The sequence below is a fragment of the Lissotriton helveticus genome, chromosome 11, assembly GCF_964261635.1.
Source record: "Lissotriton helveticus chromosome 11, aLisHel1.1, whole genome shotgun sequence".
NCBI classification, from domain to species: Eukaryota; Metazoa; Chordata; class Amphibia; order Caudata; family Salamandridae; genus Lissotriton; species Lissotriton helveticus.
Genome location: NC_136072.1, coordinates 649,416,280 through 649,660,072, shown reverse-complemented (window position 1 = coordinate 649,660,072; position 243,793 = coordinate 649,416,280). Strand labels below are relative to the sequence as shown.

Below are 243,793 nucleotides of genomic sequence, written 5' to 3'. Positions count from 1 at the left end.
ATAAAATAACGTTCTAAGGTGTAACTGGTCAGTGAAATACCAAATATTCTAAAAATTGGTATGTTATGCTCTTTCTAGCCACACCTCTGACTCCGCCCACTGACCCAATCCTCTCGTTATTCCCACCCCCTGATGCTCCGCCCACGGTTCCCCTACTTTTTCCCCCCCACTTCGACCACTGGACTACCTGATGCCACTTTAAAACACATTTTTACCGTGTAAATACGTTTTATATATCTTTAGGGTGAAGTGTCTAAAAAAAGATTATTATATAATGCTATTGTCACCTAATTCAATAGAAACATATTCTTTCTTCGCTCTTTCAGAAATAGACAAGAAGGTCAGTTGCGAGAGATTCTTCCAGGTATTGGTTCTGGGCATGTCCCGATGATAGTGTCACGGGTACGAGGCATGCGCAGTAGAGCCGGTTTACACTTCACACTCTGGGAGGTCGTTTTGCTTCCTACACCCCCCAAGTCTGACTTAAAATTCAACCATTAGTGTATCATATTATCGCATTTGGCAGAAAAATGCCAGGGCAGCTGTCAGATGAGGTGAGTGGTGTCCCACGGAGGAGCAGCCTTGGAGTGCGTGCAATAATCAATTTATCATGTATAATTTTATTTTGCTGATCAACAGCAGGCTGTTTAACGGTTTAGAACACAATTTCTAAAGTTCTGCCCGTGTACTTGAGTTACGTTTATCTTTAGTAAGGCTATATGCACATTCCGTTAAGCGTATTGCAGTATCGAAATATAGGAGATGGGCAAAGTGTGTGGAACAAAGGGGGAAGTTAGGTCCCCGATGAGCTTCAGTCTGTCGTTGGAAAATAAAAGAGCCTTTTCGATACTTTTTTTACGGTTCTTTGTCGGGTTGTCTTTATGATTTCATCAACATCTTATTTAGCTTACCAGCAGGTCTGGTCTTGACTTCCTTCTCTCCTTACGAACCTCGGCTCCACGCACCCTGAACCGCCTCTCATGTTTACAACCAGCTCCTTATGCACCCGGCTGAATATTGAGCTGATTAAAATGTTTTCTTTTTTCCCTGGTCGCTAGTTTCTTTTTGTAATGCATTGATTTGATTAAATGCTTTGGGGGCGCAGCTAGACCAGACCTTCGGGTGAGGGGGAGGTGGTGATGGGGCAATGCTTCCATCAAGTGGTGTGGGACAAGCATTTCAAGCAATGGGGGCGGAGCTATCTTAATAGGATAAAGAAGTGACAAACTGTACAGTTTGAACATATTGTACACATTTTATCTGATGGAGATTTTGGAGTTCATAATTATCCCGGGAGTTCGCATTCGCTTTAAGTTTTCGGAGGGGGTCCTAATTGCTGAAGCGATATTGTTGATGGGGGTGTTTGACCAGTTTGCTAAATATGAATATTTCGATTGAGGACATATTTATTTTTCTATGGTTAGATATCATCCATTATTTGACCACTTGAAGCCTTGTCCAAATGAGTACGAATCAAAGTCAGATTGATTTTCAAAATTAAATATGATTTGTGTATCATCTGCATAACAGTAACAGCTGAGACTCAATAAGGAGATTAGTGCTGGTAGACAGCTAAGGTAAATGTTTAATAGGAAGTATAGCTATTTAGGTTAATTAGTTGTAAATTAATGGACTTGACGTAATGGGAGAAAGTGAGTGGATGGTCTGTTTGATAGAAAAGATGACATCTGATTCAGTTCTGCTCCCTACACCGATTTTTTAAAAAGTTTCTAGAAGCTTGGGATGATAAACGTTAACAACGACATGGATGTGTTCAAGAAATAGGCGTACTTGTTCATCCACTGTTTTAAAATCATCCTTTCTAGAAATCACTGGTGCCATAGCTAGCACAAACTGTTCTGGTAATATGAAAGCAGGTTATTTGCTTCAACGAATGTAAATAATTGTTTCGAGACAGATCTTTCAGTCTTACTTTTTGCCTAAACAGTCTATTGGCCAGCAGTTAGAATGATCTCTTGTTTCAAGGCCTACTTGTTTTAGGAAGGTTTTCTTATAAGGCTTAGAGTTCCTTTGGGAAGATACTTGTATTCAACGAGTCAACAGTTCTGACTGAATTGGCTGCTGAGCAATCCACAAGTACATGGGTCTGCTGGCTTACGAGCATTTACAGCATTGATGAAGTCTTCTGCGGTCAGAAAGCAGAAGGTGAAAAACTATAGTTTTTGTATTTTGTTATCTGATGAACTGACATTTGCTTCTGGAATTGTGGTTCAGTAATGGGAAGCTAAGCAGGAAGACTGAAACTAGTGGGTGAGAAGTAATGCAGGTATCCCTTGCAAACTGCAAGCTCCAGTGGTGAGGAGTCCTTCTGGTGTGCAGCCAAGGCAGTGGTTCTTAACCTGTGTTCGGGCACCCCTGCAGATTTGTGACTGAGGGGGTTTGCGACTGCTTAGGAAATAAAACAAGCATTTGCAATGCAATAGGTCTCACATTTACGCGAGTTTAAGCTATTGGCATTGTAAATGAAAATGCATTTTATTTATGTTTTCAAAACCAAAACATAAATAAAAGACGTGATTTGCAATGCTAGTAGCTCAAACTCACGTAAATACGAGGCCTATTGCGTTGCAAATGGTAGGCATCACGGACCAAGGGAGGGAGGATGACTGGGGGGAGGAAGAAGGCACGGACAACTGGTGGAAGGGCGCGTGGGGGTTAAGAAGGCAGGGACAACGGGAGGGAGGGCAGGGGGTGTTAAAGAAGGCAAGACAACGGGAGGGAGAGTGGCGGGGTAAAAACGTCACAGGGCGAGGGTAAAAAAGGCACCGCCACCAGGAGGGTACAAAAGACACCGCCACCGGGAGCAAAGGCGGGTTGTAAAGAAGACACCAAAGCACGTCGTGCCTGCAGTAAGAGAAACTCAATAAAGAAAATAGTGCTTAAAAAACAAATAACAGGTAGCATGTAACAACCGAAGTAAAAGGCCCAGTCGCCATGGGAGGTGACAAATGAAGACGAGGCGGTACTAAGGAGGGACTAACAAGCCTATTTACGAATCAGAAGCCAGCCTTTAGGAAGGACAGTGACACAAGCCAAGGGCAAATGTGGGCGAGGCTACTATTCCCTACTCCAATACAACAAGTTTCGCAGAGCAGCGCATGTGCACTGACTCTAGGCTCGACCTCAAAATGTTAACTGAGTAATAAAGTGTATATAAAGAAGTTAAATGTATAATTGTAAAATTTTAAACCGTGCTATAAATGAAGTGTTTGTATCCTCAGATTAATTTGTGGGAGCAGTATAAGTGCATCAAACAGAACATAGTTTGGACGATTAATGGCCTCAATTGAATTCAGCTAAGCTCCAACCTTCCCATGAAATTAAAATGTAGATTTTTTTGTTTATGAATTAAATTAAATATTTCATATTCTGTTGGATGATGCTTGTTCATGTAATTTTGTTTGTTGTTTTTCGGATCAAATCATCAAAATTGCTTAGGCTCAGCTCCCCGGATTTCAATAAATACTCTGTGGGGGGGGGGGCGCCAAATTACAGTGATTCAGTGGGGATCCACAGAAGTCAAAAGGTTAAGAACGACTGTCCTAAGGTACTGTCACGTCCGGTATTACGGCTGGTTTATTTATTTATTTAGAAGATTTTATATAGCGCGAACTAGATTCTTGCGGATATCATAGCGCTTTCCAATAAACAACGCAAGTTATACATAACCATAAATGAGGGGAAAGTCACGCATAACATAATAGATAATAAACGTGGAGTACGTAACATAAACATCAGGTTGATATAAGTCAGGGCAGAAACATGTGACGAAGATGTTTAGTTGGGTCTTTGACATACATAAGAGTGGAATACTAGAAAGGGTACTAATGCATCTTCAGAGTTACTTAGTCTATAACCAGGTGAATTTAGCCATGAGAATCGCTTTAACTTCCTTTTTGAAAGAGACAGTAGAGGTTATTCAATCTGATTTCTGGTGGAAGAGTATTCCAAATCCTTGGCGCCATTCCCAAAAAGGTTTGTTTATATGTCTTCTTCTTGTTGAATATTTGAGGTTTCAGTAATAGGTTGTCTGCACTCCTTGAGGACCTTGATCCACCAGAGATTGTCAATTTCTGTGCGAGGTAACTGGGTGCATTGTAGTGTAAGGCCTTTTGTGTCATGCACGCAATTTAAAGATGAATTCTTGCTTCCAACGGGAGCCAATTCAGGGATTTTAGTTCTTGGGAAATGTGGGAGCTTCTTTTCGAGCCAGTGATGAGTCTCGCAGCTGCGTTTAGTGAGGCTCTAAGGGGAGCTGTCGATGCTTTTGGAAGGCCACATAAAGAGGCACTTCCATAGTCCACACGAGGTATAACTAGAGTTTGTACAGCCAGCGTGAAGTCATTGACTGGCAGGAAGGGTTTCAACTTCCTCAGAGTGTTTTTCTGGAAGTTTGCTCCTTTTGTGGCATTGCTAATGTGAGATTGTTGTCTAGAGTTATTCCCAACAATTTCGCTGAGTCAACAATGGTAGGTTGAACGTTGAGTGCATTGAGATGTTGGATCATGTCATGCATAGAGGGGATTTTGGCGGGTAGAGCAATAAGGAGGAATTTGTTTTTTTGAGCATTCAGTTTGAGATGGTTTTCTGCCAGCAATGTCTGTGTGTTCGTGAGTGTGGTGTTAAGCCGTTTAATGTCTTCTAGAGTGTTGATCTTAAGATACAGCTGTGTATCGTCAGCGTACATATGGAATTGCACGTTGGAGGCCTGCAGAATTTCGGTGAGTGGTTCCATGAACATATTGAACAGTGTCAGGGATAATGAGGACCCTTGTGGGACTCCCAACTTTACTGGTACTGGTTTGGATAGGGTGTTGTTGACCAAGAATTTTTGTGTTCGATTATGGAGAAAAGAAGTAAACCAATTTAACACTGACCCTGAAAGACCCATTCTAAGTTTGAGAAGATCGAGCAGATTCTCATATTTGACCGTATCAAAGGCTGAAGAAAGGTCTAGTAGGATGAGTAAGCATGATCCATTCTGGTCAAGGATTTGTAGCGCATCGTCGACAATGTGCGTCATAGCAGATTCAGTGCTATGACCAGCTCTAAAGCCTGATTGGTGATTGTTAAGGAGGTCAAAGTGATCAATAATTTGGCCAAGGTCGGAATACTGGATATAGGACAGTAGTTGTTAAGGTCCAAGGGTTCCGCTGTTGGTTTCTTTAGGATGGGTGAAACCTGTCTGACCGTGAGAGAAGTGTGGCTTACTGGTTAGTGTGTGTGGCTTACTGGTTAGAGGAGGCAGACCTGGAAGCAGAGGTCAGCCCGGGACCAGGGTTCAATTCCCGGCTCGGCGGGGTCTTGAGTCCTAAAATGTCCATGGACTCGACAATTCTCGCTCCGGTGCCTACTCGATTCACGGGTTCACACTCTGCGACTCTGGGCAATAGCTTGCTTAATCTCCACAACGGCCCCTCGCGGCGGGATGCCTGGCTTTCACCTTGCGGATACCCTGCCGGGGTTATCTCACAGGGGAATACCAGGACGGGTTCCCTAAGCAAGCGCTTAGAAACCGCTTGGTGATTTGCGCTATATAAATTCCTTTACATTTACATTTGAGGGAGTCTGGGATGCGGCCTTGTTGCAGTGAGTTATTGATGATTTTGGTCCATAAGGATAGAAGCCAAGGGGTTAAGTCTTTAACAGCGTAAGCAGGGAGTGGATTGATGAGGTGGTTGGAAGGCTTCAGGGTATTGAGAATCATGCCCAAAGCCTCTTCAGTGTAGGTATGGAAGGATGACCAGGCTGCTTCGTTCTTTAGGTAAAGCTTTGAGGGGCTTAGGAGTGGGGAAGTTGGTAGTGATGTTTGCGAATGTGGCACCAAGTACAATAATAGGTCATTTAGAAGATCCTTCTCGATGTTATCAGTCTCCTGATTGAAGAAGGTGGAAAATTCTTCACAGGTGGGATGTGGTCTGGCTGCGTCTTGTAGCCGTTGAGGTGCTTCCTTAGATTTAGTTTTGATTAACTCAAAAAGTTATTTTGGGCGATATCTAGCTTGGTCTAGTTGGTAGCCGAAGAAGTCTGCTTTAGTGGGCTTGATCTTTTTGTAATAGGCATTTCTCTTCTTCCTTGATAACTTAAGGTGATTAGTAGATGGGACTGATCTCCAGTTACGTTCAAGGGTTCTAAGTGAATCTCTATCCTCGTTAAGTATACCATTGTACCAGGGCTTAGAGTCTTTAGTGGAAACTCTCTTTAGTTGAAGGGGGGCTACCTCATTAATTATCGAGGTCATAGAGTTGAGGTAGTGGTTGGTGAGAACGTGGACGTCTGAGGTGGCAGCAGGTGGCCGAAGAAGGTTGTAGTTTGAGGAGGGTAGTGTGTTGGGGTTGAGTTTTTTCAGGTCTCTTTTCCAAATTTTTGGTTTTGTGGACTGAACCGAGTTGAATTTTACAGTTTCCTTTCTTTTGAACTGTTCTAGCGGTGCTGTTGTTTGTGAATTAGAGGCTTCTCATTAGGTCTGCAGGGCTGTCAACAACTACCCTTATTCAAATCTCTTGCCACATGTTAAGGGCTCTTGGACATTGTCAGACCTCCAGGCTGCAGGTCAGCTCTGCAGGACATAAGTCCAGTCTCACTCAAGCATGGCAGACATCAGATAGTCGGGCTTAAGAGCTTTACTGCCCCAGTCAGCTTTCCTCTCTAACTCCTCTGGGTCCTTTTGCAGGAGAAAAGAAATGAAATATCCACACTACTCACCATTACAGGGTGAGGAGCTGCTATTCAGATCTAAAAAGAGTAGCACCATAACATCCAAACAAAATTAAAAATCTCAACAAACACATAAGATGAGTGTGTGGTGTCCCCCTCCTAGAGGGGAATCCCAAATCTGAACTACACTCTAGGGACATTACCATCCCCCAGCACGCACACGCTTTAGCACACAAAAGCTTTTATAGTGCTGGAGGAAGGGCCGTCTGCTGCACATGAGGTGTTTGATGCATAAGGTATACCTAGCATAATACTTCTCTTGGAGGCCCATACATCTTTTCCCTGAACTACCATGAGGAAGAAATGGCTAAACCATGTGGGAAGTAAATTAGGCCAGAGCAAGCATGTCCCTTTACATTCGGACACTTCCTCTGTTCTTTTTAAATTGTGTTCAGAATTTACTGAGTGAAAAGTAATTGAAAAATAAATCAAACCAGTTATAAAGATTGAAAACTTTGAATTCAATGTACAGGTCAGTGATACACAAAGATATTTTTGCTGTTCCTCCATTATTTTTGAAAAGTTTATTTCTCTTACTTTTTTTTAACCAATACTTTACAAACTTTGGCAAAGCTAACCGCTCAACACTTATAGAAGGGAGACCTATTTGCCAGTGTGGGGCCCTCTTCACGTAAAACAGACGGAGTGTTTTATTGGATGGAACTGAACTGCCATTGGGCACTAATGAATAGCTAAGGTGTGGCGCTCACTTATGCAATTTTCGATTCTTTGTATCAGCCTCAAGGACTGTTCATGTTGTCTGTTTCAGCACTCCATCCATCATCTTGTTTATGCTAAGTGGCCAAGGGTATGCCCAGACGTGGGTCCCTTGCTTGCTGTGCCACTGGATTCAAGCTAGCCTGGCTGATGAGGGGTGAAACCCCCAAGCCGGTCCCAGGATGCTTGTTTCCGGTCCAGGGAGGACATGTCCTGGCAGTTCGGGCTGGACTGTTCCCATGAGGAACAGGGTCAAGACTGATTTGCATATGGCTGGGTCCAAACATAAAGAGCAAAGGAATGATGGATTAGACCCAGATATGTGACTGGGGCTGAGTGGTTGAAAACTTTCAGCACTCCGTCCATCATCTTATTGTGTTTGCTATGCTCTTATTGTCAATCAGAGGTTCAGACCACCTGGTCGTAGAGGGGTTTACCAAGCAGGGCATCCTGTAGTCTCGAGTAGGGTGGAGTTTAGGGTGATCCTAAGGTAAGGTTGGATGGGAGTGGTGCAAAATGAAGGGCTGTTTCTTTAGACGAGGAGGTACCATGAGCTTACATCATGATGAGATGTTCAAAAAGGAGGAAGGGTCTCTAGTGCTTTCCTAAAGTGAAGGGGGTGTTACTAAGTAAAACTGCAACCTTCAGGCAAGGCAGAAAGCTTGCTGTCTCTTTCTCCTGCTTGCACTTTTATATCTCTTGGTATTCACCATTTAGAGTGGTGTGATGGACTTATTTGATTTGTAGATGAGGCAAGATATCTTGAATGTGATGTGGGTGAATAGTTCCAGCCTGTGTTGTTGTTTGTCAATTGGAGTGTTTGTAATATTTTCAGCGACTTTTAATGAAACAAGTTGTAGTGCATGAGACACGCTTATTAGATATGATTCTCTGAGGTGCTGGTGAGTAGAACTTTCTCACCGTCAAAGTAGGGCAGGGTGAATGCTTGAACAGCTGTTCTGAAGACTGCTTCTGGCAAGAAGGGCTTAACTATGCAGAGAAAGAATCCTGGGGCCAGACTGCCTTTGAATTCTTTATGAATGAGTTCTGAAGGTGAGGGTGATGTTGATGAGGAAGCCCAAAGACTTGACACGGTAAATGAGTTTGGACTGAACCCGTTCAGCTTCTCTTGTACGTGTCCCTCCCTTACATCAGGTTGTGCAAATTCTGTTCTGGTGTGGTTCATCCTGAGAAAGTAGATGCTAGAGATGAGAGTATGATGATGATTCGTAATGCGTATCTGCTCATTAAGAATTGTTAGATATACCAGCTCATAAGCTATTAGTACTTACTAGAGTACCATTCTGAAAGGTATGATTTGATTAAAGTAAAACAATTACATGTTTGTCTTGCCATTTGAACGCTCATTGGAGCATTTTAAACGGATGGTCCTGCTTCCCCTATATAAAACACCTACCTTTAAAATACTAAACACTTGAAATATATCTCAAAATACTGATTTTGAGGACAAACTCTCAGGAGCCCATTCAACAAATAACTTAGGCTGTGTGACAGCTGTCCTAGAGGACAGGGAACGTTTAAAGAGACTTCTGTTACACAACCTCAACAATAATGATTTTCAGTACCACAGGATATGTTCTTAAATTGATTGAGGGATAGCAATTTAGGGATGGAGATTCTGTTTAAAATAATTGTATTTCTCAGTACATTGAATTGGGTCTCTCAGTGAATGATGTAACGATCTTTGTTTTAGACACAGGTTGCATTCCTTGAAGGTTCCACCTGTTTCTCTGAAGAGGAGTGGCAGCTTTTACAGGAATGGAGAAAGAATTTTTACAAGAACATGATGAAGGAAATTGACCAAGCTATGATGTCGCTAGGTAAAAATATCCTCAGTTATGTGTTATATTCTATGGCTTGTTGTCCTGGGTATTATGCTTCCCAGTAGGTATTTATATTTTCTGTCTTTATTTTACTTAAAAATTAATAATAGGCTGTACTACACTCTTTCCTTTCTCCAGAACTAATTACGTGGACATGAATGGTGCACAAATAAAGATATGAGCTGCTGAAGGCTTGTGAGCAGCAACAGGAAAAAAACGTTATTTGTTGTCGCTACCCATAGTTCAGTGGACAGACAATAAGTGTAGTGATGGGTGAGGAGTCTGAGCGAGCGAGTGGCTCACCAAAACCACCTCCTACAGTAACTTGTCATATACTAGCAACCCGACGTACCGCTTAGTGGGGTTTGCCTTGATTTGGAATGGATTTGAATAATCTAACTACTAGTTACCCTCAGCAGGAACTGAACACAATTTTTCTTTCCTACAAGGCCTGCACCTAGTAGCACAAGCAAGAAATAAAACAAACTTAAATCTGTTTACAAACAACAAGTCCGGAATGATTTTGTCTGGTACACAGCCCTTTCTTTAAGGAGAAATCCAACGTTGAAGCAGCAGTAAATGTCTCCCTGACGGTTCATATTTTCACTAGTTCTTATGTATTGTGCACTTACTGTGCGAGTTGCTATTTTCATGCTATCAGTTTGCGTCCACTTTCTTCTCTCATTAAGCCAACACAAATTGTGGTCTCATTTCTTCCTTGATATTGATACATTCCTAATTATATGTGTAGACTTCCCCCCCTCCCCAGTTGATCTGCAACCCCCCTCCCAAATCATTGTGTTTGTTTATTAGGTCGAGCCTGGAATTCGCATCCGAAGGATGCGTCCAGGTGGAGACTTATAGCTAGCTGACTCGGGGGAATGAAGGACAAGAAAGTGCCACGCTCTTCTCTTCGGCTGGATTACACTGCGTGCACGCGCACCCACACGCACGCATGCGCACATCACAGCCACACGCATACACAGCCACACGCATACACAGGCACACACACACACACCCCCCCGTCGCCGCCGCACCTACACACACTAGCGCACCTACACGCACACACAGAGACCCCACACACACACACCAGCGCACCTACACACACGCACGCACACATACAAAGACCCCCCTCCCCCCGCCGCCGCCATCGCACACATAGACACATACACACCAGCACCGGACCCCACTCACCGGCTACGCAGGATTTCTCTTCTCTGGGGCGGCCCCGGGGCTCTCCCTAGCTCACGGGAGCCCCGGGCCGCGGGAGGACTCGGCTTCTTTGCTCCATCCCGGCGGACAGCCAATTATAGGCCAGCAGCAGGCGGGACTTCCTTCTGGCCCGGCCCACGTCTTCTCTCCCGTTGCCTGGCTTCCTGCCTCAGGGGTCCGCCAATGGCAGCGCGGTCCCGAGCAGGGAGGCGGGCACAGCGTTTCCTCGGGAATCCCGGGCCCGCCCGTCGGCGGTGATAATTTATTTGGGGACACAAATAATTTAGGACGAGGCGCTGCGTGACAAAGCATTTTTGAGCCGGTCAGGTGAGTGACTCTCTCTGGTGGCGGGCCGTCCGATTCAAAATATACATTATATGAAATCACTCAAGAACCGGATTCCCGAGTGGAATCACTGCAATAATAATAACCAAACTCTTGTGCTTTTTTAAGCGCCCTGATGCCTTACAGGCAGCACAGCGCCGTAAAAGTGGCAATAAATGTTATAAGAATCTCAAAACCCTTTGCAAATGGAAAAGGAGGAAGGCGCGAGCTGTAGAAATGTTTTCACATTTGACGACCGAGATACAGTAATTGGAGGGAGTTTTACCCTCGGGGATTCATGACGAGCCCAAAAAGATTCCATGGCCGCCTCGTGGCGCTGGACGGCAGCCAGTCTCCAGGTAGGATCACAGGGAGTGGCGCGGAGGCCTGCAGACTGCAGACATTTATAGGCATAGTTTTATTTTGATAAACTACGGGTCTACTTTTGAAATATCAGATGGAAATGTTGAGCTGTGTGGTTCATAATTTGAATATATTACTGATGGCCATTGTTCAACATGTGTTGCAACACTGCAGCCCACTTGTTCCACATTTGGACATATTTTGCCCCAATCAATTTTACTCCGAGGAAGAAGCTAGGATTGTGGAGGGAGTCAACTGTGGCTGACAGAGTCCCCTGGGGGCCCGGCGCACCCTGTAGGAAGTCGGTGGTCACTTCTCCGAAGACGCACCTTGCTAACCTCTTGGGGGTGTGTGGGGGGGAGGAGTCAGGGGTGCCCTGACCCTCTTGTGTCCGATAGCTACTGCTTACCTCCTCTTCAGTCCCCAAAACATGTCAGAGTTCGGGTATTGTTTTGATGGTATTAAATATATTGATTTGTTTACCCTTGTGATGTAATCCTTGTTGGAGTGGTAATGTGCTTTGAGAGAGGATGGTGTGCGCTGTATATATGTACGTGTTTGTGCACGGTTTATAGTATACACTGCCCCCTGCTGGCGAATGCGAAGTCTACACTCATTGATGCTTGATTTGTATTTTGGTATTTACTGTTGACCTAAAGTTGGCTTGTTTTGGTTAGATCCTGTGTTTGTCTAGCTGTGCTTCGGAGCCCTCGAGGCGCTGTAAACAGGATCCCAAACCTATAGGAGAATGCAGAAAACGCGCTAAGTCTCAGTAATGGGGGTGTCGGCCGGGGCTGGGGCTGCTGCACCCCATTCACCTCAATTTTAAAAGACTGACAGAACGCAGTAAAGAGATAAAACATTTCGTATTCGTGACCAGCCAGCAGGGGGGCGTGGCTTCAGAGTTGTAGGTGCAGGCACGTATGTTGACAGAATCTAAAGTCACTTTACCTGCCTCATAGGGAATGTCTGCCCCCCCTCCCAGCTCCCAACCCGCTCCCCATCCCCCCATCGTCCAGCTGCGCCTCGGCAGCTGTGGAGTAAACCCGGCTTAGCACTCCTCACGATGACTGACAGCCTTTTAAAGCGAAGCTCGGGGTGTTATTGTGGCACCGGTGCTCGCATCGCAGCCTAGCGCCCAGCACGCTCAGGCTGATTGTAGGCGCTACCCCAGTCTGGGACCCTCAGTAATTGACTGTTTTTGCAGAGAAGCTGGAGACCCCGCTCGGAGCTCTGTATTACCAGCAGGGCCGGCGCTGCACTGAGGCGCGCTCCAGGCACCGGGTGTGCGCGTTCACGAGTCCCGGCGCAGGCCCAGGGGTGAAGTGGTGCTGGAACTGGCCCTGTTCGCACTCACTTCTCGCCGCAATAAACTGGTGGCACCTATGCGCGGTCTGTGTGCGAGGATTTATGTCCTGGAGGCTGGCGACTCATGCACGTGGCTTCACTCGAGAGACTCCGGCTCACACTCAGCAGGTGTGAGGACATACTTCACAGCGCACTAAAGTCCATCTCCAGTGTTTGCAGGACTTCCGTTTATGTTTCTGTGCTCATCTAAGCTTTAGGCAACTGTTAATGCTGGATGAGGCCTGTTTGTAAGCGCTCCCGCGATAGGAAGATGTTCGAAGAGAAGCACAAAGTTGAACGGAGATGTCCACGATCACACAGTTTGTAGAAGTGGAATTGGACGGATTACAACGCTGGTTGCTGAGCTGATGGACCATGTCTGCCCTTCCCTTGTCCTTGTGGTTAGTCTGTGATGCACCAGCGCCACTGACACTGCCGCCTGCACCGTACCACCCCAGACACTGCCAACTAGGCGCAAGTGCCTCGAAGTACACAGCGCTGCCCCAAACGTTGCAGCCCAGTATAAGTAAGTGTTCGCCGACAGAAAGCCTTGGAAAGATGTGCAGAACTAAAGACACTGCCCGCCTCAAAATAGGTGCAGTTGCACAGTAGCTGCCTAAACTGTATCTCCCCCGTGCATGCTGGTAAATGCAGTCATTTGTCCTGCCCCTCAGGGTAAATGTTGTGTTTTGAAAATAGTCATTCATTCCCCAACCACACACTCCAAGCTTCGCTGTGAGGCATAGCACGTATATTAAGAGCACAGAACAGCCAATGCACAAACAGCAGCAGTGCAATTTAAACTAGCACCGAACAGGTGCAACCAGTCTCCGACCCACGGGCTAAGATCGTCCTGCAGACAGAACGGGAAGAACCCTTCTGTAAGAGTGCACATCTCATACGCACTGCACGCACATATGTTTTGATATTCTCCATTCTGTGCAACAGTTCAACAACAACTGGTTCAAATATATTCTCTCAATGTTTCAAGCTTTATTTCAAATGTGACAAAAAAGATGTTAATATTTCACTTCTGTTCTTGGATTTACGTCACAATGAAATACGCTGAACATAATCTTCACAAAAGTTATTTATAAATGTTTATGCTATTGCCATTATAACTTACAATAACTTTCATTTAAGTATTAATTATTACAAAAAATAAAAGCCATTGTTATTTGTAATATCAATACATCTAAGTCACGTAAATACAACACATATTGCATTACAAATGCTATAGGTGTCACATTTGCGAAAGGTGTAACTATTGACACTGTAAATGAAAAAGCTATTAATTTCACTATTTTCAAAACTAACACATAAATAAAAAAATTGTCATTTACAATACCAATAGCTCAAACTTTCCTAATGCGAGACCTATTGCATTGCAAATGCTTGTTTTTACTGCAATGAGAAGTGTTTTCTGTTAACTGTACACCTTGTTCTTTTTAGCGCTCAATGTCTGTTTTGTCATATTTTCTTTAGGCATTACTGTATGTATTGACTCCTATAGCTAAGACAGCAGAAGTGTTTCACATTCTTCTTTCAGTCTACTTCTGAGCTTGTGAGTTTGTGTCATTCTTTGGGGTCAGTTTTTTCTGAGTGCATATATGTGAGTTGATGACTTCTGGGTCCATGCCTTTTTCTGTGTCAGTTATGATCACTTCTAAATGCATTTCATGATGTGGTCTTATAGGATGCATGTCCATTGCTTCTGGGTGCTTGTCCTTCTATGAGGCAATCGATTCTTGAACTGATCTTCTACTAGGTCGATCGTTTCTGAGTACATGCTCTGCTGTGAGTCAATCCTGTTTGCTTCTAGATGCATGCTTGCCTGGGATCAAGTGCATCAGGGTGTGTGTTCTTTATTTATTTATTTTATTTATTTATTTATTTATTAAGTTTATATAGCGCGACAGCTACCCGTAAGGGTTTCCCTGCGCTGGATGACTGAAGAAAACAAGAGGTCCTAAAGAATTATTGGACAAAAAGCCAGGTCTTAACAGCTCTACGGAAGCGAAGGTGACAAGGCTCCATACGCACTTCCAAAGGAAGGGAATTCCAAAGTTTAGGTCCCAAAGTTGTGAAAGATCTACCGCCCATTCTCGAGAGTCTAAACTTGGGGTTGCAGAACAAGTGTTGAGAGGAGGAACGAAGTGAACGAGCAGGAATGTAAGGTGTTACAAGGGACTGAAGATAAGAAGGGGCCACTCTAATCTTGATCTTGTGCATAATGCATAATGCCTTGAATTTTATCCGGCTGTCGAGATTGAGCCAATGGAGTTCCCTCAAGCGCTTGGTAATATGGTCCTTTTTTCGGCAACCACAAAGGAGCCGTGCAGCAGCGTTTTGGACCAATTGGAGGCGACGTATAACCGCCTTGGTGGACCCCAGATAGAGCACGTTACCGTAGTCCAGTTCTTCAGTGGGTCGATCACTTCTAAGTGCATGTCTTTCTCTGAGGCAATCACTTATGGATGCATGTCCATCTCTGATGCTGAGCCATCTGGGGGCATGTCCTTTAGTGAGTCAGTTGCCTCTGAGTAAATGCCATATCCTTGTTTTTCTTCATCTCTTTGGTGTCCTTTTCTGGGTTGATTGCCCTCACTTCTAGCTGTTGGTCTTTGACTAGGCCTTCTGCATCTCCTTGCATTTCCTTATGTAGGTTCATAGCTTCTGGTAGTCTTTCTCTGTGTTAGTTGTAATCACTTCTGGGTGCATATCCTTCTGGGTTGGTCATTGCTGGCTGCATGTTAAACTCCTCTGAGTTAACTTGTCTGGGTGCCTGTCTTTTTTTTGTGTCATTGCCCTTGCTTCTGGATGCATGGCCAACACTGGCAAGGCTGCTTCTGGGTGTATGACCTTCTCGAGAGTGAATGCGTCTGGGCCAGCGTGGTTCTTTGTGGTGATTGTTACTGGTTGCAGATCCTCATCTGGATCAACTCTTTCTGCTGTTTTCTGGATCGATTGTTTGCCCTCCTCCAGGGGGTAGGGGTGGAGGGGGGTTTGTTGGACGGGGGGGGGGGGCGGCTTCTTCTGGGTCAGTATGATTCCCCGTGGTGATAGCTTCTGAGTATATGTTCTTTTGAATATATCACCTCTGAGTGCATTTTTTGGCCATTCAGTCCACCAGTATATCCATTTGTTTCACTCGCTCTTTTTCTGCTCAATGTATCTTTTGCTGCCTCCAGATGCATGTTCACTGGTACATCTCATTTCAAGTGGTATACCACTAGATAAATTACCAGACATTGCATAAGAACCTGCACCATAATTACTAATGTTTACCTTTTTTCTTCAGGTCCACTTATCGCCAACATGGTTTGTTCATCAAGGGCTAAACTAACAGAAGAGTTTTACATAAAGGACAACCAAGATTCAGACGACAGACCTGGTATTTAATCCTTTCTCTCCATAAAAAAGAGACGTGCATTAGTGGTGACCTGACAGTAATGCAGTGGGGTGATCTTTCAACACCTTTCTCTCCATAAAAAAGAGAAGTGCATTAGTGGTGACCTGACAGTAATGCAGTGGGGTGATCTTTCAACATTCATTACATACGTACCTTGATGTGTTGAGACCTATTTTGATTTGCTTGTGCGCATGCTCACACATTAAGATGCATGTATTTTCACCCTCAAAAACACACTTATATATAAACACACAGGGCCCGATTCACAGATCTAACTTAAGACAAAACCCTAAACTTACTACCATTTTGGTATTCACAGAAGGCACTTACTAATTTTGGTATTCACAGAAGGCACTTACTCATTTCGGTATTCACAGAAGGCATTTAGGAGTCCTAAAGTTAGGACTCCTAACTTTACTACTCCATAACTGAGAAAAATCCTAACTTCAAGACTTTCGGTATTCTCAAATGGCATTTAGGAGTACTAAAGTTAGGAGTCCTAACTTTAGGACTCCTAAATGTCTTCTGTGAATACCAAAAGACTTACGGTTAGGATTTTTCTCAGGTTAGGAGCCCCATGACTGAAGAGAGATGCTTTTCAGCTGTTCCAGCAGCCTTTATCAATCTGGCAAGCGCCATTAACATCAGAGCATTTATACTACAACACAATAATAGCATAGGCATAGAAGAAATTTCATAGATATGGAACAAATGGATCCAATGTGCAACATATACATCCAAAAATGCATTGCATTCTGTAATAGAATAACAACTCTGAGTGGTTTGTGAAAATATGTAATCACTGAAAACATGAACCCACATAGTGCAGAGAACATCTGTATATTCTGAATGCATGGTGCATAATTAACCACATTGTCTTAATGAAAGTCTCTAAATGTACATGAAACATAATTTCTGCCTGTATAAATATGTGCTGCTGAAAAACTTTGTTAAAATGAAATCCACTATATGGCGCAACCCCCCCTCAGGAAATGCTGACCTTTTAAAATGACATCATCGACTTAAAGACTGCCTTTGACCTGGTCCCCAGGAATAGGTTATGGGCATCCCTCCATTAATCCTTAACCTCTTAGTAAGGCTTCACAAGGGTAATTATGCTCAGATAAGATGGGGGTCCCAAGGGCAGCTTACCGAAGAGATTCCAGTAAACAGGGGAGTTTGGCAGGGCTGTGTGATGGCACTTACCCTGTTCTCCTTATATGTGAACGGGGTGGTCAGCTTTTTGCAAGAAATACCAGCTGATATCCCGGCCCTGGTAGGTATCAAGGTACCGACTCTCCTGTTTGCTGATGACACATTGCTGATCTCTAAGACCCCAGCAGGCCTGCAAAAACTCCTGAACAGGTTCCAAGTAATTTTTAACATCCGGGGGTTGGTCATAAATACATCTAAAACAAAATTTATGACATTAAATCCCCACAAATCGTTCAGGAATAACTTTACCTTAGATGGGACACATCTAGAGAGAGTCACTACCTTTGATTACCTTGGGATATGTCTCAGAAAAAGCGCAGTGGAGTCCCCATCTCGATAAAATGCTCCTGCATCACAAACGCGCTGCCGGGGCACTGAGCAAAGAACATCGCTCATCATTTAGTAGACCTGTTGCCCCGGCATTCACTGTGAATGGAGCAAAGGCAGTTAGCTCGGCTCTGTATGGTGCCGAGCTATGGGGTTTTGACAACCTCAATGAGATTAGTAGGTCAGAATACAAGTTCTTTAGGGACCTGATCATATTGCCTCAGGGCGTCCCTCTAACCCCTTTGATACATGACCTGGGCAGGCGCCATTTTAAAGATCTGGACAAACGTCGCCGACTACTTTATTGGGCTCACCTTAGGAGGTCCCTGGAACTCGCTAACTATGCAGAGGCATTCACAGAAATAATACCCATGGACACCAACAAGGGGAACACATGGATTTCCAGTCTCAAGGCACTAATGATAACCCTTGGCTTTAAGGAATCCTGGAACACTCAAAATCCACCAAGCAAGAAAGATCTCTGACAGATCTATTGGGACTGGATAGACACTAGAGACCTCAATAACCCAAACATGGGAAGGCTTACAGAAGAATTCTTCCAGCACAAACAATCTAGAGGCCTCGAACCTTACTTGGACATAATTCAGATCCCAAGGGATAGGGCATTATATACCCAATTCGGATTTGGCTCACTTCCACTCCGTGAATTCACCGCGAAGTGCTGCCCCCCTAATCAGACTACTGAAGAATGCCCTTCCTGTGGGACTTCTAAAGAGAGTGTTGCACATCTTATGTTTGCTTGCCCAGGGTACGCAAGCGCTAGGTCTAGGTGGCTTGCGCCAATCTGCAAACAACTAGGTACTCTCGACCATCGAGTTGCCTTACGCATATTGATATCTGATCCGAGAATCTTCTTTGTTTGCGGAGTCACCAAGTTCCTAGGTCTTGCCTGGATAATCAGGCACAGGGCTATACAAAGAGCAAGCTGATCTTGATCCGGCATCCCTGTGAGCATGTACAGCGAAACCAATGGGGAGGACAATTGTATTTTGAAACGCTATACTCTGTCCCCCGATATGAAACATCAAAAATTCCACTTTTAATTATGTTTTATAGTTTTTATCACTCTAATTACAAATGAAATGACATTTTCAAATTAGTAGGAAATAGCTTCATATTTCGGTTGTTTGTATTGTCATATTTTATCAATTTTAATAGACTGTATTTCTCTCTTTCTTATATTGATGAATTGTCTGATGCTTGTATGATATTTATATCGAAATAAAGCTATTTGACTTGGCTTGACATAATCAAATAGTAAAACGCACCACATGTAACAAATTGGTAATATCATACTTGAAAGGAACGCAATTACTACCTAGAGTAGAAAACAATTGACTTGAAATTACTTGCGGGCGGGGTCCATGAACCTTGCTCTTTCTTCATACCGGAAAGCTAAGTTAATTCACTGACTCGCACATCAATTTTGAAATGAGCCTCTTAGGGCAATGTTGGACTGCTTAGTGAACTCTAGAAACTGGAACCACATAGTGTGTACTCGAGACGGAAAAGTTGGCCTCGGAGTTGTATCTTGTGATATATATATATATATTTATATGTATATACATTTATTTATTTATATTTATTTATTTATTTGTTTGCAAAGTTTTATATAGCGCTGGGTAGATCCAGAGGTATCAGAGTGCTTTACATAAGGATCAGCGAGTTACAGGTTATATAATTACATAGCCAAGTATTGACATAGGAGAAAAAAACATGAGATTACACAATAATATGATTTATTAGCGCGTACATGTCTTCAGGGGAGTGAAAGGTAGAGGGGTAATGGTAAACAGGGGTAAGGAATGCAGGTGGAAGACACAAAGGGAAGACAAAAAAACCAATGTTGGATGTCCGGCTGGGTAGGTGACGGCCGAGGGGTGAACCAGAGCCAAACTCCTCTATAGCTGCATAGGACAGCTCCACCAGGTATCGGCCAAGGTTGCTCGTATGTGTCCTGCAGTTCTGAGTAAGCAGTACTTTCAGTATCTATGCACTCGGCTGTCGATACCCTCAGATATTCACCATCGCGGTTGGCGGAGAAGCAGTGGAAGAATATAGCTTTGGATGGAGTGTAGTCATCCGCCAACACAGTTACCCTTGCGGTCGCCAGTAGCTTGTCACTGGAACCCCATTGGAATCGAAACCCCTATAACCCAGCGGTCACGGTTGGTGAAGGATGGTTTTGATTCGGATAACGGAGGACCGCAGACTCAGTTACCCTTGTGGTCACTGGAAGGAGGAGTTTGGGTTGACCACGGTGCCTGGGAATGTCAGAGGTCTTCTTCATCGGAGGGATGAAGGCTTTTGGAGGCTTAGGACTCGGGTACAGCAGGCGGACAGGTCGTTCCTGGATCAGGAGTACCAGAGGTCATGGGGGCTAGTTTTGGCGGCCAGTGGTTAGGCTACGGGTGAGATGCAGGGCAGACCGTCACAGAGAGGTTGTGCCAACGTTTCTACTTTACGCCACCAGGGCCAATGGCAGCAGGATATGGGCTCTCAGAAACAGGGCTGTTTCCAGTGTCAGTCGTTATGCTGAGAGGATCCATTGAGTTCATGGAGGCGTGAAAGGGTCGGCTCCACCGAACTGGTTAACCAACAAGCCTTAGTTGCTGCACCAGTTGCTCTTCAGTGGTGAGTCACGTTGACATGGAGGGTGCCAATCCCCAGCCACGGTGATTTCTTTGCTGGGCGATGACCGGTACTAGAGCCTCTAACCCAAAGGGAGGATCTTGGCAATTTGCAGAAGACTGGAGGGCTCTAGTGTTTCTCAGAGTCCTCGCTGGTCTCAGTAGAGATAGCAGGTTGCAATGGTCGAGTCCTTAGCAGGGGGTTTGTGGCAGTTTCTTCCGCATTGGGTCTCAGTTCTTGAACCGCGGCTGTCTTCTTCAGTCGTCGTCTTGTGTCCGTTGAATCTGAAGTCAGGTTCTCGGGAAGCCTCCTAAATACTGAATTTAGGGGTGTTAGAGGGGAGGTCAGGCAGTAGCCAATGGGATGCTCATCCCACGGGGGGGCGTGGCATATCCCTGACTCCTAATAGGTTACTATCCCCATCCTCAAGATGGCTGATACTGAAAAGTGGGGCCTACCTCACCTGTCCCAACTGAGGGGTGGTGCAGGGTGAAGGGAGATACACCTCCTAATTTACCTCATTCTCTCACCAGTCCTCTAGCCAAAAGTGGAGCAGTACTGGGAGGTCGCCATCTAATTCTAACCGCAGAGGGCTGGGGGCATTGTTGAAAGGCGGCATGTCCTTTGAAGCTTCCAACTTCTGCTAGGCAGATCCTCTGCCCAGAGCAGGCATTGCCTCTGGATCCGCAGAGCTCTGGCTCCTGGGAAGAATTCCAGATTCAGACTTCACTATCCTAACAGCCAGTATTCTGTCCTTGTAGCTCCAATGCATCTCACTCTACCAGTCACATAACCCCAAAGCTTGAGTTGTTTCGTTAGTTCGAGTGACAAGTAAAGGCCACAAAATGAGAATAGAGAGTTGGAGTGAGTTACCGAGAAGTAAGCAAATAGGGGACAAATAATGACAGAGAAAATAGGAAGTCACCAGTTGATAATGAATGAAGGCTCAACCAAAGAAAAGAAAGATAGGAAAGCCTTGGGCTTGATAAAAGTTTAGACTCGAATGAGATAGATGGAAAAAAGGAAATCAGGTTAAGTATGTAAGTTAGATGAAATGAAGGGACTGATGGAAAAAGGAGGAGTAATCCTGCAAAGGCATAAGAGGGAGACCGACATTAATGGCACAGGCAGGTATGAAGAAAAATATAGACATGAGATAAAAGAGCAGGGATTCACCAATGAGAAAACAAAACAAAGAAAGATAGACAGGAACAAAGTGAAAGAAATTTTGAAGAATGAGTGTAGAAAGATGTTCAAGAGGAATAAATAGACATCACAAATAATCCTTTATCTTTAGCCAGTCTCTCGTTTTATTTTCTATGTATTTCACTATTTCTTTAACTCCTGTTTCTCTAGGTCCTCTCTGTGTTCTCATTTTTCCCATCTCATTGAGTCTTTTAGCTGCAGGTTCTGTATCTTAGAATATTTCACAGGCGTTAGTAAGGATCCGGAAAATCTTGACCGGCATGTCTGCGCACCAGTAGGTGGTGTTGATAGTCTCCGAGGTGGCGTCCGTGCTGGAAGTGATGTGTGTGGTGCCTATATACGCACCACCCCAGCACGCTTACATCAGTTTATTTTCATGACATTTCTGCGCCAGAAGCACGGAGCCAAGTCGGTAATCTGATGAACCAGTGTGCAGATACTAACAATCTACTGGGACATTCTAGGCAGAAAAACACCATTTGTAGAAGCGGGGAGGTTGGGAGGGTCAGTAAGAAATCTGGTATCTAGATACAGTCTGCACCAGATAAGGAGTTACTGAAGGGAAATAACTTGTTAATTTTCATAGAAGCGTATAGCTGCAGATTCTTTACCTTACAATAGATACCAAAGCAATACCTCCCGAGAGGTGGGTCTGCAAAGTGGTTCAGATCAAAACTAAAAGTTCTGGAGAACCGAAAGGGCATAATGTCTGTCATGACGAACCTGACTGTAAAGGCAGTAGAGTTTTGTAAATGTGTGCAGAGAAGCACACGTATCAGCCTGACAGATGTCCAGGGCAGGGAATCTGCGAACTAACAAAGTTGTTGCAGCCTTGGCGGAAAGAGCCTGTAAGTTCTCAGGGTATTGCTTTGTGGCTAGTGCGTAGCAGATCCTAATTCAGAGCACACACTATCTGAAGATAGTCCGTTGCTGCAATGCTTTTCATTTCTTCGCTCTGTCGAACCCAACAAAGAGTTGATCATCCACATGGTGTTCTCTGGTGCGGTCGATGTATAAAAACAATGCACTTATTAGGTCCAGACAATGGAGTCTCTCCTCCTTAGTAGGATGAAGCAGAGAAGGTCGGCAGCATGGTGCTTTAGCTCACATGGAAAGGTCTCACCACCTTTGGCAGAGAAGAGGCTCAGGTGCCGGAAACTAGTTTGTCTGAGAAGAAACTGGTGTATGAAGAGGGTATAGAGGGTACTTGTAGCTCGCTAACCTTTCTGGCTGAAGAAACGGCCATCAAAAAAGACTGTTTTCACCATCAAGAGACACAGAGAGCAGCTATGAATGTGCTCGAGGGGCAAAGACATCAAAAAGGTTAAAGTCAAAATAAGGTACCATTGGGGCATAATGAAGGGTTTAGGTCGAAACGTGTTGAAGTCCTCTCAGGAAACGAGTCACAACAGATAAGTTACTTCCCTTCGCTAACGCCTTATCTGGTAGAGACATGATCTAGCTGCATATTCCTTACCTTTGAACTTCCAGGTGTCGCCTGGATCTGGAATATCTTTTTTAGCAGTACCCCTATGTGCCGGTAGATGGTGTCTGCCGACTCCGTGTGATGTGGTCGGCTTCATGTTCGTCGTGATGTCCATGTGTTCAATATATTCGCCACTTTGGCGCGCTGACGTCAGTACTTTCATGATTTCCATGCCAGAAGCGCAGAGCCATGAGGTGACTGACCATGGTGTGAAAAAAGACTTGGGGCCCGTATGGGGAGTATCCCTGACACTACAAGACTATTCCGCAGTGCGGGTAGGATGGGTGGATCAGTAATGAATCTGCAGCTAGATCATGTCTCAACCAGATAAGGCGTTTCCAAAGGTAAGTAACATGTCCATCTGATAAAGACATCCAGCTGCAGTTTCTTTACCTTTGAACAGATACCCAAGCAATACCTACCCCAGAGATGAGACTGCTTTGGACCAGGAAGTCCTGTACAACAGAACGGCCAAACAGGCCCTCCTGCAAACCTGAGAATCCAGAAAATAGTGTCTGGCTAATGTGTGCAGAGATACCCACGTGGCCGCTTGGCAGATATCAGAAACAAGAACACCACGCTGAAGGCCTGTGGTAGCTGCTTTTGCACTGGTGGAATGGCCCCTAAGGCCTTCAGGAGGCTGCTAATTGCCCGCGGCATAACACATTTTTATGCAGAGGATAACTGTAGCGAGGGAGGTCCGTCCGGAACCGAAAATGGGAACAACATACGCCTAAGCCAAGAGAAATACAGGTCTCACCTCTTTCCCCACAGCAACCGGAAAATCAGAACAGGGCAGACAAACTCTTCCGCCCGGATGAAGAAACAGGATCCTGTTTCTTTAACTGGGCCGAGTTTACAGAAGGCCCGCCCCCTGGGACAGCGTCACCTACCCAAACCCCGTAAATCAAGGAAGTGCGGACAAGGAGGTGTGTCCTACACCTGAAAGAGAGTGCGAGAACGAGGAGACTGTCGAGGAGAACGCGAGGAGAGAACCGAAGGAGGAAGCCGGCGGGGAAAATATCGACCGACGTGTGGCAGAGCCAGGAGGCCAACGATACTGCGCATCGCCCAGCCACGCTTCCGGAGAAGCGTGGCTCACTCAGGTACGGGCTCGTATCTCGGGTTGGCCAGGGAGGAAGGGGTTTAAACCTCCGTAAACACACCGGCAAAAACCCAGTCACTCCCCTTCCCGAGCACTACCGGCACGGAGTACGAGGCTGCTCTTTTGTTTCTTTGAATTTTTATGTTACGAGCCCAGTGTGAACTCCTCACTCCCCTTCCCTAGGTCACCAGACGTTTTGAAACACCCGACTGAAACCAAGTCTGCGTTTCCTTTTTCCATATACTCTTGACCGGCGGCTGCCCCTGTGAGCACCCTGGAGTGGAAGAAGAGAGGAAAACCACTTTTAAGAGGGCAGACATCTCCGGACAAGGAACAAGAAAGCTCTTTACCTTACTATAGACTTAGCCCCAGGCGGAAAAAATTGTTAAAACCAATAAAAACCGCATTAACACTACCCAAAGTCTCCGAGCCTGCCTCTAACCCGCTAACAATAACCCATCGTGATATGGTCCTCCTTTGCCTCCTTTGGACAGCACGCCCCTTCTTTGCTCCCACGTACCCTATAAAGGGTTGGTCATCCACCCAGGAACTCTGTAGTGCGATCAAGGTATAACGATAATGCTCTTTTTAGGTCCAGACGGTGGAGACGCTTCTCTCCTTAGGAAGGGTGCGGAGGTGCATGGAAAGTGTGCAGAGTAACGGACTGTCCCAGATGGAAGGGAGTTACAACCTTGGGCAAAAAAGAAGCCCCAGTTCTTAGTACCACTTTGTCCGGGTTGACTGTCGGGTAAGGAGGCTGTGATGATAGTGCCTGTAGTTCGCTCACCCATCTGGCAGAGCCAAAAAGGCTATTTTGATAGGGAGCAACCATAGAGGGCAGTTATGCAGCGACTCAAATGATGCGCACATCAATAAAGTAAGGACCAAATTAAGGTCCCATAGTGGCATAAGGAAGGGAAACTGAGACAACAAGTGAGTTAACCCCTTTAAAAACCTATGCAACAGAGGAGACTTAAAAAGTGAAGGATGATATGGCAGCAGAAGACAAACTGAGAGGGCAGGAATGTAGTCCTTCAAAGTGCCTGAAGCAGAGCCTGCTGGGCCAAGGAGATGATAAACAGGAGAATATCTGCTAGAGAAGTAAATAAGAGGTCAATGGATCGTTCTGTACAATATTTACAACATTTGTTCCATCTGCAGGCATATACTGATTTCGTGGAGGGACGCCTGACTCCCAGAAACATTTTGCAGACTTCGGGACTAAGGTCAAAAGCTGTCAACTGTCACCGCTCATTGTCCACTCAAGGGGGTATACAGTTGACAGGTTTGGATGGAGGACCCCAGCCTGCTGCTGCGACAGTAGATCCTCTCAAAGGGGCAGTCGGATCAGAGGATCAATGCTCATAGCCAGAAGCTTGGAATACCAAACTCTCTGTGCCCAATCCCTAGCCACAAGAATGACTTGCGGCTGGTCGCTTGTCATCTTCTTGAGCACTCTGGGCAGGAGTGGTATAGGCAGAAGGGTATACAGGAGGCCTGAGCTCCACTTGCAACGAAAAGCATCGCCAAACGAGAAGCCACCTTAGAAACACCAATGTGCAAAACTGCTGACATTGCACGTTCTCTTCTGAGGCAATCAGATCTAACCCAGGCTCTCCCCACTGCTTAAAGAGACCTTGTGCCAGCTCCGGATGGAGACTCCACTTGTGATCCACAAGGCACCTTTGGCTGAGTTTGTCTGCTCTGAGCAGATGTTGAACCACCATGGAAATGCTCTTGATCGATTTTCCACGACCCACTCCGCCCTGTTTGTTGCAGTACCACATGGTAGTGTCGTCCGTGAACACATGAACCAGCCTTCCCTTGATGAAGGGTGTGAGAGGCTGGCTTAGTATATGGTTCACACTTATTTAAGAGAGGTACTTTGCACTAATCCAGACAACCCTTATGCTGATCTTAGGGGTCTTAGACCGCTTTAGAAAGCTCTCGAATTGGTAGCTGTAGAGAGCAGCTTTCAGGCTTAGTCCTGAAGCAATGTAAAACAGCTTGTTTTACCAGTACTTAATCTTATGGTATAGGTTAAGTGAAAAAGAACCACACAGTGTAGTTATAAAAATATGTATTTATTATAAAAAAATCACTAACAAACATCACAATATCTCCTACCCGGAGATATAACCACAATACACTTGAATACTTTCGAAATAGAACACGTAAGTAGCACAAATACACAGTGTTCTCCATGGGGAGACCAAATCATATACTAAAATAGTGGAATGTGACCCACAACTTAAGTTGAGACTGGACCCAGAAGATGTACAAGTGTTGGGACCCAAGGAACCACCCAAGGTAAGTTACCAGGAACCCCATGGAGGCCCTGTGCAGAGAGTGAACACTACAGCCTGATCAACACAAGTCAATGAGGAAGTCACGGTTGCTGTTTTGAAGAAGGACCCTTTCCAGAGGACCTGATGAAATCCCATGGAAGATGAAAGGTTGGAGAGTCACCCCACCCGTGGATACCCCAGGAACCAGGATACCTACACCAGGGAAGCCGGGTGCATAGGTGCGAAGTGACTTCGGAAACTGCCGTAGACCACAATGGAGGACTTTAAGAAAGATGCTTCTGGTGAAGAAGACAAAGGAGTCCGGTGGAACCCAAAGGTGGATTCAAGATGAGGTACCTGCAAGCAGAGGAGACAGAGACTATGCAACTCAGGAGTGATCATGAGGCACGGAAGACGTATGCCCACCGATGTCGGTAGATGCAGGAGAGTTGATGGTGCCCTTAAAGTTGCAGCTGTGCGGACCAGGCGACACTGTGGGAGACCAGGAGCTGTTCACAAGCTGTCCCACATCGGATGTCGAGAGGCAGGGGGTCTGTGTACGGCAGGGGCACCAACAAGCCTTGGCAACGGTAATCAACTTAGTCGTCAAAAAAGGTGCAGTGTCGGGACCAGCAAGGGCCAAGTGACTCACCATGAGCTGATACGTCAGTGCAGGCCCCAAGCAAGCAGGAGACCCCTTTGGAGCCAAAGAAGACCCTCGAGAGGACCCACAGGCAGGAGGAACAGGAGTCACAAGAGGACCACTAGCAGCTCACCAATAACGAAGGCCCACGGTCTAGAGGATGCCGTGAAGGCGAAGATCTTGGCTTAAGGAGATGCTTGAGGCTGGAGCTTCTTGGAGCCCGAAGATCTCTGGAGGAGAGAGTCAACAATCCTTGGGAAAGGCGGTGCACAAGGGTACTGCTCCTGCGGTTCCAATGGGGGAAACTGACTTCAGACTTGCTGTGAAGACAGGACAGGCCTCAAGGGAGTTGCAGACCACCACCTGTGTTGCTGAGCCTTTCGGAGTCCGTGGGAGCACAGGATCAGCAGACCAGTCAGCTGCTTTGCAGTGCCTGCAGATTAAGGGGAGTGACTCCTTCAGTCCAAGGGAGATTTCTTCGGGTGTCCTGGATGTCCACAGGCCTGTTGAAGAACCTGTATGGAGCACAGGCAAAGACGACGCAGAAGACTGACAGGAAGGACGAGACCAGGAGCGGCAGGAGTCTTCCTGTTGCAGTCTCCGTTCCCAAAGCGAAATCCAGAATGCCCAGACGCTTGAAGTAGAAGTGATTTCGGATCTGAATCTTATCCCACGATGAATCTAGGGACCCACCCACAGGTAAGCCCTTGAGTACCCGAAGGAAAATGTTGGGACGGTTCAGGGGCCCCACCCAGAAAAAGGGCTGGACAGTGGGGAGGATACTCCCATGTCCTTTGTCCAGTTTTACACCAGAATGGGAGCCAAGGGCTACCTGACTGGTTCCAACTAGAGTATGCAAGGAGGGCACCAATGTGCCCTTCAAAGCAGTCTAGTGGTACTGGCAAGTGCCTCCACCCTGGCCCATACACTAAATCCTGTCTATCACACCTCCCTGGGACAAGAAACCTATTGTCCTGCCTTCCCCTGTTCGAGCTTGGCTCAGCAGCAATCGTGTCTCTGCTCGGCAGAAGCCATAGCTTGCTGTCCGGGTCTAGAAAACTGGTATAGGGAGCATGAGGGCCTCCCGGAGGAGCTTTACAGTGCATTGAATCATACCTCCAACACCATTTACGGTGTTGGGGTATGATTCCGAAACATTTGATACCAAACATGACCGGGTTCGTTACAGCCAGTTTAGAGATGGCCATCACTTAATGACGCATGCCCACTCTATAGATCCCACTCTATAGATCATAATGGCTGATACACTTACACGGGAGAATGGACTCTGAAGGTTGTAGGGGTGTCCTGCTAATGCAGAGGCACCCTCACATATGGAACCGAGCACCCTGCCTTCTGAATTGAAAGGCCTACCTTAGGGGTGACTGATAGGTTTTAAGTGCAGTGACCTAAGATATAAAGTAACTTCTATCAGTCGTAAGTGGTGCTTATTCAGACTGCAATGGCAGGCCTGTAATCACAATTTGAGTTGTCTCTCATGGGTGGCATAATACATGCTTCAACCCACGGGAAACCCCTGGTGTACCTATGCCCTGGGTACCTTAGTGCCATATACTAGGGACTTATCAGGGTACCCCATTAGCCAATCTGGAGTGTACCTAAGTACTCACCATGTCCAATTTAGAGAAGAAGCACAGAGACTGGGGTCCTGATTAGCAGGATCCCAGTCAGACTAGTCAGTAAAACATAAAGACACCAGCAAAAAGTTGGGGTGACCATGAAAGTAAATCCTACTTTCCTACAGATGGAAATAAGGCTTACAGTGCCAGTCGGATCACACAAAGTTCCAAGAGGTTGATGTGGAGCTTGGCTTCCGCCAGAGACTAGAGTCCTCTGATCTCCCCCTACCCCAGATGGCTGTCCCATCCCAGCAGAGACGCATCGGCCTCTACTGTGAGATCTGGGTGGGGAAGGGAGAGGGGCCTTCCTCTGACTCAGTCTGTCAGCCACCACTGCAGGTCTTTTTCCTTGCCCTCTGATATCTGAACCAGGTTGGTGAGATTTCCTAGATGCTGCGCCCTTTGGAACTTCAGGTCCCACTACAAAGCCCGCATGTGCCACCGTGCATCGTCCACCAGCAGGATGCAGGAGGCCATGAGGCCCACTAGCCTCAGTCATTCCCACCAAAATCCAGGATAGAGGATGAAACATCTGTATCATAGCCTGAATATCCTGGACTCGCCATTCGGGAGGATAGGCCCGAAACTGCACCGTGTCCAGAACCGCCCCAATAAAAGGGAGCATCTGAGAGGCACTCGGGTGTGACTTCGGCATGTTGATTGTGAACCCCAGCAAATGCGGGAGTTTTGCCGTAGTCTGGAGGTAGGAGACGACTGCTTCGGACAATCCCGCCTACAACAACCAGCCGTCTAGGTGGGGGAAGACTGGAATCCCTGATCTCCACAGATGGGCTGCGACCTCCGCCATCACCTTTGTGAACACCTGAGGGGCAATGGTGAGGCCGAAGGGTAGCACAGCAAACGGAAAGTGCTCGTGGCCCACCATAAATCGCACTTAGCGATGATGGACATGCAGGATGGGGATATGAAAATAGGCATCCTGCAAGTCCAGCGCTACCATCCAGTCTCCCGGGTCAAAGGCAAACAGGCCCGGTGCTAGGGTGAGCATCTTGAACTTCTCCTTTTTGAGGAAGTAGTTAACTGCTCTGAGGTCGATAATAGGGCAAACGCTTCCGTCCTTCTGTGGGACCAGTATATAGTGGGAATAACAACCACAGCCGATTTCTGGCCCGGGAACCCTCTCTATACCTCCCTTGGCCAAGAGAGTTTTGACTTATTCGCGAAGTAAGTCAAGGTGATCCTCCGTCAGCCGATCGTACAGTCGGGGCATGGATGGAGGGGTAGTCTCGAAGGGGAGGGAGTAGTCCCTTCGGACAATTTGCAACACCCATCTGTCTGAGGTGATGCCTCACCAGTGGTGGAGATGATGGCTTATTCTGCCACCAACTGGCCGCGAATGATTCTGTGGGTTCGGACTAGGAACACTTTGCTGTGGAGGAGGGGATCATGGCTTGGCTTGGCTTCTGGCCTCCAGGCCGTTGGGGTGCACCGGGTTCACAGCCCGCAGAGGTTGCTGAACTTGCGGCTCATCAAGCCAGAATAGGGTTGGCACAGTTGGTAGCCCCTTCCCTAGCCACGAAAGGAGCGAAAAGCAGATACAGGTCGGAATGTAGTAGTGAGGCCCAAGGACTTGGCTTTAGCCCGCGAGACGTTGAAACACTCAAGGACAGCATCTGCTTTGTCTCCGAAGAGACGGGAGGCATCAAAGGGCATGTCCATAAGGTTGGCTTGGGCATACCCCGAAGAACCAGACGTCCTCAGCCAGGCATGGCGACTTACTGCCATCGTTATCAAAATCGCTCTGCCCAGCGAGTCTGTCATGTCTAAGCCACATCGGATGACGAACTTTGCTGCATCTCTCCTGTCTGAAAGGTCTTTGGAGAGTAGGATCCCGAACCTCCACCGAGACCCTGCGCAGCACCTGGTCAACCGTATCCCATATCAAATAGGAGTAACAGCCCATAAGGTATGTGTTGTTCACCGACTGCAATGCTAGACTGACGGAAGAAAACATTTTCTTTTCAAAGCTTTCCAGTCTCTTGGATTCCCTGTCCGGAGGTGCGGAAGGGAACACACCATGGGAAGTGGAAGCTTGAACCACCAACCATTGTGGGGTGGGGTGGGCGGTGAAGAAAGCTGGGTCGCCCAGTGAAGGGCAATGGCGGCAGACAATCGTTCTATTAACAGGAGCCCCTGTGCTGGGTTTGGACCAGGTGCCAAGAAGAATGTCCGTCAAGGCCATACTGAAAAGCAGCAAGGATTCAGAACTGGAGACACCAGGCTGCAGGACCTCTGTCAAGACATTAGTCTTGACTGCCACTGTAGGGAGCTGCAGGTCCAAGACCTCCACAGCCATGTGCACCACCATCACGAACAATGCTCCCTCCTCCGTAGCCAGGTTAGGTGGAGACAGCATGCCAGAATCTGGGGAGGTGTCCAGACCACTGGCATCACCCAGTTCCTCATACTAGTCATGTGTTGTGGTTGCAAGATTTGTAAGGGATCCTGATCCCCCTTCCTATACTCCTCATCCATTCCTAACCCTTCAAAATAGTTCAGGGTGAACGACATGGAGACGTACAGCTCCGTCGGTGCTGGTTTCGGCGTCCGAGGATGCCAGACGGGCTCCGTGTCATCCAGAATGAACATTGGGGAGACCTCAGCTGGATGCTGCGCCGGGGACGGTCGCTGTGGAGGTGCGACCGGCACTTGTCTGGACTTGGGAACGAGTCCGGTAGGAGGCCGTGGCACTGGAGTCGAATGTACGGCACCCACGGGGACTCATCTGTCATCTGAGCCTGTGGACCGGAAAGGCCCCCAAAATATAGAGCACATGGTGTCATAAAACACTTTAAGCTGGGCGGGGGTTGTTTCCGGCCCTGGAACGAGAGGGAAGCTTGGAGCTGACCCAGTCACTCACTCCGCGGAGTGGGGCGAAGTGGAAGCATGCTTCGACTTCTTGTGCTTTTTATGGTGCCTCTTACCTGACTTCGACAACTTCAATCCACCGGAGCGGTGTTCCGACTTTCCTCTCAACCCAGACCGGGATTGGGAGGGCGAACTCCGTGGTACCGTATGCTGGGCCGCAGTGAGCTTTAGCGACTCTAAGAAAGTAGAATCTGCTTTTATGGTTACTCCCACTTTTTGCCTGGTGCTTTGCTGTTTCTGACTAGTCTGACTGGGATCCTGCCAACCAGGACCCCAGTCTCTGTGCTTTCTCCCTTAATTCGACTTTGATGAGCACTTATGTACATCCCATATTGGCTACTTGTGTACCAGTATAAGTCCCTAGTATATGATACTGAGGTATCTAGGGCATAGGTACACCAGGGATCTCCCATGGGCTATAGCATGTATTATGCCACCCATAAGACACCACTCAGACTATTACGACAGGCCTGCCACTGCAGCCTGTGGAGCTGGTGCTAGCACCACTTACAAGAGATGTAGGCTTCCCTATATCTGAGGTCACTGCACTTAAAACATATAAGTCACCCCTAAGGCAGACCTTTTCAATCCTGAAGGCAGGGTGCTCGGTTCTAAGTGTGAGGGTGCCTCTGCATGAGCAAAACACCCCTATAACTTTCGAAGTCCATTCTCCCGGGTTGTGAGTGCATCAGCCATTAAGATACAAAGAGTGGCCATGAGCCATTACGCAATGACCATCTCCAAACTGGCTGTAACGAACCCTGTCATGTTTGGTACCCTACTTGCACAGTCCAGTACAAACCAGCTCAGGGAGCCGTTGGCTCCGGCTCTGTGGCACAAAACTGGACAAAGGACATGGGCGTATCCTCCCCACTGTCTGACCGCTCCCCTGGGAGGGAACCCTGAATTGTACCAACCCTTTACCTTAGGGTACTTACTAGCTTACATGCAGGTTGGTCCCTAGATTCGTCGTGGTATTCGATTCAGATCAAACTCTGCCTCATCTTCAACCCTCTGGAGATCCTGACCGAGTTGTGCAGACCACGTTGGACTGACCGCATCGGACTTCGCCTTGGAACGAAGACTGCAACTGGGAACACTCTGTCGGCTCCCGATCTCATTGTTCTGCTAGCCTGCTGCAACGCCAGTGTCCTTACTCCATACACGTCCTTTCCAGGTCCTGTGGTCATCAAAAGACACCCGAATGAATCTCCCTTGGCATGAAGGAGTCACTCCCCTGCATCCGCGGGTACCGCAACACAACTGACCAATTGCTGATCCTGGTCTTTCACTGGGTCGGTAACACAGGGGATGGTTCTACAGGTTCCTCGAGGCCTGCACTTTCTTCAGACCGAGTCTGCAGCCAGGATCCCTCGTCGACACGACCGGAACTGCATCCCTGTACACTGTGTTGACTGGCTGTTGCTAAGGCTGGGGGACTCTTGTCTCCAGAGATCTTCGGGCCCTGTCGAAGGGTCTACTTTAACTCCAGTGGTCTCCTCTGCTTGCTTGGGGCTTACTCTGATCCACGTGCACGTAGTGAGTCTCTTGGACCTTGCTGGTCCTAACACCATACCTTTTCCTCTTCTGCCACGTTTTGCCGTTGCCAAGGCCTGTTGGTGCTCCAGCCAGACACCGACCTTCTGGATATCGACATAAGATGTAGGATAGCTCGTTCACCGTTCATTGTCGTCCTCTGTGTCACCTGGTCCACGTAGCTGCAGAAACAAGGGCACTGTCAACTTCCCTGCGACAGCAGACATCGGTGGGCACATGACTCCCGTGACCCCGGTCAGCCCTGCGTGACCTATAATCTGACCATCTGCTGGCAGGTTCTACTCTTCTTGAATCCAGGCTTAGATTCCACCGGACACTTTCCACTTCTTTGCCAGCGGCATCTTCCTGCAGTCCTCCATTGAATTCGACGGCAATTTCCAATGCCACTCCGGACCTATGCACCCGGCTTCCCTGGTGTAGGTATCCTGGTTCCTAGGGTATCCACGGGCGGGGTGGCTCTCCAACCTTCTGTCTCTTATGCGGTTTCTTCAGGGTCCACTGGGATGGGTCCTTCCTCTTTAAAATTGAAACCGTGACTTACCCATTGACTTGAATTGAGCACGCAGTCGTGTTCCCACTCTGCGCACAGCCTCTGTGGGGTTCCTGGGTACTTACCTTAGGTGGTTCCTTAGGTTCCAAGCACTTATCTGTCTTCTGGATATAGTCTTTGCTTGGGTCGTGGTTTGCATCCCACTATTTTAGTATACGGTTTGGTCCCCCCCTGGTGACCACTGTGTAATCCGTGCTTCTTAGCTGTTTTCTTTGCATAGCATTGTGTGCTTTTGGTATATCTCCGGGTAGGAGCTATCTGTATGCGTTAGTGAGTGTCTTATAATAAATACCTATTTTTATAAATACACTGTGTGGTTCTTTTTCACTTAATCTGTAGCATTAAGATTATGCTCTGGTAAAAAAAACTGCTTTACACTCCTTCTGGACTAAGCCTGAAGGCTTCTCTCTACAGCTACCACTTAGAGAGCTTTCTAAGGTTGTCTAAGACCACTAGAATCACCATAAGGGTTGTCTGCATTAGTGCTGGGTGATATACATACATAAGTGAGCACCATATACTAAACTAGCTTCTCACAGAGACCACTCCCTCAAAGCCTTTGGTGCCATGTCCCGGCAATCGGAGCGCGGCTTTGTATCATGGTCATGCACCGGACACCAGAGACACACTAAGTGGGGGGCCATGACCAACATGATGCAGTGACAAGCGCCACATGGCTTGACCCAGAGGTCTTCTTACTAGACATCCCTAGCACACCAAAAGGAGTCGAAAAAAAGTAAAAAACAAAAAATAAAAAGTATGTCAAAAAATGACAGGGGTAAGCTCTTTTTGACGAATCTGTGCTGGCTGTCGCTAAAAAGATGAAGTGGAGTGGCGGTTATATTGACACCGCTGATGTCACGCAGAGTTGACTGACAACATCTCCTGGCGCGGAGGGGTACTGCTAAGAAAATCTTCTGGATCCAGCCTGATGCCTGAAAGCGCAAAGGTAAGGAATCTGTGGCTAGATGTGTATCAGATAGGTGACTTGAACAGGGAGGGCTGATCCGGCAACTGTAAGAAATCCAAAATGGCCAAAAGATACCCTTTAACTGTGCTGGAAACAAATCCTCGCCAGAATAATTATCAGACAATAAGAATACCTCCGATAAATGTGCAGAAAGAGGATCAGAATGCTGTTCAGCGCACCAAGCCACAAACTTGTCCCAATGGCAAGCATACACAGTCTTTGTTGATGGACGACTGGCAGCCAGTATAACTACAGAGATTTCGCAGGGGAGATCAAACATTATCAACTGCCATGGCTCAATCTCCACACATTAGACCGAATGTGCGGCGTGCAGAGGTTTGGGTGTAGAACCCTGCCTTTTTGCTGTGATAGCAGAACCTCCCGAGTAGCCTGACTGGAGGACCGATGCCCCTGCTTAAGAGTTTGGGATACCATACTCTCCAGGCCCAATCCGGAGCCACAAGGATGATTTGGGTCCAGTCCATTCTGAACTTCTTCAGAACTCGAGACAGGAGTGGTATCTCATCTTATCTTATCTTATCAAAGTTTTATAAAGCGCTCGCACACCCAAGGGTTTCATGGCGCTAACCAACAGGACACAAACACTACTGAGGGGACCATCATACACTAGGCCGTTGCTTGGGTAAACAGCCATGTCTTTAGTAGCTTCCTGAATGGAAGAAGAGAGGTACAAGAACGAATTTCCAAGGGAAGAGAATTCCACAGCTTGGGTGCAAGGGTAGCGAACCTACGGCCTCCCTTGCGTGTTAGCTTATAACGAGGAGTGATCAGAAGGGTATGAGAAGCAGACCGGAGGCTGCGGGAGGGGGTATATCTAAGAAGAAGTTTCTGAATGAACTTGGGACTATGAGTGTGAAGAGATTTGAAGACTATACAGGCCAATTTGAAGGTGACACGGTGTTGAATGGGGAGCCAATGAAGTTGCCTCAGCAGAGGCCTGGCTGACTGCCATCGCGGGAGGCGGTGTATCAGTCTAGCCGCCTGATTTTGTGCCATCTGCAGACGTCTACTGAGTGTGACAGGAAGGCCAAGGTAGATGGCATTGGCGTAGTCTAATTGAGACAGCACCAGTGCTCTGACTACCTGGGTCAGTGCTGATTGAGTGAGCATCTGACAGATCTTTCTAATTTTCCGCAGTTGAAAAAAGCAGGTGGACGCAACAGAGTTGACCTGAGGTTTTAAGGAGAGCTTGCTGTCAATGAGTACCCCTAGGCTTTTGACTGATTTAGAGGGGACAGGTGGAGGACCTAATTTAGACGGCCAGTAGTGAGGGCCCCAAAAAGATTGACTATTGCCGAACAAGACTAATTCCGTCTTGCCCGGATTTAGCTTGAGTTGGTTCTCGTCCATCCACTGGCAGATGTGGAGCATGGTATCTTGAAATTGATGGATCGAGTCCGGGGAGTTGTCAATTGTAAAGGAGAGTTGCAGATCATCTGCATAATTGAAAGTGGTAACCTTGAAGGATTGAAGAGATTGAAGCAACGGGAGCATGTAAATATTAAACAGCAGAGGTGACCGTGAGGAACCCTGGGGGACTCCACAGGAAGTCTGGAGTTTGTGAGATGAGAAAGGGGGTAGGCCAACCGCTTGAGTGCGGTCGCATAGAAAGGATCTAATCCAATCGTGTGCCAGGCCGCAGATGCCCACGGATCTGACACGGTCAAGAAGAATGTTGTGGTCGACCGTGTCAAACGCAGCCGACAGATCAAGCAAAACCAGCGCCTGTTGGATTCCCAAATCTGCATTGAGACGCAGAGAGTCAAAGACTGCTACAATGACTGAATCGGTTGAATGGGCTAGGCGGAAGCCCGCCTGGGAAGGATGTAAAATGTCAGTTTGTTCAATAAAATTTGAGAGATGAGAAGTGACATGCGCTTCCAGTATCTTGGCCAGGTACGGAAGCAGGGATATAGGCCTGTAGTTTGAGAGAGTAGTCGGATCTGCTCCCGGCTTTTTTAGAAGGGGCAGCAGGACTGCATCCTTAAAAGATTTAGGTACTGTCCCTTGAAGCAGGGAGGAATTGAGAAGTCTTAGCGCTGGAGTTGGAAAAGCGGCATATACCGTCTTTAAAATGTAAGGTGGACAGCAGTCATAAGGAGAGCCTGATTTAACCCTATTCAGTAGGGATGTTAAAGCTGGGACGTCCAGAGGTGGGAAATGGTCCAGGGATAGGGAGTTATAATTGTGAGCAGGAGCGTGCAGAACCTGATTAGTGACAGAAATGCTAGATTTAATGGTGGCGATTTTGTCCAGAAAGTATTGATTCAGGGTGTTGCAGAAGTCTTGGTTGGCAACAGGCTTGGACTCAGTTCTACTGAGATTCGAGAGTTTTTTTACAATGGAGAAAATCTCCTTTGGATTGTTGTTAGGCTGTTCAATTAGGTTGCAGAAGAACTTGGATTTGGCTGACAAAATAGTTTTCATATAGTCAGCACGTGCGGTCAGAAATCTGGTCCTGTCGAGAGTGTTATAGGTTCTCCTCCATGCTCGCTCCTTTTGCCTGACCAGAAGCTTTTTGTCTCTCAGATCAGGAGTAAACCATTTATGGGCATTAGAATGACGAATTGTTTTGCATTTTTTCAAAGGAGCGTGAATGTCACTGACAGCCTTAAGCCAGTTGAAAACATCAGACTCAGCAGAGTTGAGGTCGAGGTCTAAGGCCGGTAAAGAATTATTTAAACTTTCCAGAAAGGCAGAAGTATCCAGGGTGCCCCATTTTCTAGTGAGTCCGTGTTCGGTAACCGCATTCGTTTTGGGCTCCGAAATAAAAATGTTAAACTGGATCAGAAAATGATCTGACCAGATACACGGCGTGACAGTAGGAAGAGATATGTCAATATTAGTGCTCCAGATCTGGTCCAAAGTGTGACCTTTAACATGAGTGGCGGTGTTAATATGGGGCCGAAAATTAAGCCCAGCAAGGAGCTCCGTGAGTTCATCAGCTGCGGGCCGCCGCAGACAGAGTTGAGCCAGTAATTAAAATCTCCGATAAGCAAGATGTTGGTATAGTCTGTAACCAAAGTATCAACGGGAAGGTGTACAGAAATCCCGAGCCCTACTGGAGACAAAATGCGTCTCTTAGTAAGAGCTGCCTTGGAAACTCCATTGCTTTTTCGGTAGTGGCAAATAGATCTAACCCCGGTTCTCCAATCACGGAGGAGAGCTTGCACCACCTCCAGATGGAGAAGCCATTTGTGATCCTTTAGGCATTGACTCCTCAGTTCTTCCGCTTTGGTGGTATTGTATGACCAGGGAAATGTCTTAATGTTTCGAGCCATGTCCACAGACACAGGGCCTTTTGACACAAGGTCCACGACCCCACCACTTCCTGGTGGTTACAGTACCACATTGTGGTGCTGTTGTCTATGAACACCTGAAGCAGCCTCCTACTGATAGAAGGTGGGAAGGCCTTTAAAGCCAGGTGGATAGCTCTCAACATCAAGAAGTTGGTGTGGAGCTAAGACTTTATCAAAGACCAGATTCCCCTGATCTCCACATCTCCCAGATGGCCACCCCAACCCAGAAGGGACACTTGCTACCACACTGACACACACTGTTCTTTATCATACAGGCTGTTCAGAAATATGTCCATAGTCCTGAAGAAGACCCTGGGTGATGTTCTGTGAAAACACTCTACATTAGGGGTCAAAATGTCAAAGTAAAGAATAGATGTTGCATACTAGTATCTGACATATCAACGCAAAAGAATAAGGCCATATGTTTTATATGTCAAATAAGGATATACGGATGCCCACTCAAGTAATTTTCTATGTTTTGATATTGTCAATGGTCTTAACTTTTGGATTGTGTTCTATGTAATGTATTTTATATGGCACTTACGTATGTATGTAATCTTATATGTTGTGGAACAGTCTTATGTAATTAAATATTGATATATTGAGTATTGTTTTATAAGATATCTGATTGTTATATCGTTCATAATTTGAACTCATAGCATCATTCTCTTCTTTATTGACTTTGTGGTTATCAGCGTTGATTGTATACCATTGATTGGTTGTCCTAGTTAAACAGGACAAATGTAAAACTTTTCAAAGCAATTGTACTTTTCTCGACAGAACCTTACTGTAATATATATAGTGATTATAGTGGGCTGCTCCCTAGCACAGCACTAGACTCTGCTGGATATGGGGTGTTCACACCATGTGTACTTTCCAAATGGGCAAGTAGTCCAGCCAGGTCCTGATACCAGTGACGGTTGGTGACAGATGACTGTGGTTAGTGGGTGCAGCCCGTTGTCTGTGATGGTAGGCTGCCTCCTCGTTCTCCTTTGTAAATTTTGCACAATATGCCATTGCTGTAACACCTCAATTCTCCCTTTGTACGAGATATATGTTCAGTATGAGGATATGTAGAACCAAAATCTGAGGGCATCATTGTGTATGTTGGAACCCATACTGTGCGCTGTCTTAGATACCAGTAGACGGTGCTGGTAAATGCATCCTCTATAGCCTCCTGCTTATTCTTCTCCTCTAATATGTGTGCAAACAAGTACAGCTCAGTTTGTTGTGTGTCTGATTTCGATTACTAAATGCAACAGCGGAGCATATGGAAGAGCTTGGTGTTTACCCCACCAATCTGAGCAAGATTCAGCAGGCCTTTGGCCTTCAAGAAACGTTTTGACTGAATAGAAGGGATCAAGTGCATGGCCATGCGCTATCCTGTGGTACAAAGGAAGTGTTCTGTGTGAATCCAGTGTATGCAGTACTTAGCTCAGGAAGATATGCTCCTGCAACCCCCCCCCCCCCTCCCCCCTCCCCCGATTGGCTGAGGTTTGTCTGCACCGAAATCACAGAACCTGGAAGCACTAAGGAATGCCTCCCACCACAAAATTCTGAGAACCTGTATCTATCATAAGATGCCTGATGCTCCTAGGAGTGGGTTATACATAAAATAATTTACATTTGAATTTTGCTGCCGCCCTATACATTGTGAAACTTGTCTCAAATGGCACAATAATGAGATTTAACCTGGTCCTTGTAGTTGGAATATGATTTCACCGTTCATGTTCAGCAAAACTCTCTTCACCAGAAAAGAGGAAAGGATTTTGTTGGACAGGCCGCATGTTCGAGCTGTCCCCCCTCCCCGCAATGGGACCAGGACCCTGGCTCTCCCTGCATCCCCAGCCAGAGTCCACAAACGACCACCCGAAGTACCCTGCAATCCCGCCACTACAAGACACCAGCTCCGGACCCAGCTGGCCCGGGTCACCATCTACCCCACGACATCGACCCGGCCGCCATCTTGGGGCACTGCAGCACGAGGCCGCGTGGCCTCAACTCGACCCTAACCCCGGGCCCGGCCGGCCCCGACATCGAGGCCCCACCATCCTCCCAGGAGGCAGAGTGACCACTTGGCGAGTCAATGGGAGAAGGAATCGTCAACGGCTCTCCTCCGCCAGGTGTCGATCACCCCAGGCCGCCTGGGCGCTGGCTCCACCCCCCTGCTGGGTGTCTGGACTCCCTCATCCCGGACCTCCCGGCCCCCAGGCGCGAGGGTCCGGACATCAAAGGGGACCAGACCTATAACTGGGGCAGGGCCAGACCAGGAAGGCAGTTGTATCCTGGAGTCGAGAGACCCGAGAAGAACTCATCCGTGACTTGGCCTGCTGGCGCTGCCGCGGCCCTCTGCCTCGTGAAACCATCGTCTTGGCCTGCTGGCGCTGCCGCGGCCCTCTGCCTCGTGAAACCATCGTCTTGGCCTGCTGGCGCTGCCGCGGCCCTCTGCCTCGTGAAACCATCGTCTTGGCCTGCTGGCGCTGCCGCGGCCCTCTGCCTCGTGAAACCATCGTCTTGGCCTGCTGGCGCTGCCGCGGCCCTCTGCCTCGTGAAACCATCGTCTTGGCCTGCTGGCGCTGCCGCGGCCCTCTGCCTCGTGAAACCATCGACTTGGCCTGCTGGCGCTGCCGCGGCCCTCTGCTTTATGAGACTATCACCTTGGCCTGCTGGCGCTGCCGCGGCCCGATCCACAGACACTCCAGCTCGAGGATTGTGAGCTCGCCTTTTACCACTACCTGTACCGATCCGGTACCAAGACTGTCCCGCTACCCCCTTTCCCTACAGAGACTAGAAGTGAGAGGACCCCCGGGTCCAAGATATCCTGTATCGCTGATATCCTTGCCTTAAGAACCTTATATAAAGCCTTGAACTCGACTTGGTGTGGTGCCTTTTGTGGGGAGGGAGGTAACTTGTCTGTACGATCGCCGGAGACGGTCCCCCTCGGGGATCTCTCCCTCGGTATCCGGCCGACCCTCAGGGTCCCCGTCTAACATTGGTGGCCAGCGACGGGATCCGAACCTACGCATAATCGTACAGAAAGTCACTCGCCCCACCACACACAACAACCATGTCAATAGAGAGCGGAACAACGGAAAAATTTCAGATGGAAAAATTGGAAGACTACAACCACCGGGAACTGAAGCAATATTGCATAGAACTTGGACTTCCAACCACAGGTCTTAGCACAAAGGAAGACTTCAAACGAGCCCTAGAAGCTTGGGCAGAAACGGGTACGGCCGTACCCCGAACACAAACAACCGAAACGAGCCCCGCACCAACTAAAGAAAGAGCGGATCTCTCCCTGGAAGAGATCCGAGAAAGAGAAAAAACCAGACTCCACGAATTAGAACTTGCCCGACTTCGCTTGGATGGGGAACTCAAGCTGGCAGAACAAAAAATAACCCTGGAACACTTACGGCTCAGGGAAGAGCGGGAAGACAAGCAAAGACAGAGGGAGCTAGAGGAAAAGAGACTAGAGTACGAACATGAGCGCAATCTCAAAGCACTGGAGATCCAGAAACAGAATAAAGACCTCGGGCTCCCCGAACGACCGACCCCGTCTGCCTCGACCGAACCCAAGGTTCACATCCCCAAAGATGTCATCCGGGAATACCACAAGAACGATGATATCCAGCAGTGGTTTAAAGCCTATGAGGTAGCAATGACCTCCCACCGGATTCCCCGAAGCGATTGGGGAGCCGGATTATGGGGGAGGTTTGTCAACGAAGGGCGGGACGCCCTGCTGCAACTCCCGGACCAGCTGATGACCTCCTACGACCACATGAAGGCCGCCCTCCTCACTCGATACGGGCTCACACCTGAGATGTACCGCCAACGGTTCCGCGACTGCAAACGGATTCCGGGTACAACTTGGGTGGAGTACGTGAACTTTTTTAGCCGAGCCTTCGAGGGGTGGATCAAGGGCAACAAAGTAACCACCTACGAACAACTCTTTGACCTTATCGTATGGGAACACCTGTCGAACAACTGCTTCGTGGAGCTCCGGCAACACCTCCTGGACAGCAAGCTAACCGACCCTCGGCAACTCGCCGCCGAAGCCGACCGGTGGGAAAGCACCCGAGTTGGCCGGAGCGCACCCAGCGAAGTATCCAGATCGTTTCGCCCCCGAGGGGGAGGAGGAAGTCAGGGTCGGGGGAGAGACCCCGGCCCCTCGTCACCCCCCAGAAACCCCTCGACCCCGGTTGGCCGGGGAAGCCCTGCCGTCCGGGCCGGTTTCCGGGCCAACATTACGTGCCACAGGTGCCAGCGACCCGGCCACTACGCCAGTGATCCCAACTGCCCAAAGAATCCGAACACTACTCCCCGCCAAGTTGCAGCGGCGGCCCTAGGGGAAGAAATAATCCCGGAAGACCAAGAGGAGTACGAGACCGATCCCTCTGAATGGGCACCCGCCGCCATGGCACTGGTCTGCTTAGGGGAGAGAGACATGATTCCGCGGGCCCCCCTTCCCGCCAACACACAGAAGTACGGTCAATGGGTCAACATCAATGGCCGCCGGGCGGAAGCCCTCCGCGACACCGGGGCCAGTGTAACGGTGGTCCGACGCCACCTCGTCACTCCAGACCAAATCTTGCCGAACATTCTTTGCCCTGTTCGATCAGCCGACAACTCCGAAAGCCTATGCCACATGGCCTGCGTCCCCTTCGAGTGGGGAGGAGTAACAGGGATGTTAAAAGTAACTGTCCGCGATGATGCCCCCGTGGACTGCCTCCTAGGAAACGACCTTGAAAGCTCTCCCTGGGCAGCTGTCGAACGGAGGGAGCACCTGGGGATGCTTGGCCTCCCCGAATGGGTCTGCGTCACGACCCGGTCCATGACCGCCCGCGCGGTCCCCAGCCCAGAAGAGCCCGAGTGGCCGGAACCTCCTCCCGCGCTCATCCCAGAGGAGGCCGCCCCAGAAGCCATTCCCTTGACCCAAACCGAAGAAGGATCCGACCAGCTTCGGGACGTCCCTGACCTGGCACAATGGCGGCAGGAGGGAGGCCCCACGCAGGAACAATTCCGGGCCGAGCAAAAAACCTGTCCTTCTCTCGAAGGACTCCGGCAGCAAGCCCTGGCCCAGAGCACCGGGGATACCTCGGGGGCCCACTGGATCTACTGGGACCAAGACCTGCTCTACAGCGAGCAGAAAATTGCAGAACTAGGGGCCAGTCGGGTGCTGGTGGTGCCCCTTCGCTTCCGAGACTTCCTCCTGAACTTAGCCCACGATGTCCCCCTTGCCGGACACCTGGGGCAGGATAAAACCTACGACCGCCTGGTGACCCATTTTTTCTGGCCCCACATGCGGAAGGATGTCACCAACCACTGCAAGGCCTGCCCCACCTGCCAGGCCAGCGGAAAAAGTGGCCGAAAAATCAAAGCACCATTACAACCCTTTCCTGTCGTCACCACCCCGTTTGAACGAGTGGGAATAGACATTGTGGGTCCCCTCGACCCTCGAACAGCCCAAGGACACCGGTTCATCCTGGTCCTTGTAGACCACGCCACCCGCTATCCCGAGGCCATCCCTCTTCGGACTGTGACGGCCCCCGTGGTGGGCCGGGCCCTGATGGGGATCTTCTCCCGGGTGGGGTTCCCCCGGGAGGTCGTCAGTGACAGGGGCACGAACTTTATCTCCAGATATATGAAGTCCCTCTGGCAGCAATGCGGGGTCACCTACAAATTCACGACCCCCTATCACCCGCAAGGAAACGGACTGGTCGAGAGATTCAACCGCACCCTCAAGGGGATGATTATGGGTCTAGAAGAACCCCTTCGACGCCAGTGGGACGTACTGCTTCCATGCCTCCTGTTTGCCTATCGGGAGGTCCCGCAGAAGTCCCTCGGCTTCAGCCCCTTTGAACTACTGTACGGGCACCCCGTCCGGGGCCCCCTCAGCCTAGTCAAGGAAGGTTGGGAGCAGCCTCCCCAGAAAACTCCCCCGGACATCTACCGGTATCTCCTGGCTCTCCGCAACCAGACCCGGCGGTTCCGAGACACCGCCAAAGCCAACCTCGAGGCCAGTCAGGAGGACATGAAGAGGTGGTACGATCAGCACACGTCCTCCATTGAGTTCGAACCTGGACAACAGGTCTGGGTGATGTCCCCGGTTGAGCCCTGTGCCCTCCAAGACAGATGGTCCGGGCCCTTCAAGGTAATCGAACGCAAGGGGCCCGTCACCTATTTAATCGACATGGAGACTGCCCGGAACCCCCTACGGGTCCTCCATGCCAACAGGCTCAAACCCCATTTTGTGCGATCCGAACTCAGCCTCCTGATGGCTACCGATACTGGGACAGAAGAAGACTCCGAACCCCTTCCGGACTTACTGAGGGGCCTCGAGCAGGATGGCTCGGTGGAAGGGGTCCAGCTCTCCGAGGCCCTGTCCCCGGAGCAACGCCAAGACTGCCAAACGCTCCTGAGGCAGTTCGCCTCCCTGTTCTCCCTCACCCCCGGAGTCACCCCCTGGTGCCTCCACGATGTGGACACCGGGGACAGCCCTCCTATTCGACACCGAGCATACCGCGTACCAGACCGGGTACGAGCCTGCATCCAGACCGAGGTGTCCAAGATGCTGACCCTAGGAGTGATCGAACCCTCAGACAGTCCCTGGGCGAGCCCAGTCGTCCTGGTTCCCAAGGCAGCTGCCCCGGGCGTTGCCCCTGAGCTCCGGTTCTGCGTGGACTATCGAGGGCTGAATGCAGTTACCCGGACCGACGCTCATCCCATCCCCCGGGCAGACGAGCTAATTGACCGGATGGGGGCCGCCCGCTACCTGAGCATCTTCGACCTAACAGCGGGCTACTGGCAGATCGGCCTCACCCCTAGGGCCCAAGAACGATCCGCCTTCTCTACCCCAGACGGGCACTACCACTTTAAAGTCATGCCCTTCGGCATGAAAAACGCCCCGGCAACGTTCCAACGGCTGGTAAACCAGGTACTGGCGGGCCTGGAAGACTTCAGCGCCGCCTACCTGGACGACATTGCTGTGTACAGCCACCAGTGGACCGACCACCTCCGCCACCTGCGGGAGGTTCTACACGCCCTCCAGCAAGCCGGGCTCACCATCAAGGCCAGCAAGTGCCAAGTTGGCCAAGGGTCCGTGACCTACCTGGGACACCAAGTGGGAAGCGGGCTGGTGGCCCCTCTCCAACTCAAGATTGCTGCCATCCAGGCCTGGCAACCCCCTACGAGCCAAACGGAGGTCCGGGCCTTCCTGGGGCTCACCGGATACTACCGGCGGTTCGTGAAGGACTATGGCAGCATCGTGGGGCCCCTCACAGAGCTCACCTCCAAAAAGAGCCCCAAAACCGTCAACTGGACCCCGGACTGCCAATCAGCCTTCGAGAAGCTAAAGACCGCCATGTGCACGGCCCCCGTGCTCCAGGCTCCCGACTACAGCCGGGAATTCATTGTGCAGACGGACGCCTCCGATCATGGTGTGGGGGCCGTCCTCTCCCAACTCAACGCCGTAGGGGTCGACCATCCGGTGGTCTTCATCAGCAGACGCCTCTTGCCCCGAGAACAGCGCTGGAGCACCATTGAGAGGGAGGCCTTCGCCGTAGTCTGGGCACTCAAGAAGCTCCGGCCATACCTCTTCGGCACCCACTTCCGGGTGCAAACAGACCACCGACCCCTGCAATGGCTGATGCAAATGCGGGGGGAGAACCCGAAGCTGTTGCGCTGGTCCATCTCCCTGCAGGGGATGGACTTCACGGTGGAACATCGTCCAGGCCAGGACCACGCCAACGCCGACGGCCTGTCACGCTTTTTCCGCCTCAGCGAGGAGAGTCCCCAGGAAGATGGCTGACTCTCCCCGCCTTCAGCTGGGGGGGACGCATGTTGGACAGGCCGCATGTTCAAGCTGTCCCCCCTCCCCGCAATGGGACCAGGACCCTGGCTCTCCCTGCATCCCCAGCCAGAGTCCACAAACGACCACCCGAAGTACCCTGCAATCCCGCCACTACAAGACACCAGCTCCGGACCCAGCTGGCCCGGGTCACCATCTACCCCACGACATCGACCCGGCCGCCATCTTGGGGCACTGCAGCACGAGGCCGCGTGGCCTCAACTCGACCCTAACCCCGGGCCCGGCCGGCCCCGACATCGAGGCCCCACCATCCTCCCAGGAGGCAGAGTGACCACTTGGCGAGTCAATGGGAGAAGGAATCGTCAACGGCTCTCCTCCGCCAGGTGTCGATCACCCCAGGCCGCCTGGGCGCTGGCTCCACCCCCCTGCTGGGTGTCTGGACTCCCTCATCCCGGACCTCCCGGCCCCCAGGCGCGAGGGTCCGGACATCAAAGGGGACCAGACCTATAACTGGGGCAGGGCCAGACCAGGAAGGCAGTTGTATCCTGGAGTCGAGAGACCCGAGAAGAACTCATCCGTGACTTGGCCTGCTGGCGCTGCCGCGGCCCTCTGCCTCGTGAAACCATCGTCTTGGCCTGCTGGCGCTGCCGCGGCCCTCTGCCTCGTGAAACCATCGTCTTGGCCTGCTGGCGCTGCCGCGGCCCTCTGCCTCGTGAAACCATCGTCTTGGCCTGCTGGCGCTGCCGCGGCCCTCTGCCTCGTGAAACCATCGTCTTGGCCTGCTGGCGCTGCCGCGGCCCTCTGCCTCGTGAAACCATCGTCTTGGCCTGCTGGCGCTGCCGCGGCCCTCTGCCTCGTGAAACCATCGACTTGGCCTGCTGGCGCTGCCGCGGCCCGATCCACAGACACTCCAGCTCGAGGATTGTGAGCTCGCCTTTTACCACTACCTGTACCGATCCGGTACCAAGACTGTCCCGCTACCCCCTTTCCCTACAGAGACTAGAAGTGAGAGGACCCCCGGGTCCAAGATATCCTGTATCGCTGATATCCTTGCCTTAAGAACCTTATATAAAGCCTTGAACTCGACTTGGTGTGGTGCCTGTTTGTGGGGAGGGAGGTAACTTGTCTGTACGATCGCCGGAGACGGTCCCCCTCGGGGATCTCTCCCTCGGTATCCGGCCGACCCTCAGGGTCCCCGTCTAACAGATTTGTTTAGAGAAATATGTTAAAAGAACAATTGATGGACAAAATGTTGAACAATGTCAGACATTCACCCCAGTACAGAGATCTGGGCCTAAATCCATCGTTCTTTTTGCTACCCATGTAATTCCAGTTCAAACCCAGCCCTATGCAAATCAGTCTTTACCCTGCTCCCCCATTAGAACAATCCAGCCAGAACTGTCAGGCTAGGTCCTCCCTGGACTGGAAACAAACATTCTCTGACTGGTTTCAGGGATTCACCCTTCATCAGCCAGACTAGCATGACTCCAGTGGTATGAAGAGCACGGGACCCACATCTGGCCATACCCGTCCCACTCGAGGTGATATATGCAAAAAAACAATTGATGGATGGAATGTTGAACAATTGCAAACATTTGCCCCAGTACTTATTGTGTTTGCCCCAAGTTGCCAGGGTATGCCTAGATGTTGGCCCCTTGCTCACTTTGCCACCGGATTCAAGTTAGCCTGGCTGATAAGGAGTGTTAACCCGAAACTGGTCCTAGAATGCTTATTTCTGGTCCAGGAAGGGCCTGGCAGTTCGGGCTGGACTGCTATCAAGAGGAACAGGGTCAAGACTGATTTGCATATGGCTGGGTCTTAACTGGGGTGGCAAAGTGAGCAGAAGAACAATGATCAGAACTCTGTCCAACATCTTATTGTGTTTGCTTTAGAGAAAGATGTTGACATGCTGATTTAAGAGCCACAAATTGGCTCTACGACTGAAGAAGAAAGCATGCAGTTACGTAACTTAAGAAGAAAGAGATCAGCTAGTCAGTGTGATTAGGAAACTGCCTAACTAATCTCATGAACTGCAGTGTCAAAGTTGCTTTGAGCCCTGAAGTGCGGACATGCTACCTCTGAAGCAAAGCCTTTCTTAGAGTGCTTCTGCAGCTGCCCATCTGACCTAGGATAGATCAGATCCATGCAGATATTGCTGCTCTGACCCTCTCCCAAAGTCTCAGTAATGTGTACTGTTATTAACGACCAAATTAAAAACACTTGTGAATTTAGAGTGAAGCATTTTCTTTCAGTTGGTTGCCCTCAATCTACTGTTCTCCTGTTGATTTATCCTCATTGGCTTTGTGACAGAAGGGTGGTCCCCGACCCATCAGTCTTTCCCATTGCAGGCCACCAGATGCAAAAGGTTAATCGTCTATGGTCCCTGATTTGAACCTCTAAGCATCGCATGTGCATGTGCATATCACCTACCAAGAACTACTATGCTCAAACACAATCTGCTTTGAAGTAGTCTTCTCTCCGCTTATACTACGACTGTCCAACTTTGGAAAGTGGGTTATTGGTAGGGGTATGTATGCACCTACCACCAGTACTAAGGCCACCAACACAGTATAGGGTCCAGCAAAGGACTCAGTAAATTAGCCCCTTGCTCAGCCCTTGGCAGCTGACAATGAGGAGTCAGGCCCAACTTAGGAGACTGGAGTGTGAAGCATTTAAAAACACAAGTACACCAAATAAATAATACACAAGACACAATAAAAATCCCACACCAATTTATAAATAAAGAAATGTTTTTATGAACAAATAAACACCAAAACGACAAAAATCCAATGTAGGGAACTGGAGATATGAATTTTTAAAGATAAACCACTCTATAGTGCTTAAAAATATATAGCGCCACTCTGAGACTTCTGGTCGCGCTTGACCAGTAGAAAGTCAAAGTTTGGGGCCAACCGCGATGAAGCCCTGGTTGGATACACTAAGCGCGAGGCCTGGTCAAACCTTTCTGGAGCTTTTACTTCCTACATCGCTCGACCCTCCACAGCAGGCTGGATTCAGTGAGGGTTCGCCGGCTTGACTATCTGCGAGGCCTCGGATAAATCCTGCAAGTCTGGACCTCCAGAGCTTTTAGTGGGATAAACCTGAATTCCTGATCGGGTCACGGTTGAAGCCTCTTTCAGAGTGCTAAAGGCCTCCTGACATTTTGGAGTCCACGTCACTTTCTTTGGCCTCTTCTTGGAAGTAAGTTCTGCCAGGGGACCAACAATGTCCCCAAAGTTTTGAACAAATCTTCTATTGTACCCAGTCAGAACAAGGAATCCCTGACCTGTGTCTAGATAGTAGGAGCTGTCTAATCCAAAATGGTTTGGATTTTGGCCTGGAGAGGTTGTACATGGCCCCCACCTACCAAGAGGCCCAGGTACAGCACAGAACTCTGCCCTATTTAGCACTTGCTGGCCTTAATAGTCAGACATTTCCTTCAGGTGGCTAAGTGATCCTCCCAGGTAGCACTGTACACCGCTATTTTTTCAAGATAAGCTGCACTGAACTGCTCCAATACGGACAGGACCCTATTCAGCAACCTTTGGAAGGTGGCAGGAGTATTCTTTAAGCCAAAGGGCATTATTCTGATCAGGTTATCGCAGCAAGTATCACACACATTAGAATTAACTGCAGGACCATTAAGGTTGTTGGGCGAGTTTTATTGGATAGAATGCAGGCTTGGGCAGAGGAACAGGCTATTATAAGTGACTTGCAATATGGCTTCCGTAAGGGCAAGGGCACAGTCGAACAGGGCCTAAATTTACGTATAGTTCTAGACACATATACTAGAGCTAAAGGGGCCGATTATTTATGACCTTTGGCGGCGTTTGACTGCATCATCCATGATAAGCTATGGCTTATTTTAGAGGGTATGGGCATGGATGTTTTAATAATTACTTTTCTGAGGCAGCTTTATTCAGGGACAAGGGCAAGGGTTCGGTACGGGAAGTGCGGCAAATGCACTAGGCACTTTAGTGTGTCAAGTGGAGAGAGGCAAGGCTGTGTCCTTGCCCAGTTCCTCTTTACTTTATATATAAATAACCTAGAAACTACCCCAGTCAAGGAGTGCAGGGACTTGCCGACAGCTGCAAAGCGCCCTATCCCTGCACTCCTATATGCGGATGACGCGGTTTTAATGGCCCGCACACCGCTCGGTCTGCAGAGGGTCATCACCTCCTTCTCTAATTTTGTTAAATCTGGGGCTTAGGATTAATTGCTCCAAAATGTTCACAATGAACTGTGGGGTGGGTTCTAATAAAAAGATTAACACTATTTTTATAGACTCAAGGCCCATCAAGTGTACCAAAACATTTTCCTATCTGGGGATCCGATTTGATAGGTCAAGAACATGGACCCAGGCAGTTAAAACTAGACGGCTGTTGTTTACCAAATCATTGATGGCACTTTCTAATTTTAGTCGTAAATTAGGCAGACGACCCCCTCTGGAATTGCTACGCATTTATAAAGCAAAGTGCGTGGCAATAGCTATGTATGGAGCTGGAATCTGGGGCTATGCTGAGGTAAATGCTCTGCAGGTTGTGGAAAATTTGTTTTTTACATTTCTTTTGGTAGTCCTGGACAGCACTTCAAATTACATCTGCCAATCGGAACTGGGTATGCCATACTTGGAGGACATGATTAAGATTCAGCCTCTTCTCTTATGGCACAAAATTTGGACTACAGATGAAACTGCTTTTTAACCGTCATATTTTAACCTATGCCTTAGGGTTGGATGGGGTCAAACACATAAAATGGTTATAACATGTTAAAATGTTCTTAATTAAACTTGGACACAGAGAATATTTTAATGAGCCATACACTATGTGCAACATGCCTAGGAAAGATTTTAAAGCTAGCTGTATCGGTTATATGAGTGATACTAGAGGTATAAATTAAATGAAAAAATCAACGGTTCAAGCTCATCAACATACTTTGCTGACGTTCAGCATTCAGCCTTCTATTTCTTTAACTATGGGCGACTATGACCGATTTTTGCTGACAAGTTTCAGACTGAATATCTTATTTAGATCTTTAAGTTTTCCTGAATTAAATGATTGGTCTAGAGATCTATGTAAATGTCCGTGTGACGAAGTCTCCATACAGTCAACTATACACATAATGTTCTTCTGTAAATACTACATTAGACCAAGAAGGAGATGGATTATCCCGGTACTACAGAAACTTGGACTGAGACAATGTCGCCCCGCACTATTGTCTTTGCAACTTTTGGATGAAGTATATGTCATTGCTGCTGTCACTGCCTTTTTAACAAGTGTTTTTAATTATCGTAAATCTATTATGTGATTTCATTTAAGTAATCAATATGAGTAATTTTCATCATTTGTCATTTGCACTGTACTTTTATGGTTATTTTTACGGTAACAGAATAAAGATCTTTGAATTGACTACAGGACCATGTCAGCAGGACTAATCAATTGAAACCACAGGTGTTACACGGTGGTTTACGACTACACGCTTCCTCCACCAGCTAAGCCCACCCTTGTTCTTCTCCCATATACCTGTTTGATCAACAACCTTCGGCGATACAGCGCACTTACACGGAATCAATAACATCGCCCACACCAAACATGCGCACATACAGGCAGGCAACTTTTGTCTGTATATAAAATTGCCTGTTTCCGTTACATGCTACAATTTTTATGCTAGTTCCTATTTTGCTGTAAGACTTAAAGCTGTACGGACATAAATGTGCAAATATGTTATCTGCTAGCGTACAATTGCAATGTCTTGCATAACATATTTTTGAATGTAACTCTAGCTCCTGAATTAACAGGTAAGGATAATCTTTATAAAAAAGTCAACAAAACAGATCAAACAAAAAATTTACTTTGGTCGGGTTATGTCCCTTGGTGTGGGGATTGCTGACCTCTCCTTTACTCCTTCAGGGAGGGCAATCAGCCTGAACTCAAATCAAATGTACTCAGATACTTAGCAGCCCCTAACCTATCAATGAGCTCATCAGTTCTAGGTATAGGGCGAGCATCAGTCTTAGTGACTGCATTCAGTCTTCTGTAGTCCACACAGAACATTAACTCCTTCTTTCCCTCCTGGGGATTTGGATTGGGCACCCACCCAAACACTGGGCTGGCCCATGGACTATCGGAGGGCTCAATTGCCCATATCTCCAGCATCCTAGCCACCTCAGCCTTGATGCTGGCTCTGACCTGGTCAGACAACCTGGTGGGCTGTCACCAGTGTCACTGTGGTGCACACACCAGTCAGTAATACCTGAGAGCAAAGAGAACAGACCAACAAACTGCCCAAGCACTTGTTTGCAGTCTCTGTGCTGCTGGCCTGTAACTTTGGGGGAAGAGTAGAACTTCTTCCACTGATCTATCTTGCACATTGTTGGAGAGGAGGTTGGACACTGGTTCAGTTTCCTCCTCTTCTCCCTCATCTGTGACCAGTAACATGGTCAGGTGTGCCATGTCATGGTAGTTTCAATCTATTGACATGCAGGACGCTATGAGGGCTCCTGGGGGTGTTACGGTCGACCAGGTAGGTAACCTCACCCTTTTTCTCAATGATTGGATAGATCCCAGTCCACTTGTCCTGGAGGGCCCTAGGAGCTGCAGGCTCCCAACAACTGCACCAACTGTCCTGGAGAATACCCGGGCATTGCAGACTTTTGATAATACCAGTGCATCATGAGGTCCTGGCTGACCTCCAGTTTCCTGCCTACCTTGTACATGTGCTCTGCCATGTTTAAGTGCAGGACTAGCACATAGTCAAGCACATTGTCCTTTGCTTCCTTGAGAGGCTTTTCCAAAGACTATCAGCAGGCACAATGTCTCCCTCAGTCTGCCCAAATAACATTTCAGAGGGACTGAAACCGATCCCTTTTTGTGGAACCACCCTGTAGGCAAACAGTAAGCATGGGAGGATAACACCCCATCTCCTCCTGAGTTTGCCAGGCATCTCATTGATCATGCCCTTTAGGGTCTCATTGAACCTTTCCACCAGACCATTAGTTTGGGGGTGATATGGGTTGGTGAACTTGTAGGTAACACCACATTAACCCCGTATCGCTTTCAGATAGCTGGACATGAAGCTTGAGACCCCATCTGAAACGACCTCTTTTGAGAACCTCACTCTGGTGAACACACCAAGTAGGGCCCTAGCCACTTAAGGAACAGTGACTGTTCTGAGGGGTATTGCCTGAAGGTATCTTGTGGCCTGGTCCACTACCACCAAGATATACTTATTCCCTGAGGCAGGTGGGGATTCTAGGAAACTAACAATGTCCTTCCCGGCCCGCTCAAAGGGATTCCCAACCAATGGCAATGGTATCAAGGGAGCCTTTGACTGGCCTCCTGTCTTGCCACTGGCCTGACAGGTGACACTGGAGCTACAGAGCTCGATTACCTTTCCAGACGTAAAGGGCCAGTAGAAATGGTTCACCAACCAGCTCCAAGTATTGTTCTGCCCCAAATGACCTGCCACTGTAATATCATGACTCAAAGTTAGAATGAACTCTCTATATTACTGGGGCACCACCAACCTCCTGATGGCCCCCTCCGTGAGGTTTCAGGCCTCGGTGCAGAGAAGTCCTTCTTCACAGTAGATTCTGTGGAACCCACTGTCATCCCCTTCCTCTTGCTGTAAGGCAATCCACCTCAAGTCCTCAAGAGTGGGACAGTCTCCCTGCCATTGACAAAACTCCTCTCTGCAAGGTCTACTGGCTCCTGTCAGTTCTGCCAAGTCTGACAGCTCAGGATGGAGGCCCTTCCTCAGAGGTCAGATCCTCCACATCACAGTCAGATTCCTGCTGCATCTCTGGAGTTCCCTGGGAGGGCTCACCAGATGCATTGCCCTTGTCGGTGGATGCTTGGCCCATTGTTCCAGAGTCCAAGTGTCCATCATTTCCTTTCTGGGTAGTCCGCGATCTGGTCACGGCACATACCCACTCAGGGAGCTTCAATATTCTCATATGGAGCCCTCTCTACACCTCTGATCATTCAGATACTTGAAGATCATTTCCCAATAAACACTGCACTGAGAATGCAGAAGACCCAACTACCTTCATAGGGCCTGTCACACCTCCCCAATCCAAATCCACCATAGTCATTGGATGGAGTTTGGTTCTGGTGTCTTCATAGGTCACCTGGTGAAACTCATCAGGTAGGATCTGCTCTTTAGACACCAGCGTGCCCATGACCATAGTCACACTGGCTCCTGTCTCTCTCAGAGCCTCAATCTCAGTTTCACTGATGGTAGTCCTACTTATCCATGCTTGGAGGTAAGGGGGCCAGGGTTGCAATGTCCACCCCATCCAGGGACACAAAGGTTGCCTATGTCACTCCCCCATCCTTCTCTGGTGCACTGTCCACCCCCACACTTACACTTTCACTCACTGAGGACTGCGCACCAGTGGCGGGCTTCTTTGTGCAGACAACATCTCCTTTCATGTGCCCTGGCTGATTACAGTCAAAGCACTTTTCCACCTTTGAGGAATTAAAGAACCTACCATTCTTCCCTTGATACCCACTCCCTTTGAAGTTGGTATGGATTGGGCCCCCGTCCCTGTTCAGGGTTTTGTGGATCTTTTGAGGGCTCCTTATGTTTTTGACCTTGTTTCCCTTGGGGGAGACCTGTCCTCCCTTCTCCTGATCACCTCCCTGGCGCTAATTGGAAACCCGGGTTCTCACCCACTCACCAGCTAACTCCCCCAGCTCTCTAGGGCTAGTCAGCTTAGAGTCCACTAGATACTGGCGCAGCTTCTTATGTACACAGTGAGTTAGTATGTGCTCTTTTAAATACAAACTATACAATCCCTCATATGTGTTTACTTGGTTACCACCAATCCAGTCTTCTAGTACCTTCGCTGAGATGTCAAGAAAGTCTGCCCATGACTGTGTGTTTACCTTCTGGGTGTCCCTGAACCTTACCTTGTATTGTTTTGGGGTCAGACCAAACTTCTTGTCTAAGCATTTTGCCTCATCCCCCTGCAGGGTCACGAGCCCTTCCCTCCAGTTACTGGGACCAGTACTCACAACAGTGAACCGCAAAGTTTAGCCAGATCCAGCTCCATGGTATCTCTAGTTCAGGGTCTCAACTACTATCAATCAGACTTAGAACACATTTAGAAAAATAAAAACTATGCATTAAAAATCAGTTTAGTCCAAATTTCAAATATCAAAATTTGTGTTCTAAGACAAAGATCTTACTTAACTACTCTATGGTGGACTTTAAACACAAGTCCGTATCCACACTGCTGAACACCAAATGTTGGAAAGTGGGTTATTGGTAGGGGTAAATATGCACCTACCACTAGTAATAAGGCCACCAACACGGTATTGGGTCCAGTAAAGGTCTCAGTAAATTAGCCTCTTGCTCAACCCTTGGTAGCTGACAACGAGCAGTCAAGCCTAACTTAGGACACAGGAGAGTTAAAGTTAAAAACACCAATACATCAAATAAGACACAACACACAATAAAAATCCCACACACTAATTTAGAAAAATAGGAACATATTTTTATGAACAAATAGACACCAAAACACCCAAAAACAAATGTAGGGAACCGGAGATATACATTTGTAAAGATTAACCACTTTACAGTGCTTCAAAACATATGGCGCCACTCTTGGACATCTGGATGCGCTTGACCGGGACAAAGTCAAAGTTTGAGGCTGACCTTGATGGAGCCCTGGTTGGATACATTAGGCGGGAGGCCCCAGTTAAAATCTTAAAATGGCAACAAATTTTAAAAAACAACAATAAGGTCCTGAGCCCCTGAGTTGCAGTTTCCAAGCAGCTCCCTGGTTCTGGTAAATAGATCACTGTGCTACATTAGATGTATTGCAACGTACGAACTAGAAGTAACGAAATGATCTTGGTGTTAAACACAGTAGCACGCTTACCTATCAACATAAAGTGCAAATCAATGATCAGTAAGTTATATGATGTGCTTTGCAGCAGTCACATTACCCTCTACGCTATTTTGAGTTAAAGCTGTGACACGACAAAACACAGATCTCTGCCAGCAGTGCATTAACCTCCACAGTTATGTTAACACTATTATACTCCCCTCACAATTACTGGGCACACAAAGAACTGTGCAGAAGGTAGTTCCTTAACCTACTAAGTTATTGTAAAATGCAGCCTCCTGGAGACCAATTAAGTTAGCTAGAACAGGTTTACCATCACATTTGTCCTTATTGCCTAGTTCTTTTCAGCAGATTTAAAAAAAAAAAAATGTCTTTCTTTTAAAATCTTTATTCGGTTGACAAAAACAGCCATAAAGGAATACAATAAATATAGCATAAAACGACCCCGTATAACACATTAGCAAATAAAATTACAGAACAGTTAAAAAACAGATTTGCAAATATAAGCAAAACAAGTACAGTACATAAATAACGTTCCGCTTTGAAGGCAGTGAGAAAGATACACCGCAAAGGCAGCAGCAGTAGAGGGTGAATTTCTGGTGCAGTGAAGATGGTGCGGTCTCTGGTACCTGTGGGCCCCAATCGGGCGCTCATAGAACTGCAGAAGTCCTGTTTCTAGTATTCATTGAACTTCCCCAGAAGCAAGGTGTAGCTATTTACAATAAATGTGTATGAAATTATTGTGTGGGTGGGGAGCATAGAATGAGAGACAGCAACACAGAGCACAGGGTGGAAGAAGCACACAACTGAGGCAACTGGAAAGCATGTGCACTCTCATGTAGTGCTTCACAAAAAAAAAAGAGTTCCTGAAAAGTGAGCAGTTGTGGAATAAAATAAGGAGCCAGTCAGAGAAGTGGTAAATGGGATATGCTCCATGGGCGGTACAGAGACAAGATGGACAGGCTAAAACAAATAAACCCAGCAAATATAAAGCAAGCAAACACGAGTGAACAATCACAAAGCCAATGATAAGGAAAAAGTGAAATGCATTTCTAAGTTAGCTTATAGCATGTTCCCAAAATATCTTTGCAGCCAGAGAGCTGTGCTTATGGTAGGTTTTGACCAAGAGAGGAGGGAAAGCCCAAACAAGGTAACAAATAAAAAGTAAGCAAATGGTAGTGACAATAAAAACAACCAATAGTAAGCAAAGGGCGGCTCTAAACGAACAAGTTACTTACCTTCAGTAACTATATATCTGTAAGAAACAGTAGTTAGTATTAGATTCCTTACCTTAGAATATCCCCAGGCATCAGACTGGATCCGGAAATTTTTGCGTAGCAGTACCCTTGCGCGTCGGTAGGCGTCGTCTGCGGCTCCGCATCCGTCGTCGGCGTCGTGGGCGCCGTGATGACGTCGTCGGAGTACTTAGACACCGCCTCCGCGTGCTGACGTCAGTTCTTAGACACAGCTTTTCCACGCCAGAAGCGCTGAGCCATGTCAAAAACCAACACTGGTGCCATTGAAACTAGGTCCCTGAAAGGGGATGACCTTAACCCTAGATATCGGTTCGCAGAACGGGGAGGATGGGTGGGGCGGTAAGGAATCTAATACTAACTACTGTTTCTTACAGATATATCGTTACCGAAGGTAAGTAACTTGTTCATCTGAAAGAAACAGGTTAGTATTAGATTCCTTACCTTAGAATAGATACCCCAGCAATACCAACCCCAGTGGTGGGTCTTCGAACCAATAATCACACCAGAAAGTCCTGGAGGACAGAACGGCCAAAGAAGCCATCCCTCCGGACTTGGCTGTCCAGGCAGTAGTGTCTTGCAAACGTGTGCAGCGATGCCCACGTAGCTGCCTGACAAATGTCCTGCAAGGGGACTCCCCGACCCAGGGCAGTGCTAGCCGCCGTGGCCCGAGTGGAATGGGCCCTCAGCCCAACAGGAGGCTCCTTCCTTGCCAAGGAGTAGCATGCCTTGATACAGAAGACGACCCACCGAGAGATGGTCCTCTTGTGCACCGCCCGTCCCTTCTTAGCGCCCACGTAACCAACAAAGAGTTGGTCATCCACCCGGAACTGGCGTGTGCGATCTAAATAGAATGAAAGCGCACGTTTTGGGTCCAGACGATGGAGCCGCTCTTCCTCTTTAGAGGGATGCGGTGGCGGAAAGAAGGTGGGCAAGGTGATAGACTGAGAAAAACCAAAGGTGGTGATGGACGGAGCGTTGACAATACAAACACTCACCCCCAGTCAACTGATCTGGGTTTAATCCATCCCCGTTCTTTAGCTCACTCCGCCACCCCAGTTCAGACATGGCCATATGCAAATCAGTCTGACCCTGTGCATCATGGGAACAGTCCAGCCCGAACTGCCAAGCCATGTCTTCCCTGGACCGGAATCAAGCTTCCCAGGACTGGTTTCTGGCATTACAGCCGTCTTCAGCCGGGCTTGCTTGACTCCAGTGGCAAAGTGAGCAAGGGACTCACGTCTGAGCATACCCTGCAAACTTAGGGCGAACAAAGAAAAACCAAAGGTGGTGATAGACTGCCTGATATGGAAGGCCGTGACAACCTTGGGCAGGAAAGACGGCTTAGTCCGCAACACAAGCTTGTCCGGATGGACAGAAAGGAAAGGGGTGTACATGAAAGAGCCCGGAGCTCACTCACTCTCCTGGCAGAGGTGATGGCAACCAGGAAAGCGGTCTTCAAGGTAAGAAGGCGAAGAGGACAGTTGTGAAGTGGCTCAAAGGGAGCGCTCATCAGAAATGTAAGAACAAGGTTCAAGTCCCACTGGGGCATCACAAACGGAACAGGAGGGAACATGTGAGTGATGCCCTTCAGAAAGCGAGTTACAATAGGGGACTTGAACAAAGAAGGTTGATCAGGCAGCCTCAGAAAGGCTGGAAGGGCAGAAAGGTAGCCCTTGATAGTGCCCAGAGCAGAGCCCTGCTGGGCAAGAGAAAGAAAGAAGAGAAGAACCTCAGAAAGATGGGCAGAAAGAGGATCCACAGCCTTTGCTGTGCACCATGCCACACATTTTTTCCACCTACAGGCGTATTCCGATTTTGTGGAGGGACGCCTGGCTGCCAGAATGATTTCACAGACTTCAGGAGGCAAGTCAAATGGCCTCAACTGTCGCCGTTCAATCTCCAAGCATGAAGGTGGAGACTGGACAGGTTCGGGTGGAGGACCGTCCTCTGCTGCTGCGACAAAAGGTCCTACTGAAGAGGCAGACGAACCGGGGGATCGACTGACATACTGAGTAGCTCTGGATACCAGTACCTTCGTGCCCAGTCCGGAGCCACAAGGATGACTTGGGCCCGGTCGCGTTTGATCTTCTTCAGCACTCTGGGCAGAAGTGGTATAGGCAGAAAGGCGTACAACAGACCGCAACTCCACTCGCGACGAAAAGCGTCTCCGAGCGAGTTCCGTCTTGGAAATTCCAACGCGCAGAACTGATGACATTGCGCGTTCTCTTCGGTGGCGAATAGATCTAACCAAGGCTCTCCCCACTGCTGAAAGAGGCCTTGCGCCATGTCCGAGTTCAGACGCTATTCCTGATCCATCATGCACCGCCGGCTGAGTTCGTCCACCCTGGCGTTCAGGGAACCTGCCAGGTGTTGAACCACCAGGGTCACGCCATGATGTTCCAGCCACTGCCAGAGGCGCAGAGCCTCCTGGCAAAGGGTACACGACCCCACCCCGTCCTGTTTGTTGGAGTACCACATGGCGGTGGTGTTGTCCGTGAACACCTGCACTACACTCCCCCGGACAGAGGGGAGGAATGCTTTCAGTGCTAGACGAATTGCCCGCAGCTCCAACAGGTTTATATGGAGCTGGGACTCCGCCGGAGACCAGAGGCCTCTGATCTCCGCCTCTCCCATGTGGCCACCCCAGCCCTGGAGGGACGCGTCCGTCACAACTACGTGCTCCGGTTGGGGAAGGGAGAGGGATCTGCTGCTGACCCAATCGCGGTCCGTGAGCCACCACTGCAGCTGTCTCGCAGTGCCCTCCGAGATCATGACATGGTCGGAGAGGTTGCCTTGATGCTGGGCCCACTGAAACTTCAGGTCCCACTGAAGAGCCCGCATCCGCCACCGGGCGTGATGCACCAGAAGGATGCAGGAGGCCATCAGCCCCAGAAGCCGCAGCGTCAACCTGACCGAGACCCGGGACAAAGGCTGGAAGAGTGGAATCAGAGCCTGAATGTCCCGAACCCGCTGTTCGGGAGGATAAACCCGAAACTGCGCCGAGTCGAGAACCGCTCCGATGAAGAGGAGCTTTTGAGAGGGGCACAGGTGTGACTTCGGCATGTTGATGGAGAACCCCAGCTGATGCAGGAGGTCTGCCGTCGTCTGGAGGTGGCTGAAGACTGTCTGGGGCGAGCCCGCCTTCAACAACCAGTCGTCGAGGTAGGGGAAGACTGAAACCCCCAACCTGCGCAGATGAGCTGCGACTACCGCCATCACCTTTGTGAACACCCGTGGGGCGCTGGTAAGGCCGAAGGGGAGCACGGTAAACTGAAAGTGCTCGTGGCCTACCATGAACCGCAGGTAATGCTGGTGGGCCGGCAGGACAGGAATGTGAAAATAGGCGTCCTGCAGGTCCAGCGCTACCATCCAGTCTCCTGGGTCCAGGGCAGCCAAGACCTGAGCCAGTGTCAGCATTTTGAACTTCTCCTTCCGGAGGAAGCCGTTAACGTTCCGTAGGTCCAAGATAGGGCGTAGGCCCCCTTTGCCCTTGTTGGGTACCAGAAAGTAGTGGGAGTAGCAACCACACCCTACTTCTGGCCCAGGAACGCGCTCGATGGCCGCCTTGGCCAAGAGGTCCGTAACTTCCTCCTGCAGAAGTCGCAAATGATCCCCCGATACACGGTGGTATTGAGGTGGCATGGCTGGAGGGGTCGCCTCGAAGGGGAGGGAGTAGCCCCTTCGGACAATTTGCAGCACCCACATGTCCGAAGTGACAGTGCGCCAGTGGAGGAGGTGATGGCGAACCCTGCCCCCCACTGGCGTCACATGGGCCTGAAAACACGGACTAGTAAGGTTTTGAGGCGCATGCTGCGGGGGAAGGTGTGGATTGACATCGCCGCTGTCCCCTACCGCCTCCACGGCCGCCACCGCGTTGGATGTTAGTCTGCGGTGCGTGGCTGGCGGCACGTGTGGGGGCGCCCCTTCCTTGGCCACGAAAGGAGCGAAAGGCACCCGTTTGCTGGCACGGGCAGCGAGGCCCAAGGACCTGGCTGTAGCCCCGGAGTCCTTAAAGCGCTCAAGCGCGTGGTCTGCCTTGTCACCAAAGAGGCGACGGCTATCGAACGGCATGTCCATGAGGGCATTCTGGACATCGGCCGAAAAGTTGGCGGACCTCAACCAGGCGTGGCGACGAATCGCCACGGTCGTTGCCATCGCTCTGCCCAGAGAGTCGGTGGTGTCCAATCCACACCGGATAGAGTACCGTGCCGCATCTCGGCCCCCCACAAGGGCTTGGCCGAGTTTAGCCCGTACCTCCAACGGGCATTCTGGCAGCACGTCCGCGACCGTATCCCACAGAGAGTGGGTGTAACGGCTCAAGAGGCACGCGGTGTTGGAAGACCGCAGTCCCAGACTCAGGGAGGAGAATACCTTCTTGCCGTATTGCTCGTGCCTCTTGGATTCCCTGTCAGGCGGAGCTGACGGGAATGCAGTTTGGAAATTCGAAGCCTGAATTACCAGGCTCTCGGGGTGGGGTGGGTGGACAGGAAACATGGGTCGCTCGGGGCCGGGCGGTGGCGTCTGGCCACGTTCCTATCTACAGGCGAACCTGTAGCGGGCCTGGACCAAGGGCCCAAAAGAACGTCGGTCAAGGCCTCATTAAACGGCAGCAGAGGCTCCGCCGAGCTTGACTGCGGTTTAAGGACCTCTGTGAGGAGGTTAGTCCTCACGGCCGCGACGGGGAGCTCAAGGCCCAAGGCCTTGGCCGCCCTCATCAGTACCACACTGTAGGTTGCCCCCTCCTCCGTAGCCACGGTAGGAGGTGAGACAAAACCAGTGTCTGGCGAGGTGACCAGACCACTGGCCTCCCCAAGTTCACCTGTCCAGTCCTCTTGGGACTGACACTCCCGTGTCAGAGGGTCCTCAGACCCCTCCCAATTCTCCTCGTCACCCATCTCCTGAAATTCAGGGGTTTCATATGATGGGGCCAGCTCATTGAAGAAGAATTCTCCCATCGGCGTCGAAAGCGGCGCCCACCGGCGCCGTTCCGGAGCCGGATCGAAGGAGGCATCGGGACGGTGACACCTGAGGGACCGGCGCCGGTGAGGTCAACCGGCGACGACCCGGATCCCGAACCGGATCCAACGGGGACCTGCGGCGTCGGGGCCGAAGCCCCCGACCTGCTATGGCCCCCAGACGGGCCTGCTGGGCCCGAAGGCGCCGCGGGGCCCGTCGGAGGAGTGAGGGACATCATGGCCATGAGGAACCGCTCGATCTCCTCCGGCGTCGCGTGCGGCCCAGGGACCGGAGGGTATGGGGCCAGACGCGACGCTCGCGACTCGGACGGAGCCACGTGGGCGGTGTCACCCGAACCCCCGGCCGCGTCGGGGGAAGTCGGAAGAGCGGTGACGCCTCTTCGACTTCTTGTGCTTACCTGACGACTTCGACCCAGAGGAGTGATGTCGACTCCTGGAGTTATGATGGCTCCGATCCCGCGACCGGTCCCTCGACCTCCGTCCGGAAGGGGACCGCTCGCGGCGCGGGCCGACTGCCGGAGTTCGAGCCGCTTGCGGGACCGCTCCCGCCTAGCTTTCGAAGTCAGGGCCCGGCAGTCGGAACAGGTCTTGTCGTAGTGGTCGATGCCGAGACAGTGGAGACACCGACGGTGAGGGTCGGTAACCGACATCAGTCGTTCACAATCCTCACAGGGCTTAAAACCAGGCATCCCTATCGGCACCGTTCGGAGTCGAAGACTCGAAAAATGATCAAAAGGGATCAAAAAAGTTTAGTAAAAAAAGGACTAAGGTACCACTTTTTCCGGATCTGCGCTGCTGGAGCGGAAAAAAGAAGAAATGACGTCAGCACGCAGAGGCGGCGTCTAAGTACTCCGACAACGTCATCACGGCGCCGACGACGGACACGGAGCCGCAGACGACGCCTACCGACGCGCAAGGGTACTGCTACGCAAAAATTTCCGGATCCAGTCTGACGCCTGGGGATATTCTAAGGTAAGGAATCTAATACTAACCTGTTTCTTTCAGATCTGCTGTACGATGGCAATAGGTGAGACCTTCAAAGTGACAGAGTGGAATGAATGAGTAAAGAACATGGTGGACAAACAGTTTCTGAGAGGGTGACGAGTGAGGCCAAATAATAGTGATTTACTTGGGCCTGAAGGGACATCATGTTCCTTTTTTCTTTTACCCATTTTTTTTGGGGGGGAGGGGAGGGTGTAGCTGTATTTCTGATAGATATTTAGTGCTTTTCTGTACATTAAGGCCCACATCCGACCTACCCATATTGACAAAACATGTAACAGGTTTGGTTTCTATACATTTTCTGTGTTTCTGTGGTGAATACAAAAGTTAGGAGTTGCAACCACTTTTATAATATGTTGGAAGAAAAGTGCAGTTGTTTTGCATTGTGTTGTAAATGTTAATAAACATAATTTAAACCTAAATCTGCAACCCCATGTAGAAGGTGACTGCTGACTAGACTGGACACAATGAAGCACATTAATGGCACTGCTCTAGTTGACATTTTTCGTTTTTTTCTGTGCATAGGTACGGTGACCATTTCATTTCAGGTCATTACAGACACTGTCGCCAGTCCTAAGACAACCTTTCATCTACAAATCATTGATGTTAGGTGTGATAGTATAATTAGTTAAATGAAAGCAAAGCAAGTCTTCAACACCCAGAGTGCATTAGGCTATCACACAGAAATAAAGGACTAGAAACAGTGTCTGTAATTACTTGGAAGAAGGTGGTCACCCTATGTCCACCTGTCAGGAAACTGACGTGCTTTTGGGCCATACCTAATAGTCACGCAAGTAACATTGTTATACAATTTCTATTATATATTAGGAAGCTCCCTTTTTATTAATAAATGGGGTTTTGATAGTTTCCAACTAGTGCACGAAGATGCTGTCTTATACCAATGTTCATGACTGTGATATACTTAAGTTTCAGGCACAGTTGCCTTAAATTCAATTTTTGCAAGGTGTGACATCAAAGGCCGGTGCTCTACAGAGAGGAACTTAATGACCCGGAGAATTTGTTTACCCCTCGACGGCAGTGGAGCCTTTAGCGGTAGCTTGTTGTGGTCACTAGTTGGACCAGAGACCCCATGAGATTCTTTTAGTGGGATTAATGTTGAAAAAGCATAAGAGGCACATGCCTACATCAAGTAGGGATTCCAAGTTTTCTAACCATCACCAAACAATAGACATAAAAGAGAGACAGAAGGTCCAGTTTTCTGAACTGTGGTGAAGAACCAGCCCTGTAGCTCTTTGTTGGACTGGTTTGGGCATGGGGTTGTGAGCCATCTTAATCAATCCTCTTTTTTGTTATTTTATGACAAAGTATACTAAAATGAAATATTTTGAGTTAATTAAAAAAAAATTGCACGTTAATAAATCTTGCTAAGCAAACATTTATCAAATCCTGGGGTAAGTTGCAGTAACAGCTGCGGCCGGCATGGCTCGGTAGGTTGGGGGGGGAGTGGCACGGGTGGGTTGTGGGGGAGGATGGGGTCGCACAGGAGAGGGCATAATAACAAAAATAAATATATTTTAAAAAATTTGCCTTGAGGCTGGGTCCTGCATCTTCCCTGCTCCTGCCTTTGACCCAGGGATGAGAACAGGAATCAGGCAGCCAGACTCCGTCCCCTACGGCAATCACAATGCTGCAATGCAGCGTTGTGATTGGTCTGAGCACCGTGAGATGCCGCTCAGGCAGGGGCTGGAGGGGTGGACATGTTCTCCATGCAGGCTGTAATGCAGCCTGCAGGGAGAAGGGGAAAGTGCGCATGACGAATTTGGGCGGTCAGAGAGGGCCGACCGAACAGTCAATGCGCACTTGGGAGTGGGCGAACCAATCCTCCCCTGCCCTGCTTCTTTAGCAGAGCAGCCCGCCCGCAGAGGAAACATAAAATGGTAATAACTAAAAGTTATTACCATTTTATGCTTTTGGGGCGATGCTCCTCCGCCATAGCGGAGGAGCTGCCACTGTGGTGTAATGTCATTATATGTCTCCAAAGTCCAAGCCATGTCTTCAGACACCATTTGATATTGTAAACAATGATTTGCTTCCTCCTAACAACCTTTGCACTCATGCACTGATTTTCCTTGGTAATGTGAATATTGGTAGCATATGTAGCTGTAGATTAACATGCTCTGCATACTCTTGCCATCTACTGTTGGGCTCAGACGTTTGCAACTTGTTTTTCTTCAAAGAAGTTTTTTGAGTCGCGAGGTATAATGAGTTGAAAATGCGCATGGACATTGGCTCCATAGTTATATTGTTTTTGTTCCGCCATCTGGTTCGTTTGTGTACCAATCGGGTTCCGTGTTCGCCACCTAATAGAACTACTACCAGAGCTTCTCGACTCCTGTTTCACGGAACAACCTCCACGGATCCCCAATCCCTATTTATCAAAGAACCAAACATCTACGACATCTTCACTCACTTCAGTGCCTCCTGGTGGGGCCTCAGCCCCCTTCCAGGACCTCCCGGCCCTCTTCTCTGGTTCCTTTCTAACGAGAATGCCAGGTCAGTGATGGAAAGGACACCCTTTCAATACTGCCCCCAGTGTCACTCCATGATCCACTGTGTATTCTCTGCCTCTCCCCCGAGCACAACGAGACCATGTGTCAAGCCTGCCTCACTATCCAGGCCAAGAATACCCCTCGCTACTGATGCAAATGGAGGTGGACCCATCGAAGGATGCAGAGGTAAGACGGAGATGACACCCCTGACATCTTCGGGAAATACAACATTGGGAAGAGGAAGAAGCCGGCCCTTCCGAGCACAGCTTGTGCAGTCCAGTTCGTAGCCAAGTTGGTCCTCTCAGTCCGAGGGAGAGCAACACCAAGATCCCAATGCTAGGAGACATTAACCCACCTCCACACAACAACCCTGTGGACAGGTAGAGCACCACTTCTGTGGGGATCAGGCATCAAACCCAGAGACTAAAAAACAGCCTCCTGGTTTGCCACTACCTTTAGGCCATGGTCTGCACCAACAGAAGCCCTTAGTGCAGACACATCTCCCTTCTCTGTGCACAAAGGCACGGCATAAGCTGCAGCCTTCCTCGGAAATGACGGGCTCTTCGACTGCGACATCCAAGATGACGGCAAAACCGACGACAGCACCAGCACCGAAATCTACTTTGGCATCAAAGAAGCCATTAGTACAGAAGGCTGCGATGTTGAAGACACCAGAGCTACTGATAAGTCCCTCGGCGCTGAAAGCTCCATAGTTGCTGGCTCTGATGATTTGGAGCAGCCTATTCTCCAGCACTTGCAGGAGGTGTTGAACGCTAGCCAGGAGCAGCTCTTCATTCAGCCACAAACTAGTAAAATCTCTGACAAGCTCCTACAAAAGCCTCATGAGATACTGCCGAGGAAGAGCAGGAGCAAATTGCCTTGGAATCTAGACCGCCACTGAGTCACAAAACACATAAGGATAGGGGCATTATCCCCCTCCCTTGTATCCCGGAGTATCCTATGATTCCGCCTAGGATCCTGAATGGATAAGTTACTTACCTGTAATCCTAGTTCTCTTCCAGGGGTATCCTCATCAAAGTCATAAGCACTGAATATTCCCGCCCATGTGCGGGACCCCCGGAAACAATATAAAAATATATATGTAAAAACACATATATCTAGCTCCACATATATGTACGTACATATATTATTTTTCTCACACTAATGCAGCCCCAAAAAGAGGCTAACACAATGTAAAACCGTGTACATGTACTGCAACTATAAAGGAAACAAAGAACACATTAAATCAAATATCCTTTGAATTTTGTGTTTTAATGAGTAAAACCACTCATAACTCCTGAAAATTGTTCATAAAAAGACATTGTTAGCCTCAGGCTGCATTGAAAAGCAATAACATAGAAAATGAAAGCATTTTCAACAAAAAACTGGCACTGTGCCTTTAAGGCAGCCCTGACCCCAGGCTTCCCATCATGCCTCAGGGGTGACAGTTAGGTCAGTTGTTCTTTGCATAACCCTGATGTCAGGGCTAAATACAAATATAAAAACGTACAGCTCTCATTTACCTGGGGAGGTGGGTGGGTTGCTTATGACTTTGATGAGGATACCCCTGGAAGAGAACTAGGATTACAGGTAAGTAACTTATCCTTCTCTTCCAGGGGATCCTCATCAATAGTCATAAGCACTGAATAGAATAGCAAGCCCAACAACCACCTGCAGGTAAATGAGAAGTACATCTTCTACCTTAAAAGACCCAACATCACAGCCCAGACTGGCTGTTAAACAGATTCCGCAAGGAGGCTTGGCCTACTTGGGTATCTGCTCTCGTGTCAGAATCAAGACGATAATGTCTGGTAAATGTATGGACGGACCGCCACGTCGCCGCCTTACAGATCTCAGACATGGGCACATTATTGAGAAAGGCCGCAGTCGCAGCTCTTCCCCTGGTGGAATGCGCCTTGGGAGAAAACCCCAGGGATTTTTGCGCTAGCGGGTAAGCAAGTTTAATACATGAAACGATCCATCTGGAAATGGAACGTTTTAAGGCAACATGGCCTGTCCTGATCGATCCATAGTTAACAAAAAGATGATCATCTGGAAATGGAACGTTTTGAGGCAGCATGGCCTGTCCTGATCGATCCATAGTTAACGAAAAGATGATCAGAATGACGAATCACTTTAGACCTGTCAAGATAGAATTTTAAAACCCTTTTCAGGTCTAAAGAATGCAGAGCCCTCTCAGCTGGAGTAGAGGGGTTGGGGAAAAAAGTGGGCAGAGAAATGGTCTGATTTACATGAAAATCTGACACCACTTTAGGCAGAAAAAATGGATGCTTCCGCAGCACCACCCTATTCAAATGGAACACCGTATAGGGTTCTGATGCACAGAGGGCTTGAATCTTGCTCACTCTGCGAGCTGACGTGATAGCCACTAAAAAAGCCGCTTTCCATGAAAGATGTTGTAAAGTAGCTTTGTGAATGGGTGCAAAAGGAGGACCCATTAACTTTGATAGCACCAGGTTCAACTCCCAGGGCGGAGAAGGAGGACGCACTGGAGGGTATACTTTTTTCAACCCTTGCAGGAAGTCCTTGACAGATGTTAGCTGGAAAAAAGAGGTTTGAGAAGGTGACTGCCTATAAGCCGTTATGGCCGCTAGGTGCACCTTGATGGAATAAAATTTGAAACCTGCTTTAGCCAGATACAACACATAAGGAAGAACTGCTTCTTCTTGACATTTGATCGGATCATGACTATTCTGTATACACCACATATAGAATCTCTTCCACTTGCATGCATACGAATGTCTGGTGGAAGGACGCCTTGCCTCTTTCAGAATGAACATGCAGTCCTCTGGCAAACCTAGATGGCCGTATTGGATGACCTCAGGAGCCATGCTGCCAAGCTCAGTGACGGAAGGTTGGGATGGTAGATCCTCCCGTCCATCTTGGACAACAGGTCCGGCCTGCATGGTAGCCTCTTGTGAGGAGTCACTGACAGGTGAAGCAGGTCCGTGTACCACCACTGCCTCGGCCAATTGGGAGCAATCAGAATCATCGTTGTGCACGAGTGTGTTCGCTTGCTCACCACCTTCGGAATCAACGGTAGAGGTGGAAAGGCGTACACAAATTCGTTTGACCAGTCGATCAAAAGAGCATTCCCTCTCGAGCCTGGCCGGTGGAACCTGGAGGCGAAGCTTCGGCATTTGGCGTTTTGATCGTCCGCGAACAGGTCTATGGTGGGACGACCCCATGATTGAAAAAGTTCCTCTACCATTTCGTCGTGAAGAACCCAGTCTTCCTTGTCGTCGAAATGACGGCTTAGAGCGTCTTCCCTCATGTTTTGCTCTCCTGGAAGGTGAACCGCCGTGACAGACAGCCTGCGAGCCAGAAGCCAATGCCAGATCCTCTGCGCTTCCAACGACAACGTCCGGGAGCGCGTTCCCCCCTGCTTGTTCAAGTAGTACATCGTGGTGGTGTTGTCCGTCTGTACTAGCACAGATGCCTCTTGGATTGAGGGGAGGAACGCTTTGAGAGCTAGGTGGACTGCTCTCAGCTCCAGCATGTTGATATGGTAAGTGCTTTCCTTGTGTGACCACTGACCTTGCACCTGCAGTGGGCCCATGTGCACTCCCCAGCCCAGAAGGGAAGCGTCCGTGATCAGTGTTTGCTCAGGGGGAGGTTGGCGGAACAGGACTCCCGCCTGCATATTCTGAGCTTTTGTCCACCACGGAATAGAAGCTCGAGCTGCGTCTGAGATGGTGATGTGATCGTCCCAGCGAGCCGATTGCTGATCCCACTTGTCCTCCAGATCCTGCTGAAGAGGACGCATTCGAAGTCTGGCATTCGGGACCAGGAAGATGCAAGACGCCATCGACACTAGCAGGGAGGCAATCCTGCGCACTTTCTGAGCCTTGCTGCGAAGAATCAGTTGACATTTCTGGGTGATTGATGATTGTCTCTCCTCCGAAGGAAACACTTTTCCTGCTTCGGAGTCTAGCAGAGCTCCAAGGAAGTGGATCCTCTGGGTGGGCTGAATGACTGACTTTCCGAAGTTGGCATGTAGCCCTAGTCTCTGGCAGAGCTGTATACAAGTCTGGAACTGATTTCATACGCTGACTGGGGAAGGACCTTTCACCAGCGAATCGTCCAAGTATGGGTACATGAAGACCCCTCTGCGGCGTAGAGCAGCTGCCACCACTGCAACACACTTCGTGAACACCCGAGGGGCCGACTTCAACCCAAACGGTAGGACTTTGACCTGATAGTGGGAGGTCCCCACCCTGAACCGAAGAAATCTTCTGTGACTGGGGTGTATTGGAACATGAAAATAAGCATCTTGAAGGTCCAGCGAACACATCCAATCTCCCTTCCTGAGATGTGGATATATTTGGTGAAGCGCCAACATGCGAAATCTTTCCTTTTTGACGTGCAGATTTAGTGTTCGCAAGTCCAGAATGGGTCTGTGTTCTGCCTTCTGTCCTTTTTTCTTGACCAGAAAATAACAGGAGTACACCCCTTTTCCCCTCTGAGAGACCGGCACTCCCTCGATAGCTGACTTTTCGAGTAGAGTGGCGACTTCTCTTTGCAGTAGGTGCAGCTGATGATTTGATGTTGACATCGGGGAACCGGTGGAGGCAGATGATTGAAACGAAGACAGTACCCATTCTGAAGCGTAGACAACACCCATCTGTCTTTTGTGATGCTTTGCCACTCTTTCAAATGATTTGCCAGGCTTCCCCCCACTGGAGTGGTCCACGGCGCTGGGGGAAGAGACGACTCATTGCTTGGCTTGAGTCTTGCCGGTGTTGTTGCCCTGGCGTTGATTACTTCCTCCCTTGTAATTACGCTTTCCTTTGTACTGGGACTTTTGCTGTCCCTGCTGATCGTGGCTCTTCTGCCAGTTTGGGGTTTGAACCCGCTGCTTTGTAGAGCCCTTGTTGAAGGAGGGAAATTTCATCTTAAACTCCTTCTTCTCAAGACCCACCGCCTTGAGAGTTTCCAGCTCTGCCTTCATGCGCTGCATCTCTTCGTCCGCACTTGTGCCAAACAGCGAAGTACCTGAAAAAGGCAAGTTCAATATGCGCGCTTGGGATTCTGGTTTCAAAGCCGTTAGGCGCAACCATGATGACCTCCTTGCCGTTACCCTATGAGCATACCCATGAGCTGCTAGGGTAGCCCCATCCGCTGCGGCGCTTATCACCTGGTTAGAGACTTGACTGCCTTCCAGGAGGATTTCTTCAAAGTCCTTACGATCCTCTGCTGGGAGTTTCTACACAAAACGCTGCAGAGAATCCCACAGGGATCGGTCATAACGCCCCAAGAGGGCTTCCGCATTGGCAACTTTGAGAAAAGCCGCTGATGTATTGCAGACCCGCCTTCCCCACGAGTCTTGCATCTTACTGTCCTTATCCGGAGGCACAGAGGAGGATGAGGCGACTGCATTGGACTTCCTCGCCGCCGCGATAATCACTGAGTCCGGGGTAGGATCAGCTCTGAGGAATAGCGGATCGTCCTCTGGAGATTTGTACTTTTTAAGAATCCTTGCCGGAGCCGCCTTGACCGTCGCTGGGGTTAAGAAGACGTCCATAACTGGCTCTATAATCCCCGGTACCAAAGGCAGAAGAGGTTTGGGTGCAGACCTATGCTGTAGTGTTTCAAAAATTACTGAGGTCTTGATCTGCGGAGCTTTTAAGGTAACTCCCAGCTTAAGAGCTCCCCTACCAAATATGTCTTGAAAAGTGAAGATATCATCAATTGGAGATACCCTCGTTGAAGGAGAGTCTGTTAGTGTAGGAGAGCAGTTTCTGTGAGAGCGGGTCGAGGAAGAAGTAGAAGGAGTTCTTCGCTCTCTCCTTGTGCTTCTTGATCGTGATCTACGCCTGCTGGTTCGCACCCTGGAGCGTGATCTTTCCTTCTGGCGAACTGGGGAGCACGATCTTTCCCTCTGGCGCACTGGAGAGCGTGATCTTTCCCTCTGGCAAACTGGAGAGCGTGATCTTTCTCTCTGGCGAACTGGGGAGCGTGATCTTTCTCTCTGGCGAACTGGAGAGCGTGATCTTTCTCTTTGCCTCACCGGAGAGCGTGACCGTTCTCTAGGCCTAGAGAGCGGTTGCTGCATCCGATACGCTGTTTACTTGTCCTTAGCCCAGTGATGAAGTGGCTTGTACCATCTCGGTGAAAGCCTGACAGTAGGCGACTTTGGAGCTGAATCTTTCACTGGAGAGTATGTTGGAGGCGTTGCATCCCTTTGCGAATGCCTGGATTCCTCGCTGCCCGACTTATAAATAATTAAATCCGGGCCAGAGTCCGAACCTGAGCCAGCCGCAGACCTGGAGCAACTGCGAGAGTCCCTCTGCTCTGGAGACCTCTTCCGCTTGGCAGCGTGATTGTCACTCACTTGCGAGCCCTGGTCATCCTCTGCAGCTGAAGTGGATCCAGACGACCTTAGAGACTGCTGCGCCACTGGTTGAGGCTGAACCACTGGAGTCCCATGCCTCGACATCGACTTCCGAGGAGGTGAAATCCATAAAGGCTTTTCCAACATCGAACCTTGTTCATCTCTCGACGGCGAGTGTCCTGCCGACGTTTGTGAATGACTCGACGTCGAGCGTCGATGGTGTGACGCCGACGGAGGAAGCTTCGACGTCGAACTACCATGGTCCTTCGACGTCGATGAATGCCTCGACGTCGAGTGCCGATGGGTCGTCGATGGAGAATCCCTCAACGTCGATCGCCGATGACCTGGCGACGACGGAGGGTGCTTCGACGTCGATCGCCGATGACCTGGCGGCGACGGAGGATGCCTCGACGTCGAGCGTCGATAGCCAGACAACGACGGAGGCTGCCTCGCTGCCTCGCGCCGATGATTTTGCGACGGAGTAGGCTTCGACGTCGAAAACTCTACCTGAGCCTTCGACGACGGAGGTCTCAACATTGAGCCGCCCTGCTTCAACGGTGACCTCTCTCGACGCTGCACATCGCCCGGTTGACGGCAGAGGAGTTTTCTTGACTTTTGACGCTGAAGACTTCACCTTCGTCGTCGGAGACCTCGACGCCCATCCCGACGCCGAAGGAGAGCAGGTCGGGACTTTTTTCGACGTCGACCGCTTCTTAAGTCTCTTTGGAGACCTACCTCTCTCAGAAAGTCCATAAATCCTGCTTCTTTCTCTGTCCTTGATAGTTCTGGATGACAAGGACTGGCAGTGGACACAAGATGCTACCTCATGAGAGTCAGGTAGACAGCGAATACACACTGGATGTGTATCTGACCAAGCCTTCTTATGCCCACAGGCAGGGCAGGTGTCAAAAAGAGCCTTAGGCATTTTGACAAAAAATTAACCTTTTTTGAGCCCAAAAAAGTTATAACTATCTCTCTAGGGTAAAAACCCGTCGAGTGAGATTAAAAAATTTAAGAAAACACCAAGTAATTCTGACAGGAAGTCAAAAAAAGGTAGGAGCTGTTAACCAGGGTCCTGACAGAAGGAGCCGGAAAGAACAACTGACCTAACTGTCACCCCTGAGGCATGATGGGAAGCCTGGGGTCAGGGCTGCCTTAAAGGCACAGTGCCAGTTTTTTGTTGAAAATGCTTTCATTTTCTATGTTATTGCTTTTCAATGCAGCCTGAGGCTAACAATGTCTTTTTATGAGCAATTTTCAGGAGTTATGAGTGGTTTTACTCATTAAAACACAAAATTCAAAGGATATTTGATTTAATGTGTTCTTTGTTTCCTTTATAATTTCAGTACATGTACAAGGTTTTACATTGTGTTAGCCTCTTTTTGGGGCTGAATTAGTATGAGAAAAATAATATATGTACGTACATATATATGTGGAGCTAGATATATGTGTTTTCACATATATATTTTTATATTGTTTCCGGGGACCCGCACATGGGCGGGAATATTCAGTGCTTATGACTATTGATGAGGATCCCCTGGAAGAGAACCAGGGACGACCCATGGGACAACTATGATGTCTTATCTCCCAGGGGATACATCCCTGATCTGTACTTGGCAAAACCCTCCCCAGCTGATATCACAAATTATACAGAGGGCGGCGACTTTTCATAAAGTAGATGTACACGTCGTCTGGGAGTATGGTGACTTCCTGGCCGAAACACTTTCAAAAACATAACTCGCCTTACAGTTCCTCCCAATGCTCAAGGGGATTCTCAAAACAGTACCTGAGTCCCTCAAAGAGCCAGTCAAGGCTAGGGTCATCACATGGAGGGTAACCAAAAAATACAAACCCTCACTCAATGATCCACCCTACATCTGCCATATGTTCCACCGGGCTCCCTTGCGATCGATGGCAAAAAACTTGTTACGTCAATAAACGGGTAAACTCCCAGAGTACTGGGGGTGTCCCATCTCCTTATAAGAAGAGTAAAAAAACCTGATGCAGTGGGCAAGCGGGTAGCGGTACAATCGGCCACCGGCCGATTGTGAACTATGTTGGTCTACTCTCAGGGGTGTTAATACTAGCACCATGGTCCGAGACCATCCGTGTCTCCCGCTTTGAGTATAATAGCATCTTCTGAACCTACAGTTCCATGGTGAGCCCCTGTTTGGACCTCAGGTAGCCGAGATGCTTGAAAAGCTGAAAAAGACACGGATACAGCAAAGGCGATGAGTGCCCTTCAGACCTCAACTCCCTGCGGGTTCATTTGCGGGCACAGTATAGGGAAGGGGCAGTAAAACCACTTCCCCAGACTCTCCTGCCTCCTACCAAAGCCAGCAACAACAATACCACCAGCAGGCAACACAGGAGTAATCGAGAGGAGGTTACAGGGGATTGCGTCCAGAATGAAGTTGAAAGAAGGCTCGGTAAAGGAGAAGCCCCCTCTAAGCAGTAACTCCCTTACACTTACACCCTGATCATGCTACACCTGTCCAGGGTAAACTACAGAGGTTTCTCCTGCGCTGAGAGGAGATAACCTATGACCAATGGGTACTTCACATCATACAACAAGGTTACTACCTGAAGCTCATTGTAACCCCACCAAATATCCCACAGTGCAAACATACTCCCTCAGCAGAACACCAGCGCCTGCTTTGAGAAGAGGTTCAGTCACTTATCCTCAAAGGAGCAATAATACCAGCACCATTGCAGCAACTTGGGAAGGGGGTGCACTCGCTATATTTTCTCATCCTCAAAAAGTGAAGCAATATTCGATCTGAGGCCCCTGAACAAGAATATCTTCTCATAAAATGTCCACATGGTCACTCTGTAGGATGTAGTCCCTGTGCTGCAGCAATGCGACTTTTTGATAGCTCTCAATTTGAACGGCGCCTACTTTCACATACCCCTCCATCCTGCTCATCGTAGCTACCTGTGTTTCATGGTAGCAGGTTAACTTATTGCTTCAAAGTGATGCCATTTGGGTCACCACTGCCCTCAGAGTATTCACTAAATGCCTCACCTTAGTAGCTGTCCATCTCAGAATGACCGGCATTCACATATTCTCTTACTGAGATGATTGACTGATCATGAGTGCAAGCAAGCAGCAGTGTCTCTCACATAACCAGAATACAATCTCCTGCCTCTACAGACTGGGCTTCAAAATAAATATTGTCAAATGCCACGTCAGGCCCTTCAGATTTAACCCTTTCTGGGAGCCGCAGTTAATAGATTCACCAGCAAGGCTTACCCCAGTCAGGCAATAGTGCATGCATTCCAAGAGTTACTGACTCTTTTTCAGCAAAATCATCAGTTGACTGACAGAAGTGTTATGAGCTTCTTGAAATGATGGCCTCATACATAGCCATAGCATGGCAGACTTCACATGTGTCTGCTTCAACAATGCCTGTCAACAGCGTGGTCACAAGCGGAGGGTCACTGGGAGTATCTAGTGTTGATACAGGCGAGAACCCATCACTCTGCAGTGGTGGAACAGCAACAATATGTTGCAGGGCCAGCCCTTTATAGACCCTGTTCAGCCGTTGCAATTACCATGGACGCTTCCTCCTCAGAGTGAGGAGCATTTGTTTAGCAACAGACTGTTCAGGGTATGTGGGTGCCACAACAAAGGGGCTCCACATAAAATCCCTTAAGCTCCTGCACATCCATCTAGCTCTCAAGACATTTTTTCACCAGGTTCAACACAAAGTGGTGCTGTTAAAACAGACAACATGGCCGCCATGTAGTATCTTTAAATCAAGGCAGAACACACTCATCATAACTGTCAGCGTTAGCACAAAGCATTTGCCATTGGACGCTACACCACCAAATACACCTGCTGGTGCAGTACCTTCTGAGAGTGGACAACAATTTGCAGATCTACGCAGGAGGGTTCAGCAACAAGTCCACAAGTGGGAACTCCACTCACAAGTCCTACTCCTGTACTTCTCCCAGTAGGGTTTTCCAGAAATCGATCTCTTTGCCACCGCCCAAAACGCAAAATGCCAAAGCTGCGCATCCAGGTTCTCAGACCTATAAGGCTTGGGCAATGCTCTATCTTTGAACTGGTCAGGGATACTGGCCTATGCTTTTCTTCCTCTCCCACTTCCGTACATGGACCTGCAGCTTGGCAAACATCACTCACTCTCATCCTGGTAGCTCCCACATGGCTTAGACAACCATGGTTCTCAACCCTTCTGGAGATGTCAATGGTTCCCGATGAAAAACTCCCCATCAGGCAAGGCGCAGAACCACTGCACAATCAGGCACCCCCAATGCCAGGCACCTTATTCTAGCAATCTGGATTCAGAGGTCCTATCTTAACCTCCCTCAAGAGTGCAGGTCTATCCTGAAAGAAGCATGCAGACCCACTACGCAGCCTGCTATGTTCCCAAGTGGAAGAAATTTGTTCATTACTGCATCCTAAGCACATAGACCCCCTTAAAACTATAGTTTAGGACATTGGCTGCTACCTCCTTATTCTACAAAAATCAGGCCTCAACCATACAACCATATACCTTCACTAAGTGTTGCTTGCAAATAAAAAACACCATCCTTTATTCAGAATCCCTGTCATCAAAGCTGTCAAGAAAGGACTCAAATGAGTTATTCTCCCCAGGGTGCCTCCTGCCCCTGTCTGGAACCTTAACATTGTCCTTACCAGGCTCATCGTCCTCCTTTTAAACCTCTACATTTGTGCCCATTACAATTATGTCCCTCGAAGATTGTTTTTCACGTAATTTTCCTGTGTTTAAGGCGTGTTAGCAAATTACAAGCCCTCAACCTAGAAGAATCTTTCTTTCACATCCATAAAGACAGAATTGTCCTTAGACCCAACCCTAAATTCCTTCCAAAACTGGCACCCCCATTCCATCTCAGTCAATCCATTGAGCTCCCAGTCCTCTTCCGCAGCCAGACTCTGTGGCAGAGACAGCCCATCACACCTTTGATGTCAAGCGTGCCCTCCTATATTACCTTTATAGGACAGAGCCCTTTCTCAAAACTCAACTACATTTTGTTGCTTTCAGCAAGCCACACAAAGGTCATGCTGTTTTAAAGGCGGGCATAGCTAGATGGATCATCAAATGTATTCAAACTGATAAATAAATGTTGAAGGAATTTTCCGCCCAGAACTCATTTCACTCACCAAAAATGAGCCAATCTGTCTTTCCTTGGAAATATACCCATAGCTGACATTTGTGAAGCAGCTACGTGGTCCAATACACACACGTTCACCAAACACTACTGTGTGGATGTTCTAGCATGCGAACAAGCAAGTCGGCCAGGCTATCCTAAGAACTCTGTTTCAGCCTTCTGTCGCATTCTCCAACTAGCCACCACTTAGGTAATCTACTCCATCTGTAGCACGTGTGGCAGTAGATAAGCATATTCTACAAAGACTAAAAAGCAGTACTACCCTATGTTACAGAATGTTACCTATCTTGCAAGTATCTGTTCATAGCGTGTAGTACAGTAAATGTACATGTGCCCACCCATATAACTGGAAGTGTTTGGTTGTTGCATATGTACCTTTCTTTTACTTAATCTCTTGGAAATAACTTCTTGCATGGTCATCACACTTTCCTGTCCTAACGCTCCCTCTTTATGCTCCCCACTGTGCGGAAAACAGTCTAATAACAAAGCTGAGGCCCATGAGCGTTAACAATTAAAGAAGGTGTCACCACACCTTGTGACTCTAAAGCCTTCCTCAAAGAAAATCAAGTTGCAAACGTCCCAGCACCACACCAAATGGCAAGAGTATGTGAATCTACGGCACTACATGCCATGACGATATGCCTACAAGGTCAGTTACATATTTATTTCTTGTGATTCATTTCTTATGTTATAACGCACTGGATATCTTTGTGTGTTGCAGATGAGGTTGTTTCGGTTCACATAAAAAATGAGGATGATGCTTCTTTCTTGGGCCCTGAAGACAGTATGAGGTTAAGCATCAGCACAACCATGGGTTAGTATAACATTTTTTTGCTTGCAATGAAAAGATTTTGTTACTTTAGTCAAAGTGAGTCAATGTCAATGTCAATGTCATAGGTTTTTATAGAGCGCAGCTTGTCACCGCAAAGTGAGTACTAACTAAAGTCAACCTTTTTTTACTCTCAGCAGTGTCAAATGTACTCCACCATACCATACCGTCATAGACAGTGCACTCTATTCTCCTGCCATACAGTTACATGACTCTCCATCAGTGATGGAAATGAAGAGGCTTGTGATTGTTTGGTAAACAAATGTTATTGTACTATTTGCACTACTTCCCTTTTTTAAAAACATGTTTTAAATTATTTTAATGCAAAACAAATCAGTAACATGAATACACCACAATCTGACATCCGCAAAGCATTATTCGTTCAAAACAGTGCAAGTACATCCTACCCCCTCCCTCTCATCTTCCTTTTTTTCTTGAATTTGGTCTTTACTCCTCAGGTCTAGCTGTATAGATCAATCAATCAATCAATCAGGTCATTTGTAGAGCGCACTACTCACCCGTAGGGTCTCAAGGCGCTGGGAGGGGGGGGGGTGCCGCTACTGCTCGAACAGCCAGGTCTTGAGCTTCTTCCTGAAGGAGAGGTGGTCTTGGGTCAGGCGCAGATTGGTCGGAAGTGAGTTCCAGGTCTTGGCTGCCAGGTAGGAGAAGGATCTTCCTCCTGTTGTCGCTCTTCGGATGCGGGGGACGGCGGCGAGGGCGAGGTTGGTTGATCTGAGGAGGCGCTTGGGAGTGTAGAAGCTGATCCGGTTGTTGAGGTAGCTCGGGCCTTGGTCGTGTAGGGCTTTGTGCGCGTGGGTGAGGAGCCGGAAGGTGATTCTCTTGTTGACCGGGAGCCAGTGTAGATCTCTCAGGTGTCCGGTGATGTGGCTGCGTCGGGGGATGTCGAGGATGAGTCTCGCCGAGGCGTTCTGGATCCGCTGGAGTCTCTTCTGGAGTTTGGCCGTGGTTCCGGCGTAGAGGGCGTTGCCGTAGTCCAGTCGGCTGGTGACGAGGGCTTGGGTGACCGTCTTCCTCGTCTCGGTGGGGATCCACCGGAAGATCTTACGTAGCATGCGCAGGATGTTGAAGCATGACGAGGAGACGGCGTTGACTTGTCTGGTCATGGAGAGGGAGGAGTCCAGGATGAAGCCCAGGTTCCGTGCGTGGTCTGTCGGTTTGGGTGCGGTGCCCAGGGCGGGGGGCCACCAGGAGTCGTCCCAGGCGGAGGGCGTGGAGCCCAGGATGAGGACCTCCGTCTTGTCTGAGTTCAGTTTCAGGCGGCTGGTCGTCATCCATTCGGCTACGTCTCTCATCCCTTCGTGCAGGTTGGCTCTGGCGGTGGCGGGGTCGTTGGTCAGGGAGAGGATCAGCTGGGTGTCGTCGGCGTAGGAGATGATGTTCAGGTTGTGTTGGCGTGCGATGGCCGCGAGGGGGCTCATGTAGACGTTGAAGAGGGTTGGGCTCAGCGAGGATCCTTGGGGTACGCCGCAGATGACTTTGGTGGCCTCTGACTTGTACGGTGGTAGGATCTTCTCCCAGGGCGTTCCCCTATCTCCCCCTCTGCGTTTGCTTAGCTTCAGTTCCTAAACTGGTATTAAATCACCTAATCCGCTATAACCCCTTTGTGCCAGGTCTCCCAAATCTTCCCATATTTATTCTCACAGCCTCTACCTCTTTTTTAATGATTTTACAGCGTATCATACCCTCTTCCCAATGTCGGAAGGATGGTGCCATGTCACATCCCCAGATACACTACTTCACTTTTAAAGCAGCCTTCAAAATGAAGTTTAGGCATCGTCAGATCAACAAAAAATAGACTAGGTTCCAATATGGTAGATTTGTCATCTGTCATGGAACTGAAAGCACAGTCTATGCTTCTTGACTGTCAAGCGTGGAAGGGTATACTCAGATGTGAGTCCCTTGCTCATTGCACCATCAGGATTCAAGCAAGCCGGGCCGAAGACGCCTGAAATGGCAGAAACCGGTCCCCGGAAGCTTGTTTCCTTCCCAGTGTAAGAATTGGCTTTTGTAGTCTGGTCTGCCCTGTTCCCATGATGCACTGGGCCAGGGACAGACTAATTTGCATACAGCCAGGTTCTGAAACTGGGATGGTGCAATGAGCTAAAAAACGGTGTTGGATCCACCCCTGATCTCTTGACTGGGTGAGAGTACTCTGCTTAATTCAGAGACTCTGTCCATCACCACCCCTTGTTGTAAATAATTTTGTCCACCCTAAGCGTGGAAGGGTATACTCAGATGTGAGTCCCTTGCTCATTGCACCATCAGGATTCAAGCAAGCCGGGCCGAAGACGCCTGAAATGGCAGAAACCGGTCCCCGGAAGCTTGTTTCCTTCCCAGTGTAAGAATTGGCTTTTGTAGTCTGGTCTGCCCTGTTCCCATGATGCACTGGGCCAGGGACAGACTAATTTGCATACAGCCAGGTTCTGAAACTGGGATGGTGCAATGAGCTAAAAAACGGTGTTGGATCCACCCCTGATCTCTTGACTGGGTGAGAGTACTCTGCTTAATTCAGAGACTCTGTCCATCACCACCCCTTGTTGTAAATAATTTTGTCCACCCTAAGCGTGGAAGGGTATACTCAGATGTGAGTCCCTTGCTCATTGCACCATCAGGATTCAAGCAAGCCGGGCCGAAGACGCCTGAAATGGCAGAAACCGGTCCCCGGAAGCTTGTTTCCTTCCCAGTGTAAGAATTGGCTTTTGTAGTCTGGTCTGCCCTGTTCCCATGATGCACTGGGCCAGGGACAGACTAATTTGCATACAGCCAGGTTCTGAAACTGGGATGGTGCAATGAGCTAAAAAACGGTGTTGGATCCACCCCTGATCTCTTGACTGGGTGAGAGTACTCTGCTTAATTCAGAGAGTCTGTCCATCACCACCCCTTGTTGTAAATAATTTTGTCCACCCTAAGCGTGGAAGGGTATACTCAGATGTGAGTCCCTTGCTCATTGCACCATCAGGATTCAAGCAAGCCGGGCCGAAGACGCCTGAAATGGCAGAAACCGGTCCCCGGAAGCTTGTTTCCTTCCCAGTGTAAGAATTGGCTTTTGTAGTCTGGTCTGCCCTGTTCCCATGATGCACTGGGCCAGGGACAGACTAATTTGCATACAGCCAGGTTCTGAAACTGGGATGGTGCAATGAGCTAAAAAACGGTGTTGGATCCACCCCTGATCTCTTGACTGGGTGAGAGTACTCTGCTTAATTCAGAGACTCTGTCCATCACCACCCCTTGTTGTAAATAATTTTGTCCACCCTAAGCGTGGAAGGGTATACTCAGATGTGAGTCCCTTGCTCATTGCACCATCAGGATTCAAGCAAGCCGGGCCGAAGACGCCTGAAATGGCAGAAACCGGTCCCCGGAAGCTTGTTTCCTTCCCAGTGTAAGAATTGGCTTTTGTAGTCTGGTCTGCCCTGTTCCCATGATGCACTGGGCCAGGGACAGACTAATTTGCATACAGCCAGGTTCTGAAACTGGGATGGTGCAATGAGCTAAAAAACGGTGTTGGATCCACCCCTGATCTCTTGACTGGGTGAGAGTACTCTGCTCAATTCAGAGACTCTGTCCATCACCACCCCTTGTTGTAAATAATTTTGTCCACCCTAAGCGTGGAAGGGTATACTCAGATGTGAGTCCCTTGCTCATTGCACCATCAGGATTCAAGCAAGCCGGGCCGAAGACGCCTGAAATGGCAGAAACCGGTCCCCGGAAGCTTGTTTCCTTCCCAGTGTAAGAATTGGCTTTTGTAGTCTGGTCTGCCCTGTTCCCATGATGCACTGGGCCAGGGACAGACTAATTTGCATACAGCCAGGTTCTGAAACTGGGATGGTGCAATGAGCTAAAAAACGGTGTTGGATCCACCCCTGATCTCTTGACTGGGTGAGAGTACTCTGCTTAATTCAGAGACTCTGTCCATCACCACCCCTTGTTGTAAATAATTTTGTCCACCCTAAGCGTGGAAGGGTATACTCAGATGTGAGTCCCTTGCTCATTGCACCATCAGGATTCAAGCAAGCCGGGCCGAAGACGCCTGAAATGGCAGAAACCGGTCCCCGGAAGCTTGTTTCCTTCCCAGTGTAAGAATTGGCTTTTGTAGTCTGGTCTGCCCTGTTCCCATGATGCACTGGGCCAGGGACAGACTAATTTGCATACAGCCAGGTTCTGAAACTGGGATGGTGCAATGAGCTAAAAAACGGTGTTGGATCCACCCCTGATCTCTTGACTGGGTGAGAGTACTCTGCTTAATTCAGAGACTCTGTCCATCACCACCCCTTGTTGTAAATAATTTTGTCCACCCTAAGCGTGGAAGGGTATACTCAGATGTGAGTCCCTTGCTCATTGCACCATCAGGATTCAAGCAAGCCGGGCCGAAGACGCCTGAAATGGCAGAAACCGGTCCCCGGAAGCTTGTTTCCTTCCCAGTGTAAGAATTGGCTTTTGTAGTCTGGTCTGCCCTGTTCCCATGATGCACTGGGCCAGGGACAGACTAATTTGCATACAGCCAGGTTCTGAAACTGGGATGGTGCAATGAGCTAAAAAACGGTGTTGGATCCACCCCTGATCTCTTGACTGGGTGAGAGTACTCTGCTTAATTCAGAGACTCTGTCCATCACCACCCCTTGTTGTAAATAATCTTGACTGTCAAGGCTCACCTGTGATGGATAATCATCCATTTAGACATAGCACTGCGTCTTGCGTTACTTAGTTGGCCTTGGTATTGTATGCCTTTGTCCTCTCAGATGCAGGCCTTTACGTTTGGGGGCAGGTTCAGTCAGTGGGTGACAGGAACACATGTCCACTGTTCATGGAGGGCAGTAAGGAACAAAACAACATCCTTTATAACTTTTTCTAAAGATTGATCGTAGCATGGTTGGAGGCTGCTCGGCAAATTGCCAAAACATCTGTTCTTCGGCCTGGGAGAAGTGGCTCGATTCCTATATGTGTGACTCTCAGACCACCCCTTTATCCCTATGAGAGCATGTTAAGGTTCACCTGTACCACTGTCTGCCAACGCTGTATCCTCTGATTGGGAAACTGGTTGTTCCTCCTTAGGGCGACAGGGACAATTATTCTCCTTTCTCCAGGAAGATATTTACTTCTGGCTTCTGAAAGATATGATGGCTACTACGTACTTCCCAAGGAAACAGTGTATGGGCGAGAATTGCCAACTACTGGGTCTATGCCACGAATTCCCTCTTCTGATTCAATGGGTTGTTGATAGCCAAAATGTTATAATAACAGCTGAACAGGCCGGGATGGCATCACGGAAGGCAGAGAAAGTGAGGATATTTAATAGCAATCAGCAGCAGCACTAGAACAGATCAACTGTTTGAACAGCTGTACTTTAAACTTCAAAGCTAGAAAAAATGTCCTTTATACCTTAGGTTACACAAAGAGAAACAAACAGTGCATGTGCATCCACAGTTTTTTTCCATCACTACTTTCACAAAAAGTACTATTTGTCTTTCAGTGAGAGGTAGGGGGAAAGGTGTGTTGCTTGCATGTTCTCCTGTACAATCTGCAAGTGGGAGACCTCATAAGGGCTGGGGAAAATGAGTGGAAATCCAATTATGCGGTTCATCAAGCAGTAACATTCCTAAAGGAGGAGGTAAGATTAAGGAGCCAGGAGTGAAGATAGTCTGGCACTTCCTGACACCGAAGAAGCTCTTCTTTTGGAGCTCTTCCTCACTCCGGCGGTGACAAAAGCAGCCCCCTCCAGGCTACTAAAGAAGTACAAAGCTCCTGAGGTGGACCCGGCTTTCTTCCGATTGGATCCAACCCCTGATTCCGTAATTGTGACCGGTGCGAGGAAGCAACACGCCACCACCCCGTCCTCCAATGTGCCTCCGGACAAGGAGAGTCGCTGGTAGGATTCAGCGGGCAGGAAGGTGTGCGGGACGACCGCTACCTCTATGAAGGCTGCCAGTGCTTCGGCACTTTTGGGGCGCTATGATCGGGCACTGTGGGAGTCCCTCCAGCAGTTCGCCGACCTCCTCCCACGGGAAAAGAAGGAGGATTTCATGGAGATCCTGAATGAGGGATTGCTGGTGTCCAACCAGCTGATCAGCGCAGGTGCAGACTCGTCGCTCCTGGCAGCCCACGGGTACTGCCATGGAGTTAATCAGAGGCGCCACGCTTGGCTCAGATTGACGTCACTGAAGCCTGAAGCCCAGCAGAGGGTGGCCAACCTGCCCTTCTCGGGCGAGACCCTGTTCGGGAAACACGCCGACGATGAGATGGCCCGCATGAAGGCGGAGGCCGAGATTCTAACGGCTGTGGGTTTGGAGAAGCCCAAGGACCAGAAAAAGACCTACCGCCCGTTCCAGAGACGGTACGGGGCGCAGGGCAGAGGGCGAGGTCAACAGTCTGGACAGCAGCAACAGCTCCAGAGAAAGCCCTTACAGAAACGTCAGAGGGGCAGGGGTGGACAGCAGTCTGCCGCCGCGACCAAAGGCCCGGCCGGGTCTAGGCCCTGAGCGATTACTTCCCCGTCATCCGTTACCCGCTCTGGTGGAGGGAAGCGTTCAATATTTTCTGGCAGAGTGGAGAAAAATTACTCAGGACAAGTGGGTGCTGAATATTGTTTGCAATGGATACAGTCTTCGGTTCATCAGCCCGCCTCCAGCAATACCACCGGTTTGCTCGCAGTCTCAGCTGCGCGAGCTCCAGGCGGAGGCCGATACCCTGTTAAGGAAAAGGGCGATAGAAGACGTCCCTCTGTCCCAAAGGGGAAGAGGTCTGTACTCACTGTTCTTTCTAGTCCGCAAAAAGGACAAGAACGAGTTCAGGCCTATTCTGGATTTGGGACAAGCAAACAAGTGGATTCGCAGAGAAAAGTTTCGCATGCTGTCCTTACACCAGATTTACCCTCAACTGCAAAGGGGAGACTGGCTGTGCTCAATAGAACTGCAAGATGCATACTTCCACGTGCCCATTGCACAGAAACACCAGAAGTTCCACGGGTACTGCCATGGAGTTAATCAGAGGCGCCACGCTTGGCTCAGATTGACGTCACTGAAGCCTGAAGCCCAGCAGAGGGTGGCCAACCTGCCCTTCTCGGCAGAATTCTTAAGATTTTAGTCTTGTCATAATGGGGTACTGTTTTTGGCTGTACTACTGGGTGGGAGCAAGCGCCACATTAGCAAACATGTATGATACGAGTAAAATGTCTAAGCCCACCTCTTCTCGTCGCATGACTAGGCTCCAGGCCGCCGCAGTACAACCCCTCCCAAGTCTTACTGCCATCGATAAAATGCTACAGAAGACCATTGGAGTGGTGGCCTCTGTAATCGAGAATACAGAGAGGCGAATGTCTATAACTCCTGCTATTTCCCCTCCCCAGGTTGACGGGGATTTCTCTCCCTGTACCAACAACCCCCCCCCCCCCCCGATTTTAGTTCCTCTATCGTGTGCTCGTTTGCAGGGTTACCCTGTGCGCAAATTGTACAAGATGTAAGTGTAACCCCAGTGGCTCCCGAGTCCCGTCCGAAACTTGCGGCCAGGAAAACTTACAAACCGCGGCTGAGGAGTAAGAAGTGTAAATATATGAAATTAGTTAAAAGACACCAATCTGTAGCGGAGGCCGAACTTACCCACATAGACCCCCCCTTGCATAATGTAGGGACCCCGGTTTGGGCCACACATCTCATATCTGACTTAGAAGCTTGTATTGATCAGATTATTAGTTCCTACTGCAAACCACTAACATCTAGACTTGAAAGATTGATCTCTATGATCAACAATGCAGGGGGAGGGAGACCACAGCCGCGTAGGCCTTCAGGGAATTCTATCTACTGCGCCCACAGCTATCCCTGACCCTAAAACTCTAGCAGGTGATAAAAATGTACAAGTTGCTCTGGCCCAAGGTAGCGCATCATCTACCCAGGATCCTGGGCTATCTTTGTCCAGGGATGGGGCGACAGTGGCGGGGTCAAGCATTACACCGAGGGGAGCTAGGGAAAACAGCACAGCTCCTCTAAATCACCAAATAAGACCCAAAAGAGACATCCTAGCTCTGCCTAATCTAGAACATCCGGAAGAGTCTCTACCATACGTCGTGGTTCTGGTTGGGGTCCCCCCATTAAGCCAGGGGAAAAGTGAGGATTACACCGAATTAAAAAATAAGTGTATTCAATGGCTTAATTTAAATAGGCCCACCCCCCCTAATGTCTCTGGCGAAATATTGGGTGTAAGAAGGGTAGATTGGATAGGGTCAGGGCCCAAAACTATCGCGGGAAACTGCGTAGTGATTAATTTTAGGAGCCCTAGAGCAGTGGAATACATTTGTAGCAGGTCACCATCCTGGGTACCCATGCAGATTGTCCCTCTGCACTTATCATTCTTTTACCCAACTCATCACTGGAGACTCGGTAAAACCAAAAGTGTTTTTCCAGAAGAGCCCATGAGTACTGTGCCACCGAAATTTGGACACAACATACCACCATGGGAGGTGTCCCGACCGTACTATCCTCCATTCTCTCACTTCCAACAGAGTAACAGGTATAGCGTGTTGGAGCAGGTCGATTGACGCCCGGCGTGGCAGAGACCCTTACCCCAAAAGTGTAGTGGTCAAGGTTTGCCAGGAGGGGAAGTGATAGGAAATGATATGAATTCCACCCCTAGGGACCAAACAAGATGTGGTGCAGACAGTGTAGCCCCTGCTCAACGTGGGAGGACTAAGAATACGGGAGATAAATCAGCCACCCCTGTAATAAACCGGAAGGTGATTCAATTGATCTCTTGGAACATTGCGGGGTTAAACAAAAAGATGGATATACCCGATTGGAACAACTTCATCGAGGGATTTGACGTTTGTATGTTCCAAGAGACATGGAGCTTGCTCCCCATATTTAAATCGGGGTACTCCACTTTTTATACTCCCGCAATAAGTACAGGGAATGGTAGACCGGCGGGGGGCCTCCATGTCTGGATCAAGATTGCACTAAACTGGAAAATAACTGTTCATAAATCAGCTTCGGAGGATATCTTGCATCTTTCAATTCAAGGGCAGGAGAAAGATAGTAAGATAGACCTATATAATGTTTATGCAAGGGGATCTCCGGGGGCCCAAATGTCAGATACAATAACCACTCTGGAGCTAGAAATAGCCAATAAGCATCCTCTCTCTAAAACCATTGTAGGAGGTGACTTTAATTGTACCTTCGAACCCCTAAGTAGGGAAGATCCCCTGGGGATAGAGGAGGAAGACTCCAAACACTGCATACCACCACTGACGCTAGAACCAATTAAAAAATGGTCGCCAAGGGCAATCCAGATTAATGCCCTGACCCTGGAATGCAAGTTGAGAGCACTTAATGGTAGGACTAGCTCCGATCCAGACGGGGCAAATACATTTAATAGGCTAAATGGCCAATCAAGAATAGACTATATTTTATTGGACATAAAGCTCTGGCGTGATCTAATTGACATGGTGGTAACTCCATCACAGGACAGTGATCATAACCCTCTTTGCATGAAGATAGGGTGGTGTCCTAAACATGAAGTTAGAAATAAAGCTCCTCTAATGCAAACGAAGGAGGTGACCCCTTTTAACGCCAACTGTAGACTGAAATGGAACAGGGTTAAATCCCAGGAAGAGACTTTGAGTAAGATCAGGGAGCATTTAATAAAGACGACTATAGACCTAGAGCAACTGGTAGCTGACCCTAAAAGTCTTCGTGCCCTTCCTTCTCATCCGTCTATAAGAACGTAATCGAGAAAGTGGGCCAATACTTCACTATTCATAGCAGTTGTGGCAGGCAGAATCACGCCCAGGTAAAATCTAGCAACCCCTGGTACTCGGCTCAATGCACCACAAAAAGGAAGGCGCTAACTGCAGCTTTACTTGTAAAAAATCCTTCACTAGTTAGAGCGGCTAGGAAGGACTATGCCAGGTCCTTAGTGCAAGCAAAGCGTGACTGGGAAGAACAACACTGGCAGGATCTTAAATCCGCGTCCCAGCTGAAGAACTCTTCCTTATTCTGGGACTTAATAAATAAAGCTAGGAAAGGGGGAGCTGAGCCCATCACGAACCACATTACGGAACATCAATGGTACTCTCACTTTTATGAGTTGTACTGTGGAGGAGTAGAGTTATGTCCTCCACCACTAGTTAATGAGAATGGCGGTGGAGCAGTTATAGCCTCCGAAGACCCCTTCTCCATAATGGAGGTAAAAACGCCCATTAAACATCTGACACCGGGAAAGGCGGCTGGGCCGGATGGGCTCCCTGGGGACCTTCTGTTAAATGACCCAGTAACCTAATCACCAGGGGACATCCAGTGCTGGACTCTTGGAAGGGAGCCGAGGTGGTAACTGTGTACAAGAAGGGGGCAAGAGATGATCCTGCCAACTACAGACCAATCAGTCTGATAGACGTGGTCCAGAAAGTAGTTGGCAGGGTTATTATTGCTCGGGTCGGGCTCTGGATGGAAGAGGAGAATATCCTCTCCCATCTCCAAGCGGGATTTAGACAAAAGGTGGGCACGATGGATCAGGTCTTCCGCTTCTTTGCTACTTATTGGAAGACCGTGACCATCGGGAAGGGTAGCCTGTACATGGCGTTTATAGATCTAAAAACAGCCTTTGATTAGTGCCACGCCCTAAGTTATGGGAAGTATTACAAAAAATGGGTTTCCTCTCTGCTCTCTTGGATTTCATTATGAAATTACATGAGGGGAATTACGCAAGGGCCAGATGGGGCTCCCAGGGACAGCTCACAGAAAGGGTGGCTGTGAGGAGAGGAGTACGCCAGGGATGTGTAATGGCGCCGACCCTGTTCTCCCTCTATGTGAATGGGGTGGTGGACCATTTGAGGGAGGACCCAGCCGACGCGCCATCCCTGGCGGGGGAAAAAACTCCCACCCTGCTCTTCGCGGACGACACCCTCCTGATATCGAAAACACCTTCCGGCCTTCAAAGGTTGCTAGATCGTTTTTGCTCCTTCTGTGTGGACAGAGATCTTATTATTAATACCTCTAAGACAAAGCTTATGGCCTTCTCCCCCTCCAAGAGATTTAAGAACAATGTCTCCCTTAATGGCACCCCACTGGAGTTGGTAGACTCATTCGACTATCTGGGGGTAAGGGTTAATAGTCTGATTAATTGGAAGGACCATCTAACCAAAATGCTTTTAAATCATAAGCGTGTCTCTGGAGCGATCCTTCAGGAGCAGCGAGAGTCGATGAGCAAACCTGTAGCCCCTGCCCTCTCGATGTATGAAGGCCAAGCATTGCCCTCGGCACTGTATGGCGTAGAGATGTGGGGGTTCGAGAACATAACTGACCTGGTGAAATCTGATAACAAGTTCCTGCGTGAATTGGTGTCCCTTCCCCCTCCACCCCGTTAAAACCATTATGTCAAGACATGGGCAGGCAGTCCTTAGCAGACGTAGCCCGCCTGTGCCCGCTACTTTATTGGGTTCGTCTGAGACTGACCCCTGAGCTTTTAAACTATGTGGCCGCCTTGGACGAAATAATCTCATTTAGTGCGAGTAACAAGATCAAGTGGCTAAACAGCCTTAGACAGTTGGTCCTAAGGCTAGGTTTGAATGATGCATGGGCCACCCAAACACCACCCCCAAAGGATGAAATGAAGAAACTTTACTGGGATTGGGTGCAGGAGGAGGGTTTACGCAGAGGTAATGGGGGTACCCTTAACAGAGAGGTTCCTAGAGTTCAAGTCGTCCGGAAACTTGAACCATTCCTTGACTATATACAAAAACCCCTAGATAGAGCACTTTACTTAAAACTCAGGTTTGGGACCCTGCCGGTGAAGGAAATCACGGCAGGGTGGAATGCTTCAAACCCATTAGATAAATCTTGCCCTGGGTGTGCTGCCCCGAAGGAGTCCGTGGCTCACCTTCTTTTTGCTTGCCCAGCATATAGGGGAGCAAGAAAGACATGGTTAAACCCGATATGTAGGGAGCTGGGCCTTAGGTGTCACAAGATGGCTCTGAGGGTTCTCGCTACGGACTCCTCATCGCTAGTTCTGGTTTGCGGGGTGGCAACATTTCTGGGTGGTGCATGGCTGACTCGCTTGCGCAGGTTAAAACAAATGTCCTAATCAAAAACCATATATGCACTTTATTCGCACCTCTCTTGATGTTTTTATGCTGCTAGCTTTTTATATTTTTAATGTATATAGCAATATTTTTAAACATAGAGTGTATTTTGTACTCTTTAATACCGGTTGATGAATTCCAATGTTTGTATGAATGTCTACTTTTATGAAAAACATTTTATCGAATAAAGTACTACTACTACTACTACTACGTCCGTTCTCTTGAACAAGCTGGGGTTGCAAATCAACATGTCCAAGTCTGTCCCGACTCCGGTCCAATGCCTACAGTACTTGGGAGCATCCATCAATACGCTGTCTGCAAGCGTGTCTCCTTCGGATGAAAGACGATTATCACTCCTTCGGAAGGCTCAGGATCTTATGACCGCTCCATCTACGACAGCGAGGACGGTGTCTTCTCTACTGGGGTCGATGGCCTCCTGTATCTTCCTCCCACCACATGCGTGGCTACACATGAGACCGCTGCAGGAGTGTTATGTTATGTTATGTTATGTTATGTAGTTTTTATATAGCGTACGGCTACTCGGTAAGAGTGTCCCGACGCTTTCCACCAGCAGCTCAGAATAACACAACACAGCTAAAATCGGAAGACAACAGAGAAAAATAATAAAAACAGTAGACAATAAAACGGACTAAGAATTAAAAAGCCAGGTCTTCAGGCCCTTCCTAAACTGGAGTAAATTGGCAGTGCTGCAGAGCGGGAGTGGAAGCAGATTCCAAAGCTGGGGAGCTCTGCAACTAAAAGACCGCCCTCCAGCACGAGCCTTCCTCACCCGCGGGACCACAGCTTTAAAGAGGGATTCCGAGCGAAGAGAACGGACTGGATGATAGAAAGTCAGTCTCCGCTGCAGATATCCGGCCCCTGATCCATGCAAAGCTTTATGCATCAGGGTCAGGGTTTTAAACTGGATCCGCTTCCTGATGGGGAGCCAGTGCAACGTCTGAAGCAACCCGGAAGCTCGAGCTCGTCTGCCTAGGCCGAAAATCGCCCGGGCAGCAGAGTTCTGCACCACCTGAAGGCGCTGGACCAGGTAATCAGGGAGGCCAAGAAAGAGAGCATTGGCATAGTCTAGCCTTGAACCGACAAGAGCCTGCACAGTAATCCTCCTGTGCTCCTCAGACAGCAAGGGCAAAAATTTGCGGAGCATCTTCAGGATTCCGTAGCAGGTGCCGGCCAGGCCAAGAATATGACTACGTAGCGACAGCTGGTTGTCTAACCTGACGCCCAAATTTTTGGCCACCAAGGAAGACTGTGCCTGAGGGTTCATGTCGGACGGCCACCAATGCTGCCACTCCGGATCGGCAACGCAACCGAAAAATAAAATCTCAGACTTGCCCGAATTGGCCCTCAGACTGTTCCGCTGGAACCAGTCGAAGACCAATGCAAGACAGTCCCGGATTCTCTCTCCATCAAACTCTTGGTCTTTCCCGCATGTGAAGAGGAGTTGCGTGTCGTCGGCATAAGAGACGATCTGGGCCCCGTAAGCCTCCACCAAGGCCGCCAAAGGGGACATAAAGATGTTAAATAACGTGGGGCTCAACACAGAGCCCTGTGGAACCCCAACTCCCAATGGCGACATCTCGGCGGAACTCTGGGAGACCCAGACCGTCTGGCGGCGGCCTTCAAGAAAAGAAGTAAACCACCTGAGCACCGTCCCCCTAAGGCCGATGTCATAAAGCCTAGCTAAAAGCGCCTTGTGGGGGACGGTGTCGAAGGCCGCCGAAAGGTCTAACATGACCAGCATGGCCCTACCGCCGACATCCAGGGTCTCCCTGATGATCTCAGTCACCTCCAACAGAGCCGATTCCGTACTAAAATTAGGACGGAAACCCGATTGAGATGGATGGAGCAGATTATTAGCTTCCAAAAAGCTCGACAGGACACCGTGGGCATGTTTTTCCGTTATCTTCGCCAGCGCTGGTAGAAGCGAGATAGGCCTGTAGTTCGCCAAAGCCTCGGTGTCAAGACCCGGTTTGTTTAGGAGGGGGATCACCATTGCTCTTTTCCAAGAACTGGGGACCCTACCCTCCCTCAGGGAGGCATTGAGGATGGAGTTGACCAGTGGATTCACCACTGCCGCCATCCCGGCCAAAAATTTGGCAGGGCAGGGGTCCAGTGGCGAACCGGATTTGAGATTGGCCAGCAGAGTCCGGGAGACATCGCTGGAAACAGCAGGGAAATCGGACAGCACCGCCGCAGATGTATGCGGAAGACTGCGGACTGCCCTCACAGCGCTGCTTCCGTCCGGTCCCTCCACGAAGGTAGCCTGAATATCCTTGATCTTATTTGTGAAGAAACCAGCAAGATCACACGCCCAAGCATCCGCCGAAACTGGTGGTGGCGGATGGGAGCTGGGGGTCGTAAACTCCTTCACAATATTAAAGATCTCCTTACAGGAGTTCGCAGATGCCTCGATCCTCCTAGCCAGATAGTCCCTCTTGGCACCAAGGATGTCCCGATGGTAGTCGGAGGATGGTAGTCTGGAGGATCATTGGGACAAGAGGAGAGGAAACTGTGACGACAAGATTCGACTGTCTGCATGCTCTACAGTCTCTGAAATGGTGGTGTTCAGCGGAGAATCTCCTCAAAGGAGTTCCCTTCCACAAGGACATTCCCACTCAGGCCATCGTAACGGATGCCTCTCTCCACGACTGGGGAGCGCATTCCGGAGAGTTACAGATACAAGGGACGTGGTCCCCGACGGAGTCCACGTATCATATCAATTTCCTGGAACTCAGAGCGGTTAACTTGGCACTGAAGGCCTTTCATCCCTCCTTCCAGACCAACTCTCTGCTTGTACAGACGGACAATACGACCACGATGTATTACCTCAACAAGCAGGGGGGCTTGAGATCGTGCACCCTGTCGCAGGAGGCCAGGCGATCTGGCACTGGCTTCTTGCCAGAGGACTGACGATAACCGCTACTCATCTGCCAGGTGTGCAGAATGTTCAGGCGGACGCACTGAGCAGGCTGCAGAATGTTCAGGCGGATGCACTGAGCAGGCTGATCCAGGAAAACCACGAATGGGTCATAAACGACGAAGTACTCGGAGACGTCTTCGACAGGTGGGGCCCTCCAGACTTGGATCTGTTCGCCACCGCCGAAAACAGCAAATGCCGAAACTTCGCATCCAGGTACTTCCAGCAGGGAACGCTAGGGAATGCACTATGGATCGACTGGTCGAACAGCTTTCTGTACGCTCTTCCACCCATTCCCCTGATTCCGGCAGTGCTCATCAAACTAGCCCAGTCCAGGGTGCGGATGATCTTGATTGCCCTGGAGTGGCCCAGGCAGTGGTGGTTTACGGACCTGCTTCACCGGTCTCTCCTTCCTCACATTCGGCTGCAGTGCCGGCAGGACCTTCTCACGAAGTTCGGGGGGGCAGATGGTGCACCCCAACCTCTCATCTTTGAGTTTGGCGGCATGCCTCCTGAGATAGTGCAATATGGCCATTTGAATCTCCCCGCAGATTGTATGGACATACTGAAGGAAGCCAAGAGACCTTCCACTAGGACCTCTATGCGTACAAGTGGAAGAGATTTTGCATCTGGTGCAAGTCCAAGAACTATGATCCGACGACATGTAAAGAAGATGTCATCCTTCCATACCTTTTACATTTGGCTCAGGCTGGCCTTAACTGTCATTCCATTAAGGTTCATCTCGCCGCGCTTACTGCCTACAGGAAATGCCCTTCACAAACCTCCTTCTTCCAGATCCCTGTGATCAAAGATTTTTTGGAAGGCTTGAAGAAAGTGTTTCCTCCTGTCCGGCGTCCTTCGCCTTCATGGGTTTTGAATGTGGTGCTGTCCAGATTGATGAAGGAACCTTTTGAACCTATTCATAAGGCTTCGCTGCAGCACCTGTCGGCGTTCCTTGTGGCCATTACATCGGCCCGCAGGGTGAGTGAAATTCAGGCGTTGTGTTGCCAAGAACCTTATACTGTATTTCATGCTACTACGTTGTTATGCGTACTCACCCTAAATTTCTTCCCAAGTTTATTTCTGATTTCCATGTTAACCAGACCATAACTTTGTCTACATTTTTTCAGAATCCTTCTTCTCCAGCGGAAAGGTCTTTACATTCCCTGGATGTCAGGAGGGTGTTGAAATTTTATCTGGATAAAACCAAGGATATTCGTAGGTCGGACCAATTGTTTATTAACTATGGGTCAGTCAGGACAGGTCTTGCTACCTCTAAACAGTCCATTTCGAGGTGGATTATGTCCTGTATTCAATTGTGTTATCTAAAGGCTAATAAGACCTTGGGGGGTAAACCTAAGGCTCATTCCACCAGGGGCAAAGCTGCCACAACTGCTTTGCTACGTAATGTTCCCATTGCAGAAATCTGCAGGGCCGCCACGTGGAAGTCGGTCCATACCTTTGCTAAGCATTACTGTCTGGACTCTGATGCCAGGGTAGATGCTCAGGTTGGGCAGGCTTCGCTGCGAAATCTGTTCGCACAGTAGTGGTGTTGTACTCTTTCTCTCCACTGCCGTTTTTGTGTGGGGATGGGCTTGCCATTCTATTGACTAGATTATGACTATACACAGAGATCCCCTACTCCAGAAGGAGTAGTTTCTGTCCTGTAACTCCAGTTCTGTAGTAGGGGTATCTCTGTTATAGTCATAAGCGCCTGCCCTCCTCCCCGGTGGACACAAATGTTTATGTTCGGAATGCTACAGGTCTGGTGTTATACGCCTTCAAAAAGAACTGAAAGTAAATGGGACCTGCAGGGCATTCTGGGATACTGAGAAAGTTCTAGAAAGTTTTCTTAAAGGCACGGTATCCCTTTTTGAGCCACATATTCGCAGCCTATGGGGCTTGTCTGTCCTCCCCTTCCTCTCTATCATTCCTGAGGCTTTTCTGGTAAAAGGGGAAGTTTTTCTCTGTGAAGAAAACTTGGCAAGCTGGGCTGGTTGTGGTTTTTGGTGTAATGTCTAGCTGAAGTACTGGACAGTGTAGCCTGTGGATATAGGCTGCATTATATGTCTTTAAATTCTCTCTTAAGTGTCTTTGCAGGACTGCATTTTTAGACAGTTTAAGAGATTATTTTTGATTGCTCCGGGGTCTACGCTCATGAGCGGGACTATTCACTAGATTATGACTATAACAGAGATACCCCTACTACAGAACTGGAGTTACAGGACAGAAACTACTCCTTCTTTTTCCCGTGCCTTCATTAAGTAGCAAGTAAAGGCATGCCATAAAGAACTACAATTCCCAAGAAAATCGGGAGTAGCAAATTGAAACGTGACATCTAACAACCAATCAATGTCTCCTTAGTCCATTACATTGCCTCTATTCAGCACCATGGCTTCCTCTTCTTTTTTTGCTGTGGAACGTAGTGATGCAATAGAACATCTCACTTCTGATAGTTTTTTTTAGCTTTAGATCCTATTGGGAAAACAAGCATTGGCATAGCCAATGGGTTTAGCCTTTTTGGACCTTATAAGTGTTTATCGATGCAACAGTTGATGTTGTTGCGCCAAGGAAATTGTGCTGGATAACTAAACACTTATAAAGACCCAAACGTGAGACCTATTGGCTATGCCGATGCTTGTTAGTTAGGAGATTGAGTTCTTTAAGTGTAGGAAAAGTAGTATTGTTAGTAGCTTAGATTTGGCCCTTACCTGCAGAGATTTGAATAGCAAATCCAGAGTGTGGATTGAGCTTGTCTTGTCTCCAACAGGATTTTGAATTGAGGAGAAGCTCCCAGCCCACTGTCCAGCAGCCTGAGAATAAGGTCACGTTCACTTATAGATGTTTCCTACTGGTTGCTACATCTGTGCTCTGATTCGTTCCTATATCTATGGTTTCCACTGGGGTTAGGGTTCTAATTAGCTGATAGGTCTGGGGTTCTTAATGGTTCCTGGGGCTATGGTTTCTATTGGATTTGGGGTTTAGGATTAGTGTTCTGAGTAGTTGATAGATCTGGGATTCTGATTGGTTCCTGGGGCTAGGGTTTCTATTGGGCCTATGGCGTGGGGTTTAATTCCTGATTGGCTGCTAGGACTCATGCTGTGATTGGTTGTAAAGGCCTGGTCTCCTATTGGTCTTAGGGCTAGTGGTGTGATGGGTTAGGGCTAGGGTTCCCATTGGCTGAAGGGGTAACCTGATCACTAGGGCTAAATAAGCTTAGGGTTCAGGGAGTCTCTGCCCGGGAATCTCGGCTGAGGGCAGAGAGGACAAGGACAGTTGCCTGTTTGGCCTAGGGCCAGGAATGCTGCCTTTTTTTACCATTCACCAGCACCCACCTTAACCCATCCACAAACATTAACACAATCGCAGCAAATGAACTTTATTAATTTACTGCAGATACATCCTAGCAACATTTCAATACCTCTACAACAACTACAAAACCCCACATACCACATCCCTATACCCTTCTACTTCAATTACCACACAATAACAACACAATTTCCACACAAGACACCACTCTGTCCTATACCAGTAACCAATCCACACATCAGCGACACAACACAAAGCCACATTATACATAACATTATTCCATCCAAACACATACTCCCTGGTCATGCAAATCATCAGCTCTAGTCCTCTACTTTCTCCTATCAGAGACCCTTATGTCACCACCAAACATGCACTCAGTCCTTCATCATTTCATTCACCAACACCCTCCTCCTCTTTTTACCAAAAATACAAAACCCTTACACTACACTCCACCACACGTATTACCTCTTCTAGCCAGCAAATTTAACACAAACACTCAGAGTTCCGGTCCATCCCCTATCACACACCACATGCACTCTTGCCAACATCACCACCCCTCTACCATTCAACTTCCACTAACAAGCAATACCTTACATGCAAATCCTTCTCAGAAAACCACTACATCATTATCTGCTCTCACTCCTCCACAACAACAAAACATAGCACACACACCAGCATAACAACTTTTCAGACACACAATTTCATAATACAGTCCATCACAAAGCGGAAACAAAATGCCACTCCCACCCTCCTGACTACATGAATTATATACATCCTAAACCATATTACTGACAAGCTTTCTCTCTACCACCACACCTAACACAAATACAGCAACACAAAAACTCTTGTTCATCCGCCTCTCATACATTGGACACTTTAGAGCCTTACAACATGAGCCACATGCTACACCACCACCCCTAACTCATACACCTTCTACTCTAAACACACACACAAAATACACGACAAACACTGAAAGTTTGACCAGGTAAAAATAACGCCGGTTTTCTCGCCGTGAGCAGAACGCTGATTGCGGAATATGGGATCACGTACTTGTGAATGGAATAATAGTACTGGTGGGAGAATGACTACTGTATAACAGGACATGAAGGAGATGGGATGACTGTGCAGTTGACGATTGAGTGTGAAGGCTATATTAAACTTTGAGTTATGGAAACAAATTTAAACACCTGGACACTTTTGAAGGAAATCGGGATTTGGACATTTTGAACTAGCCATAACAAGAATACTATTTGAGATTACGAGAGGAGGAACAAGGACATAACGAAAATAACATAGGAGAAGGAACTTTTAACAGTGTGGACTAAAGAAATATTGGCGGATATTTTGTCGTGTGTACTATTTATCAGCCCCGAAGAAGTCATTTTGCTTGATAAGAGCACAACGAAACACGTGTTGGCTGCGGTTGCTTTGGATTTGTGTTATGGTTGATGAATAATACGGATTATAGATATACGGATTACATGAACTGTACCAATTGGAGAATATTTCCGTACAAGAAGAAGAATAAACATATGGACACTAACTAATTTATTGTGTTTTGAGTGCTCATGGAGGGCATTTTTGTTTAAAATACACAACAAGCCACTGTTCATAACTTTGCATCCCCATGTTTACTACACAACAAGCCTACTCTGCAAAAACAGCACAGCTCACCAACTCACTCTGTACCACCATTTCCACCACCTACGCACGCAGACCCAGCAAAATGCCTTCTAGACCTGCTGGACGAAGAATACGATATAGATAAGCAACACTATCGATATCCTCATACAGCTAATACTGCCACCTTCCACAAGTTCAACAAATACTGCTTGCCCTTCTACAAAACAAGGTTACACAATCACCAAAACCCAATCTCTAAACTGCCTACTAATAAATGATCAATCCCTCTCTAAAAACAACCATCACATCTACGACCTACTCACTGACACACAACCTGACGTACTCTTCGTACCTGAATCTTGGTTAGGAGATGACATTTCTCCAGTGTGCATAAATAGTTTGGGCTATTAAACTATCGCACACAATCGTGTATGCAAAAGAGGAGGTGGCCTAGCTGTTATTTTCAAGCAAACAATAAATCTCCCTAAAGCTGACAACGTCTCCATACAAGGTTGTGTGGCCCTCTTCATCAGGTGCAATCCTACACCATCTTCATCCTGTAACTTCCTACTCCTTTACAGACCACCACCTCGCAATGCAACATTCCCAAACACATTCTAGATGCAATTTCAAATGTGATAACACTACAGTCCAACCTATGCATTCTTGGTGACCTAAGCATTTGGCTTGACGAACCCAAAATGCTGAAACCAAAAACTATCATCAGTGGCCTAAACGCACTGTACCTATACCAGATCGTTCATAAACCCACACACATCGCTGAACACATCATAGAGGTTGTTTTTGCAAATCCAGTACTAGTTGCCTTTCATATAAATACGCCAGTCACACAATCAGAACACGATTATCTAGCTTTCCAACATAAAACACCACAAAGCAACACACCTAAAACCACTTTACATGAATCCACCTATCGACAGTGGAACAAACTTAATTTTTAAAATACTTAAAAATGCAAAAAAACATCCAACACAGATCTAGACACAATACATTCTGTTTAAAAACAATATGAGTGGCTACAGGAAGCTTTTGATATCCTAACCCCTCTCAGAACAACAAAACAGGACAAAAGAAAACGGGCATCATGGAGAAATACAGAACTAAAAGAGATTAAACAGCAAAATAAAAAAGCTGCAACACACCTGGGTCAAAACAAACCGCACTCAAGGCAAACATCACCTACAGAAACGTAACGGATTATACCGCAATCTAAAAAGATGAACAAGAATTTGCAGGGCAATAGGTCTCACATTTACGCAAGTTTGAGCTATTGGCATTGTAAATAACAATGCCTTTTATTTATGTGTTGGTTTTTAAAACATAAATAAAAGGCATTATCATGTACAATGCCAATTGCTTAAACTCTCGCAAATGCGAGACATATTGCATTGGAAATACTTGTTATACAGGCATGCAGTTTGGGGTTAGACATCTTAATAAAGGTGTACTATCCCATGTGGTCTCTTGGCACGAGAAACAATGGTCTTACTGAAAATAAAATTGGCACCTTTGTCAAGTTTAAAAATAGAAATTAGTATTACATAATTGTATAATGCAGTTTTCGTCTCTCTGGAGGCAGGCACCGATTGACCAGCTAAATGTGACATGTGAAGCTTTTTGGCTTTGACGGGAAGACGTCCTGTGCCAGAATTAATGACAAACAAATTAACTAACTCAAGTGACTGACAACTGCTTCTCCGGCACTTCAAACAGATTATGAATGAAGTGTCAGTAATGTGATGAAGTCTAGCCAGAGAAACAAAAGCAGTTACCCCGAGGTGGCAGCAGCTTGTGAGCCCCGCCCACACCCCTTCCTTGGGCCCAGGGTGCTTATGCCCAAATTTACAGTCCCCTCTGCTAACTGTGGCTGGGGAGACCCCACTAAAGAAGTCTGGTTGTATGTTACTGGCTGTGACAATCAGCTGTAATGGTAGTGGGTTTCCGTTCTACTGTAAATATTGTGGGGGGGGTGTGGAGGCAGGGAACACACCGTTGAGCATTCCGCTTGAATTATTATTACCAGTTATAATCTAATAATCGCCTTTACCTTGAAATTCTCACCGAATTTCTTAAACCAAATGCATAGAAGGAACTCATCCTATTACTGAAGAATTCACTGACAAACTGACAAATCATTACACGACCAAAGCAGACATGTTGGACTCCTATTTAAACAAAGGAACACCAGCAGCACCAACCACTTTATAAACCACACCTTCAAGAGTAGGCTAACCCAGTCTCTGCATTCCTTTAAATAAATATCCCAAATGGAATTTATGGATCTGGTCAAGCAAGCAGGCCTGCCGGCAATCCTTCTGACCCATGTCCACCACTTCGAGAACATTCTTCCAAATACCTCTGCTACCACACCAGTAAGAAGAATCATCAATAATTCCTTAACTATGGGAATCTTTACAGAAGACCTAAAAAATGCATATATACTGCCATTATTAAAGAAAAAAAACCTGGACCTGCTAGACCCAGACAACTACAGACCAATCACAAATGGCCTTTCCTCGGCGAACTGATACAAAGAACTACATTCGCACAGATGTCACATTTCATTGAAGATAACTCCATACTTTCAGAATACCAAACCGGGCTCAATCCAGGAAGAGGCACAAAACCTGTTCTCATTGTCATCTGGGATAACCTTAAAAACACAGTAGACCGAATGGGGTTGCTGCATTACTTCTCTTGGACCTTCTCTTGGACCTCTCAGCTGCCATTGATACAGTTAACCATGACACACTAATACAAAGACCCTACATACCCAGCAAAGAGGGGACTGTTCTCGACGGGATCATATCCTACCTTCGAAACAGAACAAATGTCTTCCATTCTCCCCCTTTCTCATACAAATAATACTTCACTAAAGCAGGGGTCCGTCAAGGCTGTTCCATATCACCCATGCTTTTAAACATCTACATGAAGTCATTACCAGCAGTGATCAATTATTTTCACCTCACATGCTATAACTATGTAGATGACACACAAATACTCCTATAACTGGAAATCCCCAAAGACGTTGGAAAATCACACATTTTCAGTTGCCTCATAGACATTGTCAGTGGATGATATGGAGTCATCTCAAATTGAATGCATCCAAAACGGATACGTGTGGTGATTGGAAAAATTATGATCCACTTCCTGTCTGGCTAGAAGATCTGGGAACACCCCCTAAAGTATCTAAGAAACCTTGAATTTACCATGGACTCTAAACTATCAATGGACAAATTAGCAAGATCAAACTTCCTTACTATGAAAACTCTGTTTTGCATCTTCCCCCTGCTGAGATTTCCACACAAAGTCCAGGCCACGATCTCTCTTGTACTGTCTAAACTTGATTACGCCAATGGCCTCTACCACAGATCATCTTTATCTACAACGGATTCAGAACTCTGCTGCCAGACTACTCCTACATGTAAAACCACAAGCCCATATCTCCTCAGCCTTGAGAGCCCAACATTGGTTACCAGTTGGCAGAAGATACACATTCAAGCTATTTTGTATCACCCACAAAGCAATACATAGAACAGGACTGCTCTTCATCAGGAGTAAAATCACTAAATACATTTAGCAAAGGAAACTGAGCTTCATATCCTACCATACAAGAAAAAAAACATAGGTGGCACATCCTTCTCTGTTAAAGCAGAATTCATTACCCCCAAACATAAGATCCACAGAAACTATCTTCAGAAGATTACTCAAGATTTGGCTCTTCCCTACATATCCACCATACTCAAACATAAATGTACAGCATATCCCTGCGTACATAAACATTCATTTTGAGAGAGAGAGTGTGTTTGTGTGTGTGTTTTTGTGTTTTTTGGACTTGGCCCTTATTGTCCTAAAATTTTTCGCTTTTCCCCCTAGCCTTTTTACTGACATGGTGTGTCTGAACTGAAAATAATAAATGTTGTGCAATGGTGTACGCACCTTTATTTCCGCCATTGTAGAAATTCACCTTTGTAAAATGTCACTTTTAAAATGGACGCCATTTCTGTCTGCTTGTGCCGCCTGCCTGAGGTAGATTGGCGGTCTAGTGTTTGAAGTGACAAGGTGCTCTACACTCCCCCCACAGTGACAGTTGAGGCTGGAACTGCCCGGGAACTTCTAGAAGCTCCCAGCCCTTTCTGGTAGATGGGAGGAGGGGTGTATATGTAGAGCAGTAGATATGCCATGTGCTCAGACTGAGCGTGGACCTGAATGAGAGGGGACACTCTGCCAGGAGGTACCGCCGCATGGGCCTGTGTGCTGGCCCCTGTGCCTAACTGTTCCCCTCTGCGGTCCAACGGGCTAGTGGGAGCCCTTTGCTGGAGTGGAGACTGCGGTGCCAGGAGGATTGCCACTTTATGGGAGATGACTGCTTCTAGGAGCTGCTGTCCTGTACTGATGAGTGCCCACTGACTGCTGATCTGGCCCAGTATTGCCTGCCTGCTCTCCTGCCCTAGCGCCTCGTGAGCGATATCGTCTGTCTGCCTGCACTCCAAGGAGGTGAGGAGCCTGGGCTCTACCTTCTTCTGTGGGGCCCTGGACTTGTGAGGTCCCTTGCGCCTTGGGAGCTCTATATTCAAATGGACTGTGCTTTCCTGCCACCTTCCAACGCCGTGTGGGACCATTCCCTACATTGCTAGAGAAGAGCACTGTCTGTTGTCCCTGGAGCTGTTGGTCCTCACTAGCGCCTGGTGAACGCTGCCTCCAGCACCTGCCCAGGAGAAGAAGGTGCGCGAGACCTGCTGTGAGTGCTGCGCGGAATGTTTTACACATTTCTTCCGGAGTTTGGCCCAACCTTTCTGCACCACGCTACCTGATTCTAACAGTGTGTATCTAGAAATGTATATTTCTTTGTATAAATGTGTATAATAAATATGTTTATAAATATATATAGATATTCTTTGGGTCTGCTTAATAAATGTACACATTACTTATGGTTATATTATTCTATGCTTAACATGTATATAGGTGATTGCATAGTTTGCATATAAGTTTTTTGATTATAGGCTTTTGTTTTTATTTATCTATCACAATATGTAAATCTTACCATAACTATGTATTTACAAGTGCTTCACCATTGAAGTTTGGTGAAAAAACTTTTAGCTTAAAGTATAGCAACATTTGAATGTCTGAGTTTATTGAATACAACTTAAATCCAGATATTTTACCTCCCTTATACTTATATGCCTTCCATGTACTTATTAGTTTACTACTACTGTAAAAATAAAATTGAAATAAAATATAAATATATAAATATGGCCAACAAGGTCACAGCAACGGTGCCACACAGGCCTTACTCTCCTTGCACGGCACTCTGTTCACGACGGCCCTCTTCTGGCATATGGGGGTCGCCAACTTGAATCTCCTCACACTGGGAGTCCACTCGACAGGGCTGTCCACTGAACCTCGCTTCCGCCAACACTCTCCTCTTACTCACAGGGCATGCAAGCAGTTGCTGGTGCTCCAGGATCCAGAGCAGATGGTCTTGGGTTTCCTGGGTAATGTCCCCTCAACCAGCAGGGAAACTAGTAGGCCTTGGCCCATAGTCCTGGTCACAAGCAGAAGTATTGCAGAGTTTCCCCTCCTCACACATAGCCCATCTGACTGGTTAGCAGATGACACTTTTTGGGGTCTCAACCTTCCCTTTTAATCCATTTCCAGACACCAAACGTGATATAGGGTCTGGACCTTTATCGTTTTATGATGCGGTTCTGCTTCTTTTGAACTACACACTACTACTCTCCCTCTTCCTCTTGAAAGATCGTCTGTCACAGCAGGAGAGACTTTGAAGCTGGCAGTCCCACAACACAGGCCATGGGAGTGGCTAGAGTTCACACCTGGATGTCAGCCACAGTGATATGTCCATCACAAGGTTAATCTAGGGCTCCCAACCCCACTATTTATGATTCCCTTAGTAGCCCCATCTCCTTCCTGAAATATGTCTGGCCACTTCCTTATGAACTCTCAATGAATCATCGAACACCCTTTAAAGTGTACAGAGGCAGTCTCTCTCTCTCTCCCTTCTCCAGTGTGCCCCTCTCTCTTATTTATTTATTTATTTTGTCAATTTATAGGGCGCAACAGCTACCCAAGAAGGGTTTCCCGGCGCCTAGACACAGCTAGAAACAAAAGACAGAGACGGAGGGAGATATTGAAGTGGTTATTGTTCGTACAGCCAGGTCTTTACGAGCTTTCTAAAACTATGGTAGTTATCTCTCTCTCCCTTCTCCAATGCAGCAATACACAAATCTGTCTAGAGGGTTTCCTCTACTGCTTCATGTCGTCACCAGCCAAGCATGTGCTTCCCAATTTGTAATCTAGGGTCCTCCGTGTAATGTGCCACTATAGGCACACTGCACTCAGTGTATGCACACAGCACACACTGCCAAGCACAGTCACCTCCATGTATTGTGCCACCACCGACACACATACATTCATGTGCTACTTGCAGGCACACATACAGCTAGCACCCACACATTCACCATTCACGTGCTGCACAACTCTACACCCTTCATATATTGTACTTCTCTCAGGTACACCTACACCGAGTACATGCTTTCACTGTGCACTCACTGGACAGCAGTGCTATATCGCTGTACTGTACCCTTTCCAGGCACACATACAACCAGTGCAGAGTCACCATTTTTGCACTGTACAACACTTTAAATCTAACTGATGTATACCAAGGGGCGAGTTGAGCAATCAGTAGGAGAACTTTAAAAAGTGAATGAGCATGTAGGTCTCACTCCAGTGACATAGGATAAAAAGGGCCTGTTAACTCCTACTGATCACTACACTGTATGCTGCCACCGCCATGCTCGTGCCTGCTTAGCTCCTGGTGAAGGCAGTAGCTTTCCACAACTATGAGGGTAAGGTTTTGGGTGCCCTCCCAGTCCAACAAGACAGTAATCCGTGAGATAGGTTGATGTCATGGCACAAATACATGATCCATTTTTGCCTATGACCACAAAAATGAGCATTAGGGATCCAGACAACTGTAGAATTGGGCACTCGGGGCAGGGGTGCACGTCCATTACCATGCAGAGGACTTTTCCGTCCAACAGGTGTCCTTCAAGTATCTGGAGTGCCACTTACCTTCTGGGTTAGCTATGCCAGAAAGATCTTCCGTCATCAAAATCATTTCCAGTTAGGAGTGTCAGAAGTGCTTAGTTAATTTTCCAACATGCTGGATTTCCTGACTCCAAGGCAGGTTATGTACCTTCCAGCTGAGACATTGTCCATATGTGGAACACCACACTCCACTCTGTCCAGGGGCTAGTGCTTTGGAATTCTCTCTTGGATAAACAAAAACTGATTCCTCCTAATCAGACAGGATTTCAAGAGGGTTGCCATATTAAAGACAATCTAACGTGCATTTCTCACTTGAGCAAAGTGACAATGGCATCCAAGAGCAAAGCCCTATATGAAGGGTTTATAGACTTCAAAACAGCATTTGCTAGCGTCTCAAGAGCAAATCCTGGGAAAAGAGTTACATCACAGGGACACCGACCTCATCTATTAAGGACAATTATATCGCTGTACTCCAACACCTGGGTAAAGATAGAAGTAAGCTAAGGTTGGTCCTCAACTGCAAACATCATAACCAATAAAGGTCTAAAGCAAGGCTGCATACTGACCCCATTATTATTCAACCTATATTTGGCCCATCTAAAAAACATCTTGAAAAAGAAAGGGCATGCCCACCAAAAAAGGCTGGCTTTAGAGTCTAGACCCTCCAGTATGCAGGTGACCTGACATGGTACTTCTTGATCAAACACTGCTAGATCTACAGAAACGTTTCAAAGCACTTGCCATTTATTGCAAATCCAATAATTTAATGATCAATGTTGCAAAAACTAAGGTTATGATTACTACCCGCAGACATACAAAAAGAGGGGCTTGGTTAGAGCATGGGAGTGTGATTGAACTTGTGGACACCTACAAATATCTGGGGGTATGGTTGGACTGTAGAGGTCGTATTGCCCCACATATTTAGGCCCAGCAGGCGGTAGCAAACTCTCTGACGTGGGCATTCCATAAACTACAAAAATCAATGGTGAACACAGACTTATGCTCTTAAAGGTGATGGGCTGCAAGCTCTTATCTACAAACTTGTACGGAGCAAAGATATTCAGAGATAAGCTCGGAAACTGACTGGATAGGGCTCAATCCATCTGCTATAGGTGAATCTTCTCCTTACCAGATTGCACCCCACATGCTCAAATTTGGCTAGGATTTTGCATGTCCTTGTATTATGTGATACTGAATGCAAAATGTTCTAGCAATTTGGCACCCCACAGACCAGCTGGCATAGTTACTTGAAATCACACTGAATGTCTTGGATGCTCAAGAGATATGGACAAGTAACCTTTCTGTGGCACTTGAATTGAAGCTGTTGATTAAACAAGCAAAACTAATATTGAAGGAACTTTGGGCCATATTATCAAGAACGACGTTAAAATTATCGCCGCTTTAGCGGCAGGAAACTGCCGCTAAAGTGGCGATAGTTCCCATAGAAGCCCAGGTTTACACCAGAACCTGGGCTTCTATGGGAATTCGCAAGGGCATATTATCAAGCTCATTATCGCAACTTTAGCGGCAGTTTCCTGCTGTTAAAGCGGCGATAATTTTAAAAACCGTTCTTGATAATATGCCCCACAATGTGCAGGTACTGAAAAAATAAGCACAGCACTTGGGCAGTAATGTTGTATGAACCAGATGTTCCCCTGACTTATCTCCCTCAACCAATTGGCAAGGTGACAAAAAAACAGCTGATGAGATTAAGATTTGTTTTAATCTCTTTAGTATGGCAGGAGGGAACTTGACGATGACAACAGTCAATGCAGATTTTGTGCAAAGAGAGAGGAATCGTTGACCCACATCCTCTGCATCTGAAACAAGTATTTGCAATGCAATCGGTCTCACCTTTGGAACCTTGCATGTATTTAGCTATGCAGCACATTAGCCTGGGTGCTGAAACATCTACTGTTCTTTAACATGGAGGAAAGGTAAGCACCAAACTGCGTGGCAGGCCAGGTATGGGAACACATGGAGAGAAATATTTCATTTCAGCTGGAAATGGTATAGTCTAAGCTCTGTTTTTAATATAAAATCAGGGCCTTCGGTGGTCATGCCACTAAAAATACAAGATTTGGAAAAAAATGTATTGTCTATGGGTGCTCGTGGAAGACAATTCATGGGACTGAAATCTAGAGAATGCTAAATTGATTCTGGTATTTTACTGACCTCTGCTGGTCGTTTTCTATCAAGAAAGTTAAATAGAGGCAGTTGCCAGAAAAATAAGAAAATAAAGTCCCTCGGCAGAAAGCAATTCTGGTATTTTACCGACCTCTGCTAGTCGTTTTCTATCAAGACAGTTAAATAGAGGCAGTTGAACAGAAAAAAAGTCCCTAAGCGGAAGCAGACAAGTCCTAGGGATGATATCAAGAGCCCACAAAGTACATGCACATATAAGTGTATACTAAAGTATATAAGTATATACTAAAGTATATCCAAGAGGTCTTGAATGCTCAACCTAAATAGTTGCTCCTGTTAAGAAAATTCTGGCTGCGCCCAATATGGCAAGTAACAAACATCAGGTCTTGCCAGGAATCCATACAAGCATTCTTGAAAGGTAAATCAGCTCAGATAGCTTCTCGATTTCTGAAATTCTTTAGAATCAATCATTTTTATTGAGCCTACATCCGCCGGCTGGCAGAGCAAGTTCCATTAGTATTAAACACAGCGTTCGGGACTACACCCCGGAGGCCGGAGGGCGACCCCGCGAAGCAGAATGCAATGCCATGATGAGCAGCCAGTACAATTACCAATCTCCTGCAATGAATTATAGGAACAGGAACAACAAAGACAAAAGAAACCCCCCACCACCACACCTCCCCCTGCCTCCCACCACTCTCCTCCGCATCAGACTCATCTACCCCCTTATACTCTGCGCCCTCCCCCTAGCACCACCCAGACCACTCAAGTCTCCTTGGCGGGGCCCGAGGCTCCAAAGGAATAAGTTGAAGAATCTGCAAATACTTTGGACACATTACCTTCCGCAATCCCTGGATAGAAGATGTAGGAATGGGCCCCACAATTCCCCATATTCTGCCCCCTTTCCATCCATACACAGCAATAACCGCTCCATTGCTAAAAGATGCCATAGCCGTCGGACCCAGTCCCTCGGGTCAGGAGAATCGAGGGACCCCCATTGCGCAAGAATGACTAAGCGCGCCGCTAACAAATCCAAAGCAATCTGTCTCGAGGAAACGTGATATGAAACTCATCATCTAGGTCGTCAAGGACCGCCTTCCAGTACCGCTCTAGCTTCGGGCAATGCCACAAAAGGTGTGTCAAGGTGCCCAGGGAACCACATCCCCTCCAACACAGGCCTGAGTGTTTCTGATCCCAAGTCTTAATACGAGCTGGGGTATAATACCAATAGGTAACTGCCTTATAGGCTGACTCTGTACCTGAAACGTTGGCAGTGATGTGGTGCGCGCGGTAGAACACCTGCTCCCACTCCTTACGTGACAGCGGGCGCCCCAGCTCTGCCTCCCAACGGACCTGCGCTTTTGTACGTAAAGCTTCGTGGCACGCCATGATCATGACATACAAATCAGATATAAGTTTGCGATCATCTTTCTTGCAGACCACCCACCTTTCAAAGGCTGTCAGCGGGCGGGACATAGCAGCAATGTTAGGGGGTTGAGTGATCCAATGCGCTACCTGCGAATAAGGAAATGCATCGGACTCTAAGAGGGAGAAGTAGTCCCGGTGAAGCAAGGGGAACGGGATTAGGCCATCAAGATCAAAGAGGGAGCCCACTCTCTTGCAACCTCCCTCCCTCCAACGCTGATAGATCGGGGACGCACAGCCCGGCGGGAAGACTGGATTGTCTACAATGGGCATCATAGGAGACGGGAAAGTAGTCCAACCTTTACGCTGTGCCAATCGGTCCCACACCTCATAGTTGGTGACGTCACAGGGGAAGAGTAAAGACCCCACGCTCTATGCTTCCGAGGAAACCACAACTCGCGCCAAATATTGCGCCCTGCCACCATCTGGTCCATGAAGTTCCAGTGCTTACTGGACCATGGCCTGTTCCATTTGAGGATGAATCACAGGCAGGCCGCCTGGAAGTACGCCTTCAGCAAGGGGAAACCCATCCCGCCACTGGACTTAGGGGCTGTAATCATCGATAAAGCAAGCCGTGGACGTTAAGCTTCCATAAAAACTTTTTTTTTTTTTTTAAACCTTTATTTTGTAAAAAAAGGGAATACAATTACAGACCTACAACCACGAAGGCCGGTCAGTTATACGCAATAGCTATAACACCTCAATACACAGCTCATCAGCCGACAACCCGAGGGCCCGGCAGCGTAGAAGCACGATGTCATCCGGAGCTCATGGCAAGAGAGGATAAATAAAAGGTTTCACATTTTACAATGTATGAACAACAAAAAGGAACACACAAAAAAGAATCGAGGCGGTACCAAGCAATGTAAGGACTGTCTCATACGGCAGGGGGAGACAAATGAGTTGCAAGCATCAATAAATCAAGGGAGAGGAGAGGGGGGACCGAGAGTAAGCAGTACATCACATACAACAGGAAATCGAAGCACCAAAACGTACAGTCAAGGAGACCGTGTAGCGTCGGGGGGCTCAGCAAGGGGGGGAGCACAGATCTCTCCTCGATATGAATTCCATTGACCCCATATCCTTCCCCACTTCTTGGGCCTACCACGGGAAATGTACACGATTTTTTCTCTAAACATGCACCAATCCATGTTCTCCTCCCAGGTCGAGACTGACGGTGCCCTCTGAAGTCCCCACAATTGAGCAATATCTCTCTTCGCAATCATGTTGCCCAGTGTGACCCATTGAGTCTGAGCAACAGTGCAGTCATTCGGTTCCCAAATATTCAACAAACAGCGTCTGGCCTCAGGGAGTAGCTCAACACCCGTCACTTCACCCATCACCGCATGCACTTGATTCCAAAAAACCACTATCTCCGGGCATTCCCATATAATGTGAAGGAAGGTAGCAAGCATACCACAGCCACGCCGACATGACCCATCCGCAGAATAACCCATATGCATCAACCGTGGACCCGTGACATAGACACGATGCAGAATCTTCAGCTGCACCAGTCGGAGACGCGCCGGAATCGCGACTTCTTTAGGGGAGGATATTGCAGCCTGCCAGTCCTCATCGTCTAATTCCAGACCATCGCCAATCCATGCGCCTCTAAGCTGTATAAGGAGGTCCGAACGGTCATTGATGAGTTTTTTATATATGAGAGAGATAGTGCTGTCAGGGACATGCCCATCGAGCACTCTATCCTCCAGGGGAGAAGACTCCGGGATCGTAGTTCCAGTCGGGAAGACTGAGTCAAGCGCGTGGCGGACTTGAAGATACCGGAAATATTCCCTATCACTCAACTTATACTCCTGTTTCAATTCATCGAAAGTCTTAACTCTGTTTGTGGCCCAGAGATCGCCCACTTTACTGATACCAATAAGGTCCCATCTATCGAAGCCCTTCGATGTCCACAGACTGCCCAATCTCTCAGCAGCATACAGGGGAGTCGCTCTAGTCCATTTATCCGTCCAGCCCGTGGCCGCAGTTGCACTACCCCATACTCGTACCGCCACCGCAGTGGGGCCCGTCAGATTTCTACTGGCGGCTCTGGAATAGAGCGCTCTGTTGTAGTCGCCCCCCGGCAACTGCCACCTATCCATCTCAAACGCGGGATCTGGAACAGGACCATACATGGCATGATTGACAGCGCTCAATTGGGACGCCCAGTAGTAACGTTTGACATCAGGCAAGGCTATACCACCGTCATACTAGGGCAAAGTCAATTTCGCCAATGCTATGCGGGGCTGTCCGCCCCACACCAGCTTCCTCTGGAGGCCCTCAATTTCACGGAAATAGCTAGCCGGCACCAGATCGAGCGTGTTCTGGATGGCGTACAAGAATCGGGGAAGAGACATCATTTTAAACAGGGCCGCTCTTCCCAAAGGGGACAGAGGCAAGCCACACCACGCCGCAACATCCGACCGAAGCCGGACAAGCGGAGGCAATAAATTCCGCTCATAGCGTACCGTGGTGTCCAACGAGATGTAGATCCCCAAGTACTTGAAGCCGACTCTGGAAACAGGTATCGGGCAATTGCGGGGTAAAGAAGGTAGTTCACTTGTAAGTGGGTAGATGCAGGACTTGGCCCAATTAATAACCAAACCGGAGTTCTTCCCGAAAGAACTCAGGACGTCAAATAGAACACCCAATGACTTACGGGGAGAGGTAAGGTACACCAATATGTCGTCGGCATAGAGCGACACATGGTCCTCGAAGGCAGAGGACCATCGAATGCCCTTGAGCGAGGGCTCCCAACGGAGCCACGCGGCAAGGGGTTCAAGAGCAAGCGCAAAAAGGAGAGGCGACAAAGGGCAGCCCTGCCTCGTGCCGCGACCAGGAACAAAGGGTTCCAAGGTCCTTCCGTTGACCACCACCTGAGCCAGCGGTTGTTCATACAAAAGTCTAATCCACCCGATGAACTTAGGGCCGAAACCAAATTTAGCAAGGGCAGCCCACAGATATGGCCATTCCACCGTGTCGAAGGCCATCGAGGCATCAAGTGAAACCGAGATGGCCGGCTCCTCAAGTGACCCCGCCCTTGCCAAAACACCATGTAGACGGCGAAGGTTAAGCGCGGTGTTGCGATGGGGGATAAAACCAGACTGATCTGGGTGTACCAAGTCGCCGATCACCGCAATCAGCCGGTTCGCCAGAAGCTTCGCAAGGATCTTGGGTTCCACATTCAAAAGCGAGATCGGCCGATACGATGAACAGTGTTCACGGGGCTTGCCATCCTTGTGGATGACCACAATGGACGCCAGTCTCTGGTCCCGGGGAAGGAACCCGAGATCTCGCGATGCCGAAAACACCTGCCGAAGATACGGTGCCATTTTGTCAGGTCTCAGCTTATACAGCTCGACCGGTATACCGTTCGGACCCGAAGCCTTGCCTGAAGGAAGCGAACGGATAGCAAGCGCTACTTCATCGGTGGAAAATTACGCCTCCATAAGCTCCTTGTCCGAGTCTGATAGGCTAGGCAACGAGATATCGCGGAGCAACAAGTGCGAGTCCTCCTCCGGTCTGTCCGAGACCGGCGCGTAAACCTTCTGAAAGTGCTGGGCAAAGACCTCCACTATCTCGACCGGGTCCACCACTCGCGTACCATCCACTCTCTCAATAACAGGCACCACCCGATTCAATCTATCCCTTTTGTCCAGCCAAGCAATCAATTTTCCCGCCTTGTCACCCACATCATACAAACGCCCCTGTCGCTCACGATTCATCGCCCTGGCAGCATCAGTCACCAGGGCTCTGTATGCAGACTGTTTAAGCGCCAAGGAGTGCAATCTCTCAGGTGTAGCCCCAGACTCAATCTGTTCCTCCAACCCAGTGATTTCATTTTCCAAGCCCACCACTTCCATGGTTCCGCGCTTTCTCTCGCAAGCAATCAAGGATATAGTCCGACCACGGATCACAGTTTTATATGCCTCCCACAAAGAAACAGGGGAGGACACCGACCCCTCATTCTCAGCAAAGTAGAAATCCATACACTTAATCACTTCCATACTAATGTTGGGGTTACGAAGATGCCATGGATTAATTGGAGCAACCCGACCCCCGGACTCCAGCCGTACGTCGATAGTGAGCCAGAGTGGGGAGTGGTCTGAGATCCCCCTAGCCAAATGTCTAATTTCCCTCACAGAGACCATCTGTGCCGCTGGTACAAGGATATAATCGAGTCTCGAGAGACTCCCATGGGCTCCTGAATGAAAGGTATACTGGAGCTGTCCAGGGTGCAGCTGTCTCCAACAATCCGCTAGACCCAACATGTCCAAAAATTTTCCCAGCCATAGCTGCGATGTGGGATGGGTTCTGCGAGGGGTACGATCCTCATCTCCACTGACGACTGAATTAAAATCGCCACCCACCACCAACAGGCCATCGGGGAGCCCTAGGACCACCCTACCCAAATCAATAAATGTGGTGGACTGTAGACCAGGTGGAACATACTCAGACAAAATGGAGATCGTCTTCCCCTCCCATCGACCCACAATAGCGGCATAGCGGCCTCTATCGTCCAACACCGTGTCATCTATTTCAAGGGGGAGGGAGTTCCTAACCAGGATGCCCGCCCCCCTCGACCCAGTGGTAAATCCAGAGGGGGCCACCAAACGGTAGCCCCATCTATTCAGTGCATGGCACGTATTTCCAACGAGATGCGTCTCCTGGAGTAAAACGATATCCGGGGAGCGTCGCTTCAAATATTGCAAAACTATCCCCCGTTTTATCCTATCCCCAAGACCATTAACGTTCCAGCTCAGCACCCTCAGCCCCCATCCCAGAAATGAACACACTGCCCCCCCGCCACGAAACAGACACAAAGGATGAAGTACCGAACAAAACGCAGCCTCGAAACAAACAAACAGAAAAAGACCCCTCCACCACCCCCCAAGGAACCCTCAACACACACCCCCCCACCCTGCACCCCTGCGGTAGACCAGAAAGCCACCCCAACTTGCAGTGTGCCTGTCGCCCCATTAAACTAACCTACAAGTGTAAAAAGTTCAATCGGGTCGGGGACAATCGATATTTGCCCGGCGGTATTGCCTCTGTGACCCCCTAGTTATTTAAATCAATGAAGAGGCAGGCGCTGGAGACTGGAAAGCAGGAAACAAGGTTTTTTTTATTCTCTCCGGAGGAGAACACAACGAAACGGACAGAAGGTATCGTTCTGAGGTGCTCTAACTGCATCCCTGAGGCCTGGCCTCTTATACACAAGTTTATCTGTTTATTGCATGTAACACATTCTCGTTGATACTTTGAAGTACGGAAAGACATTCTCGGAACTCCCCTTTGGGCCCGTTCCCACACACATTTACAGTTGAAGTCCCCACCCTAGTCACAACAGGTGATGAGCATCGCGCAGCTGGATAATCCGCCGATTCACGGAATGTGGGGAGTTTGATCGGATCTCATGGGGTGGGGGGCTTTGATCAACCCGGGGATTCTTTGATGGGGGAAGCTTTCTATTGTACGGGGAGGGGCAAGGATGGTATCGGCAGAGCTGGGTGTCGGCTTGGGAACGGGGAGGACAAAACGGGCACACGGGGAAAAAGGGGGTTTGCATCTAAGGGCCGGAGATCATGAAAGGAAAGCAGGGAGGTGTCGCGCTGGGAACAGGATGAGGGCCTGGGGCAGAGCAGCGCCGAAGAGGGGTTTATGACTCAAGGCAGGTGCAAGCAGGGGGTGGTCAGCGTGCAGGCTCAGTGAAGGCAAAGGGCTATGTCAGGGGCCAGCGGCATGCAAAAGGGTTTGTTCTGATCGGGGCATCTTAAAATGGCGGGCGCGCACGACAAAAGTGTGGCATCAGGGGAAGAGGCAAGATGGCGCAGATAATGTTCACCAAAACGCACTAATTTTCCACAGTCCTCCCTTTAACATATTCAAGACATCTTGCTGGTTCATTTTCTATTCGGTTCTACTGTGGTGAGCATGAGAAAGAAAACGGTAGGAACCCTAGATGGAAAAGAGTTGTAAACAATACATTTTGAGGTTTCTAGTTTTTAGGAGGTGCACCTATTTGATAAACTTTGATAAATTTGTTTCAGCAGGAAAGTCATAGGAATGAAATACAAAAACGGCGAGCAGCAAGTACATATCATAACGTGAACTGGCAGGTTAATACATATTTCGGATTCGGATTGGAGCAGGATCAATACAATGGTGGCTGGGAGAGAAATGAGGCGTAGCAAAACGGTGGTTGAGGATGTCAAATGTTCGAAGTTTACGAGTTCTCATTGTTCTTTGTGGTCTTTCGTTGGCGCTGTTGAGCACCGGCGGTGGAGCTACGAGTCCAGCTCTGTTCTAAGTTCTGCGTTGCAGGGCACGACCCTTTCCTCGCGTCTCCGGTCGAAAAGGTCCTTTTCGCCCTGTGTCCTTTGAGGTGATTGTCAGAGAGTTCAGATGGAAGAAGAGAGTACAAAACAGTCCATAGGGTAGGTCAGAGGAAAAGGGGGATGGAGCAAGGCCAAATTAGGAACAAACTAGGAGAACGAGAGACTTCAAATAGGCGAGCATGTGACCGAATTCAGAGAGCGGGGACTTGTCGACAAGTACTGGACATCGAGCAGGGGCATCAGGTCGACCCTTTCTTCTCATGTTGTCAGAAACAGTGCCTCGTCCTGCAGCTCTTTTCAGTCGTGGTCTCGCCTTGGCTAATGTCGCAGGTGTTCCTTAGTCTGCAGTCAGGCCTCGTGCTCCCACATCCGGTCCTTCTCTCCTCCAACAGCAGTACCCTTAAACAAGTTTGAAAAGACAGTCTTTAGAAAATTTGCAGATGAAGATAATCAAAAAGTCTATTTCTCTCCCAGCTCCAGGCAAAGAATGAAAATGTCCATTATATTTAATGTTCGCAACTGGCATATGAATGACCGGTGGCGGACCTGTTGGATTTACTATGACTTTCCTTCATAATTATTTATTACAGGCATGACAGTTCATCTGATGGTAACCCACCTTCGGGAGACAAATCTGGCAAAGATATGCCGTTCTCTAGAGTTTTACATTTACAAAAGGGTACAGTGAGTCGTCAACATGGTACTACACAGGTATTTTGCTGAGAGACGAACATGGCTAAACATTTCCTTTCTATCGGTGCATCCTGCTTTTCAACTACTGCGGGGTTCATTTTGATGATTTCTTTACCTTGGTCTAGTCTGTTAACCTTGTAAAACATCATTCTGGGTCCTACGTAACCTTTTACAGCCCGGTTACTTAACTAGGAAGGACAGGGGTTTTATGGGAAACAACCAGGGACATAGACAGGGGAGGTAACGGGGGTGATCGTTTTTCTGGTTTGGGTATTGCGACAATTCGGGGAGGGGAGGGTCGCGTATTCTGAGGTCCTTGTTTTATACTATAGGAGCCGTTGACATGTAGTTCCCTTATTTCGGGTCAGATTAGGGAACCTCTGTCGTCTTACCTGTCCTTTCCCTTACGGCCCAACCTGGGCTCATTGACTTCTAGCGGAAAAGGAGAGGTAATGACGCGGCCTCAGGGTGATTGTATTAAAGACGAGCGTTTGTGCAAATACTGACGGTATTTGAAGCCAATTAGGTGGTGTGCTAGGGGTGGCGATCTGCCAATTTCGGGGCTAACCACTCGGAAGAGTGGTAGTGAAAAAATAGAGAGAGAGAGGGAGAGAGAGAGAGTGAGAGAGAGAGAGAGAGAGAGAGAGAGAGAGAGAGAGAGAGAGAGAGTGCAACGGCAGGCTAAATAGTACACGTGCAACAGAGAGGGTGGCAGTGTATTCAAGAAAGGCTATTTAGTGCATTACACAGTAAAGGGTATTCACGAGTCCGCGTTAGAATCTTGTAATCATGCAATTTGAGCATTAGACAGGGTAGAGGGGACGTGCTTTGAGAAAAGGAAAGAAGAAAGGAGGTACCATTTTGTCGCACTTTCTCGCATTCTCGGTCCTTTGACCAGTTGGGTCAACGCCTCAGTCACACACACACACATTCCCTCACAGTTTCGCATCATACGTGACATGGGTTCATTCGTCCGGTCTGGTTTAAGGGTGATCACTTTCAATCAAGTTGTGCTAATTTTCCAGGTCTGTTCGATACGTGAGTAGTTTGCAGGCGTGCTTAGACACCACCTTGCAGCGCTAGTCCGCTTCGTGTATTAGACGTGGCAAGGCTTCAGATCTTCGCCACACCTCGGCTGTAATCTCTGATGTAACCTGCAGAAGGAGGAAAAAAAGGGGGGGTGGGGGAGACAGCATTCGCGCGCATTCAAATACATGGATTCATAAGTCCTTTACTTACCTCTTACTCGTCTTTCCTCCTTGGGGCAGGGTCCCCGGGGATATGGTTTCCGGAGTCGAGGGGGGGGGTAGTGTGTTCATGTAGGGCGTGTGCGGGGAAACATAAAAAGGAAACCAGAGGTGCCTAGTGCGAGGTATCTAGTCAAAGGATATATCTCACTATCGGGATCCTTAAACCTCTTTCAACGCTGTGGCGTTCTAAAGTTCTTCGGTTCTTGGGTCCCTGCTACTTTTGGAACGTTGTACTTTATAATATTTACATTATTTCATTTCACCCTCCTTTTACATTCCCTCATTTACACCATTCGTTTTACCCATCCTTGGAAGTCAAGGTCTTCCTCTACGCGAGAGTTCATGAGTCAGTCGCGTACTTTGAAGGCGGAGTGTCGTGTTGTCGATCCGATCCGTCCTCCAGGGCTGGGCAACCATCTTCTTTTAACCTTAAAGAGAGAGCAGAGTAGGGTGCACAGAAAAGAACTTTCCCACCCGTCCCATATTGTTTTAAAATAAAGCATGCAATACCCGTCCATAGTTTCAAAAGACTTTATTTTGCAAAATCATTTCAGCATATGGATTATGAGGGTGCGGTCGTATTTGGTCGGTCGTGGCAATGGCTAAAGTGCGTACAGTGGGGGGTGTCGTTTGCAGCAATAAAAACATCGGAAAGTTTTACTCATTCATTTGTAAGAGACTAAAACGTCTATTAATTGGCTGGGGGTTCGGGGGCATATATTTTCATAATTTAGAAGCATAATCATAACAGTTGTAATCAGATTTCCTATATGCATACCGTACGTGTGCGTTGTAAATGAGGTTTACATCAGTTATAAAAATATAATACATTGTACATTCGTAATCAACATTTGTAACGGGGATCTTTTCACACTATTCGTCGAGTGAGTTCTCTTCGTCTTTTCTAGCCAAGTGTACAAAGGATCATATAAAATCTCAGAACATCAAGTTTATATTAGTGCGAAGGAACACCACGAGGTGTTCGTAAGTTCCGATTGATACCAGCGCCATTTTGGGCGGGGCCGGCACAGTCCGGAAGCAGCATCAGGGGGAAATGTTTCCATTACTGGCAGTTTGGACCAGAGTCCTTTTCGGCAGTTCTAGAATTCACGCTAACAGAAGGTGTGGCAATGTCATGTTTGTTTCGTTGGCGATCGAGGCAGCCGTCCCTTACCGGAAACCTGCAAAGGTCGAAGGTTCCGCCGGGGACCTTTGTATCGTTTTTCAAGGCTGCGGAGATGCTGTCGGAGATGGGGGCTCGTGCTCCATGGGACAAATGTTCGAGTTATATGGCTGGCCAAAGTTACTCTAGTGGCCGGGGCCCGCCTTCCAGCGGATCCAGACGCCATTTTGAGGCCCTACAGGGGCCACTCTCGTCGAGTTTGCAAGAATGGAAGAGACCCTTCGGAGTGAAAGGAAGAGGTCCCTGTTTTGTGAGAGCGGGACGTTCAGCTGGGGTGCAGCTGTGATGCCCCCACCTGGGGGGGCGAGGGAGACTCGTTCACATCGTCTCCTTCTCCCGGTGCACTCCATGCCGCTCCTTTTCATCGCCCCGCATGAAGGCCTCTCCACATCCGGTGTTCCCCAAGTGCCACCATTGTACGTTCGGTGCTGCGCAAATACTGGGGTGCCACCATTGTACGTTCGGTGCTGCGCAAGTACTGGGGTGCCACCATGGTGTGTCCGGTGCTGTGGACGTATGGGCACCATCGCCTGACTGGGGGTGTTCGGCGTCGGGCTGGGGGCTGGGAAACCTCCTACCGGTGGAGGTGGGAGAGGCTCGTCCGCGTCGCCTCTCCCTCCCAGCCCAACTTGGACAAATTGTTGTGGAGGTACGTGCAGGACATCCCGCCGTCCAGGACTGCTGCGGCCGTGACGGAAGAGAAAAGGAAGAGGTGCCTCGTTCTCCTCTTGACATGTGGCGGGACTACCTTAGTCTTTCCAGGCCCGTTGCGGCCGGCCAAGGAGACATGTGGCGGGACTACCTGCAAATGCCCAGGCTGCGGGCTCCTGCCTCTCCTCCGGCTCCCCCATACGTTAAGATTTCCTGACCAAGAGTTGGCGGCGGGGCTCGCCTTATATGGGTTGCCGTTGGTTGGGCGTAGCCGTAACCCTGCCCTACTTTGGAAGGTTCCAGAATGGGGGGGGGGGGCGAATGTTCTGTTTGACTTTCATTTTCTACAGTTTATCGTTATTATTCCTTGTTTGTTGTGTTAAATTAAAAGTTCAAGTTTATTAATGGTCTACGGATTTTGTTTTATCATTTCTTTCTTTCCAGGTTGCTTTTATGCTAAGTTTCTGCTAACAGGGGTCGAGTAACACGGAAACACGTGTAGAGGGATGACGCAGATTTGTACATTACATACACACGAACTCAGACGGGGGACAGTACAAGTACGACATACAAAGACCCAAGACAAATATAAAAACAGTTATTGGTCATAATTATCTCTTTCCGTCTGTGAATTTTAAACGAGGCTGGGTTCCCGTCTTGACATTGCCCGACCTAGGAGAACTTGAGCATGCCGCTGAGATTTTCCTGGCGAAATCTGTGCCATCGGGCATAATCAAACGTGGTAGTTCTGTCTGGTCTGTCTATGTAAGTCGGGTTCTTCTCTGTCTCGCGCCTTTTCTCGTACTGTCGGTCTGTCGTTCTTGTCGGCCCTTTGCCTTTACTCACGCTCAGTAGAGTCGGGCATTGGGCTTTCCAGTGTCCGACATACCTACAAAAAGCGCATTGGTTTGACCCTAAGTCTGGCCGTCCTTTGCATAGTGTCGGGGGATAAGTTGTGGGTAGCGGTGTCCTGGGGTTGTCCTGTCGGTATATTTCCCTACTTGGTTTATCCTCGTCTTTTCTCTGTCGTTTCGTAGCCTCTCTGCGCCACATACCGAGACTGTCGAGCATAATTGGCGTCGTCTTATTATTTCGAAGGGCTATTTCTAACGTTTCTATTTTATCAAGGTCAAAGGATCCTGCCAGTGGCCACTGTTTGTCTTGGCTATCTTCGGTATACCTGTGCCATAATTTATTATAAGCTATGGTGACTAACCCATAGTTTATGAACATGTCCTTATTAGGGGTGCCTTCTAGTGGAGCTATATGGTCCACCTCTAGCACCCGGTCCGGGCTAAACAGGCTATTTATCAATGGGGAGAAGACAGACATGACGGCTCGTAACGAGGGACTAAAAAGTCAGCACTGCCTATCTTATCACTAGGTGCAAAGACTAGACAGAATATTTCTATTCTACGTTGTTTGCAGGTAGTGAATACCTCATGGATCAAAAAACCAAAAGACCAACAAAATAACAATGGGGAGAATGAGTAGGACCGCAAAGATCTGCGTTACCTACCCTTTTCACTATCTGCAAAAAGGGTGGTCTCTTCCCTGCTTGCAGACAGAGAATCTCCAGGAAACAATAGTTTGTGAACAACAGTTCAGTTTCAAGCAATTATTGAGTGGGGGAGAAAAAGAACAAGCACGGCTGCTACCCTACCTATCCTCCACTGCTTGCAAAGGGAGAGAGAGCCTGTTGCTTCTCCGTTTGCAGACAGTGAATCTCTAAATAAAAATAAACAAAGCAATACTAGTATTTTGAACAGTCAAGCAATCAAAACAAATTTCAACTTGTCGTGGCAACACGACCTTACCCGGACCATGTGGACAGTTTCTTGTCTTCCGAATCCAGCGCCCGATCGTCCTCTTTTTCTCGTATTTCTCACGGCACTCCTGATGGTTCCCAGTCAGGACCGTAGATCACTCGAGAGAGAGGTCTGTTTGGAACTAGTGAAGTTCGGATGATCGGCTGCCAGACGAGGGTCTATTGGGCAAGAGCTCTCCCGATCGTTGCAGTCGTTCACTCTGTCGTCGGGACCTCTCCCACTGGATCCACGAGTCGCTGATGGGCCCCACGCTTGGGACGCCAATTGTAAAAAGTTCAATCGGGTCGGGGACAATCGATATTTGCCCGGCGGTATTGCCTCTGTGACCCCCTAGTTATTTAAATCAATGAAGAGGCAGGCGCTGGAGACTGGAAAGCAGGAAACAAGGTTTTTTTTATTCTCTCCGGAGGAGAACACAACGAAACGGACAGAAGGTATCGTTCTGAGGTGCTCTAACTGCATCCCTGAGGCCTGGCCTCTTATACACAAGTTTATCTGTTTATTGCATGTAACACATTCTCGTTGATACTTTGAAGTACGGAAAGACATTCTCGGAACTCCCCTTTGGGCCCGTTCCCACACACATTTACAGTTGAAGTCCCCACCCTAGTCACAACAGGTGATGAGCATCGCGCAGCTGGATAATCCGCCGATTCACGGAATGTGGGGAGTTTGATCGGATCTCATGGGGTGGGGGGCTTTGATCAACCCGGGGATTCTTTGATGGGGGAAGCTTTCTATTGTACGGGGAGGGGCAAGGATGGTATCGGCAGAGCTGGGTGTCGGCTTGGGAACGGGGAGGACAAAACGGGCACACGGGGAAAAAGGGGGTTTGCATCTAAGGGCCGGAGATCATGAAAGGAAAGCAGGGAGGTGTCGCGCTGGGAACAGGATGAGGGCCTGGGGCAGAGCAGCGCCGAAGAGGGGTTTATGACTCAAGGCAGGTGCAAGCAGGGGGTGGTCAGCGTGCAGGCTCAGTGAAGGCAAAGGGCTATGTCAGGGGCCAGCGGCATGCAAAAGGGTTTGTTCTGATCGGGGCATCTTAAAATGGCGGGCGCGCACGACAAAAGTGTGGCATCAGGGGAAGAGGCAAGATGGCGCAGATAATGTTCACCAAAACGCACTAATTTTCCACACAAGAAGAGAGAAAAAAATCCCCTTAGGAGGAAGAGTCCCGAATCCCCCCACCCCCGGGTATCAACACTGTGCAAACATGACTATCACAGAGCCACTGCAATGCGTCCATAAATTGGCTCGCCGGTGCAGACATACTACTCCTGTTCTTCCAAGCTGCCCTCGGCGCCCCTCGAACTCTCCGGGCTGGTATGGTGTGTCGTCAAAGTGTCTAACCAGTCACTGGCCACCTCGGGGCGGTCGAAAAAGAACGCACGCTCTGCATGTTCAATCCTCAGGCGGGCCGGAAAGAGCATGGCGTACTTCAATCCCATATCCCTGAGACGCCTCTTCACCCCCGTAAAGCCCATACGTTGTTTCTTCACCGCCTGAGTAAAGTCCGGGTAAAAACTGATCGACACATTTTTTAATTTAGTGGGACCATTGGCGCGTGAGGCCTGCAGGATAGCGTCTCTGTCCCGGAAATTAAAAATCCTGGCTATTATAGGCCTCGGAGTGGCTCCCAGTTTAGGCTTCCCACCTGGAACTCTGTGAGCACGCTCCACCGCAAAAAGATTACTGAGGCCCTTTGGTGCCAAGTGGTTCAAAACAAGGTCTTCCACCAGGAGATCTGTAGACAAGTCCGTGGAGTTCTCCGGAACACCTACGATGCGAACGTTATTGCGCCTGGATCGGCTCTCGAAATCATCCAGCCGACGGGCAAACAAGTCATTAAACGTTCGAAGGTTGCGGACCTCAGCCTGGAGATCCGAGACGTCCGTAGTCAGGCTTGCGGTCTTGATGTCTAGGGACTTGACCCGCTCGTTGGTTTTCCCCAAGTCCGTCCTGATAAGATTGACCTCGATCGCCACCGTGTCTATCTTAGTAGCTAGGGTTTCTTACTGCCGACCCATAGCAGTCTGGACACTGGCAATGGCGCCCATAACATCCTTCAATGTCGGCTCCTCGGTTGCGGGAGGACCGTCCCCAGTCTCTTCAAGGACCTTGCCCGTTCCGCTTGGGGATCCCTTCGGGCGAGTAAAGCGATCTATGGTCTGGGATTGGGCAACCCCTCCTCGATTCGTGCCTCTGGTGTTACGCTTCTCGACGTCCGCCCTGCCCGCCATGATGGGCGACGAGCTCCGACGGGACCTCTGGGATCTGGTCAGAATGATTCCCTCTGTGGCAAGCCTGTAGAGTCGAGAGGATGAGGATCAACAGCCAGTGCAGGACTGGCAACTGGACCAGGGCCGCAGCATCGATCAGCAGCGAGTCGCCGTCAACAGTGACCAAGAGCGAAACCGAAAGTACCACAGGGGCAGCGGAAGTATCACACCAGCCGTTGTTGTTCAATTGCCACCTGGGTACCTCGGGGACTCAAACCCCCGGATAGCCTTCGGCATAGGCCGCAAATTACAAAGTGCAGCAAGTCCTGTTCCCAGCGGCCAAATCGATTTTTAGAAAAAGTTCCAGTATCAGCAGGGCATCAGCAAAAAATACCCGTCGTCCAAATCAGGATTTTTTCAGGATAGATGCGGGAGGCGGAAAGGGTCTCGGGAGCCCTGTGCTCACGCGTCCATCTTGGATCCGCGCGTAGCTCCTCCCCCCCATAAGAACTTATTAATTAGCCCTTGCAGCTTCTGGATGGAACCCGGCAGAGGGCTCAGCGGGAGCATCTGAAAGAGGTATAAGATGCGCTGGAGCACCGTCATTTTAACTGCAGCCAGTCTACTGAACCAGGCCAGGTGGAGACAGGACCAGTTGGACAGCAATTTGGCTGTTTGGTCCACTAATAGCTTGTAATTAATGGAAGCTGTCTGTGCTATAAAGGGGGCAAGGCGGATTCCCAGGTACAGGATGTCGGAGTGAACCCACTGGAAGGCAAAGTCCTGTTGCAGATTCAGCACTTCAGCTGCAGGGACCGACACATTAAGTATCTGTGATTTGGAAAAGTTAACTTTAAATCCCGCAACTCTACTAAATTCATGCAGTTCTGTCGACAGGTGCCACAGGGAGGAGTGGGGTTGCGTAAGCGAGAGAATCACGTCGTCCGCGTACAAGCTGATGTTGTGTATGTCCGCGCCACACCGAATCCCCGCAATACCCCCGTTGGACCGCTCCCGCTGAGCAAAGGGCTCCATATAGAGCGCAAAAAGCAGCGGGGACAAGGGGCACCCCTGCCTCATCCCTCTAGTGATAGGGAAAGTAGTAGACCTGCACCCATTCACCCGGACCGCCGCCTTCGGAGCCGCATACAGGCAGCGGACCCATCGCACAAAGTTATCCCCCAGACCGAAGGCTTTCCATACAGCAAACAAATACGTCCAATCTACACGGTCGAAGGCCTTCTCCGCATCTATGGATAAGAAGAGGGCCTGCGCACACGAACAGTGAACTAAGTCCTTGAGGTGTAGAAGTCTTAGTATTGTCCCCCCCCTTGTCGCGTCGGAATAAAACCCGCCTGGTCCGGATCTATGATGCCGTCCATCAACGGGCTGAGGCGTGCGGCTAAAGTGCTGGCGAAGAGCTTGGCGTCAATGTTAAGGAGTGAGATCGGGCGATACAATCCACACTCCGAAGGGTCCTTCCTGGCTTGGGAATGACCATGATAGCAGCCTCTGACATGGAGGGAGTCATCTCCCCCACCTCTAGGAAGGAATTAAAAAGGTGTGTTAAAAAGGGAGCCAGCTCCACACAAAACGTCTTATAAAAGATGGTCGAAAAGCCGTCCGGCCCCGGGGATTTGGCCAGTTTCAGCCGCGCAATCGCAGAGATGACCTCCTCGATACATACCTCAGCATCCAGAGCCTCTGCCGAGACCTGAAAGAGAGGCGTAACGCCGCATGATGCCAATATAAGCAGCTACTCGCTCGGGGTCCGAGGGTTCCCCTTGATATAAAGTTTGGTAAAACCGCCGGAAGGAGTCTGCACTAAGGGAATCGGTAGTCTGTTCCACTGATTGAGTTTCCCTAATGGACTGGACGGCTGACCGCTGCGCTCGTGTCCTCAACCTGTGCGCCAACATCTGCCCCCCCATGTCCCCGCTAAGATAAAACTTGTGGCGCAAGCGCAAAAGGGCACATTCCGCTTTATCCAGGTCAAGGTGTTTTAGCATGCGTCTCTCTGTTTCCAACTCCCTCCATACGTGTTGAGCCCCTGTCCTCTTATGTATCACCTCCAGGTCACCCACCTCCTTCTCCAGCTCCGCGCGTTTCTCCCTACGCATCCGAGCATATGTTGCAGACAGCGCAATAAACTCTCCCCGAACGACCAGCTTGAGGGCCTACCAAACAGACCCCAAGGACATACCATCTTGATCGTTGGTGGCGAAGTACTGGGCGATAGCATCCCTAATGCGAATGACTGCAGACTCCGAACTAAGGAGAGAATCTCGAAGACGCCAGCCAGACGACGGCGGCCGCTGCCCACTTCAGGTAAGCTGAATAGAAATAAGGGCGGACAAATGGGGCAGGAGAGAAGTCGTAGCCAAAAAGTGATCTAAGCGCGCATATGTTTTATGAGCTGAGGAGTAATATGTATAATCCCGCTCTAGGGGTTGTTGACCGCGCCACACATCATGCAGCCCCCCGTCTTGCAACCATTGCCTCCCTCCCTGCGAGAAGCACCCAGCGGATCTATCCAGCCCCGAGTCTATCACTATATTCAGGTCCCCCCCCCCACCAGCACAAACGCATCTGGGGAAGCTAGCACTTCGGAGAGAGCCGCCTTCAAGAAGGGCTGTTGGTGCTCGTATGGTGCATACAATGAGCCCACTGTCAAATGTGTTGAACCATTGAACCCTGACCGCCAGGAATCGTCCTCTAATTTTAATCACTTGGGATAGGATCTTGGAGTGAGCCCGAGCACTTAAAAGGATAGCCACCCCATGCCTCTTCGCCGGGCCTGAGGACCATAACTGCACAGGGAAGCACCTGTCTTTCATCCTCTTAGTATCTTTGGAGAGGAGGTGGGTCTCCTGCAACAGACACACATCACCGTCTGCATTCTCCAACAGAGACAGGATGGCTGCGCGCTTAACAGGGTTATTTAGGCCCCGCACATTCAAGCTAACAATTTTCAAATTCCTACCCATATTCTCTAGGAGGGACAAAAGCACTAGCCCGCTTATCTAAGACAGGGTCACCGGGGGACACATCGGAAGCACACAGCCACCCCAACCTACACCTAACCTCCCTAGAGAACTGATGTGGAGCCCCAAAAACAACCCCTTCCCCAAAACCCATCCCCAACCCCCCCACAACAGGACTGAACCACAAAAAAGGTGAAAAGCAGAAGAAGTCTTGTGAGGTGACCAATGTTCGTCAGAAGAATCACTTTGGAAGGGGAACATGGCACCATTCGGAATCTTACCCAACCCTGATACAGGGCACCACGTCCCACTAAGGACAAAAAGGAAAGCGGGTGTCACAGTCTTAACCCCCATGGCCCCCCTCCGACGCCGCCATGCGACCCAGCCTGGGCCAAGCAAACAGCGTTTAAGGAGCACTCTCACTGTCGGTCACCAATGCCGCCGAGGAGACAGCTGCCTCTCTCTCCAAGAGACTCGTAGAAGGGTCCGGCCTCCCCAACAGAGGCAACCTCCCCACTCTCTGCCATTCCATGGAGCGCCTGCGTCGCCGAGCGGGTGACCCGGGTGGTCCAGCTGGAGCATCAGACCTCTCCAAGCCCAGCGCCTCATATGCTGCGTCCAGAGAGCGGAGCTGCAGGATTTTACCCTTGAACTTAAAAATGATGCGGAACGGGTGCCCCCACGAATAGGGCATGCCTTGTTCCCGCAAGTAGGTGGTGATTGGCTTGAAGCTACGACGCTTGATGAGAGTTGAGGCAGCCAATTCTTGAAAAAGGGCAGGTTGGTGACCGCGAAACTGCACTGAGGGGAGAGCTTGCGCTTTGCGTAGAATCCGCTCCTTAATCTGGAAATCGTGGACGCAGACTAAAATGTCTGATGGAGGGGCCTTAGCACCCCTCGGCAAGCCAATTCAGTGCACCCGGTCCAGTTGAATGTCCAGGTTGTCCCCCTCATCCACGATTTGTCTGAACAACGCCGCCACATACTCCTGCAGGCTATCCCCTTCTCCCTTCCAGGGGACCGCTCGGATCCTGATGTTGTTCCTCCGCGAACGGTTTTCCAGGTCTTCGGTGTGCGCCTGCAAGTCCAGATTCTGTTACGTCAGGCGGAGAACATCTTGCTGGAGCTGATGGATCTCCTCGGCAGCGCCCAGATCATGCTCCTCCAGGGTCGCCACTCTCTCCCCAATGGCGTCGACATCTCGCCGCATCTCTCGGACATCTGAGAAGAGCTGGGAACGGAGTTCCAGGATGTCTTCCTTGATGGCAGCAAAGAGCTCTAGCATAAAGGCCTTAGTCGCCGGCGCATCAACATCTTCAGGCTGCGCGAACTGGGCATCCGATTGCGAGGCAGGCCGACTCACCAGCTTTTGTAGTGAGTCCTTCAGGGGCTTATATTTCTTGCCCCTGGTAGCCGACATAGTGGCGTCGGCAGGTGCCCAGTGGGGCACAAACAGGCTCCAGCTGCCCCTGCACCTCCCCGTTCAGCCTAGACCCGGGCCACCACTGGAAAACGTCGCCCGCCGATACTCAGTCCGATGGCGTGCCCTCTGCTATCCAACAAGCTCCTCACCCAGGCAGCGCCACGGGGGAGCAGACCCCAGGACCGCCAACCGCAGAGGTGCGCCCCGATACAGGGCTTCCGCAGGCCGCCGCCCGCGCACTTCCCCGCCGCCCAGGTGGCTGCGTCAATTGTCTAACCAGGGCATCCACGGGCTCCACAAAGGTCCTTACAGGACGTAGGCTGGCACGGGGGCTCTTCAGACAAGGAGGCAGCATGGACCTAGGCCCCCCGAGCTCCGCTGAAGCCGCAACCCAGGCAGGCAATCACCAGGCCGCACACCACTCCTCCTCTCTGCCCACAAGCCCTCTCACGGGGGCCTGTCTGTACTCTCTCCCCCGCGCCGTGCCCAAATCTGCAGCCGCAACCCGGGCAGTCAATCACCCCGCCATGCACTCCCGTCCTCTGCACGTTGTGAAAGGCCAAGCAGGAGGGCACTGAAACAAGAAATCTCCGTCCGCCGAAATGTGGGCCGATATGAGGCCCCACACCAGCCCCGCGGCGGCCGAGCTCTGGACCCTCCAACTAGCAGGGGAGAAGGGCCCCACCGATGCGCCGCCCACCGATCCGTGGGCCGTAACAAAGCGCCGCGGGCCCCAGACCAGCAGGATCCAACTAGGCTGCAGAGACTACTGCAGTGCGGCCCATCGGGCAGTTGCGACCAGGGGGGGCCCGCACTCGCCGCCAGCATGAAGGTCCACCACCTAGAGCCCCTGCCGCCGGATCGCGGACCAAATCACAAGCCTCGCGGCGGCAGCGCCCGGGGCGCTCCAGCTTGCAGGGGGCAAGGGCCCCGCCGATGCGCCGTCAAAAAAAAGCGCCGCAGGGCCCCAGATCAGCAGGATCCAATTAGACTACCGCAGCGGAGCCCAGTGGACAGTCATATCCAGGGGGGGCCACACTTGTCACCAGTATCGTGGCCCACCGCTGAGGGTACCTGCGTGGGCCCCACGCCGTCCGCCGGATCGCGGACCGACTCACAAGCCACCGGCCAGCCACCCCTCCACTCCTCACCTCTAGGACCAGGCAGCCTCCGTCCGGGGCGCTCGACCACCGTCACCACAGCGGGAGCTCACGTACAGCGCCAGCTCCCTGGGGGCAGAACTCCTTGCGGTATGGGGGCCAGCGCCGCTCCGGGCCCAGCAGCGGCTGCCCCACTCTGCCGCCCCCGCGAACGTAGCTTACTTACAGCCCCCGTTACCAGGGGTGGCCGCCCTCAGCATGTAATGCACCGCTCCGCGGTGTACAGGCCTCTGCTCCTCGCACCACGAGGCGGGCCGGTCCCAGGGGACGTCAGGGCCGCGCAGCTTTAAAGAGTCAAAACTCCCTCACTCTGCTCAGAAATAAGGGCACCGCCAGGACCAGGACAGCGAGAGGACTCAGGAGCACCCCGTCAGCAGCATGGATGGGCACCAGGTAGGGCGATATACAACGCTAGAAGTCAGGCGCCGCCGGAGGGACTGAGAAGCACGTCTTACTCTGCCGCCATCTTGGCCACGCCCCCTCTGAAATTCTTTAAAGGCACTTTAGCAACTCTGCAGACTCCACGGTCTCCGCTGGAGAACAGACAGTAGTACTGTTGCTACATGCTATCCATATCAATATCATGCTAGAAGTTTTATACTTTACCTTGGTCACGTTTGTATTTTAAGCATCTGAAAATAGTCCTGTAAGCACAGCAACACTAGAAATGTAGCACTGTAATGCTGCTGGAGGTCAGACAGTAGTACTGCTGCTGCAGGAGATTTATATTGATGTGCTGCTAAAGATTTTGCACTTTACCTGGGTCTCAGAAAAGGACTTCTTACTAGAAGCCAGCACTTGACAAACGGCCCTGTAAGTAGAACAGACGGTTAAGAAATATAGCACTTTAATACTGAAAGCCCTGACAGGGCATGTTTTTCTTTTTAATAATCTGAAAAGGGATTATAAGAGTACAGTTCTCAATTTTCTTTCTTTGAAACTGTATTTTATGGACCAACTAGTATATAGGGTTTATACATTACTCCCTGAATAATCCGTGGTAGTATTGTAATGATTTTTTAGAATTCTCTCTTTCTGTCACATTTACGATATCCATTCAGATAGTTTTCTTTTTTAAGTTGCACCCGTTCTAGACAATAGATGCAAAACCCTAGTAGTAGTGTACACTTCACAAACGTAATGATCTCTTCTGCATCATGCAGTTGATTTCAATGGAATTGCCTCACATCACAAGGCAGTGAATTTGCAATGTGAGTTCTTTGTACATCCACTTGCCTCCCATTGTGATTTCCTTTCAAAGGCCTCCTCTGACTCGTGCTGCCATCTATTCTATTCTCAAATCCAGGGCTTGGCCAAAAATTGCTTTTCGGTTTGATGCTTCCAAATGTTCCGTCCACTGCAACAGTTCTTACACACTTCCTGCAAAAGGTCCACTCCTGTCAATACATCAACCTTTTGTGAAAAGTACAAATCTTCAGATTTGCAGGGCTCAGTAATGTTGATGCCCAAGGAAAATTCTTCGCAATGAAGATATTAGGGGTCCTATCACACCTGGTGTCTCAAAGACCCTCCATCCATGCGCAGGACTTAAGCTTTTTCCCTTTAGGTGAAACTCAACATGTCTGACGGTGACGGAGGGAGGGTCGCCACCACTAAGACTACAGCGAAGCTCAAAAAATCTGACTTCTGTTCTAAAGTTCTGTTAGTCTTGTCCATATTTATTTCAAGCTTCAGCTGTAAGAGACAGTTGCAATCAGGGACATGATAATGGCTATAAATATTTAATTTTCAGCTGCTTATACTGGAAATAATTAGAGAAATTACATTGGAAAAATAGTATGACTGAGTAAATTAGGTGGGTGAAACTTCGCCTTTAGTTGCTTTGAGGCTTTGGAGATGCTATGCTGCTTTGAGCACAATCAATCCCGGACAGAATCACTATGGAATGAATGGTTGGTAAAAGGCAGTTAATCAGGCCCAATGACAGAGAAGAAAGAAAGAAATTGATGGTGGGGGATAATGTGATTAGTAATCTGGCCTGAATAGTGGAAACAAATCAAAGAACGCACTGGTTGCAAATGTGCGAGGTCTTTTTTTAATGGGTAGTGCTATATACTTTTTTTTGTTGCACGTGGGATAATGGACTAATGATCAAAATGTATAAATTCCGATTATCGGAGTAAAATTGTAAATGCAATGTTTTTTTCTTGGTAGCACGAGATTCCACACCCCCAGTATCATCAGTTGGTATTAAAGAAGAGGCGGTGACCTATCCCATTGATATTCAAGACTGTTCGAGTGGTGAAAGCTTCAACAGTGATGGTGAGTACTCCATCCTAACTTGAGAACTGCAAATACTGAATATGTAGTCAGATATCTGGATCGCTCTCTAATCTTGTATAGTGATTGTTTTGTTATTCGTGATGAAGATTCTTCACTGCTTTACTAAAGAAGCACTTTCCTGTTTCTGGTTAGTAGAGGACTCAAATTTCAGTCTGTCTGTATGATACCAACCATGCTAACCTTGTTCAGGCAGAGCCTATTTGAGATCTGGTTAAGTTGTGAACGGTTCCTTAAATGCAGCAGCACAGACTAGATCACATTTGGCAGCCAGGCTGACGGATTGGTTAGCAATGCTGAAGGACAGTCTCTACAACTGGAAAAGACAAATGATTACTCTAGCTATTTAAGACAGGTGCTGATATTTTATTGGCAAACGTTACGTATCCATTATTGCCTCTGAGAGCATTTTACCTCAAATTGCTTATATAAATGATGCCAAGAGCGCATACTATAACTAAATAGAGTCTCCTTGTTTTCCTTGTGGATAATGTTGCATGCATATCCTTAATAATTGCCTATGAATCATACCAGTTGGGATACCCTTTGTTTATACTATGTTTCATGGCTAGGCATGATTGACAGCATAAAAGTGAGCCTGCTATCCAAAGTACTATATCTGTTCGAGCCATGCCGGTTAGGTCTGATGTGAATTTCATTTTTAGCAACTGCAGATCTCCATACCTTGTTTTGTATGGAATAACTCTTGCCTTGTGCTCCAATGAGAAAATGCCTGTAAAGTTGTTAATCGCCGGGGTTCAGGCAAATCCAGACTTTGTGCTATATCATTCTGCGGTGCAGCGGAGAATTATGATTGAATGGTGCAAGAAAGAAATAGATAAGGAATTAATGCTGAATGTTTCGCACTACAAACAGGTCACCTTTAATACATGGATGGTGTTGGGTAGCAGATTGATATCAGATTTTTTCAGAAGCAGGATCAAGTAATTCACACAAATTTCGATTGACCTTCAATTAGATGAGGCCGAACGATTTGCACTTAGTGCAATTGAGACACTGGGTGATGTACCCCATTATGAAAAAAGCAACGGCGGTGGATAAAGGCCTCTTTTAGAAACTCTTTCCTCCCGTCAGATTCCTACGGTGTGATCTCTAAAATGTATACTATATTAATGTTATTAAACACCATTCCATACTCGCCCAATAGGAACTACTGTAAAAGAAACTTGATTAGAGAAATCCTGCTTAATGAATGAGATACACTTAGGATGAATATAAATAAGATGAACAGAACAGAGAAGTAACATTTTGACTGGTATTACATGTCCTCAAAACTGCATCAAGTATTGGAATACTAGTCCTGACTGCTGGAGAGGATGTGGGAATATGCCTCCTTATTACGCATGCCGTCACCCTGCATGCAATTACAGCGCGGTCGTTGTAACGACCGCGTTGTAACAACGCATACTATTACCCCGCAGGTCTTAACAACGCCTTGCGGAGGGTGGTGCTGGATGTTGGAATAGTATAATTTACTATTCAAATTCCAGTCTGTCCGGAGAGTAGGGAAGGTGTTGGATTTTAAATCCAACACCTTCTCCCCCCCTCTACAAGTTGTTGTTACGACTTGCAGGTTAATGGTATGCGTTGTTACAACCCAGTCGTTGTAACAACCACGTTGTAATTGCATGCGGGGTGACAGATTCGATGTAAGGGCTGTTTACCTATGTGTCGGAGTGAGGGTTGGAAATGAAATCTAGGAGGCCGGACTATGGGCTCAATTGTGACTGTTTATTGAAATATTTCTTTACAAAAAAAACAACAACAAAAAACAAATAACAATGGAGTTAATTTTCTTCGTTCTTCAGTCCTTCTTTCTTTTCCTTTTTTATTTCCTCCTGTTTCTGTGTTGCTTGGTGATGTCTTTTAGAGTAATTGCCTGTTCCTGATTAGAGTTCTAGAATGGCATATGCTTTTTTTTTTCTTTGTATTCTTTCTTGCAGCCTTTTCTACAAAATTCTTCTTCCTCTTCTTCTTTAGCTCTCGAGACTGGTGATGGACCAGGATGCTCGCAGAGGAGAGACAGAAGAGAAGGTGGTGAGTATATGGCTGTCCTCTTTCTGTTTTGTCTTTATAGAAGGAACCGTCACCACACCGAGAGCAGGAGTGTATAAAGGGTAAGAATCACTCAGGGAAGAGAAAAAAAAAGATGAATACTGTGGGATGGGACGAAAAGTGCTAGTGCTTACGGCTCTGTATTAGCACAATTTCTGTTTGGCGATTGTTTGTGCAATGTTAGAAAAGGGGTAAGAAACAAAGCAACAACAAAACAAGCAGAAGAAAAAATTAAAGACGTTTTGTTTCTAGAAACGCCGCTTGTCCTGTTATCGCACAGAGCGGCTTTACAACATTCGCCTACAGTTCAGGAAGTAGGATAATAAATAAAATGTGCTGAAGCATTGCTCTTTTAATGGACACATGCATTTATGTCCCTCCTCAAATTTCAGTCCTGTTCTGGGCCCCACTACCTCTCGGAACGGGAAGGACAACTTACTTCAAGAAAAGAAAAACAAGCATTTACAATGCAACGGTCTCGCCTTTGGAAAAATTAGATCTATTGGCATTGTAAATGACAAAATTTGTATTTATGTGTTGGTTTTGAAAACAGATAAATAAATGGCATTGTCATTTACATTACCAATAGCTTAATCTTCTCGACCTGTTCGATACACAGCAAGCGCCTTACCCGCTTAGTTCCAAGCAACCTGAAAATACCTCCAGTGGCATGCCTGGGCGACCTTAACATTAGTCTCCAGAAATTCAGTACATTTTATTTTGTCAGCCCCAGGGCAAAATATTTGGACTGAGAAATGTAGTTACTCCTGTAGGTAATATGGGTGGATCAGAATGGGGTTGGAGGTTTCAAACCTGCAGCTGTATTCAATACTAGTGTGATCTGTAGTTAGCTGCAGGGAGTGCGGCTAAATCCGAGGAGCAAAGAAAAATAAAGCTGAGCTCAGTCGAGGCGTTACATTTCCCCATACAAAGCACGATGCGCTTGTCACCCAAAAACATTAATTAACTACGAAAATATCAGTCTCCGAAAAAGCAGTATTGTAGTAGGGGTATCTTGTAAATACTCAAGCCATTTCCTATCTTTGCCTAGAAAGGGGTTCAACTGATCTCTACGATGGCTTGGTAAAGGTTTCAGGAAAGTGAATCCAATTTGGTAAATAACCTAAGTTAGTGGCATTTTTCCTGCTGTACATGTACCGAAATCATCAAACTTAATAGATAAACAGTCCAGCAACTAACACCGCAAGACATAGCAAAGTGAGAAATCTGGCAAGTTCACACAGAAGCAATTGATTTTTTTTTTTTTACCAATGCAGTGGTACAAACTGACTGAAACCATCGGGAATGGAGGGTTTACAGAGCACTTCGAGACCAGTAGTCCAAATCCGAGGTGGGTGGATGTAGAAAGCACATGTCTGCCTCGGGCAAAGATTACAATCGTTGGATGTGGACGAAAGCCTTTATAAAACAGTAAGGCCGATATTTAGCCAGTGCAAATCTAAATGAGCCTTGCAAGCTTTCACAACGCACAAAGACTTCAGACACCAATGTTTTAATTATTCAACTATTATCAGGCAATTAAGAAAAATACTCACACAGAAAGTGTAAGATTAACCATATTTATTAGACAAGTACACAGTATAAAATCACTTTGAGCAAGACCAATTCATAGTGAAGGTTGAGACAGACAAAAAATGTAAGTTATTTACTAACCAGCATTCAATAGTCAAATTATATTGACATTTATCTGGGTACCATACTATCGTTAAGTGTCCCGCTGCAGCTAAATGGTTAGTAACTTACTAAAATATTATGGGATGTAATACTGGTGCGATGGTAGCACCAGTTAAAACGAGAGGTGTCATGCACAGTGTGTGCATAAGGAGGGGTACCAGAGGGGACCAAGAGCGGTGCCATGCTCAGTATGTGTTTGCAGAGGTACACTGGGAGGTGGTTTGGAAAGCGGGTGCTAGAGTGGTGTATAAAGAGGGATGGAAAGCGAGAGGTGCTAGGCACAGTAGGCATGCACGGAGAGGGACAGTAGGGTGCAAAGGCACGGTGTGTACAAGCAGAGGGGCACAGGAACGGTTGGCCTAGCGAGACACAGGGAATGGGCAATAGGGGTGCCAGGCACTGTGCATGTGATGAGCACTGAAGGGGATTGAGAGAGGTGCCAGATGCAGCGTGTACGAGCAGCGAGCACCAGCAAGGGGAGCCTGGAGACGTGCCACATACAGAGGAGAGTGTCCAAAGTCCAGCCGGGTAGGTGACAGCCGAGGAGGAAGTCCACAGCCCATCTCCTCTTTAGCTATCGGGTAGCTCCACCGGGCATCAGCTTATGTTAACTGACTAAGCTAGAGGTACTAGGGCAATGTTACCCAAGAATTAGACCCAATACTCACCGCAGGACCATCACAGGCGGTGTACTGGATGATGACCTGGAAAGGTTCGTGTGGCTGCAAGACGGCTGGTACCGAGATGATGAGAGCTGAGCCGTAATCGGTGAAGGCATCCACCCTGAAGGGTAGAGGACACGAAGAGGTGGAGTGCAAGGAGGCATCCGTGGGCTCACCCAGCCAGTCCGAGGCAGAAGGAGGGGTGCTGTTGGCTGCAGGGTAGTAGGAGTTGCTAGATGACATGGCACTGAAATTGTCCAAAGTAGGGTCAGAAGCAGAGGGAGACAGGGGGCCGCAGTCTATGAATGGGGCAGAGAGTGGGGTAGAAGCGGTGGAGGGGAATGAAAGTGGGGTGGAATCAGGGGAGAGAAGTGAGGAAGGAGAGGAAGAATCAGAAGGATTGGAAGTGCCAGAAGGGGGACAAAGTGGCAGAGGGGCAGATGAGAAAGAGGTGGCACTGAATGGGGCAGGCGATGGGCAAGAAGGACCAGGTGAAGGGCAACATTGGAAGATGAGGGGCAGGAGTTGCTGGAGGAGCCAGGTGAGTGGCAAGTGGAACTGGGGGGAGCCGATGTGGGGCAATACTTGATACGAGATGAGCTGTAGTTTTCAGAGGAGACCCCACAGCTGCTGGAAGGGGTAGATGAGGGGCAAGAGGCGATAGAAGAGAAGTAATTGCTGCTGGGGGGAGTAGGTGAGGTGCAATTTCTCGTGCAATTTCTCATGGATGATGCAGGTAAGGGGCAATTACTGTTGATGGAGGCAGGTGAGCGGCAGCGACCACCGGAAAGTGCAGAAGGGTCGGGCAGACGGGTGGCTCCCATAGTTGGGGCAGATCCCCCCCTGAGCCCGCAGGGGGGAGTGGGGAAAGCAGGGCAGGGCAGGGGCTGCTCCCGGCCTGCCACGTCCTGCAGCGGACGGGCTGCACACTCAGGGCCGGGTGGGTGTCCAGCACCAGGGCGCCCGGAGAGGCCTGCAGGGCGCTCAGCTCCAACACCAGCACCCCGGCCAGCTCCCGGCTCTCGGGCCGCAGCCCCAGGTGGAAGTGCCGCAGCCGGAAGAGGTGGAAGCTGGAGGCCGAGGCCACGTCCGCCGGCAGCGGAGGGCCGGGGGCGGCAGGGCAGGGGGCACCAGGCTCCGGCAGCGACAGCAGCACAGACCCACCGGGGCAGGGGTCGTTGAAGCCATGGCGGGGCGGCCGGGCTGGCGCTATGTGAAATCCATCAGTGAGGCCTGCTCGGAACGGTGAAGCCGCGGGCTCGCATAGCCGCCGCGGCCGGCCAGGAAGCAGGGGCAGCCGGCGGAGGTAAACAGGACACTCGGCGGAGACGCTGTACGCAAGAGCCGGCCGGTCCCGAGGAAACAGGAAGTGACAGGGAGGAGGGGGAGGAGGCGACGGAGGGCCTGGGGGAGGAGACAGCAGAGGCCCGTGAAGAGGGAGGCAGCAGAGGCCTGTGGAGAGAGGGCAAGGCCAAGGGAGAGAGGGAGGGCGAGGACAGGACAGGGGAATGATTGGACGGGGGTGGGATGGGAGTGCGTGGGGGATCGGGACAGAGCCGAGCATGGACAAGGAGGGGCAATAAACAAAGTGAGAGCAGAAGGGGCACAACCCCAAACAGAGGGAGGGTGTACTGTGAAGGCAGTAATGAGAGTGGGGGGGGGGGGAGAGAATATTTTGTTGTTTAAAAGGAAGGCCAGAGCGAGGGTTATATCAACAATAGAACACCGTGGTGAGAAGTGATACCATGGGAGGGCAAGAGGGAGACAGGAAAGCTGCGTGCCTGGGCTAAGTCCGTGGCATTGCACAGAAATAAAACGCGTTGTCGACTGAAAGCACAGCGCGCCCTGTAGGGATTCGGGGGCGTGTTTTTCGTGCTCTCCCCTTCCCATTAGCTGGAAGGTAAAATTCCAGCCAATGGGAAGAGGAGAGGGCGGGACTTAAAAAAAGACCCAGAAACGCCCCCGAATCGCGTCGTGACGGGGAAAGAGTAATTGACAACAATGTCTTCCAATGGCTAGCCTAAATTTATGGAGCTAACCAATGGAAGAAGAGGCGGTTTCAAGTCCCCAATACTGAGATAACATTAGATTTTGCCTGCGCGCGAGCACTGCTGCGCAGTGCTACGGCCAGGCGAAACCTAAAAAACACACACAAGCATCAGTTGCCTCCCCACCACCCCCCCTTCTTGTCTCAGGACTCACCGCAGAGGCCGCGGCTCTCCTGAGTCGCGGAGGCGGTTTATCGTCTTTCCTGGGGAAGGGGGGGGGGGGAGTCCACCACTCCTCGGACCACCTCTCTTGGATCTTCTCGGCTTCCCGGTAGAAGGCGACGTAATGATCCTCCGTCTTCCTCCTCCTCTGGCGGTGATGCGACTTCCTGCTGCGTCTTTTGTGCTTTGCTCTACTACTAGTCCCGCCTCACGCTGACTCTCTTCAAGGCCGTCTCTCACTCCCCATTGGATCTTCAGGGAGGCGGTCTCTGCGCTGACCTGCACAGGACGGGTTGAAGGATCAACCCTTTCTGTCCCTCGCTTGGCTACATCAACCCCCAGTGTCGTTTCGGCCCCTGAGGACATGGCATCAGGTAAGGGGTGGGGTTCTGGGTAAATCTCTCCCTCACATCCCCCTTCTCTAGCTTTCTTGCTTGCAAGACAGGATTCTATAGGATATTGTGACAAATAATCGGCGTTCAGTTGGTCTTTGCCTTTCCTATGTTGTGTAGAAAACCTAAAAGGTTCGAGGGCTAGGAACCATCGTATCACCCTGTCGTTATGCCCTCGGTTTTTGGCTAACCATTACAGGGGCGCATGGTCGGTAAATAAGGTGTACTCTCTGCCTTCCAAATAATACCACAAGGATTCAATAGCCCATTTTATCGCCAAGGCCTCTTTTTCTATGACTGCATATTTCCTCTCTCCAGGGAACAACTTTCGGATAATGTAGAATAAAGGCCTTTCCTGTCTTTGTGCATCCTGTTGGGACAATACTGCACCTAGACCGTTATCGGAGGCATCTGTCTGTAGAATAAAAGGTTTATCATAGTTAGGACTCAAGAGGACGGGCTGAGTGGTAATGGCTTGTTTTAGCCGGTCGAATGCTTGTAGAACCTCGGGAGAGGGGTGTCGAAGGTCTTTTTCAGTTCTTACCGTCTTCTTAAATACCCTAAGTATATCACGGATCGAGCAGCTAAATGGCTCTTAGCTGGGTTTTTGTAAGGCCGCTGTTCCTTAGGGTGTCAACTACATCTTTTTATATGTGTTAGATGTTGTTTCGATAAATCACTATAGATGACTGTCATTGATATAGGCAGCTGCGTAGGCCCGATGCGGTTTAAGAATTAAATTCATAAATCTTTGAAAAGTGGCTGGGGCACCATGCAAACCGAACGGGAGTACTTTGAAGTGGTATAGCCCGCTAGGGGTAGAAAAAGCGCTTTTCTCTCTGTCCTGCTTTCTTACGGGTACCTGCCAATACCCCTTACAGATATCTAACGTATTGATATATCGAGCTCTTCCCAGCTGTTCGATCATTTCGTCTACCCTGGATAAGGGGTAGGCGTCAAACTGGGAGATTTTGTTGACTTCCCTAAAGTCCCTAAAGGAGTGGTGTGGCTCACTGGTTAGAGGCGGCAGACCCGGAAGCAGGAGTCGGCCCGGGACCAGGGTTCAATTCCCGACGCGGCAGGGTCGTGGACCAGGGTCAGCGGACTCGATAATTCTCGCCTCGGTGCCTACTCTAACCAGGGGTCCCACTCGGCAACTCTGGGCATTAGCTTGGCTAATCTCCACAACGGCCCCATCAACCCCGGGATGCCTGGCTTCACCTTGGGGACTCCCAGTAGGGACCATCCCACAGGGAAAGCCAGGCCGGGTTCCTCAGCGGTATACAGCGCCAAGATACTCCGGTAGTAATTGAGCGCGTTACAAAACAGCTTATAACATAACATAACATAAAGTTGATACAAAACCTTATAGAGCCATCAGGTTTTGGAACAATAACAATGGGTGAGCTCCATTCGCTGCTTGAAGGCTCTTTGATATCCATGTCTAACATCTCTTGGATTTCTTTTTCTATAGCCTCTGTACGGGAGGCAGGTATGCGATAGGGCCATAATCGTACGATATTTGTGGCTTAGTTTAGATAGTATGCTTGATCAGTGAGGTTCTTCCTGGCATGAGGGAGAACGCTTCATGGAGAGGTGATCAAGCAGCTGTCAGTTCCTGTTGTTGTTCCCTAGGAAAATCAAGGTCTATGCTATGTTGGAATAAAGGATTATTGTTATCTACAAGACCTATTAAGGTTGGCCTACTCCCCTCCCATTTTTTAAGTAGGTTAATATGATAGATTTGTGTATTGTTTTTATTCCCGGGTTCTAATTCAAGGCGATACGTCACTGGGGTGACCTGATCCCGGACCTTATAGGGACCTTGCCATTGTCCCAGAAGCCTATGGTCAGAGGTGGGTCTCATTATCAATACCCAGTCCCAGATATTCAGAGAAAAGTCTTTTGTTTTCTTATCGTATTGCTTCTTTTGGGTTTCTCGGGCTTGCTCTAAGGGGTCTTTTACTATGTTGCATATTTTATGGAGATGCGTTTTTAGCCTGAGAACATACTCAGGGAGTGGTTTAGCCCCTTCTGGTTCCTCCTCCCATTCCTCTTGCATCATATCGAGTAAGGCACGTGGCTGTCTTCCGTATAAAAACTCAAATGGTGAGTATCTCGTGCTTTTCTGCTGCTTACAGTGAAGAGCAAATAAAGCCAAGGGCAACATGTCCTCCCATTTCCTGGCTTCCAGATCGAAAAGCTTGTTTAATGTTATCTTTAAGGTCGCATTGTAGCGCTCCACAAGCCCATCAGTTTGTGGGTGGTAAGCCGCCGTTTGGATCTGTTTTATTTTGAGTTGCTGACATACTTGTTTTAGTAGCCGGGAGACACAGGGGGTTCCTTGATCCGTTAGGATCTCTTTTGGAAACCCGACTCTTGAAAATATGTTGATCATTGCCTTTGCAATCTGTGTGGCATTTGGCTGTCGGAAAGCTACAGCCTCGGGAAATCGGATTGCATAATTAACTAGGACTAAAACAAAGCGACACCCACTACGAGAATGGAGAAGATGTCCCATAATATTAATTGCCACTCTAGAAAAGGGTTAGTCTATTATTGGCAAGGGCCTTAGGGAAACTTTGGGGAGTTGTTGTTGGTTGTTTTTCTGACAAATTGGGCATTCCCTACAGTATTTTCGGACTTGATGGTAAACGACAGGCCCATAGGAGTTCTCTAGAATGGCTTGTTATGTTTTTTCTCCCCCAAAATGACCCCCCAATAAAAGGCTATGGGCAAGAAATCGAACATGTTCTCAGTATGGTTGAGGAACCACTAGTTGTGGGGATTGACCTTGCCCCTATACGGTATAGGAGTCCATTTTTTTCTATAAGCTGGGGATCTACTTGATTGGGGTTTTCTTGGGTTTTAGCCTTCTCCCATGCATCTCGCAGGCTAGTCTTCTCTCTATTCCTCTAGGAATAGGTCCAGGTTGCATCACGCTTTGGTGACACCCTGTACCTATCAGGGCGGTTCTATTTTCTTCGTTTACCCTCATGTTTCGATGGAACAGCAGGGGGTCTTTGATCCTTTTTGAGGAGCAGAGGTAGGACCTGGTCAGACCAACGTCCATCGGCTCCTCTTTTTGGGAACATACCCTAGCGATATGACCTGGTTGTCCACAATGAAACCAGGAAGGTTCCTTGCGGCATGGGAGGTCGTGCCGGTACAACCGGTGAAGTGAAGGGCATTGAGGCGGTTTCCGTCTTCTTAGGAGGGTGGTTCTTGCTGGCTTTCGGTAGGCTCCCTCCTTGTGGTTTCTATGGGGTATCTTCCCGCCACTTCTAAATTTCTTGTGCCTTACTATAGGCACTAGCATCTTCTACCGCGTGTTCAAGAGTGAGATGGGCGTGTTGCCTGACCCAATTCTGTATGGGAGGGTGTAGGGATGACAAATAATGTTTTAAATACACCTTCTCAATGGTTTCTTCTTTTGTAGCAGTTTTGGGTTGTAACCAGTGATCCGCTTTGTCCCGTACACGATAATATAGGGCTCTTGGTGTCTCTTCGGGCCCTTCCTTGATTTGTCGTAATTTGATCCTGTTAGAAATGGGGTAGCGTGGTGCGGAGCGGGTGGGTCAAACACCAGAGGACATGTGTAAAGCATCCGCCAGCACCCACAGGCGACACCTAAGGCACACTACAAAAAGAGACCACACCAGTTTAGGTGAAAAACAATATGTGTATTGTCAAATAAACATATCATAACGTAATGACAGTTGCAAATAAACGGTGCCAGTTGGCACAAGGTAATGATTTACACGGGGACTATTTACAGGGCAGCGCCAATCGGGCCGCTGCCAGAACCATCGCTCGTACAGTTAGGGTAAATGGAAGGGTGAAGAATAAAGGTGAAGTCCATCACTAAATGTATAACAGCCAGTACCCTCGGCTAGATTATGACCTGGGCGACCTTGTTGAAAGTATCAGGCCTAAACATAAGGCATCCTCATTAGCATGAAGCATAAACAATGGCCCCAAAATAACACATCAGGTCATCATATAAACACATTGGGCGAAAGCCTGGAAGAAAAAAACATTAGGCATACAAGTAACGCATCATCGCCTTAGTGTCAGGCATGTAAATACATTAACATATGGCATCTCAATAGCATCAACCACTAGGCAGGGAAACATCATTGCATGACAGCAGTATTCGGCATAGGAACCTGTGGTCATAATCTCATGACATTAGGCAGGAGCATCTGCAATAGGCATACCAAAACCCTTATTAGCTTTAATAACATTCACATAACCCAGGGGAGTGAATCACCAAATTAGCATGGGCATCGATATAGGAGCATGCACCAACAGCGATGAGTCCTATTCTCGGGCAGAAATCATACTCATGGGGCATAAAACTTAGTCAATAGAGCCCACTGTTGCGTCTAACACTCCCACCCTGGGCAGGTATAAACCCCCCTCTGGGACTCTCTAAATGAACCTGGCCTCAACGTTACAGCTACCCCTTGTCCAGCGGGGCCGTGGTGTCCAACCAAGCGCACTGGTACCTACAGTGCCTCTGGAGCCCCTCTCCAGGACTCAGGAGTCCGCAGACTTGCCCCCAAAAGAACACCCACGTGCAACTGCCCACTGTCCGGTGGGGCAGTTGCGCAATGCACAGCCAGCACAGCACTGGGAAAGGGGGAGCCCCTCTTCTGGGGCTATCAGCTTAACAAGGCCCCAACTTGGACTCTCAAACCGTTGCAGTGGCCACTGTCCAGCGGGCCGCTGTGGGAAACACCCTAGTCCTGACCATGAGGTGGAGCAGCCCTCCAAGGGTTACTGACGCCGGGGGGCGGTTACCGGCTGTGCCACGACACCCCCCCCCAACCACCACACAGCAGCTGAGCCCCACTCACAGGGCTCCCGTCTCTTTCGGCACGCAGGGCTCTCTCCTCCCCTCGCTTCTTCGATGGTACTTCTGGGACTCTTGATGGCTGCAGGTCTCTCTGACCCCACGGAGCACTGCAGGTGTCGCACGGCTTCAGGCAGCCGCTATTACTCCCGTGGGGCTCTCCTCTCCTCACGAGAGCCCCACCGACTTCAACGCCCCTTCCGCCTTCACCCGGGCCCCCTCATGGGACCCGGGACTTTCATAGGGAGGGTGCGAAGCTCCAGACATCTTCTGGGGCCTCCCTCCTCTCGCCTCCTGTGCTACCTTGCTCGCGGTGGCACTGACCGGCGGGGTGGGCTCCTGCCCTGGTCTCATCCCACACTCGGGGCTCCCTCATCACTACCGGAGCCCTGCCCGCCTCTTCTTCCTTCGTCGGGCCGGCGGCCGATGCCCCCAATCAGGCGCGCTCTTGCCTGGCTTCCGGGTCCCTGCGAGCAGCGCAGCGGCCCTGGTTGCGGCGGTGATTAATTCCTGGCAGCAATACGCGGGATAGGCACCCACTGGGTTTTTAAGTATCCCGCGCGGCACACACGCGCAGTGGCGGCAATAATGCGGGGTGGGCACCCGCGAAAGGTGGTAGACTGCTGGGTAGGTTCCCGCTCTCAGTCTTCAAAGCGCTGGCATGCGGGGTGGGCCCCCGCGTAGCAAAATTTACATAAAGCAGGGTAGGCACCCGCTAGAATGTCCAGACAGCAGAGCGTCCTCACGCGGGGTGGGCACCCGCTTTAATTTAAATCAGCACCAGGGTGCAATCAGGCGGGGATGGCTCCCGCGGCGCTTTTAAATGAAACAGTTCTTCCTGGGGTCATGAAGAATAGCGCTTAACAGGCGCTAGGCAGCACCACCAGCTTCTGGGGGCAGAAGACAGGGCTGCCCTTCTCCTGGGCGATCGGTAGCTAGCGCCACCCTCACCAAGCGCAGGCAGGGGGAGTACAGTCAATCCAACCATAGCACTTCTCTTCCCCAGGCACTCCACATGTAGCGCTCACGAGGCGCATGGTCCCACCAGCAGCCTCGGGGACCAAAGATAGCGCTCCTCACCTCCTGGGAGTACAGTCCCACCCAATAAAGCGCTCGTCTTCTTCAGGGGCCAGGTAGCAGAGCAGCTGGCACTACTGGGCAAGGTCAGCAGTCAGTGGGCACTCATCAGGACAGGGCTGTAGGTCCTTAGAACCATCCTCCTCTGTAACGTGGCACTCCTCCTGATACAGCAGCCTTGACTCCGGCAGTGGGGCTCTCCCTAGCCCTGTGGACAACAGAGGGGTTACAGTTTGGCACAGGATCCAGCACACAGGCCCATGTGGCGGTACCTCCTGGCAGCAGGTCCCCTCACGTCCATGTCCACGCGCTGACTGAGCACATGGTGGCACAGCCCCCTTATTTATACGCCCCTCACCCCACCTACCAGACAGTACCAGAAGCTTCTAGAAGCGGCTGGGGGAGCTGGTTCTGACTGGCTCAGGGGGAGGAGAAGAGCACCCTGGGTGCCAGGTTTCCCTCCAAAAGCTGCGGTTGCTGGGAAACAAGAACTAGACTGCTAACCCACCTCAGTCAGCCGGCACACTACATAGCCATGGCACCCATTTTAAAAGTAGCCTTTTACCAAGGTGCATTATTACAATGGGGGAATTACAGGTGCGCACACCATTGTATCACATTTAACATTTGTATTTCCCATTCATCAACATGACATGTCTAAATAGGGAAAATCAGTCTGCGCACACCATTGCGCAGTATGTACTATGGCATCTCACACCACACATGGCCTATACATTCCTCTACCACGGGGGAGATATCCTTAAATAGGGGGAGTGAAAAGCGAAAGAATTCGGGGAAAAGGGCCAAGTCCAACAGATCCGGTATGTTTCGTCGTCGATCCCCAGCCGCTCCAGGATACACTTCTTGACTTCTTGGTATGGGGTTACTCCCGATGGGTTTTCTGCTTGATAGGCGGCCTGGAGGTCACATGTGAGTAAGGGACCTAGATACTGCCCCCATTGTTCTGTTGGCCAGGATGCCGCTCTTGCCGTTCATTCAAAGTTTGAAAAAAATAACTCCGGATCTTCTCATGAGGTGTACTTCTGTAATATCACCGATGGGAGAGTAGTAGGGCTTCGGGATTGCCCTAAAGTGTCTGTTAACCGTTGCACCATTGTCTCTTGTGTTTGTTGCTGTTCAGTTAATGTTTAATGTAACCTTACGCGGTCTCCCTCGGCGACAACAAGGCACCTTTCCATGATCTGGCCCAGCTTCTCCTGGTTTTCTGCCATCTTCTTAAAGCAGCCTCCATTTCCTTTGTTCTGTAGTAGGGGAATCTCTGTTATAGTCATAATCTTGTGAATAGTCCCGCCCATGTGCTTAGACCCCGGAGCAAACAAAATAGTCTCTTAAGTTGTCTTCTTCTGCAGTCCTGCATAGACACTTAAGAGAAAATCAAAGACAAATAATGCAGCCTAAAACTACAAGGCTACATTGGCCAGCACTTCATCTTGAAGTGAAAAAGATATCTAAATAATATTAAATTTAACACATTTTGTAAAGTTTCACACTCAGAGAAACTGCCCTTCACAAAAATCCTTTGCAATGATAGAGAGCAAGGGTTGGACAGACAAGCCCCATAGGCTGCCATTATGTGTCTGGAAAAGGGATACCGTGCCTTTAAGGAACTCTCCAGAGACCCTCGGTATCCTAGGATGCACAGCCAAAGGCCTTTTACTTTCAGTTCTTTTTTCCGGCTCCTGCTAGCAGGACCCTGGAGCTCTACCTTTTTGGGTATAACTTCAATTTTTTGCACTTTTCCAGTGTTTTGAGTGTTTCACTCGACGCCTAGGGTCTTCCTCTTCCATATGCTGTGTTTTTTAACCAGTTTTTCCACCTCTTTCTTGTCGAAATGCCAGCTTTATTTGACAAGTGCCCTGAGTGTGGTAGAAAGAAGGCTAAGTCTGACCCCCACAGAGCATGCATACTCTGTCTCCCTTCCAGCCATGTCCCTGACTCCTGTGATATCTGTCGCTCTTTCTCCAGGAGGACCCAGCGTGGCAGGGAGAAGATTTGTCTCCAAGACCTGGAGCAGAGGAGACATCAAGAGCCAGGTGGGACTTCTGGGCATGGAGGGACTCTGTCATCGTCCTCTGCCCGTGCATCAGCCTCTGGGGGGCTCCCCAGCCCAGAAAAGGCACCAGTCCCGGTCGACGTCGATGGCTTCGGCGTCGAGAGGTATGACCACAATATGTTCCCCGTCGACCCAGGGCTCTGGGTCGAAGCGACGTCGACAATCAACGTCAAGGGGAAGGACGTCGAGACCTCGGATGAGGTCGACGTCGAGGACTTCATCGGCGTCGACACACCATCGACGTCGTGATGTGTCCCGAAGGCGCTCGCCGTCAATGCGATACCGCCGTTCAACGTCGACGCAAAGATCGACGTCAAGGAGGGGTAAGATCGACGTCAAGACGTAGATTTTCGACGTCGAGGAGTTCTTAGACGTCTAGAAGATCAACGTCGAGGGATGAAAAGTCAAAGAGGTTGACGTCGAGGAAGAAAAAATCGATGTCTAAGAGAAAGTTGAGGCCCAGGACGGTGTCTAGTGCCTCTGTGGTTAGTGTTTCATCTTCTTCTGCGAGTCCCCGGTCGCGGCGGCGCCGGCACTCCTCTGCAGGGAGGTCTGTCTCCAGAGCATCCTCCACGAGGCCTACACGTAAGAAGAGGAGAGTGCGTGAGTCACCGGAATCTGAATATTCAGGGACCTATTTGTCCTCAAGGCCCAGGACACCTACACCTCCTCCGCTTCCTACGCTTCCTCCTCCTCCTCTGCCTCCTCCTCCGCCTCCACCACCACCACCTCCTCCTCCACCGCCTTCTCGACCTCCACAGCCACAACCTGGGGTTCCGGTTCAGCCTCCTCTGCTTCCGCAGCCTTCGGGTCCGGCAGTTCCTGCGAGGCCCACAAAGCCAAGGTCATGATCCAGAGGGAGGCAGCGCTCTCACTGTGAGCATAGATCCTCGACGAGGTCACGACATCGTCGTCAGAGGGAAAGGTCAGTCGCGGTCCCGATACACGGACTCATCCAGTGACAGTAGGTATTCTCCCACTTTATCTGACTCTCCCCCTACAAGAGTGTCCCCAATGGATGACATTGTGACATTCCAGGAGGTGCTGCTGATGGGGGCAGCAAAGTTAGGGATCACATTGATGGTGCCCACTCCTTCCACCTCTGTGATCTTCGAAACATTGCAACGCAAACATCTCTCTCGTCCTCTGCTGCCTTTGGTGCCAGGACGTGAGGAACCGGCCATGGAGCTGTTTCTGACGCCGGCCTCGGTGAAGTCGGCGCCATCTCGACTTCAAAAGAAGTACAGACCCCGGAATCTGATCCGGCGTTCTTGAGATCAGATCCAGTCCCGGATTCCGTGATTGTAACTGCGGCTAAGAAGCAGCATTCGACTGCCCCGTCTATGGTCCCGCCCGACAGGGAGAGTCGTCAAATGGACTCAGCTGGACGGAAAGTCTGCAGTACGGCTGCCACCTTGATGAAAGCGGCGAGTGCCTCGGCGCTCTTGGGTCGCTACGACCGCTCTTTGTGGGAGTCCCTGCAACAGTTCATTGAGCTCCTCCCGAGGGATAGGCCAGAAGACTTCCAGGAGATGTTGAACGATGGCATGATGGTCTCAAACCAAGTCATCAGTTCGGCGGCAGACGCCTCTCTCCTGCCTGCTCAAGAGTACTGCCATGACATCAATTTGAGACGTCAGTCATGGTTGCGCCTTACCTCTCTTAAGCCAGAGGCACAACAGAGGATTGCGAATTTGCAGTTTTCGGGTTCTACCCTCTTCGAGACGCATGCGGATGAGGAAATGGCCCGCATGAAGGCGGAAGTTGAGATGCTGAAGGCTGTTGGTTTGGAGAAACCAAAGGAGCAGCGGAAGTCCTTCCGTCCTTTCCAGAGGCGGTACTCTTCCCAGAGGCCTGGGCAAGGTCGTCAAGCTGGCCAGCAGCAACAACAGCAGCAGCAATACCAGCGACAGCCCTTCCAGAAGCGTCAGAGGGGCAGAGGCGGCCAACAGTCCTCCTCTGCGATTAAGGGCCCGGCCGGGTCTAAACCCTGAGGAGTTAGTTCCCCCTCATCCGTTACCCGCTCCGGTGGAGGGAAGATTACAAAATTACTTGGCAGAGTGGAGAAAAATTACTCAGGACAAGTGGGTGCTGAATATTCTTTGCAATGGATAAAGTGTTCGTTTTGTCAGCCCTCCTCTAACAATTCCACCGGTTCGTTCGCAATACCAGCTGCGAGAACTTCAGGCAGAGGCCGATACCATGTTCAGAAAAAGGGGGATAGAAGACGTCCCTCTGTCTCAAAGGGGAAAGGGTCTATTCTCAAGGTTCTTTCTGGTACGCAAAAACGACAAAAACTAGTTCAGGCCCATTCTGAATTTGAGACAAGCAAACAAATGGATTCGCAGGGAGAAATTTTGCATGCTGTCTTTGCACCATATTTATCCTCAGCTGCAAAGAGGAGACTGGCTTTGCGCAATAGATCTGCAGGATGCGTACTTCCATGTGCCCATTGCACGGAAACACCGAAAGTTCCTGCGCTTTCTAGTCTGCACCAATCACTATCAGGACACCGTACTACCGTTTGGACTGAAGTCTGCACCCAGGACTTTTTCAAAGTGCATGGCAGTGGTGGCAGCTCACCTGAGAAAGAACAAGGTGTTTGTCTACCCGTACCTGGACAACTGGTTGATCAAAGCCTCCACCTTCCAGGAAGCACAATTGCACTTCAACAGGACGTCCGTTCTGTTGAATCAGTTGGGTTTGCACATCAACATGTCCAAGTCCATTCCGACTCCTGTCCAGTGCCTACAGTACTTAGGAGCCTCCATCAATACTCTCCCAGCAAGCGTGTCTCCTTCGGAGGAGCGACGCTTATCGATCCTTCGGAAGGCTCAGGCTCTCATGTCTGTTCCATCTACAACAGTGAGGACAGTGTCTTCTCTTCTGGGGTCGATGGCCTCTTGCATCTTCCTAACTCCACATGCCCGCCTTCACATGCGGCCGCTGCAGGAATGTCTGGAGGATCAGTGGGACCAGAACCAAAGGAGCTGGGACGACAGGATCCAACTGTCTCTACACGCTCTACAGTCCCTGAGATGGTGGTGCTCGGCAGAGAATCTCCTCAAGGGGGTTCCATTCCACAAGAACATTCCCATTCGAACTATCGTGACAGATGCTTCTCTCCGCGGCTGGGGAGCGCATTCGGACCATCTACAGATCCAAGAAATGTGGTCCCAGGCGGAATCCACGTTTCACATACATTTTCTGGAACTCAGAGCTGTTCATTTGGCGCTGAAGGCCTTTCATCCGTCCTTCCGGACCAACTCCTTGCTTGTTCAGACGGACAATACGACCACGATGTATTACCTCAACAAGCAAGGGGGCTCGAGATCACACACACTGTCACAAGAAGCGCAGGCGATCTGGCACTGGCTGCTTGCCAGAGGACTGACGATAACAGCTACCCATCTGCCGGGTTTGCAGAATGCTCAAGCGGACGCACTCAGCAGGCTGGTCCATGAAAACCACAAGTGGGTCCTAAATGACGAGATGCTAGGAAACATCTTCGACAGGTGGGGCACTCCAGAAATAGAACTGTTCGCCACCGCAGAAAACAGAAAATGCCGAGACTTCGCCTCCAGGTTTTACCAACCGGGGGCTCTGGGGAATGCGCTATGGATCAGCTGATCGAACAGCTTTCTGTACGCTTTTCCACCCATTCCCCTGATTCCGGCAGTACTCATGAAGCTGTCTCAGTCCAGAGCATGGATGACCCTCATTGCTCCGCATTGGTGGTTCACGGACCTGCTCCACCGGTCTCTCCTGCCCCACCTGCGGCTGACGTGTCGGTCAGACCTTCTCACGAAGTTCGGGGGGCAGATGGTGCACCCCAACCTCTCATCGTTGAGTTTGGCAGCATGGCTCCTGAGATAGTGCAATATGGACACCTGAATTTGCCTGACAATTGCATGGAAATACTCAAGGAGGCTAGGAGACCTTCCACACGGACTTCCGATGCCTAAAAGTGGAAGAGGTTCTGCATCTGGTGCACGTCCAAGAACTATGATTCTGCCACCTGCAAGAAAGATGTCATCCTTCCATACCTCTTGCATTTGGCTCAATCTGGCCTTAATTTCCATTCTATTAAGGTTCACCTCGCAGCATTAACTGCGTATAGGAAATGCCCTTCACAAACATCCTTCTTCCAGATTCCTGATATTAAAGATTTTTTGGAAGGATTGAAGAAAGTGTTTCCCCCTGTTAGGCGTCCTTCGCCTTCCTGGGAGCTGAATGTGGTGCTGTCTCGCTTGATGAAGGAACCTTTTGAACCTATTCATAAGGCTTCTCTACAGCATCTGTCCTGGAAGGCGGCCTTCCTTGTGGCTATTACATCGGCCCGCAGGGTGAGTGAAATCCAGGCCTTGTGTTGTCAAGAACCTTACACTGTATTTCATGCTTCTAAGGTAGTGATGCAAACTCACCCTAAATTCCTCCCTAAAGTGATTTCTGATTTCCACGTTAATCAGACGATAACTTTACCTATGTTTTTTCAACATCCTTCCACTCCAGCGGAGAGGTCTCTTCATTCCCTGGATGTAAGAAGAGTGTTGAAATTCTACTTGGATAAGACCAAAGACATACGTAGGTCAGACCAATTGTTTGTCAATTATGGATCGGTCAGGACTGGTCTTGCCACCTCAAAACAGTCCATCTCTAGGTGGATTGTGTCCTGTATCCAGTTATGTTACCAAAAGGCTAACAAGACCTTAGGGAGTAAGTCTAAGGCTCATTCCACCAGAGGCAAATCGGCGACTACGGCTTTGCTACGTAATGTTCCCATTGCAGATATCTGTAGGGCTGCCACTTGGAAGTCGGTCCATACCTTTGCTAAGCACTACTGTCTGGACTCTGATGCCAGAGCAGATGCTCAGGTTGGGCAGGCTTCGTTGAGAAATCTGTTTGCACAGTAGTGAGGTTGTCTGTTTCCTCCACCGCTGGTTTGGTTTGTTGGGATGGGCTTGCCATTCTATTCACAAGATTATGACTATGCACAGAGATCCCCTACTATAGAAGGATAGAAGGAGTAGTTTCTTACCTGTAACTCCAGTTCTGTAGTAGGGGTACCTCTGTTATAGTCATAAGCGCCCGCCCTCCTCCCCGGTGGAGGAAGAGATGATGTACTGTATGCTACAGGCCTGGCTTTATACACCTTCAAAAATAACTGAAAGTAAAAGGCCTTTGGCTGTGCATCCTGGGATACTGAGGGTCTCTGGAGAGTTCCTTGAAGGCACGGTATCCCTTTTCCAGACACATAATGGCAGACTATGGGGCTGGTCTGTCCAACCCTTCCTCTCTATCATTGTAAAGGATTTTTGTGAAGGGGAGTTTCTCTTAGTGTGAAACTTTACAAAGTGTGTTAAATTTAATATTATTTGGCTATCCTTCTCACTTTAAGATGAAGTGCTGGCCAATGTAGCCTTGTAGTTTTAGGCTGCATTATTTGTCTTTGATTTTCTCTTATCAAGGCCTTACAAGTCTTACCTTGTTTGTGAGGCGATTCCGCAGAGACGACAAGAGCTACCGCCCTGGTCCCACCTAACCGCGTGCAGTAAGTAAATACCCGACAGGGATTAGATGGACACAGGGAAGGGAGCCAAAAGGAAGGAAAGGAAAACAGCAGGCTTGGTGCTGTGAACTCTTGTTGAGGCAGTGGTCAACAGCTGGGAAGACAAGAGAGACCAGGTTAGAGGGTTCCCGCACCACCCACAGCCTATTCCCACAATGCAATCTTATACAGGAGACCGTAGTTCCGGACCACTCACCAAGATAAATAATAACAGGATAACTCCTCATAGGATGGCGTATTCCCAGTTGAGCGCTCTTTCGCTGCGGTAAACCCACGTCACAGGTGATTGTTAGACGTTCACAACCTGTCCTGTGTGTCCGTGAGCTTTTGCAGAATATTCTATTGCCCTCAGGTAGAGAGCACTTACGCGTTATCCTTCAGCAGAAGGGGAAGACAGTACCCCCGAACATGTTTGCCACAACTAGTGCGCTCCTGCGCGGATCAAGCTAAAACAAACTAAAGCGCTCCTGCGCTGGTGAAAGCTAAAACAAGTAAAGCGCTCCTGCGCTGGTGAAAGCTAGACCAAGGAATGCGCTCCTGCACGGAATACAGAAAGTACCTGGAAGCGCAGCGGCGCTTAAATAACCCTGTGTCACGATTCCCTCTGTCTGTTGAAGGAGCAGCAGGCGTCACGGGAAGGAAACCGGAGGGTCAGGGAAGGTGGCGCTAGGCAGCGCGAGGACAGAGAGGCACTCCAGAAAACAAACACTCCCTGGAATGCTGTATCGAAGAAACGGAAACGTCTCCTCCCAAAGTGCGGCTTGGTTTGCGCTCCCGACGCGAGCCAGGAAACTGAAAGAATTCAAAGCGCCGACCCGGCGGGAATCGCGGGTCTTATGTGATTTCCCCGGAAACGCTGCAGGGAATCCGAGAGTCAGGTAAAGACTAGACCGGGACTCCGCTTCCGCCCGCAAGTGAGTGTCTCGGTCTCCTGTATAGGGGAGGCGGAACCCCCGGGATCGGCAAACGCCGATACATGACACTCTTAAGTGTCTATGCAGGACTGCAGAACAAGACAACTTAAGAAACTATTTTGATTGCGCCGGGGTCCACGCACATGGGCGGGTCTATTCACAAGATTATGACTATAACAGAGATACCCCTACCACAGAACTGGAGTTACAGTTAAGAAACTACTCCATCCCACTTCTGACATCATGTGTCGTAGTGAGGGTTGGAAATTAAATCTAGGAGGCCGGACTATGGGCTCAATTGTGACTGTTTATTGAAATATTTCTTTACAACAAAAACAGCAACAAAAAACAAATAACAATGGGGTTAGTTTTCTTCGTTCTTCAATCCTTCTTTCTTTTCCTCTCTTTTATTTCCTCCTGTTTCTGTGTTGCTTGGTGATGTCTTTTAGAGTAATTGCCTGTTCCTGATTAGAGTTCTAGGATGGCATATGCTTCTTTTTTCTTTGCATTCTTTCTTTCGGCCTTTTCCACAAACTTCTTCTTCCTCTTCTTCTTTAGGTCTCGAGACTGGTGATGGACGTGCCCCAGGATGCTGGCAGAGCAGAGACAAAAGAGAAGGTGGTGAGTATATGGCTGTCCTCTTTCTGTTTTGTCTTTATAGAACGAACCATCACCACACCGAGAGCAGGAGTGTATAAAGGGTAAGAATCGCGCAGGGAAGAGAAAAAAAAAAGGTGAATAGTGTGGGAAGGGATGAAAATTGCTAGTGCTCTGTATAAGCACAATTTCTATTTGGCGATTGTGTATGCAATGTTAGAAAAGGGGTAAGAAACAAAGCAACAACAAAACAAGCAGAAGAAAAAATTAAATAAAGGAAGAGACGTTTTGTTTCTAGATATGCCGCTTGTCCTTTGATCGCGCAGCGCAGCTTTACAACATTCACCTACAGTTCAGGAAGAAGAATGATAAATAAAATGTGTGGAAGCATTGCTCTTTTAATGGACACGTGCATTTATGTCCCTCCTCCAATTTCAGTCCTGTTCCGGGCCCCACTACCTCTTGAAAAGGGAAGGACAACTTCAAGAAAAGAAAAACAAAAAAACACACAAGCATCAGTTGCCTCCTCCCCCCCACCCCACCCCACTTCTTGTCTCGGGCCTCATCGCAGAGGCCGTGGCTCTCCTGAGTCGTGGCGGTGGGTTATCGGCTTTCTTGGGGGGAGTCCACTATTCCTCGGACCACCTCTCTGGGACGTCTTCCTCGGGATCTTCTCGGCTTCCCGGTAGAAGGTGACGTAAAGGTCCTCTGTCTTCCTCCTCCTCTGGCGGTGACGCGGCTTCCTGCTGCTTGTCGGCGTCTTCTGTGCGTTGCTCTACTACTGGTCCCTCCTCACTGGTCCTTCTTCACGCTGATTCTCTTCAAGGCCGTCTCTCACTCCCCATTGGATCTTCGGGGAGGCGGTCTCTGTGCTGACCTGCACGGGGAGGGTTGAAGGATTAACCCTTTCTGTCCCTCGCTTGGCTACATCAACCCCCGGCGTCGTTTCCGCCCCTGAGGAAATGGCGCCAGGTAAGGGGTGGGGTTCTGGGTACATCTCTCCCTCACACTATGGAAAGAAATATTAGGCTACTCTTTTTGTCATTTGGCCCACGGCTGTGATTGTTGAGGCTAGGACTATTAGATTATCAAGTACTTGCAAGATTGAAATGGTACTTTGTTTAACAATGTCCGAGGTCGGCGAAGTTGGCTATCATATTCTTTTGCAAACAAAAGAACAACCTTGTTAACTCAGTGGCACTGGAGGCTACAGAGCACTCAAACAAGCACTTGCTTATCAGTGTTAATGAGCATCATTTGAAATGGGATGGCTATCCCTGAGCTATACAGCTGGGCTACCAGCCTTGCATGCCAGCTCTCTGCATTATACTTGACAAATTAGTACAGGATCAGGTAGTCGTTCATGAGGCAGATGAGACATTAACAAGTTATGACCTAATTTGTGATGTGCATACAGACCATGACGTGAGAATTATTGTCCATCATTTTATATATTAAACTTTAAAAAATGCAAATAAAAAAATCACTCATTTTTAGAGTGGGGTTTTCAGTCATGTTCTTTATCAGTCACGTGCTTTATCATGACTGATTTAGCTAATTGGAAGAACCATGCCTTCAAACTGTAAAACACATGTATTTTAAAATGTATTCCTAGATCGCCGCATGCAAATAGTAGATATTGTAATTCTTCATAAGAACACGACGTCTAAGTGCAAATATATCTATCCAACCTAAGAATGATGTGAGTGAAGTATGAAAAAAGGAAATAGCGAAGTAAAGGAAGTTTAAACACAAAAATGAACTGTCTATTACCATTGATCTTGTAAATGGACACAATAAAAAGATCATCAAGAGAAATAACAAATAGAGCTCAGAAAATGCATAATAGATAACAATCGGAAGAAAAAGAAGAGTAGGTCATAATTATCTGTCAATACGTGCAGATTGTTATGGCGAGATAGTAACCATGACAAGCAATCTACAAAAATAACAGGAAAAAAAACACACATGCTGAAGTATGAAGAAAAAAATTTTGTACAGATCCATCCATTGTGATTGAAAAACAAATATTAAACCGTTCTAAAAAATTCTTTTATTTCCTTCAGAATTCTGGGAAATCCTGAAGGGGAAAGGCAAAGAAACCGAGACTACTAACTGCAGAAATCCCACAGATGAGAGAAATGAGTACTGTACCCAAGAGATGCTAAAGTGAAATAATATGGATAAATAGTTGTTGAGAAGATCAAAACACCCAACCTCATGTTCACCAGCAGACAGATGCAGACGCAAAAATCAATAAAAATGGTAATGCAGTGATGGATGAAAATATAAAACTGCAAATTCTCAGTCTAGCAACTGCTGTAGAAAAATCTCAAAAAGGTATTAGTAGTTCGCTGCAAGCGACCCAAGTGGGTGGCACTCAGCGGTTGTAGAGTCCTCATATGCGAAGGTTCTTGGCGGCTCCTCTTTGCAAGGTAAGTCTCTGGTTCCTCTCAAGGTGGGTGGGGGCAGTGGTGTGTAGATCGTACTGGGCTGGTGCGCAGTGTCCCACAGCGGCCTCACTCCTCCAGTTATGACTCCAACCAGGTTGCTTGAATTGCTGATTTTGAATGATCCCCTCTGGCGTATGGAGTCCCCGTATCCTCACAGTACACAAAGTGCGGTTTGATTGGTACATTAAAGTCCTTGGCGGTGGCCCTTCTTGGCATGTGTGGTCAGAGCCTACTACTGTACATGGGCTACAGCCATTACAGCATGGCCGTCTAATCACAGTAGACCCTCCTGGCTTACGGGGTCGCCGCTCCCCACTACACACAGGCTCTGGGCTGATCGCTGCAGCAATGCACACAGCTTAATTCATTGGAGGCCCTCCTCTGGCATACGAGGGTCACTAATTCATCCTGCACACAGGCAACAACTCGATTGTTTCAACAGTAATCTCACATCTCGCACAGAGAGTCCACTCGACAGGGCTTCCCACTGGACCTCTCTCCCCCCAAAAGCTCTATTCTTCCTCACAGGCACTTTGATCTTGGCATGCAGACAGACACTCATGCTCCAGGCCAGGTGGTTTCGGATTTCTTGCGTGATGTCCCCTCGCCCAGTAGGGAGACTAACAGGCCTTGGTTCCCAGTTCTATAGGCAGAAGTCTTGCAGAGCTTTCCACCTCACACAGTCCTTCTGGCTACTTGGCAGATGACTGTTTTTGGGGTCTCAAGCTCCCCTTCTTATAGTCGATTTTCAGACATCAAATGTGATTTAGAGTCTGAGTCTTTGAAGTCTTGAAAACAGTGTGTTTCAGCAACGGAGACTCCCAACGCTTATAGGTCCACAACACAGTCCATGGAAGTACTACTCAAAGGCACATATGCATTCAGCACATGCAGTCACCATGCACGCAGTGCTCAGTGCTACATAAACCCTTTTTCGTATTTTACCCTTCCCAGTCACACATACAATCACACATACACCCAGATGCAGAACCTTAACTCAGAGAGCCTGTAGGCCTCACTCTAGTGACAGGTTAAAAAGGACCTGTTCACGTCTACTGATTACTACACGATGTGCTGCCACCACGGCACTTGTGCTGCTTAACTCCTGGTTATGGCAGTAGCTTCTCAGCACTGTCAGGGTAGCTCTTTGGGTGCCCCTCCAGGTCCAACAAGATCGTAGTCTGTGAGATATTTGGCAGACTAGGGACTGCGAAGTATGGACGTCTAGCAGAAAGGCTGATGACTGTGATTTATGTGTCTCAACATAAAATCTAGAAGACTTTATCCAAAACACAGTTAATTGATAACAGTGACAATGTATGGGCTAGAAAGAGGTAAGACGTTTGCCTCCAGGACTTATGAAGTAAAGTAAATGTGGTAAATAAATGTTTGGGCATGTGTAGCTGTAGATGCACATGCTCTGCATGCTCCTGTCATCTATTGTTGGGCTCAAACTTGTTTTTCTTGGAAGAAGTCTTTCGAGTCACGAGGTATAGTGACTCCTCCTTTGACCAATAAAGTGCATGGACATCAGCTTAATTATTAGATTGTTTTCTTCCGCCGTAGGACTCTGAGTTGACTTGTGTCGTTAGTCATCGGGCCTTTGTCTCATTTGCTCCTGTTAGGTAGAGACAATCATTTTTCTTTGTTTGCAGTTTCCATCGTCTCTGGTATAGTACTTCTATCGGGTCAGTGACTCCGTTTTCTACGACTTGTTTGGGGTGTTGCCCCTCTCTGGCCTGGTCCATTAGGTTTCAGCCTCGACAATGTGCAGACCGTGATGGAAAAACATCCTTTGTTACTGTCCACAATACCACTCCAAGTATCTGTGGACAGAACAACACTCGGTCTGCACCCTCTGCTTGTCGCCAGAGCATGACAAGACCTCCTCTTCACCCTGGATCTCCTTCCTGTCCAACAAGATCATCTGAAACTGTCTGGATTGTCGAATTGCCTGATGCACCTTGGAATAGCAGTGAGATGAGGAAGCCCCCAACATCTTTGGGGAGGACATCAAAGGAGAGGCGGATGCTGCCAAACAAGTGTCCGCCTTCAGCCTAGAACCAGATTCACCTTCAGACTTCAAGGCAACAGATCCACATCCCACACTTGTTCAACGTCAGAAGACGTCAACAGTGAGTACAGCTCCAAGCAGCTCTTGCCATCAGGTCATCCAGTGCCCCTCCATGCGTCGGGCATCAGGCATTGAGCCCATAGTTGGGGTCACAGACTTCCTGTCCGCAACTGCATCCTACCCATGGCCGGCACTGCGCTAAGGCTTCGAACCTGACACAGACTCCATCTCCGGTGCCGAGCCAGTTGCTCAAGACCCAGCCCTGGTGGGTTCTGACAGCTCCTTCAACATCCTCTTGGGTCCTTGGCGCTGGCACGGATGGGCTCTTCGGAGCCTAAACAACCTTCAGGGTGAAAACTGGGTTGGAAGCCTAAACAGCCTTGGGCGTCTAGTTGAAAATCCACAGCAGACACCAAGGCTCAGTAACTGCTGATTCTACATCTTTAGAAGGAGTTGGACACTCTGAAAAAAACACTTTATTTACCCCCACAAAAGGAAAATTACAGTAAAACCACCACCAGCAGTTCAGGAGACTCTTCCTCGCAAGCAGAAGCTTAACTCAGAGGAGCAGCTTGCATTGGAACTTTTTCCAGCTCCCAAGATGAAGAAGCATCAAGATAGGGTCTCCAGTCTGCTACCCTTTTGAACTTCTGTACCATCTCCCCCAGGTCCACCTTCACCACCTCCTCCTTCACCACCACATGGGCCTACTCCACTACCTTCTCCTTTGGGTTCACCAAATTCATCCTACGGGGAGTGGAGTTCTCTACACCCTATAGACCCTTATGATGTATTTTAGAAATGGAATTCCTGGTTGGAGGAGGTATGCAGCCAGGCAGAAATCTCCACTCTAGTCATGGTAAGCTGAAGATAGCCTGTGCTCACCCTCTGGTAGGTTGGCACAGAGCAGTCAGGCTTCTCTAAGGAGGCAATGAGTAAAGTATTTGTTCAACACACGCACAGTAACACAATGAATACACCATAAAGAGATTCCACCCATGTTTGAAAAACTAGATTGTATTCTGAATAAACCAAGACCAATATGACAAAAATCCACTGTATAGAAGTTGAGATATTGAATTTCAAAAGAATATGTGAAAAATTGCATTTAAAAGCAAATGGCGCTTTCGGGGTTACATGAGGTCACGCTGGATCGGGGCAAAGTCAAATTTCAGACCAACCCTGATAGAGTGCTGGCCGGCTACAGGACCCAACCAGGCACAGGTGAACAAAGTAAGAACACGTAGGCATCACTTTACGATGACCTTCAAGCTGCACAACCAATCACGAAACGAATCTAATGAATTAAATTATTTGCTTATTCCACAATTTTGTCAATAATTAATCATCCTTTTTAATCCACATTTCTTCTTCAATTCATTTTACTCATTTTTACTGTCCATCAAATGTTATTCAAAAAATAAACACTGGAGTGATTTCCATTTCCAAATGTCACGCTTTAATTGCAATTACCCAATGCATTTCGGGACGAATCCCTTCTTCGGGGGTGTATCTATAACACAAAAGAATAAATCACCTACTGTGTTATAGATACACCCCGAAGAAGGGATTCGTCCCTTGTAATCTCCTAGAGTCTCACCTTCAAAGATCAGTATCTGTGAAGACCGCCCAATGTGAGGCTACGGCAGCAGCGGGTCATGATAAACCTGTCGTGCAACATGCTATATGACACTTACCTACTATTTAAGTAAGGTGTCCTCCAATCACAAACGACTCTATGGCGGGAAAGGATATGGTCTCCTATTGGGTCCGCCGAGTCAGAACCCTCCTATTGGGTCCGCCGAGTCAGAACCAATCGGGTACCTAGCTTGGCGCAAACTCATTGTGCCTAAACTTGCAGTCGTTTCAGTCAGCCGGAAATGGTCCCATGGCCAATCAACATCCATTGTCTCTATAATGTGAAGTGTGTTCCAAAGAGGTCTGCTGGTTTTTCAAGAACCGGAAATGCCCATGCGACCAATCAAAATCGTTAGTTATCTTAACGGAAATGATATGTCAGCCAATTGCCGGCGAATATGAAGCCGCTAGCCGATAACTGTATTTGATTCTCGGCAACTCAATCCGTGACGAGAGAAGTGTCAAAAAGCTATGTAAGGCATCTAAACTTGCGACTAAGTTGATAGCTGATCATCTGCCTAAATATGTAATCTTTAAATCAAGTCACATACCAGCATTTAAATTGCAACAATATCCAGACACATTTATAAACTAGACATCTCACATAATTCGTTTGAATTATTCAGAGAACTTTTGTTCGTTCCAATAGTCATCATTTCTACGAAATTGTAGTATCAAAAATATTCCTACCACAAGATATTGCTATCTAGCATGACGGTATCGAATTGATATTCATATCAATACCAATTCCGAAAGTGCGGTGTGATAACAGCTACATTCTTAGACTTAAGATGTTACAATAAAACATCAAATATCACATTTAAAATCTGCGTCAAGAAAAAGTGAATCAGTGCTCTGATGGCGAGACTCCATATGGAATATTAACATTTGTGAATCTTAATAATGATACCAACTACTACATAAAGAAGGCCTGTACTGAGTGAGATTCATCTAATCAAAGAAAGTAATGTAATTCTGTCTCACAATTTAAACCAACTATGGCGGACCTGCACCTGCTGATCCATTTTGCTTCCTGCTTTCTTAAATTCAGAACCCAGTCCCCACCTCTCATACTAGGACTGATCTTTTGTATACCATGGGAGTTTATATTACTCTGATTTGGGTGAACCTCCCTTATATGCTGATAAAGGGGGGATTTGTCATCAGAATTAACTATAGCACGTTTGTGCTCCTGTATTCTTATCTTCAACATTCTTTTCGTACTCCCAATATATACCTTGTTGCAATGACAAATAATTGCATATACAACTCCAGTGCTATTACAATTGATAAACTCACTGATTACAAATCTCCGAGTAGTATTGAAGGAAAAATTCATTGTTTTGTTTATTCCCATGTCACAGACACTACATGACCCGCAGGTATAAAAACCTTTGGGTGATTGTGGCAACCACGTAGTGTTTCTTGTCAATACTGGTTCAAGGTAATTGCAGGTCACCATTTGTTTAATGGTAGGACTTCTTTTATAAACTACCTTAGGTCTGTCTCCAATTAATGATGACAAGCCCGGTACTCCTCTTAGTAAGTCCCAATTCTTACCTAAAGCTTTATATATGTGATCCTTCTGAGCACAGAAGGTAGTCACAAAGGCCAATTGTTGTCTACTATTGTCCCTGTTTTTTTGCTCTAAAGTCAGTTTTCTATCCGCTTTCATGATCCTTGATCTAGTCTTCGAGAGGTCCCTATATCTATAGCCCCTCTGTTGAAGTCTACATTGTAATTCATCTAATTCCTTGTGAAAGTCCTCATCTTTACTGCATTTTCTACGAATTCTGATCATCTCGCCATATGGAATACCCTTGGTAACTGAAGTGGGGTGGGCACTGTCTGCTCTGAGTATTGAGTTTGTGGCAGTATCTTTTCTATGTAGTTTACTCATAACCCTGTCACCTTCCACAAATAGTTCTATATCCAGAAAACTAATGCTGTTACTACTATGGTTCAGTGTTAAAGTGACATTGAAATTGTTCTCATTCAAATATTCAAAATACTGTAGTAAATCCGTAACAGTGCCCCTCCAGATGATCAAAATATCATCAATAAATCGTGTCCAAAATATAATGTGATCTGTCCATTCATTGGCCCTGCGGCTCCAGACATGCTCCCTCTCATACCAACCCATAAATAGATTGGCATAGGAGGGAGCAAACCTGGAACCCATCGCAGTCCCATGTATTTGATGGTACCATTCATTATTATACAGAAAGAAATTGTTATCTAGTATCAATAGACTCATCTCCACCAACATGTTAGAGTGGTCCCGTAAGCTGGCACTTCTACTACCCAAGAAATGATTTAATGCTCGTATGCTTTGTTCTTTTTGAATGCAGGTGTATAAACCCACTACATCAAGAGTGGCCAGAATTAGACCATTCTCCCATTTTATATCCTGAAGTTTGTTTAGTACATCTGTGGTATCCCTAATGTAGGATGGAAGATTCACCACTAATGGTTTAAAAAATAAATCAGCGAATTCAGATAAATGCTCAGTCAGGCTCCCAATACCTGAAATAAAAGGTCGCCCCGGAGGGTTAGTTCTGTTTTGTGAACTTTGGGTAGAATGTATATAAAGGGATAAGTAGGATTGATGACATTCAAGTATCTAAATTCTACCTCATCCAGTAAACCTTCTTCTTTCCAACTATGCAATCTCTCAGATATCACCTTGGATGCATTATTGATAGGATTTCCAACAACCTTAGTGTAACATGTATTGTCTTGTAATTGTTTAGAAATTTCACTACAATAGTCATGTCTATTCAGGACAACAATATTGCCGCCTTTATCGGCCTCCCGAATCACTATTCTCTGATCTGATTTCAAGTCCCTAACCGCCATTAGTTCGTCTTTGGTCAGGTTACCCTTATTTTTGGTGCGATTGATTAGTCCTCGATCCTCCAACTTATGAAATTCTGTTAAAGTTTTAGCAAAGTATAAATCAATGGATGCAAATTGAGGGCCCTGAGGAATAATTTTGGATTTGGGTTTAAGGCAACTTGAACAACTGTAATCCGTAGGGATATCCAGAAGACGCGCAACATCATCCACATCAAAACCCTCACCCTCAGTTATTGACTTTAATAAATGTACATTACATAATTCAGCAGTTGTCATTTCAGAACTTTTTATTCCAGCACTGACATTGGTTTTCTCCGGCATAGTTGAAAAGAAACTCTTTAGCTTCATTTTACTTGAAAATTTAAATAAATCTATTTCCAACTCAGTGAAATCACACATGTACATGGGACAAAAAGAGAGACCTTTTTTCAACACACTGAGTTCCTTATCTTTCAGAACTCTATCAGAGAGATTAATCACTTCTAATGTATCAGAAGCCCTCCTATTTATCCCCTGAACTTGTCCTGGCTCCTGGTTCCAATCCTTGCATTTCCTGTGTTGTCTACCCCTTCTCGTACTACAGAAGCTTTTTTCCTTCCCTTCTTTATTCTGGATATTTCGTCTAAAAAAGATGATGTTTTCGGACGAGCCCCTCCTACCGCTCCAGACAGGACCTGAGCTAGGGTTAGCATTTGGAACTTCTCCTTCCAGAGGAAGTGTTTGAGGGCCCTGAGGTCTAGAATAGGACTCAGGCCTTTGTCTTTCTTGGGCACCAGAAAGTAGCAGAAATAGCAATCACAATCTACTTCTGGCGTAGGAACCCACTCGATGGCTCCCTTGGCATAGACAGCCAAAACTTCCTGGCGGAGAAGTGCCAAATGATCCTCAGACATGCGACCGAAAGACGGTGGCATGGAGGGAGGGGTAGCCTCGAAGGGGAAGGAGTAGCACCTTCGGACTATTTTCAAAACCCACCTGTCCGACGTAAAGGTTTGCCAGTGGGGGAGGTGATGGTGAATACTGCGGCCCACTGGCGTCTGATGGCCCTGGAAGGTCGGACTAAGAAGGTTTGGAGGCGGCTGCAGGAGTGGGAAGGGTGGACTGGCCCACCCGCTGGCCCCCAGACCCACATCGCTGGGTCCCACAGCCATTCTGCGACTGGGTAGCTTGCATAAACTGGTGGCTGGTCTGGGCTAGACGTGTTGGGGTGCCCCTTCCGTAGTCACGAAGGTAGCAGAAAGCAGACTGAGGTGGACGGTTTGTCGCTGTGAGGCCCAAGGACCTGGCCGTAGCTTGAGAAACCTTAAATAAAGTGCTCCAGCGCTGAGTCTGCCTTGTCACCAAAAAGGCGACAGCCATCAAAGGGCATGTACTGTAGGGTTGCCTGGACATCCCCCGAAAAGCCAGACGTCCTCAACCAGGCGTCGCACTGAAGGGCTACTGACATGGCAATCGTTCTGCCCAGTGAGTTGGTGGTATCCAGTCCACAACAAATCATGTATTTAGCTACATCCCTCTCATCTGCCGCTGCTTGGGCGAAAACGGCCCATGCACCGAGGCAGCACCTGCACAACCGTATCCCAGTTGGAATGTGAGTATTGGCCCAAGAGGCATTCTGTATTCACAGACCGATATGTCAAGCTGGAGGAAGAGAACATGCGCTTCCCAAGATGATCCAGCCTCTTGGATTCCCTATCTGGGGGAGCAGAAGGGAATGTGCCCTTAGATGAAGAGGCTTGGATCACCAAGCTCTCTGGGTAAGGGTGTTGGGTGAGGAAAACTGGGTCGGCCAGAGCTGGGCAGTGGCGGCGAGTGATTGTCAATTCCACAGGAGCCCCTATGCTGGACTTGGACCAGGTGCCCAGAAGGATGTCAGTGAGGGCTTCATTGAATGGCAAAAGGGACTCAGATAAAGTTGACGCTGGTTAAAGCACCACCGTCAGAAGATTAGTCCTGACTGCCATCAAAGGGAGCTGCAGACCCAGGGCATCAGCAGCCCTTCTCAACACCACAACATAGGACGCTCCATCCGCCATAACCACGTTAAGGGGAGAAAGCATGCCAAGGTGTGGGAAGGTATCCAGACCACTGGCGTCGCCCAATTCCTTTCTCCAGTCCGGTTCTTCCAGCTGGTCTGCCAAAGGGTCCAGCGACCCCTCCAAGTCCTCATCACCACCCTCAAGGCAATGTGGAACACTTGGGATGATGTCGGTCCAGCTCCGGGTCCAGCTCGGGGATGAGGATGGGGATGATGTCGGCCGAAGGCACGCCCGGCGCCAGGGTCATCGTCACCAGGATTGGCTCCCAGGAAGGTTTAGTGAGGTCGACCGGCGTCGATCCAGATCCAGGCCTGGATCCACGTGGGGCCTCCGGGGCTAGAGCTGACAGCATCGAAGGCCCAGAACTCCCAATCAGGTCTCCGTGGCCCAAAGGTACACCAACGGTGTCGGGCAGCCCACACAAAGGGTGAAGGGCTTCGTAGAACGTATGAAGCTGGGCAGGGGACGCCCCGGCTCCTGGATACAGGGGAGAGGCGCGGAATCGTCCCTGAGTCAGGCACCGAAGACCAAGCCTTAAAGCAGTGGTTCCCAAACTTTGTCCACCTGCAGCTCCCTTGACCTATTGATCGTTGGATGCGGCTCCTCATTATGTTACTTTTTTTGGCGGGTGAGAGGATGTAAGCCCGGACTTGCGAGTACTTCATTTTTCTCCCTAAAAATAATTGCAATGAAGGTATTATAATCATAGATGTAGCCTAAGTGATTGACCATTTTGTCTGTGGGTTCCTTAGACCACTGCAGTTACAAAGAAAGCTGTGCACATAGGAGGAATTCATGAACGAAAATAACAGTAACAATTCACTATATAAGTAATTCCATAATTAACACCAAATGCACATTTCATACAATGCATTGATGCCATGTTTGTGAGATACTTTTTTGAGTGACGTCCTCTTGTGTGAGAAATAGGATCCTGTGAAGTCCCTAACTGCCAACTGAAACCTTTTTACTTTACTAACGATCGTAAGGATATTATCATTCACTCACTCACAGTGTGCTTTAGTTGACTAAAATAAACCTCATTGTTGTGTGCAATAAACAGTGCACATGAAATACAAAGTATTTGTTTGGATACCACCTCACAGAACAATCTTTAATAAAGACTTGGTTATACTATACCCTGGCAGGGTCTGTTAAGGCACAAAAAGGGCGTGCATTGGTTACCAGGGCGCCACTCTCATCTGGTCAAAAAAGTGAAACACGAAATGTGTAGGTTTATTTTGCAGAAGGGGAAAATAAGGATATCTGCTCTGGATGTTATTATTATTATCCCTCGCGCACCAGGAGTTGAGGATTCCAAAAAGATGTTGACGAAGTCGAAAAAGTTTAGTCAAAGAATGACTAAGGAGCAAGCTCTCTCCAGGTCTGAGCTAGGCTGGCACGGAAAAACAAAGAACTGCTGTCAGCGCACAGGGGAGGCGTCTATGTAATTACCGCAATGTCATCCCGGCGAACACGACGGATGCGGAGTCGACTTACGACACCTACGGACAAGCAGGGGTACTGCTGAGGAAAAATTCCCCAGATCCAGTCTGAGGCCTGGGGGTGATTCTAAAGTAAGGGATCTATAACCAACAGTCTCTTTCAGATGGCCCTAGCAGGGGCGCATGGAGAAGATGCCGGAGCTCTCCCACAGCCCCATGACGAGCTACCTGATTGTTTCCTACATTTCCCATAGTGGGGATTGGTATTAGTGGTCCCCCTAACCCCACTCTTAACCCCTTCCACGCTCATGACGAGCTGGGCTCGTCATGCAGTAGCCTCCTGCTACGCTGATGACGAGCCCAGCTCGTCATGAATAATGGTGTTTGTAAAGTTACAGCACAGGAGAAAAATCCCCATAGCGTTCAAGGTGTTAAACTGAAGGCATTGCCATCTATATGCTCACACAGGTGAACATTGTTCACTTTTGTGTGATCAACAGGGGGCGTAGGACCCACGGATGGAGGTGTGCGCCTCCTTTTGTTACTAGTGACACATGGCTCTGGTGCGACTATAGGTGTTCGAGGGAGTTGGGTTATTAGAGTTTGACATGTTGTCACTTGTACCCTGTTGGCATAGCTGGACATCTTGTACTACAAGAGATGCTTCATGGTTTTTAAGTGTTGTGAGAGTTGGAGATCACGTGTTGGTTTCTGTCCTTGTTTGGGGTTTTTGCTGAAGTGGGCTGAGTGCTTGGTGCAGTTTTGTCTGCAAACTCCTCCCCTACATGCCTATTCCCCTTAGATCGATGCGGCCCTAGGCGCTCAGACCTGCTTTGTCACTTGCAACGTTAACTCTCTATTGGACAAAATCAAATGAACCGCTGTCCTTCAGTCGGTGAAACAGCTACATGCCAGCCTTCTCTTCCTTAAGGAAACCCATCTTTTGGGGAACAAGACTCCCTTTCTGGCCCGCTGTGGCAATACACAGGTGTTTTACTCCGGGTTTGTGAGGGGCTCTTGAGGGGTGGCGATACTGTTAAAAGGGACACCTTTGTTACACCATGACCAAAACATGGCTAGATCCATGGGCCAAGCTGCTAACACGAACGCCCCACACCCACTGTCATCGTCCTTTCTTGAGGTGAGCATAAGACTATTGGGAGACTTCCCTCCTGGTCCATTGTGTGGGGGGGACTAAAACGAGGTTGTGGATGTGGTGATCGACTGATTCCGTGGGACTCAGGGAGGGGGAGCCGCTCGCTGCTGCAGCCCTTTTTTGCAGCCTAGGTCCTTATCAACCCCAGGCGGCTGTTTCATCCTGGTATGGAAGGGTACACAATCCATTCTGGGGCCAACAACACCTCATCCTGTCTGGATTATTTTGTTGTCACTCAGACACTTCGCAAGACATCATTGACACACTAATCTTTCTTAGGTACCTTTCTTACCACTCGCCAGTCTCACTTACATTACATGCTTGTCGGCATGGTCTCTTCAGGAGGCAGAGCTTTTCTCACACATTGGGGATACCCTAGGAAGCTACGTTGAGGAGACTCAATGCACAGCATCCTCCCCGGACATTTTATGAGATGCGATGCTGGCGACCCTCAAAGGGGAGATCACTATTTATCAGACTGCCAAGACACACAGGAAACTCAAGAGATAGGGTAGCTTGAGGTGCCTATTTGTCAACTAGAGGGGTGGTTTGCTGCAGAACCTTGCCACTCCTGATGAGGAGGCATTGACCTGGCATGTGAAGGGCTGCACGGCCTCCTGATGGACAAGGCCAAGTATATATGGCACGAGGCACAGTCACGCTTGTATAATCGGGGGATCAAGGCATTCAAGCTCCTGCATCACCTCTGCTCCACTGTCACTTACCATGGCCCAGTACCATATATCTGCGACACGCTAGGGAATACGGTTGTTGGGGAAGCGGCGTGTGGTGACAATTTGTGCATGGCTACGTGGGTCTATACGCCTGCAGTGATATTCTTCCAGAGCCACTGATCTCCAAATTTGTTGCCGACCTACCCCTTTGATCAGTCACCCTCGGTTGATAGATAATGGCTTGAGGGAGAGATGACCAGTGGTGTGCTTGGTTCGTATATGGTCTAGTAAAACGCTGGGACTCACAGGCTTCCCTGGTGAATTTCATGAGTCCTTGATGCACAAATTGACCACGGACATTGAGGGAGCAGTTACGAAGGTGGACGACAACAGCAGACTACCCCCTGCCTTTCGCCAGAACGAAATAGTGGTGATTCAGAAAGCTGGAAAATCCCAGGAACAATGCGCCTCCTACAGGCCCATTAACGCAGAGATCAAGATCTTGTACAAGGCTCTCACGGATCGCTTTATCGGGGTTATCCCTTCTTTTGTACACCATGAGCAGGCTACCCCGCCTTTTGCCGGACTGAAATAGTGGTGGTTCAGAAAGCTGGAAAACCCCAGGAACAATGTGCCTCCTACTGGCCCATTTCCCTGCTAAACACAGAGATAAAAATATTGTCCAAGACTCTCACAGATCGCTTGCTCGGGGTCATCCCTTCTTTGGGACTCCCTAAGCAGGCTGAGTTAATGTCCAAGCGGCTACACAACAGTCACAGGGTACATAACACTACTGCTCTGCCAGCATGGCTCAACCACCATGCATCTTATGGTAGATGTAGAGATGGTGCTTGATTAAGTAAGTTGGACCTACCTCTTCGCTCTTCTGAAGCGGTCCAACTTTGGCTCCACGTTCATCACCTGTCAGACTGCTCTGCACTGATATGACAGCGCATGTCCAGGTAGGCACAGCGGTGTCTGAACCATTCCCTATCGGAAGTGGCACATGGCAGAGGTATCCACTCTCACATTTGCTTTTTGCGATAGCAACAGAGCACATGGCAAAGTGGCTAAGTAATGACGCAAGTATCTGGGTTCAGTTGGAGTGCAGAGTTGGCAGACCAAATTGCCCTTTATGCAGTGTGGCAGTTTTATTTCACATACTCTGAGGCCTCAGGTCCCCAAAATGTACAAACACTACAGATATTTGGGTAGATGTCCAGCCTTTGCTCAACCCATCAAAATCCACTATTTTTCCGGTCACTGCTCTATCGCCAGATTGACGCTGAGCGGCCGATATACCAGTGGCGACCCTGGGATTTAAATACCTGCGGTTATTTATTACACCCAAAGTTGTGCTGGCCTGGACAATGAATATACAGTAGTTGTTGGACAGACTGCAGGGGGATATAAAGATGTGGTCTGCTCTTCCTCCTATGGTGGTCCGCCATCTTCAAAAATGGTGTCACTCCCTTCCCTTCTATATCATTTGCAAAATTTCCATTATACCCTTCCTAAATCTTTCTTTTCCAACCTTCATTCCTTAGTTAGGGGCTCCCTGCGAAACCACAGGGCTCCTCATGTAGCACTTACGAAATGCTTTAAGACAGATATTGAAAGTTACTACAGGGCCACCCAACTAATAATTATAAATGAATGGTGATCAGACACTCCAGGGTATCCCGTCTAAGCTACAGAGAAGTGGGCTGTCAGGGATACGGCCATTCCACACCTCCTATATGGTGGGGTAATCCTGCTGCCCCACTCCCCCCCCCCCGTCACAAGTGAGTTAATCCTGACGTGGCAGATGACCTTGAAGGACCTCGCTTAGAACAAGCGAGTAATGGGCCAGATGCCCCAATAGGAGGGCTCCATGGATCATCAGGTGGCAGAACTGTCAAGTTTTCTTGGCTGGAATACTATTTGGATCTCTACTCTGGGGGCCGTGCTTGATGGGACGACATTTCAAACTTATCAAACGTTGCAAGAGGAAAATGCCCTCCGCCGCAGCCAATTTTTTCGCTACCTACAGCTACGACATGCCCTCCTGCCATATTTCGCAGACATGGACGAACTCTCAGAATTCATCTGCTGGAACCCAAACTGCTGCAGGGAGAACTGGGTGACCCTTGGTCTGGCAGGTCTATTGATCCTTGGTCCAGAATACACCTTACTGTTTTTACAGAACTGCACTCTGCATGGAAGCAAGATCTAGGATTCTTATCCGACGATGATCAGGTGGAGTTTCAGGCCTCACCAAGAAGCACTGCGATTTCCATACACCTGCGTCCTATTCAGCTCGATTATGTGCTTAGGACCTGCCTTACATGTCACAGGCTCTGCTGGATGGTGGTGATCACCCCGTCCCTTTGGTGCCACAGACATGTTGGGGACTTTCTACAAACCACAGGGGGTGCCTCCGCTTTTGCCCATTTTGGGAGGGGGTCGTGGACTGCTTAGGGAATGTTTTAGGACAGCCAGCACTGCGAGACACAAAGCTTATCCTTATTCATATCATTGAAGGCATTGAACTGACTCAGTAAAGCATGACACTTCTTTGGATAGGTCTCACACTGGCCAAGAGGGATGTTGCATGCCCCTGGAAGGCAGAATGCCCACTGTAACGTCAGTCACTGAGAGCAGCTAGTTTACGTGGCTAAGGACAGTACTCAAAAACATGGCAAGGTTTCGGGGGAGTTGGCGGCTACAGGGGTGTAGTACTTGAGGACTAACGTTCTTCTATTCCATTCCTCAATGATAAAACCAGTTTGTATGTGGGGCCGGAACCCCAATCTAAACACGATGCATGAATATGCTGCTTTTGCTCGGGGTTGGGAGCGGGAATAGGGAGGTGGGGGACTAAGGTCACAGCACTTCCGTTGGTATGTTCTTCCTTTTTTATGTTGTCATTTCATGCAAAACCTAATAAAAGCGGTATTGAAAAAAAAATATATTAGCAAAAGAAATAAGGTCTTTCATAGGAAGCTCTGACACCCATATAACTACACAGTAGAAATCACTGTTGTGCGATATATACATGATACCCATTTGCAGTTAATAGGTTTTGCACACCTCCCCACAACACATCCTCTAGGTGCTACCATGTAACTGTCAGCTGTTTTCCCACTAATCACCCCTGCCACAGAGGTCCCTAACCCACACCCTCCCCTTGGCCATAAAGAAGGTGTTCTTTATGTCATTGCTAATTTAAACCACGTATACTCGGTTCACGCTTCAGCAGCCTCATCTGAGATTGGACTCTGGTTCTTTCTTGTATCGTCCACCCCACGTTTCTCAATGCTGTTTTAGAAGCCGAGATTCCATCTGTTTCTCATGTATTGGATGTTAAAGATGTTGCAGTTTCTGAGGCATTCTCCTTTAACAACAAATTGGCCCAACATTTGACTTGCCTTAAAGTAATGAGCTCAATGAAATCAAACACTAAGTGGGAGAAGTGAACAGTCAGATGTTGTAAACCATAAATTAATGCTACACATATACTTCCTTGTTAAAGATTGAGTCAAGAAATGAAATTCATAATTATTTTAAATATTAATATTTTTAATAATTCATCTACTTGCATACTAGTGATGAGGAAATATAATTGCCAGGCTTTAGGGAGCTAATTGTTTGTTTGCACCAGGATTACTTCGATTAATCGTCCACATTCATTTATTTATAACGTTTTATATAGCGCGAACAAGATCCTGACAGAGCGCTTTACAATAGGATGGAAGGAAGGACATAAATACAAAATTGTCATCAAGTAGGAGTAAAAGGACAAAAAAAACAGGATTCATCGTAGATTCAAGGACAATTTCACCATGGAGGGTAATACAATGAAACCGGTATAAGCGGGCAATGAAGGGGGTCACAGTCTGAGGTAAAGAGAAGCAGAAACAAATGCTGGCACAATGGACGTAGGAAATAGTGTCTTCAAACAGATGAGCCTAGCCCAAATAGGGTAGGAATTTATTCATAAGGAATCTTTTGGCTTCCAATTCGAATGCCGTCGTTGAGGAGATTCTGCGTACTTCCGGTGGAAGAGAGTTCCGTATCTTTGGGGCAGCGCCAGAGAAGGCTCTGTTACAAGTTCTCTTTTTGCTATAGATGAGTGGTTTCAAGAGGAAGGTATTAGCGCTTCTTGGGGCTCTTACACCACAAGATAGCTCAAGTTTTTGCGCAAGGTACCTGGGAGTATTGAAGTGAAGGTCTTTGTGCGTAAGAACTGCACTCTAACTGAATTCGTGCTTCGTAGGGCAACTATTTGAGATTTTAGGACAGGGTATATGTGCTCATCATGCTGTTAGACCATATTCCAGACTCTTGTTTGTTTGGCTTTACAATTTCCCAGTGTTTTGTACTGATCCCTTACTCATCTTGCGAAGGTATAAAACATAATGTTTTTGGTTTCTGTAGGAAAGTAGGATCTGCTTTCATGGTCACCCCCACTTTTTGCTGGTGTCATTATGTTTCACTGAGTAGTCTGACTGGGATCCTGCTAATCAGGACCCGAGTCTCTGTGCTTCTTCCCTAAATTGGACATGGTGAGTACTTAGGTACCCTCCAGATTGGTTACTGGTGTACCCTTGTAAGTCCCAAGTATATCTTACCAAGGTACCCAGGGCATAGGTACACCAGGGGTCTCCCATGGGCTGAAGCATGTATTATGCCACTCTTGAGAGACCACTCGAATTGTGAATACAAGCCTGCCATTGCGGCCTGTGTAAGCTGGTGCTAACATCACTTAAGACAGATATAAGTTTCCTTATATCTGAGGTCACTAGACTTAAAACCTATGTCACCCCTAAGACAGGCCTTTGAATCCTGAAGGCAGGGTGTTCCTGAATGACCAGCACACCCCTATGACTCTCGTAGTCCATTCTCTCGGGTTGTAAGTGCACCAGCCATTACGACATATAGAGTGGCCCTGTGTCATTACACAATGGCTATCTCTAAACTGGCTGTTACAAACCCTATCGTGTTTGGTATCAAAACATGTTGTAATCATACTCCAATACCGTAAACGGTGTTGGGGGTATGATTCCATGCATTGTAAAGCTCCTCTAGGAGGCCCTCAGTGTTTCCGGTAGCAGTCTTCTAGACCCGGACAGCAAACTCTGGCTGCAGCCGACCAGCGATATGATTCTGGACTCCTGCTGCTGAGCCAAGCTAGAACAGGGTAAGACAGGACTTAGTGTATTGTGCCAAGGTGGGGGTGCTTGCCAGTGCCACTAGACTGCTTTGAAGGGCACTTTTGGTACCCTCCTTGCATACTCCAGTTGAAACCAGTTCAGGGAGTAGTTAGCTTCTGCTCTGGCGTGAAAGTGGGCAAAGGACATGCCCCTCCTGTGGGAGGGACCCCTGAATCATCCCAACCCTTTCCTTAGGTTACTTAATAGCTTACCCGTGGGTGGTTCCTTAGATTTGTCGTGGAACAAGATTCAGATCCAAAACCACTTCAACTTCAACCTTCTGGGCACTCTGGACTTCGCTCGGACTTTGCTTTGGGAACTGAGCCTGGAACTGGGAAGACTCCTGCTGCTCCTGGTCTCGTCGTCCTGCCAGTCTTCTGCAACGTCTGTGCCTTAGCTCCATACAGTTTCTTCACAGGGCCTGTGGACATCTAAGACACCCAAAGAATTCTCCTTTGGAGTGAAGGAGTCACTTCCCTGCATCTGCAGGCACTGCAACAACACTGACTCGTTTGCTGTTCCTCAGCTCCTACAGACTCTGAAACGTTCAGCAACACTGCTGGTGGTTACAACTCCCTCGAGGCCTGTACTGTCTTCACAGCAAGTTTGAAGCCAGTATCCCTCTTCGGAACCGATGAAGCAGTACCCCTGTGCACTGCATCGACTTTCTGTTGCCAAGGCTTGTTGACTCTCTCCTCCAGAGATCTGCTGGCTCCAAGAAGCTCCAGCCTCCAGCATCTTCTGCAGCCAAGATCTTCACCTGCACCGCATCCTCCGCACCGTGGACCTTCATCCTTTGGTGAGCTGCTAGAGACCCTCTTGCGACTCCTATGTCTCCTGCTGTGGGTCCTCTTGAGGGTCTTCTTTGGCTCCAGTAGGCTCCCCTGCTTGCTCGGGCCTGTTCTGACTTACCTGCTCGTGGTGAGTCACTTGGTCCCGACCTTGCACCTTTTTCGACGACTATGTTGGTTGCTGATGCCAAGGCTTGTTGGTGCCCCTATCGGACACTGACCCCTTTGCTCTTGACATCCAACATGGGACCGCTTATTAATGGCTCCTGGTCTTCCTCAGCACTGCCTGGTCTGCACAGCTGCAACTTTAAGAGCCCGTCAACTCTCCTGCAATCCCCGGTGGGTATTCGTCTTCCATGCCTCCTGGTCACTCCTGAGTGTCATAGACTCTCCCCTCTGCTTGCACGTACCCCTCATCTTGAATCCACCTTTGGGTTCCACCGGGCACTTTCACCTTCTTTGCCAGGAGCATCATTTTGGAAGTACTCCATTGTGGTCTACGGCAGTTTCTGACGTCACTTCGCACCTATGCACCCAGCTTCCCTGGTGTAAGTATCCTGGTTCCTGGGGTATTCACAGGTGGGGTCACTCTGCAACCTTCCATCTTCCACAGGGTTTCTTCAGGGTGCGCTGGGAAGGGTCCTTCTTTAAAACTGCAACCACGACTTACCCATTGACTTGCATTAAGTACGGGATTGGGTTCCCACACTGCACACAACCTCCGTGGGGTTCTTAGATTCTCACCTTGGGTGGTTCCATGGGTCCCCGACTCTTCTACATCTTTTGGGTCCAGTCTCGACTTAGGTCGTGGTTTGCATTCCACTATTTTAGTATATGGTTTGGTCTCCCTCTGGAGACCACTGTGTATTTGTGCCACTTACGTGTTCTGTTTCCAAAATATTGTGTGTGTTGCGGTTATATCTCTGGGTAGGAGATCTTGCAATGTGTTAGTGCTTATAATAAATACATATTTTTATAATTACACTGTGTGGTTCTTTTTCACTTAACCTGCACCATAAGATTAACCCCTTCGCTGCTTCTGTCGGCCAATGGCTGTTGCGAGCACTACCTCTGTAGTGCTGCGCACATCCGTTAGCCGACGTGGCCCCGCCCACTTGATCAAACCACCGCACCACGGCAGAATTTGCGCCGCAGTTAAATACTGGTAAAACAAGCTGCTTTACACTCCTTCAGGACTAAGCCTGCTCTCCACAGTTACCACTTAGATAGCTTTCTTAGGTTGTCTAAGACCACTAAAATCACCCAGAGGGTTGTCTGGATTAGTGCAGGGTGCTCCACTTACATAAGTGAGCACCATATACTAAGCCAGCCTCCTACAGTTTCCTATGACAAATAATGTTAAAAACATTTCGGCAACATGTTATTCTAGTGCCCATCTTTTGTTGGTGCCTTCGGACAATGTACTCTGCCATGTGAGGGAAGTGGCAGGGTTGCTTGTTAGACAACATCTTGTAAAACCTTATTAATTTATCTCACAGCACACTTAAGTGTCTCAAGCACACAACTGCCAGAGTTTCACTGTAATCTGCCTCAAATGACCAAACTTGATGTCTAAATGTTATTGTATACAGTGCCATTAAGAAGACTAACATTTTATTTGTATTATATTACAGATAATGGAAACAAAAATGGAAAAATGGAGAGTCCAGTAAAATATAACAGAATTTCAAGGCTCTGCAAATCGACAGTAAAGCAAGGATACAGGGTAGAGCCGATTCCACACTGGCAAAGTGATTGCTGCGAATCTACACACTCCACCTTACACCAGACTCCCTGTGTGATGGTAACAGAAGCATCAAATATATGTGAGGGAAGAATGGAAAGTGAACAGAGTGTTCCGTGCAGCCTAAACTCACAACAAACTAATATACCATATAATTATCCTGAAAGTGAGAAAATCCACCCAAAGAATAATATTGGCAGACCTCCACGCACACATCAACGAACAGCAAGGTTTACATGTAAAGAATGTGGGAAAAGCTTTACAACAATATCCTATCTCCGAAAGCATGAACGATTCCATACTGGGGAAAGACCTCACCGTTGTACTACATGTGGAAAGACCTTCAGTCTACTTGGAGGTTTGCAGAGACACCAAAAACTGCATACTGGTGAAAAACCTCATCAGTGCAATATGTGTGGAGAATACTTCAGTAGAACGGACGTACTTTCTAGACACCAGAAAACACACACAAAGACAATACAAAAATGTGTGCTTAGTATATTGGAAATAGCATGAATAATGAAATATTTCATTCCTAGCTACATACAGGTATCACTGTTTTGTCTTAACTAGACAGAAGCTTGTTTATTAGCACTGTAGTGTCTAAAATGTACCTTAGGTAGTATACGGCAGAATGGTTACTAAGAATGGTTGAGAGGGATTATTTTGTACTGTGGCCTTTTGTAAAATCATTATTTACAGGTTAGAATGTGCTACTAAATCACATAGCATCAGTAAGATTTTTTTCTAAGGATTCATACTATTCATGGAGGTTTCCCACTGTGAAACCTTCCCCAGCTCTTTGCTTGATCTGTAAATGTGTTAAGGAATTCTTTGTTGTGCCGTTGCATTACCAATTTTGGATCTGCTATATTTCAAAGGCATTACTGACATAGAAAGTTGATCAAGGTATCAAATTGTAACATCTGTTCTGCTCAGTGTTAATTCCTACACAGGAACCAGGATTTACAAAAAATGGAGCTAAAAAAATAAAATACATTTAATAAGATCACTATCAAAACAATCATTTACAATGCAATCGGTCTCACTTTTGGGACCTTATAAGTGTTTAGCAAGAGCTATTGGCTCAGCTAGTGCAAAGATGGGGTTATAGAAAGATTATGATTCAACTACAAAAACAGCATGCACTACGACACTGGCACTGCATTCCATTTTTTGTTAGATTCCGTTATTCTAACTCATTAGTGAATGCAGCATTTTCCCACCGAACCCTGTTCACGTAAATGCTCTTAAGGCTCTTTCTACATTTCACCACCAATGAGCCCTGGTTTCAGTCATTTTCAAGAAACCATCTAGGTGCTCCTAACACGCATCCAAAATCTGGAGAACATTCAGGAAAAGTACTGCAAGCCACTTGTTCCCATAGATTTTCGAAAATATGAAAATGTTGCATATAAGCAATCAGAACACTAAGCAACATGGGTATACTAACGCTCAGGTGCAATGGAGAAATAAAATCCGCCCTGCAACTGTTGCATAGCTGCTAAGGTTTGAGATTGCTTATGTGTGACATTTAATTAATTTCAGTGTAATTATGAGTGACATTCAACGACTATTAGTGACACTTTCTCGTGAGCAAAATACAAGCAATGAAGACGTGGGAAACCTATAAATGTTAGAAATTACACCCATTTGAGCTTTTAAAACTGCTGCAAAGCACCAGAAATGGAAGGGTCCTAACTGAAATGTCACACAGACATTGCACTCCTCTTCGGTGAGGGCTCTGCTGCAGGACTCATCCATGTCACAATCAGTGAATCAGCCTCTCTGTAGTGCCAGGTTGAGTGAAGCCACTTCTGGCTTTATTCAGTGTTCTACGCAGTGGGGTGGGGGAGTGGAGTCAAGGGAGACAGTCACCTCACAGTGGCAGTGCTGCTGTAGAATGAGCTGCTGTTGGAGGCTGCCTGTAGTCTCACAATGGATTGATCCTGGCTGAGGCTTGTTTTCACTCTGTTCCCCAAGTTCTTTTTACCCAGTTCCTATTTATCACAAACTTGACCTGAAGGGAATGGAAAGGTTTACATGGGCACCCGTTGCACAAGTTACTTACCTTCTGTAACTATATATCTGTAAGAAACATTAGTAGTGATAGATTTCTTACCTTAGAATTGCCTCCAGGCGTTAGACTGGATCCAGAAAGTTTTCGTCCGCAGTACCCATGCGCGTCAGAAGGTGGCGTTGTGCGGCTCCGCGTCCGTCGTTGGCGTCGTGGTCGCCGAGATGACGTTGCGGCCGCTACTTAGACGTCGCCCTTGCGCCCTGACATCAGTTCTGTACAAGACTTTCCGCGCCAGGAACGCAGAGCCATGCAAGTTACTGACCACTGGTGCCTGGAAACTAGGGCCCTGAAAGGGATGACCTTAACAACCCCGATGGTGGGTCTGCAAACCAAGATCACACCAGAAAGTCCTGGAGAACAACGGCAAAATAAGCCGTCTCTCTGGATTTGGCTGTCCAGGCAGTAATGCTTGCAAAACGTGTGCAGCAAGGCCCAGTTGGCTGCCTAACAGATGTCATGCAAGGGATCTCCCCTTCCCAAAGCAGTAGTCGCTGCCGTCGCCCTGGTACAATGGGCGTGTAGTCCCACCAGAGGTTTCTTTTTAGCCAAAGAATAAAAAGCCTTTATGCACAGAACGACCCACCGAGAGATGGTCTGCTTGTGCACGGCCCGACCTTTCTTGACACCCACGTAGCCAACAAAGAGCTGGTCATCCACCTGGAACTGTTGTTTGCGGTTCAGGTAGGATGAGAGCACACGTTTTGGGTGCAGACGGTGGAGCCTCTCCTCCTCTTTCGAGGGATGAAGAGGCGGAAAGAAAGTGGGCTAAGTAATGGTCTGCCCGATGTGAAAGGCAGTGACAACCTTTGGCAGAAAAGATGGACGAGTCCTTAGAACAACTTTGTTCGGATGGACAGAGAGAAAATGAGGTTTTGAAGAAAGAGCCTGGAGCTCACTCAGTCTTCTGGCAGAGGTGATGGCTACCAGGAAAGCAGTCGTTAGAGTGAGAAGACGAAGAGGACAGTTGTGAAGTGGCTCAAAGGGAGCACAAATCAGATATGTCAGAACCAGGTTCAAGTCCCACTGAGGCATTATGAAAGGAACAGGAGGGAAAAGATGAGTAATGCCTTTTAAGAATCTACTTACAACAGGGGACTTGAAAAGGGGAGGCTGATCTGGAAGCCGTAAAAAGGCTGAAATGGCCGAGAGATAGCCCTTGATAGTGCCCAGAGCAGAACCCTGCTGGGCCAAAGAAAGTAGGAATAGAAGGACCTCTGAAAGAGGGGCAGAAAGGGAATCCACAGCCTTTGCTGTGCACCATGCCACAAACTTATTCCACCTACAGGCGTATACCATCTTAGTGGAGGGCCGCCTGGCAGCCAAGATTACATTAAAAACTTCAGGAGGCAGGTCAAAAGACGTCAACTACCGCCGATGAATCTCCATGCAAGGAGGTGGAGGCTGGACAGGTTTGGTTGGAGAACTGTCCCCTGTTGCTGCGACACGAGATCCTCCTGAAGAGGCGTTCGGATCGGGGAATCAATGACCATGCTGAGTAGCTCGGGATACTATACTTTCTGAGCCCAGTCCGGAGCCACAAGAATGACTTGGGCCCGGTCGTGCTTGAACTTCTTCATCACTCTGGGTAGAAGTGGTATAGGTGGAAAGGCGTGTAGTAGACCACAACTCCACTTGCGCCGAAAAGTGTCGCCTATCGAGTTCTGCCTTAGAAATTCCAACGCATAGAACTGATGACATTGCGCGTTCTCTTCGGTGGCGAATAGATCTAACCAAGGCTCTCACCACTGCTGAAAGAGACCTTGCACCACGTCCGAGTTCAGACGCCATTCATGATCCATCATGCACCGGCGGCTGAGTTCATCCGCCCTGGCATTTAAAGAACCTACACATAAACTCGGGTTGCACTCCGTTTTTCTTTCCACCAATGTTTCTTCCTTATTCCCACTTTTTAAGTGATCCATATTTTCAACTTAAGCGGCGTGCTCACTGCTTTTCGTGCCAGCCCACACTACACGTGTCGAACATAAACACCATATCTGTGGGGCTCTTTTTTAGCCCCACTCCAGAAGCAACAGCCTTATATTCCATTTGCATTTGCATCATTTGTCTTCTTCATTATCCATTTTCACTCAAATTTTTACACTAATCCTCTTTGGTTAACCTCATATTTTAAATCCTTTTTCAGCATTTTCTCGTGCAAGGGAATGCTAATTTTCAAAGTTTCGTATGTCTTGGTGGGCCCTCAGAACCTCTCATCCCAAAGACACGACTGAAGCATAATTCATTCATAGCAGTTTATTAATTTAATAAACTGCTATGAATGAATTATGCTTCAGTCGTGTCTTTGGGATGAGAGGTTCTGAGGGCCCACCAAGACATACGAAACTTTGAAAATTAGCATTCCCTTGCACGAGAAAATGCTGAAAAAGGATTTAAAATATGAGGTTAACCAAAGAGGATTAGTGTAAAAATTTGAGTGAAAATGGATAATGAAGAAGACAAATGATGCAAATGCAAATGGAATATAAGGCTGTTGCTTCTGGAGTGGGGCTAAAAAAGAGCCCCACAGATATGGTGTTTATGTTCGACACGTGTAGTGTGGGCTGGCACGAAAAGCAGTGAGCACGCCGCTTAAGTTGAAAATATGGATCACTTAAAAAGTGGGAATAAGGAAGAAACATTGGTGGAAAGAAAAACGGAGTGCAACCCGAGTTTATGTGTAGGTATCAATGTTCAGCCCAGTGGAGTTTTGCACCCAATGTACTTGAGTTTTTTAAAAAGATCAGAGAAAACATGGAAACGTGCAAGGAGAAAGAACTTGATTCATCGCTGCGAGTTTATGTTCAAAAGTCAGATGGAGAGGACTAATAACGCACAAGTAACAATGGATAATGTTTTTTTAAAAAAAGACTGTCTTTACATCGGATATGCTGCAATTTGTTGAGGTTGATGTGGTAGTTAAAAAAACTTCGAATAATGCTTCGAGACGCTTTCTGTGCAGGAGATTGTGGGAGATGTAGTTTTGGGTGGAAATTAAGAAAGTAGCGAAGAGGTGTCATGAAGGGGCGGGTTAATGAAGGGGTGGGTCAATTGTGGAGAGGAAGTGAGGGGTTTATTTAAGACAGGTGGGAGTTTCAATAATCAGTGAGCTTTTTGCAGTTTTGAAGAATGGAGGACGTTCTCCAGTTGGCAGGTATGAGCGGCCACAAAAGGGAAAGAATAGACAGGAGTGCATGGGAAAGGGAGTATATAGAGATGAATAGGCACGTTGCAGTGAAGTAGTGAGCGGAGACGTTCGAGGTTAACAGAAGGCGGTGAAATGCATAAGCGCAGTAGGGTGAGATTGGGGTGTAAGGGAGGTTGACCCACGGATGTTTAAAGCAAAGGGGAAAACAACGAGCGAGAACACAGAGGCGAGTAGTTTAAAGGCAAAGGAAAGGGCGGGTAACCTAATAACTGATTGAGTTGCAGACAAGTGGAAATCAGACGTAAATATGGAGGGTAAATGACAGAAAACGTAACATAAGCATGATGGTTTTTTAAGATGTGTTTGTAAGACATGTTTTATTTGTTATTTGCAGTTTGATCCCTGATGAAGAACCAACAAGGTTCGAAATGCATTGGAAATTAATAAACTGCTATGAATGAATTATGCTTCAGTCGTGTCTTTGGGATGAGAGGTTCTGAGGGCCCACCAAGACATACGAAACTTTGAAAATTAGCATTCCCTTGCACGAGAAAATGCTGAAAAAGGATTTAAAATATGAGGTTAACCAAAGAGGATTAGTGTAAAAATTTGAGTGAAAATGGATAATGAAGAAGACAAATGATGCAAATGCAAATGGAATATAAGGCTGTTGCTTCTGGAGTGGGGCTAAAAAAGAGCCCCACAGATATGGTATTTAAAGAACCTGCCAGGTGTTGAAGCACCAGCGAAATGCCCTGGTATTCCGGCCAAGTCCAGAGGCGCAGAGCCTCCTGACATAGGGTCCACAACCCCAACCCACCCTGTTTGTTGCAGTACCACATGGCAGTGGTGTTATCCGTGAACACCTCACCACTTCCCCGGACAGAGGGAAGGAATGCCGATCGCCTGAACCTCCAGAAGGTTGATGTGGACCCTGAACTCCGCCAGAGACCAGAGTCCTCTGATCTTTGCCTCTCCCATGTGGCCGCCCCATCCCAGGAGGGATGTGTCCGTCACAACTGTGCGCTCCAGTTGGGGAAGGGATAGGGATCTGCCATTGACCCAATCGTGATTCACCATTGCAATTGCTGTGCAGTGCCCTCTGAGATCTAGACATGATCGGACAGGTTGCCCTGATGCTCTGCCCACTGGAACTGCAGGTCCCACTGCAGAGCCTGCATATGCCATCTGGCATGATCCACTAGCAGGATGCAGGAGACCATCAGACCCAGGAGCCGGAGGGCCATCCTGACCGAAACCCGGAATAGAGGCTAAAAGATCGTAATCATAGCCTGAATATCCCGGACTCACTGCTCGGGAGGATAAACCTGAAACTGCGCCGAGTCCGGAACTGCACCAATGAGGAGGAGCATCTGAGAGGGAATCAGGTGCGACTTTGGCACGTTGATGGGGAACCACAGCAAATGCAGCAGGTCGGCTGTAGTCTGGAGGTGGGAGACAACTGCCTGGGGCAAGCCCGTCTTCAACAACCAGTCGTCGAGATAGGGGCAGACTGGAACCCCTGATCTGCGCAGATGAGCTGCTACCACCGCCATCACTTTCGTGAACACCCTAGGGCCGCTGGTAAGGCCAAAGGAGAGCACGGTAAACTGAAAGTGCTCATGGCCTACCGTGAACCGCAGGTAACGCCAGGGCGGGGATGTGGAAATATGCGTCCTGCCAGTCCAACGCTACCATCCAGTCTCCAGGGTCGAGGGCAGACAAGACCTGAACTAGCGTCAACATCTTGAACCTCTCCTTCCGGAGGAAGCGGCTGACGTTCCTGAGGTCCAAGATAGGACGCAGGCCTGTGTCCTTCTTGGGGACGAGAAAGTAGTGGGAATAACATCCACGACCTACTTCTGGCCCAGGAACGTGCTCAATGGCCCCCTTGGCCAAGAGGGCTGTTACTTCCTGCTGAAGAAGCACAAGATGGTCCTGACATGCGGTGGTATTGAGGTGGCATGACTGGAGGGGTAGTCTCGAAGGGGAGGGAGTAGCCCCTTCGGACTATTTGCAGCACCCACCTGTCCGAGGTGATGTTGCGCCAGTGGGGGAGATGATGGCGAATCCTGCCGCCCACTGGTGTTTGCTGGTCTTGAAAGTTTGGACTAGGAAGGCTTTGAATTGGATGTGGCAGGGGTGGAGGTGGACTGACCCGCCCGTAGGCTCCCAGAACCGTCTCGGGGTTCCAATGTTCGCGGCCGCACTGAGGTTGTTGTTGCGAAGGCCTCTGGCTCTGAAATGAACATTTTGGGATACCCCTTCCGTGGCAACGAAAGGAGCAAAAAATAGACGGCAGAGGATGGCGAGTGGCCGACAGGTGCAAGGACCTGGCCGTAGCCAGTGAGGCCATAAAGTGCTCCAACGCACTATCTGCCTTATTGCCAAAAAAGCGAATGCCATCAAAGGGCATGTCCAGCAGGGTGTTCTGGACATCCCCTGAGAAGCCAGTTGTCCTCAGCCAGGCGTGGCACCGAAGCGCCAACGTCGTTAAATCGCCCTGCCCAGCGAGTTGGCGGTATCAAGCCCACAACAAATGGTGAACTTAGCTGTGTCTCTCCCAGCCGCTATAGCTTGGGAAAGTACTGTCCGTGCCTCCTCCGGACAGTTGGGCAGCACCTGTGAAATGGTGTCCCACACAGAGTGGGAATAACGGCCCAAGAGGCATGCGGTGTTCACTGACCGCAGCCCTTGGCTGGCAGATGAAAACAGCTTCTTGCCAAGCTGCTCCAGCTTCTTGGATTCCCTATCACAAGGTGCGGAAGGGGACGTGCTCTGTGAAGCAGAGGCTTGGACAACCAAGCTCTCAGGAATGGGGTGTTGGGAGAGGAAGAGGGGGTCGCCTGGAGCCGGGCGATGGCGTCGGGCCACGTTCCTGTCCACAGGACCCCTGTGTTGGGCCTGGACCAAGTGCCCAAAAGAACGTCCCAAAGTGCGTCATTAAAAGGCAGCAAGGGCTCCGAAAAGGTTGCCGCCTGCTGAAGCACTTCTGTCAGGAGGTTAGTCCTGACAGCCACCGTAGGGAGTTCGAGGTGGAGGGCCTCGGCTGCCCTACGCAACACCATTGAGTAACTTGCTCCCTCCTCCGTAGCGACGGAAGGAGGAGACAGCATGCCACGGTCAGGTGAGGTGTCAAGACCGCTAGTATCTCCCAAGTCCTCTGCCCAGTGTGGATCATAGTCACACTGTTGTGTGAGAGGTTCCTCAGACCCCTCCCAGTCCTCCCCTTCCTTACAAGTCTGTGAAACAGGCTAAAAATAAGGAGGACGGATGTAGGGGTAGAAAGGCCCCATCGGCGTCTAAATCGGCGTCGAGTGACGCCGATCCGGCTCCGTGTCCGGGCTGACACCGGTTCCGACGTCGGCGGTAGCACCGGATGACGTCGGAGGTGGTGCCGGAGGGGGGGGTCGACACCAGTGGAGGTGTTAAGAGGTCAGCCGGCCTCGCCTGGGATCCGAGCCCGGATCCATGAGGGTTTTGCGGCACTGGTGCCGAAGCTGCCGGCGATGGAAGGGCAGGACCCCCAGTTGGGGCCGCGGGGCCCTTAGACACACCGGCGGGGCCAGACGGCCCAAAGAGTCGGGCCATGACAGCAAGAACATATTGCACCTGAGCTGTCGCCGACAGACCTGGAAAGGGCAGGTAGGCCGGCGGTGACGTCGCAGGCTCAGCCGGAGCCGTGGGGGTGGCACCACTCGCACCCTCAGCCGTGTGGTACGAGGGGCGAGGGGAAGTCTAAGAGCGACGAAGCTTCATCGACTTCTTCTTGGAATACTTCGACTTACCTGACCCAGTGTGCGAAGACTTAGATCCAGACGAATGATCGTGATGGCTCCGCGACCGGTCCTTCGAACTCCCACGGGACCAGGACTTTGAGCGGCACGGATTCATCTGCCGGACTTCCAGCAATATTTAGGACCGCTCCCGCAAAGTCTTCGGCACCATGGCCCGGCAGTCGGGGCACGACTTGGCGTCGTGGTCGCGCCCCAGGCAGTAGAGACACACGTGGTGCGGGTCTGTCACCGACATCATGCTATGACAGTCCCCGCAGTTCTAGTCTAGATTGACTCAAATGAATGGAGACAAAAGACCTTGAAAAACTCAGTCAAAAAGAGACTGGGGGTACTTGCTCTTCCCGGATCTGCGATTGCTGGCGTGGAAAAAGAAAGAACAGAACTGACAGAGCGTGAGGGTGGCGTCTATGTAGCTGCCGCGACTTCATCTCGGCAACCACAACGCCAATGACGGACGCAGAGCCCCACAATGCCACCTTCAGACGCGCAGGGGTACTGCTGACGAAAACTTTCCGGATCCAATCTGACGCCTGGGGGTAATTCTGCGGTAAGGAATCTATCACTATGTGTTTCTTTCAGATACATTTTACAAATTAACATTCATATTGTACAGGCAGGTACTGCACAGTCACATGAGCTGACCTCTGGTGCTGAACTAGAGCTGTTTGGTTGTAAGAGGGCCTGTGTCTGACATCGGGCAGCCTCCAAGTATTGGCAGCTGCTTGTCACTGTGTTGTGCATCCGAGCTGGTAGACCTCCGCTGCCTGGCACTTTTAAGTTTGCACATGTGCCAAGAGTACAGACACCCCGGTCATACTGTACACTTTTCCCGAGGAGATGCTGAGATGGCAAGTTAATTAGAATGTTGTTGACACACTCCAGTGTGAACAAACATAAATTATAAATCAAACTGCAGGTTTGAAGTGATTCGGTGAGGTAGGCCTGGGGCCGAGAAGTGAGGGGAGAGCACACTATGTGAGCTAGTGCTCCGACCCCTCTGAATACCCAAAACAAACTGCAGAGCCTCTCGTTTGCTGGGCTCCAGCGTATTTTCAACAGCAAGCAGAGAGTATGAAAATAAGCAATATGTGTAGAGCCACAAGCATAAAGGACTTCACAGGAGGTTGGGGCTGGCACTGTTGTTTTTTTTTTTCTTTCTAACATTGTTCCTCATCCATGAACCACAGAGGTGATACCACAGCACCCCGGTCAGCGAGAGCTATTGAAAACTTAGCAATATTACAAAAGCAGACACCACCACCAGGTCTTCACTGCTCCAGTCAAAGTGAGACGGGACTACAGTGAAATCCTTGTGGAAGAAGGGGCGTGGTCATTCGCCTTAACAAACAGCAGTTTTCTCTCATTTACAAAATCCTGTTGTGTGCACGGAGTGAGACACTATCCGTGTCATCATATAAAAGAGGGGGAACATTTAGATCCTTTTCTACGTAATTACTGACCAGCTTGCAATGGGGATACGTCATTGTTGCCAACCAGTCAGTAATGCCATAGTAAAGGGCCTAAATATTTCCCCTCTTCCACATAACGACATGGATGATGCCTCACTCCCTGCACAAGGAAAGGGTGGGTTGAGAGAAACACATTCATGATTGGAGGATGGGGGGGGGGTAGGGCTCAACGGGATTCGGGAGGGTGAGATCATCTTACTTTGAAGCTCCAAGTTGGGCTCCTGTCGTGGCCTAATTAAATAAAAAGACATTTGAAATGCAATAGGACTCACATTTACGTGAGACCTATTGCATTGCAAACGGGTGGGGGGGGGGCAGAGGAGCAAGAAGGCCCGAACAGCGGGAGTGAGGGCGGGGGCGAGAAAGTACAGACTGCGGGGGGGGGCGGGGAGGCAGGGCCGGTATAACACATACAGTGCAACACTCGAAGTAAAGGGGCCAGTAGCCATGGAAGGATACAAATGACGCCATGGCCGTCATAAGGAAGGACTAACAACCCTATAAACCAATCGGAAGGCAGCATTTAGGAAGGACAATGACAAGTCAATGATAACAGATGGGCGGGGCTTCCCTTACGTAGTTAACTACCACAGATCAACCCCAGAGCAGTGCTTATGTGCTGGCTTAGGGCCCGACCTAAAAATAGCATACTGTAAGCAGGAGGGAGGAGGGAACACTGCAGAATTTTGAGGAAAATTACTTATTCTTCTAATGGCTACTCCTTCCTACAGATTCTGTGGCCCGGATTTACTAAGAGTTTGTGTTGGGGTGGCGTCACTTTTGTGGCGCAGCCCTGACACAAAATAATATTCGGTATTTACTAAGCCACGAAAAGTAACAGCGCATATCGCTGCCTTTGCCTCTTGTACGGGTTACATGGGTGGAGAATGGGCTTTCATATGCAACCACACATGTAGGTTGATGCAAACCCAGACTTATAAAAACTTGCAAACCTGAGTTTGCACCAAAATGGTGTGCCTATCTGAGGCATAACAAGGAAACATTTCTTTATTTCTTGTTACTTCCTTTTTCCATGTGTGCTGCATTGTACACATAAAAAGATGTATAATCCTCTAGCAATTGTTTTTGTGTAGGTAGGCGTCCCTCTTTTATTTTGTAGCGCAGTGCAATTCATCTTGATAACCTACAAATTTTCCCAACCAACGATGGACAGCAAAGCTGATTAAGAGCTAGTGATCAACTCCAAAGTCATTAGTTACCTGAAATTGGAAGTATAAAACTCTCTAAGCGTCTGGTTAGTGCCATAACCACAATATCCTGGGACAAGGTAGCAAAGGGACAATACAGCAACATCTTTCACTCCCTATCCTTTTTAGGTCGAGCCTAGACAGCGCTTGCGATATCGCTTAGTGACCTGTTGTATATGCTTTGTGGGGTTCAACTATGCCCATTGCTTGCCATTGCTTTTCATTTGTGTATGTCAGTGTCCTTTAAAAATCCTTGCTTGCTAGTGGTCAGTCTTTGTCCCTTGTTTTACTCTTCCGTTCCTCCCACAGAGCAGGTGTTACGTACTGTATCAATACGCTGTGGAGGTTTATCTGTTCTTTGGTGGACTCTTTTTGTCTTGGTTTCCTGCTCTGTTACTGCTTGCCTGTGTTCAACTTTAGCGCCGTAGCTGCTTACCTTTTAAAGAACGAGTTACTTACCTTTGGTAATGATGTATCTGGTAGAGACATAGTCTAGCAGCAGGTTCCATAACTTAAAATATCCCCAGGCATCAGACTGTATCCGGAAAATCTTCTTCCCCAGCAGTACCTCTGCACGCCGGGTGGGGGCGTCGCCTGGCTGTGTCCCGACGTCGTTCACAGAAGTGAATTCAATGGAGCCATATAGGTGCTGACGTCAGTTTTCTTGTGTCAAACCTTTCCGCGCGACAACGCGGAGCCACTACAAAAACTGTGAGAGTATAGGAACAGTGTGCCAAAAAAGAACAAAAATATGTGAAACAAAAATAACAAGAAATAATAGAATGATGAGAAACCTCACCGTGTGAAAAGAGTACTCGACACTTGAAGGGACCATGGTGAAAGAGTACTCAATACTTGAAGGGACTGGATTGAGGGAACAAAGCACCCGCACTAGAAACAGTCTTACCCAAGCGAAGAGCGGTGTCCCTCCAAAGAGGCAATGACATTGGAAATGAATGGCATGACAAATGAAGGACACAACCACAGGACGGAACTGTATGAAAGACAGTCTGTAACCACAGGACGTAACTGTAAAGGATAACAAGACTAGAACAGCATGACTCATATCAAGTGACCAAAAGTGAGCAACAACAGAGAACGTCTGCCACATTCCCCACAATGACCTATGAACAAGTATGGCAAATAGAACCTTGACCCAGTCGACCGCAGCATAAACAAGGAGACCCCAAGGTAATGGGGAGAAACTGATGAGGGCGGAGGGAGGGTGGAAGAACATGAGAATCTCCACGCCAGAGAACCAGGGCGGAACAACACACCCTGCCTCAGAGGCAGGTGAACCAGAGTACCCCCTCAAGAAGACCAAGGCCACCTGTAAGGAGGCAAGTGGCAGAACCCCCCCTGGAAGGGCCTCGCAGAATGGGGAGGATGGGTGGGTGTTAAGGAATCTGCGGCTAGAATGTGTCTCTACCAGATACATCATTACCGAAGGTAAGTAACTCGTACATCTGATAGAGACATGCAGCCACAGATTCCTTAACTTAGAATAGATACCAAAGCCATACCCCATTGAAGGAGGGTCTGCAACGGAAAACCCACATAGTTCTAAGCAGGACTAAGCCGTCAATAACATTGACCAAATCACGGTGGGGACAGCAAATGCCAGCGCGGCTGACACCAGACCAATGAAGCTCTGCAGGGGAGCTACAAAAAAGGGGAGGCAAAGGCACCACAACCCTGCAGAGGATAAACAAGATCTCACTTGTCCAGGTAGGAACGAAAAGAAGACACAAAACCAACAAGGTCCATCCATAATGGAAGAAAGTGTATAAACTTCTGCATAAAAGAAGTTCAACTGGGCACCAGATTCCATGGCTCCGCATTAGACACAGTCCCAGAGAAGGGACAAGACAGTATGACATTTTCAGAGCATAAAACTAAGCATACATCACAGTGGATGCCAAGAAAGAAAGGTGAAAGAACAATGCACCATGCCTAGATATACAGAACCGTGATTACCAGTAGAAATATGTATGTGGATGATGGGATACACACACAAAGAGACAGTGTGTACCATGACGACTACACAACACCTATGCAAAAGCCCAAGACTTGAAGCATCAGGTAGTCAAGCCGCTAACAGTACCCAGAGGTACCAGCGATGAAGGTAAAAACTGGGGTGACACATAGGGCTCGCTCACCTGAGAGAGAGAGATTTGAGGCAAAGACCCCCAATACTAGGGCAAGTGAAAACCTAGTAAGAGTGCACTTCCACTGTGGATAAGCTCAAGACGTGTGTGTGTGTGTGTATATATATATATATATATATATATTTCGGTTTGGTAAAGCTTTATTCGAGATGCATTCTCATAAAAGCACAAACAAACATTTAAAAGCACATTAATTAAAAACATTATTTCATACATATGAGTATTCTTAAAACAGTTGTGCAGCTTCATCAAATAGGGAGATTAATAAAAATTTTAAAACAATATCAGGTTACATTAAAAGATATAGGGCCAGATGTAGGTAGCCAAATACCGGTCGGTTACCGACCGGTATTTGGCTTTTGAGATGTAGGTGCCTGAAAACAGGCCATTTCGGTAATTTTACCGAATCTGTAAATATACCGGTCGGTAAATTTACCGACCGGTATTTTTACAGAATCGGTAAAATCGAGATGTAGGTGGGACTCTTCTGAGTCCCACAAGCCCTACAAAATCGGTATTTTACCATCAAATACAAGTTGATGGTAAAATACCGATTCAGGTGTGCATGCACATGTGTGCATGCACACCTGTGCCATTTGACAGGCAGACCTGCCCTTAGGGCAGGTATGCCTGCCACATGGCACCTGAACCCGTTTTGGGGGTGCTAGAGGGTGTCAAAGTGACACCCCCTGCACCCTTGTGAAATTCGGTATTTACCGATTCGGTAAATACCGACCGGTAAATGCCCAATCATTCCTATGGGCTTCAAAGCCCATAGGAATGAATGGGCATTTACCGGTCGGTATTTACCGAATCGGTAAATACCGAATTTTACCGATTCGGTAAATGCACATCTGTATTTACCTACATCTCGGTACTTATATTTTACCACTTCTTAAATACCGAATCGGTATGATTCGGTATTTAAGAGGTGGTAAAATAATTTTACCTACATCTGGCCCACAGCCCTCCGCCTGATGGACCATGCCCACCCCAAATACTTTGCTGTTCCCAGGACAGTAGGCATGTAGGTGGATGTACAAATAATTCTTAACCCCTCAACACCGCTAAATGCCCCGAGGTTTCGACAGACTGGGGCCAACCATACTCTCCTTGGATTGGCGTATGCCGCGCACAAAAATAAAAAGTGGACTATACTTTCGTTGGTTGCGCCGCACATTGGGCAGGATGAAATATTAGAGCTCCGCCATCTACCCGTCAGGGATCTCAGGGGAAGGCAGCCGGACCTTAGCTGGAAAAATAACTTCCTGTCCATTGGGGCAGTGATACTGTCCCAATACTGTTCTAATACAGGACTCATTTTAAATTCCAGAAATCTACCCCCCATTGTGTCAGATTTTGTGCTTCTCCAGAGTCTACCATCTATGTAGTCCCAATACAGGGACTTAATGTTGTTTTTACTTGGAAATACTTCCCCAGATGGATTATCCCAGAGTTTAGGGAGGCCGAGCTCACCCAGAGCAACCCTGAGATTCTTTAGCCAAGGTATTTTATGGAAGGTATCTGCTTTAATTAAAGCTAGAAACCCATCGGCATAATGCCGAATCTCAGGGGTGGTCCAAAGTCGTCTCCAATAGAGAATAGGCCGTAGTCGAGCTCGGTCGCTAACCGATCTCCTCCCTAGATCGAGACCAAGCGGGATTAGTGGCGCACTCTGTGGGAGCCCCGTAATTCCCTTTAAAAACCTGTTCTCTGATGTTTGCAGGGGGAGGAGCCGCCCAAATCCCCACACTTCTGCCCCGTACAGGGCTGACCCTATAGCTTTGGCGTCGTATACGAGAAGAACTGGTTTTATAGGCTTGGTTTTGGATTTTGATTGCTCCACCCGTAGTGCCCCCGAGATCTGCTGGTGCCTCAAAACCGCCTTTCCTATATGGTGGGACCAACCTGGCTTACTTGATATCTCAACCCCAAGATAAGTAAAAACACTAACTACCTCAAGCTCACTGTTATTCAGAATAATCCTTGGGCGAGGTCTACACCTTGGGGTAAAAGCCATCAGCTTGGTCTTGCTAACGTTAACTTCAAGGCCGTGCTCCTGACAGAAAACATCAAATATATTGAGAGCACGCTGCAAACCAGCCGGAGTCTTAGACAAAATTAAGGTGTTGTCAGCGAACATCAGGATCGGGAACCTGAGGCCCGCTAACGAGGGAGCATCTACACTTGCATCCAACATTGTAGTGTAGTTCCTATTATCCCAATAGGCTCTGCGCATTGGAATAATACCTTCAATAGTATAGGCCTAGACCAGACGTTAACTAGGTCTACTACTGTCGATATTAGACTTAAAGTTTTGGGTTTGCCAGCTAGCTCAGAGTTCACTAGAAACTTTCTCGAATAGGCAAGGAGGAGTTGAACCTCCCTGGATAGACAAGAAGGGATTTAGTTTCTGACAACCATAGAACATGACAACTTTGCTCTCCCCTAATCAAGAGTGTATCTCTAGAGTCGTGTGAACAAAAGACGATTTATTTTACTCAGTCAGTACGTGCATTCTTAGTCTCACCAGATTGTAGAGAAAAGGAAGAGACGGGCGTGTTCAATAAAAGATGTTATTTATTGATCAGTCTCTTTTCTCATACAAGAGAAATGGATCGATATTATTGCAATACTTATGGTTAAGTAAAGTGCATACAATAAAAGCAGAAGTATAAAATAATACTGTAAAAACATTGATATGGTTTCTAAGCCATATGAAGGTTTAAAATGAATAAAATGAATACATACACATTTACATTTGACTAATCGTACTCAACTGGTGTTTCTAACTACGCCTACCCCGTGTACCTGACCTAAGCCTAATACGTGGGCGGGAATAGAAAGTTGCAGTTTAAGTTAAGTTTGTTTTGCCAAGTGACTGACTAAAGAATTCTCTGCAAGGGGTTATTCAGTTCTGTACCTGGAATCTAGGATGAGTGAGGGATGGTATCTCTCGTCTCTGGTCTCGATATCCCAGGCTGCCTGCGAGGGCTACCCGGAAGCGCCGGAGCTGGATTTCTCGGCAGGAGAAAAGACAGCGTCTCGTTCTCAGCGCGTCAGGAAGGCGGGGCTGCGCCAGTGGGGTCTGCTCTGCTCTGGGCTTCGGCAAGTCTGGCTGCTCCGATCTCGTCACCACCGCGTGTGTTTGCATAGGGCAATATCGGTAATATTTATACCTTTAAGGTGCCGAGATTGACGTAAGGATGGACATAGATACGTCAATAAGGATGTCATACGACCTGGTCGTTAGCACATTCTTTTGCTGAAGTTCTCGGTGAAATCAAAACAATGGCCGCAGGGTTTTTTCCCAGGTCTGTCATAGGTTTGATTTGTTTTGAGAACTCCGTATGCCTTATCAGGGGCTGGAGGAATATCGCTTGTCTAATTAGATGGCAAGCGTTATGACCTAATCAGATAACACGTTCCTGTGCCGTAGTGTGGCTTTATCAGATAACGGTTCCTGCATCATGGGGGTTTTCTGCCTCATGGGATGGCTGCTAGTTAACTTGTTAACCAGAATAGGGCCAGGAATAGGGGGATCGATACAGAACCTATAGGAATACATCACACCCACTCCACGCTAACTATGGACATATTTACTAATCTATGCATAGTAAAACATACTGTAGAGTATTGTGTATACCTCACCACCCCAAAATACATAAATGCATTTTGAATTTCATCAAATATACGGAAAAAACAGTCACATGTAATATATGCAATATATGCACTCAAGCTGTAGAAAAATGCTAAAGTAATTACGCATATCTATACATTATCACTAATTTGTATATGAGAATTTACACATGAAATGGCTCTTAATACAGAAAAAAGTTTCGAGACCATTCCATCACAAAATAAAATAATTATGAACATACCAGCGGGCAGCTAATGTCTATAAAGTTTCTAAAAATAGAAATTTTAGTTCTCTAAGAATAGTTCTTACTTTAAGCAGAAAATAAGTGTCCCGAAAAATATGCAAAAATATTTTGGGGCTGCTGAAAAAAATTGCTGTCCGTGAACTGGAGGGAAAATTGTTCATGGTATTTTGCTATTCTAGTTGAAGGCCAAATTCAAGGAACGTCGTGTGCGAGCTTGCTCAAAAGTCTCTATTTCTGCTCTGGTGAGAACATCATATCATTTAGACTCTCGAAAAAGTTGTCAACAGCTTCCTGGGAGAGTTCCACTAACTCGGAAAAAGGTGTAACCATGCATTCGTGCGCATGATTGTCTCCATTGACGTTTTGATTAGTATTGCTGACAGAAGGTTGTACCTGATCAATGCTGCTTTCATCTTGAACTTCACTACCCCTTAATCGTAGTGGTGAAGCTTCCACGAATGCCGTCATCAGGATTGGTAGCCGTTGAGGGCAGCACAAAGTATGAGCCTTTATTGGACTCAACAATGTTTCCGCATCCATTGGCGCATCTGATTGTAGAGTCAGACAGGTGTCTAACACGCATTCTTCTCCGCATAGCAAGCACCTTAATACAGGTAAAACACATCGATGCCACATTGGTCGAAATGAAAGAAACCAAGTCATGTTCAGGTCTCTAAGCCGGGTTAGTCCCAGGATTTTTGATATCCTGTCCCGGTATCCAATGGCTAGGATTGTTTCTTCCCTTGTCGCAGGTGTTTTGTCTGTGACATGGTTTGCCATAACGAAATACAAGGACTAGGAATAGGATTCCTGCAATCAGTCCCAAAATGAGGGGAAGTCCGCCAAAAATCGAATGGACGAAATCTGGAAAAATACCCAGTATGGCTTTGAATGGTGTTAATGCCATCGAGAATACTGTCTTAAATACTTTTGAGACTCCACTGGTATCAGAAATATTTAAGATTTCATTCAGGATTTCTGCGAAATGTATGGGGGAATTAGTCGATAACAATGAATGTATCTCTGCAGTCGTCCTTGCGACTAGGAGATCATACGTTTCTTTTGATGACGTGAGCCTGGTCGGCGTCTGAAGAAGCACTGTTTTCATTCTGCTTAAAGTATCTATTCGAATAGAAGTAATTTTCAAGTTGGGCCATGCCCTTGCCTCCCTGTCTGGAAGGGAGCTGGGGAACAATAAGCGTCCACAGCACTTGACCTTCGCAGTCGTAGTTACGAGATAAGGAGTCCCGGGCATAAGACTACAGCATCTGCGATCTACAATTAGAATGTAACTCCCATTATAGAGTCTTTGAAAGAATGGTTCTATCTCTGTTGCAGGTGTGCCTAACTGGTGACATGAAAGGTTATTTGAGTTCCCGTCACAGGCTCCATGCAAACTAATTCCATTACACAGAAGTGTACCGCTTAGCGACATCGCACAATTATTGCCACTAAGAAACACTTTCTGTCCTTTATTACTGACACATGCATGTGAATAGGGCAAGTTCCATGTTGTTTTAATGTACCCTTTTCCCATTTTTTCGTACATGCCAGCCTGTATATATTTTTGGCAGTATTGAAACCTGAAGGTTGATATTGGAATATTAATTATCCCATGTATTATCCATTCACTGACAGGTCGTTCTGACATTGTCACTGGTAATCTCTCGAGTTTCTCAATGCTCAGGATTGTATAATCAGCACCCTTCTGGGCCATACTGATTTGTTTATCAGTAAGGTTAAAGATATTGAAAAGTGACGTTGTGTTGATTAAACGCCAAGGCACATAGCCTGAACGCAGATTTTGTAATGTCCAGCCTAGCTGTACAATAGAACGCAATTGAGACTGACCGTGTTGTAACAACAGTAAGTCCTGCGATATTATGTCGATTGCTGAAGACACAATGCTGTCCAGAGAAAAAATTCTGGAGGACAGAGTCATTAACCCATTGTCCACTACAGAAAGTGATTTTTCCAAATTAATACGGTCAATTTCCCGTATTCTTTCTGCTGTCTCAATTTGAGTCACCTTCCAGGCCTCGTTGTATGCTGCATATACAGAGGCTGCTATGAAACGTTTCTGACGCTGTTTGCGCGGTCCCATAATGAAATCACGCAAGTCAGCACCATCAGTAAGTAAAGTTAGGTGTTGCTTAATTTCTGCCAGTGTGGAAGATTGTAGCCACTGAAGGCATAATTTGCCCACACTGTAGGTGGTTATTATTCCTGGGTGTTGTCTTTGGGAATATCTAGGGTCTGGCCTGGTCATTTTGAACCCCTGTGTTTTGTTCAGGAATCTATCTTGACAGTTATTAGTATCTGTGGGCCAGATCAACCACTGTTTCCAATCAGGATGTGTTCTGTTTTGGTTTAATACATAATTTACGTCTATCTCTTCATCTGTGGAGCTATTGCTGTTCATTGTTGGTTTTGGAATAGACGGTTTATTTAAGTCTTTGATTTTGGCTAAGCCCAGACAGGTAGTCTGTTGAACAGTGTCGTTTAAGAATATAATTTGTTCTGGGATCATGCAGGCTCTAAACAAGGATTCTATACCCTGTACTTGCCATTCTTTTGTACCCCAAACACTTTTTACTTCAACATGTTTGTCCCAATAATCAAATCCAAAGGTATTCATTTGTTCAAAGAATGAATCTGAATATATCAATTTCGTGTTTGTTATCATGGTCTTTGTCCCTGTCTTATTTGACAATTTGAAATAAAATGTTTCAGCATTACTTGTGTTAAAACCTGAAAAGTATGAATATTTGTCATAAACGGTTCTTGAGCTTCCTTTTGGAGGGGTTGCACAATGTTCCCATTGATTATGATTTAAAACATTTCTAGGTTGTGCAGATTTATGTAGAAAATGGTTACCATAGTGGTTATAACAGTACATACTATCATAATTTGTCGAACCCTGCAAATAATCATGTTTGGTAAATTTAGCAGACATCACTAAGTCAGACATCATATTATTTATACTTTCAAAGTCCCAATCATCAGCAAATGAGCTCGGTTTTACAAAGTCACTCAATGAGATCTTAATTTGGTGTGGATATTTCAGGATTTCAACCGGACCATAAATTTCGTAATCAGTTTTGTCCCATGCTACCCCACCCGGTATAGGATTGGCTGTGAAGTTGACTGAAGAAAGTTCTCTTTTCTCGACGTGTGAAGATGTGTGTGGTTTGAGGATCAAGTTGATTTTCTGACTTGCTGTGTCCATTTTAGCATATTTTCCCTCAATGAAGCGTCCCAAAGTTAGTACCATGATGAGCCAAAGTATGAGGATCAATGCACCAAAATCCACCCAAAATTCAATCCATGGAGAAATCAGATATGTTTCTTTCAGTTGTTTCAAAATTACTTTAACTCTATCTTTAAAGGTTTTTGTTGATGGCTGTGTGTTTGATTCAGTGAAGCCTTCAGAGGAATCATCGAAGTTTATGAAGTAGCCGGATGCAGTTCTGTCAATTGTTCCAATTGCTTCAGGATTACTGTTTCTTGCATAGTCGTTTGTTACTTCATTATAGATTGGTGTGTCTCTGCTAAATGTTTTTATTTGGGTTTTCAGAGGTCTAAGTTCCATTGCATTGTTGCATAGTCCTTGTTGTAGTTCTGTAGGCGTTTCGAATGTGATTAGCCTCTTAGATTGAACCTCTGTGTTAGTAGCAAATCTTGGTGTTCTACTACTTCTCGGGAGTCCACTTGGCCTACTATTTGTTATCGGCCACATGTTGTGGTTTTACCAGGTCGATGGATACAACTCGGTTCTCCTTTTTACCAGCAAGCGGCGGTAGCACAACTGATCTTGTCCCGTTGACAGACAAGACAGGAACTGCTTTTCTGTAAGAGGGCCCAAATTCCTTCTTTACCGCGATCTTTTCTCTGACTAGATCCCCGACTTTTGGAATCCAGACCGGTCTTGCTGGGACAGGTGGTGGTTCTTCAGTGGTTGTTGGCTGCTGTTTCAACTTTATGTTGCTCAGGTCTTTTCTTGTTTCATTTAAGTCCTGCAAAATAGCCAAACGATCTTTGATATCAAAGCTTTTTTCTTTCACCACTGAAGTCTGACTGTCAAGGTCAGAGACCAACATCCTAGTTCCAAATAATAATTCGTACGGACTGAATCCCTTCAGAGAATTTCTTGGCAAGTTATTTAGACTACGTTGGACACTTATTAGATGTTTGACCCACCCAGCTCCCGAACCTAATACCTTTCTGTTATAGATAGCTTTATGCCTTGGTTTTTTCTTTACACCATCCCGTATCCCTCAGGAAGGAAGTGAGAAGAATCCCGCTGTGCTATGCTCATTTGGCCATCTTTCCCCTCAGGCTGGAGGGCTAGAGTGAGAACATTGGTCAAACGTAGCATGCTCCTAGCGTATATGCCATTTAGACTCGCAAATCTTTGTATAACAGTCCAGACGTCAGCCGAGTGCTGGTGATCTACACTATAAGTGGAAACTAGCCTGTATATGTTAATCGGACGCTTTGCTTTTTACTGTTGATCTTTTCTGGAGTGAAACGACACGGTATTACACCGTTTCTCTCACCACTGCGATTTCTGTTACAGTTTGGGCAGTTCTTTACAAAAATGGTATGATGCAGGCTCATGCCTGGCCACCAGTACCTTGATTGTAATTCTTCCAGAGAATCTTTTAGTTTGAGGTGTCTGAGACCCTCGCCCATATGTGCGTCTGCTATTAACAAGTTTCTCCTGTCCATGTTTGGAATCACTCTATCCCCCACGCCAGGGATTCGAGCAAAAGGGACGGAGTTTGCATCGATTATGTATGTATAATTGAGTGGATAGTTGATCGGTAGCGCTGAGCAGTCGCCTTTTGATGACGTTTTCACCGCCAGCACTGTTTCACCGTCAATATACTTTACTGTACGCTTTTTTCGAGCTACGGAAGCCGAGTTAGTTGCTACCGCTGTGGCTGTTTCAGCCAATGAATTCCCTGCAACGTGAACGCCATCACGCTGATGACTCAGTGAGTGTGTCACGTGAGTCTTTGGTAGTTCTTTTTGTAAAAGAGCTATTTGTTCCCAAAGCAGTTTTTGCTTTATTGTTGCACCTGTGTCATCTTTGTAACCGTGTTGTAAATAAAACAGCGGTATTATTAAGCATTAGCTGAAGCCATAATGCATCAGTCCAAATATCTAGTATAGGGATTTCATTTTGTATTTCGAGTCCACCATTTTCATGCCCTACATTGCCATGTGCTCAATGTTCTGATTGTCCTACCTCTCTGCCAGTTACACTGTGGATTCTACCTAGCAACAGTTATTATTAGTCCTTCTTGAGAGTGTAGCGCATGCTCAGCAGAAGTAACAGTTGTTCCTTATTAGCATAGCCCTCCCATGTTCTAGAAATACTGTTAGCTCCACCCACTGATATATTTGGAAATGTCCTTACGTGGTTGTAACCTCTGTCTAAGCTGTAAGCTGAACCCCTTCCACTGTGTATAAAAGGGGCCATGTGCTTGTATTCAGTGTGCTACTCTGTACAATACTGTAGAAGTGTTGTGGAGGTTGTATCACCACCTTTAAAGGTTTATTAAACTATGTGTTTGTATTTCCAGTTTCCTTGCCAACTTCATTTGTAAGTCTAAGGACTTTGTACACAGAAGGGCGAACCCTTTCGGTACCTTTGGGCCTTGCTGAGGCCTGAACTCATCAATTGGCGCCCGTCACGTGGGGCTCATCGGCGACTCGGAGGCTCGAAGGACTGGTCGTGACGAAGGAGTGGAACTCTGCCGGGGAAGTGATCACTGCCAGTGGCGTCTTTAGTCCTGGCATCCTGAGGTATTTCTTCCTTCCTTCCGATCTGACCATCTGGGTGGCGCCGGTCTTCGACTGAGACCTCTTCTGTCGGTTTGCTGTGGATAAGCTGTTTGAGCAAATTGTGGAACTTGGCAAGTGGAATCTGGACGCTCGTGCTTGGTAAGGACCAATGTATGGTAATTACTGTGAGTGTTTATGGTAGCCAGTGATTAGCAAGGCAGTTTTAGGATACGCTTGCTGTGGCTTATGGATATGGATATGGATATGGAGATGTTTGGATGATCGATCATATTATGATTATGAATATGGGTATATATGCGTTGCAACACATATAGGTAGGCAATGTGGAGATTTTTCTCCAACATATGGTTGTGAGCGGCGCAACGATTAAGTGCCATTTTTCTGTATAATATTGTGTATTTCGCACTATTTCTAGCATGCCTGCTTTTAGCGCACTACGTAAGTGGTGCTGCTGTGGAAACCGGTTAAGTCTTGAAGAATCGCAGCCGGCTCCCCCAGAAGGGACGCCGAATAGGGACATGTATATTAAGTTTGGTCTTTCCCCTATAATGTACAGCACATTGTGGAGGAAGTATACCAAGAAGGATCCTGAGTTGAGATGGCCTTTGTATGGTTCGTTTGATGTGCGCAAAATTGAGTATGTGGAACAGTGCCTGTGTAAGCGCCGAGCGAGACAAGATATGTTTGAGAGTGTGCGAATGTGGGCGAAAGAAGTACGTGAGCGTGAGAAACGTGAACATGCGCTGATTGAGAAAGAGCAGAGGAAGAATGTGCGTGAGAAGGCGCAAGAAATGAGACAACGTGAACAAAAAGATGCGGAAGAAAAACGGGAAAAGGAACGTAGATTGCAGATATCTGGCCAATATCCCATTCGTCGGCCTCTTTATCCTGTCCTTAATAATGCTGATGATGATTTTTCATTACTAGATCGTTCTCCGCATGCTGGCCCGTCTGCTCTGAAAGGGGAAGATGAGGATTCTGGATCATTTAAAGATAAGGTAGACACGCGGTCTAAGCTAACATCTGATCGTATGGCGGAGCTCCGACAAATTTCTTATCGTATTCTTAAGGGTACAATTCCTCTTGCTGAAATATTGTTGTCTCTTGAGAAATGGCTGGACAGGGAAAAAATTTATTTTCTTGAAACCTTTTCTGATGAAGTAGTCGGGGCTTTTCGAAAATATTCTCCTGTTCTTGAACCTGATGACATAATACAAGATAAGAAAGAATTGCGTAAAGGTCTCTTTTCTCCTTCCCAGGCAGCTGATGCAGTTCGACGGTTATTCGTATTGCGGGATGAGGCGTCTCGGTTACGAGAAGAAAAGCGACAAAAGACGGTGGACGACAAAGAGACGGGTTTGAGTGGCGACGGGAAACAATCACCTATCTTTTCTTCAGATAAGGTCGATATTGTGCATGTTAAACTGATGCGAGAGGCAGCGCCTTTGTATGTTCCTCCTAAAGGAGCGGGTACTAGTTCAGATAAAGATTCAGCTGATGCCCGAGGGTATTTTATCTATAATTGGGTATATACTCCTTGGAATAGAGCGGATGTTATGGCCTTAAAGAAAGCGTTACCTGACCCACGGAAAAATCCTGCTGCCTTTTATGAGGAAGTTGAGGGGGCTTTGAATTCTTGTACTATGACATTAGCTGACATTGATTTATTCTTTGGTCTTATATTACCCCCTGACATGTGGAGATCAGTACGGAAAATTGATGATTTAGTGACGTTTAAAGCTAAATGGGACGACATTGAGGAGGAGGACAGAGCTAGGAAACCTGCACAGAAACCACCCCAGCTCATTCTAGACCTCCCTGCTGCTATTTTGATTAAATTAAAGACGATTATTCCCCCTAAAAAGATTGACTGGACTATGTTAGCATCTTGCAAGCAAAAGATAGATGAATCAGTTTCTGACTTCTTTACGCGATTTGAAGAAACTTTTCACGATTTCAGTGGTCAGTCTCTGACGGATGACACGGGTCGACATCTGTTTGTAGACAAATATGTTTCGAATTTATTACCGGGAGTAGCAGCTCGGTTGAAAGCAAGTGAAAGCTCCTGGACGACTTCGACTCCGGCATCCCTCCTGACAATGGCTCAGTATTACGAGCGTCAGGAACTAGAAGCAAAAAGTAATGAAGATAAGAAATCTAAGGATTTGAAAACAAAAGTTATGTTAGCACAAGTGTATGGACCACCCCAGAGAGGAAATAATAGAGGTGGTCGGGGTTTTTATGATTCTACATATAACCGCACAGACTTGGCTAAAGATCAATGTGCATATTGTAAGCATCGAGGCCACTGGGCCAATGAGTGTCCTTTAGCGCGAGAACACAGGGCTATGGGACGGGGTAGAGGTTTTGGGAGAAATCGTGGGGGGTTTTCTGGACCACGAGGTAACCTAAATGACAGGGCTAGATTCGAATCTAGGGAGCAACAACAAGGAGGGTCTAATACCTTTGATAGACGAAATCAGTATCAGATGTCTGACTATGTGCACCCCGAAAGTCATGATTCCCAATATGCATAGGATTGCGTAGGATGGGGGGAGGAATCAGTTGAAGTACCAGTAGATCAGAGGGGTCCTTATGTTACAGCACATGTTTTGGGTTCTACTGATCAGTTTCTGGTTGATACAGGGGCTACTCGTAGCGCTTTGTCTAAACAATTGGTTCCGAGGGCTCCCCTGTCTGGCTTAACGATCACATCTGTAGGGTTCGATGGAACACCTTCTCTTAGCCCATTATCCCAACCCCTTGCATTTCATGTCGACAAATTTACAGCACCATGTCCATTCTTGCTTTCCTCAAACACGCCTGACAACATTGTGGGTCTAGACATGCTGAAACATTTTAGAGCCACAATCCGCTGCTCCCCTGAAGGAGTACGCGTGATTTTAAATGACAATTACCCTGCAAAAGAGAGAGTGTGTATGGTCGCTGAAAGTGCTGCATTAGCCTCTTTACCTCACACGTTGTGGGCTACTTCAGACACTGATGTGGGACAGATGGTCATTCCCCCGGTTCGCATTAGTGTAAAGGAGGGAGCTGTGTTGCCACGCCTGCCTCAATATAGGATTTCACAGGAGGGTGAGGAGGCGCTCATACAGATTGTGCAGGATCTCATTCGAGTGGGGGTGGTGGAAGAAGTCCCATACAATGTTTGTAACAGTCCTATTTTACCAATCTTGAAGAAAGACACTGATACTAGGGTATATCGATTTATTATTGATTTGAGGGAGGTGAACAAGATAGTGGTGCCCCAATACCCTGTTGTTTCTGACATCACGACACTCCTTACCTTGGTCCCACCAACAGCGACAACATTCTCGGTTGTCGACCTGAAGAACGCCTTCTTTTCGATCCCTATTCACCCTGATAGCCGTTACCTTTTCGGCTTCACTTTGAATAATCGATCGTATAGATTTTGTAGAATTCCACAGGGCTATACTGAGAGCCCTAGTATCTACAGTCAGGCATTGAAAAGACAGTTGGATTCCTTTGTCTTGCTTGAGGGGGTAGTGCTTATTCAATATGTCGACGATATTTTGTTGGCTGCTGACACCCCTGAGCAATGTGAGACTTGTACGTTGTCTTTGCTTTCCTTTTTGGCTTCTCGCAATCATAAGGTATCTAAGAAGAAATTGCAATTCTGTAGACCTAAGGTGACCTACCTAGGCCACCTTTTGTCTAAGGAGGGGCGTGCACTTACATCAGATCGTATCCAAGCCATCCTGGACACACCAACACCTTCTACACAGAAAGATGTTCGAGCATTTTTGGGTCTTACGTCCTTTTGTAGGCAGTGGATACTGGGGTTTTCACATATAGTCAAACCACTGTTAGCGCTATTGACAAAAGACACTCCAATTCCCCTTCCTTGGACAGATGAATGTGAAAACGCTTTCCAACAGTTACGTCAGGCCCTTTGTTCAGCACCAGTGTTAGGCACTCCTGATTACACGAAACTTTTCACATTATATGTACATGAGAGAGATGGATGTGCGTCATCTGTGTTAGTACAGATGCACGGGGACAGGCAGCGTCCGTGTGCATATTTCTCGGCATTGCTCGATCCTGTCGCTCGGGCATTGCCGGGGTGTTTTCGTTCGGTCGCAGCGACAGCTGTGTCAATACGTCAGAGTGAGGGAATAGTGTTATCTCACAAGCTGTTAGTGTTGGTTCCCCATGCTGTTGACGCCCTTTTGAATCAAACAAAGACGCAGCATTTAACAAGTGCCCGTCTGACTGGATATGAACTAACGTTGCTGGCTCCCCATATCACATTGAGGAGATGTGCTACGTTAAATCCAGCAACATTGTTACCATTCCTGACGACTCAGCCTGAGGCACAAGAAGCACATGATTGTATTTTTGTGACTGAGGAACAGACAAAGGGTCGTATCGATCTCCAGGATACGCCTTTCTCAGGTGTAGATGGAGAATTATGGGTGGATGGCTCCTGCCTGAAGCTACCGGATGGTACGACTTCGGCAGCATATGCCATCACTACTTTGTATACTATCGTGGAAACAGCACGCATACCACAGAAATCAGCCCAGGCAGCGGAGCTGATAGCATTGACACGAGCATGTGAGCTTAGTGCAGAGTTGTGTGTGAATATTTATACAGATAGCCGCTATGCTTTCGGAGTAGCGCACGACTTTGGCCTGCTCTGGAAGGAAAGAGGTTTTCTGACATCTCACGGAACACAAATTATGTATGGAGAACTGGTGCACAATCTTTTGACTGCCCTGACATTTCCTAAGAAGATAGCTATAGTGAAATGCAGTGCACATAAGAAAGTTATTGACAAAGTAGGGCAAGGAAATGCTTTCGCTGACCAAGTAGCACGAGAAACTGAAATGAGACCTGACTCCACTTCAATGTATGTTGTGAAGTCACAAGCAGAACGATGGCATGATGCTAGGAAAGAAGTGAGGGAAATACAGAGAGTTGCTTCTGATAAAGAACGAGAGCAATGGTCTGAAAATGGAGAACTGGATGATGAAGGTTGTTGGCGCAACAAACAAATGGATAGGTGGAAGTTGCCCACAGCTTTTGTCCAACCTATGGTTCAAATGGCACATGGGCTAGCACATGTTGGAGCTTCAGCGATTGTGAAATTGCTTGCGCAAGTTTGGGAACATCCAGAGATTGCTAGCACGGCCAAGAGAGTGGTACAGACCTGTATGATCTGTCTTAAATACAACCCAGGGAAAGGAACACGGACTCCAGCAGGAGGATTTGAAATACCTACTGCACCTTTTGAAGTCCTGCAAATGGACTATATCCAACTTGAACGCTGTAATAATCTAAAGTACGTCTTGGTGGTGGTGTGTGCTTTCAGTAAATGGATTGAAGCCTACCCTACTAAGGACAATACTGCAATGACTACAGCAAAGGTGCTACTGAAGGAGTTCTTCCCTAGGTATGGTGTTTGTAGACTATTATGGAGTGATAACGGGCCTCATTTTATAGCAGACGTTATCAAGTACGTTCTGAGAGGTCTGGGGATAAAACAGAAGTTTCATGCAGTGTTCCATCCACAGTCGGCTGGCTTGGTGGAACGCTACAATGGAACACTGAAGCTTAAACTAGCAAAGATCCAGGCTTCCACTTCTCTGACTTGGCCCGACGCTTTGCCTTTGGCATTGTTGTCAATAAGATCAGTACCACACTCCCGAACCGGCCTTACACCGTATGAAGTGGTGTTTGGTCGTCCCATGAATATTTGGGGAGTGCCCAAACCAAGTTCCGTATATGATGTACCTTGTGTATTGATGAATGACTATCTGGCACAATTAACTGATAACTTGGTTTCTATTCATCAACAGGTTCGAGAAGCACTCCCTGACCGGTCCACAGGTGAGGGTCATAGTCTCCGACCCGGTGACTTCATCCTCATCAAGGCGTTCGAGAGGACGAGTGGCCTGGAGCCCCGATGGTGCGGTCCCGAGCAGGTTCTGCTCGCAACAAGAACGGCCGTCCGAGTGACCAACCGGAAGAACTGGATTCACTCCCTTCATTGTCGCAGAGTGCAACCCGGATTGGTGGAGCCTGCCGTGTTGACTGACCATCGAGAAATCCTGACTACAGAGAAAGGCCCTGCTGTGGTACCTGATGAGCAAGAGGAGTTCTTCCCGGACCCGACGACTTCTGGAGTAAGAAAATACAACCTTCGACCCAGGAAGAAGTTTTCTGCTGTTTAGACTGCTGTCAGAACGGCCTCTTGGTTGGTGCAACGGAGAGCCGATGAGGCAAGGGGGGGGGATCAGCCTTGCATTAGAGTAGTGACACCCGTCTTGGCCCGTTGGTGAAGAAAACAACAGCCGCCTTGGGGGAAGAGTTCTGACAGCCTTTTTTTTAGTTTCAGGAAGATTTGCGAGACATTTGTTCAACATGGAGAGAAAGAAAGTGATCTGCGCCTTCGGATTTATTGCTAGTGTGGCAGTTGTTGCCATTATCACGTGGTTTGTTGAGGATGTAATTCCTGCCCGTGATCTATATGTGGTTTCTACACCGGTGCCAGAGGAGCATTTCTTTTATACGCTCCCCTATCAGGAATCAAAACACCGCTTGTCCTTTGTAAATAACACCTTCATTCAGATGCTACATCATACCCACACTGCTACAAATGAAACAAATTGCTGGATATGTGGTATGATGCCAGCGCACCAGAAGAAGGGGGGAACACCGTTTATACCTCTCCCTTTCTCTCACAATGGTTCTTGTCGTGCCTGGTATACTCTTCTATTTGCCACAAGAAAGCCTGCTGTTGGAAGATTACTTTTTAGACTAAACAAAGAATGTCACCAGAATAAAGAAGGCTATCCACAAGCCAATGGAACTATATGGGAGTGGGAAGAATATCGACCGGACAATGAGTCTACTCCCTACATTTTTACGAACACTAGAGACACTGTTGAAAGTGAAAAATTTGTGATCTCAGTTGCACAAGCACAAGCGGACTTATGCGTACAAAGTGTTGGGTACATCCCTGTAGGTGTTAGTGATTGTATTAAAGTCTTAAATATAGATGGTCTGAATAATAGCACATTTTTAGCATCCCATAATACATATTTTGTATGCGGTAATAGAGGATATTATCGATTACCAGCTGGCTGGTCAGGAGTATGCTATGTATCGTTTTTATTAGCACCAGTGTTTTTAGCACCTGCCACTTATCATAAAGACTTGAAATTGTTGAATAATGCCACTGTGAATAGATACAAACGTACTTTATCTATCGATGATGTGGACCAGACCGACACTAGTTTGCAGCAATATGTAGATTTTAACCTAGGGTTATTCTTTTTTGTTGGAGCTGCCCTAAACAGTAGAAAGATAAGAAGATTAACTAGAGTTGTAGAGGCAGTGACCAACCAAACTGCTGCAGCACTAGGAAACGTAACTGAAGAGTTGCAAATTACTAGAATTGTTGCCCTGCAAAACAGAATGGTGTTAGATGTCATATTAGCAGAAAAAGGAGGAGCTTGTAGACTTATTGGAAGTAGCTGTTGTGTCTTCATCCCAGACAACTCGCCTTCTGTTTATAATGCCATAAATAAACTGCATAAAATAGCTGCTGACATACATGTAGATAATGGTACATGGACCTTCTCTAGTTGGTTTTGGACCTTATTTACTACATGGGGTTGGAAGATCCTCACTGGCCTTTGTATAATAGTAGTAATTCTTTTTACTTGCTGTATGTGTATTCAATGTGGTCCTATGATATGTTCTCTTTGCATTACCTCTTGTATACCCAATAAGAAAGCTGTTTCCGAAGCTGCTTATCAAAAGAGTCTAACTAAAGAGATTTCTAACATTATGAGCATTGACATTCAAGATGAGTTTGATGACTACCCTATGAAATGGAATGGCTTCAGCTAACGCTGAAAGGGTCGTCTGTTGTAAATAAAACAGCGGTATTATTAAGCATTAGCTGAAGCCATAATGCATCAGTCCAAATATCTAGTATAGGGATTTCATTTTGTATTTCGAGTCCACCATTTTCATGCCCTACATTGCCATGTGCTCAATGTTCTGATTGTCCTACCTCTCTGCCAGTTACACTGTGGATTCTACCTAGCAACAGTTATTATTAGTCCTTCTTGAGAGTGTAGCGCATGCTCAGCAGAAGTAACAGTTGTTCCTTATTAGCATGGCCCTCCCATGTTCTAGAAATACTGTTAGCTCCACCCACTGATATATTTGGAAATGTCCTTACGTGGTTGTAACCTCTGTCTAAGCTGTAAGCTGAACCCCTTCCACTGTGTATAAAAGGGGCCATGTGCTTGTATTCAGTGTGCTACTCTGTACAATACTGTAGAAGTGTTGTGGAGGTTGTATCACCACCTTTAAAGGTTTATTAAACTATGTTTTTGTATTTCCAGTTTCCTTGCCAACTTCATTTGTAAGTCTAAGGACTTTGTACACAGAAGGGCGAACCCTTTCGGTACCTTTGGGCCTTGCTGAGGCCTGAACTCATCAACCGTTTTGAATCCATGTCTGCAAATCGTTGTTATATGATTTGACGCAGTAATATGAATCGGACACTATAAGTGTCGGGAATTCGCGATCCGCATTATCTAGCGCCATTTTCAATGCTATTATTTCAGTCTGTTGTTCTGAATTAGTTTCTACTGAGTGTGTTTTTGTTAATAGAGGTCTTAGTTTACCTCCGCGCCACACTTCTTTTGTAATCTCACATGTGGGGTTGTATGCTTGTTCTCCCCAAACGGAGGGTTGAGCATGTCCGTCTGTATAGATTACACAAGCGTATTGTCGTAAGGGCAGAATGTCGATAGGCAGAGGGAATGTTCTTTCATATTCTAGATTTTTCAATTCCTTTAGTTCTGGATCAAAGTAGTAGTATACTTTGTCCGTTGTAATTGAATTCACCCATTGTATCCATTCCGGATTCAATGTTGTTATTGGTAAATTACAAGGTGTTGTTAATGCCTCAAAGGCTGATTCTGCTGTTCTGACTGTGATACGTCTACCGTCCGCTTGATCTTTTTCTCTAGCTATTGCGGTTTGAACTGCATGAACAATGTTTTCTTTAATGCTAAATTTCTTTTCAGCTTCTGTGTACAAGTGTGATTTGAATGCAATCGGTACCTTTTCTCCCTCATTAGAGGTCAGGTATGTGAATCCGCATCTTCCTGGGATGACTCGAATCACAAGATTGCGTGTGTTATCACGTGTTTCTAATTTTGTTTTAATTAACATGTCTGTTTGTAAGGATCTCAAAATTTCTGTGTGTGTTTGAGTGCAATTGGTTCTTTTAAAATCTGGTTTTATTAGATCATAAAGGGGTTTGACCCTTTCTGCGTAATTTGCAATGTATGTCCTTCCGAAATTTAGGAAGCCTAGAATTGACTGTAGGTTTTTTAGTGTTCTAGGTGCTTGGAGTACGGCACATTTCTCTAGGAAATTGTCAGCCAGGCTTTTGCCTTCACTTGATAATTCGTATCCTAAGAACAGGACTGTTAGATGGGCAATTCTGGATTTTTTAAAGTTGAATTTGTAACCCTCTGCTGCGAACCCAAGTATTATGGTGTTCACTCTCTTCAAGTGAGTATCCAAGTCATCATCTGTTAAGTATATGTCGTCGACATAAGATAATGCTTCGTCATCATATGTTTGTAGTAATTCTGTTACTCTCGCTGAGAATACCCCTGGGCTATTCTTGTACCCCTGGGCTAACCGACAGAATTGTTTTTGAGTGCCATTTATTGAGAACGCAGACAAATATCTGCTCTCTGGTGCTATGTTTTGACAAAAGAATCCATTAGAGATGTCTAATGTTGTTTTGTATTTTTTGCGCACTATGTTATTCATTAGTGCAGCACTATGTGAATTTTGTACTGCAAAAGTTTTGCAACATGAGTTAAGGTGTCGGTAATCCATAACTAGACGATATGAATTGTCTGGTTTGGAGACCGGAAACAAAGGGTTGTTCATTTGTGAGGTGCAAGTTTCAATCACCCCCTGGTATTCTAGTTGATCTAGGATTTCTTTTACCTGTTTTTTAGCTTCTTGCTTAATTGGGTACTGTCTTTGTGCAGTAGGTTGTGATTTTAACTGGATTTTGTGAGGAGGAGAGTCCTCATCCCATCCTACATGATTTTTATATAAAGCAGGAGCTTGAGCTACTGCCCACTTTCTGGCAAGTGTGTATTTTTTATGAATTGGGATATGATTTGAGAAGGCAGGCATAATTATTTCTTCGCCATGAGGGCACTCCCTGACAAACTCTGGTGGCCAGTCTTTTTCAGCTAGAAGGATGTCATAGCCCTTGGAGAGATTATCCCAAAATAGTCCCCTTATTTTTCTAGTCTTATCCCCCTCTATACGTAAAGTTATTTCATATATTTTGTGAGGTTTGCTAACTCTGGTGTCTGCAGTTTCCACTTGAAGATATTCATTCGTGTCCACTGTCTCCAGAAGATTCATAAGGACTTTGCGAGCTATGCTCACTTCTGCTGCGCTGTCTAGCATTGTCTGGGCCCATTCTCCGTTTTTCAGTTGTGTCCTCAGTATTCTCGGCATTGTTAACTACCTTGATACTGGCTACCTTCTTTTTTGGAAATTGTAATTTCTTTTTTAGATGAGCAGGTTCCTTGTCTTTGGACTTGGCGTGCTCTTCTCTTTGTTCTGATCGTCCTCTTCTTTACGATTTCTGCGAGGAAGTCTGAAAAGATTGAGAGGGACGTGTATCAAAATCTTGATATCTATCAGGCTTCTTTATATTATCCCTATTTCTAAGGTTATATCTTTTCCCAGAGGGGTCACTTTGGGGTGACCTGTGTCTCTGGTTCGGAGATTTTTCTCTCCGCCGAGGAGACCTTCCTCTGGACTGGAATTTCTTTTCTTTAGGATTGGATTGTTTGTTTCCATCCCAGCTCTTTTTTTGTGATGTTGAATTATTAAAAAATATTTTTTCAGGACTTTCAATCAGTTGTGGTTTTACTGGTATTCCACCTAAACTATCTCTACCTAGTTCCTCATAGGATTTTTCTATAATTCTGGTAATTTCAGCTGGTTGGTCTGCTATATCTGTCTCCTTTAACCTCTGGCGGATCGCCACGTTTGCTGCTTCTCCCTTTATGTTGGCTAGTAATATAGCCGAGACCTGCTTGAAGTCTTTTAGTAATTTCATACCAAGAGTTAAAGCGGGTTCTGGACCGTATTCGTCTTGAATTTGTTTTAGCACATCTGGTATTACCGAAATGGATGGAACACCGTGCGTTTTTGTGTAGATGGAAGCAAAGACTGTACCCCAAGTGTCACAGTCCTCCACGTGTGGTGCGATTCCCATTGGAAGACAGATAGTCAGAATCCTGTGTTTTTCTAACGGGGTGGTGTCTGGAAACACCGCCTCTATTTGGGTGATTTTTTGTGCTAACCAGAATGGTATTTGTTCCCGTTTAGCTGGTACTTTACCTAGGCAGGATTGTATGTTCTGTGGTGTAATTTTATTTGTGTTCCCCTGATGAGGGGTCAGCTGTGGAATTTTAATTGCTGGTTGAATTGTTGAAGTCCGCATCACATATTGGACTAGTTGTCTATGTAATTTTATTAATTGTTTTAGCTGTGTTAAAAGCTCTGCTTGAGACATCCCATTGATGTCTGGATGTGGTGTGTATCCGACTAGGACCGGCCACGTTGCTCCTGGTCTACCTAAGGGACCGAGCCTTGTGATGTGGTTATTGTGTTTTAGGGCGCCATTAAATAAGAGCAGGTGCTCTTGAAATTTAAGTGGTACTTCCACCTCCTCGAAAGGAGTGTACTCATTAGGAAGGTCCTCTGTTTTGTAATAGTGGAAGTACTTTGTTACAGCATTTGCTGCTGGAAAATGTATCCAAGAATAGTATACCTCTGTCTGCCGATATTCGTGTGCCTCAATCACGAATATGACTGTGCCACCTCTAGGTGTCAGTCCATTTTCTATAAGTTTTAAAGTTATAGATTTCCTCTTGATGACCGGGATGAGTATTATATCCGGGTCTGCATCTTGCAGTGCATTATCAGCTGCTGCGAGTTCAGTTGCTATCCTAACTGTCTCTCTTTCTTCATCACTGTCTCCCATTTTACCGACAGGATGGTTCTTTAGTTTGTTTGCAGATCGGGTTTCTTATGGAAACAAAGATTAGATGCACAATATTTTGGAACAGTGTATCCTTCAACGTTGACTAAACCAAGGACCATACATAGGAGTTTCCTCCTGCGAGGTCTGGCGGAATTACCTTTTACCCACTCCAGACGTCTTTGGAGTATTATGGAAAAAGGGGTCTGAGTGAAAAAGCACGACTGAGTTACTCTAAATATCTTACGTTAGTTTTATCGCCCTTCCAAACGCGTTGGGCGCCATGTAGTGTAGTTCCTATTATCCCAATAGGCTCTGCGCATTGGAATAATACCTTCAATAGTATAGGCCTAGACCAGACGTTAACTAGGTCTACTACTGTCGATATTAGACTTAAAGTTTTGGGTTTGCCAGCTAGCTCAGAGTTCACTAGAAACTTTCTCGAATAGGCAAGGAGGAGTTGAACCTCCCTGGATAGACAAGAAGGGATTTAGTTTCTGACAACCATAGAACATGACAACTTTGCTCTCCCCTAATCAAGAGTGTATCTCTAGAGTCGTGTGAACAAAAGACGATTTATTTTACTCAGTCAGTACGTGCATTCTTAGTCTCACCAGATTGTAGAGAAAAGGAAGAGACGGGCGTGTTCAATAAAAGATGTTATTTATTGATCAGTCTCTTTTCTCATACAAGAGAAATGGATCGATATTATTGCAATACTTATGGTTAAGTAAAGTGCATACAATAAAAGCAGAAGTATAAAATAATACTGTAAAAACATTGATATGGTTTCTAAGCCATATGAAGGTTTAAAATGAATAAAATGAATACATACACATTTACATTTGACTAATCGTACTCAACTGGTGTTTCTAACTACGCCTACCCCGTGTACCTGACCTAAGCCTAATACGTGGGCGGGAATAGAAAGTTGCAGTTTAAGTTAAGTTTGTTTTGCCAAGTGACTGACTAAAGAATTCTCTGCAAGGGGTTATTCAGTTCTGTACCTGGAATCTAGGATGAGTGAGGGATGGTATCTCTCGTCTCTGGTCTCGATATCCCAGGCTGCCTGCGAGGGCTACCCGGAAGCGCCGGAGCTGGATTTCTCGGCAGGAGAAAAGACAGCGTCTCGTTCTCAGCGCGTCAGGAAGGCGGGGCTGCGCCAGCGGGGTCTGCTCTGCTCTGGGCTTCGGCAAGTCTGGCTGCTCCGATCTCGTCACCACCGCGTGTGTTTGCATAGGGCAATATCGGTAATATTTATACCTTTAAGGTGCCGAGATTGACGTAAGGATGGACATAGATACGTCAATAAGGATGTCATGCGACCTGGTCGTTAGCACATTCTTTTGCTGAAGTTCTCGGTGAAATCAAAACAATGGCCGCAGGGTTTTTTCCCAGGTCTGTCATAGGTTTGATTTGTTTTGAGAACTCCGTATGCCTTATCAGGGGCTGGAGGAATATCGCTTGTCTAATTAGATGGCAAGCGTTATGACCTAATCAGATAACACGTTCCTGTGCCGTAGTGTGGCTTTATCAGATAACGGTTCCTGCATCATGGGGGTTTTCTGCCTCATGGGATGGCTGCTAGTTAACTTGTTAACCAGAATAGGGCCAGGAATAGGGGAATCGATACAGAACCTATAGGAATACATCACAACATCCTACCCACGATTCCATTAATGAATAGGGAGAAGAGCAAGGGTGCCATAGCACACCCCTGCTTTACTCCCCGCTCAACCGGGAAGTTGGTGGTAGACTCCCCATTCACCCCCCACTGGACCCTGGCAAAGTTACACTCATGTAACCTCATGATCAAGGTGAGCAGCTCGGGTGGAACCCCCGTTCTGTTCAAAACTGACCAAAGTTTACTCCTTGGGACCAGGTCGAAGGCAGCCCGCAAGTCGACAAAAGCGACATATAGGCTGCCCTCGCCAAGCAAACCGTCCCCCACCGCAACATGGTGAAACAGAATACTTGATCTACCGTGCTGGTCGCCCGCCGGAAACCTGCCTGGTAGGGAGACAAAGCATTATTCTCCTCGACCCAGTCCATCAGTTTGTTTACCACCATCTTCCCGATCACTTTTTGGACAGTGGCAATCAAACTTATTGGCCTATAATTGGCCGGGAGTGACCGATTTCCTTTCTTAAAGATGGGTATAATAATTGCTCCCTTCCATGTTTCTGGGATTGCAGCCCCCATTGCGATGGCATTTCCAAGTAGGGTCACGTACCTGGCCCATCGCACTTTATCGTTTTAAAAAACATCGGAGGGTATCCCATCTAAACCCGGTGCCCTACCCCCTTGCAAGCTACTAATTACAAGTTCAGCTTCTTTCGGGGAAAACAAACTTCCAATGCAAAATACAGATGAAATTGCTTCCACGTCCATGACTTCCTTTACCTCTGCATACTGGGGTTTGAAGTACTCCACCCAGGCCGCCTCGTCGACGTTATTGTCTGGTTTATTTGGGATGCCGCCTCTACCCCATTTTACAATATTCCAGAAAAGCCTGGAGTCCTTGGCTCCCGAGGCCTCAAGCAATTCTTCCCAGTGGTCTTCATCCCATTTTTTCTTAGCCAGGCGAACACTAACGCTATATTGCTTCCTGGCTACACAGATCGCAACCTTATCCCTGGTTTTAATTGCTCTACCCAATGCTAGTCTGGCTACCCTACACTGCTTATTGAACCACCTAGCTAGTTTGGGTGCAACTTTCCTATTTGCATTAAAAGGTCTAATGAAGTGAGGTTTTAAAAGGGAGAAGAACTTGTTATGTATATCTGTAATTGACCTAGACCCTGGGGTTATAGGGCTTGCTGCCTCAATGGTGCCGATTGCAGAATCCAACAAGGTCCATCCATAATGGAAGAAAGTGTATAAACTTCTGCATAAAAGAAGTTCAACTGAGCACCAGATTCCATGGCTCCGCATTAGACACAGTCCCAGAGAAGGGACAAGACAGTATGACATTTTCAGAGCATACAAACTAAGCATACATCACAGTGGATGCCAAGAAAGAAAGGTGAGAGAACAATGCACCATGCCTAGATATACAGAACCGTGATTACCAGGAGAAATATGTATGTGGATGATGGGATACACACACAAGGAGACAGTGTGTACCATGACGACTACACAACACCTATGCAAAAGCCCAAGACTTGAAGCATCAGGTAGTCAAGCCGCTAACAGTACCCAGAGGTACCAGCGATGAAGGTAAAAACTGGGGTGACACATAGGGCTCGCTCACCTGAGAGAGGGAGAGAGAGATTTGAGGCAAAGACCCCCAATACTAGGGCAAGTGAAAACCTAGTAAGAGTGCACTTCCACCGTGGATAAGCTCAAGACGTGTGTGTGTGTGTGTGTGTATATATATATATATATATATATATATATATATATATATATATATATATATTTTTCGGTTTGGTAAAGCTTTATTCGAGATGCATTCTCATAAAAGCACAAACAAACATTTAAAAGCACATTAATTAAAAACATTATTTCATACATATGAGTATTCTTAAAACAGTTGTGCAGCTTCATCAAATAGGGAGATTAATAAAAATTTTAAAACAATATCAGGTTACATTAAAAGATATAGCCCTCCGCCTGATGGACCATGCCCACCCCAAATACTTTGCTGTTCCCAAAACAGTAGGCATGTAGGTGGATGTACAAATAATTCTTAACCCCTCAACACCGCTAAATGCCCCGAGGTTTCGACAGACTGGGGCCAACCATACTCTCCTTGGATTGGCGTATGCCGCGCACAAAAATAAAAAGTGGACTATACTTTCGTTGGTTGCGCCGCACATTGGGCAGGATGAAATATTAGAGCTCCGCCATCTACCCGTCAGGTATCTCAGGGGAAGGGAGCCGGACCTTAGCTGGAAAAATAACTTCCTGTCCATTGGGGCAGTGATACTGTCCCAATACTGTTCTAATACAGGACTCATTTTCATTCCAGAAATCTACCCCCCATTGTGTCAGATGTTGTGCTTCTCCAGAGTCTACCATCTATGTAGTCCCAATACAGGGACTTAATGTTGTTTTTACTTGGAAATACTTCCCCAGATGGATTATCCCAGAGTTTAGGGAGGCCGAGTCACCCAGAGCAACCCTGAGATTCTTTAGCCAAGGTATTTTATGGAAGGTATCTGCTTTAATTAAAGCTAGAAACCCATCGGCATAATGCCGAATCTCAGGGGTGGTCCAAAGTCGTCTCCATATATATATATATATGTATATATATATATATGTTACCTACAGGCGGTCGCTATAGTTATAGTTAGGATTGGCTACCATAGGAAATCTGCAACATTCTATTGGGAATAACTCTGGCGCCTGTTGAGGAATTTGTGTGTCATTTTCCAAAATTTTGGCCAGCTCCGCTGCGCTCCTTCCCTGAAAGTTTCGGAGGGATTCGTGAAGTGGGGGCTGAGAAAAAAGGGGGGTCCCAAAACGTGTTTTCCCCATGTTAATTTCCATAGGACGGTCTGACAAGTCTACAGCCCGAACCACTGAACGGAATTACGGCAAAATTGGCACAATTTGTAGGGACTGGTATGCAGATGTGCCTTTGCTATGTTTGGTGAAAATTGCTCCAGTGGTTTTTACGAAAATTAACTTAAAAAACATATATATCTATAGGCGCTCTCCGAGTGCTCACAGGTGCGCGTACCGGGGAGCGCACCCGGCGCGCTACGGCAGGGCGCGAGCGGAAAGCTGATTGGCTGTCGGGTGTCTGTCAACATTCTAAAGAGTCCGGAGAGTCCGCCATCTTGTGTCTCGGTAGAATCGAGACACAAGGGGTGAAAAAGAAAGGGGGAAATAATTAAAAAGGGGCAGAGTAGACACCCCCTGACCCCCTAGGTTTTCTAAGGGGGGCCTAGAAGGACCTTAAAGGGCAAGTTTTTTTTTTTTTTTAATTTTCGCGGGGTAAGCGCTGGCTGCGCTCTCCGGTACGCGCACCCTGAGCGCACCACGGGGAAAAACAGTGTAAAAAAATAGAGTAAAAAAATAATGTAGAGTGTTTAGAGGTAAGTTAGCTCTGAAAAGAGCTGTTGTGTTAAGTGGGTGTTTTTTGTACCTACAAGTAGGTACCAATGCAGAGTCTTATATTCAAGAGGAAAACTCTATTCCCCTCATCTGTAAAATGCACACCATCTCTCCTATAGATGTCTTGCATGTTGTAACGCAAGTTGTTGTGGTAAATGGAACCCATACCATAGTCTCTGAGGTAAGCAGAAACAGATTTATTTACATGTTTCCTTGCTTTCTCAATCTGTGGACAAAATTGGTTGGACCAGTTCCATTTTTGCCTTTGGCATATATTAGAAAATACCAAGGCAGTTTTTGGAAAAAGTGACATCAATTGCCCAAAGATGTCCTTTAAAAGCATTTCCAGACCTACCCCAGTCAAAGTGCCCAAGTCATTTCCACCACAGTGCACAATTATAAGGTCAGGGTGTGGTAAATGCATAAAGGATTTTACCAATGGTATCAAGTGGTGACTCCTCAATCCTCTCTGTCCAATCCATACAATGTCCACATTTGGTAAATCAAGATTGTAAATACCTCTGTTAGCTGCGTAATTTTGACTCCAGTGGACATAGCTATGACCCACAAACAAGACTTTTGTCATTTTGAAGGTAGATGTGCTTCTAGTCAGATGAGTTGTGGAAATGAAATGGCAGTTTGATTATGAAAAAAAGTGCTTGGGAATCAATGCAGTTGAATAACCAGAAATGATTTGTGCTTTGTTAAAAATCTCCACTGAAAATTAGGATGCATGCTTTTTTTTTTGTAAGTCATTTCAATGGTTGAGAAAAAGTCATTTAAAGAAAAATTGCATTTCATTAGCTAGTAGATTGAGAGGTCAAACATCCTTGAAGGATTTCTTTGCAACTTAGTATGATGAACTTGTGAACTGTGTCCTGGTTTAAGAGGGAGTTACCATGGTAACTTGGTGAATGAGCACTGGGGGGATGGGTGAATGTTATGTGAGTTTCAAAGTCTTGAAATCTACAACCAATTAAAATGTGCAGTTTGGTTTTGAATTTGTGTGGGAACAATTTTTATTGGCTATGTACTTGAATATGGCTCTGAAATGAGAAAGAATCTGTGCCATTATTAAAAGGCTCCAGTGAAGGAAGCATTGTTCAGGGATTTTGCTTAAGAATATCTGTTGACTGTGACTGACTCTGTTTGACATCTTCCAAAGCATTTTTAAAGGTGAGTAATGATTCTTTTAAAAAGATAGAGAGCTTAAAGATTTTTGACAAGTATCATAGTGTGTGTCTCTGTGAATTAACCACTTGGATGCTAAGGCTCTTGCAGGCTCCCCATGTAATTTCCATTGAAATGAATGGAAATTCCATGACGAGCTGAGCTCGTCATGAGCGTCCAAGGGGTTAAGGAATTATATTTTTACCTTTTTCCATAATGTTAGCTGTGTGTTTATAAGGTAGACTTCTTTATAAATAGTTTTTTAGGCTTAGATTCAATGCTGGTTTAGAAATTGTGTAATGGTTTCATTGGACTTGTAAATATGCTCCTTTTTTTTAAGCGCCTTGTGCAACCTTTAGCATGGGTGGAAGCAGTGAATGTATAGAGAGGGATAGGAATAGCAGATAGAAAACCATATGAAATGGTGGGGAGATGCATAAAGTATTTCAGTAATGGTATCAAATGAGATGGAATATAAGATAAAGAGAGGCATATTTATCACTGCGTCACTTTTAGGACGCTGTTGTGTCAAAATCTTGCGCCTGCCTCACAGCAGGCGTAAGACTGACGCAGGCCCTTTCACATGGGGCTTGCCCCAAGTGAAAGGATGCATTGCTGAAAATTATTTTTTTAAATGGCATAAATTGAGATAGAATATACAAAAAAAGAGACATATTTACAAGCTGCGTGCGCAATCTTTGACATAGCTGTGTGTTTATAAGGTAGACTTCTTTATAAATTGTTTTTTATGCTTGGATTCAATGCTGGTTTAGAAATTGTGTAATGGTTTCATTGGACTTGTAAATATGCTCCTTTTTTTAAGCGCTTTGTGCAACCTTTAGCATGGGTGGAAGCAGTGAATGTATGGAGAGGGATAGGAATAGCAGATAGAAAACCATATGAAATGGTGGGGAGATGCATAAAGTATTTCAGTAATGGTATCAAATGAGATGGAATATAAGATAAAGAGGGGCATATTTACAAGACTCTTGTGTAATTTTTGACATAGGTGCAAGCCGAAAATGCATGCAGAATAATAAAATATGCACCCAGACAAGAATATGAAATGCTGTGAGAGATGTTTAAAGCTTTTTTTTTTTGGCATGAATTGAGATAGAATATACAAAAAAAGAGAGGCATATTTACAAGCTGCGTGCGCAATCTTTGACATAGCTGTGTGTTTATAAGGTAGACTCTCACAATGATAACATCTCTCACGGCATTTCATATTCTTGTCTGGGTGCATATTTACAAGCTGCGTGCACAATCTTTGACATAGCTGTGTGTTTATAAGGTAGACTCTCACAATGTTAACATCTCTCACATTACACAAGGTAAGGTCATGGGCTTGCCCCATGTGAAAGGATGCATTGCTGGAAATTATTTTTTGACTACAATTTTTTACACTGTTTTTCCCTGTTGTGCGCTTCAGGGCCTCATATATGAGGCCATGCGTCACTTTTACGCCGCCGGTGCGTCACTTTTTGTGACGCAGCAGTGGTGTAAAAATTGCACCTTGTTGAGTCATATTTACAAAGTGACGCGTCTAGGTAGATGCGTCACTTTGTAAAGCCCAGTGCCACATTATACCTGCGCCAGGTATAATGTATGCAAAGGGGGTATATTGACGCAAAGAAGGGTCGTACAAATGACGCAGTGAAATCTATGATATTTCACTGCGTCACTTTTAGGATGCTGTTGTGTCAAAATCTTGCGCCTGCCTAACAGCAGGCATAAGACTGACGCAGGCCCTTTCACATGGGGCTTGCCCCATTGGAAAGGATGCATTGCTGGAAATTATTTTTTTAAATGGCATAAATTGAGATAGAATATACAAAAAAGAGAGACATATTTACAAGCTGCGTGCGCAATCTTTGACATAGCTGTGTGTTTATAAGGTAGACTTCTTTATAAATTGTTTTTTATGCTTGGGTTCAAAGCTGGTTTAGAAATTGTGTAATGGTTTCATTGGACTTGTAAATATTCTCCTTTTTCTGAAGCGCTTTGTGCAACCTTTAGCATGGGTGGAAGCAGTGAATGTATGGAGAGGGATAGGAATAGCAGATAGAAAACCATATGAAATGGTGGGGAGATGCATAAAGTATTTCAGTAATGGTATCAAATGAGATGGAATATAAGATAAAGAGGGGCATATTTCCAAGACTCTTGCGCATTTTCTGACATGGGTGCAAGCCGAAAATGCATGCAGAATAATAAAATATGCACCCAGACAAGAATATGAAATGCTGTGAGAGGTGTTTAAAGCTTTTTTTAATGGCATACATTGAGATAGAATATACAAAAAAAGAGAGGTATATTTACAAGCTGCGTGCGCAATCTTTGACATAGCTGTGTGTTTATAAGGTAGACTCTCACAATGATAACATCTCTCACGGCATTTCATATTCTTGTCTGGGTGCATATTTACAAGCTGCGTGCACAATCTTTGACATAGCTGTGTGTTTATAAGGTAGACTCTCACAATGTTAACATCTCTCACATTACATAAGGTAAGGTCATGGGCTTGCCCCATGTGAAAGGATGCATTGCTGGAAAAAAAAAATGTACTACAATTTTTTACACTGTGGTGCGCTTCAGGGCCTCATTTATGAGGCCATGCGTCACTTTTACGCCGCCGGTGCGTCACTTTTTGTGACGCAGCAGTGGTGTAAAACTTGCAACTTGTTGAGTCATATTTACAAAGTGACGCATCTAGGTAGATGCGTCACTTTGTAAACCCCTGCGCCACATTATACCTGCGCCAGGTATAATGTATTGAAAAGCGGCCATCTCTGTCTCTGCAAGCAGTATGTGTGTCTCTGCACACATTATTTCTCTGTATCTACAGGCCAAAAACAGGCCACATATATATAAACAAGATATAACATTAATTAGTAAATTATATCTAACATTGCGCAAGCGGCTTGTAAATATGCCAATGAAACCTTTACACTATCTGTGGACCAGCATTAATGTGAAACATTCAGAATTTGTGGCAAATGTGTGACACATCTGAATGCCTTCTTGATGGAACCAAAGTAAACAAGCATTAAAAATGCAATAGATCTCGCCCTCGGTGTCACACATACTGTTGGCAGTGACAGACATGGTACATTATATCTAAAATCCAATTAATCTGCCTAAGATCACACTGTGAGTGAAGCTTGAAATAATGAGCAACTATAGTGCTAACATTGAAAATGCAATGGATTTGGTGTGATCTTAGGCACATGTCCACGATATTACATGTAATCTACCATCTCGGTCTCTGCAAGCAGTATGTGTGTCTCTGCACTTATTATTTCTCTGTATCTACAGGCCAAAAACAGGCCACCTATATATAAACAAGATATAACATTAATTAGTAAATCGTTTTTGACACAAAGCAAAGCACATGTAATGTAAATGAACCTTTGGTTGTATACTAGTGTTTATATTGTTTACTTATTGTAATTGTTATGTAATCTGTTTGTAGTGGTCTATAATATGTTATTTTTTGTTTTCCACAGATTATAATCATCTATACATACAACCAAAAAGATGCCTTCTAAAACAAGAAGAGAGAAAAATTATAAAAGAAAATTAACGTCTAAGGAAAAAGAAAATCAAGAACCAACCAAAATAAAATCTTCAGAGAAAAAGAAAAATGCTCCTGGTAAGCAAAGTAAAAATTTTCTCAGGAAGTTATTGAAATGTCAAGGAAAAAAAAGTTTTTTACCTAAGAACAATGAAACACCTGTAATTTCAAAAAAGACAGGATATCCTTCTAAAAATGTTAGACGTGTACAAGGAGACGATATCTTGCAAAGCAATAGAAAAAGCAAACAATTTTCTGACATCCGTAGACGAATGTTTTACAACAGAATTGTATTACATTTATTAAAAAATGTAAAAAGGTGTAAAAAAAGACCGCTTTTTACAAGAAAAAAAAACATAGTTAAGATTGTGGATGAAGCATTTAAAGTGAAAAATAAATTGTTTAGTTTAGTAACGAATAGAATTTGTACACTTGATAAGATAATCAATGTGTTCAAAACAAAATGTAAGTGGAGGAGAGTAATTAATTGAACTAATTTCTGTGATGTTTTTTCTGGAGAATGGAAGTATAGTTCAAGTTCTGAGCCATTTTTTTCAGAACGAAAAAGTTCTGAGCCATTTTTTAATGAAGAAAGTTACTTTCAAGATAATGATTTGGTGCATGCAGTTGACACCAGTGGTCGAGCATATGAGGTGAAGGACGGTTGTCCGGATGAAAAAGAAGAGATTATGTCTAGAAATACAGAAGAGGTGTTACCAAATAAAGTTTTAGGGAGATGTCCTAAGGCTCCAGTGTACACATGGAATTGTAGTAGTATTTGTAGTGTCCGACAGGAATCAATTGATTTGTTTCGCACTTTCTTAAGGACATATACTAAGAAAAGTGTGAAACAAAAAATGAAAATTTTACAAGAGTTAGATCCTTGTAGAGTGAGAGAAAAAACAGGTTTGCAAGGGCATTCACTGGCTTGTCTTTCAAGAAAAGTATGTCAGAGTGATTTTCACCATTTCAGGATGTTAGCAGTGCATCATAATAAAGTGAGGAAATTAGTCAGAAGGTTGTACTATGCAAAAAGTCCAGCACTTAAACTTAAACAGTTAAACAGTGCTCTTTTGCATGGAACTGAATTAGATGTCATAAACATTTGTGATGAAATTGAGTTTTGTTACTTTGGTGAAAAAGAGGGTAGTGCAGAAATTGATACAGTAATGGAAGGTAATGTAGAAGAGAATGTAGAGATTTTAAGTACAGAACATTTTGAAAATTAAATTATAAAGTTTAAGGTCAATTCAAGTGAAAGGCCTAATTTTTCTTGTGTTTGTTGTCGACGGACTCATTATAAGCATCAGACTAGATTAGTTTATTTATATGTAAAAAGCGAAAAGATAAATAATAATGAGTGGAAGGATTTTGCAACTTATTCGTTGGTTGAAATTTGTTTTGATTTGGGCTGTGATCAACGTATTTGTACATATTGCTATAATAAATTAAATGAAAACAAAATGCCTGCTAGAGCTGTTCATAATAATCTGGAGTTGGTAGACATTCCTTCTGAATTGATGGATTTAAATACCTATGAGTCTATTCTGATTCAATGTGTGCATCCTTTTCAGGCTATTGTTCGCATGGAGCCTAAGACAGGGAAATTGCCTCCTTCAGATTTACAGAGAGGATTAAAGGGAAGAGTTGTTTATTTGCCTCTAGATTTTAAGAAAAATATTGATACCATTGGTGTTGAAAAAGTAGAAGAGGAACCTCTGGTTATTCTAGTTAATGGTGTTCCGACAAAAAGTAAGAAAATCTGGCAAGAATTAGTGGATGTTAGGAAAGTCAAGAAGGCAACGTTGTATTTGGTAAAAAATAATCAGTACTATAGAAATGTGTATGTGGGAGAAGAAGAAACAACTGTAGAAGAGGACAAGGATGTCTCTGCTGGACAAATAGAAAAAGTTGATGTCTCTAGAAGTGAAGAAATTTACGAACATTATAGTGTTCATCCATTGCATTCCAAAGGAGTAGTGGGGAATGCTATTGACTTGTTTCAGATGGAAAAAGCCGAAGGAAGTCCCATTAGTGTATTGAGGAAAATGATATTTTGCCTGACCAAAATGTCCACTACATACACCCTATGTTACATACATGTGCATGTCACCCATGCATATTTCTCGTAGTGGCCTGAATCACTAGGCCTCTGCAAACATGTCCTGCAAGTCATCAAGTCATCAAGTCTCCCAAACATTAAGCTAACATGAGGGCCCATGTATTTGCATTTTGCATTGTGCACTTTTAAATAAATATCGTACTGAACCTTTTTTTATGTGGTTGAGCCTGAAACCACTTTCTGAAATATTGTTTTCATGACTCCTGGCACACTGAAAACTGCAGTCACGTCAGCAAGAAGCCTGCCAAGACAGTGTTATGAATAACAGTTATCTGTTTTCAGTACAGAGTGGCATCCCTGCCCGGTGAGGAAAAGTAAACAGAACCCGTCCGCCACAGATAGGGCCTAACTCTCTGTCTCAGCCCCCATGCAATGAACGGAGGAATATATGCTTTTTCTTTATTTCTAGTGATGAACAACCTTTGCTTCAGATAAAACATCCCCTGACTCTAGATATCAGCTGTACCAGACGTGCTCAAGTCGCCCTGACACAGGAGATTTCTCTGCTAGGCCGAAAGTCAGCTCTCCTCCCAATACACGTCAATTACACGTCATACTCAAGTTGCACAATTAGGGCAGAGTTCCAGCTGGTCATGCATACTCCTCTTTTAAGTACCCACCCACCTATGACACCTACCTATCACCTACCTATGACTCATCAAGTGTACACCCTCATACACGCCCACATGCTCTTATCTCTTTCTTTCTTGCTCTGCCTGGAGCGCTCCTCCCTATGTACAAGGAGTAAAATGTATATATTCTGTTCATTGTTATTAAATGTTAGATTACTCTTCCTGAACCTCAGTGGTGATGGAACATATTCTCCCTTTGACTCGAGTTATTGGAATCAAGCCCATTTTAACTTGGACACCACGGATCCTGTCTCTCATTTGATGCATGATACTTTGTTAATGCCTAGAAATTCTGCCAGGGTAATATTTTATGTACCACATTAATTGGCGCCCTTGAACAGGGACATGTCCCTTTCCCCACTCGCCGGAGTTTGTAGGTCTAGTCTTTGCCCCCTTCCACAGCCGTGACGGACTTTAAAGTGTACACGCCATTGGGATTTCCCGCTACTCCCTCAGGCCCAGGAGGAGGACGGACTGCGACCAGGCATCCATGTGAGGCGGTGAGGAACGCGGATCGTCTCAAACCAGAGCCCAGTCCGTGAGAGAGCAAGGTCCGAGGTCTCCAGAGGTCCACCTGTTCCAAGGCGCATGCGTAGAAGTTCGAGGCCTTCAAGTTTCAAGTCCTGCTTCCCGGTGAGTACCACTATGGGGAATGCATCAAGTTTCAAGACGGGCCCATGGTAAACGTGGGAACGGTAAAGACGTGTCTCATTTTTGAGACCGGTATGGTTGTACTGTATTTCAGTGCATAAAGTTTTTCAAGTACATGTTTAGCTCTCTGTATCAGTTTAGGTTGTAACTGTTTTAGTGTTTAATATTTGTTTGTGTGTGAATGATTGTTGATTGTTTCAGTCTATTTTTGTGAATATTGGTTTCAAACATGCCACTGTTTTCAAAGTTACGTCAGATAGGGACCAGAAAAGGTATACTAGAAGAGTCAGTTAACATCCCGCCTAGAGACACACTTGGTCATTATATGTATAATAAGCATGGATTAGACGCCATTTTGTTTTTAGATTTATGGGTAAACTATACAAAGGACCTGGAGGAAAAGTATAGATGGCCAATCTCGGGAACATGGGATCCTGAATGTATTATGAGGGTGGAGGAAGCGCTATGGAAAAGGAAGTCAAGACCCTCTCAGAAAGACGCTATTGAGTTATGGCGCAAAGAGTCACATAGGAGAACAGAGAAAGAATTGAATAAAGCAGATAGAACTAGACAAGCTGGGGAAAAAGCCAGAGAAAAGGAACTGAGGGAGGAGGGGGAACGTGTCAAAACAGAACAGACTGATAGGGAAAGAAACGCCGTTGTTAATGGTATTTATCCCGTTCTGTCAGAAGAACTAGCTAAAGTGACCACCTCAGAAAGATCCAGTAGGCCGCGAACGCCACCACCTGTACCATATAGAGTACATAGAATAAAGCCGACAGCATCAGATGCGTTCATTTCCTCGTATCTAGACGAGTCCCTTCCAGACTACGTTAATGCAGGTTTTCCTCCACCCCCACCAGCAGATCAGCTCCAGCAACTTCAGCAGCAGCCCGTAAAAGATGACGTAGGTCCCGGGGCAGTGGGAGGGGTGCCTACTGTAGATGCAGCCATTCCATTTTGTGTATATGATCCAGAACCAGGAAAGGGTTCAATGGTCGTGATTTCACGTAGAATAAGACAAGCTGTTGCATATCTAGAGACATTACCAGACATGAAAGATCACCTAGATAGCATGTATCGTTTTATTAGAACGGGGGAGGGACCAGATAGTATAGCACAAGCCATGGCACAAAGAAAGGTAGGGGTTAAGAATCATATCTTACGTTTTATTATTAACTGCCTGATCAGGGAACAAGACGAAGGAGACGGAGATGTAAAGCCAGGTTTGATAGAATGGAGTGATCACATAGACGCCGGTAGACATGAGAAACAGGGACAGATAGATGCCATGTACAAGAAAATACGAAAGGAAATAATAGAAAGGCACAGAAAAGAGTCTGACGAGAAGGGCGAGTCATCAGCGGAAGAGGTAGAGGATCGTCAGGATCCGAAAGGCAAGATTAATTATGTAGGAAAAGCGCGACAGTTTGACAGACACAAGTGCCTTGATTACTGTAAACAAGGGCCAGCTATAAAAGAAAGGTATTCCCTTGAAGCATTATTCCAGGCTACTGAAAAAGCACTGAAACAATGGATAGGGAGTGAGAGACCTCCCACACAACACGAAATAGAGTTGGCCCGGTCAGCCACCCAGTGGGTGTCCAATGCCAATATATATAGCAGTGATACAGTGGCTCAGACTTTCTTAAGCCTTCCACCGAACGAACAGCGTTTGGCTGGTATTTACATGGTCCAACACTTGATAACGTTGTATGAAAGTCAGCATTCTGTTCCTGGTCACTTGCATAAATTACTAGACGACATTTTACTAGATAGATGGACAGGTTTAGGTACTGAATTAATTAATGTAATCCTGGATCAACGACATAAGTACATAGATTCTCTGACCACATGCATGCCTCCAGTCTTACACCATGACAGACATAACGTACACATAGACAGACAGAACCCCCTACGAGAGGTTCATCCCGTCTAGAATGCGGCCAATGAGTTACAACGGGTGTATGTTTACACCCCCTTAACGAAATTAGAGATTCTTGAAATGAAAAAGATGTTGCCTTGTCATGATAAAGACCCAGGGGGATTTCACCGTGAAATAAAAGACATCCTCCGCATAGGAGATTATACATACGCTGACATTCTGAAGCTATTAAAAGTACTGTTACCTGCAGGGATTTATGAAAAGCTTAAGGAAAAAGACTGGAAGTGGGTGAGAAAAAGTTAAGTTGGGATGCATTGGAAACAGAAGAGAAGGGCAGGGCCCCAGGAGTTGGTCTTGGAGAAAGAGCTAGAGAACTACCTGAATTTCTGATACAAGTTTTGCCAAGATTATTGATTACTAAAAAGGAAGATTGGGATGCTATTTCAGCATGTAAACAAAAGCAAGACGAGGACACAAGTGATTTCTATTCTAGATTTGAGAAATGCTTTACTATTAATAGTGGCCTTAAGCCAGGTAGCGAGTCATTTCCACATCTTTTTGTGAGCAAATTAGTAGAGAATTCCTTACCCCAGATCAAGAATAGAGTACTGAAGGTTGAGAGTACTTGGCAAGCAAACAGCCCTTCACAAATGTTACAGATGCTACAGTATCATCAGAATAGGATTAGGGAAGAGCAGGATCATGAAAAGAGACGCATGAAAGAGACAAAAATGAAGGTGCTGGTTGCCCAGACGGTACCGGCGACTTCAAACAAACATAACACGACACCAGTTAAAGGGAACTGTAATTATTGCAAACAACCAGGTCACTTTGTAAAGGACTGCACTGTCCTGAAACACAACATTGCTACAGGCAAGACAAAAGAGCGACAGTACACTCCTAGACAGAATAACACGCAACAGAACACACAACAGACAGTAGCGAATTTTCCTCCACCACCGCCTGTTCATGCCACACCACAAATGTATCAGTACACACAGTCTGACTATCCAGAATATCAACAGTTCTCATGAAACAGCCTCGAGAGGGAAGTAGGCTTGCCCCTTATTGAGGTTCCTGTAGATCAAGAGGGTCCGTATGTACATAGTCGTGTTCTAGGTCAGGATCGAAAGTTTCTGATTGACACAGGGATGAGCAGAACTACCATCAGTCATGACGAGGTTCCAGGGGCACCTCTCTCAGGCTCACAGAATGTTTCCCTGGGATTTTCAGGAAAGCCTATTGTTAATGAAGTATCAAAACCAGTTTCCCTAGGGGTTGGTCCACTGTCACGTACCACTGACCTGTTACTTACTAAGTCATGTCCAGAAAACTTACTTGGTATGAAGACATTAAAAGATCTAGGAGCAGTTATCTGCTGCTCTCCAGAGGGAGTACGCCTGTTCTTACCTGATTTTAAGGGACATTATGTACTGACTGATTTTGACCACAGACTCAAGAATGTGCCACAGACACTATGGGCACAAGGACCGACTGACGTAGGTTACATGGACATAACGCCGCACCATGTCACACTCAAAGCAGGAGTGGTACTTCCACGTATTAGACAATACAAGTTACCACCTGACGCCGAAACAGCCTTATTGAAATTAGTTGACGAACTTATTGCACGAGGAGTAGTGGTAGAGACAGTCTCAAATGTATGTAACTCGCCTGTCATTCCTATCCTTAAAAGATCTGATCCTAGTGTACTGCCAGTGTACCGATTGATTATTGACCTACGAGAATTGAACAAATGTGTAGTACCACAATATCCAGTGGTGCCAGACATTTCTTCATTATTGACTGCTATTGATTCAGAGGCTACTTACTTTACTGTTATCGATTTGAAAAATGCTTTCTTTAGTGTTCCCATCCATCCCGACAGCCAGTACCTGTTCGGATTTTCATTAAAAGGTCGTAGCTTTGTCTTTACAAGAGCTCCACAAGGTTTTACAGAAAGCCCTAGTATTTACAGTCAAGCATTAAAAAGACAGCTAGACAGTGTTCACATGCCTACTGACACTGCCCTACTCCAGTACGTAGATGACATCCTAATTACAGCACGTTCAGAAATAAAATGCGAAAATGCATCACTGACAGTATTACATTTTCTGGCAGATAAGGGACACAAAGTGTCCCCTTCGAAGTTGCAATTCTGTGAAAAGCAAGTGGTGTATCTTGGACACTTGCTTTCCAAAGAGGGGAGACAGCTAACACAAGCACGTATACAGCTCATTGCTAACCTTTCACAGCCCAAGACACAAAAGGAAGTACGTGCCTTTATTGGCCTCACTTCATACTGTAGGCAATGGATTCCCCAGTATGCCTTTCTAGCCAAACCACTCATACAGTTAACTACACAGGAGGCAGGGGGGACTGTCCTCCCTTGGACACAAGAACACACCTTGGCATTTGAGGAATTAAAAAGAGCTTTATGTCAAGCGCCAGTTTTAGCGACTCCATGTTACAGCAAACCTTTTATGCTTTTTGTAACTGAAAGAGAAGGAACAGCGTTATCTGTTCTCACACAAGATCAAGCAGGAAAACACAAGCCTTGTGCTTATTTTTCCAGTACACTAGACCCTGTGGCCCAGGCTCTGCCAACATGCCTGAAATCAGTTGCAGCAACAGCCCTAGCCATAAGACAAAGTGACTCCATAGTGCTGGGTCACCCTCTGACAGTACAGGTTCCACATGCAGTAGAGGTTCTCTTAAACAGAACACAGACACAACACTTGACTGTAGCAAGACTGACAGGATATGAACTGACATTATTCCAGCCACACATAGAGATCAGACGTTGTAACATTCTGAATCCTGCAACACTTTTGCCCTCAAGTACAGTAAATTCACCACCACATGACTGTGTGGAACTAATGAATATAGTGACGAAACCAAGACAAGACCTGACAGATATTGCACTTTCAGAACCAGACTTAACGCTCTATGTAGATGGATCATGCATGAGAACGAGTGCAGGAGAGTTAGTAGCAGCCTATGCTGTGACCACTGCTACAGAGGTCATAGAGACACAGAAAATAGACACATTGTCAGCACAAGCAGCAGAGCTCATCGCTCTGACACAAGCCTGCATAAGAGCTAAGCACTTGAAAGTAAACATTTATACTGATTCACAATATGCCTTTGGCGTTGTTCATGATTTCGGGGTACTATGGAGGGAGAGAGGTTTCCTGACCTCCCATGGGACCAAGATCCAGCACGGCCAGCTTATTCAGGCCCTGTTAGAAGCCATACATTTGCCTACAGCCATTTCTATCCTGAAGTGCAAAGCTCACACCAAAGTTACAGACACCATTTCCCAGGGTAATGACCTGGCAGACCGGACAGCTAAACTTACAGCCCAGACAGCCCAGACACCAACAGACACGACAAGGACAGAGGTACCATTACTGACAACAAGTATGACAGTCAGGGATCCCACACAAGATGTACTTGACATACAGACACATGCCACCACAGATGAAATAAAGAAATGGACTGAACAAGGAGGGGTCCAGACTGACCAAGGTTGGATGACTAAGGGAAAAAGCTCATGGTTTCTCCCAGATTCTATGGTACAAGTAATCATAAATACAGCCCATAGTCCAGCACACTTAGGAGAAAAAGCAATGTTAGACAGCTTACAGAACATCTGGTTTAACAAGCACATGCGTGCAGCAGCGAAGCAGAAAGTACGAACATGTATGATCTGTTGTCAGTTCAATCCAGGTAAAGGCATCCCGGTGGAACAAGGCGGATTTCATCCTCCTGACCACCCTTTTGAGGTTCTCCAGATGGATTATATCCAAATGGACAGATGTAGAGGTTACAAGTATGTCTTGGTAGTAGTGTGTGCACTATCTAGATGGACAGAAGCTTATCCAGTTCCAGATTATACTGCTGTAACAACAGCCAGACAGTTAGTGCGCGAGTACTTCCCCAGGTATGGATTACCTCGGGTGATCTATTCAGACAACGGCCAGCCATTCTCTTCTGAATTAATGAAACAAGTGTCTCTTCTGTTAGGTTATACATGGAAGTTCCATTGTGTCCGACACCCAGAAGCAGCAGGCCTTGTAGAAAGACATAATCAGACCCTCAAGACAAAATTAGCAAAGGTCTGTGCAGAAAAAGGCGTGGATTGGATGGTAGCCTTGCCGGTTGCCCTCTTTTACATGCGTATGGTAGCACATTCCAGAACAGGCCTATCTCCGTATGAAGTGGTTTTCGGTAGACCGCCAAATATGTGGGGTACGCCTATGCCCAGAAAGATAACTGATGTTGACAGTAACATGCTGACAGATTACCTGGCTTCCTTGATGTCTGCACTACTCTCTTGTCGTTCACAGGTTGCTGCCGCCTTCCCTGACAACACCCAGGTCAAGGAACACGCCATAGTCCCAGGGGACTTTGTGTGCATCCCGAATTTTGATCGTTCCAGCCCCCTCGAGCCGCGCTGGAAGACCCCGAAATTGGTGCTTCTTACCACGAGGACCGCGCTGAAAGTGGAGGGACGCAAGGGCTGGATCCATGCCCATCACGTTAAGCGGTATTTTGGACAATGTGGAACATTTGCAAAGAACATTGACTTTAATGACAATACAGACTTTGTGCCGCCTTTGCTTGAAAAGACCCCTCAGCAAGAGTATAGGTCCAAGCTAAGATCTAGTAAGTCAGACGTAGTTTAATTGTTTAAGCCCACCCGGTGGTGAATCGGTTAGACTAGTTTCTGACATGTATAAGATCACATATGAGAATAGCAAGAAGAGAGATAAAAAGGAAAAATACTGCAAGATATTACGCAGTAGATGTATTGTTACCTTGATCATTCTTTTTATTCTGTGCATTGTTATAATCTGTGTCAGTTTATTGCTACATGTTTTCTTTCCCATTTCTTCACATATATACTCTTCCAGTAACAGTACCATAGAGCATACATTTAGTGTATTGCCACCTCATGAATTGTCATATCGACTTGCCTTGCGTAACAATACTTTTATTCAAATGTTACACCATTCTCACCAGACCAGCAATGCAACTGATTGCTGGGCATGTGGCCAACTACCCCCTTATCAGAAAACAAAGGGAGTTCTGCCGAAATAATTTCTCGAATTTTCGGAAAAAACACCCATTGGATAACATGGCAAATCGCACCACCGCACAAAACATGCTTTTTCTACCACTTCCACAGCTCAGATCCTTTTCAAATTTGGCATCACAGTAGTCCAAGCGATGCCCCAAATCCTCACCAAAAAGCAACCAAATCCCTCCACTGGAACGGGTACGAATTTCCGCTCAAAGACACGCCCCCCGCAAACGCCAAACAACGCCAAAATCCCTCAACACCTTGTTAAACAGCATGTTAAAACAAATACTGCCTTCTCAATACAAGATATCAACTCTTTGGCAGCTGAAGCACAATCTTTCCCCAATGACTGCAGTACATGGGAAAGTCATGAACTCATCTCTCCACGTTATCACATAACACGTACGCACATCTTCAAAACGTTTTCTCCAAGCACTTGAAAGAGATCCAGCTCTCTCCTGCCTAACGTAATGACAACATACTCTGCACAAACCATGACCACATGGCGCTATTCACAAGCCATATTTACAAGAAACTCAACAAGTTATAATAATGACATGCTCTTCATAAACCATATTTACAAAGAGCTATTTACAAGGAACTTCACTCTCAGAAGGACTTTCTTCTTTCAAAACGTCACGCCATACCTATTTCATTTGCGGTCAGACAGCTTATGTACATCTGTCCTTAGACTGGGGTGGGACTTGTTATATAGCATTCCTATTGCCACCTGTTTCCTTGGCCCCATCCCATTATCACAGAGATTCACAACTAGAACATGTTAGACAAACTCAACTAATACGCAAGTTAACAAGAACCCTTGAAGCAGTAGTGAACGTGACTGCATCTGCCCTGGCGAACTTGACCAAGGAGCAGTCTGCCATGATACTATCTCTGTCTGCAGTGTGGCCTGGCGATTTGCGGCCTGTGTGCAACTGCTTGCGTTCCCCATCCAAGTATACAAAGGGTTAAGGACGAGCAAATGATGCTGTATGATCAACTATACGGTCTCATGAATATAGATGTATCCTAAAGGGTTATGTAGGAGACAAGGAGGGAATGAGGAAAATGATATTTTGCCTGACCAAAATGTCCACTACATACACCCTATGTTACATACATGTGCATGTCACCCATGCATATTTCTCGTAGTGGCCTGAATCACTAGGCCTCTGCAAACATGTCCTGCAAGTCATCAAGTCATCAAGTCTCCCAAACATTAAGCTAACATGAGGGCCCATGTATTTGCATTTTGCATTGTGCACTTTTAAATAAATATCGTACTGAACCTTTTTTTTTGTGGTTGAGCCTGAAACCACTTTCTGAAATATTGTTTTCATGACTCCTGGCACACTGAAAACTGCAGTCACGTCAGCAAGAAGCCTGCCAAGACAGTGTTATGAATAACAGTTATCTGTTTTCAGTACAGAGTGGCATCCCTGCCCGGTGAGGAAAAGTAAACAGAACCCGTCCGCCACAGATAGGGCCTAACTCTCTGTCTCAGCCCCCATGCAATGAACGGAGGAATATATGCTTTTTCTTTATTTCTAGTGATGAACAACCTTTGCTTCAGATAAAACATCCCCTGACTCTAGATATCAGCTGTACCAGACGTGCTCAAGTCGCCCTGACACAGGAGATTTCTCTGCTAGGCCGAAAGTCAGCTCTCCTCCCAATACACGTCAATTACACGTCATACTCAAGTTGCACAATTAGGGCAGAGTTCCAGCTGGTCATGCATACTCCTCCTCTAAGTACCCACCCACCTATGACACCTACCTATCACCTACCTATGACTCATCAAGTGTACACCCTCATACACGCCCACATGCTCTTATCTCTTTCTTTCTTGCTCTGCCTGGAGCGCTCCTCCCTATGTACAAGGAGTAAAATGTATATATTCTGTTCATTGTTATTAAATGTTAGATTACTCTTCCTGAACCTCAGTGGTGATGGAACATATTCTCCCTTTGACTCGAGTTATTGGAATAAAGCCCATTTTAACTTGGACACCACGGATCCTGTCTCTCATTTGATGCATGATACTTTGTTAATGCCTAGAAATTCTGCCAGGGTAATATTTTATTTACCACAGTATGGGAAGAAAGTTTAGAAGCTCGTTGTTTTCCACAGTTATTTCCAACAGGTGAAGGTGGACGATATGACGACCGACCTATTCAAATTCCTGCATCTGAATACCGGACTTCAAGATTATATGCAGAAGATCAAGGTTTCGTCAATGCATTCCATATTTGTTACATCTACTGTTTGAGAGTGACTTGTCTGGACTTTCCTATGCAGTAAACCATATACTGAAAAGTGGAGCACATCTACAAAATGTTTCGGCAAGGGATTTTATGGATAAAGTCAAACTGCAAGACAGTGTTTTGGAATCTCAGCGAATTAATCTCATGGCATGTCAGCGTGGTACTAACGAGTATTGGTACCGTCGTCATGGGGAATTGAAATGTATGCTAAGAAACTTAGGAACTCCTACATGGTTCCTCACTCTTAGCTGTGCTGAGTATGCTTGGGAAGACTTAATTGAATTTCTACGAGAGGCAAATAAAAATATTCAAAATATTGAATACAAGACACCTGGAGAACTATGCTCTTTGGATCCAGTTAATGTATGCAGGTATTTCAATCATAGGTTTGAAACTATGATGTCTTTTATTAGAAACAAAAAAAATCCTCCGCTTGGAGAGGTGTTGGATTTCTTTTGGAGAAAGGAGTATCAAGCAAGAGGTGCTCCTCATATACATATGCTGCTATGGATTAAAGATGCACCTAAATTTGGAACAGATTCAGATGAGAAAGTGATGAGTTTCATTGAGCAGTATTCTACATGTGCTGTTCCGAAAAGTACAGAAGAAAACAATTTAAGACACCAAGTTTTACGCTTTCAAAGCCATCGTTGTGGCAAATACTGTCGTCGAAAATACAAATCCAAGGACAAGTTCTACACGAAATGTCGTTTTGCATTTCCACGTCCAGTAACATTAAAAGGAAGAGTCAACAATTTTATGTCTTCTCTGCGACATACTGTGACAAGGAAATCACCCAAAAATACATACAACCTAAGAAGAAATGAGGAATCAAAATTTATAAATGACTACAACCCAGTCATTTTGTCCATGTGGAATGCTAACATGGATATTCAATACGTGGCTGACAACTCTATTGTTGTGGCTCGATATGTGACGTCTTACATCACAAAATCAGAAAAAACGGAACTGAGGGAAATGTGGGAGGAAATTTCACATGAAAAGAGTCTAAGCAAGAAATTATACAGTTACAGTCTAAAGATGTTGTCGCATCTAGAAATTGGAGCGTATGAATGTTCTGATCGGTTATCATCAGCAAGTCTATATGCCAAATCTAGAACCATCATTTGGGTGAGTCTAGGTCTTGCTGCAACACGAAACCGAGTTTTGAAATCTGTACAAGAAATAGAGTATTTGGCAAAGAAATAACCAGACAGTACAGATATTTTGAAGACAAACTTGTTGGATACATACTATCCAAATAGAAGTACTCACCTTGAGAATGCTTGTCTCTATGAAGTTCTGCAAACCTACATTTTTACAAAGAACGTCACAGAAGACATCAATAAAGGTGTATATGCTGTAATTGGATGTGAAGGCTGTCTAGTAAAACAAAAAAAAGGCCATTTGATTAATCATCGAAAATTGAGTTGTGATTCTCCAGACAAAAGGGAATTTTATTACTTAGCTCTTTTGCAACTCTTTAAGCCTTGGCATACAGAAGAGGAACTACTTGGAGATTTTCTTACTTATGAAAGAAGTTTTACATGGACGATTAATTTCAAATTTGTTTCCAAAGGAAAATATTCTCCCAGAGAATATTTTTAAGAAAATTCCTGAAAACAAATCTGTCATATGCTTGATGCCAACTCTGCAAGAATGTTCAATCTTCAACACTAAAATGTTAAAGTTGGAAAATCAAGAAATTGTGAAACTGGAAGCTATTGATAAAATAGAACATGAAGGAGCAACTATTATTTTGTCAGAGAAGTTGAAATCAAAATTAGATTCTTTAGAGAAGACAATATCTAAAACTTCTAGTATGGAAAAGACTCTGGGGCCGATTAGGATGGCGGACGGACTTGCGTCCTTCCTCCATCCCAGAGGTGGAGGGACCGTCCGCATGGGCTGCGGCGGTCCCTCCTTGCAAATTAGGATGTGACCCCCACCCTGGCGGTCACATCCTGGATATTTAACATTGCGGCGGGTGCTGCTTCAAGCAGCACCCGCCGCAATGTTAAAAGTGCATGTGTAACATTTACATGCACAAAGCGGCAGGCACCGCGCGGTGCCTGCCGCTTTGTGCATGTAAATGCTGGGGGGTACCATAGGTACCCCCCATGTGCACCCCCCACCCACCTACACCCTGGGGGCCCGCAACGGGCCCCCAAAATCAAAAGTACACATGCTTTTCCACTGCGGAAAAACCGCCGCGGAAAAGCATGTTTACTAATGCTTCCTAATTTGTCTGGCGGTGTCTGATAGACACTGCCAGCCAAATGAGAGCTTTTCCGCCGCGGTTGTTATCCGACCGCTGCGGAAAAGCAGCGGACAGAAACCAAGACCCACCAGCCATCGTAATGCGGCGGTGGGTCTTTGGTGACTCCGCAGAGGATTTTCCGCCTCCTCCGGGCCAGAGGTGGCTTCCGCCGGCCCGGAGGAGGCGGAAAATCCTCCATCCTAATCGGCCCCTTTGTATGCATCTTTAAATTGTCGTATAATTTTACGACGTAATTTAGATGTGGAAAGAGGTTTAGTAAATGGAGCAATGGGTCATGTTGTGGATTTTGTGAATTACCGACATAGAGATGGAATTGAAATTATAAAAATTAAATTTGATGGTATTGAAGAAGTACAACAAATCTGTCGTCGTTCTGCTTGTTTTTTGCTAGTGAAAGATTTATATGTACGCAGAAAACAGTTTCCTGTTTCTTTGGCATATGCAGTAACTATTCATAAATCTCAAGGTTTAAGTGTTGATAGTGCTTTGGTGAATATTGGAAATTCTGTGTTCAAGGAGGGTATGGCATATGTTGCTTTATCTCGAGTCAGAACTTTATCTGGATTGTACTTGATTGATTTTGATGAGACAAAGATTAATGCAGATCTAAATTGTGTAAAAGAATATAATAGGTTAAGAAGAGAGTATGCTCCAAATTTACCTCAATATCCTCTGTTTGAAAAGCGTGTGGTAGGCCGAAAAAGAAGAAATGAGAAAAATTGTTGTGAAGTTGTAGCAAAAAGAAAAAAAGTAGATGAAACAGTAATTGTAAGCAGAAAGGAAATGGATTCAGTTAAAGATGTTGTTGGATTTGAATTTGAAAATAGTTCTGGTGTCAACTGCTAAGCTAACGTAGTGGTTAATGTTGTTTTTTTTCTCCAAACTGTAAAAGAACAGATTGCTGAAAATCGTGATCAAACACTTTGTTGTTTATTAAATTCTGTATTAGAGAAATGTAGCAGTGATAGAACAAAAATACAAAGTGTTTCTGAAATTCGAAACGTGTTAGACATATGTTCTGGTCTTAATCAATTTTCACAGAATATTCAGCAAGATTGTCAGGAATTTCTAATGTATATGCTTGTTGTTTTGCAAGATGAAGGAGTAGACATAGAAAATCTTTTTGGCCTTTCTTATAAATGGCAACATGACTGTGACAATTGCTCCTTTTCAAGTAGTACTACAGTAGACACTGAAAGATTTATATATTTGACTTTACCAGACTGCAAATCAGTGTCTTTTAATAATCTAGTTAGAGCAGCAAATCAAAACACGGTCTGTAGTCAATGTAAATCTGAAATGCTATCAACTTTATTTTTAATAGGATATGGACATTATGTTATTTTAATGTTCCAACGATGTAGACCTGATGGAACTAAATTGACAACATTAATTAACATTTTTGTGGCTTCTCAATTATCAATTTCAGGAAGAACCTTTACAACTGCAGCAATTATTTACCATGATGGTCCTTCAACAACATCAGGACATTACACATGTTATTTAAAATGTGAAAAGGGTTGGAAGCTCTGTAATGATACTCAATTGACTTTCAAACAACGTTTGCCTTCTGACTTACTAAATTCTTACCTAGTGTTCTTACAACCGAAATTTTAGGGAAGGTAATTGGCCTATGAAGATTGCAGCAGTTAATATAACTTAGTTTGCTCTTCAAAATTACTTTCTGAATGAGAGTGATGAAGATAATAAAAAACATGTAGTTCTCATAGAGATAGTATATGTTTCTCATATAGTGTGTGCTGTGAGTATTCTAGAAATTATTTATGAAAAGTAAGCTAGAGGTGGAAGTAAAACTCTTGTTTCATAATGTAAAAGATGTTGGAGCTTTTCTTTCAGAAAGTCGGGTAAATGAGACATTAGGAATACTCTGGACTAATTTCCATAGAAAAGGACTTTCCATATACTATTTGGGCCTCGTGGAAAAGTGGATGGATCAAAAGTGAGTTTAGATATGGTTTTTAAAATTTTACATTATTTAAGAAATTATTCAATGGGTTTTTTAAACACAATCATTTTGATTGTGGTTTTTTTTGCCCGCTGTTATATGATGAGTACTATTGAAGTCACTGTTTTAAATGAAATTCAATACATTCTGAGAACAGCAAAAATAAACCATTTAACATGATGTTGAAATTATTATTAAATATATATTACTTACCCATTCTCTTATGCTCACTCGCCTATTTCCACCCTCTATCACTCTTCTTAACTCACCCTCACTGGCCTTTTTTCACTCTCCCTCACCTCCCTTCCCATATTCCACTTTCCTCACTTATTCTTATTAACCACTCCTTCACTGCCCTTTCCCTCTCTTCTATTCACTACTTTCCAGCTCTCAGTCACTTTACTTCACTCCCCTTCCCGTTGTTTTCTTTCTTTCCTCAATAATTCCCCTTCTCTCACTCACCTTATTACACTCCACTCACTCCTTCTTTCACTTCCTCTGTCCTCTCACATCCTCACTCCCTTTTCCTCACTCCCTGTCTCTTAGCTTCAGTCTTTCGATCCTGTTACTCTCTCACTCCTCTTCCATCACCCACACTCCCTTACTTCTTACTTTGTCTCTTGTATTCTAAAATATATATTATAAATAATCTATTCTTTTTTGTCTTTCAGAGATATACATTTTAATGGAAATGTGATATTAAATTTACATTACTTATAAGGTAAGTTTCATGTACAATGTTTATTTTCACTATACTGTTTTCCATAACCTCACTACTCTTCTTGGATACTCCCACACCTCTGTTCCGTTATTGCACTTGCCTCACTTATTCTGAATCCCCACGTTTACTCTCTTTTTTCACATTTTTCTCTTACACTCACCTTCTTTCAAGCCTTCTCCTTTACTTTCTTTCCTCTCTCTTCTCTTACTTCATTGTTTTATATTTTTCCCTTCTTTTATTCTTCTTACTCCACTTCACTTACTCCTTCTCTTTCTTTCTCAGTCTTCTTACTTCTACACTCCTCTTCCTTCAATCTCTTTCTGTTAGCCTCATTCTCTCACTTCTCTTCTGTCACGCTCACTGCCTATAACTCAGCTATACTCCCACACTCACCTTCTGTCAGACCTTCTCCTTTAGTTTGCTTCCTCTCTCTTTCCTTCCTTTGCTCCTTCACTCTTTTCTCTTTCCTTACTTTTTTATTCCACTGTATTAACTGCTTCTCTTACTCCTTCTGTCCTCTTATTTGTACACTCCCCTTCCCTCATTTTCTCTCTGTTAGCCTCATTCTCTCTGTCCTCTTAGTCTCTCACTCATTTTCTATCACGATCACTCCCTATAACTCACCTTCTTTTAGACCTTCTCCTTTACTTTCCATCCTCTCTTTTCCCATCCTTCACTCATTCCCTCTTTTCCCTTCCCTTACTCCTCTTTCTGCAGTTCAGGAACTGCTTCTGTCAATCCCTCTGTCCTCTAACTTACTCACTCCCCTTTTCTCACTCTCTCTGTGTTACCCCCATTCTCTCCGTTCTCTTAGTCTCTCACTCCTCTTCTATCATGCTCACCCCCTATTACTGAGCGGTACTCCCACACTCATCTTCTTTCAGACCTTTTCCTTTACATTCCTTCCTCTCTCTTCCCATCCTTCGCTCTTTCACTATTTTCCCTTCCCTTACTCTCTTTAATCCACTTCACTAATTCCTTGTCTTACTCCCTCTGTCCTCTTACTTCTACACTCCCCTTACCTCATTCTCTCTCTGTTAGTCTCATTCTCTCCGTCTCTTTAGTCTCTCACTCCTCTTCTGTCACGCACACTCCCTATAACTTAGTTATACTCACACACTCACCTTCTTTCAATCCCCCTACTTCACTTCCCTTCCCCTCTCGTCCCTTTTTTTGCTCCCTCACTCATTTTCCTTTCCTCTCTAGGGCTGGGGAAGGCAGCGGTGGTTCTCTAATGTACGAACAATGATCATAATGTTCTTACACACAGCTATGTCAAAGATTGCGCACGCAGCTTGTAAATATGCCTCTCTTTTTTTGTATTTTCTATCTCAATTTATGCCATTAAAAAAAAGCTTTAAACATCTCTCACAGCATTTCATATTCTTGTCTGGGTGCCAATTTTAATATTCTGCATGCATTTTCTGCTTGCACCCATGTCAAACATTGCGCAACATTCTTGTAAATATGCCCCTCTCTGACTCATATTCCATCTCAATTGATACCATTACTGAAATACTTTATGAATCTCCCACACCATTTCATATGGTTTTCTATCTGCTATTCTTATCCCTCTCCATACATTCACTGCTTCCACCCATGCTAAAGGTTGCAGAAGGCGCTTCAAAAAAAGGAGCATATTTACAAGTCCAATGAAACCATTACACAATTGCTAAACCAGCATTGAATCCAAGCATAAAAAACAATTTTTAAAGAAGTCTACCCTATAAACACACAGCTAACATTATGGAAAAAGGTAAAAATATAATTCCTTAATTCAAACAGACAGTCAGTCACTGTGATACTTGTCAAAAATTATAGTTGAATTACCAAAACTGTACTTCCTTCTGGGGTCTCCTCTGGAAAGTACAGTATGGCAGATCTTGCACTCCACCTTCGGAGCATTACATTTCACTGTCTTCTGAAAGTACACAAAATGGCGGCGATAGTGTACATTAGAGAGAGACAGTGAGAGAAAGAAGGCATGAGATGAAGAAGAGATGTGAAATGCACATTGGAGAAAATATAGTGGGAGAAGGGAAGTAACTGTGAGTAAACTTACTATGTAACACAGAAATGTTGCACTCTATACTACAAGTCTCATTTTATACCACAATCATTTCACTACTATCTCATAAATTACAAATAGAATAAAAAAAAAGGTCTCAAACAATTTATAATTTCTAAATATAAATTTATTCTTCATAATTTTCATAATTTAGAAGAACTTCTAACATTAACTGATCAGGAATCTCCTCATCAGAAGTCTCCATACATGACTCCTGGAACTCAATATAGTCCAAACATTCGATTAATTCAGCATCCAAAGTCTCATCATTAAAATCCTCCATTCCATCTCCTCTCAAAAAAAGGTCTTCTTCATGGATAGTGTTATCAAGAGGATCATTTAAGACCTCAATAAAACTCGCCTCAACAAAAGTCGCAGAAATTTCAAAATTAATATCAACCGTGTCCTCATTCAGATCCATATTCTTTTTAAATTTCTTGCTGTAAATTGCAGAAAAAAATCACTTTAATTTATCGTTTTTAGTAATAGATAATATAAAACTAGCTTTATCAAGTATTAAATTCCCCTTACAAATTAACAACTCACCTTTTAGAAAGCAGTAGAAGAGTTAGTACTGTGTAAATTTCACACCAGAAATAGAACACCAAAAATTCCTCACAAATGTACCTCAAAGAGTACTATCACAAAATGGCTGTGTTTCCCTCTCATTTTTCATGTATATTCATGTAGAAAACCAATGAAACTTCATCACACACAAATTCAAAACCAAAGACACATTTTAATTGGTTATAAATTTCAAAAGCTAATTGGCTCTTGGGTGTCTGTAAACATTCTAAATGGTCTGCATAGTCCGCCATCTTGTGACTCTGAAGAACAGAGACACAAGAGGTGAAAAATAAAGGGGGAAATAATTAAAAGGGGGCAGAGTAGACACCCCCTGACCCCCTAGGTTTTCTGAGGGGGGCCTAGAAAGACCCTGAAGGGCAAAAAAACTTTTTTTTTTTAAATTTTCGCGGGGTAAGCGCTGGGTGCGCTCCCAGGTGCGTGCTCCGGTACGCGCACCCTGAGCGCACCAGGGGGGAAAACAGTGTAAAAAAATAGAGTAAAAAAATAAAGTAGAGTGTTTAGAGGAAAGTGATGCATTGCTGGAGTGTGTCACAAAAATGATGCAACTCCAGCAATGCATCCTTTCACATGGGGCCAGTCCCATGTGAAAGAGCCTGCGTCAGTCTTACGCCTGCTGTGAGGCAGGCGCAAGATTTAGACGCAACAGCGTCGTAAAAGTGACGCAATGAAATCTCATAGATTTCACTGCGTCACTTCTATGACCCTTCCTTATGTCAATACGCCCCCTTTGCAAGTTTGTAAATATGACTCAACAAGGTGCATTTTTTACAGCACTGGTGCGTCACAAAAAGTGACGCACCGGTGGCGTAAAAGTGACGCGTGGCCTCATAAATTAGGCCTTCAGTCTTCTACTCATGCGTCATATTTAATGTATGACGCATTATGTCGCAAGGAGTTACAGATACGTCAGTATTTCTGACGTATGTGTAAGCGCAAAAGTGATGCATTGCTGGAGTGTGTCACAAAAGTGACGCAACTCCAGCAATGCATCCTTTCACATGGGGCCAGCCCCATGTGAAAGGGCCTGCATCAGTCTTACGCCTGCTGTGAGGCAGGCGCAAGATTTTGACGCAACGGTGTCCTAAAAGTGACCCAGTGAAATCTCATAGATTTCACTGCGTCACTTCTACGACCCTTTCTTGCGTCAATACGCCCCCTTTGCATACATTACACCTGGTGCAGGTATAATGTGGCGCAGGAGTTTACAAAGTGACGCATCTACCTAGATGCCTCACTTTGTAAATATGACTCAACAAGGTGCATTTTTTATACCACTAGTGCGTCACAAAAAGTGACGCACTGGTGGCGTAAGAGTGACGCATGGCCTCATAAATGAGGCCTTCAGTCTTCTACTCATGCGTCATATTTAATGTATGACGCATTATGTCGCAAGGAGTTACAGATACGTCAGTATTTCTAACGTATCTGTAAGCGCAAAAGTGATGCATTGCTGGAGTGTGTCACAAAAGTGACGCAATTCCAGCAATGCATCCTTTCACATGGGGCCAGCCCCATGTGAAAGGGCCTGCGTCAGTCTTACGCCTGCTGTGAGGCAGGCGCAAGATTTTGACGCAACATGTCCTAAAAGTGACGCAGTGAAATCTCATAGATTTCACTGCGTTACTTGTATGACCCTTTCTTGCGTCAATACGCCCCCTTTGCATACATTACACCTGGCGCAGGTATAATGTCGCGCAGGGGTTTACAAAGTGACGCATCTACCTAGATGCGTCACTTTGTAAATATGACTCAACAAGGTGCATTTTTTACAGCACTGGTGCGTCACAAAAAGTGACGCACCGGTGGCGTAAAAGTGACGCATGGCCTCATAAATGAGGCCTTCAGTCTTCTACTCATGCGTCATATTTAATGTATGACGCATTATGTCGCAAGGAGTTACAGATACGTCAGTATTTCTGACGTATCTGTAAGCGCAAAAGTGATGCTTTGCTGGAGTGTGTCACAAAAGTGACGCAACTCCAGCAATGTATCCTTTCACATGGGGCCAGCCCCATGTGAAAGGGCCTGCGTCAGTGTTACGCCTGCTGTGAGGCAGGCGCAACATTTTGACGCAACGGTGTCCTAAAAGTGACGCAGTGAAATCTCATAGATTTCACTGCGTCACTTCTACGACCCTTTCTTGCGTCAATACGCCCCCTTTGCATACATTACACCTGGCGCAGGTATAATGTGATTTTCTTTCACTTTCTCTATTTCTTCACTGCCTTACTCACCTTGTCTCACACTCAATTGTCTTTATCCAGTCTGGATCTCCACTCTTTCCTAAACATCACTGCTCTTTTCTTACCCTTCCACACCACCGTTCTTTTACCGTTCTTTTACTACATTTTCTTCACTTATCCACATTCCCCATGTTCACTCTCCTTCTCCTCACTCTCCTTCCCCACACTCACCTTCTTTAAGTCCCCCTACTTCACTTCCCTTTCCCTCTCGTCCCTTTCTTTGCTTTCTCACTCATTTTCCTCTCTTCTCTCACTGCACTCCACTTCAGTTACTCTTTTTCATTTTTTTAAGAATACAGCTCTTTGATGAGAATTGGAGGTAGTTCTGAAAAGAACTGCACAAAAACAAAAACAGGGAATGAGAAACTGCTCAACAGGAGCAAAAACAAATAATCAAAATTAGGACTGGGGATGGCAGCGGTGGTTGTCTAATGTTCCCCATAACAAAGTAGCCGATCACATTTTCTGCATTTAATTACGGCTTCATTAAAAGCAGGCTGAATATTAGGGATCAGCTCTTCTGGTCTCCCCCTCACCGATGTAGTTGGTCCTCCGGTTGAAGTAGAGGCACCATCCCTGGGAGCCTCTCGTGCCAGAGCCCTGACACACTCCCGGGCATAGTTCTGGGGGTGCCTCCTCTCGACGTGGCGAATCATGGTGGAGTTTCCGAATGAATATTTTTTGGTAGGGGTCACCCCGTGACAGGACAGTGTGACAAATTCGGCGCTCCACCTTTGGAGCATTTACTTTTTTTATCATCTGGAATGGAAAAAAACTTCCATATGAAGTGTTCTTCTACCCTGGGCTGAGGAACCTCTTCATCAATAAATCCCTCTGTGTCATCATCGCTGCTGGATGCTCTGGCAGCCATGGTAATCCAACAAAGATCCAAGAGCAAATGGTAGTTTGTATTTAGCACTGGGTGTATCAAAGGTTAGATTAGAGTGTGAAGAGGTGCATCGTATTATCACATGGATGATGTCATCAGTGATGTCATTTGAGATGTCATCAGTGATGTCATTTGAGATGTCATCAGTGATGTCACTGACCATGTCATGAATGATGTAATATGTGACACCATCAGCAGTGGATTGCGGGCGCGCGAGTTATAGTGAGTCCAACTAACTATAACGTGGGAATTTCAATGGTTTTGTATGAGTAAAATGTTCAGCTAACTATAACTGGTGTGAAACCTATGGTTTTATCAGTGAATATATATATATATATATATATATATATATATATATATATATCCCACAAGATCTCCGATTGGAGATCAAAATTGAAGACGCACTCACGGGTTTAATTTTCTCTGTTCTTTCAGTTTTTTATCCATTTCAACACACGAAAAGTCACCGGAGACAACCAAGGCTTTTCGCTATGTCAATAGCTTGATCACGGTTCGTTGTTA

The 243,793-nt window shown here is 47.0% G+C and overlaps 1 protein-coding gene across 3 annotated transcripts; it reads left to right on the top strand.

The window, feature by feature from the left end:
- The first annotated feature begins 387 nt into the window (after positions 1-387).
- On the top strand, positions 388-175,396 carry LOC144791728 (uncharacterized). 3 transcript variants are annotated; one of them, XR_013602455.1, is made up of 9 exons: positions 388-554; positions 9,170-9,296; positions 15,847-15,939; positions 77,446-77,538; positions 130,070-130,177; positions 132,197-132,253; positions 152,281-152,343; positions 154,386-154,584; positions 174,278-174,409. XR_013602455.1 is itself a non-coding variant. In XM_078666495.1 (8 exons), exons 1-8 carry the CDS (start codon positions 531-533, stop codon positions 174,901-174,903), a joined length of 1,191 nt encoding a protein of 396 aa, XP_078522621.1. In that variant the 5' UTR covers positions 388-530; the 3' UTR covers positions 174,904-175,396. The 3 variants fall into 3 exon arrangements, 2 of the variants coding, with proteins under 2 accessions (XP_078522621.1, XP_078522622.1); XM_078666495.1 differs by lacking the exon at positions 154,386-154,584 and having other exon boundaries at positions 174,278-175,396; XM_078666496.1 differs by lacking the exons at positions 15,847-15,939; positions 154,386-154,584 and having other exon boundaries at positions 174,278-175,396.
- The last annotated feature ends 68,397 nt before the right edge of the window (positions 175,397-243,793 follow it).

Excerpts from the sequence above, each read along its gene's own strand:
- LOC144791728 (XM_078666495.1), top strand. The coding sequence starts at position 531 with ATGCCAGGGCAGCTGTCAGATGAG. Across the intron at positions 9,297-15,846 it reads CCAAGCTATGATGTCGCTAG|GTCCACTTATCGCCAACATG; the intron begins GTAAAAATATCC and ends TTTTTTCTTCAG. Across the intron at positions 132,254-152,280 it reads GAGAGACAGAAGAGAAGGTG|GTCTCGAGACTGGTGATGGA; the intron begins GTGAGTATATGG and ends CTTCTTCTTTAG.